General features: G+C 41.8%; 3 protein-coding genes across 10 annotated transcripts; 1 reads left to right on the top strand and 2 right to left on the bottom strand.

Annotated features, from left to right (window-relative positions):
* Nucleotides 1-8,519: 8,519 nt before the first annotated feature.
* On the bottom strand, nt 8,520-27,647 carry IL17D (interleukin 17D). The gene is made up of 3 exons (XM_038388156.2): nt 27,122-27,647; nt 26,287-26,585; nt 8,520-10,050 (listed from the first exon to the last, which is right to left on the bottom strand). The coding sequence occupies exons 1-3, from the start codon at nt 27,134-27,136 to the stop codon at nt 9,732-9,734; spliced, it is 633 nt and encodes a 210-aa protein (XP_038244084.1). The 5' UTR covers nt 27,137-27,647; the 3' UTR covers nt 8,520-9,731.
* A 6,251-nt stretch (nt 27,648-33,898) lies between these two features.
* Nucleotides 33,899-122,077, bottom strand: IFT88 (intraflagellar transport 88). 5 transcript variants are annotated; one of them, XM_038409373.2, is made up of 26 exons: nt 121,900-122,077; nt 121,081-121,176; nt 119,558-119,620; nt 117,729-117,785; nt 114,405-114,458; nt 113,643-113,706; nt 113,486-113,555; nt 110,534-110,624; nt 102,352-102,456; nt 100,140-100,242; nt 99,133-99,247; nt 98,801-99,032; nt 96,296-96,366; nt 94,259-94,345; nt 88,369-88,468; nt 79,231-79,317; nt 77,635-77,821; nt 76,485-76,593; nt 74,092-74,242; nt 70,166-70,281; nt 64,699-64,751; nt 63,436-63,501; nt 60,741-60,847; nt 54,029-54,089; nt 35,481-35,579; nt 33,899-34,208 (listed from the first exon to the last, which is right to left on the bottom strand). In XM_038409373.2, the coding sequence occupies exons 2-26, from the start codon at nt 121,168-121,170 to the stop codon at nt 34,087-34,089; spliced, it is 2,460 nt and encodes an 819-aa protein (XP_038265301.1). In that variant the 5' UTR covers nt 121,171-121,176; nt 121,900-122,077; the 3' UTR covers nt 33,899-34,086. The 5 variants fall into 5 exon arrangements, 4 of the variants coding, with proteins under 4 accessions (XP_038265301.1, XP_043360208.1, XP_043360210.1 ...); XM_043504273.1 differs by having other exon boundaries at nt 122,010-122,032; XM_043504275.1 differs by lacking the exon at nt 94,259-94,345.
* An 11,949-nt stretch (nt 122,078-134,026) lies between these two features.
* On the top strand, nt 134,027-211,312 carry CRYL1 (crystallin lambda 1). 4 transcript variants are annotated; one of them, XM_043504272.1, is made up of 9 exons: nt 138,419-138,568; nt 140,072-140,116; nt 141,274-141,381; nt 166,038-166,164; nt 178,102-178,263; nt 180,744-180,938; nt 197,237-197,342; nt 206,693-206,799; nt 209,383-211,312. In XM_043504272.1, exons 3-9 carry the CDS (start codon nt 141,299-141,301, stop codon nt 209,494-209,496), a joined length of 894 nt encoding a protein of 297 aa, XP_043360207.1. In that variant the 5' UTR covers nt 138,419-138,568; nt 140,072-140,116; nt 141,274-141,298; the 3' UTR covers nt 209,497-211,312. The 4 variants fall into 4 exon arrangements, with proteins under 4 accessions (XP_043360206.1, XP_038243306.1, XP_043360207.1 ...); XM_043504271.1 differs by lacking the exons at nt 138,419-138,568; nt 140,072-140,116 and adding an exon at nt 134,027-134,159; XM_038387378.2 differs by lacking the exon at nt 140,072-140,116 and having other exon boundaries at nt 138,275-138,568.
* The last annotated feature ends 6,953 nt before the right edge of the window (nt 211,313-218,265 follow it).

Here is a 218,265-nt window from a genome sequence, read left to right as displayed (position 1 = left end):
GTTTTAGTTACTAGAAAGTGTTTTGTCTTAATTTGTCTCGTAACCATTTCGGACTTTAATACCTTGTATTTGTTCTCACTTAAAATCTTTGTCTTTGTAATTAAATAAACTTGTTTTATTTTTTAATCAAAATGAATCCAGTGCTGTGTTTAAACTGAGTTGTCTGGGTAACTCCAATTAAAGTAGCAAACTGTTGGATATTGACCCCTTACAGGGGCAACGGCCCTCTAATTGCTGAACTGTCCAGGAGAGGGCTGGACAGTGCAGAACACGGGTTTGGGGGGAAATTCAGGCCTGGGAGTGTGTTGGGGGGTCACCATGCAAGTAGTAATCAAGGCTGCTGGAAGCCAGAGTGTGGTTGGTGTGTTGCTGACAGGCTGCTGGGGTCAGAGTTACTGTACCAGGACTGCAGTTATATACAGATACTCAAAGGCGTGACCTGCTTGCTGGTAGGCTGTTTGTGAGTGACTCAGGTTGGGAGCTACAGCTGCAAAGCATTTTGAGGCACCCACGATTGATTGACAGGTGGTGATACAATCCTGATTGGTCTGGATTGCAACCCGGAATATGACAGAGACTATGGTTCAAGTCCCTGGCCTGCATTAGGCCGAGAGAGACACACAGCCACCTATGCATATCCAATAGCCTAGTGGAAGTGGGAGACCCTGATTTAACTCCCTGGTCTCGGATGTCTCCCACACGCCCAAACTACCAGCTATCCTGGGCTGGGTGTCTACTCTTGTCCTCTCTTGGTTTTGACCAGAAATTCCATTTTGGACCATAAAACCTTTCATGATACAACATTTGTCAAACCTAATAAAGAAGTTTTGATTTCACTGAAAAATTCCCACCTCTATTCATGACTTACTCTTTGTTGCAGTAAAGCAGTGAGCATTTTACACTATTGTGACCATGAAAGTGTGTGCATCAAGTGAGATGGGATCAAAGGCTGCTCTAGCCCCTAAGCTGCATTAGCAGGCTCTGGGCAGGAGAAGGGTTTCTCCACATCCTCACAGTCACATATGTGGTGACTGAAAATGTGGCATTTGGAGGAAAAATGTATCCATGGTCCTTGGGAAGAGTGTAACAGCCCTGTGTGAGACAGGTCACAACACAGCTCCGTGAAAGCCCTTCAGGACACTACTGAAGTCGTGTAGCCAATCACACTGTCTAGGACCGGCCGTGCTGCTTTTATGAAGGCAGCATCTGCATATCCATGAAGAATGGTCCATCCCACACATAATGCCATACAGATACAGACCACGCACGCATGCGCACACACCACAGCACATGTGAGATATCTGTATCTGTGGGGTAGCTCTGTGCCATTCCCTCACAAGCAGGTCACCTCCAGCCACAAGCACATACCTCAGAAAACATGGGTCTGAAATGGATCATCGCTCCACGATCCAAAAGCCACTGGTCAACAAACATCTGCTCACAGCTGTACTGCCTCATTTTGTTTGCTGACCCCTGTATCTGAGCATGGGCTGGGCTGTCCTCTCAGCAGGAGCCATTGTGTACACAAGAGGAGGGTAGTTGATGCCACCACACAATTGGTTATCTATGAATGGCTAAGTTTCCCTCACATGTGTCTTGGCCATTTCTAGCAGCTGACCTGTTGCCTAACACTTCAGACACCCTTCATGTAGATGTCTACCAGCTCGCTGCCTGGCTGCAGGACATTATTTATTTATTTATTTTTGCAATTCCACGTACATTACTGTCTGTCTAGCATATTTATGCTACAGTGACTGGCTAATCAAAACAAAATTAGCCTCTCAAGATGTTCTCAACCTTCTTGCATGACCTGAATTTTCCAGTCTCTCTTAGGTTCTTACTATACAAAAGATGCTCTTTATTAAGGAGAGCTTTGCATGTTTTGAAGGTCCTAATCTATTCCAGGAACAACCTCAATAAGGGAAAACATTTTCCTGGCACAACAGAAAAGGGATCAGATAGTCTACAGCTGCCAAGTAGTTTCAGTTTTGAATTGTTCGCATTTATTGGCCCTGAATTGGGTTCAAAGAGGTGTATCAAGCCTTCTTTGTGTCAACAATTTGTGAGCCTTGAAGTAACGCCAATGAACCTTCCCCCAACCTTATGCAAATATAAGGCAGTTCTAGCATGGTGGTATCTGAGGGCTAGGCACTGGAGTATGTCACATCACAGCTGATGTCAGATTGCGATAAGTCCATAACAGGGAGACTTACATTTAGCCAGGTCTTTTTTTTTTAAAGCCCCTAATGCTTCAGCAATAAAATGGAGATGGTAATAACTGCATCAAAGCTGTGCTGTGAGAAGTAATATATGTACAGTGCTTTGGAGATGTAAAATGCTTTTTATGTTAAATAGCACTGTTAGTAGCAAACAACTGCTCACTCGAAAACAGCCAGCATAGTTCTAAAAACCAGGCACCTCGTCTGAAAACTAACTGGCTCCTCCAACAAATTATTCACAAAAGTGGCTGAGAAGTGGATTAATAAAGATGGTGTGTAATTCAGGCAACATTCTACATGAGCTCACTTGTAACCTTGAGAAGGTGCTTTCTGCACCTCTTCCTGCACAAAGAAGAAGAGGCCTCCAGCACACATAATTTATTGATCCGCTGAGATTCTGCACTGGTCTAATACTTTCCTCTGACTCAGTCAATTCTCAAAACTTATAGGGTCTAAGCCAAGGCATGTGTTATTTTTCTTGGTTTGAATTGACCAGATCATGTTCCACTTACCTGCTCTTCCTTCAGCCTGTTATTCCCAGTGGCTCTCTAGAACATGCGCTTGTGACTTGAAAATCTGAAACTTGTGCCTGAAAGACTGGAGAATTGCTTAACAGGTGGTCACCACATAGCAGCAACTTAAAACAACTTAAAACAAACACCACAGTCACTGAGATACTTTTATGAGAAATAGATTTTCTTTCCTCCACATCATGAGAATAAATCCATGTCCGCTAATTACTGATTTGTTGTAGTTGGCAGTGTTATTGCAGCCATGTTGGTCCCAAGATATTAGAGAGATAAGGTGGGGGTGTTATGCTTATAAGAAGCACAAGGGAACTTTTTCAGGAGAAAAAGCAATACACTGCATTTATTGAAGATATAACAATTAGCATATGCATTTAATCACACCACACACACACACACTGTCCCGCCAGTGGATGTTAGAGTTCGGATCAACCTAGTGGCCAGCTAGGTTGATCACGGGTAGGGAGGAGCTAGGTTCTGTCGGTTGCAACACGATGCTCCAGGGAAGTCTTGGCAGGACGAATCCAAAGTTTCATGGCAAGGTACCCTGTTTATATAGTGATTTTCCTTCACTGGGACCAATGAGTTTTGCACCATCATGCTGTAATTAATTTTTGTTTGATGAGCGCTTGTTTTTTAAATTGTTTTTTTTTAGTTGTTTTTAATTACATTTTTAGGGAGTTATTTTATGCTAGTTTTGATTATAGCTGTTTTGTTACCATTGATAGGTGCTTGTTTTATTTTTAGAATAATTAATTTGCTCTTCTTTGACATTTCAATAGGGGCGTGTTGCAGCCTCCTAGTGCCCTTGTGTCTGTCTCCAGTTCCTCCCTCATACCTCTGATTCAGCGATGACCTTTACACTTATCTCTTAACAAATACATTCCTTATTCACATACAAAACAGAATTAATTTACACAGGAACATCAAATTGCATTGCAAAAGAAAACAATCATGGCATTCTTTTACTTATTTTAAAATGCAAAACCTACAACAAATTGATGACCCTCAAAGTTACTGCTTTGAAATCAGTCCAGACACAGGTTTCAGAGTAGCAGCCGTGTTAGTCTGTATTCGCAAGAAGAAAAGGAGTACTTGTGGCACCTTAGAGACTAACAAATTTATTAGAGCATAAGCTTTCGTGAGCTACAGCTCACTTCATCGGATGCATTTGGTGAAAAAAACAGAGGAGAGATTTATATACACACACACAGAGAACATGAAACAATGGGTTTATCATACACACTGTAAGGAGAGTGATCACTTAAGAGAAGCCATCACCAGCAGCAGGGGGGGGAAAGGAGGAAAACCTTTCATGGTGACAAGCAAGGTAGGCTAATTCCAGCAGTTAACAAGAATATCAGAGGAACAGTGGGGGGGTGGGGTGGGAGGGAGAAATACCATGGGGAAATAGTTTTACTTTGTGTAATGACTCATCCATTCCCAGTCTCTATTCAAGCCTAAGTTAATTGTATCCAGTTTGCAAATTAATTCCAATTCAGCAGTCTCTCATTGGAGTCTGTTTTTGAAGCTTTTTTGTTGAAGTATAGCCACTCTTAGGTCTGTGATCGAGTGACCAGAGAGACTGAAGTGTTCTCCAACTGGTTTTTGAATGTTATAATTCTTGACATCTGATTTGTGTCCATTCATTCTTTTACGTAGAGACTGTCCAGTTTGGCCAATGTACATGGCAGAGGGGCATTGCTGGCACATGATGGCATATATCACATTGGTAGAGTCCAGACACAGTTTCTGGTTGATGTATTTCTACCCATTGGCCCATTAGATCATTCCTTTTTGTTATTGAAAAAGGGTGGCGGGCAGGATATGATCAAATCATACATCAATACATTTAATGCATGCTACATTATTATTTTTTTATTTTAAATTATATAAAATACAAACATAAAATCCTACTACTATAGGGGAGCTAATAGCTTTCATTAGACCAACTTCTATTGGTGAAAAAAACAAGCTGCCAAGTGACTCAGAGCTCTTCCTCATGTCTGGAAAAGGTACTTGGAGTGTCATAGCTAAATACAAGGGTGGAATAAAGCAATAACCTATGTTTCAAGAGACCATGCCAGGTGACGTTAACAACTCATACAACAAAGGAGGATTAGTGGGTTACAGATTGTTGTAATGAACCATAAATCCAGTGTCTTTATTAAGTCCGTGATTTTTGGTGTCTAGCAGAGTTATGAATTTAAATTCCCAGGCTCATCTTTTGAAGTTGTTGTGCAGTGTTGGGATTATTAATAATATTTGAAATTATTAATATTCACGGAAAACCAACCAACACTAATTTAACCATACATGCCTTTATTAAAGCCAAAGGCCAAATGGTACTTTATGCAGGTGCTCTTAAAAAGTCTAACTAATCAGCATGTTACTACAGCCAAACACTAACAAAACATTTATAAGCATTTGATGAAGATATTTATAAACGGGCTAACCTCAGGGGTGCTGAGACCCATATTGGTTGGCTCCAGCAAGGGCAGGTAGGTATTAGCAATGAACCCTTTAAAAGATTACTTTTTATACCCTTTAACAAACAAGTGATGTCATTGCCAATTACTGATTTCAAATAAAAACCAGTTTGAGACCGTTCATCCTTAATTCCAGTCTTAATCCAGATAAGATTTACAACCGCCTTCCTTCCCAAGGCCTTTCCTCCTTATCTCTTCCCCTCCTTTCTGAGGACCAACAGCTATTTCATTGAACTTGAGTTCACATAGGAGATGATGTGGATATGGGGGTGGGAAAGGGCCGTGTTAGCTCGTTTTAAAACAGATTCTTTGATTGATTTTAAACCATCTGCAGTCACCCCTATCGGTCAGAGGCCTTCTTTTTAGAAACTTCCTCTTATTTCATTACTTATTCTTTGAACCAGATATCCTCCCTACTTCATTCCTTTTGGCCTTATGACTTAGTATTTTTGAGGCCTTCTACTTGCTAGTCAGGATCTTTCTTTACAACACATATATATTTTCTTAACCAATAAGCTAATTTTAATTCTTTAATTTTATACTTACCCTACATGCAGGTTTCCTTTGAGGATGAGGACTGAGAGGTCAGATATAGAGTGAACACTGTGTGAAACATAGTCACCTATGGGTCAGATGATGTTTTTGTCTTTTATCATTTTTCTGTATGCATTCATTTGAGAGTGTAGTGATTGTCTGGTTTCACTCACATAGTTGTTATTGGGGCCTTTAGTGCACTGGAGGCAGTACACCACATGTTGTGATAGGCATGTGTAGGACCCATGGATCTTGAATGGTGCGTTGTGGAGTGTGTTGATCATTATAGTAGTAGAGATATATCTTTAGGCTTTGCATCTGTTGGTCTGGCAGGGACTGGTGGCACTCTGACTTGGTGTGTCCTGCTTGCTTTTGATGATGAGCTTGATGAGGTTGGGGGATTGTTTGAAGGCCAGAAGAGGAGGTTCAGGAAAGATTTCTTTCAGGATATGGTTCCCATCAACTATGGACTGTAATTTTTTAATGCTAGAATAATTGATTGGACAAAAGTTGGCCAATAAAAGATACTCCTCACCCACCTTTTCTATCTGACTATTGGTAGACATTCTGAATATTGTGCCCAAACAAGGTCTGGACAAAAGAATGTTTGTGGTGGAGAGTGTCTCAGAACCCCAATGATTTGGATATGTTGCTGATGAACTCCTACACATTAGCTGATGAATATCCATTTTTGTGTGGTTATCAAATGCTAACTTTTTTTGCAATTTTGTAATAGTGGAAAATGACTTCACACAGGGTTGAGCCTAAAGGATCAGCTTCAGCCTCAATGAAAAAATAAACAATGTCATAAAGAAATTTAGCACAAGGATAACAACTGCAAACTCTGTATCCTGCAAAATTTAGGGCAATGCTTAGTGACAAAACATATGTATGTAAAATTCTGAAATTACAACATAATCTAAACAAAAATCCGGCAGAAGCCTTTGACCAAGGGGATAGGATAGTCTGTAACTGTTAAACAAGTGTATTGAATATTACTTTATTAGAGCCTGTTAAATATTTTACTCTTATATCATTAAGGGGTTTTGTTCCTACCTAACGGATTACAGAATTATTGAGTTTTAAATGTTCTAGAGGATGTATAAGAAGTTGGATTAACTGCAGTACAAAAATTTTGGTTTACTGTAGCAAGGTATAAAAGGTATGGTGAACCTTAATAAGGATCCCTAGCCTCCATTTGCCAGAAGCTGTGAATGGGCAACAGGGGATGGATCACGTGATGATTACCCGTTCTGTTCATTCCCTCTAAAGCACCTGGCTTTGTCCACTGTCAGGAGACAGGATAGTGGGATAGATGGACTGTTGGTCTGACCCAGTGTGGCCGTTCTTATGATCCAGTTCGGTCATGGCTGTCACGGATTCTGTGAGTTCAGTGGACCTCTGTGGCTTCTTCAGCTTCAGCCCACCACAGCAGCAGAGCTGGAGCAGCTGTCAGCCCCTGCCCAAGAGTAGTGGCGGGGCCGGAGTAATGGTCCGGGACCAGAGCAGTGGCCAGTAGTCAGCCCCCACCACAGAAGCAGTGGCCTGGGGCTGCTGGATTTGCAGCTGCTGCCACCTGAGCAGCAGCCTAGGGCTGGGTCAGCCCCAGGGTCAGAGCAGCAGCCATCAGGGCTAGAGGAGCAGTGGCGTGGGGTCAGAGCAGCCCCCAAGGCCAGTTGTCAGCCCCTGCCCCAGGAGCAGTGGCCAGGGCTGGAGCAGGAGCTGGCTGTCAGCCCCCGGTGGGGCTCCAACTGTTAGTCTCCCTCCCCCGAGGGTATTTTTAGTAAAAGTCCAGGACAGGTTGTGGGCTTCCATGAATTTTTGTTTATTGTCTGTGACCTGTCCATGACTTTTACTAAAATACCTGCGACAAAACCTTAACCTTAAACATTATACACTAAACGACAAAAAAACACACGTAATGTAGTGTGACTGATTTTTAATTCTCTGCTTATTCTGCTTGTTAAATTCTGCTTTGCTCATGGTCTTTCCTATGGTCTTTGCTCACTACTACCTCTATGTACTGTGGGGATACAAGAAAAGGAATGTTGGTCTGGGTAGTGTCTTGCTTTCTTGCCGGCATTGGACACTCTGTCTAATATAAAGAACATCTGCATGGACCAAGTATAATTTTGAGGTTGTTGATGCAGCAAACATATTACTACACAAGTACATTCATCCTCAGCTCTTCTGTAATGGAGTTGCACAGTCAGGAGCCTCCTGCTGAAAAAGCTCTGTCTTACTCTCCCTGTCGAGAGAGCCATCGTCACTGGCAAGTGCAGCTTCCTTGGGTGGCTGTGGTCACACAGTGTGTGTCTGTGCTACAGAAGTCACTTGGCTGATTCAGCCTGAGTCACGGCCCCTTGAGAGGGAGACATACAGTCTTTCAAACAGCTAGGATGTGTTACCAACGTATGGATATGATACCACTGTTAGGTCCACCAACTAGAACATCAGACCTTTGCAAAAATATGAGATCTCACTGCCTTCCAGTGACAGTAGCCTGCGGGGGGTATAAGACCAAATGCTACTACATACACAGGTGCCAGAACTAGGAGTGCTCGGGGTGCTACCACACCCCCTGGCTTGAAGGGGTTTCCATCATATAAAGGGTTTACAATTTGGTTTAATGGTTATCAGCAACCCCACTATACAAATTGTTCCAGAGCCCCTAACTACATAATTATAAATCTTTCATGGGTTGTTAGCCAATTATTGATAATGCACAGGAAAGACAATAACCCACGATGTACAAATAGCTGAATTTCATTAGTTCTCTTTACTATTGACTTTCCCTCAGTGGGATTTATTGTCAACATGAGAAGGCTTGCAAAGTTACAGGATACAGCTGTCATGACTAACAATTGAGAGGTTGACAAGGAATGGGGTATAATGTAGAATACTTGTGTCCCAGAGTCTGTCTCTTTATTATATATGTGTCTTTTTACTACTAGAAAGAGTTAAACCATATCAGAAAAATTATTATTACAGTTTTGTAACATTCTAGTGAATGTTTTATCAGCAGGTTTTGTACTCGTAGCAGCGTGGAGAATTTAGCAATAATAAAGACAGTTTATTAACTCAGTTTATTAAAACAGGATTCAAAAAAGAACTAGATAAGTTTATGGAGGATAGGTCCATCAATGGCTATGAGCCAGAACAGACAGGGATGGTGTCTCTAGCCTCTGTTTGCCAGAAGCTGAGAATAGGTGACAGGGGATGGATCACTTGATGACTACCTGTTCTGTTCATTCCCTCTGGGGCACCTGCATTGGCCACTGTCAGAAGACAGGACACTGGGCTAGCTGGACTTTTGGTCTGACCCAGTATGGCCGTTCTTATGTTCTTATGAGTGTCTCCTTTTATTGAGTATTGTATGAATGACTTTAGCAATCCAACACAGTTGAAAAATACTAAGTGGCAAAGGTTTCCCATTTTGTAGACTCTAAATAACTATGGTTGTAGTAGCCAAGAACATCACTTGGAGTTTTACAGTCTGCAATGTAACAAGAGGACCCCAGCAATCAGAATTACTGGCTTCCTTTCTACTGCTAACATGGGACATGTGGAGTAGTTAAATGACTTTTATATAGAATTACCAAAAGACAGACTATAAAATTATTGTAAAGTATTTGCAAACAGTAGTTTGTTATGAAAGTAGCTGGTATGTTACATAGCCCCTTCTAAAAATTCATCCAAAATAAGCAAGGATATAATAAAATTGTGTTTAACTTTAAACAATACAAACTTAAAGAAGCTGAACTTTGAAAAGATCTTTCTTACTCGATGTGTCTTGTCTGCCATGGCTGAGTAACAATCTACTGAACACAGCCTCCCCCTTATAACTGCAACAGTTGTAGTTAGAAAGACAAAATTATTTCCCCCCATTGCTATATAACCTCCTGAGTCAGTGAAATATTAACTTGAAGCCAATGTTGTACACTGGGTTCCTTGAATGCTTCTCATTCAGATTCTGGCTTGTCATTCTGGTTTACCAACAACTTCATTTCTTGCTTACCTATGCTGGAATTAACACTGTCTGCCTCTTTTTCCTGCTCCGGGACACAAGTGCACCCCACAGGGATAGTGACGTAATCCTCTGTGTACACGTAGCGCCCCCCAGCACAAGCTGAAGTGCGGCGTAAGATGACAGTTGGCATGTACACTGGGGTGCTGCGGAAGTGGAAATTCTCCTCGCCGTAAGTCCCAGTGAGACAGCCCTGGCAGAGACAGTATGCTTCAGGAATGTACTTGGGATACCTTGTGGGATCGTAGGAAATTCTGCATGGAAGTAAATAATAAATATTCATTTCATGCTTTTATGTAAGCCACCTGGAAAACATTATAGCAAATGCTGACATCAAATCACATTATATAATGTGTTGGGATTTTTGCCAGGCAAACTAGCTGTAGCTATTGCAGTCGTGTTGCTGTGTTTTGTAAAGTGGAAAGAAAAAGGGCTGGGCAGCGACTGAACTGATCAGGGTCTGGGACACAGAGATCTGACTTGCCTTATTTTCCAAAGCTGTCAGATCGAGCCAGTTGGACACGGAACTGTGTGGAATCGTGAACTCAGCACAACGGTAAGGGGTACACCAACAGGCGACTCTAACATGTTCAAATCTTCGGGCTCTCTTTCACCGGGGTTTTGAGCATCCACAGCTTTGCAGTATAAATATCCTGAACCCCCTCCTGGAGTTAGGCACCTTAGCCAGGTCAGCTGCTTTTCATAACCAATTAGAGAGAGCCTCCCCGCACCTCATCTCCCAGCGGTTAGGACACTCACCCAGGCTGTGAGAGGCCTTCTGCTCTGCCTGAGGTGGCATAGTACTTGAACCCAGGTCTCCTGCAGGGTAGGGGAGTGACCAAACCCCTAGGCTATTGGGCATTCGGGGAAGCTAGTGCCCAGTCATGCCTGGTGAAGCTGTTCCCGTTATTTATACAAAGGGAACGGCTTCAATAGGAGAGACTGTGAAAGCTGCGCCCCAGACTGCCCAATCGCTTGGTGACTAGGGTACTCTCCGGGGATGTGGAAGACTTGGGGGCAAGTCTCTGCTCCAAATCAGGCAGAGTGGAGAGCCCAGGCTCTTGGGTAGCCTATGGCATGTGCCTGCCAGTCAGCCACAGAAATTCCCAAGCTCCAGTGTGACAGTGTGGCCAAAAGAGCTAATTTGACCCTGGGATGCATGAACAGGGGAATCTTGAATAAGAAGAGGGAGGTTATTTTATCTCTATGTTTGGCACTGGTCCAACTGCTGCTGAAATACTATCTCCAGTTTTGGTGCCCACCATTCAAGAAGGATGCTGATAAATTGGAGAGGGTTCAGAAAAGAGCCACAAGAATGATTAGAGGATTAGACAATATGCCTTAGACCTTGTCTACACTGGCAAGTTTCTGGGCAGTAAAGCAGCTTTCTGCGGTGTAACTCCTGAGGTGTACACAATGCCAAGCCACAAACTGCAGTGGCAGGGCTGTAACAATCCACCCCGACGAGAGGCATGGAGCTTTCTGCGCTGGGACTACAGCGCCGCGGTGCCAGTGTAGACACCCGGGTCGATTACAGTGCTGCGACTGGCCTCCGGGAGGTGTCCCACAATGCCTGTTCTTGCCTCTCTGGTCATCGATTTGAACTCTACTGCCCTGCCCTCAGGTGACCAACCATGAGCCCCACCCCTTAAATTCCTTGGGAATTTTGAAAGTCCCCTTCCTGTTGGCTTGGTGACACGTGCAGTGGTCTCAGCGCATCTTTCCAGAAGGCCATGCTTGCTCCACACACCAGGCAATCTCCTGCTTGGAGCAATGCCGAGCTGCTGGACCTCATCAGCATCTGGGGAGAGGAGGCTGTCAAGTCCCAGCTATGCTCCAGCCATAGAAATTATGATACCTATGGACAGATTTCATGATGTATGACAGAAAGGGGCCATGACTGGGACACACTGCAGTGCAGGGTCAAAGTGAAGGAGCTGTGGAACGCCTACCACAAGTGCTGTGCCCATGAGCTGCCAGTTCTACAAAGAGCTGGACGTGATACTCGGTGGTGACCCCACCTTCAGTGCGAAGGCCACTGTGGATTCTTCCTTGGCTCACGTGCCAGTCGAGAGTGGACCGAGCCAGAAGGAGGAAATCTTGGACAATGATGTGGAGTGTGAGTGGGACCCAGAGGCAGAGGACGACTTGAAAGCCAGAGATGCATGCAGCCAGGAGCTCTTCTCTACCCTAGAGGAGACTAGCCCATCACAGCTGTCGGAGCTTGAAGAGCAAACAGGAGAGGAGGCCCCTGGTAAGTGGCTTTGATTTTGGGAATCGCTGAAGCGAGTTGTTGGGGGCAGGAGGGTTGCAGAAAGCAGGCCTGTGTATGATGCATGTACCACCACATGCCTACTCAGAGCGGCGAAACAAGGTGTTGATTGACTCCCTCACTTCACAGGAATCTGCCTCAGAGATCTCCATGAAACTCTAATGGAGATATTGGGCAACCCGCTGCTGGAAGTTCTTTGGAAGAGCTGATTTGTTTCTTGCCCCATTAAGGGTAACTTTCCTGCACCACTCTGCCATCACGGGGTGCAGGGGTGAGGCAACTATTACTGCACACAGGCGAGCTGCGTAAAGGCCAGGGCGGAAGCTGCAGTCTTGGAAAAGACCCTCCCTTGATTTCCTCTTTACCCTCAGAGGTAAGATATCTTCCGTAATGAACACAGCCTGTGGAAAATGTGGGGACAGGAATGATTATAAGCCTCCCCCCCCCGGCAAAGTGCTGGCTCTCCAAGAGCCACATGCCCAGTGTACAGTATGGTCCTGTAACACTGATTTCCACTGTCCCGGCAGTTACTCACCATTTTGGGAGTCTTGTGGCTCATGTGTGCTTGCCTGGGGTCAGCCAGTTAGTGATAGGATGTGAATAGTGGCTGTGTTTTAAATCACTGAATCGGTGGTCTGTGTGTTGCAAACAATACTGCTTCTGTAAAATGTTGCATTTTGGCTTCACAGAGATGATCTTGGGAGCCCAGCCTCCCTCTTTGTTATCGCTGGCTGAATGGCTGCGCAGAATTAGAAAGCGGCCACGAAGACCTGAAGAGGACTTTCTGCGTGATGTCATGATGCATTCTGCGGCCGAAAAACAAAAACTGAAGGAGTGGCAGGACAATAAGAAGAGGGACCGAAAGGAGAATGCGGCATGCCAGAACGAAGCCACAGAGCAGCTCTTAAACATTATGGAGTGCCAAGTGGACACGATCCAGGCTCTACTAGCACTGCAAACCAAGCAGCTCCGTGTCCGCCCTCCCCTCCCAGGTGCTGTCGCAAAACTCTTTTCAATGTGCCCCCTAGACACTGCCAACACAGTCTTATCAACCTCCTGGCTCCAGTCTGTACCCGTGGCATTCTACTCCCCCATCACAGTTCAGCCCTGTGAACTCCCAGTACCCACTGCACTCAACACCTGTCCCTCTGCAGTTTAGCCCTGCTGAAGTAGAGTACCAGCTGCACTGTACTCCAAAGGAGAAGGTTGCATAGGATACCTGGACATACACAAATCTTTAATTGTCCAGGGATCCCACCTCCTTCTGGGACCCTCCCTTCTCCCATCCCCCTCAGAGCTGATGTGTTTTTTTTGTTTGTCTCTCTCCTCTGGTTGTTGTTTATTAATAAAAGAATTGTTTTGGTTTGAAAGCAATCATTATTCTATTAATCGAAAGCAAACAGAATCCTGCAAAGCAACAGGCAATTTTCTTAAACCTTCATAGTGCATCATCTGCACCAATCACAATCACCTCCTAGCATTACAAGCACTGCACTCCCAAGCATAGCAACTAATATTAGTGGCTTTCCGCTTCAAATTCTGCCTCAAGGCATCCCTGATCCTTATGGCGCCCCTCTAATAGCCCTAGTCTCTGGTTGTTCAAACTCAACCTCCAGGCGCTGTCCAGCCCTGACTGAAGCTTTCACCCTTCCCTTCACAAATATTATTGAGCGTACAGCACATGGCTATCAGCATAGGAATATTGTCATCGGCCAGGTCCCGCCTCCCACATAGACAGCGCCAGTGGGCCTTTAAACGGCCAAAAGCACACTCAACAGTCATTCTGCACTTGCTCAGTGTGTTGTTGAACCATGTCTTACTGCTGTCAAGGTGCCTCGTATATGGCTTCATAAACCACGGCATTAAGGGATAGGCAGGGTCCCCCAGGATCACAGTGGGCATTTCAACTTCCCCTATGGTGATCTTCTAGTCCGGAAGACCCTGCCTGAACAGGCCAGTGTTCCAAAAGATGTGTGTGTCATGCATCTTTCCAGACCAGCCTGCGTTAATGTCCATGAAACACTCACGGTGATCCACAAGCACCTGGAGAACCATTCCGATTAATGTACCCCTTCCAATTAATGTACTTGGTGGCTAGGTGGTCTGGTGCGAGAATTGGAATATGCAGGCCATCTATCGCCCCTCCGCAGTTAGGGAATCCCATTTGTGCAAAGCCATCCACAATGTCACACACGTTGCCCAGAGTCACAGTCTTTTGGAGTAGGATGCGATTAATGGCCCTTCACACTTCCGTCAATACGAGTCCAACGGGTCGACTTTCCCACTCTGAACTGTTAAATGATCAGTAGCAGTCTGGAATAGCCAGCTTCCACAGTGCAATCGCCATGTGCTTCTCCAATGGCAGGGCAGCTTTCATTCTCGTGTCCTTGCACCACAGGGCTGGAGCGAGCTCATCACACAGTCCCTTGAATGTGGCTTTCCTCATCCGAAAGTTCTGCAGCCATTACTCATCATCCCAGACGTGCATGACGATGTGATCCCACTACTCAGTGCTTGTTTTCCAAGCCCAAAAGCGGTGTTTCACTGTGGTCAGCACCTCTGTGAATACCACAAGCAATTTGTGTCGTAGCTACTACACGTGGCAAGATCAATGACAAACTCCTTTTACCTTTGTAGTTTAGGAATAACTCCACTGCCACACGTGACGTGTTAGTGAGAACGAACAGCATATTGGTCAGCAGTGCGGGATCCATTCCTGCAGACCGAAGAGGCAGCACGCGCAGTACACAAACTGTTGAAAGATGGTGCCAAATGTGGACAAAAGCACAGGTACTACTGGAATGTGAAGCAATGCATCATGGGGCATTGGGACAGGACCCAAGATGCCCCGTGACCCCCTCCACCTACCTACAACTATTAGTGGCAGAAGAGGAAGAGATGCTCTGTGGGATAGCTGCCCAGAGTGCACCACTTCAAATACCGCTGCAAGTGCCGCAAGTGTGAACAGGCTATTGCACAGGCAGCTGACACTGTGAATACACAACAGCAGTTTCCCTTCAGCTCTCTCTGAGCAGTGCTGTAACTGCTGGTGCTGTAACTCTGGCAGTGTAAACATACCCTAAGATTGGTTTCAGAGTAGCAGCCATGTTAGTCTATGTCCTCAAAAAGAACAGGAGTATTTGTGGCACCTTAGAGACTAACAAATTTATTAGAGTATAAGCTTTTGTGGGCTACAGCCCACTTCATCGGATGCATAGAATGGAACATATAGTAAGATTTTATATATATATATATATATATATATATATATATACACATACAGATAAGTTGGAAGTTACCATACAAACTGTGAGAGGCTAATTAGTTAAGATGAGCTATTATCAGCAGGAGAAAAAAACTTTTGTAGTGATAATCAAGATGCCATATGTATATAGTCTCTAAGGTGCCACAAGTACTCCTGTTCTTTATACCCTCAGATTGAGCTCCTTGAGTCAATCACTATATTTAGCTTAACAAAGAAAAGGTTAAGGCATGACGTGATTAGTCTGTAAGTATCTACATGGGGAACAAATATGTGATCATGGGTCCTCCATCTAGCAGAGAAAGGTATAACACAATCCAATGGCCGGAAGTTAAAGCTAGACTAATTCAGACTGGAAATAAGGCACACATTTTCAGCAGTGAGAGTAATTAACCATTGGAACATTTTACCATGGGTCATGATGGATTCTCCATTACTGACAATTTTTAACTCAAGATTGGATGTTTTCTAAAAGATCTGTGCTAGGAATCACTTTGGGAAGTTCTATGACCTGTGTTATATAGGAGGTCAGACTAGTTAATCACAATGATCCCTTCTTGACTTGGAATTTATGAATCTATGAATAAGAACTTAGCAAGAGTCAAAGACGGGTAGGATGTTTATTCAGATAATAAGAATATCCAGTTATAATAGTTAATGGTAAAAATAGAGTATTGGAAGGGAGGTAAAATCTCATGCCTCAGGATTTAAGCCAATCTCTAACTAAAAGGCATCATGATTAGACTTTCATGGAGGGCAGGTTACCTTACATCTGCCTACTCTGGGGTTCTTGTCCCTTTGTTTGAAATACCTGGTGTTGGCCACTGTTGGAGAAAGGGTGCAAACCTAGATGGACCACGAATCTGATCCAGTCTGGAAACTCCTGTGTTCCTATAAGAGTTAAAATTTCCCTCTTCATTGAAAAGAATGAAGATATTTACTCATGTGTGATGCAAACTAATCAGGTAACTCATTACTTCCTTACATTCTCTAAATTAACTAGTTGTAAGCTGTCATGCTGGACTTCACACTGGTTTCCTGAACTACATTTCCCAGAATGCCACAGGCCTAGGATCAAGGGTTACACTCACTTCCCAGATATAAAAGCCCCAGCCTGTTGTTGTATCTTTATTTTAAGGAGCATGCGGTTGTGGGTAGACTGGAGGGATCCCCCTCAGTCAGAAACACAACTGATTTCAACAACCCCATAATAAAGTAAATTTTGGCAATCGATGCATAGTTTGAGTTATACCATATGGTATGTTGTTGTCTCTCAAGCGTAGGCTTTTCCCACAGAACATGAATAACTCCTTTAAACTCAAACGTCAACAGCATTACAGGCCTTTTGCAACCTTCCTCTTTCTCCACTATACCTGCTCTCTTTCTCTGGGTAATAACTGTGTGTTTCAAGATTACCACAAGTAAGATCACCATGAAATAAAAAGATTTGGAGCCAGCAAAATGGGGCTGATGAATAATCTTCATCTCCTCCATTGATATATGTAAAACTTTCACCTCACACGGAACTGTGACCAGTAATTCCTATGTCACACACCTCTGCCACTTGATTTAGGTTGTTATTGGATCCCGAAAGCACTTCCAGACTGGCATCTTACAATCTGAACTGTGGGGTTGCTACCCTAGCTCCATAGTAGTAAAAGGAATGGAAGAAATCCAAGCTGATTCTGAGCCAAAGCCTGGATCCAAATTCTGGAAAGGTTTTGGAGCCAGACCAGAACTGAAGCTATATTCTGGACCCCAATGTCCCTGAACTTTGAATCTGGATCCAAGTTTCTGAGGCTTCAGCCCAAATCTTAATAGGAAACCTTTACTGTAAAGCCTTATTGTCTTTCTGTGCTATGCCTCCTTTGGTTTGAATTGATCAGAGGCTGCTGTCATGAAAAGTCTGTCCGTTTTAATGTCTTCCTTTCATACAATCTGTGCCACTGCACACCTGTTCCTGTACTCATGTGTAGAACATGAATGTTCATGCACAGGGTCCAGGTACATCCTCAACTGTGGCAAATCAGTGTAGCTCCATCGCTCATAGGATTTCAATTCATAACAAACTAGTTTCTTTCCCTAGAAAAGGACTAAAAATGTTTTATTTGTTTATAAGAAGTATCAGTACAGAATAGGTTGGGGGAATGCTCTAATTTCACATGAACGCTTTCCCACATGTGACTAAAGATGTGACCACGTAATCAGTGTGTTATTGGTGGTTAACGCTAACTGGCCTTTAGACAGCAGTCCAAACGTACAGAAATGATCTCCTGGCAGTCAGCTTTACACAGATGCTGTGTTTAATGTTTGGTCTAAATAAATTTAAATTCCCTACTGAACTGAAGTGGCTGGTGAAATGTGACTAGTTTTTGGCTTTACTCTTTCTTGTGACCCTGTTTGAGAGCTCCCAGTGAAAAGCAAACTTCCTGCTGTTTGCTTAGTATGATTGCAAGCTTTGAAAGGCCACTTTGTCAGAAGCGGCAACACTTGCAAAGCATTGACTTGTCTAAAGATCTAGTTGTCCTATAGTGCAGTGCCTGTAGGTGATCTTCAAAATCATACTTTATCACTTGTATTGCACTTCACAATTTCTGAACGCTGTACATGCACTTGGTTAGATTCAGTGCTGGGATGAGCACGTGCAACCCTGTGGGATTGCAAAGTCAGTGTCAGTGTGTCCATTTACACCATCAGTGAGTTGGCCCAATATATATGTAAAACAAATTAAGTGTAAAGTGAGTTAATGAAAGAATCCTAGCAACACCTCCAGTAGAGAAAGGTACCTCTCCATAACAAAACTAGCAGCATTGAAATCTCCATCATGTAAATTGGTCAGAATGTTCAGTAATGGGAGGATGCTCTGCATTCTAGAACTCTGATAAGATCCAGCTGATCATTACACAGATGCATTAAAATAAGGATCTGATTAATAGCAGATTTGTGTTCTGCTGCACCTCTGTGCTATTCCACTATATTGTACAATAATGCTGAACTCTGTAAAATGTCCTGGATATGGTGCTTGAAAAAGTCAATGGAAGTTTACTCACAAGAAAAATACCTTCCCTTATATAATTTTTTTAAAAGTATTGCAGTTTTTTAAGACAGCCTGAGCTTTAGCAAAGATGAAGATTGATTTTTCCTGTAATTCTTTACTAGAATTTTAAATACATGAGCACTAAAACTGGCATTTTTATAGAGAGAAAAATCATTTGTAAAAAACAAAACAAACACACTAACAAAAACCATTATCACCTGGGAAAGGGATGACTAAACATTAGATTATAATAAGCGCATATGCTGTATGAAGAAGAGGGCATTAGAAAGTAAAGGATATTTATCACCTTCTCTGGATGCAAAAGGGGAAGCAGGAGAAGGCTCCAAGAGGAAATCAAATCACAATTGGTGCTGCTGTAGCAAAGTTCCATCTGACTCTACCTTAAATATTTTGTTTTACTAAGTGTTATTCAGCAGGACTCAGTGGGGGAATAGGATGGCCAAGAGGAACCCAGCAATTTAGCTCCTGTTTAGGAAATTTTGGAGATGTTTGTTAATGTATTTATCTTACGGTATATCTTACTATGTAACCCACTGCTGAAGTAACAACCTTTAAGTATGTTGTAAAAAGGAGATAGTGATTATTTCATTAGCAATGACAATGTGTTGGATATTGTACAGAACACAAAAATAAAGGAAGTCTAAGGCCTCAAACCTGCTTCAGAATCCACTAGTATGGACACTTTCTCCCAGTCCTGGGGGCTGCAGAAGCTGATCCTGATGCAGGATTGGGTCCTAAGAGACAGACACAGAAGAGGCTATACTGGGGAATCCAGAGGTGAGAGGGACTTCATGGTTATTTTTGTGTAATGTATCTAGCCACTTCTCATGGGACTCAGGGAGAAATGGATTTTTTGGAGGGACTTGAATACATTCCTACCAATCCGCTACAAATGATTATTACACTATTTATATGCAAAAAGAAAAGGAGTACTTGTGGCGCCTTAGAGACTAACAAATTTATTTGAGCATAAGCTTTCGTGAACTACAGCTCACTTCATCGGATGCATCCATGAAGTGAGCTGTAGCTCACGAAAGCTTATGCTCAAATAAATTTCTTAGTGTCTAAGGTGCCACAAGTACTCCTTTTCTTTTTGCAAATACAGACTAACATGGATGCTACTCTGAAACCCACTATTTATATGCTGGAGGATAAAAGTGAATCTGATTAATACACCTGCCTTAGTGGAATGCTTCATGCATCCACAAGTAACTGAAGTTTTGCCATGGATGTCAGGGAGACCAGGATATACCATGATTCCTAGATTGAAGATCAGATCCAGCAAACATTTAGTTGTGTGTAACTTTACTCGTGTTGAGCGGCTCTGCTCACATGAAGAAAGTTGCTCATGTATCTGTTGATACAAATTTAGTGTGTGGGGATTTTCTTACTTTAAGTGGGCGCAGCCCCTCCTTTTCAGGGCAAGCAGCACTCTGCAGGTGGCAAACCAAGCACTAGTACCAATGTTTCTGAAGCAGTGCTAAACTTGAGCAATGACCAAGAAGCAGAGGGCTTGCCAGCTCCTCCTAAAAGCAGATGTCTGTTGACTCCAATGCATATCCATGTAATATCATTAGAAAGGAAGAGCAGTCCTTGAGTAGAACTATGACCATTTAGACCATAGGCAACCTACAGGGCTCACTGTTGACAGGAGCTCTTGCAGTTGGTGTCATTTTAAAAGGTATGGATAATTCTGGGCCCCATCTTGTGAAGTGCTCAGCAAATCCAGTGGGATCCTGAGCGTGCTCAATTCCCATTGACTTTCATTTAGTGACTTCAGTTTACAGGCTCTTTATAGCTCTGCAAAGTAACAGAGTGATATGGGTAATTAAATTTCATACTACAGGTCGTATATTGATCTTCTTTGGCCAGCAGGGTGGGATTTCAATATCAGGCAGATGTACTTTATGCATTCCCTCTCCAAAAACCTCCCCCTGAAGCACCACGGGTTAGGTACTGCCAGCAGCGAGATCCTGGACCAGATGGGCCTATGGTGTGATCCATATGGTAACTCGTGTGTTTCTGAGGGGTAGCAAGCCAAAAATGATGCAAGTCTTGATGTTTGTATAAGCAAATGAAGGACCAAAGGATAGGAAAGCAGTAATAAGTGCAAAACAAAGACAAGGGAAGAGGCTGCAGATGGATCGTGCATGCATCCTTCCAGCCTAAGTCGATTGCTTTGAAAATATATCTGTGTAGCTGGATATAGAATTACACACTTGGATGAGGGGATATGGTAGGTGAGCGTCAGACATTAGAATTTCAGTGCAGCATTTGATTCTTTCTCAGGAACTCTTATATGACAAATCCCAGGTGGTTTGGCTTGGAAAGCTGTCATATGAACTGAGAGATTAAACAAGGAACTGTGATAAATGGCAGTGTGCTGAGCTGGGGGCAGGTGCCCTGGGAAGTACTGCAGGGCTTGGAGGTAGGCCGGGACTGACTTAACCTCTTAATTATTAATGATGGGGGATAGAATTCATGATGGGGGTAAAAACAGGATGTTCATAATGAAATCTGCAGATGCTGCTGCATGGGGAGCTGTTGCAAATGTCAAATGAAGACAGAGAAATAATACCAAAGATCCCAGACAGATTAAAATCAGGGGCAGAAACATAAGTTTGAGAAAAACTAAGCTAATGCACCTGGAAAGAAAAAGAAAAATCTATAATGTAGCTCTTGAATGGCAGAGAGAAAACTGGAGAGCACTAAGGCTGTTAGACTTCTGGGTGATAATGTGTTTGTGGTATAATCTGAGCACTTTTAGACTGCATGTTCAGTGGTATCATGTCATGGAGTAGGGGAAGGAACAATCCCTCTGCATGCAGCATCAGTGTGATCACACCTTGAACTCACTTCAGGGCACCCTGCCACCAGAAAAACACTGGCAACTTAGCAGAAATTTAGAACAGAGCAACACATGAAGGTCAGAGAGGTGGCGGGCAGTGGCTTGCAAGGAAAGTTAGAGAGAAGCTTGGCTAAGAGACTTCTAAAGTGGGGATGATCATTGTGTACAATGACTCAAAGAATGAAAACATCAAGGAGGGAGAGGAAATATTTGGGTGGCACTTGCGAAGCTAGTTAACCACTGCAACAATTTACCCAGGGGTGTGGTGGATTCTTCATCACTTGAAATCTTTAAATCAAGATTGCATATTCTTTTAAAAGATATGCTATTGCTCAAACAGTTACGGACTGGATTCAGGCACTACGGGGTTAAATTCTATGGCCTGCGATACATAGGAGGCCAGACTAGATGAGCTAATAATCCCTTCTGGCCTCAGATGTCTATAAAATCATAGGCTGACATTAAGAATTTACAGCACCATAGACAGTAGAGGACAAGAGAATACATGTCTTAAATAAGATAATACATTTTTATTGTTTGTCTTATGATGGCTCCTGGAGCCCCATTATTGTAATGATCTAATAAAAGTCTGAATATCAGGCAAATTTTCCTGCCAATTAGATTTATTTTTAGGCAGTGAATGCTAGGTCTCTGCATCACTGGGCCAGGATTCCCCTCCAATCATGTATTACTTTCAAACATTCTTTTGCCTTCATTATGAGCTCCAACTGAAAATTTAAACTAAAAATAAAAATCAGTCCTTATAAAACATGGGGAGCTTCTCTGTTATTCAACACTTTTTCCCAAGCTGCCCCCTCAGGCTTGGGAGGCTCCCCATGAACATCCCCAAAGCTACCTCATTGTCTTCTTTCAAAACCCTCCTCAGAATTCTCCTTTGCCATGATGCCGACAAAAAGTGTGAGGCCAATGATATGCAGAGACCACTGCTCCTCACACTAACCAATACTGTCTCACTGTTTCCTTGTGCTCCTCGTCTGACTGTATCCATCTTTTGTCCCTTGTCTTATATCAAGAATAGCTTGTAATCTCTTGGGGGCAGGGAGGGTCTTTTTGTTCTGTTTGTACAGTGCCTAGCACCCTGGGGTCCTGGCCCCAGACTGGGGCTCCTAGGTGACACAGTAATACAATACTGTGAATAAATATTAAAAGTCTAGGGTTACTTGAATGGCTAGAGAAAGGTTGGGGCTGTCTGACTGGCATAGTCTGAAATGTCTGGAGGAGAGTGCAGTGGATTTATGGCTTTCTGATCCCCCTTTTCCTAATACTGGCCCCATGCCTGTGATTGGTGCTGGGTGGACAGATTGCTGTGCCCGTGCTGAGCTCCACTGAAATCAAAGAAGTCTGCCTACGCCGGTACGATGGCAGAATTGAGGCCTCGCTTTGTTGTTCTTATCCCAGGTAGACCAACATCCTGAGAGGACCAATATATGGCAGAACAAATGAGCGTGAGTTAGTTAAGTTATTGGTATGTGCTAGTCTCAGCATTTCAACATATTTGGGGTTTCTGTGAATTTTTTATGTAGCTATAAAAAAAATCCTCAATGTTTACAAGAAAATGTAATATTCCTAAATATATTAGTTTGTCTATAAAGGCCTCATTGAGCAAATGAACTGTTTTTATCTCACATAGGATTATTTTTTGAGCTAAAAGCAATCAGGGAACATGCCACAAAGTAAATATTTATTGGAGGTCCCTAATGAGGTGGTATTTTTATCTTCAAGACCGCTGCACGACTCTGACTTTGTCCTTCACTCAGGGCATCATAATGGGAGCACATATGAAATTTAAAGAGAAATACAAGGTCTTTTGGGTTTGGGCTTGTTTTTAACTCTCTGTTGTTCACAATCTTCTTTTAGAAGATTGAAAATAAAGGACCGAGTCCTCCATTCCTTCTTCAGGCACAACACCCAGATAAGTACAGAGGGCAGGATCATGGCTTATTTTCAATGCTTTAAAAAACTCTCATTTTATTTTATTTCTTTGTGTGTGGCCTGGCATCCTGAGACAGAGGAGCCAACCCCTGGAGACAGCGTTTGCAGTGGGGAATGTGAGGGTATCTCCTTGGAACATCATAACTGTAAACATGGCACATGTTGCACTCGGATGCGTTTTAGATCCCAGGACAGTGGTCTGGCTTAAGGACACTAACTGCTATGAAATCCAGGCTCACATGGTTATGCTGTCTCCATGCGCACTCTTTTGCTACTATTTATTTTTAAATATTTTTGTTACTCAACAGGATTATCACCCATAGCCCCATGGGGGTTTCTAACCTAAATCAAGGCACTGTGAAAGCACAGGGCCTCCTGCCTCCTCATCCTGATCTTTTCTGGATTTCTCAAAATCGCTGAGTTTCAGTGGGAAAACCCCTTCTGTCATAGTGAGAGTGGCTACCCCAAAAGGAAAGCTCAGGTGGCATTACCAACCCCTACACAGGAATAATCTACACAAAGGACAACGTGGACCTAAATTTCAGATTCCAGGCTGTCTTCAGGACCAGCAGTTAGGAAAAACACTTTTTTATTTCCGAGTTTCAGCTATGGTATGGAAGACCTTGAGAGCCAAACATGAAGCCCTGTGGTTTTGCTGATACTGAGGGCTTGTCTTCACTACGGGCTAAATCGGCACTGCTGCGATAGATGCAGCGGCGTCAATTTAGCAGGTCTGATGAAGCCGCGATAAGTAGATGGGAGAGTGCTCTCCTGTTGACTTCAGTACTCCACCTCCCTGAGAGACGGAAGCTGTGTCAACAGGGGAGTGTCTCCCGCCGGCATAGTGCGGTGTAGTCAATCTAAGCTATGTCGACTTCAGTTACGTAACTTGTGTACCTTAACTAGCGTAACTTAGATCGACAGACCTTGTTAGTGTAGACAAGGCCTAAGTCACCATTCAGAATATAACTGCACTTTAGGATATGGTAGCTTTTCTTTATTTAGTAACAGATTTTTTTAAGTTCACTGTAATGTCTCTCTCTCTCTGAGGAAATCATCTAAAATATTAATGGTTCCCACCATTGTTGGTGTTCTGCTCCTGCTTTCTTCATAGTTTATTTTCTCTGCTAAAGGCCAAATGCCTCCTAAATGTTTATCTTTACCTTGGATTGGATTTCCTTTATTTATTTTCAGTGAAATTTTAGGTAATCGAGTCATGTTTCCACCCCACATTTCTCTCATGTACGTATCTGTTATTTCCTGCTGTAACTGAAAAAATAAATGTACTGAAAATTCAGAGCTCTTCACTGAAGAGGTTACTGTTCCTTAGTCCCTGTGGTTATATCAGATTCCTACACTGTCGTGGGCTCTGACACCCAGTCAGATGCTTTCTTTCAAAAGGTGCAATTTATTAAACTGTAAAGATTGTGGAATTCATAACCAATGTTCCCTTTCCAAACGGCATCTATATAATGTCCCATCTGGTATAAAGCTTCGTTTCAATGAGAAGTGTAAAAGTGCCACTAAACTACAGGCTGACTTGACCAATTGTGGGCGTGTACCTCCATGGAACAGCTGCAAAATCATGGGGGATTCTTGGATGCAGTTTTATAGGAGGGAGTTGATTCTGCATGGGGCAGAATGGTGGTGAAAAACTTTCTAGTTAAGAAAAAAAAAACGTAATGTCAACTCCATTTTCTTGTTCACTTCTCTTTTTAGCCTGTTTGATGCATTTCTCTGGCAGCTTTATATTTTTACCTGCACTATTTTCTAGCATATTTTATCTCTTTAAAGCCATTTGTCTGTTTCTTTCTAATATCTTTTAACCACTGTGCTCCCCAAGACGATTCCTCACACCTCAGATCAATGCTCCTGAACCCAGCCTTCGGCCCTTCACTTAGTTCTTCTGTCACTGCAGCGCAGCAGGCCAGGCCATTCACACACAATTGAGGCATCAAAGGAAAGTCAAAATGACTCCTGGGGTAGTGAGTGGGCTTCAGCCTTTTTCTTGGGAGGAACAAGGGAACTTGACATTACAGTATTGTCAATGTTAGGGGTAAAATCCTGGCCCCATTGAAGCCCATGGCAAAGCACCCATAGGGCCAGGATTTCACTCCAAGAGTTTAAACTCTCGTGTGTTCCAGCATCACTAGTCCATGTGCAAATTATTGTGAGACATTCTCTTAGAGCAGGGGTGGCCAAACTGTGGCTCCGGAGCCACATGTGGCTCTTCAGAAGTTAATATGAGGCTCCTTGTATAGGCACCGACTCTGGGGCTGGAGCAACAGGAGCCAACTTTCTAATGTGCCGGGGGGTGCTCACTGTTCAACCCCTGGCTCTGCCACAGGCCCTCCCCCAACTCCATCCATTCCTGCCCCCTCCCCTGAGCCTGCAGTGCCCTTGCTCCTCCTCCCCCTCCACAGAGCCTTCTGCACACCAGGAAACAGCTGATCAGGAGGTGTGGGGAGGGAGGGAGGGAGAGGGGCTGATTGGCAGAGCTGCCGGTGGGTGGGAGGCCCTGGGAGCTGGGTAGGGGAGCTGATGGGGGAGATGCTGACATATTACTGTGGCTTTTTGGCAAAGTACATTGGTAAATTCGGGCTCCTTCTCAGGCTCAGGTTGGCCACCCGTGTCTCAGAGACTCTGATGCTCAACACACCTCTGTATCGGGAGGCTTGTCTGAATGGAGCTAGGTCCTTACGTGAAAAGTAGAATCATGCCACAAAGTTACAGAAAACCTTTTTGCATGTTAATTAAGGGATCTCAGGTTTTCAGAAGCATAGATTTTAAGCCCAGAAGGGACCATTATGATCATCTAGTCTGACCTCCTGCATAATATGAACCACATGAGCCTTGCCTCAGCAATTTCTGCACAACTTGCTACTGGGCTAGAGCTTATCTCCCAGAAAGATATCCTGTCTTGATTCCAACCTTCCTTCTCAACCCGCCTTTGCTGTGCCCTGTGCCAGGGGAACAGCTCTGGTCTGACAAGAAACAGCTCATGAAGAAGACAATGGCAGTGGTGGCCCCAATAATCCCCACCCTTGGCTTGTGCCACCCTTGGGAGTGTAGCAAAGTAAATAGAAGCTCTAGTCACCTGTAAGACCAGGGGGAGACGCTGTGCAGGTTAATAGGGAGGCGGTACTTTTTCTCACTGGCTGCTCTGCCCCCTGCCGGACAGCTCACGTTATGGTCTTTCTCCTGCGGTTCCAGCTGCAGAGTGTGGTGGAAGGCGCTGAGCATGCCCGCGGTGAGCCTCCCATAGAGCTGCTCCAGCAGCTCCTCCGGCCGGTCGACGCAGGTTCGAGTCCGCACGGGGCGCCTGTTCATCTTGAAGGCCTCGGATGCGGGGTGACCCAGCCCAGCAATGAGAAGAGCTGCCAGCAGCACCCAGCCCTATAACAACACAACGAGAAACGACGCTTCCTCGTGGGCTGCTGCCCTGCCCGCCCCTGCAAGCCACGGGGACAGGGGGCTGCAGCAGGGCGACTCGTGGGAGTTGGGGCACGTCGCTATCCCCGAATGCAGCGCAGCCCTCCCTCCTCCAGCCCGCAGAGCTGGGTCGCTGAGCTTTCCTAGAGGGGCCCGCCCTGCACAGATCTCGCCGCTCCCCTGGCACCGAGCGAGAGCGCAGCTCCGCTGGGGCAGGCGGGCTCTGCCTCCAGATCCTCCCGCCGGTTCCAGCTCATCCCAGCCGTCTGCAAACGCATCGGCTCTGGAGCGCGGCAACTTTTACTGCCCCCCCCCGGGGACGCTGGCTCTGAATCAGCCCGCGCCAAACAGGAACGAGCCCCAAGGCATCAGCTGGCAAAAGACCGTCCGGGGGGAGGGCGGAAGGAGTGGTCGCAAGAGAGGGAACTAGCAGTGTCTGCCCGATCGCCTGCTTTCCCTGGCCCCCTAGAACGGAGCTGTTGGCCCCCCCTCCCCCTTACCTGGCCTCGCTGCATGGTGGGGCTGGCTCTCAGGCGAGCCCGGCCGCGGGAGCACGCCGATGGCAGCGCCGGGGTGTCGGAGACTCGGCCTCGCGCGGTGGAGGAGCTGGAGCGAATGTTGGCCCCGCGCCCCGCGTCTCGCTGCAGCGCCCCGCGCCCCGGGTGCCAAGAACATTTTAGACGCTCCCAGCGGAGGCGAATTTTCAAAGCCTCGAGCTCGCCTGTCCCGGCGTACGGGGTGGGGGTGGTCACCGCGCCCGTGGCCGAATATGGCAAGCGCCCAAGGCCGCTGCGCTGAGCTGTGCCAGGAGAAGGGAACAGCTGGATCTACCTGGATCCTGCCAGATGCTGCCCGTGTCAAAACCCAAGCCCCTAAATTGTACCGTCAAAATAGAGACTCCGCTTAATTGCTCCTGATGCTCCCGCCTCCCGCTGCATCCGGAGCATGAGCACTGCAAAAACCGGGATCCGGCCCCTGGCTGCTGCTGGATCCCGCCATACTTTGGGCCCTAACCTGCAAATTCTGATGTTTGAACAGGGAACACGTCCAGCTGCTCCTACTGCACCCAGAAAACAGGCGCGAGCGCCACAAAAATTCAGTGACGGCCCCTGGATCTAGAGGGATTGGGCGCTTTTGGGCCCCAAATCGCAATCTGTACAATGGCCATAGAAAAGAAACCGAGCCACTCCTACTTCACCTGAAAAACCTGTGCGCCGCTGCACCGTAGATCCTGCTGATTCCAGCATTCAGCTGAAAGGTGTTTAAAATTAATTTAAAGAGGTCTCAGTCCCCGACACTGCTTTGAAAAGTTCACTCAAGACAAGAGCCAGCTACTGGGGCTACCACACCTAATGTGATCAGTCCCTCTGCAAAATGTAAGGGTGGTGGTTTGCAATTTAGCTGTATCTAGAAAGATCAAGATAGGAGCTCTGGGCTGCTATAGCTTCTCTGGAACACAGTAGTTTGGAATAGAGTCCTTTAATGTACAAGATCCCGGTCTAACCAGACAGAAACACTTTGTGGGCCTAAATGGAAAAATAGGTACAGCCCTCCTGGATCCAGGCACATATGTGGGCTTTTCAAGTGTGCCAGGAGGAGCATTTCATATGGGGCCAGGAGCTGCTGCACTTGGTCTCTATGTAGTAGAATTTAGAGGTTTGTGGCCCCAAAAATTCTGCATTTGGCATGGTCCAGGTGTCTCATATGCTTGTGCATTGATCTTACATGGGGTTGTGCCAGAAGCTTCGCTTTCAGTTATCTATTTTGATGGTAAAATCTGGGGGGATTGATGCCCCAAAATAATAGGCTCCAGGTGCTGGCTATGTGTCTTTGCAGAGCCACTGAAGAGGGGTAAATTGGGGGGTCTGGATTTTTTTTTTCAGTGAATTTGGAGCAGTTGCACTTCTTTAAGTAGCTGAGATTGGAATTTATAAAAAAAAACCACAAATCTTGTGTTGTGCTGCTGTACTACTTTGCTGAACAGTCTGGATTTTTGATGCACTAAGGGCTGCATCATTGTTCTTGCATTTAGACTGTAGAATTGAGGGATGCAGGGTTGAAACTTGGCAGGATATGTGCAGTATCCAATATGTTTTACCAGTCTTTTGGGCTGGGAGGCATCAGCATCCAGATTTTCCCAGTGAAGCAGAAGTGGCTATGTTCACTTTCTATCGATTTTGCCTTGGGATGCAAAATTGCCAACTGGAGTTTTGCAGTGCACGTGCTCCAAGTTCCAGAATATATATGTGCACTAGGAGCAGCAAGGCTAATTCTCTCTGTAGGTATTTGAATTTGGGGGCTTGAGGCTGAAAATATGGCTGGATCTAGGTTTTTGTAACCCTCCTTCATTGGGATCAGGATTGTTTTGGTGCAATGCCTTTAGAATTGCTCTTTAGTTGGTTGGTATAATTTGGGAATTTGGGCCAAAGAATGGCAGGATTCAGACAGATCCAGCTTTTATCTTTTCCCAAAAAGATAATCAGAAAAGCACTTGGAATTGCTTTCAATCTACATTCATGTGGGAGAAATGAAAGGAACAGGTATTTTATACATGTGCAGTTCTATGGGTTAGAATAAAATGATTGTGTCACTGCTGCATTCAGAGTATGGATGGTGGAGTTTCTAAACAATGAGTACAAGCCTGATTGCACATGGCTAGAATAATTCTTAAGAGACTATAGACTAGGATCAGCACTTCAGAGCCAAACACCTTAGAACTGGATCTGAGCTTTGTTACTTGCCCTTGTCTCTAATGGATTGTAAGAAACTTTGGATCTATTCTATAGGCGTTGTTATACCGTACTAATTATTGTAGTCTCCTGCACAGACAAGATTTATCCTATTAGAGGGAGTTCCCTTGTGCCGGAGGAGCAAAGTTGTTACCAGAGTCTTCATCCTGGAGCTTTAGCTGATCTTTTAGATACCATGGAGCCTCTTTTAGACAAGGACTGAGACTTTGAACTTGATTTGACATTCTGTGGGAAGCCAGTGTAGAGAGTAGAGGACAGGTCTGAGGTACAACCTGTTGCCAATGTGGCTAAGGGGAAGTGCTGCAGTGTTCAATATTTCTTGACATTTCCTCAGTGCTGAAGGTTTCATGCCCAGATATATTGAATTGCTGTAATCCTGCTGAGAGGTGACCAAGGCTTGAATAACTGAGGCCAGTTCATTGTCCACCAGGATGGGACAGAGTCTCCTTGGTAACCAGAGATGATAGCAGCATCTGCAAGCAATGCTTTCTATGTGAAAGCGTAGTTTCAATGAGGCGTGTAAGAGTGATCCTAAACTACAGGCTGACTTGACCAATTGTGGGGGTGTACCTGCAACTAAAGAAGACTGCTTCATAGTTGCAAATCTTCAAAATTTCCTCTGACCACCAGCATCAGCTCTATCTTGCTCAGGTTCCGCTTCAGCCAGCTGTTCTTTACTGATGAGCTGATCGCATCCAAAAAAGATATACAGGTGAGTTGCATCATGCACGCATTTAACTTATGCGAATTCAAATATACGCACGTGGCAAAAAAAAAAAAAAAAAAAAAAAAGAAAAACAACAAGATACCTATAAATAGTGTGGGCGATTCCACCCACCATTCCACTCAATGAGCGTATGCCCCAGAGTGAGCGTGAGATGGTGAGCGTGAATCTGCTGTTCCCTCAGTTGGTCTCAGTTCCTGTGTGCCTCTCGTAGTGTGAGCATCTCGCCATGCTGAGTGTGATTTTAGTATTTAAAGATACGTATTTTTCATACAACATGGCCCCTAAATGCAAGTCAACTACTTCATCTGGTACTCAACCGAAGAAACAGTGATCTGTTCCAACGCTGGAGGAAAAACTGGCTGTGTTGGACTTATTGAGAGATGGCATGTCTGTCTCCAACTTGGCGCATAAATATGGCCGCAACGAATCTAGCATCTGTGCCATCAAGATTCGAGAGAGAGAAATTCGTCAAGCCATGGCATCAAGTGCTCCAATAACTGCTAAAGGGATGAGCCAGGTGCGTGATAAGACTTAAGTGAAGACTGAAAAGGCATTAAGCTTATGGCTGGAAGACATGAACTGTAAATGTGTGCCTATCAATGGCAACATGTTGCGAGAAAAGGCTCTTAGCCTCTACGCGCTGTTCAAACTTCCCGCCGAAGAGAGACAGCCTTCTGATGCGAAGGAATTCAAAGCCAGCCAAAGTTGGCTTAACAGTTTTAGGAACCACTTCAACCTCAAAAACATGCAGACTACTGATGAAGCTGCATCTGCCAATGAAGAATGATTTAATTTTTGAATACGATCTCTCTATGGAACGAAGCCTCAAAATGGCACGTAGTATTATGGACGATTTGAGACCGTATCGAGAAATGTTTGAGCAGCTCAAGAGACAACAGCGACAGTTGCCCATTACCATGTTTTTCAAGGAAAAACAACCAGCAGCAGATCAGCCTATATAATCAATTTCTCAAGCTGAACCACAGCCAACCACTTGGGTGACAGAAAGCGAGTCGTAGACCAAGCTCTCCTTCACCTCCGTCTCCTGGATCGACATCAAGCCCTGATGACCCCCTGTAATTGAAAATACAGTACTGTAAAATTATATTTTGCATATGTACTCTTTATTATATACTGTACATTACTGTATACATTATACATTTATACATATTACTGTACAGGGTTGTATAGACAAAACCATGTACAGTATACTGTACTTTATGGGCGATTTAAGGGATTTTCAAGGGTAATTTTGACTATATGCGATTTTAGCCATACGCGCTGACTTTAGAACCTAACCCTTGTGTAAGATGCGACTCCACTGTACTGGCATTAGAAAAGGTTCAGAAAAGGGCAATTAAAATTATTAGGGATTTGGAATGGGTCTCACATGAGAAGAGATTAAAGAGGCTAGGACTTTTCAGTTTGGAAAAGAGGAGACTAAGGGGGGGACATGATAGAGGTATATAAAATCATGTGTGGTGTGGAGAAAGTGAATAAGTTATTTACTTGTTCCTATAATAAGAACTAGGGGACCAAATGAAATTAATGGGCAGCAGGTTTAAAACAAATAAAAGGAAGTTCTTCACACAGCGCACACTCAGCTTGAGGAGGTTATGGATGCTAGGACTATAACAGGGGTTTAAAAGAGAACTGGATAAATTCATGGAGGTTAAGTCCATTAATAGCTATCAGCCAGGATGAGTAAGGAATGGTGTCCCTAGCCTCTGTTTGTCAGAGGGTGGAGATGGATGGCAGAAGAGAGATTACTTGATCATTACCTGTTAGGTTCATTCCCTCTGGGGCACCGGGATTGGCCACTGTCGATAGACAGGCTACTGGGCTGGATGGACTTTGGTCTGACCCAGTATGGCCGTTCTTATGTTAAGCACTGGGCCTTCTTGGTGACAGTGGTTTGTTTGTATGTGCTGAAGGATAGGTAGAGCTGTGGGATGTCTGCACACACTTTGGGAAATTTCAGATGTAGATCCAAATTATGTCACTCAGGACCAGGACTATTAAGACCCAATCATCTTTATGCAATCAAAATTCCCATTGAATTCTCTTGTAACTTAGCAGCTAATGGAAGTTTTGCCTGAGTGTGGAGATCTGTCACTGTACCTAGTTCTTTCACCCTATTTATTAATAAAAGAGCTCATGTTTCAAGAGGGCGAACAATAGGGTGCATCAATGTCTAATGTGCACTAGTGTCGTTTGACTTCAATGGGCTTTGGATGAGGCCCACAATAGCAGCTGCATTGCATGCCCAGTTTTGTACATCATGAGAGGGACAGAGAAATGCAAAATTTTGACCTGACCATTGTGTAATGACCCCACGTATGAGCAAGGTGCTGAGTCGCTGCTGCAGTGCATGCCCTAGGAAAGGCTTCCAATCCCTTCTGATGCTGCAGGACCAGGACTGCAGGAATTGCTGATGGAGGTAGCTGAGGCCCGAGTTACCTCCTTTGTCATTTCCCAAAGTTCAAAATTTTGAAACAGGTTTATATTTAATGAAAACTATTATGGCTAGATGGAACCCATATGGGGCAGGTAGGCTCAGCTTGTTGACAGCTAACTATTTTGAGGATCTCTGGACCCTAATGCCTGGCCGTGCAGCTGTCTCTGATGTAGGGTTCTACCCCAAAGACTTCTCCAATAGGTGATTCTTCAGCCCAGGGTTGATGTCAAGTGATTTGATTCCACCTCTTGGGTTTGGAAGCTGGTTCAAATGCCTGGTTTATTTGTGGTTAATACAAATCAGTCACTTGTGGTTATCAATGTCAAATAATTAAGGCTACGTTTATGGCATGGAAATCATGGATTCTGTGACTCTAGAGACTTCCCTGACATTCTCTGCTTCAGCCCCAGGGGCTGCAGGACTCTGGAGCCAACAGCTAGTGGGGCCCTGGCAGGGTTCCAGCAACAGGTGACAGCAGTGACAAAGTGAGACCCTGCAAAGTTCCAGTGACAGATGACAGATTCCTGAGGGGCCCTCCTCAGGGTTCCAGTGACAGGCGACAGCCTCATGTGGAGGTAGGGCAACGCCTTGGGTGAGCGGCTGGGGTATCCCGTTTTCTCTTTGAGAAATATGGTCATCCTGTCAATATCTTCATATCAGACTTGCTCGGTTCACAAGTAAGATGATGTTTTTTCTGTCTGTTCTACACACTCAACATGGGATCTGAAAATCAAGCTCAGTTCTCAATAACTACGATTCTGCAACTGAAATCTAGTTACGAATTCTGTTGATGATGCACATGCTAGAATAATATCCAGCGCACTCTAACCACACCCTGGCCTAAAATGAGTAAAATGACAAAAATATGATACTTCGCTTTTAAACACCCAAGGAGCTGACTTCTTGAGGGAGGAGGCAGGTGCCAATTTTGAAGTCTGAGTTTAGCTACATTTTGGCTCAGATTCAGCAAATCATTTAAGCCTGATCTTAAATATGTGCTTAAGTCTCATTCAATTAAGCATTTGCTTATGTGCTTTGCTGAATTGCACCTTGAAGATGACAGTGTAATGTGTGACACTATTAAAGTAAATCAGTTCATATTGATTATTAATGTAAATTCTGCTCTCATTAGGCCTGTGAAATTTCCATCCTTCTTGCATGATCTTTGAGGTATTTGGGGTTGAAAGATTCTATAAAAATGTACAGCCACTGAAGAGACATTTATGCTTGATACTGTTACAATGTGTAATATCTGTGCAAACAGATCTAAATTTGCTACAATCCACAACCAGTTTGTTAGAAAAGTGCCTGAGCACTGTTTGTATGCACAATCAAAACAAAAAACTTTTTAGTTTTTATTGATCATAATAAAAACTCGACGCCAAATTCACAATTTTATATATACACATTACCATAAATACAACATGAATTTTTCCTCAAACATTTTATCAAATTCTAATACAAAATTATCATTTCTGAATATTTTTCTGCTAAAACTTTCAAAACACAAATTTTATCCTGTACTGTACATTATTCTGGAAGCAAATCTTCTCCTAACTCTTCATCAGCAAACTCATCTTCATCCATTCTTTTTCTTGCTGCAGTTTTTGGTCTCTCTGTTTGTGGTCCAAGTGGATCTACATAGGAAGCATCTAGGATTCAAAAGAAAACAGTTGAAACGGTAAGTTTATGGAGATGGTATGATGTGATAAAGATCAATTAATTGCCAAAATCACGTTAACTATTCATGGTAAATCAGCCCAATGGCCTGTGATGGGATGGGATCTGAGTTACTACAGAGAATTCTTTCCTGGGTATCTGGCTGGTGAATCTTGCTCAGGGTTCAGCTGATCACCATATTTGGTGTCAGGAAAGAATTTTCCTCCAGGGCAGATTGGAAGAGGCCCTGGGGTTTTTTCACCTTCCTCTGCAGCATGGGGCACGGGTCACTTGCTGGAGGCTTCACTGCACCTTCCAGTCTTTAAACCATGATTTGAGGACTTCAATAGCTCAGACATAGATGAGAGGTTTATTGCAGGAGTGGGTGGGTGAGATTCTGTGGCCTGCATTGTGCAGGTCAGACTAGATGACCATAATGGTCCCTTCTGACCTTAATGTCTATGAGCTTGTATCAATCACACGAGACTAAAATCAAGAATTATGTGGAGCATGCTATAGCTGTGCATGATGCTTTACAAGACACGTGAGCGACACTGATTTCGTGCCCTGAAGAGTTTACCGCATTGGGATTTACTAGCTCAAACCATTATACCCACGTGCAGTGTCACTGAAGTCAATGAGATTCTGCATGGATGTAAGAGTATATGCAGGTTTGGGGTCTACATTACCCCATTACAGAACAGGAAGAGATAACACGGAGAGGAGGAAGAGAACAATAGTGGTCATGCATATGTTCTGGTGGCTAGAGTTTCCTTTTCAAAATTATTTCTATTGCTTTATTACAGGTATATAGTTAATATTCAAGACTTAGAGAAATAGGTTTTAGGAAGGGGCTTGGCAGAGGAGGAATGGTGGATGGGTTCAGTAAGAGAATTCCAGGCATTAATGAATTGCAATGGGATTTAGGTGCCTATCTCCCTTAGGGTCTTTTGAAAAGCTCCCCTTAATAAAATAAGAATGTGTGATTGTAAAAGTACAAAAAACGGCATAGGATTGCAGTGAGCAGATTCGGTAGTTGAAATCACTTTTTGAAATGGATATGTCCCTTTGACAACATACAAGCGCAAGTTAATGATTTAATGGTAGACCTGGGAGCAAAGAAGCTATAACTATTTTTCCATCCATGTTTCATGATAAATTCTTCCACAATTTGTGCACTTCAATATGATTTTTAGCAATTATTTTTCTCATTCCCTTTGTCTAGGCAAGATGGGGCAACTCAGAAGGTACCACAGTCTACTTGCCTATTTCTTTATTACCACTGCTTTCATAGGGCTCATTTGTTCCAGGCAGAGCCCTCAGCTTGGCACTTAGTCGTTCCCCTTTAGCACTACCGCCACTATCTGAAAAAAAAAAAAATTAGAAACTCCACAATAAAACACTGTCACATACTTCATGAAAGCAAGCTAGGCAACTGAAATTGGACTAATTTGCATAAAATAAGTTTTTTATATCTTACGCCATTATTTTCCTGATGCCCATCATATTGAATTTTAATCAGATTTCTAAGAATATGACCTCTGAGATCTGTGTATGTGTGACAAAATATACAGTGCCACTCATGCTGTGGGATAATTAAACTTTTATTTTACATCTTTTTAGCTTCAAATTCTAACATATTAAAACATCTATTAAAATTAAAGAAAAGTAATATTTGAGGGTTTAAATAGATTAAAACATGTGGTTCCTACAAACGATGCCTGTTTCATAATGCATACAAAAACATTTCAGACGTATATATATTAGTCTGACAGGTGGATCACACCATCAGTCCTAAATCCAGAAGACTTACTTTGCCTTTCATTAGAAATGCCTGTGTGGCATTGCTATTAGCATGGTAGTCAAGCACAGTTCATATAGACAATACATCTTGGCTCTGCATCTTGCTGTAAACATTCTATTCACAGCTCAGTTTGCAATGGGCCCCCAGGAATGCGACTGCTCTGATGGCTGCCTAGTATCCAGACACTGTCAGATTAACATTCTAGTGCCACAGCAGTATTTCAGACCCTCTAAACGGTAGATTCACAGGGCAGCCTTGAATCTTTTTCACAGTTTATCGGAAGCTTTCAATTTTGTCTGCTGGAACAATTTTGTGATTCAATATTTTGCTTCCAGGGGAAAATGCCCCTTGTTTTGGATTGGTGTATTTACAGAGCAGTTTATGCCATGCAGCCAAACATAAGTATACTTCTTTGCAACATGCAATAATGCTGTTGTTAGAAATGTTTCCAGCTGAAAGGGAACAGGCAACGGGTATGAAGTCAGGAGATGGCTACAAATTGTAATTCCGATATTTATTACATATGTTCTGTTCATAAATTGTTATTTTTACAAATATTTATTTTACTCTAATATGACTGCTGAGTGCAGCATGCTCAGCCATTCACAAGCCCTACAGGAGGACATTGCCTCTGCTCCAAGGAACATATAATCTAAGTCAGACAGAGAAAATGTAGTTTTGGTATAGGGTGAGGAGAAGGGATTATTATTTATCTATCTTTGGTGGATTATTATCGAAAGGCTTCATGGATGAAATGTATTTTAAGGAGGGATTTGAATAAACAGAAATCAGTTGGGAGAGAAGGGGCCTGATCCAAAGCTCAGTGAAGTCTCTTACTAACTACAACATGCTTTGGATAAGACTCAGGGCCCAGAAAGCGAGCAGCAAGCTAGAAGAAGTACGGAAGAAGGTGTGAAGATGAGAATCGGAGGATTAAAAAGGGTCTGCAGGGAGAACTAAGAGAGTAGGTAGGATCTGTGCACCTAGGTGTTACAATAATACAAATAATAATAAGGCCTTAGGACTCTGAAGACAGTAAGTTTGCACTTGATGAAAGTGACAGGAAAGGAAGGGATATGAAGAGGGATAGTGAAGGGATGTGAAGAGGGGAATCACATGGCTGGGAGTGCCAGAGAAGAAGACTATTAATGGTAGCAATTGTATAAATTTCATAGGTTCGTTTCAGAGAGGAGGAGGTTGCTGAAACCAAGATAAAGAAAATCAAGGTAGCATGTGAAAGGGTTCTGAGAGTTAGAAAGGAAGCACATAATTTAGAGATATTGCAAAGAAGCAGCAGCAGGGTTTGACATAAACAGAAAAGCAGGAGAAGAGCTGAACATAAACCAGAAATGCACAGACTATAAATAAACTGAAGACCTGAAGAAGAGCTCTGTGTTGCTCAAAAACTTGTCTCTTTCACCAGCAGAAGTTGGTCCAATGAAATATTACCCCATACACCTTGTCCCTCTCATAAATAAACCATCCACTGTACTTTTGCACCGTAAATTGAGCAATTTTAACTATGAGGCCTCTTGGACTGAATCCTAAGGTCCTTAAGTAGCTTTTACTTAGTCCTTTCTCAGGCAAAATTATCATGACATTAAGTTAATGGGACATGTGACAGAGTAGCTATGGATTTCCCTATTTTTATAATTTTTTTATTCAAACACAAGAAATCACTTCTTTCTGACAAAACAAAAACTAGCAGATTGAAAAAAAGATTTTCTGAAGTGAAATACAACATGCACTATGTGATTTGCTTTGTCTGCATATTTACTCTTTACACATAAAACAGCACCCACTGTATAAAATGAAAAGCTTTCAATTCTCAAAGCAAAATACAAGACTATAAAAAGAGTTCATTCTACTAACTAGCGAGACCTATCACTCTTTTATATCTGCCTTTAAATACTGATACACTTTTACCAAGTTATTTGCCTTTTTAACACCTAGCCTATTACCAAGTTTCAACCAAACCAATCTGAATTTGCTAAAGACATGCTCTGTTGATGCTGAGCTGGCTGGACAGAAGTGGAGGTATGTTAATAATTGATATAATTCTGAATCAACTGTCCTGTCGTCCATAGCTTTACTTCCATAACTAAGACGCTCACCTTCCAGACCGACAACCTCCCAATTTGCAATGACTCCACCTATTCTTCTTCCCCTCTGGGCTTTCTAGACATTTTTTCCCCTTTTGTTTCTTAATAGGCATAAAAAGACCCATTCTTGTGTTTTCATCACTTCCCTTTTAACTATTCAGAATAAAACTTTCACTCCCAGATTGAAATTAGAGCTTGATTTAAAAACTTTCAAATGAATGCTATATTTATATAAATACTTTAGAGTGACACACAAGTTCAGAAAAGGAACACTTACCAAAAACTCTGCTGGGTCGGGTTTTTTTCTGGAAGAAACTGAGTAAGACCTCTGCTAATAGGGTGCATATCCACGAGCAAAACATTTAAAAAAAATAAACAACAACCAAAACCAAACCCACAAGATGGAATAAGCCTGGCTGCAAAACCCGTAGAACACTTTTTTTGCATCTTCTATACAAGCAGTACAACACAAAACAGTGTTCACCTCTCATTGATTTTTTTCAATCTGAATATCATCATATTAAGTGAACTACCAGACTCAAACCAACCAACAAACCAATCCTATAAGTTTCTGCTCAAGCAAAACTCCCATATCCTTAAAAAGAAAAGGAGTACTTGTGGCACCTTAGAGACTAACACATTTATTTGAGCATAGGGGTTATGAACAGAGATTGAAATGAAAAGTCGCTCCTACTTATCACGAGGGTAATCTTTGCTTGTGGGAGGTGTTAAACCCTAATAAGGGATGCATGACTTGGCCGTCACTGGGTAGTAATTAATAAGCTTGCTGACTGAGAGCTTTATAATATGATTGATAAGTAGTGAAAACTTCTGTCATAAAATTTTACATTTTGCAGTTCTCTTCGCATATAAATCTTATATATTTTTTTACTCTCTCTAAATGTGTAATTTGGCCAACTCCATGGAACTTAATTTTGCAATGGAGACTGTAGGATCTTGGGATCCCACACTGGACAGAAGAATTTCAAAGGAGAAGCTGGCTTTTAAATCATTTTAGCACAAATGTGCATACTTTACAGAGGTGAAATTTCTAGTCTGTAGTCAACAGAAAATCTGATTTCCTTTAATATGCATTCCACACTTGTGGGTTTTGGAAATAACACCAAATTTCACCAAAAATGACAATGATTGTCTGCCTGTCTAGCCAAGGAAAAAAGGAAACAGCTGTAAAATTAAATAAAATTGTGTTATTAAAAATGCATCACCCTTGATTAAAGAATAATTTACACAGACCTTTTAACACTTCTGAGAAAAGTCTGCACCTATTTTCAGGGAAAAGACAGCTGCCAAAATGGGAGGAAAGAGATAGATCAGGCAAAGAAAGAGTCCAAAGAAACCAAAAGCAGGACAAGTTCACAAACCTATTATAACCACTGGGTTGACAGAAGGCATGTATAAAGAAATAAAAATAAAAAGATAATATGAAGACAAAGGATGACAATGAAAATTCTATGGAAGCAAGGAATTTCTGTAGAGGTTTTATCTGCTACTGTATAGATTCTGAGTTATAATAATTGTGTAATTGTTGGAAAGACTAAACAAGCACTTTCAGTAAAGATCCACTGCAAACATTTCTCAGACTGCAAATAAGTTCTACCTACCTTATTCTAGGAACAGTACAAATAGTAAGAAGAGCAATTTTATCATTTACTTTTAAAATAATAAAAGTTACTGCTCATAATGAAAACAATATTCTATGCCGTCACAAAATTTTAGTCAATTAACTTTATTTACTTAACAATGGCGCATATAGTGAAGAGTTGAACTAGCTCTTTGTGTCAGTGATTAACTTCCAGTGAAAGTAAAATGACTTTAATCTGCAAAGGAGCAATTTATCATTCTCTATTAAAAAGCCATTAGTACATCATCACTGTAATTAGTCGAGCAGGGCCATTCACACAGTATTGATTTTTGGTCCATCCAAAATGCCAATAGACCAATACGATATTAATTGAAGGAATGTTTTTCTTTGGTTTAAAGAACCAAAAAATAAGACCTCTAAAAGAATTTGAATACAAAAAGCAGGTTAAGATATTTTATAAATTTGATTTAAAATTATATTTAATCATGAAAAGCAAGTAAACTTGGAATTATGACTACACTCTCAATCTCCCTTTCTTCTCCTCTCAATCTGTGTGCATAATGGTTAATCGGATTTATACATGCATAGAAATGGATAATGCACTCCGAATCCTGGCATTTATTACTGGGCACAAAATCCTGTGCCAATCCTCCTGGGGCTTCCTAGCACAAATGGTCACACAAAAGAAAAAGAATTAACCTCTCATCTGCTAGTAGCTGCTAGGCTACTGACAGACTATTTGTCATTTTCAATTGTGAGGCTAACTCTAGAGGAAAGGTCAACAAAAAATCGGAGATGGTTATGGAAAAACCAATGCACCAATTACAATCACAGCAAAATAGATTTGGTGACCATTTATTCAATACTCAGGCAAAGTACTTTCCCCTGTGAAAACACTAGCACATCTAACCAATTTTTTAAATTAACATTTGATTGACATGACTAGTCTGTTAAATATGAAATCGGAGATTTCACTTGAGTTCATAAAATCACTAGAAAAGACAACTCATGGAAGGTGTAATCATGCTCACTCCGTAATATCGTAACACTCTGTTAAACAGAGAGATCTGATGACTGTATTCCTCTATGTCGCTCTACACAAGAGCTCACTGTTGTAATGATTGCTTTGTTTTTTATATTTACATGGCATGCATTTGTAAACCTGTTAAAACTTCCTAAATAAACAAAGCATTATAATAAATAAATCATATATGCTTTTATCTGACCTTTGCAATACACAAAACAAGGTGGATTAAGGGTAGAGTGGCAGCCTTAACTCTGATTTTCCTATTACAGTATTGTCGTAACTGTGTTGGTCACAGGATATTAGCGAGACAAGGTGGGTGAGTTAATATCTTTTACTGAACCAACTTCTTTGGTGAGAGAAACAAGCTTTTGAGCTTACACAGAAGAAGAGCTCTGTGTAAGTCTGAAAGTTTGTCTCTCTCTCTCTCCCCCCCCAACAGAAGTTGATTCAATAAAGATATTACCTAAAACACCTTGTGTCTCTGCTTTTCCTAGCTACTTATGTCATACGCTTAATGTAAAATTTAGCATAAATGTGCACATTTATTAATGGTTCACTCATACTTGCAACTGCACTTTAAAAAACTACTGTTGATTATTGTACATACAGATGGTGCAGATTGCTAGAAGGGAAAATTAAACTAAAAAGAATGAACATATAAAACAAATCCACTGGTAATTTTTATGTGGAAGAACGATTAGTACAGCAAAATCTTGTATACATAGTTCTACTTTGGAATACTTAAAGATTTTGGCACTGCTATATCCAGATGAAAAGGTTCTAATTTCTCTGCAAATGTTTTTGTACTTCTTAGTTGGCAGATTAGTTACATGTGTAACACCAACAGAACCCGGTTGTCGGCGGGCGGGGTACATACTTCCCCTAACTGAGAAAGTGTGTCCCAAGCTTCAGAGACTTCCTAGTTGAAATCCCGGATGAGCCCCCACTTGTTACACCAACAGACCCTGGTCGTCAGCGGGTGGGATCGAACTCGGGACCTCTGGAACTTGGTGCATGAGCCTCTACTACAGGGGTGGGCAAACTTTTTGGCCCAAGGGCCCCATCGGGGAATAGAAATTGTATGGCGGGCCATGAATGCTCACAAAATAAGGGTTGGGGTACAGGAGCGGGTGAGGGCTCTGGTTGGGGGTGCGGGCTCTGGGGTGGGGCTGGTGATGAGGAGTTTGGGGTATAGGAGGGTGCTCTGGGCTGGGACCGAGGGGCTCAGAGGGGGATCAGGGCTGGGGCAGAGGGTGGGGGCATGGGGAGAGGCTCAGGTGCAGGCTCGAGTGGCGCTTACCTCAAGCAGTTCCCGGAAGCAGCAGCATGTCCCTTTTCTGGCTCCTAAGCAGAGGCACGGCCAGGCGGCTCTGCACACTGTCCCATCCGCAGGCACCACCTCTGCAGCTCCCATTGGAGCCCTGGAGGGGGCCATTGGAGCACACAGGAACCAGAGCGGGGCCATGCCACAGCTTCTGGGCGCTGCATGGTGTGGCCCGCAACCCAGCACCCTGGCTGGAGCGGGGCCGAGCCACATGGTGCAGCCTGCGACCCAGTGCCCCGGCTGGAGCGGCCCCCAACCCATCGCTCCAGCCAGAGCGGGGCTGAGCTGCTTGGTGTGGCCCCCGACCAAGCACCCTGGCTGGAGTGGGGACGACCCCAGCGCCCCAGCCATAACTCTACCACATGAACTAAAAGCCAACTGGCTGTTAGTTAAGGCTATAGAGCAGACTCTGGTCTCAGTGCCACTAGATGGGACAGAACACCACACCCAGGTGTTGTATGGGTTACACATGTATACCATATCAGTCAAATTATACAGATTTACAGCTGGTATTTCTAAGAAAACTTTCAGTGATCATAAGTTAGAGAGATGGGAAGAACAATTACAACACAAGCAATTCCTCCAATATCACAGAATACATTAATTTTATTTTTAGTACTATTTTACACAATGTATATGAGGCACAGAACATGCATGAAATACTTTCTTTTCCCAGGATATTAAGAGTGAAATCATTTAGTTAGATCTAAGTCACCTTAAAAAAATTCAAGTGTCTTAAATAAAGTGCATAGTGGGCTAAAGTTCTTAACAGAGAATCAGGATGTTCCATCAACCCAAAATATGTTTAAATGCCTCTCACTATGTCCTTCACACTTTGGATGATGGTGGTGGTGATGGTGGTGGGGGTCCATGGAGAAAAGGGAGCTTGGTTTGGTTTGACCAAAACCCATGAATTCAGCACTCTGCCCAGCTAATGTAAAGCCTTTAATCTAAAATTCTGCTTAAGTGTAAACCATTTCTAGCATAAAGAAAAGGAGTACTGGTGGCACCTTAGAGACTAACAAATTTATTAGAGCATAAGCTTTCGTGAGCTACAGCTCACTTCCTCGGATGCATTTGGTGGAAAAAACAGAGGAGAGATTTATATACACACACACAGAGAACATGAAACAATGGGTTTATCATACACACTGTAAGGAGAGTGATCACTTAAAATAAGCCATCACCAGCAGCAGGGGGGGGAAAGGAGGAAAACCTTTCATGGTGACAAGCAAGGTAGGCTAATTCCAGCAGTTAACAAGAATATCAGAGGAACAGTGGGGGGTGGGGTGGGAGGGAGAAATACCATGGGGAAATAGTTTTACTTTGTGTAATGACTCATCCATTCCCAGTCTCTATTCAAGCCTAAGTTAATTGTATCCAGTTTGCAAATTAATTCCAATTCAGCAGTCTCTCATTGGAGTCTGTTTTTGAAGCTTTTTTGTTGAAGTATAGCCACTCTAAGATCTGTGATCCAGTGACCAGAGAGATTGAAGTGTTCTCCAACTGGTTTTTGAATGTTATAATTCTTGATGTCTGATTTGTGTCCATTCATTCTTTTACGTAGAGACTGTCCAGTTTGGCCAATGTACATGGCAGAGGGGCATTGCTGGCACATGATGGCATATATCACATTGGTAGATGCGCAGGTGAACAAGCCTCTGATAGTGTGGCTGATGTGATTAGGCCCTATGATGGTATCCCCTGAATAGATATGTGGACAGAGTTGGCAACGGGCTTTGTTGCAAGGATAGGTTCCTGGGTTAGTGGTTCTGTTGTGTGGTGTGTGGTTTCTGGTGAGTATTTGCTTCAGATTGGGGGGCTGTCTGTAAGCAAGGACTGGTCTGTCTCCCAAGATCTGTGAGAGTGATGGCTCGTCCTTCAGGATAGGTTGTAGATCCTTGATGATGCGTTGGAGAGGTTTTAGTTGGGGGCTGAAGGTGATGGCTAGTGGCGTTCTGTTATTTTCTTTGTTGGGCCTGTCCTGTAGTAGGTGACTTCTGGGTACTCTTCTGGCTCTGTCAATCTGTTTCTTCACTTCAGCAGGTGGGTATTGTAGTTGTAGGAATGCATGATAGAGATCTTGTAGGTGTTTGTCTCTGTCTGAGGGGTTGGAGCAAATGCGGTTATATCGTAGCGCTTGGCTGTAGACAATGGATCGAGTGGTATGATCTGGATGAAAGCTAGAGGCATGTAGGTAGGAATAGCGGTCAGTAGGTTTCCGATATAGGGTGGTGTTTATGTGACCATCGCTTATTAGCACCGCAGTGTCCAGGAAGTGTATCTCTTGTGTGGACTGGTCCAGGCTGAGGTTGATGGTGGGATGGAAATTGTTGAAATCATGGTGGAATTCCTCAAGAGCTTCTTTTCCATGGGTCCAGATGATGAAGATGTCATCAATGTAGCGCAAGTAGAGTAGGGGCATTAGGGGACGAGAGCTGAGGAAGCGTTGTTCTAAGTCAGCCATAAAAATGTTGGCATACTGTGGGGCCATGCGGGTACCCATCGCAGTGCCGCTGATTTGAAGGTATACATTGTCACCAAATGTGAAATAGTTATGGGTCAGGACAAAGTCACAAAGTTCAGCCACCAGGTTAGCCGTGACAGTATCGGGGATACTGTTCCTGACGGCTCGTAGTCCATCTTTGTGTGGAATGTTGGTGTAGAGGGCTTCTACATCCATAGTGGCTAGGATGGTGTTTTTAGGAAGATCACCAATGGACTGTAGTTTCCTCAGGAAATCGGTGGTGTCTCGAAGATAGCTGGGAGTGCTGGTAACGAAGGGCCTGAGGAGGGAGTCTACATAGCCAGACAATCCTGCTGCCAGGGTGCCAATGCCTGAGATGATTTAGCATGGGATTTCTAGCATGGAAGTTAAACTAACCCGTAGGGTGTGCTAATACACAGAAAACATGTTCAGTTTATTCCAGTGTGAGGATCTGGAGTTAATGGAGCATGAAGGGGAAAACAGTCCAGTCTCCCCTGAAAGCCAACTGAAAATGCAACTGATTGTGAAGCTTTTGCCTTAAGGTAGTGAGAAGACTTTCTGCAAATCTCTTGCCTTACAGTGCAGACCTGAACTGCAATGCCTATTGCCCTTCACTGCTCTAAAATCCACATGTCCCTTTGTTACACAAGGAGATTCCTGTAGGCTCTACTGAGTGTATACAAATATGAAGAGCCAACCTATTCCACTCTCTGAGGTAACTGTAGGAGGAATGGAGAGGGTAAAGAAACTCAGATTTTCCTTGTAGAGCTTCCTTCATTTTTTTCCCTGTTGTGGTCTGGGGAGTCATGGAGAAGGCAAACAGTGCAACCTTTCAATCCCATGGATTCTGGAGATGGATGAGAGAAGGGAACCAATCCACCTGCAGACAACTTGCTCACTCTAAACTGCCTCTCTGGGCCACTATCTCCTCTCTATTTTTTTTATTATAGAAACGCATTGTAAAGTGAAGAACCAATATCATCTCATCCCGTCACCCAAAAAAAAAATTCAAAATGCAAATCTGAGGCTTGCTGAGGAAAGATATGTTTCTACATATGTTAGGAGAACCCCAGAGTGGTCAAATTTTGGATGTTCATTTTAGCTATAATCTTGAAATTGCCAGACCCAGACTGCGTCTAGATCTTTTAGTGATACTTCTGGGTCTTTCTCTAAAAGAAAGAAATAATTCCAAGCTTATTTTTCATCTCTTTGTTGTAGCAAAATGCTCCTTAGTTGTGCATTGGAAAAAGAAAGAACACTGAAACCGTTTAAAGGGTCAGGAACATATTTCTTGTGGAAAAGCTTGCCAACAATACAAAAATAAATCGTAGTGACTTCAACACAACTTGGTTCCCTTTTTTGAAATTTGAACAAATTAAACCTTCAAAAGCAACCGAGACTGGATAACTTTTAACTGCTTTTCTTTGCTATGATAGAGATACAGTCCTCCACTGAACACTCTTGCAGATCTCTTTTTCTGGTCTCCCCTTTTTGTACTCTATCTGCCATATATATGCAGACAAGAGTTGAATTCTTAGGATTATGCTGTAATGTTTCTCCTGCATCTTCTGTATAGTTTTATTTCTGAAAAGTAGTAAATTATTTTTAAGTTTTATGGGCAAATCTAGCCCACTTAATCCTCCCACTAGTCTCCCCTCTGCAGGTGTTTTCAGTGTCACTGTCCAAAACAAAGGAGCCTTGTACTATTATTGATTCTACTATAAGTAAGTATACAGTTCTGTCACAGATTCCGGGACCTCCATGACTTCTTCTGGGGCAGAGCTGGAGCAGCTGTCAGCCCCAGGGTTGTAGCCGGCCCTGGGGCAGTAACCCCCAGAATGGTGGCCAGCCTAGGGGCTTGCCAAAGCAGTGGCTGGTGTTGGGTCAGCAGGCTGGAGCAGCAGTAATCAGCCCCTACTGCAGGAGCAGCAGTGGGGCTGGAGCAGCTGCAAGCCCCAGAAATGCTCTGTTTGTCCCCCTACAGGGTATTTTAGTAAAAGTCAGGGATGGGTTGCGGAATTCTTTGTGTTTATTGCCCGCGACCTGTCCCTGACTTTTAATAAAAATATCTGTGACAGAATCTTAACCTTAACAATAAGTAAGTAGATATGGATAAAACATTTGAAAAAGTCTATGAAAACTAATAAAGAAACATAGGCATATTTGGCTGCAAGAGAGTAAAGTTAAAACTTATAAAAAATAGTACGTAAAAACAATCCCTTGTACTTAGCACACAAGAACTGAGTTCAGGATTCCACATTTTTCCTAGATCAGCTAATGATATCAAATCTCTAAAATACTTCAGAAAAATGATCCCCACTGGTCTTTGCAAAGAAACTGAGGAAATGAATCCCCAAATTTGTGTATTTAATTTTTTTTTTTAAGCAATAAACATATCAAAAAATCTTGACTAAAGTAACCTACATTTATGTTGTTTGTGCGACTCAGGCAGATTGTGTACATAGAATTTTTAAACTGTGAAACACAGACTTGCAATCCTGTTAAGCTATGCCAAGCACAGAAAAAATGAGTATTTAGGGCTTCTGGTCCCACTTGATCTTACTGCAAGTTTGTAAATGGGAGCTATACTACAATACAGTCCTTATGTCTATTGCCTCTTTTGTGCCAACTTCTTCACTGATAGCGTTTCCCAGGGCTAGCATACCCAGTTATCAATCGGTGGTGCCTTTGACTGCTTCTGAAAAGTTTAAGTAGTACATCTTGCCTCTACTTTTAATTGGGAGTCCCAGCAGAAATACCTTCAGGCTCAGTACAGAGCCTCCTTTGTAATACTGCTTATTTGTTGAGCTGTTTCAAAAACTGTTTGATCTTTGGTCAGTTGCACCAAATTTCCATAAATGAGCATCCTTAGAACCCTTTCCTACAAAGATTTGTTCCCAAAGCATAAACTCTCTTCAGTCTCTCACGAGTTGAATACAATAATTGCACAACTTTGCACAAAAATCAAAATCAATATGGAAGAGTGCACAGCTATAACTCAACTTGGACCCCATTGCTCTTATGAGATTTGATCTCTTAGTGTTCCAAGGTCCATACGTTTCTCTACATGTGGTCTATGGCCGACGTATGAATCTGTGGAATTGAAAAAACTCAGCACCTTAGAATTAATAGAGCTTGTGGCAGAAGTTCCTTATGAGTTCAACTGTCTTTCCACTTTCCACATATATTTTTTGTCCTTAAGAGAAGTATTGGCAAAATGCTAGCTCAGGGTCTTTAATGCTGTCTTAACTTCTTCTCAGCTAGAATCTTTCTTATTTCCCCTATTAGCTGTCCTCTTGCATTTACATCCTTATTTATTAAGCTACCAAACTTTCTCTCTCAGTTAATGTTCCATTCTTTCACTAACAAAGGTACATACGATGACAGAATGTAGCAGTGAAAGAGGCCCTTTGCAACATTTATATGGATATCAGGGCCATTGTTTTGCACAGGTCTGAATCCCTTGGTCTGACCCCAACGCTGCACTCTATTTCTACCTAAACATGGGGTCCAGAGGTCATCCTGCATGGCTACTTTGTAACCATACCATAGGTGCAGAGGACTTTGTCTGGGCTCAGCCCACTATACTGAATTTCTTCCTTAGGGTTTATAAGTAGGGCCCTACCAAATTCATGGGCCATTCTGGTAAATTTCACAATCATAGGATTTTAAAAATCTGAAATCTCACGGTGTTGTAACCATGGGGGTCCCGACCCAAAACGGGGTTGTGTGGAGTGGTTGCATGGATACTGTAGAGGGGATGTTGTATTGCCACCCTTACTTCTGTGCTGCTGGTGGTGGTGGCAGCACTGCCTTCAGAGCTGGACCCCCAGACAGCAGCTGTGGAGCTTCCTGCAACCAGGGGAAGTTCCTGGAGGTGGGTCTGACCTGGCCCCAGGAACAAACCATGGGGGGAAAGAGGGAGTTCCATCCCTCACCAGCTCAACCGTTACCCACCCATAAGGCTGGTCCTGCCCCCCGCATACCATGCCACCCTCACTTCTGTGCTGCTACTGTTGGTGGCGCTGCCTTCAGAACTGGGTGCTTGTCAGCAGCCATCACTCTACGCTCTCCAGCCACCCAGCTCTGAAGGCAGCAAAGAAGTAAGCGTGGCAATATCGCAAGCCCCCTACAACAGATTTCACAGGGGAGAGCAGATTTCATGCTCAAGAGCAGATTTCATGATCCATGACATGTTTTTCACAGCCATGAATTTGGTAGGCCCTATTCATAAGGATCATGAATCTCCAAGATTCATATAGGTGACAAGAACCCAAAAATCGGTTATCAGAAAAAGAGGCAATCTGAAATATTATTGTATGTTTTCTAAATATAACAGTTTTCTATAACTTCAGATTTAATTAATATGAATAAATGTTTAGATGACAATACAGGTGTGTGTGATAAAGCAGACTAAAACATCCCATACATACACTATGCAATAAATTGCAGAAATATGTATTGTTTATCATGCACTTTTGACTGCCTGACCTGCACTTTGCTCACTAATCTATCTGTGTAGGATTTATTCTAATATTTCAAATCCCTGAGAAGATTCAAAAAACTGTCCCAGAAATGTTTTCTTCTCTCCCTCTTTTCCCTCCCACCATGAGAAATTTCCCCTTAAAATTATCTTGGCCTGAGGCCCAAAACGGCAATATTCAATCCCCGACAAGTGATGGGGTTTCTCTATATAAAAATGTAATTAATTCAAAAGTCTATCTCATAGGATGGCAGAGCTGAAAATGGGGGCTTCATACCATTATAAAATGGAAATATTAACCCTTTTCCTAAGGCACACAAGGACTCCGTTCTAGCCCCCTAAGATCCTAAAATAGGAGACTTAATAGATGTAAAATGTTTAAGTACTGAAAAGCTATTTTGGGCTATGTTTGGGGTTTTCATGGCTCTCTCTGAGCCTTGTACAGTTGGATAAGTGGTAATTAAGACATCTGGCTTTGCAGGTGGAAGGATAAGAAAAATAGTCCAATTTTTATAAAAAAAAAAAACAAAACAAAAACCAAAAAACTTCCTGAACCATTCCACACATTTTCAGAGTAGCAGCCGTGTTAGTCTGTATTCGCAAAAAGAAAAGGAGTACGTGTGGCACCTTAGAGACTAACAAATTTATTAGAGCATAAGCTTTCGTGAGCTACAGCTCACTTCATCGGATGCATTTGGTGGAAAAAACAGAGGAGAGATTTATATACACACACACAGAGAACATGAAACAATGGGTTTATCATACACACTGTAAGGAGAGTGATCACTTAAGATAAGCCATCACCAACAGCAGGGGGGGGAAGGAGGAAAACCTTTCATGGTGACAAGCAGGTAGGCTAATTCCAGCAGTTAACAAGAATATCAGAGGAACAGTGGGGGGTGGGGTGGGAGGGAGAAATACCATGGGGAAATAGTTTTACTTTGTGTAATGACTCATCCATTCCCAGTCTCTATTCAAGCCTAAGTTAATTGTATCCAGTTTGCAAATTAATTCCAATTCAGCAGTCTCTCGTTGGAGTCTGTTTTTGAAGCTTTTTTGTTGAAGTATAGCCACTCTTAGGTCTGTGATCGAGTGACCAGAGAGATTGAAGTGTTCTCCAACTGGTTTTTGAATGTTATAATTCTTGACGTCTGATTTGTGTCCATTCATTCTTTTACGTAGAGACTGTCCAGTTTGGCCAATGTACATGGCAGAGGGGCATTGCTGGCACATGATGGCATATATCACATTGGTAGATGCGCAGGTGAACGAGCCTCTGATAGTGTGGCTGATGTGATTAGGCCCTATGATGGAATCCCCTGAATAGATATGTGGACAGAGTTGGCAACGGGCTTTGTTGCAAGGATAGGTTCCTGGGTTAGTGGTTCTGTTGTGTGGTGTGTGGTTGCTGGTGAGTATTTGCTTCAGATTGGGGGGCTGTCTGTAAGCAAGGACTGGTCTGTCTCCCAAGATCTGAGAGAGCGATGGCTCGTCCTTCAGGATAGGTTGTAGATCCTTGATGATGCGTTGGAGGGGTTTTAGTTGGGGGCTGAAGGTGATGGCTAGTGGCGTTCTGTTGTTTTCTTTGTTGGGCCTGTCCTGTAGTAGGTGACTTCTGGGTACTCTTCTGGCTCTGTCAATCTGTTTCTTCACTTCAGCAGGTGGGTATTGTAGTTGTAGGAATGCATGATAGAGATCTTGTAGGTGTTTGTCTCTGTCTGAGGGGTTGGAGCAAATGCGGTTATATCGTAGCGCTTGGCTGTAGACAATGGATCGAGTGGTATGATCTGGATGAAAGCTAGAGGCATGTAGGTAGGAATAGCGGTCAGTAGGTTTCCGATATAGGGTGGTGTTTATGTGACCATCGCTTATTAGCACCGTAGTGTCCAGGAAGTGGATCTCTTGTGTGGACTGGTCCAGGCTGAGGTTGATGGTGGGATGGAAATTGTTGAAATCATGGTGGAATTCCTCAAGAGCTTCTTTTCCATGGGTCCAGATGATGAAGATGTCATCAATGTAGCGCAAGTAGAGTAGGGGCATTAGGGAACGAGAGCTGAGGAAGCGTTGTTCTAAGTCAGCCATAAAAATGTTGGCATACTGTGGGGCCATGCGGGTACCCATCGCAGTGCCGCTGATTTGAAGGTATACATTGTCACCAAATGTGAAATAGTTATGGGTCAGGACAAAGTCACAAAGTTCTGCCACCAGGTTAGCCGTGACAGTATCGGGGATACTGTTCCTGACGGCTTGTAGTCCATCTTTGTGTGGAATGTTGGTGTAGAGGGCTTCTACATCCATAGTGGCTAGGATGGTGTTTTTAGGAAGATCACCAATGGACTGTAGTTTCCTCAGGAAATCGGTGGTGTCTCGAAGATAGCTGGGAGTGCTGGTAACGAAGGGCCTGAGGAGGGAGTCTACATAGCCAGACAATCCTGCTGTCAGGGTGCCAATGCCTGAGATGATGGGGCGTCCAGGATTTCCAGGTTTATGGATCTTGGGTAGCAGATAGAATACCCCAGGTCCTGGCTCCAGGGGTGTGTCTGTGCGGATTTGTTCTTGTGCTTTTTCAGGGAGTTTCTTGAGCAAATGCTGTAGTTTCTTTTGGTAACTCTCAGTGGGATCAGAGGGTAATGGCTTGTAGAAAGTGGTGTTGGAGAGCTGCCTAGTAGCCTCTTGTTCATACTCTGACCTATTCATGATGACGACAGCACCTCCTTTGTCAGCCTTTTTGATTATGATGTCAGAGTTGTTTCTGAGGCTGTGGATGGCACTGTGTTCTGCATGGCTGAGGTTATGGGGTAAGCGATGCTGCTTTTCCACAATTTCAGCTCGTGCACGTCGGCGGAAGCAGTCTATGTAGAAATCCAGGCTGCTGTTTCGACCTTCAGGAGGAGTCCACCTAGAATCCTTCTTTTTGTAGTGTTGGCAGGAAGGTCTCTGTGGGTTAATATGTTGGTCAGAGGTGTGTTGGAAATATTCCTTGAGTCTGAGACGTCGAAAATAGGATTCTAGGTCACCACAGAACTGTATCATGTTCGTGGGGGTGGAGGGGCAAAAGGAGAGGCCCCGAGATAGGACAGATTCTTCCGCTGGGCTAAGAGTATAGTTGGATAGATTAACAATATTGCTGGGTGGGTTACGGGAACCATTGTTGTGGCCCCTTGTGGCATATAGTAGTTTAGATAGCTTAGTGTCCTTTTTCTTTTGTAGAGAATCAAAGTGTGTTTTGTAAATGGCTTGTCTAGTTTTTGTAAAGTCCAGCCACGAGGAAGTTTGTGTGGAAGGTTGGTTCTTTATGAGAGTATCCAGTTTTGAGAGCTCATTCTTAATCTTTCCCTGTTTGCTGTAGAGGATGTTGATCAGGTGGTTCCGCAGTTTCCTTGAGAGTGTGTGGCACAAGCTGTCAGCATAGTCTGTGTGGTATGTAGATTGTAATGGATTTTTTACCTTCAGTCCTTTCGGTATGATGTCCATCTGTTTGCATTTGGAGAGGAAGATGATGTCTGTCTGTATCTGTGCGAGTTTTTTCATGAAGTTGACAGATTTCCACTCTATACGGCTAAATTCAGTGCCTTGCATAATCACAGGTTTCAGAGTAGCAGCCGTGTTAGTCTGTATTCGCAAAAAGAAAAGGAGTACGTGTGGCACCTTAGAGACTAACAAATTTATTAGAGCATAAGCTTTCGTGAGCTACAGCTCACTTCATCGGATGCATTTGGTGGAAAAAACAGAGGAGAGATTTATATACACACACACAGAGAACATGAAACAATGGGTTTATCATACACACTGTAAGGAGAGTGATCACTTAAGATAAGCCATCACCAACAGCAGGGGGGGGAAGGAGGAAAACTGTAACAGGAAGTGTAAGCAGAATGTAAGATGGGTGGTATGAAGCTTTTCCAAGCACATATTGGGTACCTGCATAAGTCACTCATGGCTTTGCCATTCATGAGTAATGTGATGTGACCATCCACACATGCATAGTGACATTCACTTCTGTGTGTGATCAGTCCAAAATGTCTTTTTTATAGCATCTATTAAAATCCCCCTGTATTTCCTACTTTATGGCACTATGCTAAATTTCTCCTGAGCCACTTACACATTATAGTGATCACCTTTGTTTATAAAATCCTCTTATCCCTGCTAGATTTTTGAAAAGCTGATTTTCTGTTGCATCTGCATCTATTGGATTTGACATCTGTAAATCAAGATGGTTATGCTGAATTGTAAATCTGTCTGAATTTGTCCCAGTGTTGTTAATTGTTATCACACTCCTCCTCCAGAGAACCAGTTCCAAGTTTTAGGTTTGTGAGGAAGTGTCTGCAAGTCTTGCAAAAATCTCCCCAATTAAAAACAATTCACAGAAGCATTTTACAAACCTGTTCTTATAGCTATTTTTTCCTCTTTCTCGGGGCACTTGACAATGACTCTTTAAAAGAAGTGTTGTTCATCCAAAATTTAACATTCAAAGAGTGTTCAGTTAAACTATTATTTATTTTTAGGAAAAAGAAAAGGAGTACTTGTGGCACCTTAGAGACTAACAAATTTATTAGAGCATAAGCTTTCGTGAGCTACAGCTCACTTCATCGGATGCACGAAAGCTTATGCTCTAATAAATTTGTTAGTCTCTAAGGTGCCACAAGTACTCCTTTTCTTTTTGCGAATACAGACTAACACGGCTGCTACTCTGAAACCTTTATTTTTAGGAAAACTGTGAGACCTGTATGTGCTATATAAACCCTAAAACAAAACAAAAAAGCTACTGTATTAGTGGAGATTTTACAGAGCAAAGATTAATATTCACAATACTAGGACCAAAGGAGCTAAAAAATGTAAGTGAAGTTTGCAAAATAATATTTATGTATCACTCAATATGTACTTGTATAAATATAAAAGGGTTTACAACTCTAAGAAAAACTCTTCTTTTAGAACTTTGACAACTCTAACACTTAAGCAAAGTTGTTATTCCAAGTACTTACCCCCGCCACCACTCCCTTCTCTGCGGCTACGCGCACTGCCATCTCTGCCAGATTTAACACGCTAGAACAACGGTGAAATAAGTTTGAAGGAACAAACACAAAAACCCTATTTAGCATAATTATATTAGATAGAATTGCTGAAGCTCAACATTCAATTTACTGCTATAAACAGTAGAGAACACTAAATTGGACTTAAAATACAGTAATATTGTATTGTGCTACTAAAATCTTATTTCTTCAGTACAAAAAGTTGCATTTAATATCAGTGATAAATACGTTTACACAGAACTAATGAAGTTCAAACAAAAAAATTCAATAAAATCTGTTCTTTCAGATAACATTTATATAAAAATAAAAATACCTTACATGAAGTTTTGATTAGTACAGCTGAAAAAATTCTCAAGGTATCCCCTTCTACATAAGTTCAAAGTAGTATTTGCTACTAACATCTTGTAAATTCAAGAAGTGTTTTATTATTGTAAGATTCAAGTGGGGAGGAAGAAAATTTAGAAAGAGAAATATTTACCTCACAGGTCTTAAATTTCTAATATTTGGCACAGGACTATGTCAGGAAAAAAGTTCATTTAATTTGTCGTTGAGTGCTAAATCTAACATGAAGGTAATGGTAAATACTATAAAAACTATGTTTAAAAAGTCAACTTTCTCAGAATGAGGAAAGGACCACAAACACCTTCCAGCTGTGTTATTTTTAGGATTATTTAAAAATGTTACTGTTATTTTGTCCAAGCAATATCTCTGTATTGCATGATTGAATAGGCCTCTGATTTCGTAATCCCAATATTCAGATGCATAGATCTTGTCAATTACAGAAAATATACATCTTAATAAGGACCTTTTGATGGACAGCTGCAAAGAATGAACATTTAGAGCCTCCATCTGTTTTTTTTTTTTTTTAAAAGCTCTATCTAAATTCAGTGTATAAAATTAAGAGCCTGTTTAAAAAAGATGTGTGGACTATATAGGCCCTTGGTTGAAAACCTAGATCATGTGACATAAAATGACTTTCATAAGCAGTTTATTTTAATATTAGTTGAAACTGTTAACTGAGTGGAGATTCAGTAATAACAAATTAGTTGAGGTTCTTTAAGGCCTTAACGTTTTAGGACCTGATCCTGGAAACATGATGTACATATTTAACTTTAAAGCATGAAGCATAATCTAGTTAAATTCCAACGAAGGGAGTAATCCCTTTGAACTCAGTGTGACTACACACATGAAGTTAAGCATTTGCATGACTGAGGCCTTTACCATCATCTACGCTATCACCAGGATCAGATGGTATTCACCCAAGAGTTCGGAAGGAACTCAAATGTGAAATTGCAGAACTACTAACTGTAGTCTGTAACCTATTTAAATCAGCTTCTGTACCAGATGCCTGGAGGATAGATAATTTTTAAAAAGGGCTCCAGAGGTGATCCCGGCAATTACAGGCCTTTAAGCCTGACTTCAGTACCAGGCAAACTGGATGAAACTATAATAAAGAACAATATTGTCAGACATATAGATGAACATAATTTGTTGAGGAAGAGTCAACATGGTTTTAGTAAAGGGAAATCATGCCTCACCAATCTATTAGAATTCTTTGAGGGGGTCAACAAGCATATGGACCAAGGGGATCCAGTGGATATAGTGTACTTAGATTTTTCAGAAAGCCTTTGACAAGGTCCTTCACCAAAGGTTCCTACGCAAAGTAATCTGCCACGGGATAAGAGGTCAACTGTATGGCAAATGAAATATAATGTTGATAAATGCAAAGTAATGCACATTGGAAAGCATAATCCCAACTATACATATAAAATGATGGGGCCTAAATTAGCTGTTACTACTCAAGAAAGAGATCTTGGAGTCATTATGGATATTTCTCTGAAAACATCCACTCAATGTGCAGCAGCAGTCAAAAAAGTGAACAGAATGCTGGGAATTAAGAAAGGGATAGATAATAGGACAGATATATCACGTTGCCTCTATATAAATCCATGGTACACCCACATCTTAAACTGTGTGCAGATGTGGTTGCCCCATCTCAAAAAAGATATATTGGAATTGGAAAAGGTTCAGAAAAGGGCAACAAAAAGGATTAGGGGTATGGAACGGCTTCCATATGAGAAGAGATTAATAAGACTGGGACTTTTCAGTTTGGAAAAGAGACGGATAAGGGGAGATATAATTGAGGTCTATAAAATCATGACTGGTGTAGAGAAAGTAGATAAGGAAGTATGTTATGAGAAGGAGTAAACAACAAGAACTAGGGGTCACCAAATGAAATTAATAGGCAGCAAATTTAAAACAAATAAAAGGAAGCATTTCTTCACACAACGCATAGTCAACCTGTGGAACTCCTTGCCAGAGGATGCTGTGAAGGCCAAAACCATAACAGGGTTCAAAAAAACTAGATAAATTAATGGAGGATAGGTCCATCAATGGCTATTAGCCAGGATGGGCAGGAATGGTGTCCCTAGCCTCTGTTTGCCAGAAGCTGGGAATGAGTGACAGGGGATGGATCACTTGATGATTACCTGTTCAATTCATTCCCTCTGGGGCACCTGGCACTGGCCACTGTCGGAAGACAGGATATTGGATAGATGGACCTTTGGTCTGACCCAGTAGGGCCATTCTTATGTTCTATAAATACAACAGTGTCTGGTGGATTATTTATTACTTCCATCACAACCAATCCTCTCAAAGTACCCTAAAGATGTATGTAAATTCACATCTATTTTATTTTAAAATATTTATTTCCCTTATGAAATTCTTGCAAACTAATGTTATGCAAAGGGTCTAGTTTTACTTTGTGCATGGTTTTTATTATTTTATTTTAAATTTATCTTGATCTCCAGTTAATGGTTGCATCATGTATAACTGAAAACAAAAAGGCACTTAAATTCTGGAGACTAAGCAGCTGCAAAATGATCCTAACAGTCTCGAAAAGGTATGCATTGTATAACATACAAAGTGCGGGCACATGCATTCCAACTTCATACCCACAGCACTGTGGAAAGCTCTTGAGTATTTCAAACATAAGGGCAAATTTAAAAAACAACAACTGGAAATGAAGGAAGTGGGTCTAATGTGGAACAAGTAGGTTTTATGTGTTGGTGTTTCATTTGTGAAAACGCAAGATCAAATTCTCTAATGGGTCACAAATGGAAATGAGTTTGCTTTACATCCTACTCCCACATGGATGACAGAATTTTTTTTGGCACAACTGGCAGCCTGTGGTCAAGAAAGACCCAGGTCTGGAAGAGCAGAAGTGTGTTACACATTAGAACTGAGATGCACTGAAGAAAATCATATGGTGTCTGTACATATTATCCCTGGCTCACATCACAGCTTATCAGGCACTCAGTCATTAAATTCACATAGAGAAATAAATATGCAATGCTATTACCTACAGATAAACCAATGCCAATAAGGTTTTGTGAATTTGTGTATCAGTACCAGTATGCGTGCACATCTCTTTTAAATGAAATACCAGGGAAATGTTAATGAACTAAGGAGTATTCAGGGGAATATTCACCTACTCCACAGATGTTTCCAGATCTCTGGCTGGACACCTTTAAGCACTTGTCTACACTTGAAAGTTTACAGAAATAGTTATTCTAGAATAGTTTATTTTGATATAAGCCCCTGTGTGGACGCTCTTATTACAGAATAAGAGTGGCCACATAGGAGTTTTCCAGAATAACTATTTTGGTAAATTTCCAAATGTAGACAAGACCTTAGTAAGATGCATTGAAAAGCAGGGCATATTCCACAAGTATTTAATTATCTATTTACTGCCTCACCACTTGGCACAGTAGTAAAGAGATCACGGCTTGGTCTGAAATATTGAGGAAGAGAAACTGAGTTTAAATTGCTGTTGAAAGAGAGCACTAACTGACCTGTGCCTTTCTTTGTGGACTGAAATCAATATTTGGCAGGGAAACATAAGGGGTGAATTTTATAATTTCTGAGCTACAGAATTCAACCTCTAACAACTGGAGAGGCACAAAGTGAATCATAGTGTGAGACCCTAATTTTGCATTGTCATGCTGGTGTTATGACAGAACATGTAAGAATGATGCACTGTCGTAATTAACATAACATTCCAGTCATCTGCAAATTAGTCTCTCCAAATTATGGTTAATTTACCATAGCAGTATAAAATGGATTGTATTAGAGTTTGTGTTTCCACATACATATCTTGTGATTAAATGGAGAACTATAGTATTCAGCAACTAGTCCCTGGACTTTCAGTGACTAATGTATCAAGTCAAATGATATATTACATTTTTAACATCATTGACATATTGCTATAATCTTAAACAACTAAGTTAAACAATCTAATTGTTTAAATATGTTCACTAGTAGTTTAATGCACAGAAGTAGTAAGTGTTCAAAAGTACCCAGAAAACTCAGGTTCACATCATCAAGTAAAGATGTTAAAAATAAACCAACCAACCAACCAACCAAAAATAGTATTTGTATAAAAAGTGTGAATGTATTTTTTTAAAAGGTACTTTTCTTTGCTTTTATTTGCCAGCCTATGCTGCAATTAAAAACTCAGGAAAAAGTAGTGCTGGTATCGTATACAATTGAGTAATTACCTCTCCAACCTCAGGGACCTCCGCCCTCCAATTAAGAATTAATCCAGTTTTTATACAAGTTTAGTTCCTGACCTTTCCTGAGCAGAGTTTACCAGTTATTTCATATTCATGAGCCAGGTGCTCATTTCATATTGTGGCAAAGTGAGTGTGTTTGTAACATGGACCACTACCCACTAGAGATAAAGCAGAACCAATTTAACTCATTTCAGTGAGAAGCTCTTGGAGTTGTACTCTGAAAAGGTAATGTTTTATCTGCTTAGCTGTTTCATTACTAATGTCATTATAATGGGGTGGCACCACCACCAAAGTTAAGGCTGAGCCTTGCTTATTGTTTAGCAGTCAATTTTTCTAAATGTACTAAGTCCCACATGCTTTGGGAAATTGTCTTCAAACTGTTATGTTGCAACAGGGGCTGTGGTAGAGTTTATGGTACAAATATGGGGTCATTTGATTGAAGAGTTCCCAGTAACTAGGACCCTACCAAATTCATGGCCATGAAAAATGCGTCACAGACTGTGAAATCTGGTCTCTTACCCTATACTATACAGATTTCATGGGGAGACCAGCGTTTCTCAAATTGGAGAATCCTGACTCAAAAGGGAGTCGCGGGGGGGGGGTCGCAAGGTTATTTTGGGGGGGGTCGCAGTATTGCCACTCTTACTTCTGCACTGCCTTCAGAGCTGGATGGCTGGAGAGCGGTAGCTGTTGGCCAGGTGCTCAGCTCTGAAAGCAGTGCCGCGCCTGCAGCAGTGCAGAAGTAAGGGTGGCAATATCATACCATGTCACCCTTACCCCTGTGCTGCTGCTGGCAGTGGCTCTGCCTTCAGAGCTGGGCTTCTGGCCAGCAGCCACTGCTCTCCAGCTGCTCACTCTGAAGGCAGATCTTCTGCCAGCAGCAGCGCAGAAGTAAGGGTAGCAGTACCGCAACACCCCCTACAATAACCTTGTGACCCTCCACAATTCCTTTTTGGGTCAGGATCCCTACAATAACAATACTGTGAAATTTCAGATTTAAATAGCTGAAATCATGAAATTTATGATTTTTTAAATGTTATGACTGTGAAATTGATTAAAATGGACTGTGAATTTGGTAGGGCCCTACCAATAACTGCCCCCCACATTATGAGCTGCTTTACATTTTCAATATGCAGTGAAATATATGTAGCTAGTGAGATTATCCTTGAATACTAGTATGACACAAGAGGGGCCAGGAAATATTTCTTGGGGTAAATTTGGAGTAATTTATCAAGACATTTCTCAGATGCAGCCCTCTCTCCCAATAAATAGCTGATTTTAGTACTCAAATTGCTCTAAAGTCCATGTGCATAATAAGATTGTCCTGAAAACTGTATTGCATGACTGGGCTTGAGGTAGATTTTGAGGTAGAAGGGGGAGGGGAGGAGAATACACATTGAAATGAATGGGTCAGATCACACCACCTAAGAACTGTTGTCAGGCTGTATTCATCTCCATGGGGTGTTTGGATTCACCTGAAAACATTCCCTTGAGATGAATGAGTCACTTCACATCTTTGCAATCTTCCTATGCTCCAGAAGGTTGTGTAGAACCCCTTCTCCCTATGCTAGTCCCAAAAGTGGAGTACAGACTTTGGGGCTCCCCTCCTCTCACCCTTGGTACCACCATCTAGTAGATGTACTCTTCATAGGCTTTTGTTTACCACCTTCCTACCTGCCCTTGATCCTACTGGGGGGCATGATGGAGGGCAGAGCTGGTAGCTGAGGGATAGTGAGGTGTTCCCAGTAAGCCGTCTTGTACCCTTCAGTCACGCCCCCTTCACTACTAGCACTTCCTCAAAGCCAAGGGACATTCGCTGCCCAAAAGCTTCATTAAGGCAGAATGTTAAGGTAGACTAGATGAGCCTTGTACCCTTCCAGAATGCACCTATATTTAAATCTCTGAAAACCAAAGAATCCAAGAGTTATGGCAAAACCAACTTAAACATCTGTAAACCAGGAAGTGAAGGTACACTCTAGCTAGGCTAAAGTACTACAGCAAACATTTTACTGTTCATTGTGCTAGGCTGTAAAGTTACATAATGAAAATGAAAAAAAAAATCCACTTTTCATAGGAGAAAACAAACATACCTGATCCCTTATTTCTTTTAGTTTTTCCACTCTCTTGAGCTTTGTCACGTATTCTTGAACTTCTTTCAGGCCCATATCTGTGCAGAGACGAACTAAGAACCGTAGACCTAATTGTATATTAAAAATATATTTAGAAAAGGGCTTGATAGCAGGTGAAAAAATAGCAGTGTGCTTAACCTAGTAAAACCGAATGTATAGAGTAGCAGCATGGTCTTCTGGACATAGCATAGGACTGGAGATCAGGGTTTCCTGCTTTATAATACCAGCAATTCACACTGGAATCTTATGCAAGCAATTTTGACTTTTCTGTGGTTGACTGTAGAATGGTTAATAATACCTAAGGGGTGTTGTGAAATTTAGTTACTTAGTGTTTGTGAAACGCTTCGAAAATAAAAAGCATTATACATATGCTAATTTACTGAGAAACAATTCCCCATTAGCATTTTATTGAAAATAAGTCATCAGTGCCAAATGAGTTGAAAAGAATGGACATAGTTAGATTTTCTAATTACTCCAGTGTTGAGTCAGCACTTCACATGCATGGTGGGTGGCCTTTTAGCTCCTGCGTTAATATCAATCTCTATATAGTTCAAAAATTGATATGAAGGCTAAATGTGACTATGGCCGTCTAGGCTATGGAGACTATGGCTATGTCTACACCACAGACCTTACAGCAGCACAGCTGTACCACTGCAGCTGCGCTGCTGTAAGGTCTTCTGTGTAGCTGCTCTATGCCGACGGAGAGAGCTCTCCCGTTGGCATAATTAAACCACTTCCAATGAACAGTGGCAGCTACGTTGGTGGGAGAGCATCTCTCGCCGACATAGCGCTGTCCACACCAGCTCTTTTGTCAGTGAAACTTATGTCATTCAAGGGTGTGTTTTTTCACACCCCTGACTGACAAATGTTTTACTGACAAAAGTGCTAGTGTAGAAAGAGCCGATACCAGCATAGCCCCATAGTGCAGACGCAGCCTACACGGACAGAAGGGGTTTTTCCTGTTGCTGTAGGACCACCACTTCCCTGAACAAAGCCCTCTTCCGTTGACACAGCTGCATCTACACTAGCGGTTTTGTCAGAATAGCTATGCCAGTCAGCCTGACGGATGTAACTATGCTGATATAACTTTTCAGTGTAGACCAGGCTTGTATGATAAAATAGGAAGAACTAAGGGGAAGAGAGAACTCCTTTGAGCTACAGCCCCCATTTGGAAAAGAGCTGCCACTGTGTCTGTGTGCACAGCAGCATGAAATGACACCTATCTAAACACCACGCTAAACTATCAATAACTAGTAAACAGAAGAAAACCTCAACAACTAGTTAAAAGGTGATTTAACAATAGCTGAAGAAACACAGGGAGATGAGAGAGCTTCTGACTCATTGCCTTTACAAATTAACAGAACAGTGGAATGACGAACAGTGACTACCTTCCTGGCAGTTCTGTACTGCATCCTCAGTGTCATGGATTTGTGCCAGCAATGTTTAAAGAATGTTAGAATTACTGAAAGATTTTCAAAAAAGTCCACTCCTTTGATTCACACACTACAAATATTAACATGCCTTATATTTTTTTACCTATAGTTCTTAAAGTGAGAAACCATTTTGTAAAACTTGTGTTGCCATTGTTGACTTAACTAAGGCAAAAGTTTTGGTTTTCTACTACAGTAGACCTCCGAAAAGCCTGCTATTCAAGAGAATTTAGGAAACTTGATAAAATTAATAGTAGCTGAAAAAAATGCTGCAAGTCTATTTTTAAAAAAATAGTAAATGTTCTGCCTTAAACTGTTTAAAAATGTAATTCTGGTAAATGGCAAAATGACTGTTGTAGTACTGAGATTCTAAACAATGCGTGAGGTAAGAGGGCTGCTACAACAACATAGAGCAATGGTTCCCAAACCGTGCTCTGTGATGCTCTTCCATTCACCCACAGAGCTGCTTCTGCCAGTGGTGAAGCATCTATCAGTCTTCAAGAAGTGATGTTTCCTGCTACCATGTATCCCCAGTTTGACACTCTCTAAGGATTTCCAGAGACTACTTGAACAACTAAACTTTCAAAAAATGCTTTATGTCTTTTTGGGATACTTGGCTTTGGTAAAACTTTTAACCACAGTAAGATTTGTAGACTATAAAATGGAAGGATGGCAAACACAAGAAGAGAAACAATCTGGCCTTTGGAGATTACAGTAGCAGGGTCTACAGGTAACAACGGATGTTTCTGTAAGTACACGCATACAATTTAAAGGGCTGGTCTACACTGGGAACTTACATTGGCATAACTACATCTCTCAGGGGTGTGACAAATTCACTCCCCTGAGAGACACAACTATGCTGACCTAACCCCTGTAGACAGCACAGAGTCCGGAATGCCACCCCTGGAATTATGCCATCTCAAGCACGTGCTTGCTTTGCTGGTGCCTAGAGTTGGTTCTGACTGCAGGAAGAGGATAGGAGAAAGGAAGTCAATAAGCAAGTTTATTTTCATCTTCTTTCCTCAAAATTGCCCTAGTATTACTTTAGTCAAGCCCTAGAGTTGTCAGAAGGAATGTGCAGAATTAGTATGGGGAAAGAAGGTAGTCTGTGAGAATATTTTCTATTTATAAAATACTTACATAATATGGATTACTAATAGATATATTCAATATAGCGTAGAGTTTCCTTTACCTTGAAAACTACACCATTCAACGAAACAACTTACATTCAACATTGTCTGGAAATTTTCTGTGTATTTCCTTATACGTATCTAGAGATTTTTGGTAGTTACCTGCAAACAAAATAAACATCACACACACACACACACACACACACACACACACAATCAGATCAGAAACTGATGTGACTCGGTATTTCCCAGCTTTTTTCAGCTGCTTTATTTTTAAGAGTACATGGTTTAATAATCCTAGATCACAACTGATACAGTTAAAGTTGGCATTCTTTAATTATTACCCAACTATAATGATTAAGGCTGGTTGCGAACAGTTGAAAAAAAATTCAAATTTATTTTTTTTAAATGATGGGTGGGGCTCAAACTGAATTGGAATGTGCTGGTAGGACATACTGGGGATTTTCCCAGCATATCTAAATGAACATAATGTTGTCCAAGTTGTCTTGCTCCTTTGCTGAGAAAGCTCTTCTGTGCTGGATTTTGGTTGGGTGCTGACTTAATCTTTCAATTCACATAGTCACCCAGCTTCTACTCCCCCATCCCATAGAATCAGGTAATGGGGCAAACAATATAAGAAAACCTGAAAAACTGTCATTCGGTTCTTCTCTGTAAGGCTCTAAAGGAGCAAGGGAAAGAGTGGGAACAATGGAACAGCACAAAAGAAAAGTATTATTAAAATATCTTGTGTGTTTTGGTGCTGAACAATACAAAGAGGAAGACATGGACTCTGTCCCAGTGTGGTTATGATCAATAGCAGATTCAGAGTGTAGAATCCCAATTATAAAATTCAGCAGCTGAGAGCTCAGTGAGTGCTCAGTCTTGAAGTTGCAGTGTGTATTCTGTTTGTACAATTTACATTTTCAATTTTTTTTTTTTAATATCTAGAAATTGTACCCACTTCATATATTGTAAATGTAGTCGGTTCAGCTGAGCAACTCTAGAAATTTTCTACTTGGTTATTGTGACATGATGAGGTGCACTGACATAAATTAAATACAATATGTCTATTTATAGTAGTTTGGCCTGTTCTCTTTACTTGCACGTGACTGCTCCACTCATAAGTACAAGATAGCACAAACATGAACCAAAGTAAAACCAAGACTTCAAGGAAGGTCATACTTTGTTAGACAAGAAAATTCACAAAGCAGAAGCATGCTACTAGCTAAGGAGATTTTAGAACCAAGAACTCATAGAGCAGATGTACAAAAGATCAGTAGATAAAAATTCAAAATACATAAAGTAAAAAAAAAAAAAATTACAAAAAAAATCACAGAACAAAGACAGACAGACACTTACCACTTCTTCTATAACAACTAGCAACCATCAATTGCCATTTCACTTGTGTTGGTCTGTGTATAAATAAATAAAAACATTTGGTATACTAGCAAATGACGACAGGTTTCAGAGTAGCAGCCGTGTTAGTCTGTATTCGCAAAAAGAAAAGGAGTACTTGTGACACTAGAGACTAACAAATTTATTTGAGCATAAGCTTTTGTGAGCTACAGCTCACTTCATCGGAATGCATCCGATGAAGTGAGCTGTAGCTCACGAAAGCTTATGCTCAAATAAATTTGTTAGACTAATTGTTCGGTGAAGTTCAAAGTATTGGTGTACATCCACTATTAAACCAGTCTCAGAAAATTCTACTTGTTGGCTCACTCAGGGTGAATCCTTTCTAGGAAGGGCACATAAACTAATAGCATTTTTTTATTATGAGCAAGTTAAAAGATAATAAAAAGATATAGCTATGTGTGGGCTAGTCAGTTGCCATGTCAATTCTTCAAAGCTGACCGAAACCACATGTGGAAAGCTCTTTGAACTGTATAGTACTGTCTGATTGTTAATATGTCCTAGAAGATATTGCACTCTAACAATTTGTAGGGAGGCTTCTCTAGTGGAAATCTAGCATTTTTCTTTACCTTACTGGCTGTACTGTTCATCCATTATTTATTTATTTTTTATTCAACCACAGGTCAAGCCAATTTGACCTCCAAACAATTTCTCTATTTGTTTGCAGTCTAGTGCCCTGCAAAATAAGCTTATGTAAAACAAGTCTGCTACATATTTCTCAGTTGCAGCACATGTGTGTGCCTGCTGCACACAGCAATGGAATGCAAGTGAGCACCTAATGCACCTTCATTGTAACACAAATTATTAGTAGGCAACTTGGTATGAAAATCCTACATTTTTAGAGCACAGAATTAAGCTCCACAACTCCCACTACTGTTTGAATTGTACATGTTGCTAAAATTTGCCCCTGCAAGCTTCTCAAAAACACAATTTCTCAATTCATTTCAAAATACGGTCTTAAAATGCAAGTTAAAAGAGGTGATTTAAATATAAAATATCACTGAATTACTGGAATTAATATTCCACTAAAACAGATTTGAGAACTGGGGATTGGGGTTGAGGCAAAGTTATCATTTAAATGTCATTTTCTTTACAATCAGCATAACAACAACTGTTAAATTACTGTGGCCTATTTTTAGGATTAACAAATTGCAAATAGCATGTACAAGTTTTAGCGCCAAACAAGCTCCCAAATATTTATGTTCTGTTAGTACAATTAACAATCTCCTCTCCTGGAAAATGAATTCTCACAGATACTGTAATTACACAGCATAATCAAGAATTTCAGAGGTTAATAATTCACAGATACTTTTCAATCCATATACAATACACAAAGTTTCATGTATTGAGTGGTTAGAGAATTAGGCCTGAAACGTTTAGGTCTGTGCCAGAAAAAGATTATGAAATCAGTATGAATTTTTTCTTGTTTCAGCTGTGTTTTTTCCAGTGTTTTAAAATGGGCTAAGAGTGCCAACATATGTGATCCAAGAGCTTGACTGCATTACAAAGTTTTAAGGGGTTGGCAGCTTCACTGAACCGCATGATAGCAAGTCTTTAAACCAGTGTTTCCCAAATATTTTCACTGGTTTGTCTCCATTTTTAAAAGCTATTTATTTTAATAAAAGAAGCCAGTAGGTTGGACATTTCCTGGTAGTAAATGACTAGCTGGAGAAATTGAGGCCTGAGGCAAACAAGACTTCAGTTACCAAACAATGCCCAATGCTGAAGATACCATTTTGATGAACATTTTTTCCTTCCCCTCTTTCTGTGTGTGTTGCGTCTAGAGCTGCATGCTGCTGCTGCATTTGTTTACAGTATCAATCCTTTCCTTACAATTAATAACAAGCACAGTAACCAGTGGGAAAGCAGAACTTCATTTTGAGCATTTTACTAGAATTTAATTTCAATTATTATATTTTTAGACTTTCTATATAGTAGTATATGTTAATGAAGGGGGCTTTAAATACAAGGAACTTCCCATGTGGACCTGACTGTAAGGACAAAAGGGATAATGGAATATTTCTATAAATTATCTTACCTATTTATTTCCATATTTAATGTTTGGGATTCTTTTGTAATTGTAATTTTCTTGTTATAAAGTTTGCAGAAGAGTCATATAAATATACTGTCTCAATCTTAACTACAAGATGAAAGGTTTTTGCTGTTGACTTTCATTATTATTTGTAAAGGAAAAGCTATGTTGACAGATGTTTCTCATATGTCGTCCTGGAGATGGTGAGATTTGAGCAAGGTCATTCTGGTCTCATGAGGAAGGGAGTATCCAACAGTAGTGGGCCAGCCAAGAAAGCTGTCTCCATTTCTCATGAATTGTGGAGCTATGGTGGACGGTCCTAGTCATGGGGATAAAGGTGGTTCTTCAGGTAGGTTTCAGAGTAGCAGCCGTGTTAGTCTGTATTCGCAAAAAGAAAAGGAGTACTTGTGGCACCTTAGAGACTAACATTTATTTGAGCATAAGCTTTCGTGAGCTACAGCTCACTTCATCAGATGCATTTGATGGAAAATACAGAGGGGAGATTTATATACACACACAGAGAACATGAAACAATGGGTTTTATCATACACACTGTAAGGAGAGTGATCACTTAAGATGAGCCATCACCAGCAGCTGGGGGGGAGGGAGGAAAACCTTTCATGGTGACAAGCAGGTAGGCTATTTCCAGCAGTTAACAAGAACATCTGAGGAACACTGGGGGGTGGGGTGTGGGGGAGAAATAACATGGGGAAATAGTTTTACTTTGTGTAATGACTCATCCATTCCCAGTCTCTATTCAAGCCTAAGTTAATTGTATCCAGTTTGCAAATTAATTCCAATTCAGCAGTCTCTCGTTGGAGTCTGTTTTTGAAGTTTTTTTTGTTGAAGGATAGCCACCCTCAGGTCTGTAATCGAGTGACCAGAGAGATTGAAGTGTTCTCCAATTGGTTTTTGAATGTTATAATTCTTGACGTCTGATTTGTGTCCATTTATTCTTTTACATAGAGACTGTCCAGTTTGGCCAATGTACATGGCAGAGGGGCATTGCTGGCACATGATGGCATATATCACATTGGTAGATGCGCAGGTGAACGAGCCTCTGATAGTGTGGCTGATGTGATTAGGCCCTATGATGGTGTCCCCTGAATAGATATGTGGACAGAGTTGGCAACGGGCTTTGTTGCAAGGATAGGTTCCTGGGTTAGTGGTTCTGTTGTGTGGTGTGTGGTTACTGGTGAGTATTTGCTTCAGATTGGGGGGCTGTCTGTAAGCAAGGACTGGCCTGTCTCCCAAGATCTGAGAGAGTGATGGGTCGTCCTTCAGGATAGGTTGTAGATCCTTGATGATGCGTTGGAGAGGTTTTAGTTGGGGGCCAAAGGTGATGGCTAGTGGCGTTCTGTTATTTTCTTTGTTGGGCCTGTCCTGTAGTAGGTGACTTCTGGATACTATTTCCCCATGTTATTTCTCCCCCCCACCCCACTGTTCCTCAGATGTTCTTGTTAACTGCTGGAAATAGCCTACCTTGCTTGTCACCATGAAAGGTTTTCCTCCCTCCTCCCCCGCTGTTCGTGATGGCTCATCTTAAGTGATCACTCTCCTTACAGTGTGTATGATAAAACCCATTGTTTCATGTTCTCTGTGTGTGTATATAAATCTCCCCTCTGTATTTTCCACCAAATGTAGCTGATGAATTGAGCTGTAGCTCATGAAAGCTTATGCTCAAATAAATTTGTTAGTCTCTAAGGTGCCACAAGTACTCCTTTTCTTCAGGTAGCTGAGTGTGTTGGAGATCAGGACCATGATCTTGAATTAGATCAGATAATCAATGGGGAGCCAATGTCTCAATACAAGGATTGGTAAGCAGGACTATATAATGTTGCTTGGCAGGTAGGCTGTCATATTTTGGATCAGTAGAGCATTTTTAAAACCAGGACTTGAGCTTTTAGCATTATTAATAATAATAATTTACTTGTGCTGTGGTTAGTGCCCAAAAGCTCCAAACATTATTTGAGGCCCCGATGTACATGTGATGTACAAACACACAGAGAAATCTCTGCCCCAGAGAATTTACAATCTACAAAGACAATGAAGACAAAGGGTGGGAGAAAGAATCCAAAAATACAAGCAACTTTGCCAGTGTGGTGATAGGCAAAAATCCTGTTAATTCCAGTTTTATTTTCATTTTTTTGTTTGGTTATTTATCCTTATCCCTTGCCTATTTTTTTTTTAAATTATGTGAACTCTTGTCTTTACTCTCTCTATATTTTGCATTTAGCCCTAGTCTTTCTATTTGTTTACAATTTACTCAAACATTTGAGTTTAACTCTTGCTTTTCCCCCCCTTTTTTTACATTTAACCCTAGCCTTCTTTGTTTTAAATTATCTTAAACCATTTTCTTTTTTTATAATTTTATTATACATACCCTCACCCATTCAATTAAAATATTAATTTCTGCTGCATTTTTAATAACCTTTCTGCAGTATAGTCTTCTCTTGAATGGATTGCCCAAACACATAAATAGTTCCTTGTACTTTCAGGGGCATTTTAACCTGAGTGCCATACATGAATCAGACAGCTGGTCAAATTTTAGATCATCATAAACAAGCCAAGTAATAACTGAGTTTGGCTCAGGCTGATTTTGGATAGGATTCCCAAAACACACACAAAAAGAGAAATGCTACCTCTGGGTTTCATGGGATTGTGAATTTTAGCTTGTCTGTTGATGCATATTTCCATGTGGAATTTGTATGTGGTCCTTTTATGAGGAAATACAGATTTTTCTATAGTTATAAATTTTGATTGAACTCCGAGCTCCAGTTTCAAATTTGGCCAACTTTTTACATGTAGGTCGCTTGTATGTTAAACTCCATTTGTAAGTCTAGAATAAAATATGCAGACTACCTTAAATAGCTCATTCTGTGAAGTGCACAAACACAGTTTTACTAAGGTCAAATATAAAATTCAGAATAAATTAGATTTGTCAACATATATCCATTGTTAGCTGTTAATACTGTCCTCTTTGTGGTTTTATTTAGTGTTTGATGTTTTCTGCAATTCCACTCTTTTTATGAGAATAGGAACACTATGAACAAGGTTAATTGCTGAAAGATGCTTTTATTTATGAAGTTGAATCGACAGTTTTTACCAGATGAGGAAACCCTGGAAAGGAAGTCTTTTACTTTTGTTTGCATTAAGAGCTACCTAATAGAAACAAAAACACCCCTCCAAACAAATACAAGGTGAGGAACCTGATGAAACAATACCTAAAGCTGTATTTAATGCTGATAAAAAGAAAAGCAGTACTTGTAGCACCTTAGAGACTAACAAATTAACATATCATGTCTCCGAGATATAATTACAAGAAAAAAAACCCTCAGTACAAGATATTTGACTAAACATACAATAACAATCATTACTTACTGAATAAGCGCTGCTCTCTCAAAGTACTGAATGGCTTTTTCACAAAACTGGGTATCAATGTAATAGGCTCCAAGCCACTCAATGACCTCAATGTTCGAAGGGAAATACCGATATGACTGACAAAATAAGGAAGGTGAAAGAAACACAATTTTAGTGATAAACAACATTTTTATTTTATTTCTAGAATATCTTACTCACTTAAGTGTTTAATTCTCCAGATACCAAAAATATGTAATACATGAATGACAGCACTGTATTATACCAACTAACCCCTAAAGAGAACTTGTCAGGTTTTGTAATTACAAAATACTTTTTAGAAGAGTTACCTGAGATGAGTTTCACATTTTCCATCTGTCCTTACTAGAATTATTATTTTAGCATAGTTAGTAGCAGCAAAAGAGTATTTTTCCACACAAAAAAGTTTGCTTTTTTAGATTACTACTGTATGTAAATGAGTTAATTAAAATGCTAAGCAAGTTGTTTCTATAAACAAATTACACTAATCAGTTTCAGATAACCAAGCAGTCTGCTGGAAAACTCACTGAAAAACATTTTTTTTACTTTCAGAACAGGAGTGAGGCACCCAGTCAGAATAGAGCAAGGAAACTAGTGCTGAGTACCCTCACTTTACGGGTTCTGTGGATAAAGAGGCCAGTCTACAGAGTTGTCAGTCCTAACTTTAAACGTCTGAAAAAGAGAGTGTGTCAAGTGTATGCACATATGCACTTCAGTTCAGTGGAATATTTCTAATCTGTTTTTAATTAATCTTGGGATTAATGCCACGTAAATAAGCAAAACTTTTTTGTATTGTCTATAGATTTTAAATTTTACTGATGGAGGATATTGGGTATTATAAATAAGACTAATCTCTGAATTTACTAGAAACAAAATTTGTTACAAATGTTCTGTTGACATAAAGTGGAAATTTCCTAGAGTACAAAATGTTAATAATTCCAAGGGAATTAATACTAAGGGAACAATGCTAAAAAATCTGGAAGTGTAATTTTTTATTTATTTATTTTTTACCAAGTGGTCTAGGTTAAAATTGGCAGCAGTATGTAGAAAAATTGGGGTTTGGAATAAGGCAAATTTAAACTAGACAAATAAATAAATATATATATAAAAATAAGTGAGGCATTTAGACTTTTAAACTTCATTCCAACAAATATCAGAGGGGTATCCACAAAAACGAGGAGTCCAGTGGCACCTTAAAGACTAACAGATTAATTTGGGCATAAGCTTTTGTGGCTGTTGAAAACGTTCCTTGAGTCAGAGACAGCAAAAGTAGGCCCCCAGCTAAAACCTCTCCAGCACATCATCAACACTTCAAACTCCCTGGACACTCAACAACAGATTTTAAAGTAGCCATTCTGCAACAAAAAAAACTTCAAAAACAGACTTCAAAGAGAAACTGCTGAGCTACAATTCATTTGCAAACTTAACACCATCAATTTATAGAATGCATTTCAACTGAAGTAGACAATTTCAAGCATACAGTTACAGTTTCAAGACAATTATAGATATATACACAGTATACAGGTACAGCGGAAAACCTAAAGAAGGTAGCACTCATCTGACATTTTAAGTAGTGAAAATTGCCACAATTTACCCTGGTAAATCATTAGGACCCAGATTCAGCAAAGTGTGCAAGTATGTGCTTAACTCTAAGATTGTGAATAAGTTCTACTGATTTCACTAGTATGTACGAGTAAGCACATACTTAAGAGTTAGGCACACCCTTGAGTGTTTTGCTGAATCAGGGCTTATAACAATAAGGTAAATCCTTCTTTTTAACATTGATTGGGGTGGGCATGGGGCGGTGTGTGTGTGTGTGTAATAATTTTACCTACTTCTAAAATAAAGCCAACTATGGGGAAGAATGTGGCATGTTTACCAGTGCCAGTAAAACTACAAAACAATTTAGGACAAGAAATGAAAAAAATTTTATCTAATTATCACTATGGGAGAGATTTAGTACAGTAGGCCAGGATGCAAATACAAAAGTTGGAATTTTGCCAGGGTTAACATTCCTACTCTCCTGGGAAAAATGCCATGGCATCTTTTAATGGCCATAGGTGGTCAGAACTTCAGGAATTTTATTTCTGAGTACTAAAAAAAGGTTTAGAATTATACAAACAAAAAGAAATGCTTAGGTAACAATAGAATTATTGTTGTAAATTAACTACATAATAAAGGTAAACAGAATGCACAACCAAAATAGCACAAGAGGCTGTATTGTACAAACATTAATTAGCTTAGTGAATTAGGTGTTAGCACAAATAAGAAAAGGTAGCTAAATACCCAGACACTGGTCACTTTTTAATCAAGTTTCATATTAGTACGTTTCCATGGAAAGAATATCATATACTTTACTTTTTCTCCTACCAGCATTGCTGGGGCTTTGGTTCACTTCTGATTTACAGAGAGGAGGGATATTTACTAAGGCCCTGATCCACGAAGGGATTAAGGCCATGTCTACACTTACAAGCTAGCGCTCAGGTAGCCTCATTATGCTGATGTGAGAGAGCTCTCCTGTCGAGATAATAAAACCAGCTCACTGAGTTCCAGCAGCTATCCTGGCAGGAGAGCGCCTCCTGCTGACAGCGCTGTGCACATGAGCACTTATGTTGGAAAAACTTATGTCACTCAAGAGTTTGGTTTTTTTTACACCGAGTGACAAAAGTTTTGCCGACATAAGCACTCGTGTAGACATGGTCTTAGGCGTTGCGGTGCTGAGCATTCCAGCACCTACCTTTTAGCCCTGGTCTACACTACAGACTTATGTCAGTCAGTACAACTAAATCACTCAGGAGTATGGAAAATCCACACCTCTGAGTGACAGTTATACCAACATAAGTCTATAGTGTAGACCAGGACTATGTCAATGGGAGGGCTTCTCCTGTTGACATAGCTGCCATCTTTTGGGGAGGTGGAGTACCTACATTGACGGGAGAAACTCTCCCATTGGTGTAGGTAGCATCTTCATTAAGTGCTACAAGGGCAGAGCTGCATTGGTACAGCTGTGCTGCAGCAGTGCTGTAAGTGTAGACAAGCCCTTAGGTGCTCTTAAAAAAAAAAAAAAATCTCAGGAACTGCACTGTTATCCACAAAGCCTGAGTTAGGGGCATAGGCTCCTATGCAATAAATGGGGAGAGACAGGTGCCTTAAAACGAAATCCACAAAACCAGCATGCTAGACAGGGAGCCAGCTAATCTAGCCAGTGGAAGATTCCAACCAGAGGATGTGTGCACTACTGCCACCCTCCCCTTGGAGTCTTTGGTGCCTAAATGCAGGCTACAAGCAGGCACCTATCTCTGTTTGTGATTCATAAACCAAGGGAAGATAAGCATTCAGCCACATAAGTCACGTGCAGGGGGGTCTGATCTAGTAGGTGGGCTCAGAGACACCTATCAGATCGGGCCCAGGGGACGGAATGGGAGGAGGGAACTCTTTTATAGAAGTGGTTAGGGTATAATCACCTGGAATGTGGGAAATCCCCAGTTCAAGTCCTCCCTTCTCCCTAATGAGGAGAAGGGAATGAGGAGAAGTGATCTGAACAGGGATCTGCCATCTCCCAGATGAGTGACCATTAGGCTATAGAGCCATTCCAACTCTTTTCACTGGCCCAGTTAATATTTAAATTATTAAATTATTTAATTACAGAGGAAAAACTTCAATAGGAGAGATTGAGGGAGCCCCGCATCAGAATATCCCATAGCCTTTTTTGGTGTACTCATTATAAAGATCTGACAATAAAAGCCTGATTTACAAAGAATTATACTTTCCTAAGAAAAGAATCTGATTCTCTTTACTTTCTATACATACTTTAGGCAATTTAAATACTACTGTAAATAAACATTGCCTTGTCATGTGTCTATTGCACAATTTTATTTCTATAAATATTAGAAAATGCATCGGTCACATACCTCATAGTAATACTGAAAAGCTTGGGATTTATCACCTTCATTATCATACAATTCCCCTAGTTTCGACAGTGCATATGAATCAGTTGGAACTACACTGATAAGCTGCATGAGCCACTCTATGGCTTGGTTGGGATCCTCCATTATTTCATATCTGAGGTATCTTCAGTTAAGGACAATTCAAACGGTGACCATATTTTGGTTCATCAAGAGGAATTCTTATCATGTTATATTATGTAAATGTAATCCAAAAGTTGCATGTTGAAAAGATTTGCCAGACATAGCAATGTGGAAATATATTTTGTTTTTTTGCACATTTACTTAATAATTTCTTTCCACTCAGATGTACTTTAGTTTACTATAAATAACATAATTAAGTGTTAGCAGTCTAGGCTGCTCTTTCAACCTTAAAAACACTTTTGGTGTGGTTCTTCTTTCTCTCACTAATTTTACATTGGTGTAAGTTCATTAACTTCAATGGAGTTGCTCCTGATTTATAACAGTGCAACTGAAAGGAGAATTAGGCACCCTATTTCTATGCCCCACAAACTTACTAGGTTTTCTTAGTGTGGTTCTGTGCTACACAAAACGACAAGGCAAAACTGTCACCACCTTATGCAGTAAATCTGTTCCTTAGGTGCCACTCTGTGCTGCATCTCTAAGAAGCACAGCACAGAATTTGCAGCTTAGGGGAAGAGGGCTTTAAGCCACCTTTGCACTCTTCCACTTCTGGGCAGCTCTGAGGGCTGGAGCAGTCCCCACTGTAATTAGATAGCCTTAAGGGGCCTGTTTAGTTACAGCAGCTTTCCTGGGTGCTAGCACAGTTCATAATCCCCACAGAATGATGTAGCTCCTCCCCAACACACTCCTCCTACTCTCAACCCTGTCCCCAGAATGCCCCCTATGCCAGAGCTTGCAAGGAGGTCCTCTAAAGGCAGAGTTACCCAGTGTCAATACAGGGGAATACTCCTCCAGCCAGAACCAGGGCTTTAGAACCCCTTTATGCCACTCCAGTGCTTTAACCCATTGTAAAGGGGCAGGAGCAAGAGTGAAGACCTCATTCCTTGTGTATAGTTAGATTCATATCTGCTTACTTTTCTGACTGGTTTCAGAGTAGCAGCCGTGTTAGTCTGTATTCGCAAAAAAGAAAAGGAGTACTTGTGGCACCTTAGAGACTAACAAATTTATTTGAGCATAAGCTTTCGTGAGCTACAGCTCACTTCATCGGATGCATTCGGTGGAAAATACAGACTTGATTAGCAACATCTTCCTAGCCTCCTTTTAGTCTGGGACCAACAATCACTCACACCCCCATGGAGGCTCCTCTCCACCCCCAAAGGATACCTAAACGAAACTGGAACAAAGGACAGTAACAATGGGGGTGTGAGTGATTGCTGGTCCCAGACCAAAAGGAGACTAGTCTGTAAAAGAGGCTTATTGGCACATCTCTGAGGTTTTGGTTTTTTTATTTTCCTGCCTTCTCTGTCAATTACAAACGTTAAACAATCCTGTCAAAATGAGTTTCCTGCTCAGAAGATGTTGCTAATCAAGTCTGTATTTTCCACCGAATGCATCCGATGAAGTGAGCTGTAGCTCATGAAAGCTTATGCTCAAATAAATTTGTTTAGTCTCTAAGGTGCCACAAGTACTCCTTTTCTTTTTTACTTTTCTGACTGTTATCCATTTTATCACTTTCACTACTTTTAAAAATGCTGAGCCAATACTGCAATGGAATTCCATTATGCCTTGGAAGGGATTCTATTGTGGTTTGCACATCACAGACAGAATTCTTAACTAAGTTCTGGCTGCAGAATCTTTACTGCTGATGAGGCCGAGAGCCAAGAAAGACCCCAACTTAGCTTTCAGATCCCAGGCTAATTTTGCAGGATTGACAGATGATTTTGCTTTTACATGTAAACCGAGCAGACTTGGTCTGGAAGCCACTGAGAAAATAAACAAGGAACCCTATGGAGCTATTTTTACAAATTCCCTTGTCAGAATAGATCTTCACTGTAATGAACTATAATATTTTGTTTAAGGTTTTACATCCATTATGCTTATGTCTGTTATATTATTTTTAAAATAACATCAGTTGCATATTTAAAGGGTTACAGGACTCTCCTCAATGTTAATTATCCTTATATAAAGAGGCCTTCCTCATGTGTGTTAAGTCTACTGGCTTCAACGACATTGCTCACCAAAATAAAGGGTTGCAGAATCAGGCCTTATTTTTACACACCAAATATATTTTAACCCCACATGAATGCCTCCTGATTAAATGTAAATTTTTTTAGCCACACGAAAACAACTTTTATGTCTTGATTAAGACTAATTTCAGCTAATCCTCTAATGTAGACTAAATTCAATATTTGGCATCATGACCCAGGAAAAGATACAAGCTTGCTATTTGGTAGAGAACTTGGGCACTGTTTCGAAGGATTGCCTGAAGTTTCAGAAAACAATCCAAAGCCTCGTCTATTCTGTTTAACTTTTTATATGTTAAACCTAAAAATAAAAGTTCTAAAATGAATTCAACAAGCAAAATAAATCAGTACAGGCACAGTAACTTAGCAGAATAACCAAGGAGAATGAAGCAATATTTAGAGGGATGCTATCAACTTAAAAATCATATTTTTGTCTGATTTTTTTTCCTGTATTATTGCAATAGGGAACACATGAAAGAGACTGAAAAAATATTTTTCTGTTTTCAGTTTGTTTAATTTGTACATTTGGCAGCCCTTTTTGGATAGTCAATGTCACTGTTTTGATAGTCGGTCAGTTTTCCTCGTTTATTTTAGGTTTTCATAAAGCAACAGATTTTTAAAAAATGTTTTTTCTAAAAATAAGAAAAAACAGGATTGTAAAGCCACAGGGATACTCAAGGCAGATGTGGTATTTGAAACTACCTTTAACTTTTTTAAGTTGGAGTCCTTTTTTCTAAAAAGCAAGTTGCATCACTGCTTAGAGGTAAACGCAATATACCTGCGCTTTCCCCAATGATCACTCTCTCATCTAAACTGCATCTCAGTAGATTTGCTATGCCGCTTGCTTAAGAACCATCTTAACAGTCCTTTCAGGCAGTGTGACCTGAATGAACCAAAGCTGAGTAGGGCAATGGTCATGATTGACCCATTCAATCAAGGCCCACTGCTGTACATAACACCATCCCTTTAACAAGGGGCATCAGAAAAGGAAAGGGGGTTAATCTAATTGAGTAGTACTATCCCAAACCTACATTTTGAACAGAAAATAGTTCTTAGCACTTATAGCAATTTTTATCTTCAAAAGTGATTTACCGACATCAAGAACTCTAAGAACAGATGAGTAATATTGGTGCAGAGTTTCTGTGGAAAAGGTTTGAAGGACATTATCTCACTTTACATCTTAAATCATGAAGTAAAAGAATTAACAGTTTATTGGAAATAACAGAACATATTTTAATTTCAATTAACATTTCTAAAAAGGACAAGTTTCAAAGCTAGAATCTCAAACACATTAGCACTAGCCTTATCCAGACTGTAAGCTATGCAAACACTTTTACATTACCTATATTGTAAAGTGCTTCAGTGCATGAGGAATCATTCCTTAGAGCTTCCTTATAAAACTCTGCTGCTTTTTCATAGTCTCCATTTGCAAACACAGTATTTCCTTTATTAGTGAGAGCTGATGGGTTGTATCTATCAGAATTCACAGCTAAATCTGCATAGTTGGTTGCTTGTGCGAATTCATTCTCCTGTGTAAACAAAATATATATAGTACATTAACAACTTAATATACTATCAATCAATAATTTTCTTTGGAGCTAACCTTAGTTGTTTATGGTTGATATAACAGCAGTCTGAAAAAAATGTAGTAATCTTCAATCCTAATATTATTCTTTATGAGGTTGTAGAAAACAGATCACTCACATTTTTCAGGTCATAGAAACCTGAAAATTACAGAGTGAGACCTATATTGTCATCTTGTCCATCTCCCTCCAATACGGGCTTGCTCCTTATTTTGGTAGGAAAGGTAGGGGAAACACTGTAGAATCATTTAAGCCTCCAAAATGAACTTCTTTTATATTCTACTTGAAAATTAATATTAATCAGAGAGGCAGAGCAGACAGCATAGAGCAGTGTTTTAAATGTCGCTGTCTCCACTTCTCCCTGAGTATAGTTATGAGAGTTAAGCATGGGATCACAGCCCTATTACTCATGTGCAGGTGAACAGAACCCTGCCAGAGATGGAGGGAGATAAAAGTGCAGGTGAGCCCAGCAAGAGACAAGGAATGGGTGACAGGTCAGGCAGCTGAATACATACATTCAGAGAGCACAATAGCAGTAGGAAGCCAGGGCATAAATAACTAGAACATACATATATGAAGAGCTTCATGAACATTAACTAATTCACCTTCACAACATCCACATGAGGGAAGAGTCTCTTATACCCAGCAGTGGCTCAGTCTCATTCCTCCTGGCATAGCAATTGGAACACTCCTTTCTGTCTGCTCTGCTTCCTGTACCTCTATAAAAGCAGAACACTCCCATACATAGGTGCCGATTCCATGCATGCTCTGGAGCTGGAGCACCCAGGGGGAAAAAAGTAGTGGGTGCTCAGCATCCACCGGCAGAGCCGCCTATTAGCTCCTCCTCTTCCCTCGCAGTGGCTCTCACCTACCAGTGATCAGCTGTTCAGCAGCAGGCGCTGGGGGAGGAGTGGGGGCAGGAAGAGATGTGGGGAGGGGGCGGAATGGGCCAGGAAGAGGTAGGGTGGGGGCGAAGAGGGGGTTGGGGCTTGGGTCAAAGCAGGGGTACGAGCACCCTCTGGGAACTCAGGAAGTTGGTGCCTCTGCTCCCACAGCCTCTACTTTCAATTAGGAAGTGAAGGCAACAATTGTAATTTAAATATTTAACATTTATAATCAAAAATAATAAAGTACTTTGCTCTTGCATCGCACTTAATAGTTCAAAACATTGAACAGACATTGATTAGTTAAAATGGTGTCTTTTCTTACTTCTCGTTTTCATGAGCATTGTCTCTTAATGCTGAGAAAGAACATGTGGATAAATACAAAAATTGCTAGGGAGGCATAGGCTCTTCCGAAACTCATAGTTAACAACAACAACAACAACAACAACAACAACAAAAAGGCATACTTACCAAATAATAAAGAAATGAAAGGTTTGTTGCAGCTGCACTTTTTACTCTGCTATCCTTTTTTTCAAACATTTTTAAAGTCTCCACAGCCTAGAATTAATTTACAATCAAGTTACTAAATTGTAACAAAAACTTACTCAAACTATTACTGTGCAGGTCAAGCCTATGTTTTTCTGAAGGAATAAACAACTAAAATTACTACTTGATTTATATTACTAATTATTAGTTAGTAATTTATTAATTACTACTTAGACAACAATTATACATAACCTTTTCTACTACAAAATATTTGATATTTCATACTTTTAAAATTCCCATAGTACTGGCAGTTTTGTTTGCAGCGTATGGATCAGATTTAGAAAATACCTGAACTTTCTGTTCAGATAGCCACACTTTTCCACAGAAGTTCCATTCATTAAAACACAACAACAAAAAAAACTTCACTGACATATTCATTTTGTCAACTACCTGTATTGTGTAAGTATTTTCACTTTTTCTGCATCTTTACCCAAGATTTTTTTCTTAAAGACTTACAAACAAAAAAATATGAATGTAACAATACAAAAAGTATGTAACACAGTATGTTTGGAGTACAAATAGAAATTTTGCGTTGTGTATTTATCAGAAATGACCAATCATTTTCGTATCTCATACTACACAATACGCTTAGAGAAGTGAGGATTGAGGACAACGCATATGCAAATTAAGGAGTTTTACAGATCCCTTTGTACATCAGAAATTAATTTCATAAACTTTGGCGAGGCGATACTGATATGTGAAAAGAGTAACAAAAATGATATAATTAACTAACAAATTTAAAAATAAAGGGCAATTTTTTCAGCAATATAAAAAAAGATACATTTCTATAGACCAAATATAACAAAATCTTTGGCTAGGTTCTACTAAATATTTACATTATGTATATAAAAAACTGTTTAATCATATTTTTGCCTCAGTTCCACTCTCCATTACAACAATGCAAATGTAAGGACTTCAAGTTATCCACTATTTGCATGATTAAAACTCCTCCTTTTTCCCTACACCAGTTAAAATCTTGATGGCTTATCATAGTAATGTGAATGCATAATGCTCTCTGGTGGTGTGCCAAGGCAGGGGAAAAAATATAAGGTTTTAAAATGATCCACGAACATGCTATTTTTACATTACTCAAAACGCATGACTTAGCGTGGCATAAGAGGACATATAAAGTTTACACAGTTAGCTGAAGTTTATTGCTCCCTAGCAAACTATATGGGAAGTACAAACTACTATAAAGGAGAACATTTTTTTAATTATATAGCATTCTCTGAGAAAAGCACCAATTTGAGAGACAAGGAAATAGTTTCAAAATGCATGACTTCAGATTTTATGGGCTTTGAAACTCAAGACTTTAGCTATAAGGATTTTGGTTCTCATTATGTATTTGACTGAAGAAAGAATTGGTCCCATAGATCTACAAGTACAGTACTGTTATATTTGAGGTATTCTACCATTAAATTGTTTCTTCAAGTTCAGGCTGCACATCTCAGTTACAATGGAATTCTGGTTTACTGACCTTTCAGCTATATATATCTAATTGCTTTCCTAAAGTCATTTCCTATTGTTCCTGATTTGTTTGCCCTTTCCTTCTACTGATATGGTGGCGCCTTTGGTTATAAAGATTAAAGTGGAAGTAATTTCTTTGTTTTCAAAGAGACAAAAGAAGTTCACAGATAATTCTGGGTGCTGCTCAGCTGCTGGTAAAGCATATTATAGACTGTGAGAGCCAGATGAAGCCATGACATGCCGTGGCATTAAAATGCCTTAGCGGTACTCATTCTATCATGGTGGAAAGTGGAAATGTTGATTCTATATACACGTCTCAATTTGGAAAGTTCACTATTTATGTATCTTAAGAGTAATGGTCAATTGGACACAACCATCAAAATACACTGTCAAAACCAATCCTTATAACTAGATTCCACTGTACACGTTATATATGTACAAGGGCAAAGTTTAAATGTAATGCACCTGGCCTAATCTGTGGATTCCCAGTAATGGTAGTAGAACTCACAAGGCTAAATCCCAGTGTTCTGCTTTAAAATTTTATACCAGAACCATCTTGTAAATTGAGAGAGAGATTCAAAACACCATTAACACACAAAGATTATTTTAAAACAATATGTAAGCCTGAAAATGGCTAGGTAGATGGTCAGTAGAGATTTCTGATATCTATTTTACTTATGAATTTATTTGTATCTTTGACCTGAAACCATCTCATTGTGTACCTATCTAGTCCACATAACAATGAGCTCATGTCACTGCTACTCTCATGTGTTAAAATCTTTTGTTAAATTAGATTATAAAGTCTTCTGGGCAGATACACCCTTACTATACATTTGTACAATGCCTAGAATGGTGAGGTCCCAATCCTACCATACTACTAACATTAATAATGTTCCTCAGAATGTGGGTCCTTCATATTACTTCATGATTTAACTGTCCTCTGACTTCAGATTGATGCTACTGTTTCACAGTACATCATTCCAATCTCAAACTCTGTATAAGATTTCAATTCAGCATTCCAGAAATTCACCAGTTCCTGTACTAGCCCCACAGAACAGAAATACCATTTAAATCTCACTTCTGTAATTTTATTTCTTGTAGTTTCCAGTAGAATTTATGAAAAAACTGTTGGATACAATGAAGCATGGAACTGGGGCAAGGAAGTGGAAACTCTAATTGATAATTACCGAATAGAGAGGAAGTTTGTTAGATAGTTAGAACAGGTGACAGGGAGCCAGAAGTCCTGGGTTTTATCCCTGTGTCTGCCACAGATTCACTGTATAACCATGAACAAATCACGTAACCTCAAATGCCTCCTTTTACCTACTCTCCTACCTCAGAGGGGTGCTGTTGTGAGGTTTAATTAATGAATTTTCACAAAGATCTTTGAGACACTATGCTAGAAGGTGTTACGTATATAATTTTAGATAAAAATATATTTGAATTAGATGCAAACAGTTCTAACACTGCATAAGATCAAGAAATTCAAAAGGGAAGTTCCCACAGCAGCTTTAGGTCATATTTTATAATTACATTTTTGCTGCTTTAAAAAGACCCAAAGTATGGAACAGCAAATTTTGTGTTGTTATTTTAAGGTGAATTATTTTTTCCCCTCTTATTTTTAAACTTTTAATGCTATCATCAATGTATACTACAGGGAGTGCTCAGTTACACTCATTATAGTTACAGTAGCAGAAGATTTTCATTGTAACCTCTCTTTTTACACACTCATAAAACTTTTTGAAGTTTACTTTGGGGACTGAAATTTTCCATGTTTTTTCTTCAGCCAAGGTGAAGGGTAGTGTCAGGTGGTTTTTTTGTTATTGTTTTTGGAAGTTTGAGCAAAAATCCCATCAATTGTTCTTGAGTTTGCTGTTGTTCAGATGAAGCATTTTTCAATTTTATCAAATTCTGTCCAAGACTTTACCCACGGAATGGGACCTCTCTTCTATATTTTTCTTTGAATAAAATGCTAGAGTAATGCAAAGGTAAGAATGGAAATCTATGACACGTGAAAGTTAGGAAAGAGCATATTATGTGTATACTGTCTCTGTGTACATTCTCTAAATATATACTGGTTACTATACATGATTACAGGTTGTATTTAAGGTTATAGAAAAATGCATTTTTCATTATATATTTGAGAAATTGTATGATCACATAAGTAAAGATTATCCTAATACATTCATGCATAATTGCAGTGTTAAGGTAGTGCACTGTATCTTAACTTTCACATTTCCAGTCTTCTGAGTATGGAGTGCAGCATAAAAGATGCAAAGCTGCCACATGTTTGCATTGGTAAGGGTATCCAGTTTAAGAAAATGATTCACTTATGTATTATGTACATTACACTTCTGTGAATACGGAGGAGCAAAAGGTATACTATGATCAGGAATGAGACACTCCAAAAATAAAATAAAATGCAGCTTTCTTGTTTGAGGTTCTTACTTGCTTTGCCCAGGCTAAGTCCCAATACCAAGGCACTGAGAATAGTGACAGTGTCATGGAAGCAATAATCAGGTCATAGGATGCCTCCTGGTTACCTTGTTAATATAGCTGTGTCAAAAGAACAATTGAAAAAAGGGACTTCTTGGCTGAATTTACATCATCAAGGCACCCAATCTTTTATATTCACAGACAGAATTTGTACAGGCAATTCATTGGACTCAAAAGCGTTAAAGAACTTATTTAATGGAAAGAGTAAGTAGAGGTTTGCTTAGCGCAGAATAGGTTAGAAAAAGACAAGATCCTCCAACATGCTACTTCCAAACTTGCTTATTTTTTATGTTGACATCTTTCCTCTCATTCTTTATGCTTCCAACAATTTTAATAATTCAGTAGGAAACCAAGACAGTAGGGTTTCTGCTTTAAAATGTGCTACTATTCAATTCTTGATTTTTTTTTTTATTTTAAGCAGTGAATTTTCTACAGTTAGAATGTTGACTATCATTGTTTTTCTCATTCTATCACTCTGATGGGGACACGACACACTAACATCTTCCATCTGTCTCAAGCATTTGCCTCAGATCTTCAATATAATTCTACACCACTTCATTTATTAAGTGAAAGTTTATTTCAGACATAAAAACATTAAAAAAATGTTAATACTGAGTTAAGAAACACAATGGACAGCTATCCCAATACCCCAGCCAATAGCACATGTAGATGTGGGGGCGGAAGAGACTCAGATCCAAAAGCTCTCTCAAGACTTATGTATTGTGGATCATCAGAACTGGGTAACATCACATAGGCCATAATCTATCACAGGACAATATTGCACTGCTCTGCAAACGCTTTTACCACATCAACTGTAAGAATGCATACTAGTGAATGCAGTATGGAAGGAATGGGAATGAGAGAGACTACAAGCACCTTCTTTTAAAGAATTGTTAGAGACTAGGGACTAAGATGAGCTGCAGAGGGAGGTAAGGCACCACCATTTGGGGTATTTAAGGGTAAGTAACTACATACACCTGAGAGGCCAATGTAGTGGAAACTCCTGCTCCACAAAAATGTCTAGACCAGGTGACTCCAGAGGTTTTTTCACCCGTTATCTTCTTCCAGTACCCCATTATGGCAGCTGCAGCCAGTTTGAAATGTGTCAGCTATTTGAGTCCAAACGCTGAACTGTTAAGGACTAGGAAAGTGGTGTTCTCAGTATAGGACACTCGATTCTAAAAGGTTTCAGAGTGGTAGCCATTTAGTCTGTATCAGCAGAAAGAACGAGGAGTACTTGTGGCACCTTAGAGACTAACAAATTTATCTGACCATAAGCTTTTGTGGGCCAAAGCCAACTTCATCAGATGCATGTAGTGGAAAATACAGTAGGAAGATTCGCAAAAAGAAAAGGAGTACTTGTGGCACCTTAGAGACTAACAAATTTATTTAAGCATAAACTTTCGTGAGCTACAGCTCACTTCATTGGATGACTGTACATACATACATACATACATACATACACACACACACACACACACACACACTATATATACATACACACACAATATGAAAAAAAAATGGGTGTTGCCATACCAGCTCTAACGAGACCAAATCGATTAAGGTGGTTTATTATCAGCAGGAGAAAAAACTTTTATAGTGATAATCAGGATGGCCCATTTCAAACAGTTGACAAGAAGGTTTTTAAATAGTTTTTAGTTAACTATTTCCCCATGATAATTTCCCCCCTACTGTTACTCACACCTTCTTGTCAACTGTTTGAAATAGGCCATCCTGATTACCACTACAAAAAGTTTTTTTTCCTCCTGCTGCTGCTAACCCATCTTAATCAATTGGGCTCGTTAGAGTTGGTATGGCAACACCCATTTTTTCATGTTCTCTGTTAGACACTATATCTCTATCTTTTCCTACAGTATTTTCCACTACATGCATCTGATGAAGTGGGCTTTAGCCCACGAAAGCTCATGCTCAAATAAATTTGTTAGTCTCTAAGATGCCATAAGTACTCCTCGTTCTTTCAATTCTGAAATTAACTCCAACAGAAACCCAGTAGAGTCGGGGATTTGCGAGGTTTAGGGTATGATATACAGTAAAATGCAGCTCTTTCATTAAGGTTTTTTCCTAGAAATGGGATCATAGGAATCAGCAACTGGATATTATTTGAATACAAGAAAGAATATAAGAAAATGGCCTAGAATCTGAACAATAAAACACTGCTCTCCTGAAATAGTTCCTCTAGGGTCAATCCATTTGTGTGTCAGGAAATGAGAAGGTAAAACTGGGTTTGTAAATGAAACACAAAACCTTCTTAATACTTCCACCAGAAGTACTGTTTTACTTACTTTACTTACTTATTATGGGCATAGCCAGGAAACGTTGCTAAGTCACAAGCTATTCTAGAAGACTAAAGCTAATTAAGGGCCATATTTTAATACTATACCTACCTCTTCATACTTACAGTATCAAATAAAATGCGAGAGACAGCACGAAAGTAGCAATATTGAAAGGAAAGCAAAAATTACATTTTTAAAAACACAGTTAAACTAATCTTACCGAGACATATAGGATGAAAATATCTATTAAATCATCAATCAACACGTGAGACTTTTGTGCTCCACTAAGAAATTGTTCAAATTCAACCACACTTGAAATTTCAGAGTTTAGTCCTGGTCACTAATCTAAAACCCCAAATCATTGCTCAGCTGCTGTCATTACACGTTAGACATTGAGTCAGTTGTCAAATTCTAATGGAAGAAAAGCCAATATAAAGATAGAAACCTATCCTAATAGGCAGAAAGGAAAAGCAAGGTTTGCAATGTGTCTATGAAGGAAAAAGTAGGAACACATTTGCCTCTTTTGTCAATTTTGTAACTTCCAAACAAAACAAAGTATATTTGTCCTTCAAAATTTTAAAATGATCCTGTTCTATACTACAAAAATAGTACAAAGCTTACTGTAAAATCAAATGAGATGATGAAGCATTTGAATATACCTATATTGCGTAATATTGCACATTAATATATTAATGTTCTGAGTGAGTATAACTTTATCTGGCTGTACATGTATATTCAAGACAATTTGTGCATGTGCCCCTGTTCAAGGATTCTCCCTATTGGCTCCTAAACATCTGTGTGTAAACCACCCATAATACTAGTGTCAGCACTAGAACAACGGTGGCTTATCCTACCCCTCCCTGGTAGTTCCACTGGAAGGACAGGCTTAGAACATAGATGCAAGGCACTGCCCACCCAATATTAATTACTACTGTTTTTTTAATAGGAGGAGATGGTCTGCAGAAAGGGCAGTCTTGTGGTTAACACACCAGACTCAGGACAATGGGGTTCAAATCCCAGTTCTACCACCAACCTGTGTGACCTTGGACAAGTCAGTTAATACCTCTATTCCTCAGTTCCCCTCTGTAAAATGGGGATAATAATACCTCTGTACCTCACAGCAACATTGCTATGATAAAGTCATTAATATTTGTGAGATGCACAGACACTATGATGATGGAGGCCATATAAGTATCTATGTAGGTACTGGTTTCAGAGTAGCAGCCGTGTTAGTCTGTATTCGCAAAAAGAAAAGGAGTACTTGTGGCAACTTAGAGACTAACAAATTTATTAGAGCATAAGCTTTCGCGAGCTACAGCTCACTTCATCGGATGCAAAAAAAGTAGTATGTTTTTAGAGGTTCCTATATTATTATTATTTAAAAGTTCTATTGTAGTAGAATCTAGAAACCAGTCAGACGAGGGCCCCATTGTGCTAGGTGTTGTACAAACACACATAAATGACAGCCCTTACTCTATCTTACAGTCTAAAAGACAAGATATACCAGGTAGAAGAGACAAGCGGGTCTGGGTGGGGGCAGAGAAGACAGGGTAAGAAAGATAACAATTCTTAGCCAGTCAGGAGCTGTACTCTTTCTATATGCTTTTCCTATAGTTTAATTAGTAAGGCCTTGTGTACATACAAAGTTGCAAGGGTTTAACTAAAGGTGACTTTTTAAACTGATTTAGTTAAATCAGTGCGAACTCCCTAGTGGTCACTTTTACATTAAATTTAAAAGGGCTTATATTTAGTTTACATTAATTCCTAACTGAATTATGTTAACAATAAGCCAGGTTTAAATCTGAGTGTCCACACAAGCATTTGCACTGGTTTAACTAAATCATTTAAAAACTGGTTTTAGTAAACTGGTGCTACTTTAAGGATGGATAAGGCCTCAGAATACCAATCAAACAGAAAGGTGATCCCTAAAGCCCTTTATTGTTAAAATATGTGTATTTTTAGGTTCACTTTTTTTATCCCAGTAGAATTAATTTAAAAATATCATAGTAAAGACAGACCCCACCCCCAACTAAATTCTACTTTAAAGTATGGAAAGACTATATTCATGCTCTTCCTTTATACACACGTTAGAGTGTTTAATTCTTGGGGCTACTGCCTTACCTCTATTTCCTAAGTTTGTCCCTGCATGGAAGGACAAGATGGACTACAGTTCTGACACAGATTACAGTACCCTAATGGGGTATAATAGTACATATGTAGGAAAGGAAGCAGGGCATCACTGGTACAATACCACAAGCAATAACATAACAGCAAGTGCATCTGCTCAGACTCTGGTCTCTTATTAACTCCCTCCTGTGACAACAGACAAATTTAATGTAGGTAAAGTTTTCCCCAATCAATGTTTTTTGTAGAATTATTCTAATAAAGACCAATATCAACACTTTTATCAAGGTTCTGAGCAACTATTAAAGAGGAAGCTCTTGCTGGAAAAATATGGCCTTGCTGCTTTATAAAGGTATGTCTACACTGGAGTTGGGAGTGAGCCTCCCAGCCCAGGTAGACAACCTCACACTAGCTTGAACAGCGCTAGTCCACTAAAAATAGAAGTGTGGACATTGCAGCATAAGCAGGGGTTCCGGCTAGCAACGTGAGTCCAAGGCTGTCAGAAACTTCTGGGCCCGAGCTTAGCTGGTTAGCTTTAGTCACTGCCTGTGTCACAACATCCACAGTACTATTTTGTGCACTAACTAGCACGAGTGTCTACTCCCAGCCACATTGTAGACATACCCTCAGATGCCTCTGCCAATACAATATTCATAAAAATGTTTTTAAAAAAGTACCATACCTGATAGAAGTCCTTTTGCCTCAAATATGTAATTGCTTTATTTATTTCCAGGTCATTGGCTAACTCTACATAGTGGGAAGCTTTTACTACTTCAACACACCTACAACAAAAAGGAATCCACAGAAATAATTTCTATAAAAAAATATGTATCTGCATTAATGTCACTTCAACTCATGTATGCTGCTAACAAGTTATCTAGAGGAAGTTTCTCTGCTATGTTAGGTACTCCCCTGTTTGCAGACACACAGTGTTTCCATACATCAACAATGTTTTAAACAGTTCAAATTTAATCAAATTTGGCTTTTTGGATTCTATGAAAGAATTGGTAGTGGTAAAACTATACAAAACTCGGGATGCATCTATAGTTTCGTCCCTGGGTACTACAATGACATAACCCTTAAAAATAAATATGCATTGATTCGATAAATTAATTAGAAATGGTATACATGTCCCAGAAATTGTGTAGTAAATGTGTACTGTATGCAAAAGTGAATTACAAAAAAATCTCTAAGGATACTCTCAGACATTATAACTTAGCACCAGCCACACTACAGTTGAGCCTGAGTCTGGCAATACATTTAAAAGTTCATTTTTCAAACCTCTCTCAGAACAAGTCTCAGAAGGTTCTTTTTAGTTATATATTATTCATGCCTAACCTCAGCTCAACCCCTCTTGTATGTGTGTGACACCATCATCTCTAGAACCCAATTTATTAAGCCCAAGCCTCCAGCTGCATGATGCTAAACAATCATCCCCTCTTCCTGTTCATCCCCTCTACGGCAGCCTTTAATTATACAGTGGTACAAGGAAAAGAAAGCTGACATGGAACTGAACATTTATAGCTTCCCATCCACTGAGGCACTCTCTTCCAGTCAGCACTTCTGTGGGCTTTATTAGGGTGGTATGTTCTGGAAAGAACTGGTGACATGGGCCAGGATCTTTATTGTATAGACAGTCTGATCTTCTAGATGGTCTGGACTTAAAGTGAATGCTTTTTTATTACTGCAAGTTTGGCTACTGCCTTTTGAGGGCCTTTTTAAAATAACTTTTCACCATCAAACCCAGCAGATGCTATAATTAAGATTGTGTATCTATCAGGGAAGTCACAGATTACATGACTTTCTGTGACCTCCGTGACTTCTGCAGCATCTGGTGTGGCTGGCTGGCTCTGGCTCAGCCCACCCCTACGCCAGCACCAGTTTGGGTGTGAGAGGGGGCTCAGGGCTGAGGCAAGGGTTTGAGGTGTGGAGCCGCGATTACTTCGGGGGGGGGGGGGGGCTCCCTGGAAGCGGCCAGCATGTCCCTGGAGCTCCTAGGCAGAGGGGTCTGTGTGCTGCTCCTGCCTGCAGATACTGCCCCCACAGCTCCCATTGGCTACGGTTCCCGACTAATGGGAGCTGCTGAGCCGGCACCATGGCGGGGGCAGCATGCAGAGCCCCCCAGCCTTCCCTCCCCTAGGAGCTTCAGTGACATGCTGGCTACTTCTGGGGAGCTGCGCGGAGCCGGGTATGGAACCTGCCAGCCCTGTCAACCCTCCCCTGCAGCACCAGCAGGGATCCAGGGCCAAGCACCGCCGCCCACTTCCCCTGTGGGGCCCCGGACCACCCCCCCCCCCCAGAGCACCCAAGGCCCAAGTTTTAGTTAGGGGTATATAGTTCAAGTCATGGACAGATCACGGGCCGTTAATTTTGTTTACTGCCTGTGATCTAGCCATGACTTTTACTAAAAATACCTGTGACTAAAAAGTAGCCTTAGCTATAATCTGTTTGGCATGTGAATCACCTCTCCAAAGTCTATAAATACCTCTTGGCATCAGAGGAAAAGGACAGGACTGAAAACGTTACAAAACAGTCTGCTATGAGAGAAGAGGCCAGAGATACTTTGATGGCCAATTTTCAGAGTAGCAGCCGTGTTAGTCTGTATTCGCAAAAAGAAAAGGAGTACTTGTGGCACCTTAGAGACTAACAAATTTATTTGAGCATAAGCTTTCGTGAGCTACAGCTCACTTCATCGGATGCATTTGGTGGAAAATACAGAGGGGAGATTTATATACACACACAGAGAACATGAAACAATGGGTTTTATCATACACACTAAGGAGAGTGATCACTTAAGATGAGCCATCACCAGCAGCGGGGGGGGGGGGGGGAGGAGAAAGGAGGAAAACCTTTCATGGTGACAAGCAAGGTAGGCTATTTCCAGCCATTAACAAGAACATCTGAGGAACAGTGGGGGGTGGGGGGGAGAAATAACATGGGGAAATAGTTTTACTTTGTGTAATGACTCATCCATTCCCAGTCTCTATTCAAGCCTAAATTAATTGTATCCAGTTTGCAAATTAATTCCAATTCAGCAGTCTCTCGTTGGAGTCTGTTTTTGAAGCTTTTTTGTTGAAGGATAGCCACTCTTAGGTCTGTAATCGAGTGACCAGAGAGATTGAAGTGTTCTCCAACTGGTTTTTGAATGTTATAATTCTTGACGTCTGATTTGTGTCCATTTATTCTTTTACATAGAGACTGTCCAGTTTGACCAATGTACATGGCAGAGCGGCATTGCTGGCACATGATGGCATATATACAAGATGGCTCATTTTAAGTGATCACTCTCCTTACAGTGTGTATGATAAAACCCATTGTTTCATGTTCTCTGTGTGTGCATATCAATCTCCCCTCTGTATTTTCCACCAAATGCATCCGATGAAGTGATCTGTAGCTCACGAAAGCTTATGCTCTAATAAATTTGTTAGTCTCTAAGGTGCCACAAGTACTCCTTTTCTTTTTGATGACCAGTGTTAAAGCCTTTTTAACCAAAAGATACTGACAGACCTGAATACTCCTTCAATCCCTCATGGGAGGAAGATCAGACAATTGTCTCATAAGTAAGTTGCATGTACTTCTTTTTAACTGAAAGTTTGAGACACCTCAGTAACATAAGCAATCTACATAATATCCATGCCTACTTCATTTCTCTAAAAAAAATAATCTGCACAGATATACCTGTAATATGCAATGACCTCAATGCAAAGTAGCTGAAAATTCAACTGTCGAATTAAGCTAGGATTTTCAGCATCATTGTGTGGCTGGAGTTGTGCAAGGCAGCTACAACATATGAGTGAATCTGCCCCAATATACACAAACCCATCTAATGTGTCTAATAATTTAATTAGCCACTAAGTCAACGTCCATAACTTTGTCGTAAGTTATTAGATATAAAGAAGAACTTTTTTTCAGAATTTGACTACAGGCATGTGTATATTCATGGCAAGTAATTAGTGAATAGAGGCAGCACCAGGGAAAGTTGAATGAAAACTAAAAGATAACTGTATATGTATTTATATATACACACCTACATGTATGCACAGACAATGCATAATGAATAAATGAATCTATTCTTTAGCTTCCTTTGAACACACCACCAGATGCAAATGAAGCAAATGTAACTTGCTAACGAGAAGCCACTCCTCACCAAACATATTTAGGGTCTAAGAAACCAGAGCAGCTATACTAGGGAAATAATATGATTCTATCTATTATTTAATCATCAAACACCACATTGTGGGCTTTAGTGGACTGAACACTTTTGCGCAAGAGATTATTTTAAATTATCTACAGATAGGTATATTAACAAAGTGTAATTGTAGGATCTACAACTCTTGAAAATTTTCCTCTGCTTCTGTATATTCATAAATCATTAAGAGTGGTAACTTATTTTCATTTTTATGGGCAGGAGAAATGTTGAGGAAAAAGGGCTTTTCCCTACCCAAGCTTCCTTCACTTCCACGTTACAACTATTTCAAATACTAAGGAAATGCAACACAAAAACTTCCTCTGGTGAAGCTGAAGCTGTAGGTACACATCAGTGGTTTGAGAGCATATTAACTTTCAAGAATATCAGAGTTAAACAAACAAACAAAGAAGCCCTTCAAATATCAGAAACCTAGAATTAAAATTGCATTTTGAGATGACACCCATATACATTACTCTCTCCATGTACAGCATTTACATACTATCTTCTTTTCTTAGTTTCTACCAGAAAACTTTAGTTTAATATATTAATACATATACATCTCTGATGCTAATGAGCTGCTTTATCACCACATTAACTTTTATGCTTGTCATTCAAATGTTCTAATAGCATGATCTAGGCACATAAGGTTTATAAATGGAGCCAAGATAGCTCTGTCTAATGATGTAAGCAGAGTCTGAATGAGCTCTCCCCTGATATCTAGTGATGAGCTGTGGAAGGGGACTTCAGGAGCTGATCTTGTTTGCCTGGGCACACCCACCCTGCCTAGGTGTTCAACATGATGGGATTGCTTGCCCAAATGATCACTTTTGGCTGGTGTTGGATCCCCAGTCTCCTTGTTATTGGGGGCAGGAGTAATAAAAGGTTGTTATCCTTGTTGTGTGAATTGAGGGCAGCAGAACTGTACTTGGCATACCTGGATTGAGGGACTCACCCTCAACAGAATGGCACTTGCCAGGCAGGGGACATGGGTTCCAAAGCCCAGTGAGTTCAGAGAGGGTGGGGACAAGTACTTGTTTCTGGTGGTGTGGGCTCTGCTTAAGAGGCTTAAGACAACATTTGACCTTTCGTCTTTCCACTGTGTAATAAAAGATCTAATTTAGACTCAAGTAAGAGTCTTGTTGCACATGGCAGAGCTGAAATCACTGGTAACTAAGTCTAATGCTTAGACCTGCTTTGAGATAGTGCTTCTGATGCAAGAGACTGCCTAGTGTGAACCAGCAGTGAGGCTCCCACATTAACAGCTGAATTCATTGAGAGCTGTGTGGTGGTCTGAAAACATCCTGGCAGATTGGTGATCTGCCAGTAGGGCAGCTGGTGGAGAGGCATGGTGGCCGGTGAAGAGGAGGGGTGAGCGAGTGGCCCGGGCAGCAAAACGAGTAAGGTGCCTTCTTACTCCCCACCCCCTCCACCCAGGGTGAGAGGTGAATCTTGCTTATGCACCTGTGAACTCTGGGTCTGCATTCACCAAGGACAACAACTGCACAGTGGGGTGCAGAGAAGGGACGGGTACGTTAAAGGGACTTTTGGTTGCTGGACTTAAGAACCTGAGGGAAAAGGACGCTGCCCAAATTACTTGGGGGTGGGTCTTTTGCTCATGGTTAATGTGGTTAATGTTTATGAACCCTGTTTGTGATGTTTTCCCAAATTAATGCCGAGTTACTTCCCCTCTTTTACTAAAAGGTTTTTTTGCTACACTCAAGACTCTGTGCTTGCAAGAGGGGAAGTACTGCCTCTTAGAGGTGCCGGGGGGGTGGTGCGTAATTTTCCCAGGTTACTGGGTGGGGGCTCGAGCCAGTTTTGTGTTGTATTGTTGAAAAGGAACCCCTAGATACTGAACACAGCCCTTGTTGCTGCCAACTCTGACTGGCAGAACAGTAACATAATATTTAAACAATTGGTTTGCACATGGAACCAGAGGCCCTGATCTTGTGTGAAGTCATTAGCACCAGAAGAGTAAGACAATGTAGGTCTTCAGCATGTCACATTCAGATCTTTAGTGAAGAGTGCAGAACGACTGTTTTCTGTACGTGATTTGTCTAATCAAGAATTTGTAAGATTCTTGTATGAGTACTTCGTATGAATGTAAAGAGTCTTAAAGCAGCTCAATAACTCTGTGACTGACATTTAAGTTTCTATGATCTGCGATGCAATTAAACTGTTTTGTAGATGGATAAAGCACAGTATTTCTGATTTTTTTTCCAGGGCATTGCTATCAGGGATAACTGAAAGTATTTTGGGTGCTTTGATTGAGAAGCACAACTCAAATGCTACATATCCTAGATTTCTACATTTGTGAACTTGATTTTATGATTATGGACAGAAATTGGCATGCATCGTTAAACTGAAGAAAATTGTCTCCTACCAGTCATAGCCTATGGCAAAGGAGGTTTCAATCACAGGGGCAATCAATTTTGCAGCTGTCATGATATATTTTTCTGCCATGCCTTTCCTTAGGAATTAAAATAGATATATATCAGTGTTTAGAAAAAGTATATATGAAAACATCAAAAACTTAGTTACCTTATCCTGTGCCTTGAATCGCTATTCACCAACTAAGCCTGAGCAACATCTATATTATTGTTTCATCAAGACATCATTAAAATAATAGTATGACTTAAGGATAATATTACATCTTTCAATGAATAATATATAGATTGGGTAGCTAGTAATGCTACAGTATTTCTTAAGGCAAGAAGTTTTGTGAGACTTGCATAAATCCAAGACTTTGGGTAATGACAAGTTTCAGAGTAGCAGCCGTGTTAGTCTGTATTCGCAAAAAGAAAAGTAGTACTTGTGGCACCTTAGAGACTAACAAATTTACAGACCTAAAAGTTGCAATTCTTCAAGAAAAAAAACTTCAAAAACAGATTCCAAAGAGAGACTGCTGAATCGGAATTAATTTGCAAACTGGATACAATTAACTTAGGCTTCAATAAAGACTGGAAGTGGATGGGTCATTACACAAAGTAAAACTATTTCCCCACGTTTATTCCCTACCCCCACTGTTCCTCAGACATTCTTGTCAACTGCTGGAAATGGCCCACTTTGATTATCACTACAAAAAGTGCGTCCCCCCCCCTGTAGGTAATAGTTCACCTTAAGTGATCCCTCTCATTACAGTGTGTATGGTAATACCCATTGTTTGATGTTCTCTATATATATAAATCTCCCCACTGTGTTTTCCACTGAATGCATCCGATCAAGTGAGCTGTAGCTCACGAAAGCTTATGCTCAAATAAATTTGTTAGTCTCTAAGGTGCCACAAGTACTCCTTTTCTTTTTATAAATCCAAGAAGGGTTAGTCATTAAAATATATCATTACACAACAATCCTATCCTAGCATATGAATAGGAGCATAATAATTTATAATACAGAAACAAGATCTGATAATACAGTATATCAAATTAATAAAGACTCTATAGGGTATGTTTATATTGCAGCTGGCAGTGAGTCTTCTATCCAGGTAGACAGACTCATGCTAGCGGGGCTTGCGGTAGCATGCTAAAAATAGCAGTGTGGACTTTGTAGTTCAGGTGACAACCTGGGCTCTCAAGTCCACCGAACCCCCAGTTCTGAGGTAGCTACCTGACTTCAGAACCGCCTGAGTCTCTGCTGGAGCCATAATGTTCATACTGCTATTTTTAGCACACTAGCTTGATCCCTGCTTGTTCAAGTCAGTCTTACCTGGGCTGGGAGGCTTGCTCCCAGCTGCACTGTACAATATCCCTACAGTCTAACATTTATATGACCTTCCAGTGCCAGCAGGCCACATATGCTGGATGCTTTGCAGTGGTCTAAATTACTCATATGCAATCCTTGTGGCTTTTGCACAGGGCTCAGAAAATTAAAAAAAGCCCCCCTTCCAAGCTGTGTATTTCACTGATGGGGAACTCGCATAAAGAAGTATTTTGTAACTTCTTCTGCTCCATTTGCTCATCTTCCCTATCTCGCTCCCTAGGGATACACAGGTCTGTGACCAAGGGCAGGATTTTTCTCCTTTTGCTTCTTTATTTTAAACCAAATACCAGCCCGGTTCCTAACTAACAGTTCGGAGGTGGAAGAAATCTTCAAAATAATAGGGCCTTTTATTCTACTTGGCTGAGCTTCAAATGGAGCTGTTAGCCAAGGACACAGGATTGGTTTCTGAAGGTCCCTTAAAAATCTTATTCCCTAACTATTTTTCAGCCAACCTGTTTTAGCATATCTAGTATTTTTCCTGATACTTTCACAAGCCCAACAGTCATTACTAGGGAATTTATGTAGTACTTTAAAGCCATCCCATCCAGAATAAGGAATAGCTCTCAGGCTTTGTAGCTTGGAAAGCTGGTGTCAGTTTCCATGTGCTAGCAACCACATAGGCATATTTGGAATGGATAGAGATCTATGTTTCCAGTATTACCTTTCACGTTCCATTTGCCTTAACTGGTCATTTTTAATGGCTTCAATCAATAGGTTAGTATGTGGATCATCCTAAAAAAAATCAAAACAAACTAAGTTATGGAAATGTATATTTATATATAAGATACAGCCATATATGTATATTAACACTGAGTATAAGCAGCAACTGACATATTACACACTATACTTTTTTTAAAAGGCATATTTCAATTGAACAATTAGACTCATTTTTCAAAGAACTTGTTATGTACAAATTTTTATTGGTTGATATCCTCTGACCTTTGGAATAATGAACTATTGGTTGTGGTTAAATTCTAATTAAAAATTAAAAAGAATTACATTTGTGACAGTAGCCTTATACTATTTGTCTGCTACTGTATGTGGATCACACTTCTTGTTAACCACATAGGTTACCAACTATAGTACTCTGTGTATCAAATCTATGGCCCTGATTCAGCAAAGTATATAAGCATGTGAGTTGTTCCACTGACAGCAATGGGACGACTCTCATGCTTAAAGTTAGGCTAGTATTGCACAGAAGCCCCAATTCAGCAAGGTAGGCATGGAGTCTGACTACATCATGTAATAGATCTTTTCAGTCTTCAGGTTCTATGATTATACATAATCATAGGTCTTTCCCATCTCTAGAGTCTATTAAATCATGAAGTCAGTCTCTTAAGTCAGTAACTAACACACACACACACACACACAATATATATTTGTGGAGGATCTCTCATCAATACATAGATTATAAACCCAGATGGGACCACTGCTATCATCTAGTCTGACCTCCTGTATAACACAGGCCGTAGGATTTCCTAGAATTAATTCCTGTTTGAACTACAGTATATTTTTTAGAAAAACCTCTTGATTTAAATCTTGATTTAAAATTTTCCAGTGAGGGAGAATCCACCATAACCCTGGATAAATTGTTCCAGTGACTAATTACCCCCATTGTTAAAAATCTGCACTTATTTCTAGTCCGAATTTGTCTAGCTTCAACTTCCAGACATGGGATCTTTCTGTCCACCTTTGTCTGATAGACTGAAGAGAGTCTTTTATCATCAAATTTCTGCTCCTCATGTAGGTGCTTATAGACAGGGATTTGATTACCACTTAACCTTCTCTTTGATAAGCTAAATAGATAGAGCTCCTTGAATTGTGTGTGCCAGAACTGGACACACTATTCCAGGGGCAGTCACACCAGTGCCAAATGCAGAAGGAGTATAATCTCCCTGCTCCTCCTCCTTGATAGTCTCCTGTTTACACATCCAAATATTGCATTAGCTCTTTTTGACATAGCATCACAATGGGTGCTCACGTTTAGCTGATTATTTACCATGATCCTCAAGCATTTTTCAGAGTCACTGCTTCCCAGGATAGCTCCCATCCATCCTCTTAATATAGCCTACATTCTTTATTCCTAGAAATGACTTAACGTTTTGGCCACATTGAAACACACGTGGTTTGCTTATGCCCAGTTTTCCAAGCAATCCACATCAGTGTGTGTGATAAATGAATTCAATTTGCCTTTGAGCATTCATTTGCATTCTGCCCATTAATCCAGCTGTCTAGGATTATTTCTAAAATGTCAAACTTCTGAGTAGATTAAAAGAGGTTCCTTTTCCCCCTAAATCAACCTGTCACAAAAAGTTTTTTTCTACCAAAAAACAGAATGTGGAATTTTATTCCAAATTATGCTGAGCGGCAGGGCAATATTTAGTCCTACATTAATAACATCATCTTTAAGGTCCATTACATCATCATGATGTAGGGCTAGAAATGGAGCTTTACTCCGGAAAAAGGGATTCACAGCTTTTCCATGGGCTATAGAGGACTTGCTGATAGCCCTGGTAAATCATGACCTTGGATAGAAAAACTATTTTAGGGTATTTTAAGAGGTATCTAGAGTTTATTTGTTATTTTTTCTTACCTCAGAGTCATGAACAGTTGGTTTCACAGTACAACTAGCTTTATTGGTGGAGGGATATTAAAAAAAAATAGTTCCAATAAACTAAAATGAACTAAAACCAAAACCTCTGTAAAACTTTAATAAAATTGTTTTTCTGTATAATGTGTGCGCTGTGGTATTATAGGTTTTACTGGCACTCATTTGAAATGACTTGCATAACTTACTCATTGGTTCGTCATTTTTATTATTTTAATAATAAGTATTTTATGTAAATACTTTAGTAATAAAAGTGGCAAAGCAGTAAGTCATCCCAAATGAGTGCCAATTCTATACTACAACACACAACCACATATTTTATGTATGTCACATTTTCTAGGAAAACTATTTTGGAAATGTTTTCAAGAGTATCATCACTAATGAGGTAGTACTTCCATCCTCAACTCACACTGGTAAAACATCACACCATCATGTGTGTATGTGTACACAGACATACATGTATGTACACATTATATACAACAGATTATTTTTCCTCAACATTCAAAATTTTCCCACTTCGCAAATAAAATTTGTAGATTTTGCTTAGTTCATACTTACATTTGGTGAAATATATTTGTCATCATAATCAATTTCCAATGGAACAGCAATCAGTTTTTGGAAAGCTTTTTTCATTTGTTCACGGTCTCCAATGGCAAAATAGCAAAGGATCAGGTTGAAGCCTGCTTTCAGGTTTGGAGATGTGCTCATTATGTGTTCAAAGGAACTAATGCCATCAGTGTACTGGCCAGTTTTAATAAATGCAACTCCAATGTTCTGCATTATTTTAATCCTAATTAAAGAAATCATTGTTAAATAATATTTTCAAATCATATGTACCACTGTATATACAAAACAAAAGAAATTTCAAAATTTTTACAGTACAAACTCACCTCATCTCTTTATGGACACTTGGAATCTGATCTAGAGCCATGCGGTAGAATTTGATAGCTTTTGAATAGTTTCGTTGTTTTAAATAAATGTTTGCCATATTCACCTTCAGTCTGCCTATCACAAAAATAAGGTGAATGAACTATGTGCCAATCTTTTAAAAATATTCATATCATCCCTCCTCATGCAAACTTTGAACCAGTGAGACTGCAGAAGCACCTTTTTCATGTATCAGTATCTGTGGCCCTTTAAGCTAAGGTATGGTCCAAAACAGCCTGTTCCTGACTTCCACCCAGAATGGAGAGAATTCAGGGAGAGACAGCAAGGAATTCTAGGAAAGGAAGGACTATATAAAACAAGCTTCTTACTCAGTCTAGGAGATCAGGGATGAGACAGGATTTTCTGTGGTGTTCTCTGCTGAGAAAGCTTGGGGAAGCAAACCAGGAGGGGGTGTGAGAAGAGACCTAGAGACAGGCAATATACAGAAGGAAACTGGAGAGGGTGGGGAGAAGGGAATGAAGAAAGTGGCACAGAGGATTCAAGCTGGGAAATGTTAGCTTCCTAATTTGGGGCCCATGGTTGGTGCTTCCAGAGGATGGAAAGGAACCTCCCCTTCACTTCAGAATCAACAGGGGAAAACCAGGGCAGACAACGATGGAAAGGGCTAGGAAGGGGAAATTATTGTTGGTACTGACCAACCCTGCATCAGCAATGATGAAGTGTGGCCTGTGGAAGGCAAAGGATGTTTTTTTGTTTTTTTTTTTTAAATCTGGACTTATACTTGGCCTGGAAAGGGAACACTTTTTGGATTAGCTGGAGGACTAAACTACATCAAATCATTCAAAGACATGGGGTCTGACATTCCAAGGTGGTGTTTGCTGTCAACTCTGACTGGCTTCCATGGGAATTGAGGGCACTCAGGAGGTGCTCAGGATCTCACAAGTGAAGTCAAATAGCTGGTTAGTGAATGCGTTGCCATCAATATCAGGCATTTTGGTGTGTAACTTACCTCCATTGCTGAACATCTTATTTTTCACTATGATTTGATATGTATTTAGTGCTTCAGCATACATTTCATTAGCAGAATATTGGCTGGCCAAATTGAAAAGAACCTGGGGGGGGGGGGAAGGAATACATAACATAACCATATCTCTTTTTCAAAAAGTAACCAATATGAATCAAAGCAGCCATTAGAAAAATGTCAATATACAAAATAGATAGAAAGATGCTTTAATACATTTGTTGACTGAGATATTTCCTTAGTTTTTGCAGTGTTATTGTAGCTGTGTTGGTCCCAGGATGGGAGAGAGACAAGATGGGGAGGTAATATCTTTTATTGGACCAACTTCTGTGGGGCAAGAAACAAGCTTTCAAGCTCTACAGAGCTCTTCTTCAGGTCTGGAAAAGGTAATCAGAATATCACAACTAAATACAAGGTGTAACAGATTGGTTTCTTGCAACTCTTTATGCTTACCATTCAAAATAAAGTGGGTAATTAACACTTCTGTAACCATAGGTCAAAGGTGAGTTAGTAGGTTACAGACTGTTGCAACCCACTTCATTTTGAATAGTTTCTTGCAATGTGTTAATTTCTTATGCTTAACAATCTATTCTACCTTGTAGTTAGCTGTGACACACATTATCTTTCTTAGACCTGAAGAAGAGCTCTATATAGCTCTTTCACCAACAGAAGTTGGTCCAATAAAAGATACTGCCTCACCCACCTTGTCTTTCTCATACTTCCCATTTTCCCGATTATCTAAGGAAAAGGTAGCAAACATTTTGCATCCTAAATATGTCTGTACATAAGCTGTGGAGAACACACAGGACAAACATAAAACAGGGATTTTTTTTTTTAATCTGCAAATGTATCTTGTAGTAATGTTTTCCATGGTCTAATTGTGTGTTGGGTGAAAAAGTATTTCCTTTTTTCAGTTTTGAACAGCTTTGGACTTTCAGTTGAACTGATGCCCCTTGTTCTTGTATCATGAGACAGAATGAACAGAATTCCCCCCATCTACTTATTCTATACCGGGGTGGCCAAACCATGGCTCCCAAGCTGCATGGGACTCTTTTACAGTTAAAGTGCAGCTTTCAGAAAACCATATACCCCTCCCCCCATTCTCTGCCTACCAGACTTGGGGGGGGGGGGAAACTTAGGGCTTCTTCCCTACGGCAGGCTGATGGGGATTCGGCCCCGCAGGAGGCATCTGCTGGGGCTCAGGACTTCAGCAGAAGCGGGGCTCAGAGGGTCAGTAAGTTTGGCCACCCCTGCTTATACTGTTTGTTATTTTGTATACTTCTATCATGAGCTTCATGATATCCACCTATTCAGCGGAAGCTATACCTTGGCAAAAGAACTCTCTTCACAGTTAATATACTTTTTATGCCTAAATATGAGTAAATTATGAGGTAAGGTTGTTAAAATGTTTTTTTATTTTTAACTCATAAAATATGTGCAATTTTTAGCATAGTTCAACAAGATGTATGCCCCTATTTGTGGTGTATCTGCTCATGAAGGGAGACTTCTGCAAGATGATACTAAGATAAACAGAAAAGCCTTGTCTGTATCCAGATAAATTATATCCATCACTTTCTCATTTTTATGTTTTAACTTGCCTTCAAATATATTCTCATAGAATCAGAATATCAGGGTTGGAAGGGACCTCAGGAGGTCATCCAATCCCCTGCTCAAAGCAGGACCAATCCCCAATTTTTGCCCCAGATCCCTAAATGGCCCCCTCAAGGATTGAACTCACAATCCTGGGTTTAGCAGGCCAATGATCAAACCACTGAACTATCCCTCCTCCCCAGTATAGCCTGGCTTGACATATTTTTAGTGAGATACTTCCAGTACAGTATTAACTAATGTACAACTTTAAATTCTCCTGAAATATTAGGGCATAGACCCAACTTAATCTTTTCTTAAAGCCTACTACCAATTTTAAGAGTTTAAGACAAATCCTTAATTTTAAAATCATTAAGCTTTTGGAATATTAACAACAACAAAAGTACCCTTTAATTGCTATTTTCCAGAACTACAGTAACTATTTTCAAACACATTTCTAAATATACAGTGTATCTGACCTGGAAATTTATTCTGGGAACGCACACAAAATATGTGCATTACAGCGAACTCAATTTCATTAAAAAGGCATGTTACTGGAAAGCACACTTTACATCCAGATCTTATTCAGGCACACAGATATTTCAGTACTTACTGAGTAAGTGAGATCTAAGTTGATGTTTTCTGGAGATGCAATTTGTTGCCGTTGCCTCACCAACACTCTTTCCTTTCTTCCAGCATCTTTTGCCTTTTCCAGAGCCTTAAAGTAGATATTACAGTTTAGTCTTGCCTTCTGTCTTCCCTCTCAAGACCCATTTCCATATATTTAAAATAGAAATCCATATGAAAATAATGTATTTCCTTTATGCACACAGAGCACATGAACAAACACCTTACAGCAGATAAGCAGCAATATTATACAAAAAGGCACGTTTAGATTAAAACAACATTCCGAATGAAAATTCGGCAAAGCAACCTCCATAATACACTAGTCACTCTACAGTTAATGCACGATCTCAAAAAGAGCATGAGAAGTAATGTTATAACAAAATATGAAAATCAAAAAACAGTCACAGCATTTTACTTTGGGCCAGATTTTTAAAGATATTTAGGCCTAACAACTTTAAAAAAAAAAATCTAGCCTTAAGATACTATGGCCTTGTCTACACTGGCAAGTTTCTGTGCAGTAAAGCAGCTTTCTGCGTTGTAACTCCGGAGGTGTACACACTGCCAACCCACTTAGTGCGCAGAAACTGCGCAGCTGCAGCGCTGTAACAATCCGCCCTGACGAGAGGCATAGAGCTTTCTGCGCTGGGGCTACCGCGCCACGGTGCCAGCGTAGACACCCTGGTCGATTACAACGCTGCAACTGGCCTCCAGGAGGTGTCCCACAATGCCTGTTCTCACTTCTCTGGTCATTGGTTTGAACTCTATTACCCTGCCCTCAGGTGACCAACCATGAGCCCCACCCCTTAAATTCCTTGAGAATTTTGAAAGTCCCCTTCTTGTTGGCTCGGTGACATGTGCAATGGTCTCAGAGCATCTTTTCAGGTGACAATGCCTGCTCCACGCCAGGCGATGCCCTGCTTGGAGCAATGCCGAGCCGTTAGATATTATCAGCATTTGGGGAGAGGAGGCTGTCTGGTCCCAGCTGCGCTCCAGCCATAGGAATTCTGATACCCAAGGATAGATTTCACGATGCATGACAGAAAGAGGCCATGACTGGGATACACTGCAGTGCAGGGTCAAAGTGAAGTAGCTGCGGAACGCCTACCACAAGGCGCGGGAGGCAAACAACTGCTCCGGTGCTGTGCCCATGAGCTGCCGGTTCTACAAAGAGCTGGACGTGATATTCAGTGGTGACCCCACCTCCACTGCGAAGGCCACTGTAGATACTTCGGTGACTTGCGTGCCGAAGTCAAGAGTGGATGGAGCCAGAAGGAGGAAATCTTGGAAAATGATGTGGAGTGTGAATGGGACCCAGAGGCAGAGGATGACTAAAAAGCCAGAGATGCATGCAGCTAAGAGCTCTTCTCTACCCTGGAGGAGACTAGCCAGTCACAGCTGTCAGAGTTTGGTGAAGAGCAAACAGGAGAGGAGGCCCCTGGTAAGTGGCTCTGATTTTGGGAATCACTGAAGCGAGTTGTTGGGGGCAGGAGGGTTGCAGAAAGCAGGCTTGTGTATGATGCATGTACCACCACATGCCTACTCAGAGCGGCGAAACAAGGTGTTGATTGACTCCCTCACTTCACAGGAATCTGCCTCAGAGATCTCCATGAAACTCTCATGGAGATATTGGGCATCCCGCTGCTGGAGGTTTCTTGGAAGAGCTGATTTGTTTCTTGCCCCATTAAGGGTAACTTTCCTGCACCACTCTGCCATCACGGGGTGCAGGGGTGAGGCAACTATTACTGCACACAGGCGAGCCACGTAAAGGCCAGGGTGGAAGCTGCAGTCTTGGAAAAGACCCTCCCTTGATTTCCCGTTTACCCTCAGAGGCAAGATATCTTCCATAATGAACACAGCCTGTGGAAAATGTGGGGACAAGAATGATTATAAGGCCCCCCTTCCCGGCAAAGTGCTGGCTCTCCAAGAGCCACATGCCCAGTGTACAGTATGGTCCTGGAACACTGATTTCCACTGTCCCGGCAGTTACTCACCATTTTGGGAGTCTTGTGGCTCATGTGCGCTTGCCTGGGGTCAGCCAGTTAGTGATAGGATGTGAATAGTGGCTGTGTTTTAAATCACTGAATCAGTGGTCCGTGTGTTGCAAACAACACTGCTTCTGTAAAATGTTGCATTTTGGCTTCACAGAGATGATCTTTTTTCAGAGTAGCAGCCGTGTTAGTCTGTATTCGCAAAAAGAAAAGGAATACTTGTGGCACCTTAGAGACTAACAAATTTATTAGAGCATAAGCTTTCGTGAGCTACAGCTCACTTCATCGGATGCATTTAACTGAGCTGTAGCTCACTAAAGCTTACGCTCTAATAAATTTGTTAGTCTCTAAGGTGCCACAAGTACTCCTTTTCTTTTTAGAGATGATCTTGGGAGCCTAGCCTCCCTCTTCGTTATCGCTGGCTGAATGTCTGTGCAGAATTAGAAAGCGGCCACGAAGACCTGAAGAGGACTTTCTGTGTGATGTCATGATGCATTCTGTGGCCATAAACCAAGAATCGAAGGAGTGGCGGGACAATGAGAAGAGGGACCGAAAGGAGACTGCGGCACACCAGAACAAAGCCACAGAGCAGTTCTTAAACATTATGGAGTGCCAAGTGGACACGATCCAGGCTCTACTAGCACTGCAAACTGAGCAGTTCCGTGCCAGTGCCTGCCCTCCTCTGCAGCCACTGTTGCAAAAAACTCTTTCCCACGCGAACCCGAAACGCTGTCAACACACTCTTATCAACCTCCTGGCTCCAGTCTGTAGCCGCTGCATTCCACTCCTGCCCCATCGAAGTCCAGCCCTGCAGACTCTCAACACCTGTCCCTCTGCAATTTAGCCCTGCTGAAGTACAGTACCCGCCGTACCGTACTCCAAAGGAGAAGGTTGGATATGATACTTGGACATACACAAATCTTTAACTGTCCCGGGGCCCCACCCCCTTCTGGGACCCTCCCTTCCCCCATCCCTCTCAATGCTGATGTGTTTTTTTGTTTGTCTCTCTCCTCCAGCTGTTTTTTTTAAATAAAAGAATTGTTTTGGTTTGAAAGCAATCATTATTCCATTAACTGAAAGCAAACAGAACCCTGGTAAGCAATAGGCAATTTTCTTAAACCTCCATAGTGCATCGTCTGCACCAATCACAACCATAGAATATCAGGGTTGGAAGGGACCTTAGGAGGTCATCTAGTCCAATCCCCTGCTCAAAGCAGGACCAATCCCCAACTAAATCATCCCAGCCAGGGCTTTGTCAAGCCTGACCTTAAAAACTTCTAAGGAAGGAGATTCCACCACCTCCCTAGGTAATGCATTCCAGTGTTTCACCACCCTCCTAGTGAAAAAGTTTTTCCTAATATCCAAACTAAACCTCCCCCACTGCAACTTGAGACCATTACTCCTTGTTCTGTGTCATCTGCTATCATTGAGAACAGTCTAGATCCATCCTCTTTGAAACCCCTTTTCAGTTGAAAGCAGCTATCAAATCCCCCTTCATTCTTCTCTTCCGCAGATTAAACAATCCCAGTTCCCTCAGCCTCTCCTCATAAGTCACGTGTTCCAGTCCCCTAATCATTTTGTTGCCCTCTGTTGGACGTTTTCCAATTTTTCCACATCCTTCTTGTAGTGTGGGGCCCAAAACTGGGACACAGTACTCCAGATGAGGCCTCACCAATGTCAAATAGAAGGGAACGATCACGTCCCTCGATCTGCTGGCAATGCCCCTACTTATACAGCCCAAAATGCCATTGGCCTTCTTGGCAACAAGGGCACACTGACTCATATCCAGTTTCTTGTCCACAGTAACCCCTTGGTCCTTTTCTGCAGATCTGCTGCCTAGCCATTCGGTCCCTAGTCTGTAGCGGTGCATGGGATTCTTCCATCCTAAGTGCAGGACTCTGCACTTGTCCTTGTTGAACCTCATCAGATTTCTTTTGGCCCAATCCTCTAATTTCTCTAGGGCCCTCTGTATCCTATCCCTACCCTCCAGAGTATCTACCTCTCCTCCCAGTTTAGTGTCATCTGCAAACTTGCTGAGGGTGCAGTCCACGCCATCCTCCAGATCATTAATGAAAATACTGAACAAAACCGGCCTGAGGACCGACCCTTGGGGCACTCCACTTGATACCAGCTGCCAACTAGACATGGAGCCATTGATCACTACCCGTTGAGCCCGACAATCTAGCCAGCTTTCTATCCACCTTATCGTCCATTCATCCAGCCCATACTTCCTTAACTTGCTGGCAAGAATACCGTGGGAGACCGTGTCAAAAGCTTTGCTAATGTCAAGGAACAACATGTCCACTGCTTTCCCCTCATCCACAGAGCCAGTTATCTTGTAATAGAAGGCAATTAGACTAGTCAGGCATGACTTGCCCTTGGTGAATCCATGCTGACTGTTCCTGATCACTTTCCTCTCCTCTAAGTGCTTCAGAATTGATTCCTTGAGGACTTGCTCCATGATTTTTCCAGGGATTGAGGTGAGGCCGACTGGCCTGTAGTTCCCCAGATCCTCCTACTTCCCCTTTTTAAAGATGGGCACTACATTAGCCTTTTTCCAGTCATCCGGGACCTCCCCCGATCGCCATGAGTTTTCAAAGATAATGGCCAATGGCTGTGCAATCACATCCGCCAACTCCTTTAGCACTCTCGGATGCAGCGTATCCGGCCCCATGGACTTGTGCTCCTCCAGCTTTACTAAATAGTCCTGAACCACTGCTTTCTCCATGGAGGACTTGTCGCCTCCTCCCCATGCTGTGCTGCCCCAGCAGTCTGGGAGCTGACCATGCTCGTGAAGACAGAGGCAAAAAAAGCATTGAGTACATTAGCTTTTTCCACATCCTCTGTCATTAAATTGCCTCCCTCATTCAGTAAGGGGCCCATACTTTCCGTGACTTTCTTCTTGTTGCTAACATACCTGAAGAAACCCTTCTTGTTACTCTTAACATCTCTTGCTAGCTGCAACTCCAGGTGTGATTTGGTCTTCCTGATTTCACTCCTGCATGCCCGAGCAATATTTTTATACTCTTCCCTGGCCATTTGTCCTATCTTCCACTTCTTGTAAGCTTCTTTTTTGTGTTTAAGATCAGCAAGGATTTCACTGTGAAGCCAAGCTGGTCGCCTGCCATATTTACTATTCTTTCTACACATCGGGATGGTTTGTCCCTGTAACCTCAATAAGGATTCTTTAAAATACAGCCAGATCTCCTGGACTCCTTTCCCTCTCATGTTATTCTCCCAGGGGATCCTGCCCATCAATTCCTTGAGGTTGTCAAAGTCTGCTTTTCTGAAGTCCAGGGTCCATATTCTGCTGCTCTCCTTTCTTCTGTGACAGGATCCTGAACTCGACCATCTCATGGTCACTGCCTCCCAGGTTCCCATCCACTTTTGCTTCCCCTACTAATTCTTCCCAGTTTGTGAGCAGCAGGTCAAGAAGAGCTCTGCCCCTAGTTGGTTCCTCCAGCACTTGCACCAGGAAATTGTCCCCTACACTTTCCAAAAAGTTCCTGGATTGTCTGTGCACCGCCTTATTGCTCTCCCAGAAGATATCAGGGTGATTGAAGTCTTCCATAAGAACCAGGGCCTGCAATCTAGTAACTTCTGTTAATTGCTGGAAGAAAGCCTCGTCCACCTCATCCCCCTGGTCCGGTGGTCTACAGCAGACTCCCACCACGACATCACCCTTGTTGCTCATGCTTCTAAATCTAATCCAGAGACGCTCAGGTTTTTCTGCAGCTTCATACCGGAGCTCTGAGCAGTCATGCTGCTCTCTTACATACAATGCAACTCCCCCACCTTTTCTGCCCTGCCTGTCCTTCCTGAACAGTTTATATCCATCCATGACAGTACTCCAGTCATGCGAGTTATCCCACCAAGTCTCTGTTATTCCAATCACATGATAATTCCTTGACTGTGCCAGGACTTCCAGTTCTCCCTGCCTGTTTCCCAGGCTTCTTGTATTTGGGTATAGGCAAATGAGATAACTTGCTCTTTGTCCTGCTTTCTTAGTATGAGGCAGGAACCCTCCCCTTTCACGTTCTCCTGTTCGTGCTTTCTCCCGGTATCTCACGTCCCCACTTATCTCAGGGCTTTGGTCTCCTTCCCCCGGTGAACCTAGTTTAAAGCCCTCCTCACTAGGTTAGCCAGCCTGCTTGCGAAGATGCTCTTCCCTCTTTTCCCATCTCTGCCTAGCACTCCTCCTTCTTGGAACATGATCCCATGGTCAAAGAATCCAAAGCCTTCTCTCACCTCCTAGCATTACAAGCACTGCACTCCCAAGCATAGCAACAAATATTAGTGGCTTTCAGCTTCAAATTGCTGCCTCATGGCTTCCCTGATCCTTATGACCTCACGCTGCGCCCCCTAACAGCCCCGGTCTCTCTGGCTGTTCAAATTCAGCCTCAGCGGTCCTGCCTTGAGGGAAGCTTTCACCCTTCCCTTCACAAATATTATGGGGCGTACAGCATGCGGCAATAAGCATAGAAATATTGTCATCAGCCAGGTCCAGCCTCCCACACAGGCAGCGCCAGCGGGCCTTTAAACGGCCAAAAGCACACTCAACTGTCATTCTGTACTTGCTTAGCCTGTTGTAAAACTGCTCCTTGCTGCTGTCAAGGTGACCCGTGTATGGCTTTATAAGCCACGACATTGAGTAGGCAGGGTCTCCCAGGATCACAAAGGGCATTTCGACTTCTTTCCTGGACTAAAAGATCACCGTAGAGGAAGTCCCTACTTGCAGCTTCCTGAACAGGCCAGTGTTCCAAAAGATGTGTGCGTCATGCACCTTTCCAGACCAGCCTACGTTAATGTCCATGAAATGCCCATAGTGATCCACAAGCGCCTGGAGAACCATAGAGAAATACCCCTTCCGATTAATGTACTAGGTGGCTAGATGGTCTGGTGCCAGAATTGGAATATGCAGGCCATCTATCGCCCCTCCGCAGTTAGGGAAGCCCATTTGTGCAAAGCCATCCACAATGTCACGCATGTTGCCCAGAGACACGATCTTTCAGAGCAGGATGCGATTAATGGCCTTCCACACACTTACGTAAACACGAATCCAACGGCCAACTTTCCCACTCCGAACTGGATAGCGATCGATCGGTAGCAGCCTGCAGTAGCCTGCTTCCACAGTGCAATCCCACGCGTGTCTCCAATAGCAGGGTAGCTTTCATTCTCGTGTCCTTGCACTGCAGGGCTTGGGCGAGCTCACCACACAGTCCCATGAATGTGGTTTTCCTCATCCGAAAGTTCTGCAGCCACTGCTAGTCATTCCTGACGTGCATGATGATGTGATCCTACCATTCAATGCTTGTTTCCCGAGCCCAAAAGCAGCGTTCCACTGTGGTCAGCACCTCTGTGAATGCCACAAGCAATCTCATGTCATAGCTACTACGTGTGGCGAAATCAATGTCAAACTCCTCTTCCCTTTGTAGTTTAAAGAATAACTCCACTGCCACTCATAACATGTTAGTGAGAATGAGCAGCATATTGGTCAACAGTGCAGGATCCATTCCTGCAGACCAAAGAGGCAGAGCGCGCAGTACACAAACCATTGAAAGATGGCACCAAACGCGGACGGAAGCTCAGGGATTGCTAGAATGCGAAGCAATGCATCATGAGGCACTGGGACAGAACCCAGCATGCCACGCGACCCCCTCCACCTTCCCACAACTCTTAGTGGCAGAAGAGGAAAAGATGCTCTGTGAGATAGCTGCCCAGAGTGCACCGCTCTGAATACCGCTGCAAGTGCCGCAAGTGTGAACACACTATTGTGCAGGCAGCTGACACTGTGAACACACAACAGTGGTTTCCCTTGAGCGCTCTCTGACCAGCGCGTAACTCTGCCAGTGCAGACATACTCTATGTGACAGCAGAGTGATTACTGTTATATAATATTAGGCACATTATCTCCAGCATTTCCAAATATCACTGACTTGAGTGGAGAGAGAGAGACAGATACACACTAAGCATCAAGCTTCCGTCTCCTTTGTGGCAGTGCAGACCATGACCACAAGATCAGCCATAACAATATCAAAATTAAGACAACCTAGCTTTAACAACTGGAAATTTTATGACCAACTAAAAGTCAAATTAGCATTTAAAAAGCATATTTGCATGTATGAGATGTCCCTGAATATAATAATATTAAAAAAGACAAATGAAACCCAGATAACTTACCAATTTTAAGTCTCCACAGCTGTTGGCAAAGCAGCTTTCTTCAACCAACTCATTCACTTTTTTTTCTAACTGTCTAATCTTTTCTTCTGGACTAAAATTGGGTAAATAATGCATCATTTATCTTATGCAAATACCAGTAATAAACTATATTCAAAAATCATTATATTAAAAATAATGTAATGTATTTATAGCTGTCTTGGATCTCATTAATATGCTATAGCATCTGACATTTCTTGATGGACAACACAACTGTAAAAGTGGCCGTTTGTGACTGCACTATCAGAAGTTCTATCAGTAATGTAGGCTAGTGAAGAAAGTAAAGAGAAAATCCTGCAGTTTCACCATTTTCAGCGAGCGATCCATTTAATGACAGAAAAGAGGTTTGGGTTATTGGGCTCTGATCCTCTTAATGTAACAAGCCTCAACTTGAGCTGTTTGGGTAAAGATAGTATGGATACATGCATTGGGTGAAACTTTTAAGCACCCAATGGAAATCCAATATTGCATATGTACTATTTTAAAGAGCTAGTTTAATCAAAAGTAGAAATTCAATTTGTAATGATAATTTTTTAAACAGTGTCAGCACAACTTTTCATCAGAATTACAGATTTTATCAAAAGCTGTGATTGATCCAGAATTATTTAATCTGTGACAAAAAATTAGCTGCATAATAATCTGATTATTTCCCTTCTTTCTCCACTTGCAAATGTCCCACTACCCCTGGCATTCAGGAAGCTCAATGGCCCTGCATGAATCCCTCCTCCCCAATCTGTTTTGTTCCAAGTCTCTAGCACCATCCAACATTTACACTAGATTAGTAATATTCACCACCTCAGTTCTGGCATATGTGAAATCTGTTTGGCTTATGAGATCCTAGAAAGAAGGAACAGAGGGAAGAAGTGGTAAAATTTACTGCGTCTTTCCTAGTGGGAAGATAGCAGGATTTTCAGGGTACCAATCTACAAGCACCACTGGCATCCCTTGCCAAGCAAGTACTCTTCCAGTCCTCTAACGATCTGATCCTTTTCTGTACCACAGCACTCAGTGATGACAAAGGCCATACCTATATTCAGGATCCTGAGCCACAAACAGAGCACAAAATACAAGAGTGGGGTGGGAGGAAAGCTAATTGTTTTTTTAACCACCAGAGGCCCTATTCTCTTTCTGCAGTATATGAACAACCACCATGACTTCAACAAGAATCACACTTAAACCCCAAGCCTGCAAAAACCTACGGACACACTTAACTTTAGTAGCGTAAGTAGTTTCATTGAAATCAATAGGACTATTTATGGTGGTATCACATTGGTCCAACATTATTTAATATTTTTATCAACAATCTAGATGATTACATAAAATCTTTTGTAGTAAAGTCTACAGATGACACAGATTGCTGGGGTAGTAAATAATAAGAGGCATAAGTTACTGTTACAGAATAATCTGAATCACTTGGTAACCTTGGAATCTGTGAATTCCCCGGTCATCCCGTCCCTCCATGGGTCATGGAGGTAACAGGATCACTGCATTGCCCTGAGCATGCTCTTAATCAGGGGTGGGCAAACTACGGCCCACGGGCCGGATCTGGCCCGTCAGGGCTTTGGATCTGGTCCGCGGGATTGCCACCCCTGTGGCGCAACAGGACTTAAGGCAGGCTCCCTGCCTGCCCTGGCCCCGCACCACTTCCGGAAGCAGCCAGCACCACATCCCTGCAGCCCCTAGAGGAGGAGGGGGCAGAGGGCTCTGCGTGCTGCCCTTACCTCAGGCACCACCCCCCACAGCTCCCATTGGCCGGGAACGGGGAACCGCAGCCTATTATCCTATTATCAGAGCCCTCTGTGGCCCCCCCCTCCCCCTCCTGGCTCCAGGGGCCGCAAGGACTTGGTGCCGGCCGCTTCTGGGAGCAGCATGGGGCCAGGGCAGGCAGGGAGCTGGAGGCCACACCCCAAACCCCTCTTGCACCCCAAATCCCTGCCCTGAGCTCCCTCCCACACCCTGCACCCTGACCTGAGCCCCCTCCCACACCCTGCACCCCAACCCCCTGCCCTGAGCCCCTTCCTGCACACCGCACCCCCTCCTGCACCGCAACCCCCTGCCCCAGCCCTACATTCATGGCCCTGCATGCAATTTCCCCACCCAGATGTGGCCTTTGGGTGAAAAAATTTGCCCACCCCTGCTCTTAATACTTGCAGCTCCACATTAAGACCATGAAAATAATCAAATCCCATGTTTCAGGACTTCACCTGCAGGGAACAAGAAGGCATCTCCTGACCTCATGCACTACTGGTGAGATGTATTCTTAGGGTGAGGATGGGGTTCACTTTCTTCTGAACCATCAGAGACACAGCTAGAGATGAAACACCAGTTGGAGTGGACCAGTGCTCTGAGATGGTACAGAGAATCCTCTTAGATGTCTGGCTGGAGTTTCTTGCCGACATACTTAGGGTCAAACTGATAGCTAGATTTGGGATTGGGATGGTATTTTTTCCCCTAGGTAAGATTGACAGGAAATTTAGGGGGTTTTCACCTTTCTCTGTAGCACGGGGTGTGGATCACCTGCTATGATCATCTAGGCATAATAAATTCCATGCCACTGCAGGGGCCTCAAGCATTGGTGGCACCTCGGTCTCTCCTGTTCTTTGACTGAATTACATAACAGTTTAGCTTCCCAAGGACCGAAATACTTTAGTCAATCTAAAATAACTAGACTGAATGTAAGGATATCTGTGTGACAATTAATAGGGAGGACAGCGTAGATGATCTAATGGTCCCTTCTGGCCTTGAACTCTATGAAATCTAGTAAAGTTAAGCATATGCATGTTTGCAGGATCGGGCCTCTTCCTGCAGAAAGAGAATCTGGCCCCTTGGCTTCCTGAGTACCATGTTGTTGTGATTTTTCTGAGAATGCTGAAAGCATTTGTTTTGAAACAGAACAACAAAAATGTGGCTACGTACGTATCTTCATTTTTCATTTCTAAAGGAGGAGCAGGACCTCTTGCTTGACCAAGTGGATCAAATACAGAACCTGCAAATTAACACATGGCACTTAGAACAGTAAATACTATGAGAGACAGTGAATTCCATGACAGACAGTGAATGCTATCCACCCTACCTCTCAAAGCTGCTTTAGTGTAACCTGCTGCATGAACTGCTGTAAGAGGTCGAGCAACTCCATCCTTAAATTAAAAGAAAAAAAGACATTTTTATGAATGAAAATATTCTGAAAACCAAAAAGCAGAGGGATAAGTTACATATTGGAACATAAGTGGGAAGCATGCTTTAGGGTTGATACAGACTGACCTAGTATTAGTAAGCCTCGTTTACGCTGAGCAGTGTCTTTCACAACCCTTAGGTATATTGTAACAGACTTTACAGTAGCAAAATATATATTGCAATCATTTCTAAGTAATAAATGTTACAAACTGTTTTATTCACATATCTTATTCCAAATGCCTTTTTACAAAGACAACCCTAATCTTTTTTGTTGCCGATAATTTTAACATATGCCTTATAATTGTCTCTGATTTTTAAAATATTCTTCTTAAGAGCTGGCCTGTTAGACTAGTGGCTCGGTAATGTGCTGTCACATGCTGCCATGCTGAGTGTCAGAGTTTTTTTTTCCTGGGCAGCAAGGATTGAGAGCCCTGAGAAATTATGGGTCAGATTGAGTGGAATTGGACAAGATAAAGAGGCACAAGCTATCTAGAAACCAGCTGTAATTCAGTAGCTGAGAAATCTCCAAGCTTGGGAGAGTTCACAGCTGGCAAAGAGACAGCATATCCACCTCTTGGAACATGTGCATTAAAAAAGAGAACATTCACAGTATAACTTCAGCATACTGAGCCCACGCTCAAAGTAAATAATAAAATATTACCTGTATAGCTCCTGTCATTGGTCTCCCCATTGATGATGATAATGCTGTCTTTGACTACCAAAATAAAAAAAATTAAAATTAACAATCATAAGCTCTTTTTCTAATTTAGAAGTTTAAAACCAAAACTATAAATACTTAAATATGTAGCGTTTCTGTCTCATGAATGTACAACTTTAGGATACAATCCTGCTCCCCTTGAAATCAATAGCAAAACTTGCATTGACTTCACTGAGGCAGGATATGCTTCCATTATAGGGCATAAATATTATGAAGGTACCTGGTAGCAATTCCATAGTTATGATTGAGTTCTAAAATGGATTTAAAATTAAAATAAATTCCTATTTTTCTCTAGAAGAAAGAGAAAAGCCTTGTAACATTTCACAGATTTTACGCCCTTTGGATTTTCTGTATACTTTTTGTTTAGTCTCTGTTCATCAGTTTTTAATGGACTCTGGTTGAAATTTGTCCATGGCAGTCGTACATTTCATTATTGACTTTTTTTTTTAAATTGCCAATCAACACAAATATTAGTAGAGAGGTGTATCCTGATAGACCTGATACAATAGATAATTTTTATTTTTTAATTAGATTTAGTAAGACTTTGGCTGTTGTTCATGTTATAACTACAGGTTATATGCTTTATACCTAAACTAGGGATGTAAATATTGTTTAAAAAGTTAACTGTTTAAAGGGTTAAAATTCTATTGTTTAAAGGGTTAATCGATTAAAGCGGGAGGACTGGGGCTGTTCTGGCAGTCGAGGCGGGGCAGGGGCTGGGATCGGTCAGCCGGCCAGGAGGCTGGGGTCAGCTGGCCGTCCAGCCGGGTGGGTGCAGCTGGGGGCCAGTTAACATTTTACATCCCTAACCTAAACCTGATAAAATGGGGCCAGGTGACCATAAAAGCTTTTTCACTGTGAACTATGCTTTTCTGTCAGATTTTATCCCTCAACCGAGAAGGTATATAAGGGTTAATTTGCAACAGCTAATTGATAATATGTTCTCCATCACCACTTCTATCCCCTTCCCTGCCACCTAAGCATCTTCATTTATAAACAGTTACTGCTGCTGCATGCATAACACACATGACAGCAAATAAATGAAAAGTTAAGCCACCTAACAGTAAAGACCATCTACTTCTCCAGCCACAGGCCCCCACCTTACTATAGTGATAACTACTGTATACCATAGACCATGCACCACAGCTTAAACTTTGTCCCACTAGAGATTCTTTCTGAATAAGATATTTAAGATGCATCCATTCCTATCTAGCTACACAGTTAAAACTTGTACTCTCGCTATATTGCATCTTGATTACTGCATCATTCTTTTTTCTGGTTTTAACAAATGCAGTCTCGCCCTGCTCATATCTATTCATAATACTGCTGCAAGTATCATTTTCCAAGCCCGCTGCTTTGACCATGTCACTCATCTCTTTGATTCCCTTCACTGGCTTCCTCTTCTCAATTGTATCAAACATAAACTGCTTCTCTTTGCTTTCAAGTCCTTTCATGACATATCTCCCACACTATCATCTCTCTTCCAGTATTGAAAGGTTGACTCCTGCCTCTAATTACCTCATTTATGTCAGCCTTTATCGCACACTTGTTAAATTTTCAAGCACCTTCATTATTTCTCCCAAGTTTACCTCTCATGCTTGGGACAAGCTCCCTGTAAACATCTGAAAACTAAACTCATTATCCCCCTTCAGAACCTTCCTTTGCAGTGAGGCCCATAAAAACATTGACAACAGTTAGACTGTTAGAGTGCTGAGACCAAAGCATAGCCATTCTGATTATTACTTCTCATTACGCTTCCTTGCACTTCCCCATTGGTCTGTTTATATCTGTTTTTTTTCTCGTCTTATACTTGGACTGTAATCTCTTCAGAGCAGGGAGTGTCTTTTTGTTCCATGTTTGTAGAGTGCCTAGCACAGTGGGGTCCTGGTCCATGACCAGAGCCCTCACCTGCTATAATACAAATAATAATAATGCCAGCGTTCCATTACTGTGGGAACTGCCCCTCTGCACACAGCCCTTTACCAAATTAACGTCTCCAACCACCACTAATTACTACACCAAATATCCAAAACTATGAGTGCTGGGGGGGGGGAATAATATGATAAAGGGGTGTGACCTGATCAAAGGACAGGGGCAGAGAAAAGCCTACAGTGCAGTGATTTTCAATGGGACTTAGGTGCTTTTGAAAATTCTAACCAGCAAGCTTGCTTAAGAGATAGCTAAAGCAATATACCTGTCTAGAGAAGCACATACTTAAAGGGTCTTAACACTGAGGAGGATGAGGAATTTTAAGGTGTTCCAAAACGGTGTAACTAGAAGTAATGACATCAAATTAGACAACAGGAAAATTATGACTATTGGGAAAAATTTCCTGACAGAAGTCCAATGTACTGTGGAATAGTTCATAAGGGTAATTATATTGCTTGAGTTATTTAAATAGGACTAGATAAAAAGCACTCAAGAATGTTCCTTCCAATTTAATCTTGCATTGGTAGTGGTATCCACAAGATGACCAAAGAGAAATCAGGCATCAAAAAAACCCTATAATTAAAGTAATTAACAATTAACTAGTTATTCAAATGATCTTGTCTATATTTAGGATTTAAGAACTAGAAAGAAATCTTTATAAATTTAAATGTAATTTGAAAATTCTTTACAATTTAATATTTACCTTAGGATCATGCAATTTCTACAGCATACTCCAAAACTGTCCACCACATAAACACAAAGGGTGCAGTCCAACTCTCACTGCAGTCAATGGAAGTCTTCCCATCAATTTCAATGCAAGTTCAATCAAACCTTTAATGTTGGATTCTGCCCTTTAATACAGTACCTAGGAAGCATAGTCGAGTATCTTGAAAAATCAGTAACTGTGCCCTGTCTAAGGGTATGTCTACACTCTACCCGCCAGATCAGCGGGCAGGGATCGATTTATTGCGTCTAGTCTAGACGTGATAAATCGACCCCCAAGCACTCTCCCCGACTCCTGTACTCCACCGCTGCAAGAGGCTCAGGCAGAGTCGACTGGGGAGGAGCAGCAGCAGCAGTCAACTCACCGTAGTGAAGACACTGCTGCGAGTAGGTCTAAGTACGTTGACTTCAGCTACGTTATTCACCCCCAGTGTAGATCGGGCTAAGTGCACAGTTGCTGATATTCAAAGTTAAGCAATGAGTGTGGCTCACTGGAGGAAAGGACTGAGACAAAAAGAGACAATGCTGTACATAGGATTTAGAGGGTTGTATATACTCAAGACTCCAGGTAGAACCTCTCTTTGATTAAGTTTAAAGCACAGAACTAAAACTTACCCCAAACCCTGTAGCTAAAGGTCGTGAAGCTGATGTGCCAGGAATTTTGGCTGTTATCTTCATTAAAAAAAACAAAAACAAACCATAATTAATCCAAATGTGATTACTCAGTCTTTTTACATAGGTTAATAAAACAAGTTCACAGAAATGATCATGCATTAAAAAAAGTACAGAAAGTTCTATAGTTATGTCTCTATGTTCAGTTTTATTTGTATAAACCATAGCTCCCTCTTTAAAATATGTACCTTTCTGGTGATTAAACTGCACATGATTCTTAATGGTTTCAGCTCTTGTTTAGAAGCACACAGTCCTTACAACAGAATATACATTTCAAAAGTAGGGTCTACATGTCAATTTTCCATTTCTTTTGAAAAAGGATGTAAGAGTTTTGAAGTCATAACTAAATAAAAGTAACCAAAGTCATTTGAATAAAATTAAATTGCAACAACACTCCAGAGTTCTGTATGTTATATTCCATTCTCCATCCCATGCTTGAGGTACCACGTCAAGGCCAATTTCCTTCTGGTTGGATGCATTATGCGGGGACCTTTTTTAGAATCTGTTACTTCATTCTAATCAATATCTGGCTCATTTTATCATATAGGAACAAGGCAGTAGTGCCTAGTGGTCAGGCCACTCTGCCATGTGGTATGGCCTTTTTAAGGATTTGAAGGATCCAACATAAAGACTAGAGGGGATAAGTAAAGCAAGTGGTCCTGGGAATGAACAGTACCTGGAAGGAAATCCTGATTTTTAAGGGCCTGGGGCAGGAGCCTTGCAGAGGGGGGCAGAGCCCCCCTACCAACTGGGAACGAGCTGGGAGAAGGAATGCTGTATCCTCCGTCATCTCAGGGAGATGCCAGTAGACACTGAAGAGAGTAAGAAGGCCCCTACATAAGTGAGGAGAAGGCTGCCTGGTGGATCCTGCTAGCCTCAGGATTAACTGATAAAAAAGTGGCAGCTGAGGCAGAAGCTGGTTAAGGCCCTACAGCTGGCTAAATTATAACCCAGCCCCAAAAGGAGGGTTGGGGCTCTTGCTATGAGGAGAGTGACTGACTAGGTGTTTCATTAATGTATACCTGCCCAAGGAGGGACTGTCTGAAGCATAACCTGAGCTTCAGGAGAAGGTCTCCTGAAATGGGACAAAGAGCTGATGAGGAGTCTTATAAGGAGCCAGAGCAAGGTGACTTTTGTTAGTTCCTCCACATAAGTCACACTTTGTAGAAACTTAATAAATCAGACCCCACAGAGGGGTGCATTCTCTTAAGTCAGTGTAAATCTCGTAATTGATTGAAAGAACCTAAGGGGGAGGGCACACAGTGGTGTGCTGGATAGGCTCACCCCCGACAGATAAACATAAGAACGGCCGTAGTGGGTCCAGCTTCCGGCAAGCAGAGGCTAGGGACACCATCCCTGCCCATCCTGGCTAACAGCTACTGATGGACCTATCCTCCATGAATTTATCTAGTTCTTTTTTGAACCATTAATCTTGGCCTTCACAACATCCTCTGGCAAAAGTTCCACAGGCTGACTGTGGATGCCTTGCCTTCTCCCCCGCCTCCCCCCGCCAACTTTTCTCCATCCAAATATTTAAGAAATAATCATGTATAAGAACTATACTTACTGAATGGTGGAAGTTTCAAATCTCATGCTGTAGCTCTAATAATTTTGGCCTTATATCTCACAAATGGCTAAACATTCCATCATCATTTTAGCAATGCACTGAGCTTTAGACCTGCCCAAAGGCAGTGGGTGGCAAAGCCAAGATTAGAACCCAAACCTCCTGAGAATGTTTAGAAAAATTGCAACATATTTTAAAATTTACTTACTGGGGGTCTTCTACCATGACTAGTTCTCACAGCCTGCTGAAAAGCTGTGTCATTTTCTAAATCCTGAAACAAAAACAAAAAAAAAGTAAGACCTATCCAAAGAAAACAAAAAAAAATAGGTACCTAATTTGCTCCTACAGTACTTTACTATTGCCAGGGAGACGAGGAATGGGAGAGGGAGTGAAGGGAGGTACTGAGACTTGGCTGGGGGGGAAACCGGTTCCAGGCTGGAAAGGGGAGCTTGGGAGTTCCGATCTGTTCCCAGGCCTGATTTTGGGCCCTGCAGCAGTCCCTTCAGCCCCTCTTGGTCCCACCCTTGCCTCTGCCTCCCCTTCATCCCCACTAGGCATGCACAAGTATATGTGGAAGTGGACCTCCTACAATATTTCCACTGTGGGGGCACTAGCCCCTGTGTTAGGATGCCCTTGGATATTGCCAAATTACAGTTTGTAGTGTCAGTAAGCTATGATTATACAACTTAAAGAACTTTTAGTTTACACAAAGCAATATCAAAACAGAGTAACCACTGAATAGTAAAATACGGGGAGAAAATTGAGCTTGATTTATAATACTTAGTAGTTACCATACACAGCATTTTTATTTCTGTCTAAAGGAATGTACTAATTGGAATTCTTAACTGATCCTAGTGTGCATCTCATATTGCTATTCCAGTGACGAAATTTTAAAACAAACATATATTGGATATTCCGCTATTTATATATTTAAACATGCAGGGTGTAGTATAAATCTCACTAGCTTATGGAGGAGGAAACTATATATTGAAAATACACTATAATGATCAATGGACTAGATGACCTATTATGTCTTTTACATCACTTATTTCTATGATTCCATTATTTCATATAAAGGTACATGTGGTGAGGGACAGCTTTAGGGTAAAATAAATGAGTTCTAGAATGCTGGACCTAAGAAGTTCAAGTAGTTCAACACTGAACAGAAGCTATTGATTATGCTTAGTCTGCATTCTTATTTAATTGGGTTAAAATGATTTTATACAACAGTAGTTTTCCAAATATAATTTTATTTTGATAAATTAGTGTTTTTATTCTATTTAATACGTAAATTTGACTCAAAGAAAATCACAATGTGGTCCCATTGAAGGTGATGTCAAAACTCCCATAGAATTCAATGGGGCTAAGACTTCACCCCAGACGCCAAAACACAAACCTACTAAACCTCTACTTTTAAACAGTTACAATTTAATATTTTATAAATTCTAATCTTAACAGCAAATAGTTTTGTTATACACGTTCAAGCAGCATCTATCTCAGAATAGAAACCCACCAATGAAATTGTAACCACTCAAAATGATCTCCGAGATTGTTGATAAATCTGTATGGATGGGTGGATGAAAACTATCTTCAAACCAGCAAGCATTGCTGCTTTGTTTCTGATTATATCTAAAGCACCATCAAATGCCAACTCCAGTGAAGATTGCCTTATATCATGCACAAAGGCATGGCCTACATACATAAAAACTGAGAAATGATAAGTAGTTGTACCTCTGTGTCAAAGGTGGGGTTATAATCATTGTAGCCAGAATAAAGATCATCTTCATCTGCTTTAGGTGCCAGGTGGACATTTTGCATCATTTTTACCTAAGAAAAATTAATTATGCCAAATATTTTCTCAGCATCATCACAAGTCTCCTTACAATTGTAAAATCATGAATAGTACTGAGCTTTTTTCATTCACAAGAGCTAAAACTTTAGACCTAATCCAAACCTCACTGAAATTGAACCCTGACTTCAGCAGGTTTTGAATTAAACCTCCACAAAAAGCTTCAGCGTAGATTTAAAGGGACACAGTCCACTTGAAAGCGAATCTGTTTGAAAAAGTAACAAGCCCCGCTGAGGTCAAAGAGCTTCTGAGCAGAGCTGAAGCACCCGGGGTAAGGAAAACGGATTAATAATTGCCCCGATGCTCTAGCTCGTCCGGCCAGGCCTGTGGCGGGTCTCTGCTCTGGCAGAGATACAGAACTGAAGCTCGAACAGGCCGATCTCTGAATGCTCGCGCCCCGCGCCAGCGCTACACGATGCCGGGCAAAACGAGACGGGGACTTGTGGAATTCCTCAAATGCGGGGAGCCCGGGCCCCTCCCCCGGCCGGAGGGCGAGGGGCCCCACTGCGGTACGGAGCGTCCAGACACAGCGGGAGACATGGGCTCTGTCCCAAGGAGCCAGGGCTACCGCCAATGGCGCGGGGAGGGGAGGGAAACCGTTAGACGGCGCGATTCCCCGTTCGCCTCCGGTTCCCCAGTACTGCCCCCCGCCCCGCAGCTGCTCCTGCATCGACTCCAGCCCCGTTATCTTCCCGCTCTACCTTCTCCGGGAGCCCGCCCTGCGGCCCCGCTAGCAGGGGAGCCGGTAACAGGCCCGCGCCGCACGGGCTCCGGGCAGGGGTCGCTCCCACGGTCCCATCCCATAAGGCACCGCGGCGAGCGGAACGGGAGGGGGCAGTGCGTCCGGTTGCTAAGAGACGAGAGCGACTCGTGGGGGCCTAGGCCCGGGTCGCGCCAGAAGCAGCGAGGCTCCGCGCGCGCGCGCGCGCGAGCGATTGGCGCATGCGCTCTAGCAAGTCTGGAAGCCGCGGCTCACACTCGGCCCTGACCCTCAGAGGCGGCTCCCTGAGCAAAGGGCGGGGCCGGAAAGCGGAGGCGAGAGGCCGCCTCTACCCCAGTGCCCCGGCCTCTAGCTGTGCCGCGCCAGGGAGGCTGTAAACAGCTGCCTGCTGGAGGCTTGATTCGGAGGCAGGTCTTCCTTTTCCCTGCTAGGTTAGGCAGGTTCAGATGTGAAGCCTTGTCAGTTTCAGGAAAGCCAACCTGTTCCTTGTAAGTCCCTGGCCTTCTTCTCAGGCCCTGGCTTTGCTGCAGGGATGCTGTGGCTTAGACATTGGCTCTGGTGGTGGCCTCACGCTCCCCAAAACATACCAAACAAGTAACCCTGGCCTTGCTGAACGTGGAACAGAGAAAGGTGAAGCGAGCAACCGGCACAAAACGGAGAAGCTCCTTCATGACCCACAGTTCACAAAGAAAAAGATTTGGGGGGTGGATAATCAGCTGAACATGAGCGCCCAGTGCCAGGCTGTGGCCAAGAGAGCTAATGCAATCCTGGAGTGCATAAACGGAAATCGAGTAAGAGTCAAGAGATTATTTTTACTTCTGTATGTAAGCAGGGGAATAGTCCCGCTACTGTGGGGAACTTTCCTGGCTTCTGCACTACCCCAGTGAAGTGGGCTAATGAAAGGATCTGAGTCCTCGCTCCCACTTCCTTTACCCAGCGGCCTCCCTGCCCTTGAGGGCTCCCCTTCCACTCTCCTGTCTGGCAGAGTCCTCGTAACCCCAACAAGGCTGGGCCCAGGATTCCTGGGGGGCTCGACCCCCAGCCCTGCTGTGGTCACCTAGGACAGGGGCTAGGGTGTCCTCATCCAGGGTACTCTCTCTGCACAGGGCACTTCTCTGACCCAATGACCAAATGCAAATTATTTAATCAACAATTAATTTTAAAAAGAATAAGGAAAAATGGGAAAGGTTAAAGGAAACACATCACCCCGCTCTGTGGCAGGGAACATCACAAACAGTGTCTCTGGAATGTCAGGGCAGTTCACAGCCTGTTCCTTGTAAGTCCCTGGCCTTCTTCTCAGGCCCGGCTTTGCTGCAGGGATGCTGTGGGTTAGACATTGGCTCTGGTGGTGGCCTCACGCTCTAAGTGGTAGGACCCTTCTTCCCAGTGTTGCCCCCGCCCTGTCGGGGTTATGATCCAAGCCTGGCCTGCAGAGCCTCTTGGCTGAGGCATCTCCCTGTGCTGGGCCCACTGTCCAGGGTCCCCCTCCATCTCCCCAACTGCTCACCGCACCCTGCTCCGGACTGCTCCAGCCCCAGCTCCACCACTCTGTCTCTGCACTGCTGCTGCTGTTGCTCTACCTCCAGCTCCCTGGGCTGCTTCTCTGGCCCCTCTGGCTCTGGTTGCTGCAGCTCTGCTCCCAGGACAGGTCTGCACTGCAGGCTGCTTCTGTGATTCTGCTCCCAGCACTGACCTGCTTCATGGGCTGCTTTTCTGGTTCCTCTGGATTTGGCACAGCTCTGCTCCCCTGCTTACCTTGGGCCCCTGCTTTCTCCTTAGCTTTCTCCTCAGTCTGACCCAGGCAAATCCAGCTCACCCGGAAGACGGGACCTCCCTGGCCTCCTGACTCCCTGATTAGCCTGCTCGCCTTGTCATTCAGGCTGACCTGGAGCATTGGCCTCTCCCCATTGTTCCTGGGGGCTGTCAGTCTCAGGGTCCTGATTCCCCATCGACCCTTCCCCCTTTTTAGTATTGGGAGCTAGCAACTAAAACACCCCTTCTGAATGTTAGTAAGGGGGCAACAGTCCCCTTACATGTATTTGACACTGGTGCAATTGCTGCTGGATCCTCTAGCCAGTTCTGGTGACCACAACTAAAGAAGGATGTTGCTAAATTGTAGAGGGCTCAGAGAAAAGCCATGAGAATGATTAGAGATTTAGAAAACTTGGGTTTAAGTGATTTACTCAAGGAGCAAAATGTATTTAGTTTAAACAAAGAGAAGGTTAAGGACTGACTTCATTAGTCTACAATTACCTAAATGGGGAACAAATATCTAATCTATCAGAGAAAGATATATCGCAATCCAATGACTGGAAGTTGAAGCCAGAGCCAGCTGTAGGCCTGAGTAGCCTAAGTACCAGCTGTAGCCTAAGTAAGCTGGTGCCTGGGGCAGCGCTGCTGAAGGGGCAGCACTCCAGCTGTCGTTGGGGTGGAACTCTGGCAGCAGCCCCGGCGGCAATTTGGCAGCAGCCTCTCTCCCTTGTTTCCCGTAGCGGCAATTCAGTGGCGACTCTTCTTAGTTGGGTCTTGCCGTTGGTGGCAATTCAGCGGCAGCTCCCTCCGATGTTTCTGTTCTCTCCACCGGCAGCGTATTCGTCAGGTTTTTTGTTTGTTTTGTTTTTGCAAAAAACGTAAAGCCAGCCCTGGTTGAAGCTAAACAAATTCAGACTGGAAATAAGGCATTAATTTGTAATGGTGAGAGTAATTAACCATTGGAATAATTTCTCACTGGTCATGGTGGATTCTCCATCACTGACCATTTTTAAATCAAGATTGGATGATTTGTGGGGATTTCTATGACCTGTGTTATACAGGAGGTCAGACTAGATGATCACAATGGTCCCTTCTGGCCTTGGAATCTATGAATCAATAGGAAAAAAGATTAGTGAAAACTTTTAGGACCTGATCCTTCAAGAGAATTGCGTGGGCCACTGGGATAGATCAGGCACCTAAATATTATGGTTAATGTAGGTTGACTATTCCTGTTTGTTCCTTCTAGAATTCTGTGTAGCATCCATCATCATACCATCTAAGACACCAATCCTTCAAACACTTATGCATGTTCCTAATGTTATGCATGACCTATTGAGGTCCCTTCCAGTCCCACGATTCTATGTGAGTACTTTATGGGTTACGTTAAGCATGTTTATAAATTGTAGCCTGTGTGCTTACCAAGGGGCAGCATATTCTTCTGCTCATCTTTCCTCATCCTTTAGACCAGAAAATTAGGACAGTTGATGCTAATCCTATATCCTGTCAGAATACGCTTTCCCTCATTCACCTTTCCTCATCCCCTGATCCAGGGATAGCAAATTCTGACGGATGATCTGACAGATGCTATAGTTGTACCTGGGAAGAAAGATAAGCATTTTGATAGGGAGGCAAAAAATGAGATGCCCTCAATATGGGAAGTGTTTTCTAACTTCCGCTCTCAGCATCCTGCCAATCATACAGTGCAGAGGCTGGAGTCCCCGATGATCTAATCTTGACTGGCCTCCAAGAAAAGTTTGTCTGCTTTATTTGGAGTGGTGAGCATTGTATGCTTAGAGTGCGTCTTCTGTTTTGGTAATTCTTAACAGAGGTTAAGGATATTACTGTGTAAGGTTCTTTCACTGGTAAAAGGCCCTCAAACCTGCAGAAGATTATGCCCTGAGCCCTAGGAATTGGGTAAGGGTGGCTCTAAGCCCTAGGAACTGAATAAGGGTAGTTTCCTTTCACCCTGAGCCCTAGGAATTGGATAAGGGTTGGGGTGCTTAAATTAACTGGGTTATTCCTTGAGCCCACTGAAGGGTAACGGTGGGGTGCCCTAGAGTGTGTGGGTAACACATTCTGGCAACTCTTAATATGTTGCTCTATATTGCATATAATAGAAAGTCATAATATTTATAACTCATTTATTATTTGCATTGCCCTAGTGACTAGGAGCCCTACTCATGGACCAGAACCCCATTTTGGTAGGCATTGTACAAACACAGAGAGATGGTCCCGAGCCTACACCAAAAAGAGTTTACAATCTAAAGCCATGTCTAAACTAGAAAATTTTCCTGGTAGAACATTACCAACATTTCTATGTCAGTGGAGCATGTGCACACTTAGCAGCCTTTGTTGCTATGCTTCCTTACTGTCAGAAGTTCTGTCAGCAAAAGATGTGGTGCAGTATGTTTACATATCCTACTGTACCCAATACTACCATCTGGTGCACACCTTTGTACGTAATATTTGCAGTGCATTGTGGAATACCAGCAGTACATTCAGAAAATTATGGGAGCTCAGGGTTAAATTCCTGCAATTCCCTTTCTTCCAGCCCATAACTTTTTTGTGACTTTTTAAAAATTTGCAACTTTTAAAAACTTTTAAAAATTCTTTGTGCTGCTCTTTCAGTGTCTGCTATCTTGCCATCCAGGATCACCTTGAACAGATTGGCATTATTGTGTTTGTTTTAAAGACAGGTCTCATGATTCTTCTATATTTGCAGAGCTGCAATGACTGCCACAGAAACTGATGATGCTGTGATGAAGATGAGACAAACAAGAAGGCAGAATGGATGATGCAGAAAGTGCTTAAAAATTGCAAAGTGCTGTCGGCATTCGCTGATCAGCTCCACATGATCTAGTGGCACTTTTGGACCCACAAAATGAGGATGAAGTGGTGCAACTATATTGTGAGACAGATCTGAGATGAGCAGTAGTTGCTGTAGAAATTTAAAATACAAAGTCCACTTTCCTGGGGTTATGTGTTGAACTCGCCTTAGCCCTCCATTGCAGACACATCAGAATGAGAGCTGCTTTGACCGTAGAAAAGAGGGGCCTGCTTTGACTGTAGGAAAGAGGGTGTGCTCTAGAAGTTTGCAATCCCAGGCTGCTATCAGTCAATGGACAATGAGTTCAGTGTTGGAAAATCCATGGTGGGGGCGGTTGTCATTCAGGTGTGCATGGCAATTAAGCGTGTCCTGCTGCATAGTATTTTGACTCTGGGCAATGTGCAGGAAATAATAGAAGGACTTGAAGCAATGGACCTCCTGAACTTTGGTGGGGTAATAGGCTGCATAGCCTGATTCTGCTGCCTGCTCCCCCAAACCTTACTGCTTAGTGCATAAACAGAAACTTTTACACTGCTTTGCTTTGAAAGCAACCTCTCCCGGCCTGCTCACAGGCAGCCTCTAGCATGTAAATTACTCCCAGCTGAGTTATAGGTGTGTTCCTAGCCAGCCACTCCTGAATTATATTCTAGAGCAATACCAGCAAATTCTCAGTACCAGAGTTGTCCCCAGAAATGTGCATCTTGTACTGCCCAGCACCCTCTGCTGGGCAGTACAAGCTAACAGAAAATAAAATGACAGACTAATAGAAAATGATATATACAAACCCTCTTGTCTCACATGGAGAGTCCAAACACTTCAATCCAAACACACACAAACATGTTTATCAAGTACAGAAAGATAAATTTTAAGTGATTACAAATAATGAGATATAAAAGTCAGAATTAGTTACAAAGAAATAAAAGGTAAAACACAGACTAATACCTAACTTAAAAAGCTAAGTGAACTTGAAGCAAAAAGGTTTTTCTCACCACGTGCTCACAGCACTCTGGCTGAATTCCTTCAGCTAGGACCACTCCCCCAGTTCAATGGTGCTTCATTTGTCTTTCAAACATTGCTGCTGCCATGAGCTGAAGTGAGGGGTGAGATGTGTTTTGTGTCTTCTGTTCTCCCTTCTTGTAGCATTTCTCTTCTTTGAGAATCATCTCCAGCTGGGGTTCAGGTGACAACAAGTCTGTTAGCCAAGATGTAAGTTTCTCATGCACACTCTTCTTCCTGCCAAAAAATGGCCACTTAACTAGGTGATAATCCATTTGATTTTGTTGAGGCATCAGTTTTCCTTTTGTCTCTGAGGAACTGGTGTCTGCCTGCTTTTCTAAACTTGGAGCATGTCTCAGCAATGTCATACAGTAGAATCTTATAACTTTACATACAATCTTGCCATACACATTTTACCAGGACAACGATGATCAGCAAATTATAAGGTTTCAAATGATATGTCACAAGGAATAACTTTGTACAAGATTTATCAGAGTTTTGTAAAAAGGATGAACACCAGGGTACAAATTGTCACAAATGCCACTAGCGATTCTGGGGAAGCTGCCTTACCCTTTGTATCCCTGGCTCATGAAACCATACACCAGATACTGGACAGCATCAAGGAATGATTTAATTACTCTCTGAGCAGGTGCAAGATAACTGTTGAATGTGCATGTGGAAGATTGGAAGGACACTGATAATAGTTCATGAATAGGTAGGATCTTAGTGAGGCAAACATTCCTGTTTTGCTTCTATTGATTTCAATGGAAGTTAGGAACCTAAAAACCCTTAAGTACCTGGGCCAAAGGTGCTTCTTAATAGCAAGATATCTTTAATGAAACAAACTAATCATCTCCAGATTGTTGACTGATGCATGGTTTTTAAATGGTTATGGTACATTTTAACCTAGTTGAGATTATAGCAAGGAACAAGTTGTACCATGTTTACTTAATAGCAGAACAGAGGTCAACTGTAATTCTCTGGCTGTCTTGAGGGCTGGGAGAGGCTACACTGTGAAGGTATTGAAAACTCAGGTTAATTAATGACATTAATTTATAGGAATTGTATCTTTTATTTTTTCCATAGTTGTAGTGGCTCAGGATCCCAGACAGGAATTAAGACCTTCTTGTACTATACCTTATACAAATAAATAACAGAAGAAAATCCCTGCCCTAAAAAAGTAGTTCTCAGCCTTTTTAGGCTCAAGAACAATTTGTAAACTTGATAGCCTGTCACAACCTAATAAATAGGTTTAAGAGCAAAACAAATAAATGAACCTCATTTACTTAATATTCTTACCCACAATATATAATATACACATTAATATAATAAGTACACTATGTATACCATAGTGGGAGCTCCTGCCCCACAGGTCTGGCTGGACTTGGCTTCCTGCTCTGGGTGTTGTGACATACAGGGTCATAGTGTCACTCAGGGGAGCCAGCCAGGCCAAATTTGTACAAGTGGCATTGCAAACTGGCACCTGGGATCACAGTGCCATTCACTCAAATTTGGCATGGCTGGTTCTCCATCATCATGATGGAGGGCCAAACCTGAGTGGTGTATGACCCCTGAAAGGGGTAGCAACTCCCAGAGTGGGAAGCCGAGCCCCATCAGCCCCAGATTTGGAGCCGCAGGAGCTGCTGCTGTGACATAGGTGCAGGGTCTGAACCCCTTCCACCACAAACCTTCCACACCTCTGTGGAAACAGGACCCAACTCCTCTCCTCCCTTCAAGGGCCTCCATGTCCCTTCAACACATTCTGGTGATTCAATTTTGGGTCATGACTTATGACCCACAAGTTGAGAAAACCTGTTCTAGAGACTTTGCAATCTAGGATTTAGACATTTAAGTTGATACGATTTTGTAAATAAATGGCTCAATTGAGAGTTAGTTTCTAGGCCCTGCAAAGCCCATGGCAACTTTTCTCCCTCCCCCTTACCCCACTACTTCATTTTTTAAAAATGTAGTTTTCTGTCCTCTTTCCTGGCAAAGATATTCCGATATAAACTGTTTGCTCTGATTGAAAGTTTGTCATCAGTTTATAGTGTTTCTAAAGATCATAGTATTTATATTCCCTCCCTGTAGCTGGGCCCTGGTGTCCACGTAAACCAGAGCCAAAGGTACTTTGATTTTTGGCAGAATGCCCATTCAGTTGATGGCTTTTTATGAGGCACTGCCTTTCAGGATTCTGTTCTGGTAGTACAGCTGCCACAGTTCCCTTCTAGCTGTCTGCTGGTAGCTGAGCTGACTCACCTGTTGATAGCCACTGTAGCGTCAAGAAGAGGAAGCCAAAAATAGCGAGAGGAAGCGTGATCTAGTGGACTAAGCACTGGACTGAGAACAAGGGACTTCTGCATTCTACAGCCCCATATATACAACAGAAATAAACACGTTTAATATGGTTATAGCTAAGCCATGTTATAACATGTTTATTCTTTCCCACATGGAAAGAACCCCTCCCTTCACTGTTATAGCCATGTTAAGGAACCATATTTTAGCCTAGGTAGCTATCGGCATTAAAATATAGTTTTCTTATAGATTTCTGGTATTGTTTTTATTTTTTTGTCTACAGAGGCAGTTTTTAAAAAAATTATAATGTGGTTTGTCTACAACCATGTTTAAACATGGTTATCTTTGTTGCATAGACAAGGCCTAATCCCAGTGTTTATAACAACTCCTTCAAAGGGAATGAGCAGAAGAGGGCAATTATCAAGTGATCCATCCCCTGTCATTCAGGCCCAACATCTGGCAGTCTGAGGCTTAGACCTAGAGCATGGGGTTGCATGCTCTTGGCTAATTGGCATTGATAGACCTATCTTCAATGAACTTATCTAATTCTCTTTTGAACCCAGGTATACTTTTTGTCCTTCACAACATCCTCTGGCAACCAGTTTCACAGATAGACTGTGCGTTGTGTGAAGAAATACTTCCTCTTGTTTGTTTTAAACCTGCTGCCTATTAATTTCATTTGGTGACCCTAGTTCTTGTGTGATGAGAAGGAGTAAATAACACTTCCTTATTTACTTTCTCCATACCAGTCATGATTTTATAGACCTCTATCATATCCCCCCCATAGTCATCTCTTTTCCAAGCTGAAAAGTCCAAATCTTATTAATCTCTCCTCATACAGAAGCTGTTCCACACCCCTAATAATTTTTGTTGTCCTTTTCTGAACCTTTTCCAATTCCAATATATCTTTTTTGAGGTGGGGCAACCACAGCTGCACGCAGTATTCAAGATATGGGCAAACCATGGATTTATATAGAGGCAATATGATATTTTCTGTCTTCTTATCTATCCCTTTCTTACTGATTCCCAACATTGTTAGACTGCTGCTGCACATTGAGTGGATGTTTTCAGAGAACTATCCATAGTGACTCCAAAATCTCTTTCTTGAGTGATAACAGCTAATTCAGATCCATCATTTTGTATGAATATTTTGAATTATGTTTTCCACTGTGCATTACTTTGCATTTATCAACAGCGAATTTCACCAGCTATTTTCTTCCCTAGTCACCCAGTTTTGTGAGATCCCTTTGTAGCTCTTCACTGTCTGCTTTGGACTTAACTATCTTGAGTAGTTTTGTATCATCTCCAAATTTTGCCACCTCACTGTTTACCCCTTTTTCCAGATCATTTATAAATATGTTGAACAGTATTGGTGCCAGTACAGATACCTGGGGGATGCCACTATTTACCTCTCCCCATTCTGAAAACTGACAATTTATTCCTACCCTTTGTTTCCTATCTTTTAACCACTTACCAATCCATGAGAAGACCTTCCCTCTTATCCGATGACATCTTACTTTGCTTAAGAGCCTTTGGTGAGGGACCTTGTCAAAGGCTTTCTGAAAATCTAAGTACACTATATCCACTGGATCCCCCTTGTCCACATGCTTGTTGACCCCCTCAAAGAATTCTGGTAGATTGGTGAGGCATGATTTCCCTTTACAAAGACTATGCTGACTCTTCCCCAAGAAATTATCTTCATCTATGTGTCTGACAATTCTGTTCTCTACTATAGCTTCAACAAGTTTGTCTGATACTGAAGTCAGGGTTACTGGCCTGTAATTGACAGGATCGCCTCTGGAGCCCTTTTTAAAATTGGTGTCACATTAGCTATCCTCTAGTCATTTGGTGCAGAAGCTGATTTAATGATAGGTTACAGACTACAGTTAGTAGTTCTGTAATTTCACATTTGAGTTCCTTCAGAACTCTTGGGTGAATACCATCTGGACCTGGTGACTTCTTACTGTTCCAAAACTTCCTCTAATGACACCTCAATCTGGGACAGTTCCTCAGATTTGTCACCTAAAAAGAATGGTTCAGGTTTGGGAATCTCCCTCACATCCTCAGCCGTAAAGACCAATGCAAAGAATTCATTTAGTTTCTCTGCAATGGTCCTTGAGTGCTCCTTTGGCATCTCAATCATCCAGTGGCCCCATTGGTTGTTTTGCAGGCTTCCTGCTTCTGATGTACTTAAAAATTTTTTTGCTATTAGCCAAAGATTCAAAAGGTATCCATTCTTCAAATTTTTTTTTTGGCCTTCCTAATTATATTAAAAAAAAGAAAAGGAGTACTTGTGGCACCTTAGAGACTAACAAATTTATTTGAGCATAAGCTCATCATTCACATCCGATGAAGTGAGCTGTAGCATCACTTCATCGGATGTGAATGATGAGCTTATGCTCAAATAAATTTGTTAGTCTCTAAGGTGCCACAAGTATGCCTTTTCTTTTTTGCGAAAAGCAAGAAACCACAAGCACACCACAAACACACATGCTACAGACAAGAAACTTACCCCAAGGGTCATGTAATCACTGTTGTTTTATCCCACAATGCTTTATGTGCTGCACTCCAGTATTTGTGGGAGTCCATGCAAACCTTATAAGTTCTAAGGGGGGGGCGTGTTCATTGTGCAATATCTGCCTAATTAATTATTATATATAATATACTGCAAAGGCTATTGCTTATGTAGTTGGCTACTAGACAGCTACAATCAATACAGATAATGTGTTGAAATGAGTCTTTTAAAACATTATTTAATAAATTAACTGATAAACTTCTTGATTGCTATATCTTGGGGAAAAGAAATTGCAAGATGTGTCTTATGTTGCCTGTTATATGTGTATGTTTTTTGTTAGAGTACATGAACAATATGGATATTTGAATCTATATACATCAACTCTTTATCCATACTCAATTTTTTTCACCATTTTTGATATTTATTTCTTCCAATGCATAGTACTTACTATAGCAACTTTAACTTAAAAAAGCTTTTTCTGGTCTGAGAGTATGTGAAATGTAGCCCAATTAAAATAATGGTAGGAAGTATTTGCATGCCTGGCTTTCTAAAAGGTTTATTTATAAAGTGTATTGATATTATTTTGTTTTTTGATTTAAGAGAATAAAAGTCAGAAAATAGTACTGGAGTCCATAAGGCTACTCGTGGTACCAGCAGTAAGCAGTAGGCCCAATAACATTTTCAGAATTGGGCCCTTTAATGAGGGAGTACTGCAATGACATTTTTTCCTTGTCTTCCATATTACACTAAAAATGGTCAACAGCAGATATTTTTAAAAACTGATCTAGAAAAGTAAAATATACAGCACAAAAGCAAAATCAATTACAGTAATATAGTAATGAGCCTAGGTGATCTAGTGTATATATATAGTATTCTATTCCAAACAGCAATTCAGTATAGTCTCACTTTACCTAAATACATAAACTGATCCTATATGGAATTTGAAAATAAATAAGTCTAAAATATATAGTGAAAAAATCTTGATTATGAACAGTGCTTGTGTCGTAGTTTGTGTGTAAAGCAGATGTTATCTAACAAGGAAATCCATCTTTAAAACATTTTTCTGTAAAATCACATTTATAGCATGTCTTTTGTAACATCTACCTTCCTAATACACTTGCTCTTTTGCCTCATGTAGACAGCTTTTTACAGGATCATAGTATTTTTACATATAAGATTGGTAATAAGTTAGAATCACATAATTTGCATTGAACATTACCGGCTACATTTAACTTTACAAAAGATGGATAAATGTTACTAAAACAAAAGCATTTTAATTAACTTTTCATTTTTCAGCATGATCAGTTTTGTCTGAGTTTTTAGTATTGTAACTAGCAACATACCTTAGTTTGTTTCAACTGAAACATGCTATTTCCAATTGCTTTAGTGACCAAGTAATGCATTTAATATTTAACAGATGTGAACTATGCCTCTGTTTTCATTCCACTCCAGTGGGTTTGGTAAATTTTTCCTAACTCAAGAAACACTTTGTATTTCAGCAATACATGATTTCTTGCTTTCCTGGGAGAAAACAAACATTTATTTTCCTGCATATATCCATTTCAGTCTTTTTAAAATAATAATTTGCTCTGCCCTGCTTTGCTTCACCAAGCTACTCTTATAGACCCCTAGCTCCTCCCCCTACAGTAAGATCCTGCCTACTGTCTTCAGCCAATAGCAGGTTTTTTGCCCTTACTTGGTATAGAAGTGGAGCATGTTTAACAGAGAACACATACCAAAAAATAATGGAGTGGTCATCTTTGCTGCTGTCAATGAAACTGTGAAAGGCTGCTCCTACTGCTTCTAGACTAAGAAGAAAGAATCTCTGCATTGAAAGAAGAAAAGAACTCCCAGTTTGGTGAGTGCATGTTTGCTCCACATGGACATCTCATATATCAAGATAAACTCTGCTTTCTTTTTCTAATTAAGCCCAGAATCTTTCATCACATCTCTGCTAAATAGGTTTAAGGTTTCTGATCTTTCCACAGGGATTACAGTGTAACCCTTCTGCCCATCAGAGTTGTCAGCAACAAGGGCCGGGTTCAGTATCTAGGGGTTCCATTCCAATAACACAATGCAAAACTGTCTTGAGCCCCCACCCAGTGACCTGGGACAAACGTGTACCACTACCCCTGGGCACCTCTAAGAGGCAATACTTCCCCTCTCGCAAGCACAGAGTCTGAGTGTAGCAAAAGCCTTTTAATAACAGAGAGAGAAACAATGTGGCATTATGTTGGGGAAACACCACCAACAAGATTCATAACACAACCCTTGAGCAAAAACCCACCCCAAGCAAATTGGGCTGTGTCCTTTCCCTTTGATTCTTGAGTCCAGCAACCCAAAAGTCACTCAAAGTCCCAAAAGTCCAACAACCCAAAAGTTTCTGTCCCTGTCAGTGCAGCCCCAGAGTTCGAAAGTTTATCTGCAGAGTTTTACCTCCCAGCCTGGGTGGAAATGCAGGGGTTAAGGGGCACCTTACGTGGTCCAAAGCTGACTGCCCTACCTCTCCGTGGGGCTCTGCTCCACCAGCCATCCCGCAAACTGCGAACAACATCCCCATCCCATGAGCCACTCTGCAACATATCTTCAGGCCCTGCGCCAAGTAACACAGCACTCAGTGATTTCAGCTTTTAGTAATTTTAGCTATTTAGTGATTTCAGCTTGTAGTAGGGGAGCCTCAGTACTTGTGCACTATTGACCCAAAGTGAATTCAGCTCACAGCCTATAACTAGACGCCTAATGGAATCAAAACTAGCTCTCATATTCCACAGTGGAGAGAGGAGACAGTACAATTAGAATTTAGGGGACATACTACAAAGCACTTAATGCCTCTCTCAATTCACTGGATTTTGGAACCCATGACCCTTGCCTAGCGAGTGCTGCTTAGTTGATGGCGAGTCCCTCCATCATAACAAAAGGCCAAGTACAGTTCCACTGTTCTTGATTCACATAATCAGGATAATAACAGTTTATTCTTTCTGCCCCAATAACAGATAAACTGGGGTTCCTAAAGCAGCCAGAGTGACCATCTAGGCAGGGTGGGTGTGCCTATACAAATGAGATCAGCCTCTGAAGTTCTTTTCCACAACTCGCCACCAGATGTCAGGGTAGAGCTCATCCTGACTCTGCTTACATCAGAAAAGAGAAGAGTCACCAGCCATCTACTCAAATTAATGGATCTGCAAATATTTATGCTGTGACAGACAAGGGAACTCTTCTTTCCTTATTCCACCCTCTCTCCTGTCATTTTGACCTTGGAAATCTCACCTCCCATGTCCTCCCCTTTTCCTTTTCTAATCTTTTCATTGTTCTTCTTTTTCCCGTTCTTGTCCATCCATCTATTCGTTGACCACAAGGAAGCATTAGACTGTCTGAGCAACAGTGACAGCAGAGAATATGCCTGTTGTCTTGTTCTTATACAGAAGAATCTATTATTGTTTTCTGTGGAAGTTTTGCCTGGGTAATGGCTAATGGGGTTAGGCTTCAGTATAGGATTGCAAGGCATGTGAAATGCCCAGCTGAAAAGGGACTCTAGCAGCTCTGGTCAGCACTGCTGACCGTGCCGTTAAAAGTCCAGTTGGCCGCCCACAGCGGGGCAGGCAAAGTGCCGACCAACTCCGTGGCTCCCAGAAAGCTGCAGGCATCTCTCTCTGATTCCTAGGCTTAGGGATGGCAATGGGGGCCCTGCATGCTGCTCCCCACCCCCAGCACCATCTCCGCAGTACCTATTGACCGGGAACCATGGCCAATGGGAGCTGCAGGGGCAGTGCCTGCAGGCAGGGGCAGCCACAGAGTTGCCTGGCCAGGCCTCCACCTAGGACACAGAGGGAAATGCTGGCAGATTCCTGGGAGCTGCCTGAGGCAAGCGCCACCCAGAGCCTTCACCCCAAACCTCCTCCCATGCCCCAATCCCCCTGCCTCAGCCCTGAGCCCCCTCCTGCACTCTGAACCCATCGGCCCCAGCCCAGAGCCTCCACCTGCACCCCAAACTCCTCATCTCCGGCCCCACCCCAGAGACTGCACCCCCAGATGGAGCATTTAGAAAATGACATTTTAAATTAATGTATTGGAGAATTAAAAAGAATATGTGAAAAATACCTTTAAAATGCTAAGCCATTTGTGAATTATCCCTACAGAGGTTCACCAGACTCTACCAAGAAAATAACAAACATTCACATTTGGTCTGAGTATAATAATTTTTAACCCAAATTTTTCTGAAACGTATAAGCTCCTGAAAATAGGTGCTTAGAATGGAAGTGTCTTTTCAACCACTACGTAATGCTAATACCACAATGCTATAGCTTTTAAGAGCAGGTGTGACAAAAGAAGGTTAAGGGTGATGTGATCACAGTCTATAAGTACATACACGGGGAACAAATATTTGATAATAGGCTCTTCAATTTAGCAGGCAAAGGTATAATATGATCCAATGGCAAGAAGTTGAAGCTAGACAAATTCAGACTAGAAATGAGATACAAATTGTTAATTGCTGTGGATTCTCCATCATCGGCACTGTTAAAATCAAGATTGGATATTTTTTCTAAAAAAGAGGCTCCAGTTCAAACAAAAATTAAATGAGGTAAGTCCTAAGGTCTGTGTTATTCAGAAGACCATGCTCAGGGACAGTGGTCCCTCCTGTCATTCTAATCTATGAATTTAAAATATTAACCTTTTTATTTTTTGTTTTCAGGGAAATCCAGCGTAAGATTTCAAGAGAGAATGCTTAGACATGAGGCGAATCCATTTGATTAGTGCACAATAATAGGAGACGCAACACTACAATAAGAACAGAGGATATTGTAAACCAATTGAAGGCATTAAATGAATATTATCAAGTCTAATGTGGCACAACATTTTTTTTTTAAAGAAATAAGTTTTTACAAAACCAGATCAACAGAAATATTTCCATTATTTTTTCTTAGTTCTAATGGAAACGTACTATTTTAAAACAATAAACCTCTCTTGCCATACAAATGCACAGAATGGATTTTGAAGGTTTCAACCTCAGTATGGAACCACTATCAAGGCACATCACTGGTTAGGCTTAAGACAAATAGTTCATTTGGAAATGAGGACAACTGTGGTCTGACAAATTATAGTACTTCTTTCTGTACAGACTCTGTGTTAGGAGAAGACTTGCCAATCTCATTATTGGGAACTTTTAAACAAAGAGGATCAGCTCAGCAATTCCTCTTTCTGGGGCAAATACACTGAGTACCCTGCAGTTTAATGTGTGTAGATCTTTCAAAGGACCATAAACACTGGAGTCCTGCCTGTACTGCATGGACATTATAGATGGCCTGGCAAAAGGGTAGGAGTTTGTCATCTTTGTAGGTAAAACAGTGGTGGGGAAGAGAGGGAAGAGGTGTGACATTGCCTGAATGTCAGGCACGCCAATTGGGGCAGAACAACTTGATAAGCATGTGCTCCTTTTTCTTTGCTGATGGGCAATAGCTGGAATTCCATGTCCCCACTCCGCAGCGGGATGCTGATCACCCGCCTGTGCAGCGTGCTGGTGCCCTGGGCCTCAGCAATGACTGCACTGCCTGGTGGGGAGGGCAAGGGGATGTTTCCAGGGCACCCTCCTGCTGCCCACGGAAGGGTAGGGAGAAGAGGCACCACCAGGGGGAGCTGATGTGAAGGTGGGGCAAGCAAGAGAGAGGGGGCATTCCTGTAGGGGGAGCTTTGGGAGGAGTTTGGGGGGAAGGTAGGAGAGATGGGAGTGAGCTGTACTGGGGGGGAAGGTTGCAAGGGGGAAGGAGTTGAGACTAGGGGACTTTGTATGGGGGCGTTTGGGGGGCTTGTGGTGAGGACTGGGAGATGGGGCTCCCCAAAGATAACCCTGCTGGAGCCTCTCTGCCTCCAAATTCCACCCTCCCCAGTCGTTCTCACAATGAGCGCAGAAGAGAATCACGCTCCTAACCTCTGGTAATTACGGGTTGATGGGTGAGTTGGTTGTCGTGCCCGCCCGCCCGTCTACTTCTCTCCCCGTCGGGAAAGCGAAACATCTCGGCACAGGGCCTCTATAGGAGCAGCGGCTTAGGGGCCTTTTGGAGAGCCAATCGGAACACGTGTACCGGGAGCCAATCAGAGAGGTTGTGACAGAGAGGATGGGGAGAGAGCGTCCCCAAGCAGGCGGCTGCCCCAGGCGGCTCCGGCTCTGCTGGTGCGTCCCGCTCCTGCAGCTCTAGCGCCTCTCCTGCAGCGGCAGGGGTCCCTCCAGGACATGGAGCCTACCCAGGCGGGACAGGTTGTGGTGATTGGCAGGTAAGCGCCAGCGGTCTCTCGCCTTTGGAGGCAGGGTCTAGAGCCTAGATGCAGCGGCCAGAGGGAGCAGCAGGTACTAGCTGTGCTGAGAGCCACCAGGGGCTCTGGTGACAAATGCCACAGGGAAGTGCGAAGGGTTTGGGCATTTCGCCTCAACCCTGCCAGTGAAACCACAGCCCTGGACTTCGGGCTGTTGGTATTGATTCCTGATGCTGTCTATGTGCTGCCAATAGGTGCAGGCACAAAATGTTGCCTTAGTTTTTGCTGCTGTAACAGCAGCCAGATACCACAGCAAGGTGTTAACTGAGAATAATCTATCTACATTGTGCAACCGTGAACATTACTCAGAATTAGTACAAAAGGCATCACCTTTAAAATTATTCTCCAGCTGGGAAAACTTTTGCTCTAATGTGATTGGTTTCCTATATGTTCATGTGTCATTCTGTTGCTGATAAATTTGGATTCTTCTGAAAACTGTGTGCTGCAGTCCAGTGTAATCTCTTTTGTTACGCCTTTTTATAGCTTGGTGAGCATGTGCTCATTTTCTCCACATTCATTTACTGTGAAGCAGTAACCCTCCATGTATTTTTCTGCATTATGTGTGGGTGAGTAAAGTTTTGTGTTCAGGTTTAAGTAAAGGTCAGAAATGATGCAGAGAAGCTTAGAGATAAGATACAATATCACAATGATACTTATTTGAAGCAAGACATAAAGAAGTAGCATTTTGGGACTGAGGCATTAATACAAGTCTCATTTCAATTTGTTTCTGAGATAAAACTGATTAGCTTTTTTATTTAAAAAGTAGCTTTTTCCAGTTACTTTGGATTTATCAATGGCTCTGAGTAACCATTGTAAATGCACACCCGCTACTGACTGGCTAAAGTACTCTGCTGCCTGCCTTGAGAGACCATTTGAAGTGTGAGTTATATTTTCAGGCACGTGCCTTCATGCTGTCACATGACAGTGACCAGACTAATAGCAGGGGTCACACTTAGTTACCCGTCATTTGCCATTGGTATGCCGAGGGTCAGAAGGCTTGTTCTGTCTGTACATAATGTGTAATGCCACCATATAACATAACCTAACCAAGACAAAGTGTGGGAATGTTGTGAGAGGTGGGCACACTATAGCTACCTGAAACTAAGGCCTGGGTCCCTCTCGCACCAGTGTTGTTTTGACATCTTACAAGTGCTGTGCTCTCTGAGTGTTTTAGTCAAAGTATAGAATGGAGATTTTAAAAAGCATGCTAAAACTTGACTTCTTTCTTGGGATCAAGACACCACAATATATGGATTTCTCCTTAATATTGAAGGTGCAAAATAATAAGAAGCTTATAATAGTTTAAGAAGCACTTGACAAATACTTCTGTGATAACCACATCATAAGAATGCTACCGTGGCTAACGTGTTTTAATCCCATATCTGCATGGGTTCAGTAAACAGTTTAGAAGTTGTTGAGAACTGGGTTTTTTTTTTTTTAATGGAATCCTGTTTCTTTTTTCAGAGAAAGAGGAGAGAACAGCTTTGCGCCAGCTTAGCAACATTTAATGTGAAGTTAAATTCTGTTTTTGTTCCAATTATTTCCATTGTTTCCTTCTGTCTCCTTGAAAAGCTTCCTGTTTTGTTTTTAACTGTAGGCTGGAGCAAGACTTTTCCGGTTTTCTTTTCTCTTCTGCCTTTCCTTTGGCCCCTTGCCTATTGCTGGTTCTCTTTTTCATTACCCTTCTTCACTGTTGGTCACATGGCCTTGTAGAATGAAACTTTCCAAGTCTGTGGCACTCATGCAGTTCAAAGGAAAATACAAGAGCAGTTCCTCTCAGCAACAAGAGGAAACATGGTATAGTAGTTAAAAAACACATGAATGGAAGTAAGAAGATCTGGTTTCTATTCTTGGCTTTGTTACAGATTTGCTGTGTTCCGATAGTCAAATCATTTAACCACTCTGTACCTTAGTGTCCCTATTTGAGGATAATGGATATTGTGCAACTTAATTTATTAATATTTGTGAATTGTTTTGAGATCCTGGGAGAGTAGATACTATAGAAATATGAACTATCATTGTGCTCTTCTCCACTCGTTTGTACCGTGCATGTTGCAAGCTGTGACATGACCTCTCCAAAGGCTGTTGACTGAGCTCTCCTGCACAGTCTACAGCATGGTGGCACACCTCAGCATTGGAGTTCTTAGGCTGCTCTAACTCAAGCTTAGGGGTGTATACAGAATTCAGAGGACACAAAATGCCTTAAAGCCATATTTGCCCCTCTTCTCATCCTCTGCTGTACCTCCTGAACTGCACTGTCCAGGAGGTGTAGTTCAGAACAGAGTACTATGTTTTCAGTGACTTGTCACATCATTGAGAGCTTATTTTAACAGTTTAAATAAAAAACAAAACCACAAATTATTTGTGCCCCCCTCTTTGTCCTTCCCTCTTCCAGCCTTTCACTATTATTTCCTCTTCTCTAGTTTCCCTGCTACCTGCCCCTCCAAAATCCTTTGGTGGCTGTGCAGCAACAGTTGATTAGGGTCATATAAATTATTATATTGGTGTTCAGACAGATAGAGGCCATATTGTAGTCTTCTGCATTCAATGCACATTTTTCTCAAGTAGGAAAAGTCAATACTTATTTAAATCAACAATCCTTTTGATGGTACAGAAGTGAACTATGTAGTTACATGCATAAACATTTTTATTTATTTCCTCTTTAGCGGACTCATTGGTCGCAGCTGGGCTATGGTGTTTGCTGGTGGAGGCTTCAGAGTGAAACTTTATGATGTTGTGCAACAGCAGATAACAACTGCTCTGGAATACATTAGGTAGGTCACCTGATTTTTTTGACTGAGATAAACTGGTCCTGCAAGATAAATCTCTCCTCAGGTCTAGCATTTACAATTATGAAAATATTCTGACCACAATCTCTTTTCTTAAAAAAGGAGCCTAAAATTAGCTTGTTGGTGGTAATTTTCAAAAGTGCCTAAGTGACTTAGGAACACAAGTACCATTGAATTCAGTTGGATGGTGCTCTTAAGTCATTTAGGGTCTTTAAAAATTACTACCCATAGGTGCCTAAAGATGGATATGGAGCTTAATCTCCTATTTTTGAAAACTTTGGCCTACAGGATCTTAGGGTTTAGTCACCAACCAATTCTAAACTTGGTGATTTCATAATTCAGGAATGGAGTACAAGAGAGAATTTGGTACCACTCTACAATAGTCAGCTGAAAATATATATGCACATAGAGGCTTTTGAAGAAAAAGGAAGCAGAGTCTAAATAATTTCCAACATGGAAGGATATCAATGGTTGTGTTCCTCAATGATCACTACTGGATTCAGTATTCTGTATCTATTAACAACCTGGCAGAAAGGGTGACTAGTGAGGTAGCAAGTTTTACTGATGACTCAGTTATTGTTAATTAAAATGGGGAAGTGTTATAAAGAACTGTGAGCCATCTTAGGGCTAGTGACAATCTAGCCCTTATATGATCATGCAGGGCGGGCGGAGGAGTAAAGCTTTTCTTCCTTCTTCTCCAATTTGTCTGCCAAGTTAGAACTACTAACTTGGATCTTACCTCCAAGTGCTGGGGGGAGCACAGAGGCTGAGAGCCATATTTAATAATTTTATTAAGATAATGTTGAAATAAAAAGAAAACGGTACAGAGTTTAGGCATAGAAGTTTCTGGTTATCGGGGAATAAGGTACAGATTATCAAAAGGTGCGAAGTTCAGTTTAGGAGAGGGTGACGTAAGGAATATATAATTTGCAATCTCTCTGATTGGGGGGTAAAAATTTAACGGGTCAAAGTACAGACATTGAGATATGGGGGTATGTTGTTCATATAATGGCTATGTTCAGGTATGGAGTATAATGAACGGGTACGATGATGAGGATGGATCTACCCTCATTTGGTGGGATTTAATGTTCAGTGAGTTTATGGTTCCAGTTCATATGGTCCAATGAAAAAAAAAAAGTCTCTCAGTCCCTTTCCCATGGTTGATGCATGATGTTGTACCGGCTCACACCTCCTGGTACTGTCGGTGGCCGGTGATGTGTTCGATGTAGATGTCCGTGGACCATCGGATTGTGTCCGAGACCATGAGGCGCCGCATGAGCCGTGCGTACCGTCGACCAATCCCGCAGGTCCGCAGCACACACTCGTTGCAGGGGTCCTAAGCACCCAGAGCTCCGACAATCGGCATCCATCTGCACCTCATAGCCCTTTGCTCTCAGGGTGTCGGCCGGGGGGCATATTTTTCCAGCTTACGAGCTCGGGATTCGCGGAAGGCCAGGGTCCTGTTCTCAAAGGAGACCGTGATGTCGATGAGGATGATCTTTTTCTGGTCCTCATCGGTGACTACCACGTCAGGTCACAACTGGCTGTCCGTCCCGGGGATGATGGAGTTCACGGCAACCTCCCCCAGGCATGGTGCGATGGCTTTCACCAGGCGATTCTGGATGGCGTTGTGGCGCAGCTGCCAGGCTCTGGAGTGGGGCTTGCAGCTGCACAGGACGTGGGGCAGGGTCTTGTTGGAGTAGAAGCACTTCCTCCAACGCTTGTCTCGGTTCCCGTGGCGGACGGCTCCGTTGAGTGGGACGCAGTTGAGCCGGGGGTGGTGGATGAACCGCCAGTCGGCAAAACGGGTGAAGCTGCCCCCTGCGAGGAAGTGGTTGCTGGCGTCCCACTTGCTGGTAAGTTTGAAGACTTTACCCTGGTCTGTTTTACGCTTCAGGGTTTCCATGTACAATGAGTGGATGGCCGCCTTCAGGGTCCTCTCCAGCATGCCCCTGGTGCTCGGGGTGACGACGGTGTTGTCGTCGGACCTGATCTGCGGCACCAGGACTCCCAGCTCCTGGCGCTCCTCGCACCACTCCCAGCGGCAGCTGATGTGATTCCCCAGGCGACGCATGACATTGCGAGCGCGGGACCACAGCGAAGCGATGTCGCCACCGTCCCGTCCAAATTCGCCATCCAGAGAACCGCTTAGGAATCTGGCGGTGTCTTGGTATGAGGGGGCTCAGCCGATCCGCTTCTTTGTTGCAACATGGAGGGCGTTTGCTGCAATGTTCCTTACCATGGCATCGGGACATGTCAGCAGGCGGAAGGCGTGGGTGATCACCGCAATGTCACACAGGTCACCCATGCGGGGGACATTGGCACCGCCATGCCTGTGGGCGATATAGACCAGCTCGTTGCTGGCTCTCTGGGGAAGGAACAGCCACTTCTTCACCAGCTGCCAGACGATCTCGTCTGCCTTGTTGAGGGGTACCTTCGCCACAGCGGATCCCCTGAGGACGAAAGAGATGCGGGGGATCAGGAAGGTGTTCAGGGCATTTATCTTCTGCCACGGTGCTAGCAGGGAGGTGTCGATCTTGGCGGCATCCTGTAAGATCTCCTGGATGGTGTCCTCGGTTGTCTGTCGGACACGGAAACCTGTCGGCGTGCCGAGGTGCCGGTACGCCTGCCCCTCTGCCAGAGGGATGATGGGCTCGCCCTGGATCTGGAACCCTGTCGCCTGCATTGAGTCCCTTTTGCTGCTGTTGATGTGGAGAGATGCGCACTTCTTTGCATTGAAGCGGAGCCCCATCCAATTGGCAGTTCGACTGGTGGCATCTAGCATACGTTGGAGGTTCTCTGGGTTGTCTGCGGTCAGGACCAGGTTATCCGCGTAAGCCAGGACGCTCACCCTGTCGCCATGGAGGTTGAAGCCATCTGTGTCGTTGGAGATCGCTTGCAGCAACGGCTCCATGGCGAGGTTAAAGATGATGGGGCTGAGGGGACAGCCCTGCTTAACTCTGCTCCGGATCGGGATCTCAGCGGTCTCCCCTTCGACCGAGCGAATGGTTGTGCTGCATCCCTCGTACACCTCTCAGATCACATGGAGGAAGTTCTCTGGCATCCCAAACTCCTGGAGCGTGGCAAAGATGTGGTGGGGGGGCATGTACCCAAAGGCATTAGCCAGGTCAAGCCATGCTACCGTGCACTGCCTCTGCACCCTTCTGGCCGTTTCGATGGTGGTTTGGAGGACAAAGTTGTGTTCATAGCAGCCCTCACAGGACATAAAGCCTTTCTGGGTGGAGCTGATGGCTCCCCCACTCACTGACCACTCCGTGATCCTCGACGCCAGGCAGCTGGCATAGAGCTTGTAAGTCGTGGAGCAGAGGGAGATGGGCCTCCAGTTGCTGGGGTCATCCCACTCACCCTTCTTGTACACCAGTACCATCATGGCCTTCTTCCATGAGCTGGGAGTCTGGCAGAATCGCTTGCACTGGTTGAAGAGCTTGGCAAGGACCAGGCAGCTGGGATTTCGCTTTTTCAGGAGGCTGTAGGGGATGCTGTCTTTCCCAGGAGCTGTGTTTTTTGTTTTTGAGAGTCTGGCCATCACTTCCTTGGGCGTGAAGTCAGTTTCCAAGACACCTGTTTCGTCAACACGGGGCAGGGGGCGGAGACGCTCTGGGCGCTGCGCGTCATTCTGGGCTATGCGGTCGAATACATCCTTGAAGTATCTGTAGAGATGCTCAGATGGGATCGTGCAGTAGGGCGAGGGTCCGTCTAGGATCTCCCTCATGGCTTTGGAGCAGTTTGCCTGGTACAGCTTTCAGATCCTTGAAGCCGCTGCTGGATCATAACGGCGGCTGGCGTCTCTACTTCTGGCTCCCCGGTGGTGGTGTTGAGGTTTGGAGCAGGCGTTCTGTGGGCAGGCGGGGCATTATCCTGGTTCGAACTTCTCCTGGGAGCGGTTTCAGCAGACAGTTCTTGGGTGAGCCTGTCTACGAGGAGGTCAAAGTCCTCAAAGGAAGCTGTCGCTTGCAGCTCCTTGGTCCAGGCAGTCTGCCACGGAGTGGCAGCCCTCACCACCGGCTGCTGGCCCTCATGGTCCTCGACCTCATCTGGTGCAGGCTCAAAGCCTGCAGGGTCGGCCTGCCGTCTATCTTGTGGTTCAGGATTCCCATCGGTTGGGTGCTGGGGCGGGATCTCTGGTGGGATGCTGGCATTGCTAGCGGTCGGAGAGACTGGGTCTGGCTCGGGGGTTGCTGGGACACTGCTGGTCCTTCTAGGAGTGGTTGCTGTCTGGGCGGTTGCTGCTGGAGCGAGAGATCTCCCGTAGGCAGTGTCCTGCAGAATGGACTCGGGGGCCATGCTGGGCCATCTGGTGACGAAGGTGCTGTGCTTTGCTATGGCTGTGGGGCTGGTTCCTCCAGTAATGTCTGGAGTTTGTAGGGTGATCTGGGGCATGTTGCTGGCTCCTCCGGTGGCTGGAGCTCGCAGGGTGGTCTGAGGCTTGGCACTGGCTCCTCTGGCTCCCGGAGCTCGTAGGGTGGTCTGAGGTGTGGCTCTGGCTCCTCCGGTGGTTGGAGTTCACAGGGCTGTCTGAGGTGTGGCTCTGGCTCCTCCGGCGGTTGGAGTTGGCAGGGCATTCTGAGTGGTGGTGGGATCTCGAACAGCTATGCACGGTGGGGTGCTGATCCTTCTGGGGACGGGGACGTGCTGGGCAGGTGGCAAGGTAGTGCTGAGACGTCTGAGTATGGAGATTTGCTTGATGATGTGAGAGGGTGAGACGGGCCTCCTGTTGGCGAGGACCTGGGTGATGTTCCCCGAGGCAGCAGATACCTTCTCGGTTGCAGCACCCCGTTGCGCTGGCCTGGCAATGGGGATAGGCTTCTTGACGGCAGCTTGCACGATCGCTTTTCTTTGTTGAGGCTCAGGAGCAGTGGGCCGGCGCGCAGCAGGAGGGCTGGGAGCCGGGGCAGGAGACTGTTTTTCCCTTGAGGCATTTCCTGCAGGCGACTTGGTGCGTCTTGCATTGCTTCTGCGTCTCGAAGGGCAGGCTGCAGAGGGCACAGGTGACACCACCGAGGAGGTGGAAGCTTCGGGGCGGAGAGCAGATGGGGCAGATGAGCACGTCCACAGCGAGGAGGTACTGCAGGTAGATGGTGTGGGAGAGGTGATGTGTAGGCTGAGCCATGGTTCTGGTGGGTGGAACATAGGGCGGCAGAGCCAGCTGACTGTGTGGGGAGAGAAATATGAACCAAAAAGGGTTGACGCAGATTACACACCAGTGAACTAAGGTGTGCAGAAAGGCACAACGTCTTCTGTGGTTCTTTGTGATGCAGTCCAGCTACCCACTGTTTTACTCAGGGCTGTGCTAAAATGCATTGTCTAGCCCTAAACTAGGAAATTGGGCAACATGATGGGAGATGAGTCCTCCACTTACTGTAGGTATGACACTTTGTTGTTGCTTTGTGATGTTTGTTGTGACATGAAATAACTTCATATGTTCTGGTGATACCATAACCCAATATAAATACCTTTATACCACAATATCACAGGTTGTGCTTTTCTGAATTAGAGAAATCAGTGGTTTCTGTGAGGGAGTTAGAGTATCTACAGGAAAGTAAAGGCTGGGCTACACTGAAAACTTCCATCAGTATAGCTACATCTCTCAGGGTGTGAAAAATTCACACCCTGAGAGATGTAGCTGTAGACAGTTCTAGGTTGACAGAAAAATTCTTGTCAACTTAGCTACTGCCTCTTGGGGAGGTGGATTAACTGCAGTGACGAGAGAGCTCCTTCTGTTACTGTAAATAGGTGTCTGCAAAAAGAAAAGGCGTACTTGTGGCAACTTAGCAACTAACAAATTTATTTGAGCATAAGCTTTCATGAGCTACAGCTCACTTCATCGGATGCATTCCTGTGGCACCTTAGAGACTAAATTTGTTAGTCTCTAAGGTGCCACAAGTACTCCTTTTCTTTATGCAAATACAGACTAACACAGCTGCTACTCTGAAACCTGTAATAGGTATCTACACTGAAGTGTTACAGTGGCGCAGTTGCAGTGTTTTGAGTGTAGACATATCCTAAGAAAAGGTTATGTGTGAAATGCTGGCAAAACTCCCATGGACTTTAATGGGGTCAGGATTTCACCCAAGCACTTGGAGCACAGAAAAAAAGAGCATAAAAGGAGATAGACTAGTTGGGTGTTTCCACATAGTCTCTTCCTTCATGCATAACTCTTAAGGCAATCTGTAGTAAAAAGTAGTACATGTCAAGAGACTTAATTCTTCCTTAACACAATATAATTAATCAGGGAAACTGAGGCCTTGGCTACACTTGCGAATTACGGTGCAATAAAGGAGCCCCGGGCGCACTAGCTCACTACCCATCCACACTGGCAAGGCACGTAGCACGCTCTGACTCTGGGCTACAGCACTGCTGGTACTCCACCTCGGCTAGTGGAATAACGTTTGCTGCGCCCCCGCTGGAATGCTGTGGCGCCAGTGTGGACGCCCTGGTCCACTCTGATCGGCCTCCAGAAGTGTCCCACAATGCCTGTGCTAGCCACTCTGGTCATCACTTTGAACTCTACTGCCCTGCCCTCAGGTGACCAACCGTCAGACCCACCTTTTAAATTCTCTGGGAATTTTGAAAAATCCCTTCCTGTTTGCTCAGCCAGGCTTGGAGTGCTATCAGCAAATCTTTCCAGGTGACCATGCCTCCACATGCCAGGCGAGCCCCAGTATGGAGCAATGGTGAGTTGCTGGACCTCATCAGTGTCTGGGGGGAGGAAGCTGTCCAGTCTCAGCTGTGCTTCAGCTGTAGGAATTATGATACCTTCGGGCAGATATCAAGGGACATGATGAAAAGGGGCCATGACGGGGACACATTGCAGTGCAGTGCAGGATTAAAGTGAAGGAGCTGTGGAATGCCTACCACAATGCCCGTGAGGCAAACCGCCGCTCCGGTGCTGCCCCCACAACCTGCCATTTCTACAAAGAGCTGGATGCGATACTTGGGGCGACCCCACCTACACTCCAGGGACCGCCATGGACACTTCAGAGCCCAGTGCAACAAGGCAGCGGGAGGAGGAGGAGGAGCAAAGCAGGCGCGAGGGTGCTGAGGTGGAGGAAGACACCCCGGAGTCCCTAGATGCAGGCAGCCAGGAGCTGTTCTCAAGCCAGGAGGAACGTAGCCAGTCGCGGCGGCCGGTGCTTGGGGAAGGACAAACACCAGAAGAGGTTCCTGGTACGTGGCTTTTAGTTTGGGAAGGAAGTTATTTGTTGTGGGGTCTTGGGGCTAGGAGAGTTAGGGCTGCATGCATGCCTATATGTGTAATAAGGCGTTAATGTGCTCTCACATCGCGGTAATCGTCCTCAGTGATCTCTTCAAAGGTCTCATCCAGAACATGGACAATGCATTTGCGCAGGTTTCTTGGGAGATCCACTGTGGTCCTTGTCCCAGTCAGTCTAACTTGTCCGCCCCACTGTGCCGTGAGGGGCGGGGGGACCATTGCTGCACACAGGCAAGCTGCATATGGGCCAGGGCGGAAGCTGCATTGCAGTAGAAGACCCTCCCTTGCTTCCCAAGTCACCCTCAGTAGCGAGATGTCTTTCAGGACGAACTCCTGTGGAAAATGTGGGGACAGTGTTCAGTGTAGGGGGCCCCCTGCCACTGTTGGCTCTCCCTAAGGCACAGAAACCCAGAGGACAGTACAGCCGTGAAACAATCAGTCACGCTTGAACCTGTGCTTACTCACCATTTTGGGACTCCCATGGGTTATGTGCACTCGTTTTGGGATGGGCAAATTATGCTGTTGTATAGACTGTGCTTGCCCTTAAGTATCGGGGAATCATTGCTCTGTCTGGTGTGAACAATGCTGCCTCTGTTAAGTGTTGCATTTTGTCTTTACAGATGCATCCTTGAGATCTCAGCCGTCCGTGTTATCACCAGCTGAAAGACTCCAAAGAATCAGAAAGAGGCCACGTAGAAGCAAGGAAGACGTCTTGCATGAAGTAATGCAGCATTCAAGTAATGAAAATCAAGAAGCGCAAGAGTGGCGGGAGAGTGAAAGGACGGTCCGCCAGCAGAATGCGAATCGCCGATAACAAAGCATGGAGCAGCTGCTAAGCATCATGGAGTGCCAAGCAGACTCAATACAGGTGCTGGTAGCAATACAGGTGGAACACTACCGCGCCCGCCCGCCCCTGCAGCCCTTGTCCCAAAACTATTTCCCTTGTGCCCCCATGTCACCTCCAACCCATTTTCCCCAACATCTGGGTTCTTACTGCCACCAGCTGCCTCCAACACCAGTAGCTTCACCACCCAGCCTTGAAAACTATGATCCTTACCCACTGCACTCAACCCCCATTACCATGCAGTATAGCCATCCTGAAGTGCAGCACTCATTGCACAGCACTCCAGACAGGACATACGCAAATCTGTGATTGTACTGTTCCTCACCCCCTTGTCCTTTCTGTTTCCCAAGCAGTTGTGTCTCTTTTCAATAAATGAACTTTCTTTTCAATAAATGGATTTTTTGACTTTGAAAACATTCTTTGTTACTGCATAAAGTAAAAGATACCTTAGCCCAGGAAAAAACCAGGCACTCCAAGTTAGTGTAGCAAACACCAATTCCTACTAACATTGGAACCACTGCACTTCACTCCCGTGCAGGGCACCATACATTACAGGTGGCTTTCAGCCTCAAATTGCTCCTTCAAGGCATCTCTAATTCTTGCAGCCCCGCGCTGGGCCCCTCTAATAGCCCTGCTCTCTGGCTGTTCAAATTCAGCCTCCAGGTGTTGAACCTCTGAGTTCCATGCCTGAGTGAATCTTTCACCCTTCTCTTCACAAATGTTATGGAGGTACAGCACACGGATATAACCGCGGGGATGCTGTAATCAGCCAGGTCCAGCTTCCCATACAGAGAGTGCCAGGGGCCCTTTAAATGGCCAAAAGCACACTCCACAGTCATTCAGCACTGACTCAGCCTGTTGTTGAACCGCTCCTTGCTGCTGTCAAGGCTCCTTGTGTAGGGTTTCATGAGCCACGGCATTAAAGGGTAAGCGGGGTCTCCAAGGATCACAATGGGCATTTCGACTTCCCCTAAGGTGATCTTCTGGTCTGGGAAAAAAGTCCCGGCTTGCAGCTTCCTGAACAGGCCAGTGTTCTGAAAGATGCGTGCATTGTGCATCTTTCCGGGACAGCCTGCATTAATGGCAATGAAATGCCTGTGGTAATCCACAAGTGCCTGGAGAACCATCGAGAAATACCCCTTCCGATTAATGTACTCGGAGGCTAGGTGGGCTGGTGCCAGCATTCGAATATGTGTCCCATCTATCGCCCCTCTGCAGTTAGGGAAACCCATTTGTGCAAAGCCAGCCACAATGTCATGCACGTTCCCCAGAGTCACAGTTCTTCTGAGCAGGATGCAATTAATGGCCCTGCAAACTTGCATCAGCACGATTCCAACGGTCGACTTCTCCATTCCAAACTGGTTAGCGACCGATCGGTAGCTGTCTGGAGTTGCCAGCTTCCAGACTGCAATAGCCACCTGCTTCTCCACCGTCAGGGCAGTTCTCAATCTTGTCTCCTTGCGCCGCAGGGTGGGGGTGAGCTCCTCACACAGTCCCATGAAAGTGGGCTTTTCTCATCCGAAAGTTCTGCAGCCACTGCTCGTCATCCCAAACTTGCATGACGATCTGATCCCACCACTCAGTGCTTGTTTCCCAAGCCCAAAAGCAAAGTTCCAAGGTGTTGAGCATGTCCGTGAATGCCACAAGCAAACTCGTGTCATATGCGTTACTCGAGTCGATATAGTTAGAGCCCTCACTGTCACTTTGGATCATAAGGAATAACTTGACTGCCAAACGTGACATGCTAGTGAGATTTATCAGCATACTCCTCAGCAGTTCGGGCTCCGTTTCCACAGACCGAAAGGGAAGACAGAGCGCGCCGTACAAAAAATGTTGAAAGATGGCGCCAAATGTGGACGGAAGCAAAGAGAATGCTGGGATGCAAACCGATGCATCACGGGGCATTGGGACAGGACCCCACCCCCTTCCCACAAGCCACTGCGCCAGAATGGGCAGAGGTGCTCTGTGGGATAGCTGCCCCTAATGCACCGCTTCCAATTTCCCTGCCACAAATGTGGCCACACCAGTGCGCTTGACAGTGTGGACAGACTGCAGCGCTTTCCCTACTATGCTCTATGAAGGTGAGTTTAACTCACAGTGCTCTACATCGGCAAGTGTAGCCATGCCCTCAGTGACACAGCATATTTTAATAGAAGTAGATTGCTGAATGATTTTCTGAAACTCCTTCAATATTTATATGAGTAACAACAGATTGTGCAGTTACATTAGCTGATGATAAAAATTATATTGATAGCTAAAATTCACATTAGCATAAAAACTTTTAAAACTTTGACTTTACTGCAGACTGCTATAATTCACTCTGAACCACTGCCTTGATGCTGGGTTCTGCTACAGGAGCTGAAATATTTAATTGCAGTGGAAGCTGAGTAAAATGATGATTTTATATGTTGTTCTTGAATGCATGTATTGTGTCCCCTACAAAACAAGTTGACAGCTACTCCTTTGTGAATTTGGTGTTATTGGTTTTACTTATTTTTAACTCCTCTAAAAGAAGCTTGGGGAAGACGTCAGCATATCTATCATGTTATACACCTTTAAAACTGAAAAAAGGGAATTTTGTTCCACTATAATTAGCTTTTGTATCAAATAACTACTGTTTTATGGAATTTATTGTATGCAATTATTTGAAACCATGAGAAATTTGAGTATACCAAAAAAAAGTAGATCATCCTTTTTACCAAGAGAAAATGTGTTTAAAAATAATAGACTGCAGAAGCCAAATTACCTGTGCAAAGAAATGGAATAAAACGTGGGTATTATTCGTCACTTTTTAGGATGTAAACCTTGTTTATAAAAGGAAAACCCAGAGTAATGGTTTGCAAACCATAATTGAAGCAAGTGTTTCAGATTTTATGCAAGTCTTACACAATGGATATTAATTACCATGTATGCATCTGCAAAACAGAGTAATTTATTTCAGTCATATATAGCTCTGTGACTGGAGAAGAGATCCAGGTGGAACTAGAGTATCAATAAAGCTGCGTCAATAATAATGTCAGTATTGAAAATTAAAAGCATGCCCTGTGGCAGGTGTGTTGACTAATAGAGTAGTTATATGCTAGGAAATAACAAATGAAATAATGAAATTTGGGCCCACTCTGGCAAGATTGAAAATATGGAGGTGTATCAGCAGGGAGCATAGATACTGCACACCAGCATAAGGTAAGGAAACAGGAATGTATAAGGCATAATACTAAGTGAGACAGATTTCCTGCCTTGCTAATCGTTATCAGGCACACAGCAGTTAGAATCCTGACATAGAGGAAATAGGAGGAAAAGGGGAAGGTCATGCTGTAAAAGTGACATACACTCAGCTAGAATTAACACTAGTAGCATTCTGAACAAGAATTCAATATATTGGAACAGCCTAGAAGCGCTCAGTTGAATGGACAAGTTAATGAAGAATTCTACAACACAACAATTGCTAAATTCTCATGGTTTCTGCTCAGTAATGGTGCCACCTGCTGTGTAAAGTGTATACTGTAACCTTTTTGCAATTCATTAAACTCCTTTCCTGCAAGTAGCAGTCCCTTTGGTTTATGAATATAGAATTCTTTGAGAACAGCATCTTAAAGTTGAAAGTTAGTGGATCAGAAAACCAAGTAGTACCCTATTTCTGAGACTAAACACAGAACTCATGTATATTGCATTTGCTTATGGAAAGGCAAGAAGGAAGCTATATAAAGGAATGGGAAGTCAGATTCCAGAAAGACTTTGTATGAATATGGCTTCATATTCTATTCTATGAAATGTTTACACATTAAAAGTGTTTCATCCCATTGTGCACTGCTTAACTATGCAACTGAGATAAGAAACATCTGAAAAGGATGACAAGTATTTTCCCTTAGGTCACTGATTCATGTTTTATGGAGTAATTTTTGTTCCACATCAACATTTAACTTATAAGAAAAATGAATTACTGGGAAAAAGGGGGGGAAGGAACTTGTGTTAGTTTTGTGGTCAGTTTTTCTTCTTGCAGAAACTAACGTATTCTGATTGTAGCTGTGCATGGCCGGCTTTTACCCATATATTATTGTATGTATTTTTAAGGATGCCACTTACAAAATTGCACCTCAACTAATACTTAGAGATACAGAAGCAAGACTGACTAACATTATTCTATATAAATAAAGCACTATTCTCTGTATATCCTATTAATTAACTTTTTAAAAAGAATTCCAAAGCTGAAATTCAATAGAAAAGACTCTTACAGAATCTTGAGTGGTAAAACATTGGACAGTAATCTTTCATCTCCTAACTATATCAATGGAAGTTATTGGCAAAATAAGTGGAAACAAATACCATATATATCTTAATAAAAGTTCTTTTTCCCCCCCATTTCTCCCTCATATTCACCAAATAAACAGAGATATTTCTGAGATACCCTGAGAAGTTTGTCACTTTTTGAAGTGGTCCTGAGTAAGCTTATCTGAAAGTTCTTTCTTTGCTCATGCATTTAGTGTACGCGCCAAAAGAAAAACTAAGCGTTTGAGTTAGGAATTTAGAACACTACAGTAAAAAATGACCCAAGTATTAGAATCTGGAAATACCTAGCCATAGCACCAACGCGTTTAATTTTGGCTCTTCCTGGGGCTTGGGGTGGCTGCCCAATCAGTAAGGGAGAGTTCCATTAGTCACTGTATGAAAGAAATGAAGACCAGAAGCTTTAAACCTAAAGTTTAAACCTGAAGCAATATTTAGGTACCTAAATAAATAGCCTGATTTTCGGTAGTGCTGAACACCCATAAATATTATTGAAGTTAGTGGGAGGTACAGGAGCTCAACATCTTTGAAAATCAATACACTTTTACCAGGAGCCTAGCTTTGGGCACCTACCTTTAAAAATTTTGGCCTTAGTTTCTTTTGTTACATATATGAATTCGTAAGTATTTTTCTGTGTGTTTTCTTTCTTAATATAATCTGCACCTACCTTTTTGGTTTACCAGGTATAGCGAAATCTTGTGGGGTATATATGTGTGTGTGTGTGTGTGTGTGTGTGTGTAGCCTTGCTTAAACCAACAGACTCCCTAGCCACCCACTACCCTCAGATACAGCGGCAGGGTGCCCTCTATCATTAGGCCATGGATTTCTACATTCTGTAGGGCCTGAATCTATAGACAAGTTAGGATAGTCCCTCCATCTCCCTTCCTCCCCACAGCTACAGGATATTCTGTCACATAGAATCCCACAATATGCTATTCCAGAACAAGACTTCATGAACTCTACCTATCCCAACCTCACAGCTTGAATTCAGTGCCTTATTGCCACTGCTGTTCAAGCCAACCATCCATCTGCACACCTCTCCAATCTGAGTCACAGCAGGAAGGAATAGACAGAGAAAAGACCAGCTTCTGGGTTGTGATCTTGCCATGTCTCAATGCTACATTGTCTATACTTAATTTTTTTTATTTTTTTTTTTTTTACGAAAGAATCATGTAAAGAAATTCTTCCTTCAAAAAACGTCTGAAAATTCACTTGTTCTGGGAAGTATCCTGGTTGTAAATAACATACCCTACTGATAGTACAAAACAATGCAGAACTATCTTGTACATTTTATAATGTGATCTCCAGGCAGGGTCCCTGGTCTCACTGTGTATATGTATATTTTTCCCACTCCAGTTGCAGCTTATTCTAGCACGATTTGTTTCTCTTTCTTTTAAAAACAGCTATCCACACAACTCCCTTGAACAATGGGCCCTTTTCCTTTACATAATATCTTAACTCCTCTCTCCAAGCACACGCACATTTGGATGCCTGTGTCAGGAATCTCCTGCTCTCTTTTGCAGTTCAGGGGTCTAGGGTGGGTCCTTACAGCCACTGGACAGAAGAGGGCAGAAAGTTCATTGGTCAGTTTTGGAATGTAAATTCACTACTGTCTGGGGCTGTGAAGTTGCCACTGGGGCTTGTCCTTACCTACCCCTCTTCCCAGTTATCACCACTTGCCCTTTCAACCCCACACAACTGTCTCACACCTCTCACTCAGGCCATCAGTCTCCCAAAACAGCTCACAGAATCCAGAATTGCTGACTGAATGACTCTTGTCTGTGTAAATGTGCTACCCTCTGGTGCTGCGGGAAGGAGGAAGGCAGACTGCTGTAGCAAATGGCTCCTTGTTTGGGCTTGTCTAATCTTTGCCCCTAATGCTGCTGAAGATTGCTTCTGTTGATCTTTTCTTCATGCAGGATGCTGGCAGCTCACCCTAGGAAATTCTGTGGAGGGTTCCATCCACAGAGTGCTCTGGTGAGGGGTATGGTGGTAGCTCTAGCGTCATGTTGTGGCTCCTGTGACAGAAACTTTTATCAGGATAGCCTTCCCTTTTAACATAAGATAACCCCTTCACTTCCCTTCTCCAAAACCAGCAATATTTTGTTTAGTCTCTTGCTCACTTGATCAGAAGCAATAGCTAACTAACAAATCTCAAGAAGTATGCACTACACATATAATCATTTCAAGAGCTTTCAGACGGAAGAAATGGGAAGGGACAGCATTGCTAGGAATGGTATGTTTCAACTTTCTAAAAATCAGGGAGGGTGCCAAATGAATAATCTGTAAAGCCAGTAACTTGTCAGTGTATCTCATTATAATTTTATTTATTATGGTACTGCCTAAGGGCCAATCAAGAATGTGGCCCCATTGTGCTAGGCACTATATAGAGTAGTAGATGGTCCCTGCCCCGAAGAGCTTACAATCTAAATAGACAAGATGGACACAGGGTCGGGGGAAGGGGTGTAACACACAAGCAGAGTGTACAATGTGATGGCTGCAAAGCTGTGTTAGTTCCATAGTTTTTTGGGCGGTGGGTTTATTTAGGAGGGGATAAGCTAAATGGAAAGAGAAGCAAAGAGAGAGAGAATGTTGAAGGGAAGGGATGTTTGTGGGACAGGGTAGGGGAGACGAGAATAAGAGGGGCAGGTGTGGACTGAACTGTAGTGACAAGATTATGAGGGAAGGTGGGGAGAGAGGGTTAGCACAAACAGCCAGTAAAGACAGAGAAAGTTCAGCTGAAACAGTTATTAATTAATAGGATATGTTGTTACATACAGTACCTCAAAATGGACCCCATCTGACATAGATTGGTAATGTGAATATTAATAACCAGCAACAGAATTCCAGGAGTGATAATACAGTGCACTTTGCAATGCCAAAATATTCTTGCCTCTCTGAGAGTAGTTGAAAATACTAAATGCTTGTGGAAAAGTACAGAAAACTATATCACATTTCTTAATCCTTTCTAACACATTTTGTTTGAACAGGAGGTATTTTGTTCCTTAACTTCACCTTCAGGATGCTTCAGGAATCTGTTTTTGCTTAGGCTAGTTGAAGCATGGGGCAAATATGTAAACATGGGATTAATATATCACTCCTAATGCCTTTGGCAAGTTACTAACCTCTCTGTCTTAGTTTGCACACCTGTAAAATGGAGAAAATAATATTTAATTACCTGGTCTACAAGGGGTTGTTGTGAGGATTAAATAGTTAATATTTCTATGGAACTTTTGATGTAACAAGCTAATTATTAATAATTAATGGTGATGGTCATATTGAGTGGAGGCAATATTGTATAGTAAATATGGCCTGAGACTGGGGCCCAGGAGACAGAGGTTCTGTTCCCAGCTCTGCCACTGACCTGCTGTGTGACCTTACGCAAGTTACTTCACCTCTTTGTGCCTCTGTTACTTTCTAACTATTTGTCTTTCTTGTCTGTTTAGACTGAAATCTCTTTAGGTCTGTGATTGTCTCCTGCTCAGTATATATACATTGTTTAGCAAAATGGGGTCTTGATCCTGGTAGAGGCCTCTAGGTGCTACTATAATATAAATAGGAAAAACTATATTGCTCCAACTCAAAATTGATTCAGGCATCACAGTGGTGACCCCTCCTTTTCTGTATTTAAAAATGATTGGTAGCAAAATTTTGGCTCTAAAGACTTTTCCTTTGGATGTAGTACATATCAGTGCAAGGAGTTCTCTGCTTCTAAAAGGCAGGATTCATTCAGCTCAGTACAGGGATTTCCCAAACACTTAGGTCTGGTCTAAATCCAGAGGATGCTAACAAAAGGTTTAATTAAATGTATTGCTTTTTTTTTTTTAATTGATTTAGTTAAACTGGTCCAGTTTTGTGAGTGGTGAAGCTTACATTGGTTTCAACCTGGCTTACAGCAGTTTACAAAATAAGTTTACAAATAAATTACACCAATTTAGCTAAAGGTAACGTGTGTGTATACAAGACAAAAAAAAATAGGCAAATACAGTACAGCACTGTGTTAAACATAAACTGCTAAACAAATAAAGCAGCATTTTTCTTCTGCATAGTAAAGTTTCAAAGCTGTGTTAAGTCAATGTTTAGTTGTCAACTTTTGAAAGAACAACCATAATGTTTGTTTAGAGTTACGAACATTTCAGAGTTACAAACAACCTCCATTCCTGAGTTGTTTGTAACTCTGAGGTTCTACTGTACCACTTTTCAAAAAGGATGTGGAAAAAACGGAAATTATTCAGAAAAGATCTACAGAATGATTGGAGATCTAGAAAACCTGTCTTACAGTGAGAGACTAAAAAGCTCAATTGATTTAGTTTATTCAAGGAAAGGGTTAAGAGGTGACTTCATTACTACCTGCAAGTACCTACATTGGGAGAAGATTTCTGATGATAGAGAACTCTTTAATCTAGCAGACAAAGGCATAACAAGAAGCAATTGCTGGAAGCCGAAGCTAGACAAATTCAAACTAGACATAAGATGCATTTTTAACAGTGAGGATAATTAACCATTCGAATCATTTACCTATGGGTATGGTGGATTTTCCATCTCTTGAAATCTTTAAATTAAGATTGAATGTCTTTCTAAAAGATATATGCAATAGCTAAAGTTATGGACTTGATGCAGACATTACTGGGCAAAATTCTGTTACCTGTATTATTCAGAAAGTCAGACTAGATAATCATTATGGTCCCTTCTGGCTTTTAAAAGCAATGAATCTAGATGAGTTTGTAAGTAGAATTAACACACTGTCCAGCAGAGGTCATTGGTGCACAATACTATACATAAGTAAGCCAGTGCAGTACAAACTATTTAAAACTATAAGGAATAAGAAAGGCCATGGGAAATCTCTCTTCCTTGCCCACCAACAAGAGATTCCAGTCTAGGAAGACACTGACCATGATCCAAAGAACTAACAGTGGCAAAGAGTCCAGACTAACACAGCTACCCCTCTGATAAAGAACTAACAGTTTAAGACAAGACACAAGTAAGTATTATAAACCATACAAGAGAAGGGAGAAAAAGGAGACAAAAATGACAGTAATAACTTTTCATCATTATATAGGGTAGTTGTGTGCATCTTTTGATGTATTTGAATAATAAGTGTTCTTAATAAATGCCAGTTAATACTGACCTCTATTGTTGATTGGCTGGGTTTTTTTGTAGACATAAGAGTAGAAATGGGTCTTGAGGCTGGATTGTAAGGATAAGAGGGCTGTGGCCTTATGGGTTAGTTCAGGGATGGTGTTTAATGTGCACAGAGCGGTGTTTAAGAAAGAACCTGGAGGGCTAAAGGGGAGCTGAGAGCCTGGAAGCTCAGTCTCTATGAAACGTTTCGATTTCAACAAATCTGTATTCTCCAGCAGAAAAATATTCCATTAGAGAATTTCCAACCAGCTCTAAGTTTCAGGCAGAAAAGGTCTGATTCTTCTTTGAGTGCTGGTTCCTTATGTATGGGCACACGTGTTCATGTGCATGAGACTGGAGATTTATAGCAAGTAGTGTCCGTTGGTCCATATGTGTGCAGTTGCTCTCCTTGTGCTCCGAACTGAGGGTATAAAGTGTGGTGTGGACCAATGTCTCTCCAGTTCCTTCTTACCTCTCTTCGGCCTGAGTCAGAATACTGTGTCCACTATGATCTTCCTCTACAGTAAATACAGATTGTAGGAAGTTTTTGATAAGTTTAGACTTAGTGTTTAGTGTTTTTTATCGTTAGTTTAGTCACACACCTGTGGGAGCTTCTCCCCAAGGAGGAATGTTCCAAGAGCCATGGGTCTCTTGCCCCTGTTTCTTATCCATCAGTGACAAGCTCCAGCACTGTCTTTACTGCTTTGGGGGGGCTCACATTGCCATCCCAAGTGCAGCACCTGCGGCTTCCTACCCTCCTCAGTCTTGTGAGGAACAGTAGCAACTTGTGGATCAGGCCATGAGGCCCCAGTTGGATCAAGGCCGAGGAGATTCCCCCCCCTGTATAGACTGTGAGCAGTGCTCCTCTGAGCACAAGCTCCAGAGTAGAGGCAAAACACTTAAGCCTAAGAAACCCTCTCATGAGAGTTGGGGACATGACCATAGCATAAGGACAGATCCTCATTCAGATCTGCCTCTAAGAAAAGGATTCCCTTCCCATCTTGATCCAAATCGGGTGAGTTCTTGAGCAGAGGTCCTGAGGAATTAGGCCTGCACATACCTTCCATACAAGAAGGAAAGACTCAAAGGAAGATGTATCAGTGCTGGTTCTGGCACTGTCCAAAGACAAAAAGATCAGCACCCACTGGTCCGGTCTGGAAACTCTATGCTGGACCCCCATTTGATAGATCCAGCACATTCCCTGTGGGATCCTCTGAGTACCAGACCAGTGGACACCCCTGATTAATTGGTTCCCACCTCAGGGACTCCTCAGACTCCGGGAGGGATTGAAACCTTTACCTCACCAGAGGATATTTTCACTCTGCCCTATCCACAATCTCCTCTTCTATTGGCCTGAGTCCTCCTTAGAAACATTTCTACACCCAAAGAGACAATCTTTACCTGCCCTCCTTCCCCTCTGCTTTGGATCCCATCTGATTGATGGTAAGAGAAGGAACTAGAAAGGTGTCAGTCTGCTCTGCCATTTGTGTCCTCAGTTCAGAGCACGAGGAGAACAACTGCACCTTCATGGACCAACAGACATTACTTTCACAAATCTCAGCCGCAAGGAGCACATGCATACCCACTTGTGGAATATAGATAGGAACAACACATCTTGAAAAATCTCCAATTACAGGTCAGTCACTTCCATTTTCTGTCATACTTATGGTGAACTCTCAATATTGTAGATGCATTTGAAATCAAAACAGGCAAGAATTTATGAATAGGATAAAAGTCTCAGCAGAAGGTTAAAAATGTGCATATACTAAAATGTAAATTCTAATGCTGATTATGGATTTAAGCAACTGCAGGGAGTTGCAAGCCAAACTGATCCCAGAAATTTTGTTTTCATTTCAGACTTCTGGTTTCATTCCCCTAACAAAGAATGAAATATTGGATTTTTTTTCACTACAGATGCTCAAGAGAGAATAGGAATGCAATATCTCTGGCTTTTCACCCAGGCTTGCACTTCTTAGATTGGAAGTTAAAGATAATTGTGTCATTGATCCATTTTCTTTTTGTTTTTGTTGGCATTGTCGACTTTACAGCACAGTAAAACTTACTCACAGTTACTTACAAAAAATATGTAAACTCTATTTAAAGCAAAGGCCAAAGTCAAGAGGAAAATGTTTTTTTAAAAATCATGAGCCAGAGTACATGCTGACATCTTGCATGTTCCAAGCAATGATTAGCCTCACTTGTTCTTTCTAATATAATAAAAATTCCAATTCTTTATAATCCATTGAGGACATTTGGAGTTAAAGTCCATAACTAGGGCTTCTTTAGGGTTTATTAACTTCATTTTTCAAGGTTTATTTTTAGCAATTTGTGTTCTATATAGATGTAGAAAAATCAGGTGTTTTGAGGGGTTTCTCTTTGATACGTAATGGGAAGACTTTCTTTTGGTAGCTTGTTCCAATGGTTAATCACCCTCACTGTTAAAAATGTCTTATTTTTAATTTGAATTTGTCTGACTTCAGCTTCCAGCAGGGTGGATTTGATTTAAATCAAATTGATTTAAATCATGATTTAAATCACTAGTCAGGAAGACTCGATTTAATCATGGATTTCTACATAAAAGTGCATTCTTGTTGGTTGTTATAACCTTTATACATATTCTTCAGAACTCAGAAATAGATGTAGGTTTCATTTTTAGAAGGTATACTCTATCGATTTTTAAGTGATTTATTTTGAAAACTTTTCAGATTAGTTTTACAGCTATATCAGAAAATTAATGATTGTTTAGTTATTTCATTTACCAAAGGTAATTGAAGCAGATATTTATGAAGTCATTGGGAGGTGAACTATCTCCAATTCAGTAGTTTAATATTTGGGGGATTTTCTTGCCATGCTGTCTTAGGAGGAGAACATCACCAGACAGACATTTAAATTGTTTTATTTAACTAAAACTACAATGTTATGTGTTCTGGATGTTTTTCTTCAACAGGAAACATAATATTTTAACAAAGCAAGCATATGAATTTTTGAATTTAGTTAAACATTCAAGATTTTTAAAATCAGGTTTGTTTTTGTTAAAATTGTTTTTAACTAAAATAGTTAAATGAAATATTTAAAAAATATAATTAAATTGACTATGTCAGCCAGGTCAACATGAGAAACTTCAAATATTGGCTTTTGCAGCTAACTCAGTCGTCTTTACCTTCATTTTCCTGTTTGTTCATAATCTGGAAAAGAAAAACAAGCTTTCCTGATTTTTCAGGTCCCAAACGATTTCTCAATTTGGAATGAATTAGTCCAAAGAAAATATTCTTTCTACAGTATTTACTGTATATAATATAATATAATATAATATTTCTTTCGGCAGAAGAAACTACTCCTGTTAAAAGTGAGATTATCACTTCAACACTCTCTGAATCCAAGTGCTTAAGTGTGACTTCTACCAGTTTACTGGTGTGACTTTCTTTAAAACATCATCAGCAAACATATATTTCTTGAATGGTTCACCCTTAGCTCTGAAGTTTATTATAGTTGGCATTATGGAGGGATGATTGCTGGATGTCCATGTCATAGCCAACTCCTCTTCTTCAGCAGTTAAGGTTTGACCCTGGTACCGAGTATTGAGAATATTTGCAAGAAAATGAGCTGGTGATAGTGCTTGTCCCATTTGTTTTTTTAAGGCTTGTAATTTAACTCTGTCATTGCATATTTCTCTTTAAGATCAGTTCCTTCCAAATTTCAACAGCATGAGCAATAAAACAGCTATTTCCCTGCATTTTATTCAAGGCTACAGAAATAGGCTTCAGGGTAGTCAGCATGTGTTCAACATTTCTCTTAAGCCCAATGTTGAGAACTTTGGCTGTGACGGTGCCATCTATTTTTTCATGATTTTGTTCACAAACTGTCATCAGATTAGGCCAGTTCTTGTTATAGTGCTCAAAACAGTCCACTACTGAGTTCCATTGCACGTTTTGTGGGAGAGTTAGCTTGGTTCCGCTCACTTTTTTCAGAGCAGCTGCTGCAAAGTGGTTGTTACGGAAGTACAGTAACTCCTCACTTAATGTTGTAGTTATGTTCCTGAAAAATGCAACTTTAAGTGAAATGATGTTAAATGAATCCAATTTTCCCATAAGATTTAATGTAAATGCAGGGGGTTAGGTTCCAAGGAAACTTTTTTGGGGCAGACAAAAGGCATTATATATTGTACTGTACTGTACCGTACTATGGTTGAGAGGTGCCCCTGGCTTACCCCACACAGACACAGCCCACTGCAGACAATGAGGCAGGCAAGGACGCTGGGAAGCACCTTGTGCAGCAGCAATGGCAGCTTCCCCCCAGAAGAACAGGTGCTGACTTTGCCACAGGATGCTCCAGACCCACCTCTTCCCGTCACTGCTTCACTCCAGACCCGCCTCTTCCCACCCCTACTCCACCTCCCCCCGGAGCATGCCACATCCCTGCTTCTCCCCCTCCCTCCCAGCACCTCCCTGCTGCCAAACAGCTGTTTGGTGGCACTTAGGACTTTCTTTTCTTGTATGTTGAGGATGGATTCTCCAAAACAAAATAAGTCAATACAGTTATTTAATTATTATTACCATACTGCTTATTTAGTATTACTCATTGCATTCACTGACACTCGGTACTACTTTAAAGGTGAAATTGTAAAAAAAGATCTGCCTATTTCAGCCATTTATTTTTTATCACAACTGCATCTAAAATGAGAGTACCATAGAGTAACAACTATATTTTTTTGCTCAAACATGAGAATTCAAGAATAGTCCAGAAGGAAGAGGGACAGTCCTTAAGAAAAAAGTATGAAATAAAGTTTACCAACCTGAAGATCCTGCATGTTCAGACACGTTCCTTTCCTCATGTTCAATGCAGCTTCCTCCTGAGAAGGAACAATTCTCATGATGTTGTTTCATTCGAGCAACCAGGCCTTGCGTTTCTTTGTTGCACTCTTTGAATTTTGCACGCCTGCCTGTCTTACCCACAGGTAGAGGAACTTCATTAAAATATTCCCAAACTGGGTCTCTTTTACAGCCTGCTGTCATTATGGGTTTTCCCTTCTAGTGAGAGAGTGGTATGGTAGATCTCAAATCAATGAAGGCTACACTCAGAAAGACCTCAAGACTTCTGAAATATGTTGTTCAAACATTTTCACTTTTGTTTTTACTGCCTGTCCCTCCTTTCTCACATTTATCTCCAGACTTCTTCTCCTAGTCCAGATCTATTCTGCCCCCAACAATCTTCTAGTCATTGAACTTTTTGAAACTTTGCACTTTTAGAGAGAGGTAAGGGATTGACTCTGTGTACGCAAATTTGCAGAGGGACAATAGGGTTGAGGTCTGTTACCTCTATATATTATTTATTTATTATTTTATTTAAAAACATTTTTGATGTTAACAAGCATGTTATCTCTGGAAACACAAATCCGCAGTTTGAAAACTGCAAGACTAAGCATCTCTGATGGTATCTTCTAGACTGAGCACTGAGTCCCATTGGGTAAATAGAAAGATTAACCCATAAGATTGGGTCCCTAATCCATGAACTATTGGAACTCATTTACAAAACTTTTCTTAAATTTTACATGAATATATTGTCTCATACTATAGCATTAGAATTTATAATCCCTATTCCATGATGAGATATATTTGAGCTACAATGTACCTTAATTAAAACTATTTTTAGATAGGTTTTTTCCTCAAAAAGCATTTTATCAAAAAATCTGATTTAAATAAAAAAAATCTGATTTTTTTGTATTTAAATCGTTGATTTTTATCCACCCTGGCTTCCAGTCATTGGTTCTTTTTATGTCTTCCTTCACTATAATCAAGAACCTTATGGTACGCAGTATGTTCTCCTTGTGAAGGTACTTACACCTTGAAATCAAGTCACCTCTCAATTCTCTTTTCAATAAGCTAAACAGATTGAGCACTTTAAGCCTCTCGCTATAAGGTATTTTCTCCAGCCCTCAAATCACTTGTGTGGCTTTTTACTGCTCCCTCTTCAATTTTTCAATATTCTTTTAAAAATATGGGCACCATAACTCTACACAGTCTTATCAATACTGTACAAAGATTAAAGATACTGTACACCTCTCTGTTCTTACTCCCCTGTTTATATATCCAAGGATCATGTTAACCCTACTTGCAACATCATCACACTGTAATTTGTTGTTGAGTTATTTGTCCACTATGCCCCTTCAAACATTTTCAGTGTCACTGCCTTCCAGGACAGATCCCCCAAATGCAGTAGGTATGGCCTCTGTTCCTTCTTCCTAGATGTGTTAATTTGCAGTGTATCACAACCATTACAGTAGAGATTAATCTTAAAAAACACATTTGAAGGAAGACAGAGTAGTGGCTCAGATAATTGATTTGGAGAAGTTACATAAGGGACAGAATAGGGACAAGCCCCACAAAATTACATTTAAAAACATAAAAAGTATTTCTAACATATATGAGAGCAGGAGATTTCACTTACAGTGGCTTTTTCCCCCCTAAGAAAGCAAAGGTTAAATAGAAAACGCCTTCTTTCCAGGCTATGACCATGTACTAAGTTCTAAAACAAACCATAGTTAACTTCATGTTATAAACACAGGAAATATTAGTACAGACCTCCGCTTGATGCTCTACAGTCCATTAATGCAATCAAAGTATGTTCCCTCTTTCTATAGAAATTGATCTGTCCTAAAATACAGATACTTTATGTGTAGTCGGCTTGGTGATACAGGCCCATTTCAGGATGGACCATTTATTGACTGTCACTCTTACCACCAGTGCAACCACAGTAAGGGCCTGATCCTCTTTACATTGAAGGGAATAGCAAAATTCTCATTGATTTCAATGGTGCAGGATCACACTATTTGATTATTTAAAAAATTGATGGAACCAAGAATGATCCTAGAGCCATATTGAGGAGGACATAAGTAGGGTAATAAAAAGTTGTGTGTAGGGGGTCATGTACTTTTCACCCCTCCCTCCCCAGTGATTTCACCTGTGCTCTCCTTAAGTCTTTTCTCTCCTCCAACCGGGAAGCATTAACTGTTAACCATGCACTTAAACTTATCAAACTCATAAAGTGACATTGCAAAATAACAAAAATAAAGTTTTCAAAGGATGGCTAGATATGGTTGCCAGCTGGTAAAAAGAGCATGTGATGTAACAAATTTATATGTGTATTCTATGTTTTCACTAGCAAAGAAATGAAGGAGCTGGAAAAGTCAGGAATGCTGAAAGGAACTCTGAGTGCAGAGAAGCAATTGTCTCTCATTAGTGGCTGTATGGACTTAAAGACAGCAGTAGAGGGCGCTGTGTTCATTCAGGTGAGTTGAGGACTTTTCCATTTATAGCAAACAAAGGTTATTGCAATATTTTGTGGTGTTCGGTTGGGGGCACACTGTTGAATACACACCGAAGCAGTAAACTTTAAACTTATGTATATCTTCATTTATCTGCTTAACTCTTTTTTATTTGGAAAAAAAATTGTTATGCAGCTAATATGAGACTTAAAATCCTGACGCCTTATCAGGCCTCATAATAATATTTGCTAGCTAAGCTCTGTTATAACCCATTATCAAAGTTTGATCATTTAGTAGTTGGCTAAAAGTGAAAAATGATTTGAATTCATCTTATTCACTTTCTGCCAGAACTTAAGAATCTCTGCACTAGACCATTTTATTTCTTTTGTCTTGGTTGTCAGTCTGCACCCTTCACTGTACACAAATTTGTAAAAAGTGGCCACACTACGGTTTTTGTGTCTCGTGCAACAAAAATGATTAAAGGTCTAGATAACGTGATGTTTGAGGGAAGATTGAAAAAACTGGGTTTGTTTAGTCTGGAAAAGAGAGGACTCAGAGGGGACATAACAGTTTTCAAGTATATAAAAGGTTGTTACAAGGAGGAGGGAGAAAAATTGTTCTTCTTAACCTTTAAGGATAGGATAAGAAGCAATGGGCTTAAATTGCAGCAAGGGAAATTTAGGTTGGACATTAGGGAAAACTTCCTAACTGTCAGGTTGGTTAAGCACTGGAATAATTTGCCTAGGGAGGTGGTGGAGGTTTTTAAGAGCAGGTTAGACAAACACCTATCAGGGATGGTCTAGATAATACTTAGTCCTGCCATGAGGCCAGGGGACTGGATTAGATGACCTCTCAAGGTCCTTGCCAGTCCTATGATTCTATAAAAGCAAAACAATAACGAGATACAGATTTTACACCCACAACTGTTGATAAGTGACTCCTTGCTAGACAGAATGCTGTCAAACAAAGTTTTCTTTAAACATCTTAAGATCTGTGTTTTTATCTGGTGATGATAGATACTGTTAGGACAGGATCTCCTTCTTAACAGCCCGATATTGTATTATTCTAATGTAATTTAGATGGAATGTGAGGATGTGTCTTCCTGCTTCTGGGCTCATGACTGCTGGTCTCCTTATATGGTTACAGAAAAAGCCTCAGAGCTTAACGTATGCCGTTAGTGATGGCTTCCGTCGTTTGGTCAGTAATGGTGTTGAACAAATCAGGGGCAGCCACATGCCACTGACAGACACTTCTATTGCACTCAAACCAGTTGGACATCCTAGTACCTAAGAAGACACAGCTCTCACTATGGAAGTGCATTTCTCAAGAAGATTAAGGAGTTTGCCATGCTGGTAGCGCCAAAGGGAGTGATGATCAACAGAGGGAAAGGCAGCTTTTAAATCAATAAAGACTATAGACACCTCATCTTTCCTGGGACAAAACCCTTGGACTTTTACTATTACACAAATTATTGAAAAAATCTGTGCTGTGGTTGATCATCCAGGCATAAACCTGGTTTGTTGTAGACCGTGTAGACTGCTGTTGGCAGGCGTAGCACGTTCAAGAAAAACCAGCATGAAAAGTTTGCTTGGAATGGAAAGCAAAGTGATGCTGTGTTGATGGGAACACATCAGAGCATCGCCTTTCCCTTTCCAAAGTGGGAGAATAATCCCCCAGCACCAGTCGTCCAGTCATGTGATAGAATGCAGGTAGTGAGTAGGTGAGCCTGCAGTCTGATCCAGGAGAAGCTGATTGGGTGTAATGATCTAATCAGTCCTAGTGGGCTAGGTGGGGTAAGAACTCAATTGGCCCCATCATCCCAGGACTGATAAAAGAGGCACAGGAAGAAAGTGGAGGGGGAGAGAGGGAGGAACAGAGCTAACTGAGCCTAGCCATACAGAGGCCTCAGAGTTGGGAGACTTCTGTTCCCCTGTTCAGGTCCTGCTGAGAGGGCCTAAAGCTCAGCAAAGATTGTAAATAGGCAGGAGCATGGGGGACTGTGGTGATATTGGTGAAGAGAAATAGAAATAAAGTGTCACTAAGATCAAAGCCTGGTGGAGTCTGTGAAGTTTCTGCAGCAAACTGTAAGGCAGTTACTTGCTCTGAACAGCATGAAGTAGGTTTCAAGTACAGTAATCTGAAATTGAAGGAACTAGAATACTGATAGCTTATTTGTTTTCTGAACTGTAGAAAAGTACAAAATGTTTCTTTCAAGATTCTGGGTTTCACCTTACTGAGTTAGTGGTGTACTCATATGGGTAGAGATTTTTCTGTCATTTTAAGAGTCAATGTATTTAGCAAGCATCAAATTTCACATTAGTATGAGCCAAAGCATTTTGGATATCTGAGGAGTTGTTTTTGTTTCTTTAGCCTTGAGAAGACTTGCAATAACTGAGTTAGGAGTTAGTCATTATATAAAAAAAAAAAACAACTAGATTGGCCAACACTTTAATGGATGCCTTATAATACCTGTATAATAAAAGAAAGTAACTAGGGCTGTCGATTAATCACAGTTAACTCATGCGATTAACACAAAAAAATTCATTGTGATGAAAAAAATTCATTGCAATTAATCGCAATGATAAACAATAGAATACCAATTGAAATTGATTAAATATTTTTGGATTTTTTTTACAATTTCAAACATATTGATTTCTATTACAATACAGAATACCAAGTGTACAGTGCTCACTTTGTATTATTATTTGTTATTACTAATATTTGCACTGTAAAAATGATAAACAAAAGAAATAGTATTTTTCGGTTCACCTCATACAGTATTATAGCGCAGTCTCTCAATTGTGAAATTGTAACTTACAAATGTAGATTTTTTTGTTACATAACTGCACTCAAAAACAAAACAATGTAAACCTTTAGAGCTTACAAGTCCACTCAGTCCTACTTCTTGTTCAGCCAATTGCTAAGACAAACAAGTTTGTTTACATTTACGGGAGAAAATGTTGCCTGCTTCTTATTTGCAATGTCAGCTGGAAGTGTGAACAGGTGTTCGCCTGGCACTTTTGTAGCCGGGTTGCAAGGTATTTGTGCCAGATGCTAAACATTCGTATGCCCCTTCATGCTTCAGCCACCATTCCAGAGGTCATGCTTCCATGTTGATGATGCTCGTTAAAAAAAAATGTGTTAATAAATTTGTGACTGAACTCATTGTGGGAGAATTGTATGTCTCCTGTTCTGTTTTACCCACATTCTGCCATAGATTTCATGTTATAGAAGTCTTGGATGATGACCCAGCACATGTTTGTTTTAGGAACACTTTCACTGCAGATTTGACAAAACACAAAGAAGGTACCAATGTGAGATTTCTAAAAAGAGCTACGGCACTCCACCCAAGGTTTAAAAATCTGAAGTGCCTTCCAAAATCTGAGAGGGATGAGCTGTGGAGCATTGTTTCAGAAGTCTTAAAAGAGAAATACTTTTCAGATGTAGAAATCCGAACGACCAAAAAAGAAAATCAACCTTCTGCTGGTGGCATCTGACTCAGATGATGAAAATAAATATGTGTCGGTCTGCACTGCTTTGGGATAGTTATCGAGCAGAACCCATCATCAGCATGATTGCATGTCCTCTGGAATAGTGGTTCAAGCATGAAGGGATATGAATTTTTAGTGCATCTGGCACGTAAATATGGACTTTTAGTGCATCTGCGATGCCCACTACTACAGTGGCATGTGAATGCCTGTTTAAACTTTCAGGTGTCATTGAAACAGGAAGCGGGCAGCATTTTCTCCTGAAAATTATAACCAAACTTGTTTGTCTGATTGATTGGCTGAAGTTTCAATTGGTATTCTATTGTTTAGCAGTGCGATTAATTGCGATAAATTTTTTTGAGTTAATTGCATGAGTTAACTGCAATTAATCGACAGCCCTACTTAAAATCTATCTCTTTATATTTAATAAACTTGTTTTATTGTTTTATCCTACCCAATGTGTTCAAGCTGAAGAGTCTGGGTTACTCCATTTGGGATAACAAATTGTGTGCATATTATTCTGTTAAAGGAATAATGGACTTATTGTATTTGTACTGTCCAGGAGAGGGCTGGGTAGTACTGGATATGTTTCTGGGGAAAATCTGGACTTGGGAGTGTGTTGGGGTCACCCTGTGGTAGGCTTTAAGGCTGGTAAGAATCAAGATGTGGCCAGTTGGCTGCAGCACACACAGACAAAGTTGGGAGTGACTTACAGCCTGGAGGCTGTTTGTGAACAGTCCAGGCTGATGCTACAGCAGCAAGGCATTGTAAAGTGAAACCCCTGTTACAGGGCAGGGATGGCACAGCTACTCATTAGTCTGAATTGTAGCCTGGTATGGCACAGTGGCATCCGGTCCTGAAATTCTGTGGCCTGTGTTATGCAGCAGCTCAGACTACATTATCATGATGGTTCCTATAGGCATGAAAATCTGTGTATCCATAATATATTCCCAAACAAAAGTTTCACTAAGATAGCTGCATGTGTGCATTGTACCGCATATATGGAGATGATATAAATTAGATAAATTGCAATGTCATATATTTATAATGCATTTTGGAACACACAGATCCATCTCCATTGAGACTGCTTCCAACATTACAAATGTCTGAGTTGCTTCCAGCAGTTACTTTGGAGTTACTTTATTTATTTTATTTTTGACAATGTGACAGAAAAATCTTTCCTTCTTTCCCTACATATTCCACTGTCCTGACCCCCTGACATGTGATATTGGTCTAATAGCCAGGGCAGGCAATATTCAATCCTGAAGTTTAAAGTCTGTTATCTCACAATGATGAAGGGTTAGAAATGGGAGCTTTAAGGCAATGGAAATTAGAATACCAACTTCCCAGTATAACACGCAGCACTTGCTTCTGGGCCTGGAACGTCTTGAGATATTGGACTTTTTATATGGTGTTTTTTTATTGTAGATTTACAAAAGTCATTTTTTAAAATAATTTTTAAGGTTTTTAAAATTTTTAATGCATTCATTCTCTCTCTCTGTCTCTGTGTCTATGTGTCTCTCCCCGAGACCTGTATAGGCTGATTGATTAATGCAGGAGAATTCATCCCTGTACTACAGCCCTATTGCACTGTCTTAATCAATGTATAGGGGCCATCTGGCCCTCCTGGGAATGCTCCTATATGGGGCATTCTAGATTTTATCGGGGGAGTAGTCAGGGCAGTCCTGTGGTCCAGCAACACTACATACTGCAATAGCCCTTAGGATCCACGACAGCAAGGGCAAGAGATCGGACAGCCCTCAGGGCTGAAGCAGACATAAGTTGCCTCTCCTCTTGCAATGAATCTGGTCCAGAGTAACCAAGGCACCTGGCTATAGAGATGGCAGGGATACAAAATATTAATCTTAGTAAAATGCTTAAAACTCTCTAAAATAGTCAGTACACAGACAAGTGTCAAAACTTATCAGACATGACATGCAGCAGTTTATTTACCTTACCTGTATACAGCCCCTTCACATTGTGCATCATATAGAAAACAAAACACAGGTGTGGAACAAACACAGTTACTCAGCAGGAAGATGATGCAGCTGCTAACAGGTATACAGTGAAGTGTGGGAAAATATGTGCTTGGCATTCTATGGAGACAGAAGCCACTGTCTGATTTCTATCAACTTGTCTGTGGTGGTGTATTCTACAGTCTTGGCAAACTTTCTACCATTTTTTATTTAAATCAGTCACTTCTGAACTATCTTCTATGTCCTGGAGATTTAATAAAATGCATGCAAATAAATTTATCTGCAGTTTTTAAATTAAAAACAAAACCATCCCAAAAGTGTATCAGTGGAAAAATTCAAAGGTATTCCCATTTTCACAATACTAAAAGTTTTAACTGATTTGTTAAATAAGTGTAAATCTTTGGAAGTGCTCTTCTCTTTATTTAAGTTATTAGATATATTTTGGTGTATCTATCATTTAACTGTTCATTAGAATGGCAGTGAAAACTACATTTGCCAACAATATTTTTTTTTACAGTTTTATTCATGATATTTTTTGCAAAAGGAATGGGCACATATAACAATAATTTAGGATTGGAAACAAAATTGGTGCTTTCATCTTGGCTGTAATAACTATAAATAGCAATTTTGTTTCTCTGCTTGTTCCAGAAGCTGCTTTAAAACAACCAGCAAAACAAAACTTTGCAGTCTAAATGCACCATTAACTTTCATTTTGTAATCCTTCTTATACACTAACCATTTAATTTCTTTTTTTTTTGTAGACACTAGACCCTGGTATAAGAATAATCTTAAAATTCTAGGATTTCAATGTGTGAATTGCTAGCTTCAGGCAGATAATTATTGTTCACTGAGAAGACTGCACATCAGGATATGATATAGAATGCAAGAAAAATGGCTGCCTGTTCCCTAGCTCTAATTTACATTTTCGGACTTCTAGAAGAAAAGTACGATATAGGTCCCAATCCTCACAAGCCTGAGCTAGCAGAATTAAGAATCATAAGTAAAAGACTTTGAAGTTGGATGACCTAATATTTTAAAACTATTTTACTTAAAACTTCTTCAGACAAGATCAGTAAACTTGTATGTAAACTTTCTGACGTGAAACAGCTTTTTAGGGAATATGAGTTTTTGACGATCATACCACTATCAAAATGAATATGCCAGGTTTACCACAGTTTACCTTCGTTCATTTACCCAGTATGCATGCCCACTGTGTGTTGCTTTGGGACTCATTCAAAGCCCATTGAAGTCAATGAGGAGTTTCTTCATTAGTTTCAGGGGGCACTGAATCACACCCTTTGTTAGTCTGTACTTTGCACAGTTTCACTGGTCTGCTGTTGTGTTATTCACCTATTATGACTGATCTCCAGTGCCATACAGACACAAATCTCTATTGTGCTTGTGGCTTTGATCATAGACTACACCTCTTCAGCATTCTGGTGAACTCTTGCTGGGCGTAGCCTGTAGCACTGCTCAGCAGCCGTAGAATTATGGTTTCTGTTTCAGTGAACATCCTGTTTCCTGATGTGGAGCCTAACCAAATTTCTGCTTATTCTCCCCTTTTCTAATAAGCACATTGACTAATCGGGACTCCATAGCTTGGTTGCATGGATCTTAATCTCTTGTTTTCCTCACTGGAATGTATGAAACTGTGCGTGCAAAGAGGGGATTCTACATATGTACTACTATCTGTTTGTTGTACTGTTGAATCCACTTTTGTCAGTACCTTTCTGACCCCCTTGATAATGAATGCATGGGTTCTGCAGTTTATCTCATCATGTATCTCAGCTCTTACACATGCATCCTTCCTATTGGAGGGGTTAGTCAAAATATGGATGTACTCTTGTACTGCCACTGACACTTACAGATGTACGTCTCCCCCCCCCCCCAATCTTAAATGCTAATTTTGGAAGAAAACTAGAATTTGCTCATAAGTTATAATGTTCAATTTGCATAGAGCTAAGCTTGGACTATTTCTTGACAGTAACTTTGGAGTGCGCACATTATTTCTTTCTAGAGTGGCCTACTTTCTACAGGAGTCACTTTTCTAGTAAAGATATGCTGCAGTCTTACAAAATTATCTTTAACTTACTGTGGCCACCAGCTTTATAGCTAAGTGACACAATGAGAGAATTTCAAGGGATTCTTGACTAAATTTCCAAATAACTTTTCCAAATATTTGGTGGTGCCTATCAATAAATACACTGATAAGCTGCCTCCATATTCTTTATGTAGGTTTAAGCTTATCAGGCCTTTTGTTTTTAAATCCAGGTGGCTTTCTTAACTATTTCAGTAGTTGGGTGATAATGCAATAACTATGCTTGAATTCTCTGTTTATCTTTTCACACTGTTTTTCTGAGTGGATTTTATCTATGAAAGAAGATGAAAGTATTTAGAAAAAGTGATTAGACTTATCACTTTATTTCTCTGCTGGGGTTTATTGAGTCTGTCTCAGAACCGTAAGGTTTCTTGTGTTTTAATCCTTCCATTCACTGCTGCATCTCACCAACTGTCCCACTAGCTGAGGGCTAGACTGGACATAGCTTCTGTCATGGTAGTGCTGAAGTAGTCAAAGAGATTAATGATCTGCTGTAAAGTATATGTATGAGAAATCATCCTGCCAGGGTCTGTAGTGTAGGAAACCTCGAGCTAACTTCACATAACCAGAGTACACTTTGTAATCATCAGAAAGTGATCAGGATTTCTTTGTCACAGCTTCCTTGGTTCAGCAGTTACTCCCATAGCCACAGGAAAGACATTATGGACTTGATTTTTAGAAGTGCTGAGCACCCATCACTCCAGTAAAAATCAATGGGAGTATCAGTGAGTGCTCAGCATTTCTTGAAATCAGGCTTTTTATGCTGAAAAGCGGGAGAGTGAGGCAGTGGTTAAGTGAAGACCTCAGGTGCCATTATGCCATGTTGATTTGTGCTTTTTCTTTCAGAGTCCCCCCTCCCCCCGGTTTTTCATTTAAGAAAAAACAAACAGCTCCTTGAGGCTAGAAGCTCAGACTCTCCATTACATAAGTGTTGCTCAACCCCATGCAAGAAAAAAATAGGCAGCAATGTGCACTGTGAGATGTGATTTCTAAAGCTCACTAATGTATTGTGCATGAATTGGTCAGTGTAGATGCTGTGGGTGCACACTGAAGGTTCCCTAACATGCTTCTGAAAGCAGGCCGGGGAACCTTTAATGAACACTGGCAGAGTCTTCACAGACCAATTAATGTGCAACTCATTAGTGTGCTTTAGAAATCACACCCCCAGAGGGCGCATTACCCAACAGTACAGACAAGCCAATAGTGAAAATTGTGTTTAGGATTACTATAGCCACAATCCTGCAATGAGATCTGTGGGGTCAGACCCCTTTGCCCATGCAGAGCACCACGGCAGGATCCAGGCCAAGACTGTAAGCTCTTTGAGGCAGGGACTTCTTCTTATATATGTGTTCGGTGTCTATAAAAATGGATCCCTGGTCCCTGACTGGGGCCATGAGATGATAGTGCAGTGCAAATACTAAATAATAATTACTTGCATGCATATGCAGAAACAGCAACTTTGGAATAGGCATTCACATTTAAACATGAAAATCTTTAATGAAAGTGGCTCCTAAATATTATAACATGAAACATTTATTTTAGCAAATGGTCATGTATTACTGTACATTAACGTTAGGACTTAATCACAAAAAAACCCACTGATTGAGTTTTTGAAACAACTGCCGGTATGTTTAGTAGTTTTGACTAAAAATGAGGATCTGAGAGAATGTCCTGATTGGTCTGTCTTACAAAGAATTGAACTAGTATCAGAAGACCATATCAATAATAATAATAAACATCTCCAGCTGTTATAGAGTACCAGACATTGACATAGTACCTATGAATTTGCTTTTGGCAGGTACAGTATGTTAAGGTTATGAAGGCTGGAGACGGCTTTTAAAAAGTTTGTTGAATGTACAATGTAGCAAAGTTGTGCAAGATAATTCAATCTGCTTGAAGTCTTTGGGTTTGTCTGCAATAGACTTTCTGACCTCAAGTTAATTGATTGCCAATTAACTGGAGGTAGCTAAGTTTTTAAAGGCTTTTGTTCTGGGTTACAAACATTTGTACTTTTACCCAAGGCTGATTCATAGCAATAAATTAACTTGAGGTAAAAAATTCTAGTGTGCAGCCACCCTTTTGGAGTTGCCAGATCTCTCAGGATCAGGCTCTTAATTGGCAGGTAGAGTCAGTGTTTCCAGCTTGAACATGTATTTACTCTGAATTGTTTGAATTTATATTTTAGATTCACACTGTTCGGAAGTTGGTTAAAATCTAAAAGGTATTAAACAAACTTTTGTACAGTGCATTCTCTCCAACAAATTGGCATGTTCTTGTCAGGCTGTTACAAAATATGTTTATTGTAAGGTTTAATTAAGTTGAAATTTGTGTTATAGTAATCTTATTCAAGCATTAGAGCCTTGGAATAAGGGTGTACTATTTGCAGCAAAAGAGAAGCGTGATAGTCTCAAAAAAAGTGTGGGGGTAGGGGGAAGGCACAGGTATATACAGTGTCACTTAAAATGCTTTCAGATGGACTCTAACCTTATTGCACTGACTATTCCAGAGACCATAAGAGAGGCTTAGTACTATATTTTAACTATTTATTATTTGTTCTCCTTTTTCTGAAGGTAAACAGAATAGCTACAGATTTCTCCAAGTTTTCTGACTGACAGCAAGTGATGTTCCAGATTAATAGACTGCTTAGGCTTAATTTTCTCTCTGTTCTTCAGGAAGTCAGGATCCCTGATTGAGAAAATAATTCCATGCTTCACAAGGACAGAAACTTTATTCCACTGGTCCAACAGATTGAATACAATTGTGTCACTATACAAGAAACTTCAAGCAAATGTTCCATTCAGAAACCTTACATAATCATAGCTGGTTTGGGTTTCCTACAGTTTTGAGCTTTCCCCTTTTGATTATCATATGATCTGAAAGAAGGCATAGTATTTCAGGTAGAGAGTCTCACAATAAGTTCTCACAATAAAGCAATTCAGTGAAACTCTTTTATTAGTTTGAACAGTATCTGCAGAGTTCTCTTCATCTGTGGCTTTGCTAAAAGAAACTATTTAAATTTAACCAACTTGCTATCTTAACTGATCCAGGAATTACAGAGTATAATTTTGTTTTGATAATGGAATTTATTACAATGGACTCTATCTACCATTCTTAAATGACCTCACTTATCCTTTCTGAGTCATTGACATTTTATAACTTAAAGCTTAGTAAAATTCCACACAAACTGATTTAAAAAAAAAAAGATTTTTTTACCTATTTGTATTTAGTCTAGTGGAATTCCGTACCCCAAACATCCACAGAGAGTCCATCTGAAGTTTTATAAACCAAATGTAAGCCTACTCCCCCATCTCTTTCCATAATGTAACACAGGGGAGTAATGCTGATGGGTGGGTTGGGGCTCTGACCCCAGGAGATGATGGAAATGTTATCTGCCCTTTTATTGAGGGGCTAGACCTGCCTTTTGTTACAGAAATTCTGAACCCTGCCTACTGTTGGGTGTCCAGAGAGCAACCATAGCCTGTAGAAAAGAGTTGTGTGTGTTTTTTGTTTTGTTTTGTTTTTATTTTTTGCTATCTTCACTTGGCAAAGAGGTTGCAACTTTTGCTCTTGGATATGGACTTCACTGTAGTCATCCTCTGTGCCTTTGTTACTTCTAGACAGGCTTACTGAAGCATGCTCTGCATGGGGTTTCGCTGGGAGACCATTTAAAAACTTCAGTCAGTGAAGAACATGGCTGTCTACCCATTTAGTAAAGTTTCATACATGTGCTCCACAGACTGCATTGACTTCCAGCTAGTTATTTTGAATATTTTGACCTACAGTGCCCATTAAGGTTTGGAGACCTCTTCTCTCCTTCACAGATGAAGTCATCTGGGGCACTTCAGATGACAATCCCTAGCTTTGCATGTCTCAGGGCCACTGGCAGACATTTCCAGTGCAGGGTCCTGATCTCTAAAATGTGCTTCATCCTCCTTGGTCCTACAGATCCTGAGTTCGTCTACCTTTTAAGGCACACTGCAATGCCTATCTGTTCACTTATGGCTTGCCTACATAGGAAGACTGACCAGCATTGCTACAGCAGAATTATGCTGAAGAATAGTAATTGTTCTGAAATAAAGTCCCTTTTATTCCAGAATAGAACATCAACATGGGGAAGTTACATTGACCTACCATAACAAAAGAATTATTTCACTATAGCTATGCTTGTCAATTTCCTCATGTAGGCGTGTCCTAAGTGGATGAGTTGATCTGAGAAGAGTATTATGGCTGGCAAGTACATCTAAATCTGTTTGCATACATATTTTAGGTTGTTTGTTTGCCTGGTTGCCTAGATCTCTTTGGAAGCTTCAGTATATACATTGCAAAAATAAATAAATGTATTGATAACTAGTATTAACTGGAGGATTTCTAATGCTATTATTACTACTTTTTATTCCAGGAATGCACGCCAGAGAAACTGGAATTAAAAAAGAAAATTTTTGGTCAGTTAGATCTTATTGTCAATAATGATGTTATCCTAAGCAGCTCAACTTCCACGCTTTTGCCTACTAAGCTGTTCACTGGCCTTAAACATGTGAAGCAGTGTATTGTGGCACATCCTGTAAGTATTCTGACAGACTCTGTTAATTGCTTTATGTTTAATCCTACATGTTTAATCTGAGTCTTAATGCCAGGGTGGTATCCTGCAGGCTGCTGAGTGCTTCTGAAAGAAGCCCAGAGTGCCCAAGGGCTAATGTTGAGTGCTCAGGACCTGACTTTCAGAAGGGTAGAGGGTTCACAAATCCAGCTGAAGTCAGTGGGAGGTTCAGGTATCTGAAAATGAGGCCCCCTGTTAGCTCAGGATCTGTGTAGAAAGGCTTCTTCTTCATAACAAGAAGGATGGTCCAGTGGTCTGGGCACTAGTCTAGAATATGAGAGACCTGAGTTCAAGTCCATGCTTGGTCACAATCTGTTCATGTGATCTTGGGCAAGTCACTTAGTCTCTCTGTGCCTCAGTTCCCCCTCTGTAAAATGGGGATAACTGTATTTTCCTAATGTTGGAGTGTGAGGTGCTTAGGTGCTGTGGTAATGAGGGCTATAGAAGTACCATAGATGGATAACTTGGAGAAAGGGCCACATTGCTCACCAAAGTCTGCACTGAGATGAGCACAGTTGAGGAAAAGTGAATGTGATTACAATTGCAATAGGGGATGGGGACAACATTGGTGCTTTATTACAATCCAGTGAATGCAAATGCTATGTATAGGGGCCATTTATAGCATTTCGGTGCTCTTGCTGGACAATACTGTTTGTCATGAGAGCTGCATTTACAAGAACTTGAGAGCAGGGCATTAGGACCAGCTACTGACAGAAATGTGTCCATGCCCATGCAGTCCTTGAATTGTCTACTAAAACTCACATGGGTGCCAGTTATTTTGTGGCTCCATGGACTGCTAGAAAGGAACATGGGTACAATTTCCAGGTGTTTATAGGACTTTCTTTCAGAATTCAAGAACATTAATGAACTGTTTATTTAATTATCCCTTAATGTTTACATAATAAAGTTCTTGACTGTGGTGAGAAATGCTGTTTGGGGATTGGGATATGGCTGGGAGAGATTTCTCTTTTGTTAAATGAATGGATGTAGTTTTTGGAGGCTGTCATAAATATGAAGGAAAGGGTAACCACTTTTCTGTATACAGTGCTATAAAATCCCTCCTGGCCAGAGGCAAAACCCTTTCACCTGTAAAGGGTTTAGAAGCTAAGGTAACCTTGCTGGCACCTGACCGAAAATGACCAATGAGGGGACAAGATACTTTCAAATCTGGAGGCTGGGGGGGACAAAGGGTTCTGTCTTTCTGTGTGATGCTTTTGGCGGGAACAGATCAGAAATGCAAGCCTTCCAACTCCTGTGAAGTTAGTAAGTAATCTGCTAGAAAATGTGTTAGATTTTCTTTTGTTTAATGGCTGGTAAAATAAACTGTGCTGGAGGGAATGTATATTCCTGTTTTTGTGTCTTTTTGTAACTTAAGGTTTTGCCTAGAGGGATTCTCTATGTTTTGAATCTGATTACCCTGTAAGGTATTTACCATCCTGATTTTACAGAGATGATTCTTTTACCTTTTCTTTAATTAAAATTCTTCATTTAAAGACCTGAAAACCTGATTAATTAAAAACATGATTGATTTTTCATTGTTCTTAAGAGCCAAGGGTTTGGGTCTGTGTTCACCTGTACAAATTGGTGAGATTTTTATCAAGCCTTCCTCAGGAAAGGGGGTGTAGGGCTTGGGGGGATATTTTGGGGGAAGACTTCTCCAAGTGGTCTCTTTCCCTGTTCTTTGTTTAAAACGCTTGGTGGTGGCAGCGTACTGTTCAAGGACAAGGCAAAGTTTGTATCTTGGGGAAGTTTTTAACCTAAGTTTGTAAGAATAAGCTTAGGGGGTCTTTCATGCAAGTCCCGATGTCTGTACCCTAGAGTTCAGAGTGGGGAAGGAACCTTGACAGAGGCACTCTGTCCTGTAGCTTTCTTGGAATAGTGTTTTATGTCATATTCACTAATGCACCCAGAGTATGTTAGGGGGGCAGGTCAATATAATTTAGTAAGTAAAATAAATGAATCTCAAAAAGAAGTTATGTAGACTGCTTGGAAGTGTAGGTCACTTATGACAACAGCAAAATTATTGCGGAAAATCTTTCCTTTGAGATGCTCCCTTGAAAAGAGGTATGTTATTTATAATTAGCATCTGAATAACAAACAGTTTTGAAAATTAAAAATGAATTAATTGAATTGAGTTCGCATAAAGTACACTGATAATATTGGAGTGAACTCGTGCTTGGTGTAACTCCATTGACTTCTGTGGAGTTACAATCATGGTGGATTTGTCCCCCAGGGCCTGATTTTCTGATACGTTGAGTGCATGCCGTTCTTGTTGTGAACTGGCTTTGTGAGTTCCTTATACTTCTGAGGATCAGGCCCATCCTGTTTATTGGAAAAGGCCCATTCTGTTATAAAATTGTACGAGCAGAAATAGGTTTTATATTTAATTGGTTCAATATAACAATGTTAATTAACACAATTTTTTTTTGTTGGTCCTTGTTAAGGTAAATCCACCCTATTATGTGCCGCTGGTTGAACTGGTTCCTCATCCAGAAACAGAGCCTTCTACAGTGGATAAAACCCATGCTCTGATGAAGAAGATTGGACAGTCACCCGTCAGATTAATCAAAGAGATAGATGGGTTTGTTCTGAACCGTCTCCAGTATGCAGTTATTAGTGAGGCATGGAGACTCATAGGTGTACGTTTAACTTCATTTTCTTTACATATGCTACTAGTTTTATAAGCACAACAAACAAAGAGTATTGTAGTATTTAAATTTCCTTTAGCTTTCTGTCTTCATCATTATTAAATGTTCGGCCCCTTAGATTACATGAAAATAAAGACAGTAAGTAAATTTTACAAAAATTAGAAATTTTGATGCTATTAAATACTGAAGACAGAGGAAGAAAAGCTAAATGATAGCAAAACGAGAAACACTAGAGCGGTTCCAAAATATGGTCATTTTCAGAATAGCCAGAAGAGCAAGGTTAAAGGGTCAAAAACCACAATACTGATTTTCAGGTTGTCTCTTTTCATTTCCTGCTGCTTTCAGAATGTTATTGGCATACTTTTTGCGCTCAGTGAAAGGGTAATGAAAATAATATTTTAAATAGAAATCCATTTTCTTTTCAGGAATTCATCTCTCGGGTAGCTATTTCATACTGGTATTTAAAGACAGATTTCTCCACCTCCTTCCCATTCAGACTTTTAGCTCATAATCATCTGTTTGTGATACTGCAACTTTTCCCACAGCTACATGTTCTGTGCCACATAGTACGAGCTTTCAGCAGGAGGAGATGAGTAGTGCACCCACTATTACTGTGGGAGATTAGATTGTGTTTTGAACAGGGCCAGTTTTTTTTCTTGAAGAATGTTCTGGTTTCTCAAGCTGTTTAAAAATAAAAAAGCACAGGAATCTCAAGTTTGTAAGTCATAGAATCATAGAATCATAGAATATCAGGGTTGGAAGGGACCCCAGAAGGTCATCTAGTCCAACCCCCTGCTCAAAACAGGACCAAGTCCCAGTTAAATCATCCTAGCCAGGGCTTTGTCAAGCCTGACCTTAAAAACCTCTAAGGAAGGAGATTCTACCACCTCCCTAGGTAACGCATTCCAGTGTTTCACCACCCTCTTAGTGAAAAAGTTTTTCCTAATATCCAATCTAAACCTCCCCCATTGCAACTTGAGACCATTACTCCTCGTTCTGTCATCTGCTACCATTGAGAACAGTCTAGAGCCATCCTCTTTGAAACCCCCTTTCAGGTAGTTGAAAGCAGCTATCAAATCCCCCCTCATTCTTCTCTTCTGCAGACTAAACAATCCCAGCTCCCTCAGCCTCTCCTCGTAAGTCATGTGCTCTAGACCCCTAATCATTTTTGTTGCCCTTCGCTGTACTCTTTCCAATTTATCCACATCCTTCTTGTAGTGTGGGGCCCAAAACTGGACACAGTACTCCAGATGAGGCCTCACCAGTGTCGAATAGAGGGGAACGATCACGTCCCTCGATCTGCTCGCTATGCCCCTACTTATACATCCCAAAATGCCATTGGCCTTCTTGGCAACAAGGGCACACTGCTGACTCATATCCAGCTTCTCGTCCACTGTCACCCCTAGGTCCTTTTCCGCAGAACTGCTGCCGAGCCATTCGGTCCCTAGTCTGTAGCGGTGCATTGGATTCTTCCATCCTAAGTGCAGGACCCTGCACTTATCCTTATTGAACCTCATTAGATTTCTTTTGGCCCAATCTTCCAATTTGTCTAGGTCCTTCTGTATCCTATCCCTCCCCTCCAGCGTATCTACCACTCCTCCCAGTTTAGTATCATCCGCAAATTTGCTGAGAGTGCAATCCACACCATCCTCCAGATCATTTATGAAGATATTGAACAAAACGGGCCCCAGGACCGACCCCTAGGGCACTCCACTTGACACCGGCTGCCAACTAGACATGGAGCCATTGATCACTACCCGTTGAGCCCGACAATCTAGCCAGCTTTCTACCCACCTTATAGTGCATTCATCCAGCCCATACTTCCTTAACTTGCTGACAAGAATGCTGTGGGAGACCGTGTCAAAAGCTTTGCTAAAGTCAAGAAACAATACATCCACTGCTTTCCCTTCATCCACAGAACCAGTAATCTCATCATAAAAGGCGATTAGATTAGTCAGGCATGACCTTCCCTTGGTGAATCCATGCTGACTGTTCCTGATCACTTTCCTCTCCTCTAAGTGCTTCAGGATTGATTCTTTGAGGACCTGCTCCATGATTTTTCCAGGGACTGAGGTGAGGCTGACCGGCCTGTAGTTCCCAGGATCCTCCTTCTTCCCTTTTTTAAAGATGGGCACTACATGAGACTCAGGAGGAAGAGGATGTGCTCAGAGGGGCAGGAGAGCATCTAGCTTCCTCAGGGATTATGCTTTAATGGACTTTCCTCCATATTTTGAACTTTTGATCAAAAATATAGAGTCCACAGTTCTGAGCTATTTTTATTGAAGGTGCTTCCAACAGATCTTAGAAAGCTAATGAATTCCTCCTCTCCCCCCCCCACACCCCACCCCTTAGTGTCTCCAGTAACATAAGCATCACATCAAAACCCTGGAGTTGGGTAGTACTGAATGCTCTCTATTTAAGATAATTTTTAATGATGCACAATTTAAAAGTATTTTGAAAGATAATTTTTAAAGAATTGCACCCCCCTCCCAGAGCTTGATTACTTTATGCAGGAAGTTCTTTGCAGCAGTCAGGACAAAACCAAAATGAGTGTTGGGATATGTTAAAAGAGCTTTCCCTTAAGCATGTGTTAACCTTTTTTTGAAGGATTCCTCTAGGATGGCCAATTTTTTAGTTGTTGGTGCACCCAGAAAAGTACACATTACCTATTTCTTCCTCAAAATCTGTAATTGTGAGTGCAAATACTCTTTTGTGGTCCCAAAGTGAACTACTGCACATGCAAATCAGTAGTAGTAAAGCACACTGGACTGTGCATGCAAATACGGTATTGTAAGCATGTGTGCACTTTTTATGCACATGTTGCTCCCACAGCTGAAAACTTTTTCTCACTACAGTCACTATCCAAAATTTTGTTTTCTGTGAAAGAATGATACTAGGACTTTAATTGTCTGTGGCATTGTGTATATATGGCCAAAATTTTCAAATTTAGGTATCTAAAGTTGGGCATCTACAATAAGTATATTTAGCCACCAAAATAAGTGGCTTGATTACCAAAGATGGTAAGAAAACCAATCCCCTTTGAATTCGCTGCAAATTATATGGGTGTCCTGAATTTCGGAAAATCAGGCCTCTGACTTTGTGCCTAAAGATGGATTTAGGTGCCCAACTCTCTGAAAGTTTTGGCCATATTTGACAAAATACTGAGCGCAAAGTGTTAAGAACTTGAAAGTTCCTAGTTAATTGTTAAAATGTTGACTTACAGTTTTGCATTCTCTAGGTTGCTTTTAATTAGAGTTGAACTTTGACCACTAAGGAGATAGTGCTGACAAAGAGGCATGAATCTTGCTTGCTTAGGTTTTACCCAGACCTCCAAGTTTTACACCCCTGCCCCATCACTATTCTGTTCTCTTATAACTATATTTCAGACAATTATGGTTGTACTCATTAACCACTTGATGACTAAATTTACATTCTGTGAGATTATACAAATAGAATAAATAAGTATTATTGGGACATTGTGATTCCTAGCTTTGTCTACTACTTTCTTGCCAATTTTTTATTGCAAGTTCTGTGATTCTTGGTGTTTTTCTAAATGCCTCAGCTCTTGGAGTCATGTTGCTATGCAAGAATCTCAGCTTTCATTTAAAAAAGTCACTTTCTAGCCCTCAAGGATGAGAAGAAAATGTTGTAAATGTGAACTCTAAAGGTACAAAAAGCAGTTAAAAGAACTCATATATATATATTGTGTCAATGGCTTGATTTTTGGAGGGCGTCTGACTCATGATTTTTGAACCCTTGGGGTTGGCAATATTACTGCTCTTAATAAACAAATATTATGTGTCTCACAAAACTTGCTGCTTAACTCCAGCAGGTGTGCGAGCGAGGTCAAGCAGTGGTCACGCGTTCTTGAGGGCAAAGGGCATCACTGGGCATGCTGGCTGGTCAAACAGGCTAGCACTTAGGGGTATGTTGTGTTTAGAATCTGGGTACCTCCTGTGACCTCTCCTCATCCACTACACGCTGGCAGGGGGATCCACAATTTAGCCCATAAAGTATTGTTGATGGAAATGTACTAGTAGAGATACAACGGATCCTTGAAAGTGAGATCTGATTTAAGAGCTATCATTTAAAAACTATACAGTTATTTAACTTGTTTAAATTTGGTGCAGTTTCTCTCACTTTATACTATTTTTCGATGGTGGTCATTACTTAGCATGAACTCATTCATGGTACTTTTATGTTACAGAGCCAAATTCTGTTCAGTTATATAGGAGCAATCCCATTGATGTCAGTGAAAGGACACCAGGGTAACCTTGGTTCTGTTCCTGCAAACACTTACACATCTGCAGAAAATACATGGTCACATGCATAAGTCTTTCCAGGACCGAGGTGTATGTGCAGAATTCAGCTCAGAAGTATCAGAAAAATTTAGAGGAGAAATGAATATATAGTAGAACCTCAGAGTTACGAACTGACTGGTCAATCACACACCTCATTTGGAACTGGAAGCACACAATCAGGCAGCAGCAGCAGAGACAAAAAAACCCAAACTAAATACAGTACAGTACTGTGTTAAACATAAACGACTAAAAATAAAGAGAGATTTAAAAAAAAGATTTGACAAGGTGAGGAAACTGTTTCTGTGCTTGTTTCATTTAAATTAAGGTGATTAAAATCAGCATTTTTCTTCTGCATAGCAAAGTTTTAAAGTTGTATTCAGTCAGTGTTCAGTTGTAAACTTTTGAAAGAACAACCATAATGTTTTGTTCAGAATTACCAACATTTCAAAGTTACGAACAACCTCCATTCCTGAGGTGTCCAGAACACTGAGGTTCTACTGTATGTATCAGATCCATCAAATATATTAAGCTTAAGGCCCTGTTCTGATCTTCAGAACTTAGGCATGTTTATCTTGACTTTCATTTGGCGATGTATCTTGCATGTGATTTGAAGGATGTAATTCCCACTATTTTGCTCTTTACAGCATTGCAAAATGGCAAGTAGGAGAAGATTTAGTTCAGGACACATTTTATTGTTCATTTTATATTGTGCTATGGTTAAAGCAGACTTAAAGAAACAATGCAAATACATGTGCATAATTAAACAAGTAATCTTATTCCTCTGTAAATATGCGCAGTATGCAAGGGGGAAACAGGAATATTTTAATCATGCTGTCCTAAAAGAAGAATTCCTCTGGAGCTGGGGATGTTGTCAGTGGTCCATCCCCTGTGCCTTCCAGAGCCTGGTTCAGAAAAATGCATACACTTAGTCCTACATCCCCACAATAGATCATACTCTAGGAGATGTTACACGAAAGCCAATGGTATCTCTTATCAAGTGCTACAATGTACAATCAATGTCAGGGGTTAAAGAGAAATTTAGAATATTTATTTAAAAGTAGATTAGATTACAAAAGAGGTGAGTTTTAATGCAAAAAAAATCATTTTGTCCAATGATTCCAATGTTACGATTAAGAGAAGATGATGGTATGAATAAATTACTGACAACAGTTTATTCAATCTGTTAGCATTTTCTTTGTTTCTTTGCTTTAAAAGGATGAGAAGCTAAGGAAAATTGCTTACTTTTTGCATTTCGTAATCCCTTTTAAAGGTGAACAGCAAAGCAAAAGTAGAGTTTATGTTTTTCCCCCCTCATTTATGCTGTAGAAGATATCCTTTAAAAATATCCTTCTTGTTTTTCCACATTAGGAATATCAAGCCTATCCTCTTCTGGAGTTCTTAATTAAGGCTAGGGAGAAATACAGCTCAGGTTTTGTCCTTTTATGATATCACCATGCAGGCCTTTGAATGGTCTTGCTGAGGTCCTCCGACAAAGAGAGGGAAATCTAGACATGATGGGGCAGATCCTTAGCTGAATCCAATAGAGCTATGACAATTTACATCAGCTGAGAATCTGCCATGGTATTTCTAGAATAAACAAGCACATAATTTTTGTGGGCAAAATTCTGAAGACTTTATATATTTCAGTCAGCTGAATTGTGAATTCTTAAACCTCTCAAAATTCTAGATACCTTGTTAAAATTGAATATGTAAAACACATGCATATCACACAGAAAAGAGGTGATAACTTCATTGCTTTTGAGCAGGTGCACTGTTGATCCAATTTTAATACTAGCCTTCCATCACTTAAACCTCTCAGTAATATTTATGAGTTTTATATACACACAAATAAGACAAAATTATCTTCTCCAAACCTAAGAAGTTTCAATCCACATTTGATTTTGCTTTTACCCATCTCTGGGTCAATATTTCCATTGTCTCAGCACATTTACAGTGTGGTATCCACCGCAAACTTAGAAAACATAGAAAGTAGAAAGTTCTACAGCTTCCACACTTGTAGTTGCACATAGTGGTTATCACTATAAAATGTTAGGAGGGTGTCAAGTAGTTAATAGAGAACTTGCTTGGAGAATTAAGAAATAAATATTAAAAGATGCATGTTTTTAACATAGAAAATTGTTTAAGATGATCATCACCCCAGAAATTGTGGGCTATGCCCTTATTCCAGAAGAGATCAGTTCTGTTTGATTTAGCTTCTTATTCCCTGATGATCAAAAAAGTACCTTGAATGATTAGTTAATAGGTTCCTCTTCTCATGGCATGTGTTTTCTCCTTTCTTGGCATGACAAATAGACTATTCCTTTCTCTTCTCGGTAAACCCAGAAGAACAGTATGGATTAGATTTCCACAAGCATACACACACCTGTGCATAAATCAGGGTTTGCATATATACATCAGAGTTTGTATCAAATCAGGTACAAGCACTTCTGAAAATCTGACTCTCTCTAAATTTTCCCTCTGTAGCAGGGAAAAATAAAAACATGGGTTTCTTTCTCAGCAGGATCAGATAAACACAGTGGGCCAAACCCGCAGGTGGTGTAAATCAACAGAGCTCTATTAACGTCAATGCAACTATGCTGATTTACACTAGTTGAACATCTGACCCTGTGGGTATGTCTTCATTGCACAATTAATCTGGCTTCTTACTTGGGTTTTAGCCCACCCCCTCCACCATACTCACAGAGAAATCTCTGACCTGAATTTGGTGACTAGCTTACCCAGTTTGGGAAGTGGGTTAGAGTCAGAGTTCCACTTTAACTTGGGCTACAACACCTCCACTCCTCTCCCCCCACAAACTTTAGAATGACCATGCAGGCAAAAATCACTCAAGTGCTGATAGTACTCCAGTGTCCGTCCCACAGTTCCCCCTGAAGGACTGACAGGTTTTCCTGCAATTGACTGGGAAAGAATCCTGGAGTGTCTCAGCGAACAGATTCCTGGGATGTGCCCCTAGAGAAACACGTGAGAGTGCAGAAACAGTGAGGATACAGTTGTGCTGATACAGCTTTGCGGTGGGAATGCTCATACGTGGGCTAGGCTAACCCAGGTGGTGAGACCCAGATGCCAATCACACAAGCTACTGTACAGTGAAGACATATCCTGTAAGTCTTCCTTTTGCACCCAGAAAAGTAGCCACCCAGCTTCATCCTTCGCTTTTTTTAGAGCATTCCATCGTAGGCCTTCTACTCAATGTGAGACAAAATTCAGACATTTGCTGCCAAAAACCACTCTCCCCTCTCCACACCCTCTTTATGGTTGTGTCTTAATGAGCCACACCTGAAGGTTCATTAAAAGATCTAGCTCCTTTCCTGTTCATATGGTTCTGAAGTATATACACTCCATCACAATATTCCATTTAAAATTCCAGACAATTTGAAACTGTTTGACTTAAGTTTTAGTGGAATATTTCACATGAAACTATCCCAGCAGTAAAATATGTGTGTCTGAAATTGGGTTTTATGGGTATGATGCAACAGTTAAAAGTAACGCACCATCATTATTAGTCAGCCACATGCTCATGAGCAACTGAGCAAGAATGTAGTGTTATGCATGGAAGGATAGTTTAATGCTAATACAAGCAATTTATATATTTAACCACAAAGGCATGAGTAACATGGCAACTTGGAGCATGCATGTTTTATTATATTTTGCTTTTAATAATCTCTTTTTAGCTCCCACTCAGCATGCTTCTCAGCATGAATGATGACTTTATCACAGTCTGCTAAATACTGCTCTGCTTTGGGGCTGTGCCCATTTGGAACTATGGAGGGAACTATGGAGATTAGTATTGTTAGGTAAGATTTTCTTTTAAGGAGCATGCTGCAAAACATCCACAAAGGAAATTATGTTTCAGGGGGAAAAATGGGTATTCTTGTTCTTTTGGGCACCTAGATCCTAAATATACATCACCCCCCTCCAACCCATTCCGTCAACCACGGCCCACCATCCAAATTCCCCAGTTCCAAAGGTTTCAAAGGTTTCAGCAGAGTTTTTAATGGTTAGTGAATAGTCCTGAAAGCATTTGTTAAGGAACCCAATGGGCACAGTTTTTGTCACACTCAGTTTCTAGGTAGTACCTTAGCTGGGGTACACTTAATTGGGGTTCAGTTGCAGTGTCCTGATTTTTCCATGCAAGTTTCCCTATTGCCCAGAGATTGACTTTGCCAAAGTAGTGCTCCAAAATGAACAGCACATAATCCATCTACAAAAATGATTAGCACTGAATAAATCCTATTTCCGATTACATTGTGATGCACCAAAGGAGCTATACGTTTAAAATTTTCTAGAAAGCCTGTTGGCAGCCTGTGGAGCACTTGCCTGTTTAAAGCGGTCCATGAACTAACAATCAGCATGGTAGGTTAAGGATACTTTTTATGGTGGACAAGGGCAATAATTTTAGTTAGCCACCTGTCAAAATGAGTCTTTTTATTTTTAACTGACTTGATTTTGGTTGTGGTGGGTGCTGAAGAAATAAATAAATAAAATATGCATTGTTGATGGAGTACCACAGTATCCATGTACAGTAACAGTTCCTTGGCGGTATTATCAGGTGCTCAGATGCTGTGGTGATAAGGACCTTGTACTTGTACCTAGACAGACCAGCAGTTTTCATGAAGGTGTCTTGAGTCGACTTGAAGAATACATTAGTGGTCCATATAACAATATTAAACCAATTCCTTTTAAACAAACAGCTGCCTTCTCAGTCTTCTGAGGACTGCCTCTGCTGGGAACTGAGCTAGGGAACCTTGATCCTGGTCTAAACTTAAAACTTTTTCCAGTACAATAATGTTGGTTATGGGTATGATATGTATATATTGAACTACAGCTTATTTCATTTGGGGAGCTGATATAAAGTTCTACTGGCAAAAGCAAATGTTTGCTGGTATAAGCTGCATCTAGACTAGAAGAGTTTATCCCTGTAGGTTTACTAGCAAACCTTTTCTACTGTAGACTAGGCCTTCAAAAGCAGTAGCGTTACCAATTTACTCTAAACGGAGTATCCAATAACTGCCATCAGCCACTGTGAGGCAAGACCACTGGAATGAGATGCTTAGTAATATGCTATGTCTGACAGAAGAAAGGCAGACCATTCAAAGTCTGTCAGAAATCCCTTTGTAACGCTATTTTGACTTATACATCACAGCAGCTCTCAAACCGCCCAAGCATTTGTGGCCACAGCACTTCAGTATCACTTGCCTCCCCTTACTCCAGATTCACAGTGGTCCTACTTTTGCCATACTTGGTCAGTATGTTTCAAGCTCCAGGTCTCTGCCTGTATCTGTGTTTTCAAGGTCACCCATCACCAGGGGTGTCTTCCAGGAGAAGTTAACACACAAGCATCCCTTTCTTCCAGGCTTGCTCATGGGAACAAGCTTCATGTTATTGTTGGGATTTGTATATAGATCAGCTATAGCTATTATACGTTTTTTTAAAGGAGGAACAATTAGCATATCTCAAAGACTTTTTGTTGTTGTAATCCTCATCCTTCCACTTTACTTCCATTATCATCTTTGCTGTGTTATGTCTTAGATTGTAAGATCCTTGTTGCAGGGACCTATCAATTTATTTGCTAAGCACTGTACACACCCACAGCATTGTATAAATAACAGCGGAATCCATTTACAGTTCCTTATCAGTACTCCACCTTTGTACAGTAGCATGGGACTATATTTCAAAATCAGACAGTTGGGCTCTATCTTATTCAAAAGATAACCATAAAGCTGTAGGGAACTCTTCCTGCCACCCAAGATCATTTATTACAATAAAAAGAAAAGGAGGACTTGTGGCACCTTAGAGACTAACAAATTTATTTGAGTATAAGCTTTTGTGAGCTACAGCTCCCTGTGTATATAAATCTCCCCACTGTATTTTCCATTGAATGCATCCGATGAAGTGAGCTGTAGCTCATGAAAGCTTATGCTCAAATAAATTTGTTAGTCTCTAAAGTGCCACAAGTACTCCTTTTCTTTTTGCGAATACAGACTAACATGGCTGCTACTCTAAAACCTGTTATTAAAATAGTTGCTTTGAGATAGTTTGGTCTTATTTTAAAATTGAGGACTGTCTTCCTTTTGTTGATTGATCATCAAGACCTTATTATAAATACCAAGCTGGTGTTTGGAGTGGTTCATATGACATGGCCACGGAAACTGTGAGGAGTAACAAGGTAGTTTTTCAGGAGGTAATGATCCGTTCTGTTTAAAAGTGGGTTACTTGTGGCTTCTCTAGTCTAAAGAAAGAGAAGGGAAGAACTGGAAGCCCTGTCATTTGGCCTTTGTTACCAGCCTCTTGCAAAGACAGTCATTTTTGTGTCCATTCAATTAGCTTTCATAGCAACCAGGTGCGCTGGCTTCACTCCCTAGCCTCTGTACCTCTCCATTCTCAGTTGAATAGCTTTGACTTTCCCTGAATATTGACAGGGATCTTTATTTCTATGATCATTATCTGTTGTTTTATTTGTATTACAGTGTTACCTGGAGGACATTTGAGACAGAATAAGGAGGACAAGGTAGTGGCTTCACTGGCTAGTTTGGGAAGGGTGTTCCATACATGAAGGGTGGCATGAAAGAAGGTTCAAAGATGCCAGTGGGAAAAATTGGACAAATGGATGACTGAGGCTAATGTTGTTGGAAAGTGGGGTGGAGGAAGGGGCAATGGAGTGAGGTACATGAGCAGAAAAGGAAGGAAGAGCGGAGCTGTGCAGGGCCTTAAAGATAAAGACAAGAAGTTTGAATGTGATTAAATGGAAAACGGGGGAGTTGGTGGAGGGATCAAAGAGAAGAGTGACATAGTCAGAATGATAGGACAGGAAGGTGATCTCAGCAGCTGTGTTTTTAATGGACTTGATGAAGATGAGATAGGTGTCAGCGAGGCCAGAGGAGGATGTGGCAATAGTCAAGCTGGGAGATGAGGGCCTGGATGACAGTCTTAGTGATGTTCAGAGAGAAATGGCTGGATCTTGAACATGTTGTGGGGGAAGAAGCAGTGGATTTGGACAAGGGGTCCAGAGAGAGGACTGAGTCAAAGATAAATCTCAGGTACGGGTCTGAGTGAGGATGGTGATGCTGTCAACAAAGAAAGAGGCTGGCATGCAGGGTTTGAGAGGAAAGGTAAGATTCAGTTCTGGCCATGCAAAAGTTATGTTGCTGGTACGCCATTGTCAGAGAGATGGGCCAAGATGTGGGATTGGGTGAAGAGATGGGGTAAAGATAGACTTGTGAGTCACAGGCATATGGAAGGTGGTTAAAGCCATGCAGTGAATAAGTTCACAAGAGAAGTTGGGGACCAGAGATGGACCCCTGTGAGACCCCTCCCCGCACAGACAGTGAGAGAGGGAAGGAGAACCCTTCAATAGTCAGAGACCCTGAAGGAACCACAAGACAGATCAGAGAAGAACTGGGAAGGGACAGAATTGCAGCAGCCTAGGGAGAATAAAATTTCAAGGAGGATGTGATTAGTGGCATCACAAGCAGCTTAAAGGTCAAGGGTGGAGTAAAGGCCCTGCAGCATAACCAGGAAGACGTCATTAACAAAAGTGGTGAAAGCAGGATCTAACTAAGGCGCTGATCCTATTGGCAGTAAAGTCAATGACTATGCATGTTGCAGGGTTACCACCACCTCCAGATGAACATGTATTTCACTATAGCTCAGCTTCCTCTTGCCATTTGCATAAGTGCTCAGCCGACAGGCTTATCACTGACTGCTTGGGAGGCAGAGGGGGACAATGCCTTCAGGAAGATTGGGTTCCACACCCAAGCACAGTGGGTTGGGAGTCTTTCTTCTCTACTTTCTTCCCATAAGCACCAACCCTTGAGGAAAACACTTTGCTGACTGCAGCTTTTTTCCTTTCCCCTTTGCTAAATCATTCCACCAGCTAACACTCTCCTTCACTTTAAATGGGAGCTGGAACATTCCCTAAGGGAATTAGTTTAGTGGATTCCCTATTTGATTTTCTTTAATTTCTGAAGAAGTCATAAAGCTAAGAAAACAAAGGCTTTTGTTTTTATAGTGCTCTGCCTGGCAGCAGAGAAGAAAACATTTTTCTTTGAACAACTGAGCCCACTTCACTAGGGTAATGTGAAACCTCATCTGAAGGAATCTGTCATGCATCTAGCTGGAAGGCCATCTACTTCTCTTATTAACATTTTGACTGGACGAGACCGTGTCTTCAGGTTGAGTGAGTCATAAAGTTTGTGGAAGATATGGACTGAGAGCAGAATTGTAGTTTAATGGTTTTGAGTGTATTGCTCTTCATATCTCAGCATTATGAAACTGGTGGGTCTACAGTAGCAGAGAGACTAATTTATTTCTTATTTGAAAATGATCTTACAGTGATTCAGAGCTATTGTGAGAATCCTGCCCGATGCAGGAGTTAAATATTATACTATTATGTTTACAGTTTTTAATTTAAATGAAACATTAATCAAAGCTCCATGTTTTGTTAGAACATTGTCATTTGTTATGTTTACAGCCAAAGTCTACTTCCATTTGCAAACAGTTTTGGGTGGTTAACATGGCTTCACTGATCTATCCCAGATTGCAAATGCAAAAATTCCATAAACAGTTGGGAGTACTTAAAAATTGTTTCACTTTAAAATGCGATTCTAAGCTGCTCTAGAGATGAAGGGTGATCTTGTGGATGAAGCACTAGGCTGTGACTCTGGAGACCTGTGTTCAGTTCGCAGGTCTGCCGCACACTTCCTGTGTGACCTTGGACAAGTCACTTCATTGTGCCTCAGTTCCCTGTCTATAAAATGGAGATCACACTTCTTCCACCATTGTCTGTCTTGTCTAATTAGACTGCAAGCTTTTCAGGGCCTAGTAGAGAAGGGGCCTGTTCTTAGCTGGGGCTTCTAGGCATTACTGTAAAACAAACAATTGTATGACCTTTTCCTTGATATACAGGGTGGTGTTAATAATAACAAGCCACCTGCAACAATGAATCAGCTGAGTAATACATCCTCTAACAGGATCAACACCTGCTAACCGATTGAGATTTGACATTAAGACCTTTAAAGGGCTCCTTTTAAGGCTGAAATCTCCATTTCTTTGTACTCGGTGAGGATGTGCTCATCAAGTAAGGCTTATGGTGTCATTAGCTTGTCAGTTCTTTGCTTTTCAGTGGTTGTGTACTTACCCAGTCTTATAGATGATGTGAGAGGTAAAGCATCCTGCTGTTATACCTTTATGGGGTTTGCAATGAAGTTCTTGTTTCTGGACCTCAGTTAGCAATTGAATCATAGCATTCAGCGAAAGGACAGGTGGAACCCTCATGTTGGGCCGCATCCTAACAGACACTGAGTGCCCTTAACTCCCACTGAAAGCAGTGGGATTTGAGGGCGCTCACAGGCTCAGGTTTTATAGGAGGGAGTAGTAAAAAGGAATTCCTTCCATCAACCAAACCTTATCAGCCACGGAAAAGAGGTAGGCCACCAAGAGGGTAGGAGAATAGCATCCCTTTCCCCTCAAACAGCAAGAAGGGAGAGAAAAAGGTAGAAGAAGCCTGACAACTCTTCTACCTTCCCAGCAGCCAGGAGAATAATTTGTTAGGTATCCACTGGGGCGAAGGGGGCAGGCTTGATGGAATGGGATAGAACATGGTCTTAGTTCAGTCTTGCCCTCTCTCAGATTAGAAAGCTAAGAAACATTCTTGTAAAGGAAACATTATTTTCAAGAAAAGATCTGAGGCGATACGCTGTAACCTGTAAAAAAGAAATGATGTGCTTGTCCCAACTGGTTATGAGGTGTGATGGCTTCTTTGTAAGTATACCCCAGGGGTGTGACTGCTCTGCTGAGCTTTCAACAAGAAGGTTCTCCATTTCATAGACTCAGTGTCCTGCCAGATCTGAGTCTTGAGGTTGGCAATGAACTCGAGAACCCAGGCAGTTTGAGGCTGCGCAAAGTTCCATACATGATGCAGCCAGTTTCCAGTTAAATGAGTGACACCTGCATTGTCTATCTTTAATCATCGTTTTCCCAGCTAATTCCTTGGAATGGTTTCAGGGACAATGAGAAACCTGCCCTCTCTCTCAAAATGATTATTTTGCAGTAAGAGCCAGCAACTGGGGGGATAAATGCTAGAGAATAAAAGGGGGGCATGAACACTAGCTGAGATTCCTGCATACAAAAGTTCTGCTGCAGTATATGGATTTTGATAAAATAATCTCTTGATTCGGTTCCATCAATGATCTCATGCTCAACAATACTATCTCCTTTGCTCCCTACCTCCTGAGAAAAGCACAAAATGACTAAAATTAATTAAAATTTGTAATATGCAGATATAGTAAATAATAGAAAGTGGTCTGATAAGTTAGTGAATGTGCTTCCCCAACTACTGTATGTCCTGAGAGATCTCCCAGTTACTGTTCCTCAGTTTTATTTTAGGAAAATGTAACAAAATTTTTACAATATTTCTCTGGGGGTGGGGGGCCAAAATTTGCTTTGTGTAGATTGTAACTCCCAATCTCATCTGGATCATTATCATACAATCTATATCTTTAGCCAGGCAGCCTGGTGGCTCCAGACAGAACAGAACAGACCTTTCCCTGGCTGCTGCTGGAACAGGAGCTGGTCCATCCCCTCCCACTCGCAGGAGTACTGGGTTCAGTGTGTTAATGTTTTGTTTGTAAAATGTCCCCTACGGTATTGGCTACCATTCCAGTCACTTATACGACATTACAACCTACCTGGTCCAGCTGTATGGCACTGCTGGCATCTTAAGCATCTCTTGAAGAACATATTTGGTCCTGATGCCCTGGGAGCACGAGAGACTCCAGAATTGTTGTTGTAGAGAGAGCTCCATAGGGTCAGCCAACCAGCTGTAGCCTGTTACAACTTCCTACTCCAAAAGAACCTCCCTAATTTAGATTGTCTGTTCCAGGCCTGAAACTAAGATTTGTGTATATCTTGAACCCTAGCCAATGGGGAGCTGTCTTGCAATACATTAATAACTCTACTATTGCTCTGTGATGAAGGTTGATCCATCAGAAGATTATATTTTGTTCACATTGGTCCTTGGATAGGTTACAGTGCCTGGGCATTGTCAGAACAAACTGCTGCTGGAGATGTGGGTCTCTCAGAGCCACACTGGCTCATGTTTTGGGACTGTCCCAGGCTACAATCTTTTTGACTAGAAGTAGGCAGGAGGATGAAGAGATAATGGATAGCCCCTTAAAAATTAATTCCCAGAATTGTGTTCCGGGATATATCCCATCATCTTGGAAACTCTCCAACTCATGGAAAGCTTGGTTCTCTAGAGCACTGCTTGTAACCAAATAACTCATGTTGCTTAGGTAGAAGAGCAGACTGCCTCCTATGATAGAAGCATGGCTCAGCGACTTGGTTGCCCTGACAGCTAAAGAGTGGGTAACATTTTGGAGAAAAGGAACTTTAGACAAATTTGAAAAGATTTGGTCTGACTACTTAGAAAATTTTGATTAATCTCTAGTGGATGGAAACTGAGATGTCGCTCTCTTTTCCCATTCCTGCCTCCTTCTCTTCCTTCCTTTCCTTTTCTGTTCCTTTACTTCTTGTTGTTTTGGGGTCTTCCCTTATTTTTGGGGGTGGGATGTTGGGGGAGAGAATAAATAAAATATTAATAAACTTAAACAGAACTTCTAAGCAATTTCATATCTCTTTCTAGTTATTTCCCCCTTAAAAATAAATACTGTCCTAAGCAACCCCTGGGATCACAGAAGAGACTCATTTGTTTAGATTTGCAAAGAATATAATTTGGTGCTAAAACATGGCAATCATATGCAAAAAACCCACCTCTTAAATTAGCTAATACGTATAAATGCTAAACAACAATAAGTCCTGTTATAAGAGAGATTTGTCTGGGGATCTGTTTTTCTATTTGGTAGTATTTTCTATTTTGCTATAACAGATTATACTCTAAATAAAGAAACTAAGTGAAATTCTATAAAATTCTGTGCACTGAGATTTTTCTGTCCCTCTTTTGCCACTTAGGAAGGAGTAATATCTCCTGCTGATCTAGACCTTGTGATGTCTGATGGATTGGGAATGCGGTATGCATTTATAGGGCCGCTTGAAACGATGCATCTCAATGCAGAAGGTATGCAATTTTTATCCCTTAAGACTTAAATATAATACTTTTCAAGGCAAGGATTTCTTACATAAAGCTTTGCTAATATTGTCTTAACAGTTCAGACCAGTGTAAAATTAACAGTAAATGTCTTTTCTCTTTTCATAATAAGGTAGGTCTCAGGTCTTAAAATCATATGAAAGCTTTCACAGTTTCAGGGTAACTGCCCCTGTATTCCCCCTTCCATGTCCCTCGAGGGCAACACTTGAAGATTTCTGGCTCCCAGTCATCTCCTTTCTTTGACAGAGACCTGCGTGTCTCTCCCTCCTGACTGGGGTTTTTAGGCTGCATAGCTCCCCTGGATTTATACGTGATCCTCAACAAGCCAGGCTGCCTAAACAGGCCAGTGCCTGCAGTTTGCTTTCTTTAAGAAGGCTATAACCAGTGTATTTTCTGCAGTTATAAATTATCACACAGTTTCTAAGCAAGCACATTTATTCTTGAGGTAATAGCATTACAGAGAAAACATATAAACACCAATAATAAAAACTGATAAAAGTTCCTATACACATGTTAACAGATTACCAGAGGTCACCCATCAGTCAGTTCCTCCCAATCCTTCCACAAGGATTACCTCCACCCCAATCCTGCTTGGCCATTTGCTGGATCAGAAAGAAGGCCCTGAGTCAGTTTAAACTCAGGCTATTTATTTAAAAGTCCTTCTTATGTCTGTTGGTCTCTGGAGAATGTGGTTTGAACTGGTATATGCCTTTGCTCGCCAGGAGGTGGTACCTCTCGGGGACACTACACCTGACTGATTTGCCTTAATTGGTAACCACTGTTTAGTTCCTGGATGAGCTGTGGTAGCTGAGCTCCCCACTGGAGCAGAACACAATCATACATAAATCATCCATTTAAAACAATGCACCCCAATGATATGTCTCATCTCCCCCCAGGGAGGTTACATTCAATCCCGGCTGATATAATACATAAACGTAACACAATATGAGCTTTCAAGAGTATTGCAGGAGATTGCCATATCTGTCACAGAAGGGGTGGATATTGAGCAACTCTTTGTCTGAGTCTAGATTAAGTTTCTGTTTTTTAACTCTCAGTAATTTAGGCTGAGTTACTAATTTTTGTCCTAATCCCTTGGAAACATTCCCTTACATGTAATTTAGAGCGGTTTTAGGGCCAGCAGCAGGAGAACAAGTCAGAAAAGTTCACCAGAGGCTGAGGTGCAAATACAAGATCACTCTCTTCGGGTGTGTGCAGTGGTTCTAGGTTCATTCACATTGATACCAATTTGATAAATGTGTCTAGGTGCTGTGAGTACAATAAATGTAATATGCAATGCCCTAAGTCACTGCAGTTGATCAATTAACAATACCACTTGATGTTTCTCACATGTTTTAAAGATATTGTGTTAGTCATAGTCATAGATATTAAGGATATCATCTAGTCTGACCTCCTGTATGTCACAGGCCACCAACACCACCCATCACCTGCACACTAAACCCAATACTGAAATTAGGCCACAGTATTACAGCCCACAGGAGACTAGACTATTACATGCCACAGGCAGAGAATAGGAGGGACTGAGGTGCACCAGTGCCTGAAGCCCCTGCAATGGAAGGGAAATGGTTAAGTGAGATATACTCAGATTATCCTGTCAAATGATCCACACCCACACGCTTCACAGGAAGATGAAAACCGTTGAAGTCACTGCCAATCTGACCTGAGGGAAAATTTCTTCCTGACCCCACATGTGGTTATCAGTTAGACCCTGACAATGTGAACAAGAACCAGCCAGCCACGCACCTGAGAAAGAGAGAATCCCCTGGCCCACCCCACCCCACCCAGTATCCAATCTGCAGCCAGAACCATCCTCGATGCTTTAGAAGATTTTACAAAATAAACCTCCTAGAATACTCTGGAGGAATCCCTTCCTGACCCCTGCAGGTGGAGGCTGAAGCCCTGAAGCATGAGCTTGCTTAGCCAAAATATAGATTTAAAATACCTTTAGAATTTTGTTAATTTTATTAACCACAATAAAATGAACAAAAAATGATAAATGACAGAAAATAAAGGTGGCTACAAAATTGTAAAGAATTGTTAACACAAAATGTGACCATATCAAGAAATAAAAATCAAATCACTGCAAACCAAGAATATATATGAAATATAATCACACAGTAGTGAAATAATCACAGAATGTAATGGCACAGTTATAAATTTTATCCTAAGTCTATATCTTCAATTAGTCACGGAATGGAAACTTGCCTTACATCTCTACTCTCTGAATAAGCAATTTTGGTACCAATATGGAATTATGAATCCTCAATGTAGATCCTTCAATTTGCCAATCCAGTTGCATACCAATCAACTTAAACACCACTTAAAGTGTCTAGTGTTGCGTACTCTTGTGAAGCTGCATCTCCACTCTGGAGAGCAAGGTCCATTCTAGATATTTTCATTTTTCATCTGCTGATTTCTTGCAGTTTTTCCATCCTCTTCAGGGTTTATAACTCAGCATATAAATCACATAGTTATTTTCTCTTAGCTTGGTACAGCAGACAGGTAATGAAATGGCAAGGCACAGAAACTGTGTGCTTCTTTATCTGTTACATCTTTGTTAACTTTTCCTTTCAGTCATGCAATTAAGATCACTTGTGCCTGTGTTTCTCAACTGGGCTTGGTTTCAGAGGGGTAGCTGTGTTAATCTGCACCAGTAAAAACAACGAGGAGTCGTTGTGGCACCTTAGAGACTAACAAATTTATTTGGGCATAAGCTTTCGTGGGATACAGCCCACTTCATCAGATGTATGGAGTGGAAAATACAGTATTCCTTCTTACTATATTTTTCACTCCATGCATCTGATGAGTGGGTGTTATCCCACGAAAGCTTATGCCCAAATAAATTTGTTAGTCTCTAAGGTGCCACAACGACTCCTTGTTGTTTCAGCTGGGTTTGTGTTTCCAGTTGACAAGTTTCTGTGAGTATTCAGTGCCTTGCATAATGACAGGTTTCTGAGTAGCAGTCGTGTTAGTCTGTATTCGCAAAAAGAAGAGTACTTGTGGCACCTTAGAGATTAAAAAATTTATTTGAGCATAAGCTTTTGTGAGCTACAGCTCACTTAAAAAAATTTGCAATTCTTCAACAAAAAAACTTCAGAAACAGATTCCAAAAAGAGACTGCTGAATTGGAATTAATTTGCAAACTGATTACAATTAACTTAGGCTTGAATAGAGACTGGGAGTGGATGGGTCATTACACAAAGTAAAACTATTTCCCCATGTTTATTCCCCTCCCCTCTCCCCCACCCCCCACCGTTCCTCAGACGTTCTTGTCAACTGATGGAAATGGCCCACCTTGATTATCACTACAAAAGGTTTCCTCCCCCCCACCCCGCTCTCCTGCTAGTAATAGCTCACCTTAAGTGAAAAGAAAAGGAGTACTTGTGGCACCTTAGAGACTAACAAATTTATTTGAGCATAAGCTTTCGTGAGCTACAGCTCATTTCATCGGTGAAGTGAGCTGTAGCTCACGAAAGCTTATGCTCAAATAAATTTGTTAGTCTCTAAGGTGCCACAAGTACTCCTTTTCTTTTTGCAAATACAGACTAACACGGCTGCTACTCTGAAACCTCACCTTAAGTGATCACTCTCGTTACTGTGTGTATGGTAACACCCATTGTTTCATGTTCTCTGTGTATATAAATCTCCCTACTGTATTTTCCACTGAATGCATCCGATGAAGTGAGCTGTAGCTCACGTAAGCTTATGCTCAAATAAATTTGTTAGTCTCTAAGGTGCCACACGTACTCCTTTTCTTTTTGTGAGTATTCAGTTGGCTAGTAAGCTGGTGATCGGTCACTCTGTCCCTAAGAAACTGTTTAGATGAGTAGTCTTTTCTGTGGAGCTGTTTAAGCAGGTTAAGAAAGAGAAGGATCTCCTTTGCCATCATCACCTGTGCTGTGAGGAGCTGGCTTTTCCTGTTCTCAGTTAACTCACGTTGTTACACCCAACAGCCTGTGGTCATCATAAGAATCCTTGTTAGCACTAAAAGATTTTAGGCTGTTCTCAGAGGCCAAACTATATCTGGACATCCATAACATTTTATTCTTGGTATTAAAAAAACATAATTAATCTTTTTAGACTATCATTCTAACACTGCACATTCCTTCAATGCAGTTTTAACTTTCAGTAAACATTTAAAAAAAGGAAAAAGAACAAAACACACAGGGTGGCTTCTGCATTTCCCCAGAGTGTCCAGCCTTGGCATCTGTTCATCATAACCCATGTTTGTCTCTTCTCTTCTGCAAGAAACATCAGTTGTCATGAACAGTGTTGTGAACTTTTCCTTTTTCAAATTAGCTCTAGTTAATACTTTGCACTGCGAAGTGATTGGGGTTTTTTTTTATCTGAAGAAGCTGACTGTGTAAAAGCAGAGTGTATCCCACTAGTAGATTAATACTAAGATTTCTTTGTGACTGCTAGTGATATATAGATTGGGTGAGGCAAAGGTTTTGTTACAGAATAGGATGACTCTGCAGACTGGTAGCCCATGTACAAAAGAAAATGCTGCAACAGGTTTGCAGTACCATTTGACAAAAACAATATTTTACCATTAATAAACAAAATGAAGAGAGGGAGTGCATTATAGGTGGATAATCTATTGTTTATAGTTCTTCCATTAAAAATAATACAATCACATACTCAGTACAGGCCTGGACTGGGCCACCAGACAACAGGGCATTTGCCTGGTTGCTCGGTTCCTTTTATCATTTGGAGTGTTGATCTGCTCCCAGTCCTGCTGATGCAGGCTAGGAGTGCAAAGCATCTGCTTATATAGGATCCAGCAGACAGTGCTGCCACTGATTGCTCTCATTAGAGAAAATTTAACAGTGTCGTTTGCTGGATGCCATGCCTCATTGCAACCAATGGACATCAGCTGCAATTCTTTACCAGTTTTCTCCTTGCTCTTCCAACACTGCTTTAGATAGTGTGAGAACTAGCATTGTTAGGTCCCTCTTCCTTCCCCAGGATAGATCTCCTGGACCTACAGCACTAGTTTCATCTTCCAATTTGCAACAAATGGGGAGAGGGTGAGGTGTAGGTAAACTCTCCCTTCCTCTTACCAGTCTCCCTAGCCCAGCAGATCCCACCAACCCAACAACAGCTGCCTGCAGCCAGCCAGCATCTCTCTCCAGCAAGAAATCCACCCTAGCAGCTCCTCTGATGCGTAGCCTTGCTTCAGGTCAGTAAGCAAAGGGGGAGTCAACATAGGATTTGGGAGGTGAGAAGCTGAGATGAGATACAGGAAGAATTAGTGAGGATAAAAATGGAATTCTTTGGTAGGGGCGTGAAGGATGAAATTTTGGATGTGGGGAGAGATGGATTTATTTTGGAAGTGGAGGGAGTGAAGTCTTTTCTTTTGGGAGAGGAGAACCTGACTGATAAGGATACTCCTGGAGGACAGTGTTGATTTGGTTGTGGGAAGATACCCAAAGGTATTCCTACAAACCACCCACCTGCAAATGCTTTGACCCCCTAACCTCCCTTACTCTGTCTCTTATTTTCTTTTCCCCCATTTTTGCAAATTGACTGACCAAAAGGTATTACCTAGGTCACTTTACCCTATTATTCAAGCAAGAGATTTGAACATACAGTACTGTACCAATAGTCTTGAATACAGAACAAAATGTCAATCTCAAGTCACTAATGGCACTGAGACAGAAACTTGAGAACTGAATGGGAACAGATAGAAAGGAAGCCCATAAAGACAAGGGAAGTACTATGGACATTCAACTTAACATGATGATGATGAATGTTGATTTCAGATCCAATAAGTTCCTTACTGCTGAGTTGGTTATTTTAAGATTTGGCATGGTACCACCACACAGAAATGCCCTCAGCCCTTTACCTGGCAATAAACATCGATATCGTACTTTAGAGTCTTTTCTCATTTATCTATCACAGTATTATTTTAATACACACAGTACCTCCTTGTATGTGTAATGAGCTATCTGTTGAAGTTTGTCCAGACTCTGTAAGATTATATGTTTGTTTTTAAGATTTCAGGGTTACTTCAATCTCTGTGAAAAATCAGCTGTCAAACAAGAGAATAAGTGGTCATAAATATAATTTTTAAATGCTTAAATCTGTAAAAAGGGTTTGGGGGGATATGGGCTCTTCTGATTTCAGTTGTTTCAGTGTAGTTACTCCAAATTTATACTAGTGAAATGCGAAACCAAAATCAGAATCTGGCCCTAACTCTAGCACAGTGGTTTCCAAACTTTTTACTAAGGTGACACACCAGCTGCATTTTCTCGCTTTTGGGGGGACCAGCCATTACTCCTGCCACCCCCCGCCACCCCCTATATCCTGCTCCCCACACTGCTGCTTGCTGCGTGAGAGCATGTGGGAGTTCTTCTGGGGCATGAACAGGCTGGTGACTGATCTGCTTGCTGGCCCAGCTGCTTCCGCCCACGGTGCTGCTGCCCTTGCCTGGCTCCAATTCTCTGCACTGCTGCCCATTGCCCAGGGGACGTCAGAGCAGGATCCAAGCAGCAGCAAGCAGACAATCAGCATCCTCTCCCTGTCCCACCTGTGCCCAAAGGTGCTTCCTCCATGTTGCTGGTGCTGCCACCCAGACCCCGCTCCCCATAGTGCTATCTGCTGCCCAGGGCATGTAAGAGTAGTGGGCTAGGGGGCTGCAGAGAGCAGCTCCAGAGCATGCATAACCAACCTAGACCCTTCCTGCAACCTACTGGTGGGTCAGGACCCATCATTTGGGAAGCAATGCTCTAGTACATGTGCTGGGTATTGAGACTACAAGGGACTTCTAAATAGTGTGAGAGTAAAAATAATAATATGCAGTTTTAGGGTTATGTGCTGTCCACCATCCACTGTGGGGATTTCCACTTCTATCAGCAGGAGTTGGATGGAGATTAAGAGCAGCACATGGCCTCAACTTTATGGTGAAACTTACGATTTTTCTACCACTAGTGGGCATTCTTGCTCATTTTAGAAATCTCTCCAAGATGGGTAGGGTTGTGGTGAACAGGGTGTGAAATGTAAAAAGCACTAAATATCAAACTGAAAAAGAAACATCAACCACAAACAATGATCCAGAGTCACTTTCTTTGCTGGGCTTCATAAAATATAGCTGGGTGTGGCTTTTATATACTCAACTATAGTTGAAATGTATGCTTGTTATTAATACATTTCATTCAACAGTATAGATGATTTGTATTGTCCTGCCCACTGGTTCAGTGGTGAAGTGTTTTGTGCTACCATGTAGGGAACTAGTTTTCATCAAGTTTCTAGATGGTTGCAAAAGGTGAGAGCTTCCCAAACTTAATATGATCCACTCTAGAGTGAGGAAGAACTTTTGTGCCTCTATTATGGCAGTGCATAATGAATGATTTGAGTACTAATTTATCTGATCATGCCATGAAATATCCTCTCATCGGCCAATCATTTATTTCTCACTTTAGTAGGATCAGTAAAGCTGAAAAGTTCTGTTTAGGCTCTCCTGAAATGAAATTTTTCTTAAAATCCCTTTCTGCAAAAAGTTTCATGTTTGTAATGTTTCATCTCTTTTTGGGATTAAACTTTTTCTTAAAAACATGAAAAAAGTGTGGAAAGGTGTCTCCCTTTTCAGCCAGCTCTATTTGTGACCCTTACTCATGGTGCTGTGTTGACTGAAGATTCCATGCTTCTTCAGGCAGGAACCAGATTTATACGTATTTTTGTGAAACATCTCATTTTGAGGTGACTGAAGAAAAAAGTACAAGTCTTTAAATTGTTTTAAAGATCTGTGTCAGACATTCCTTTCCGAGACATCTTTGCCTCAATCCTGCATCCGTTCCACCTTCACCATAGATATCCAGGTTTACACCACACTAGCTCCTTGGGTTTTCATAAACTGAGTACAAGAGGACACATGAGTCTCTCCACTGAGAGTCAAACATTCACCTATTTGTGTCTGGGGAAAGGGAGCAAACTGATCTGCCAGTAGTGGACACCCTTTGGTAAAGTGCCTTCATGAGGCAGGCGGTATAGGGTTGACCTTAACTAACTACCTCAAGGTAGAAATTACAGTGCCTTAGCTCTCTCGATATACAATCCTAGTGAAGACATCTTGTTAGCTATCTCAGTGTAAAAATAGTCCTTTCTTTGCAGTGAAAATTGAAAACAGCCTACGTGACTTGCCCAGCATGATATAGGAACTTAGTGAGAGTGGCTGGGATAGCATCCAGTTCTCCTGGGTGGCTTTCAACAGTCTTAACCATGAGACCATCCTTTCTGTCTTTGTCCAGTATCACTGTTTCCCAACCCCTCTCACCAGTGGCAGTGTCTCTCTATCCCATGGCTCCTTTCCATGCTTTGTCCCAATCTGCCAAGAAACCGCACCCAACTCATAGGCACCAACTTCTCCTGGTGCCAGTGGGTGCTCGTGCCCTCCCCCCAGCCCTGGCCCCACCCCAACTCCACCCCTGCCCCATCCCATTCCAACCGCATCCTCAAAGTCCCCGCCCCAACTCTGCCCCCTCCCTGCCCCATTGGACTCCTTCCCCAAATCCCTGCCCTGGCCCCGCCTCTTCCCCACTTCCTCCCCTGAGTGTGCTGCATTCCCTCTTCTCTCCCTCCCTCCCACAGCTTGTTACACCGCAAAATAGCTGTTTTGCAGTGGCAAGTGCTGGGAGGAGAAGCGGGGAAGGCACGTTCAGGGGAGGAGGCGGAGGTGAGGTGAGCTGGGGCAGGGAGCTGCCGGTGGCTGCAGAGCACCCACCAATTTTTCCCTGTGGATGCTCCAGCCCCAGAGCACCCACGGAGTTGGCACCTATGCCCCAGCTTACTCCTGAAACTCCAGCTTTGCAAATCACATTGTAGAAATCCACAAGCTACTGGTAACCAATTCAACTGCAACAGCAAAGACTGTACAGCAGTTCTCTCCTGTCTCCTTCACTACATACGTACCTGTTAACTTCTGTAGCAAATGACGCCAGGGTCCTCCAGACAACAGCCTCATTCCCTGTGCAAACTTGATTCATTCCCAGAGCACCATCTCTCCTGTGCACTGAATGAGGCAGGGATCCCTTGGGAAAAAAAATGCATAAGTGGGGGTGAATGAAAGTTGCACAGGCAATCCTAAATCTGACATTTCCTAACTTTGGAAGACTCAACTTTGCAAATTTAAGTGTTTTCTTTAAACATGGTGTGTGTGTGTGTGTATATGTATATACTACTAGTGCTGAAAGTACTTTATATCTATCCGGACAGTCCTTAAGCAGAAAGTTATATTATTGAAACAAACTGTAGGAATTTCTATTTTGGAACAGACCAAATACATTTTTTCACTCCTGTTGTAGGAATGACAAATTATTGTGAAAGATACCGTGAAGGAATGATACATGTTCTGAACACCTTTGGGCCAGTACCAGATTTTTCAGGTGAAACTGAGCAGCAAATCAGCCGGGTGAGTGTACAAGACTGGATTGATGTGATGTCATAAGGACAATCAAAATAACAAATGTTGGCTTTAATTTCTTTGTAGTGATCACTTGTTTGAGTGACTCTTGGAAGTACCTCTGATCTGTATTTCACAGAGGGGGTATATACTTGGACTGATTGAAAATGCTAAAATAGAATTGACATAACACAAATCCCATTGTAAAGTGTTTTGAGATCTATGGATGAAAAATCATAGAAATGTAGGACTAGAAGGGACCTAGATAGGTCATCTGATCTAACCCCCTGTACTGAGGCAGGACTAAGTATTATCTCTGGACCATCCCTCACAGGTGTTTGTCTAATATGTTCTTAAAAAACTCCAATAATGGAGATCCCAGAACCTCTCTAGATAATTTGTTCCAGTGCTTAACTACCCTGACATGTTTACCCTTAAGTATTATCTAAGAAGCTCATCAGAATAGATAGACGGGAATTCTATGATTCTATGATTCTATTATCTAAGAACTACGTAGCATTATTATAAGCTTTTCACTATGCCTTGGTAGAACTCTGAGAGCTAGTGTAGATGCATCTCACAGTGTTCATAGATAATTAGTGGTTGTACACAACAGTAAGAGATATGCTTTCTGTAAGTTTTGTTCCCGTCTATCTATTCTGATGAGCTGAACTTGGAGGTCTGATTGTTGGCATACCTATATAACAAGTTATGAATAATATTTTATAACAGTTTATTGTTTTTATTCTTGTATTTATATATTCTACTAACTAAAACCCTAATCTGCAAAGCATTTAGACACATGGCTAACTTGATTACTCACATGCTTAAAGTTAAGCACCTCCTTATGTGCATTGCTGGATTGGGGCCCAGGTTGTTTATCTTGCATCTGAGTTCTTCACCAGTGTGATTTCAAATATATAATCACCACATGGATTTATTGCTGAATCAATATAAATCAGGAAACAACAATAGATAGCAAACTATGCCTTTCCATTTATCATCCTTCTTAATGCCTCTATAAATGAAAGCATAAAAACAGAGTTTTGTGATCTTCTCGGAGTGCTATATTCCCATTTGGCCTCATGCTGATTCTTTCTCCTTTTTCCTTGGGCTTCATCAAAGACATGGACAAAACTAAGCTTACAAGAAACCTTCCCCAATGGCAAAACATTGAACACTTTTTATGTTGCTTTCTGCCCCCCATGTTGCTCTAGAATAACTGCAACTTGTGAATTATTATTCCTGGCAACAATAGTGCTGCAAATGACATGGGCCCAAGTTTTATCCAGCTTCTGTTATATTGCTAATTGTTTATCTTTTACATTTTGGCAAAGATGGCATTGGGTCTGTCTCTGCACTTTCAGAAATACTTCCCTTTCTAAGAGCACATCAGTCAGTAACATGCAGCTGGCACGAGCTTATTATCTACTGTTGCTCTTCTTGCAGTGATCCATTTAACATATAGATCTTCAGGTCCTTTATCCTTGCACTCAAGCACTAGGGTCCACTTTCCTGCATGTTGTTTTAGATATGGTTTTTTGCCTCATGCCACCTTGTCATGGTTTCTAGCACTGGAAGCCCATTTAATAATTTCAGCCTGCTCCTGACCCCACCCTTGCAAAAAGAGAGAGCTTCATTTCTTGGATGTGCCTCACCTTATAATTTTAACTCTCTAAGGCTGCACTCCTAAAAAATGACACCTTCATAAACGTGGTTTATGAGGAGAAAAAAAAATCAAGTCTTCAAAGTCCTACATGTGTACTTGGATTAGAGCACGTATCTAGCTGCCTAAAAGGCCAAGGCTGGGTCTCCTCCTTCCAAGTTAATAAATGGGTTTTGTCAGAAGGACTTGACAACTGCCTCATGGGCAAACCAAGCAGACAGGTTAATGCCAAGTTGCTGTTGATAGACTTACATGGCCCTGTGTGAGAGCTGGTGTATGCTAGAATGTTAGGTTGACCGAGCTATGTTGCTCAGGGCTGTGAGAAAGTCAAATCCCTGAGAGATGGAGTTAAGATAACCTAAGCCCCAGATGTAGATAGCACTGGGTTACCAGAAGAATTTTTCCATCAACCTCGCTGCTGGCTCTCAGCGAGATGGATTTATGATAGTAATGGAAGAACCTCTTCAATCACCATAAGAAGTGTTTACATTACAACACTGCCATTGTAGCATTTCTAGTGTAGACACACAATATTAGGCTAGAATGTTCTCCAAACTACAGTGAAAGGTGAGAGCTCCCACCTCCAAGTACTTCAGGTCTTTCTCACTGTCCACACTGACAGATCCTCACTCTCCACCGTAGAGATTAACTAACTTCTAACTAGTGGATTGGACAGCCTGCAAAAAGGAAAAAAAAGGATGAATTAACGGCATCCTCCTTTGCATGGAAAAGAGGCATGTTGGCCTTAAACAGGCAACTAGTGGCCCTTGTGACCCTACTGTCTGTTGTCAATAGAATCAGAACCCGTATGACCATTAGCAGCATGAATGTGAATCTGAAGAGGGGAGAAAACCGACAAAAACAATCTTGGTAAGAAATTTCCAACATGCAACAGGAGGTTTAATCTTCTATTTTCTTTATTTCAGGCCATGAATGAAAAAACTCCAGCTGATCCAGAACATCTAAATGCCAGGAGAACATGGAGAGATGAATGTCTGATGGGTCTTGCCAAATTGAAAAAACAAATGAAATCCAACTGAGTTGCATCCTCTATAATACACAAGGGCAAATTATTGACAGGTCTCCACAAAAGTGGGTGCTTCCATTTCCACAGGCAAAAGTCTGTATTTGCAGAACAGGTGATTCAATATGCAAGCAATTATTTTTGCCCTTGTGCGAATGCAGAGACTGATTCAAAATGTGATCCAAATTGTCATTACATTATTAATTAGTGACAGAAACTGCTTAAGAAACTAATTCATAAAAAAACTTTTTATCTGATTATTCTAAATGCTTTAATACTAGCTTATGCAGATTTTGTTGTAGCCCTGTCAGTTCCAGGATATTAGCGAGACAAGGTGACTGAGTGAGGTAATATCTTTTATTGGCCCAACTTCTGCTGGTGAGAGAGACCTGAAGAAGAGCTCTGTGTAAACACAAAAAACTTCTCTCGCACCAACAGAAGTTGGTCCAATAAAAGATATTACCTCACATACCTTGTCTCTTTAATACTAGCTAGCATCAATGTTATTAATATTGTATAATAGACCGGCAAACAATAGTTTTAAAAATTATACATTTTATAATCTTGCTTGGAGATATGTAGCCTTAGCAGCGCTTGCATTTGCTGGGGTCCATCAGCTGTTTGTCATTATGGGGCAAATTCTGCTTTCCATAACCTTCTGTGGGTATGGTGAGCTCTGTCTAATTTGACTGCATTGGGGTGAGAGGAGAATTTGTGGAATGCTACAGGGAACGTCCTTGCACCCCTCCCAGGGAGAATAGGAGAGGGGTCCACTGGTCATTCTCCCCACAGAGTAGGAGCACAATAGCTACAGGGGTTGCTGCAAACCAGCTCTGTAGCTGTTCACAATCTTGGTGAGAGAATTACTTTTTCCTTCCCTTCCCCTCTCCCTTAGGCACTTAGATACCATGGTGATAGACAAGGCATAAGTACCTGAATAGAATAGAGCAGAATCCCTCCCTGCACCCCAGCTCCTATAGAATTAATCAGAGCCTCACCCAGTTTTTCAGGCTGTGCGTTTGACAGCCCGTGACTGCCCTGACCAAAGTGAGAAGTTTGATGTCACCAGTGGCTTATTGCTACCTAAAATAAGTGTGTCCCATTTAGGCTCTCTCTAGAAGAGATAAAAAGGTGGTTAGATTTATTTTTAAATTGTTAGCTAACTTAAGAGGCAGTAGGGTCTAGTGGACAGGGCACTGATCTGAGACCTGGGTTCTCTTCCCAACTGTGCCACTGACATGCTGTGTGACCTTGGGCGAGTCACATCTCCTCTCTGTGCCTCTGTGTTGTCTCTCACCCATTGTCTATTTAGACAGTTCTTTCTTTGGGGCAGGGACTGTTTCTTGTTATGGGTCTGTATAGTGTCTAGCATGGTAGGGCCCTGATCTTGATTTGAACCTTTGGACACCAGTGTAATATAAATAATAGGTAAGAATGATTTGAAACACCACATAGAACTTTATGTAGCCACTGCTTAACATCTTCAAATTCCAGTAGCTGGTCATATTGTAACCTAGGTTACCACATAATGTACAAGATGTGAAGCAGTGGCTATGCTACGTGGCGCTTCAAATCCTGTTAGCAAATATAATTTTAAAAACACCTTTCTCCTGATTCTAGACAAGGTCATAGGAGGTTTTAATAACTCTTTTTAAACATAAGATTGGTTCCTCTTTGCTATGTGCATGTCCACAGTAACAGCCTCATTATGTCTTAGCTGGTTAGTTGCTCTGCATTAGCTTGTTTTGAAATCTTTGAAAATCTATCAGATCATCAAATATCTGCCTCCATTTCTGTTCTTTGCTTATGAATAAAAGCTTGTAATGAAATATACTGACTTCCATAAAGTCCTGTGTGATATTTTACTGGTTACACTCACAGCCATAATCACGGTGGGGCAAGTGGGGCAGCAACCTAAGGCGCAAAGCCGCGCGGGCGACTCGGGGTGTTGACACCAGCCACAATGGGGTTCGGTTGGGCTAGCTCTGTGTGGTGAGGCTTGGGGAGGGAATGCCACCTTCACCTCCTGACTCACCTTAATGGACCACTCACTCTGTCTGGGTTGGGCGGGGATACAACCAAAAAATCAGTGGGGCACATGACCCTGCGTGTCCCCCCATGCGTCACCTAGGGGGTGCAAATATGGTTGCTCACTCCGGGTGCTAAAACGGCTCTGGTTACACTGAGCATTGGTTTGAGATGGTGCACTCTGTTAGGGGTGTAAGTATGCTGATTTAAAACGTTGCTGAGGTCAGTTTGGAATCAGATCATCAAGAAATAATGCACAGTCTCTGAGAAATGGATGCTAGTTACCAAGTATGCACTATTGTCACCTAGTGCAAGTGCAAGGCATTTAATAGCAGTGAGTAACTTCCTGTCAAATTGCCTTATGGAAAGCCTGGGAAGGAGGGACACAGTGCAGAATAGTGGCCAAAAAGGGAGATACTATGCTGTAGGATAGAGCTCTGGGGAGTGATGGTATCAGTGTGATTCCAATACCTCTGCTTTCCCATCCATTCTGAAAATACCACTCTTTGAGTGCTTGCTCATGTCGATTCCATTCTCGGTGTGTGAGTGCCCATGTGCACAGTTGTCGGAAATTTTTTCCTTAGCGGTATCCGTAGGGTTAGTTTTGGCGCCTCTGGAGCTCATGCACCGGTAATCAAGCACCGCCAGTCCTACGCCCTCTCAGTTCCTTCTTACCACCCGTGACAGTTGGTTGGAGCACCTTCCCCTTGCCTAGCAAGTGGATAGGGGCTCTGCCCGTCTTCCTTTCTCAGTGCCCTGTAAATAGTTTGTTTACAGTTAGTTTCATAGATTCATAGATACTAAGGTCAGAAGGGACCACTCTGATCATCTAGTCCGACCTCCTGCACAGCGCAGGCCACAGAATGTCACCCACCACTCCTATGAAAAACCTCACCCATGTCTGAGCTATTGAAATCCTCAAATCATGGTTCAAAACTTCAAGGAGCAGAGAAGCCTCCCTCCAGTCAACCATGCCCCATGCTACAGAGGAAGGCGAAAAACCTCCAGGGCCTCTCCAATCTGCCCTGGAGGAAAATTCCTTCCCGACCCCAAATATGGCAATCAGCTAAACCCTGAGCATATGGGCAAGATTCACCAGCCAGATACCCAGGAAAGAATTTTCTATAGTAACTCAGATCCCATCCATCTAATATCCCATCTCAGGGGATTTGGCCTATTTACCCTGAATATTTAAAGATCAGTTACTTACCAAAATCCCATTATCCCATCATACCATTTCCTCCATAAACTTATCGAGTAGAATCTTAAAACCAGATAGATCTTTTGCCCCCACTGCTTCCCTTGGAAGGTTATTCCAAAACTTCACTCCTCTGATGGTTAAAAACCTTCGTCTGATTTCAAGTCTAAACTTCCTGGTGGCCAGTTTATACCCATTTGTTCTTGTGTCTTGTTGGTTAACAAGTTGTTGTTAAGTAGTGTAATTAGTGAGTTAGAGTCCCAGCGGGGACTTTGTTCTAGGCAGGGCATCCCCCAGTCTCTGGGTTTTAAGCCCTGTTCTGCCTGCAACAGAACTTGCTCTTACTGAATCTTTGCTAGACTTGTTAATCTCCTAAAAGAAATTTCTTTGCTTGGCAAATGCTGCTTTAAATTGCCAAACTTTTTTCTCTCAGATTTTTCCAGTGAATGCATCATATTTTTCACGGTGCATCATGTTGTAGTGCCAATGCATGTTGTACTCCTTGAGAACAGCAATTGTTTGCTGACAAATAAGGCATTGAATTTTATATTTTACCTCTGTGAAAAAATATAAATTCTCCCATATGTCTTGGAAAACTCTCTTTTCTTCCATGAGTGTTCTTTTTTTCAAAGAAGTCATTTCTGAGCAGTTTTAATAAAATATAAACACTCAGTAATGCACCTCACACAAAGGACAAAACATGCATTTACTTTTAGAATTACTTCTGTTAAAGCCCCCCCGCTCTGCCCCTGGCTCTGCCCCCACTCCACCCCTTCCATGAGGCCCCACCCCTGCCCCACCTCTTCCCACCCCAACTCCGGCCCCTCCCCGCCCCTATTCCAACCCCTACCCCAAATCCCTGCCCCGGCCCCGCCTCTTCGCTGCCACCTCCTCTGTGCGTGTGGCTCCCTGCTCCTCCCCCGTCCTTCCTGGAAAGCGCTAAGCACTGTCAAACAGCTGTTTAATGGTGGGAAGCACCTGAAGCTAGGCAGAGGAGCAGGGATGCGACATTCTGAGGGGGGGTGGAGGGGGACGGGAGTTTGGCGGCCACAGGAAATAACTCCGGGGGGGGCAGGGGGTGAGGGGAGCTTGGCGGGCCACAGCAAATAAGCTTGGTGGGCCGTGTGTTTGAGACCCCTGGTCTACATGGCCTGTCTATATCCCAAACAAGCACAATCTGGACCTGGCAGTCAGAGGACCAGACCACATCCGGTCATCACCGAAATGGTGGTTGGACCCCGGGTCGGTGTTGGAGGGAGTTCCCATCGCAGTCCCGTTCCTGTCACTGACCCTGGCTTCCAACGCCTCAGACCTGGGCTGGAGAGTCCATCTGGGTGAGTTCATACTGCTGGTGGTGGGATGATCACTCCCTCCACATAAATGTCAGGGAGCTCAGAGCGGTTCAGTTGGCCTGCCAGGCTTTCCAGTCCCACTTGAAGGGTAAAGTGGTACACGTCCTGATGGACAACACCACCGTGATGTTTTAAATCAACAAGAAAGGCAGAGCCAGGTCATCGGCCCTTTGCCCGTAAGCTCTCTGGCTCTGGGACTTCTGTGTGCAACATGCCATTTATCACATGGCCACGCATCTTCCGGGGACTAGAAATGTACTAACCGATTGCCTCAGCAGAACCTTCTCGTCTTGCCATGAATGGTCACTTTGATGTTCCCCTGATGATATCTAGACAGGTGATCTGCTAGGTCACTCCAGTCCTTGACTCTGGGAGCCAGCCTTACCTCATCAATTTAACAAAGAAATTGATATGCACCAGGCTTGTTATCCCAAGGGGAGTCTCTGACACGATTCAAACCAAGCGCATTGCTTCAGGTAGAATAAACAAACAAATTTATTAACTACAAAGATAGATTTTAAGTGATTATAAGTCAAAGCATAACGAGTCAGATTTAGTCAAATGAAATAAAAGCAAAATACATTCTAAGCTGATCTTAACACTTTCAATGCCCTTACAAACTTAGATGTTTCTCACCATAGGCTGGCTGGTTGCCCTTCACCCAGGCTCCCTCCTTTGATCGGCACTTCAGTCGCATTGTGGTGATGTCTGTAGATGGAAGTGGAAGAGAGAGGAAGAGCATGATCAACGTCTCTCCCTTTTATCATGTTCTTTCTTCCCTCTTGGTTTTGCCCCCCCCACCCCTTCAGAGTCAGGTGAGCATTACCTCATCATAGTCCCAAACTGACCAAGGGAAGGGGGGTGACTCACTCGAGAGTTCAACAGATCATTTGTTGCTGCCTAGGCCAGTATCCTTTGTTCCTGTGAGGCTGGGCTGGGTTTGTCCTATATATGTCCTGATGAGGTGTGACCTGCCCCTCTGCTTTTGGAGAGTTTTTGCCTGGGCTTGTTTTAAGCAATGAGGACACATTTTCAGCCTCATAACTATATACTTGAAATTACAACCTATAACATTACTATAACAACAATGCTCAGTGCATCATGAGCCTTCCGAAGACACCCGACATGACAAACTTTGCATTGGATACCACACAATCATATTATAAGGATAAACATGGGGGTGCAGGGTATTTCCCCGAGGTACAGAATGTCACAGTCACTCCACCCCGAGGTGGTCAGCGTGATCTTCCAAAGGTGGGGAACTCCCTGAGTGGACTTGTTCACAACTCGTCAGAACAGGAAATGCCACGTGTTCTTTTTGATTCAGGAGCTTGACAGGGACTCCTGTCAAATGCCTTCTTACTCCCGTGGTCAGGGGCTTTGATGTATGCCTTCTCACCGGTGCCGATAATCCACAGAGTCCTCATGAAGAGCAAACAGGTCAGGGTGAAGGTAATTCTGATAGCCCCGACTTGGCCTTGGCCTGGTTCAGCACACTGCTAGACTTCTTGATGGCAGCCCCGCTGCAGCTGCCTCTCTGGTCGGAACTGCTGTCCCAGAACCAGAGCAATCTCCTGCACCTGAACCACTTGGCCACTATATCAGCCTTTCACCCTTCATTTCAGGGCAGGTTGGTCTTCACTCATGACACGACAGTCCGGTTTCTAAAAGATCTGGAGCAACTCTACCCCCATGTCCAGGACCCCATCCCTCCTTGGGACCTGAATCTAGTGCTGGTGCAGCTCATGTGGACCCCCTTCGAGCCATTGTCTTCCTCTTCCCTGCTTCTACTTTCCTGGAAGTCCTTCCTGGTCCTTCCTGGTGGCAGTAACGTCTGCCCTTAGGGTCTCTGAGATTAGGACACTTACCTCGGAGCCACGCTATACAGTGTTTTTCAAGGACAAGGTCCAGCTGCGACCGCACCCAGATTTCCTGCCCAAGGTGGTTTCACAATTTCACATAAGCCAGCACATATTCTTGCCTGTCTTCTTCCCAAAGCCTCATACGTCTCAGGAGGAAGTATAGATTGCACTCTCTGGAAGTCAGGAGAGCACTAGCTTTTTACATTGAAAGGACCAAACCATTCTGTAAGCCAATGTAGCTGTTCATCACGGTGGCAGACAGAATGAAAGGTCATCAGGGGTCCACCAAGAGGATTTCATCATGGATTACTGCCTGCATCTGGTTTTGCTGTGAACAGGCAAAAGTGCCTCCACCGGCGATTGTAACCACCCACTCAACTAGGATGCAGGCCTCCTCAGCGGCCTTCCTGGCCCAGGTGCCAATTCAAAATATCTGCAGGGCGACTAGCTGGTCATCCATTCACACGTTCTTATCTCACTACATGCTTACCCAGCAAGCCCGAGACAACACCGGCTTTGGTAGAGCAGTATTACCAGCCGCACGTCTGAACTCTGAGCCCAGCTCCATGGATATTGATTATGAATCACCTAGATTGGAAACGACATGAGCAAGCACTGGAAGAAGAAAAAATGGTTACCTACATTTTGTAACTTTTGTTCTTTAGGATGTGTTGCTCATGTCCATTCTATTACCTGCCCTCCTGCCCCTCTGTCAGAGTTGCCGGTAAGAAGGAACTGAGAGGCGCCGCCGACCCTACACCCTGATATACTGACACATGAGCGCGGCACTCCAGAGGGCACCACAGCCAAACTATGGATACTGCTAAGGCAAAAAAATCTCCAACAACTGTGCACGTGGGCACATACTCACTTAGAATGGAATGGATTTGAGCAACACATCTCAAAGAACAACAATTACAAAAGGTAGGTAACTGTTTTTTGTAGGCTGCACTGGAACCACTGACATGAACAAAAGACTTAGGCCTAGTCTACACTGAAAAGTTATATCAGCATTTCCACAGCATAGCTATGACAACAAAACCCCCAGCGTAGACGCAGCTATGTTGAGGGAAGAGGGCTTCTGTCAACGTAGCTGACTTCATTCAGGGAAGTGGTGTTTCTACATAACAGAAAGACCCCTTGTGTGAGTAGGCTGCTTGTACACTGCAAGGTATGCCAGCATAGCCAGGAGTGATGGAAGCTCCCTGAAAGTAGGGGGGCCACTGACTCCTGAACTGTGGCCCTGCCCCCCACACTCCTCCTTTCCCTGAGGCGCTGCCTCTTCCCCCGAGGCCCCACACTTGTGCCACCTCTTCCTCCCAAGATCCCGCCACCCCTCTCCCACCATTGCTCACCCTTATAGCCAGTAACAAGAGGTGGGACCGTGGCTTCCTGGCCCCCTCTGTTCTGGAGCCACTGGGCATAGCTACACTGACATAACTATGTAGGTATAGTCTCAGGCCTTGTCTAAACTTAAAAATTAGAATAACCTAGCCACATTGCCCAGGGCTGTTTAAAAAAAAAGTTCACACCCTGTGCAACGTAGTTAGGTTGACCTAACCACTGGTGTAGACGTGGCTAGGTCGATGGAAGAACTCTTCCATCAACCTAGCTATTGCCTCTGGGAGAGGTGGATTATTTACAACAATGGAAAAGCCCCTTCTGTTGATGTAGGAAGCATTTACATTACAGTGGCACAGCTGCTGCACTGTAGCTGTGCTGCTATAGTGGGTGTAGTGTAGACATGGCCTCAGTAGTGGTGACATATCCTTACACTACCAATCAATGGTCCCAATGCTTGTAAAACTCCTAGGATGGCATTGGGGTGTGGACACAGTTTTACAGATGATGCAAATGCTCAGTGCTACATCCAACCATTGCTTGACCTCCATTTTGCCTACTGAAGACAGGAACTGTCTGTCTTTTCTGTTCTCATGTGCAGACAGGGTATTTAAGTACACAAGAATCCTCCTTGGAGTGTTTCAGGGAGGATGGAGCTGTGTGTAAGGACATGCCTTCAAAACAAAGCTGGTACATCTCATTTAGGGTCTTTTTTTCTTCCAGCCCCTTTTAGAAGCCTGGATTTAGGGAAACTTGCCTTAGCGGGTAATGAAATGAATTTTGAGAATTGTTCTATACCCATTCCCTGGGATTTTCACTCCACTCATAGCAAAGCTTCACCTGATTTAGGCCTGGTTTATATTAGAAAAGTTTCATTGGTTTAATTAAATCAACTGAGATACATTCCTGTAGATACACTTACACCATTTTAACCCTCGCTTTCACTAGTTTTTCTTAAGTTGCTCAGTTATCAATGCAAGACAATTGATTTTAGGAAAGGAGAA

Source organism: Dermochelys coriacea, chromosome 1 (genome assembly GCF_009764565.3).
Source record: "Dermochelys coriacea isolate rDerCor1 chromosome 1, rDerCor1.pri.v4, whole genome shotgun sequence".
In the NCBI taxonomy this organism is placed as follows: domain Eukaryota; kingdom Metazoa; phylum Chordata; order Testudines; family Dermochelyidae; genus Dermochelys; species Dermochelys coriacea.
Note: the sequence above shows the minus strand (reverse complement) of the source record. Positions and strands in the feature narration are given on the sequence as shown.

Excerpts from the sequence above, each read along its gene's own strand:
- IL17D (XM_038388156.2), bottom strand. Across the intron at positions 10,051-26,286 it reads GTCTCCCCCTGGTCTTACAG|AATTTCCTACGATCCCACAA; the intron begins GTGACTAGAGCT and ends ACTTCCATGCAG.
- IFT88 (XM_038409373.2), bottom strand. The coding sequence starts at position 121,170 with ATGATGCAAAATGTCCACCTGGCACCTAAAGCAGATGAAGATGATCTT. Across the intron at positions 119,621-121,080 it reads ACCCCACCTTTGACACAGAG|GATTTAGAAAATGACACAGC; the intron begins GTACAACTACTT and ends TTTTTGTTTCAG. Across the intron at positions 76,594-77,634 it reads TGAAGCACTTTACAATATAG|GTTTAACATATAAAAAGTTA; the intron begins GTAATGTAAAAG and ends TTTTATTTTTAG.
- CRYL1 (XM_038387378.2), top strand. The coding sequence starts at position 138,528 with ATGGAGCCTACCCAGGCGGGACAGGTTGTGGTGATTGGCAG. Across the intron at positions 180,939-197,236 it reads AGGCATGGAGACTCATAGGT|GAAGGAGTAATATCTCCTGC; the intron begins GTACGTTTAACT and ends TTTGCCACTTAG. Across the intron at positions 197,343-206,692 it reads GATGCATCTCAATGCAGAAG|GAATGACAAATTATTGTGAA; the intron begins GTATGCAATTTT and ends CTCCTGTTGTAG.